We start from the raw sequence: 288,358 nt of genomic DNA on the forward strand, positions 1-288,358 counted from the left end.
ATTTCATTCAACTCTGGAAGCCACATTTTAGGAAAAATATTGATAAATTGTCTTTCGGTGATAAATTCTGTGTCCAATAAAGTGATAAATTCTGTGATAAATTCTGTGTACAGAAGAGAGCCATACATATAAGAGGCTTGAAAAGAAAAAAAGAAAACGGCTGTGTTTATTCTGGAGAAGAGAAAACTTCTGGAGACATAGAAGGATCTAAAGGGCTGTCATGTGGAAGATAGAGCATTCCTCCTCAGATTTTCTCCAGAATACAGGACAAGAGACAATAGGATTGAACTGAAAGATGCAGGTGTCAGTTGAAAATCTTAAAAAATAACTCCTTTGGTGAAAGCTGTTCAACCACGGAATAGAGAAGGCAGTGAGTTAAACAAAGTATGGATGGCCACCTATCAGGGATCCTATCATGGTAGATTCCTGCAGTGGACAAGGTTGGACTAAAGGATTTCCAAGATCACTTCCAACCTTACATTTTATAATTGTATGAAAATGTATAATGCATGCATTTAGGTGAAAGCCAGCAACACTCCAATGGTCAAACTCAGTTTTCTTTTCTGGTTTAAAACACTTTCTGAGCAATCTAGAATAACACTGTTCTGTTTTTGTTTTTTTAAATACAGCTTCTCAACATTATACCCATGTTTAAAAAACAGGCCAAGTATAGTTTCACCAGAACGCTAAATTTATATATAGAAGAAGCCCATGTAATGTCTAGTCTAATCTGTGCTTCCAAAAGGGGTGATCAGTCACTTGGAGACAGATCCCTCTGTCAAAGCCAGGTGTCCAGCTTATCCTACAACCCAAGACAGTGCCCAGTGAGCAACAATTGGAGCATGCTCACAACAATCTAATGTAGCCAGTAGAAACCGGGCAGATCTCATCACTCTGTCATCGATCACACTGTCAAGGAAGTATGCAAGATCCATGGCCAAAAAAAAAAAAAAAAAGAATTGTATTGGGAGGAAAGTGAAAACAGTACTCTAAAACAGGAATGGCTAAATATAAGGTGACCAATCGTCCTCCTTTAGGGAGGACAGTCCTTCTTTTGTAAGTTCTGTCCTCTCTCAAAAAGTGTCCTCCTTTTCGATGTTTGAAGACTAATCTGTAAATCTCCATATTTGATCGATGCTGATCCGATCCGTTGATGTGACGTATTTGTATTTGACATGACGATTCGTCAAGGCTCGGTACAGTGTGGCAAGACGCAATTATGAGATGCATGTGCTCCACACGGGATAATTGTTTTGAGAGAGTGTGCAAGAGTGCACTGTGCGCAAGTGGCTTTGTTTACTTCTTACCGAAACACGACATGGCAGTGTATAATACAGTGTATTCTGTATTATTGTTGCAATGAATAAAATGTTTCTTTTATTTACAATATTTTTTTCTTCAATTTATTTGTGTCTTCCTTCTCGTTGTAAAAAAGTTGGTCACCTTACTACATATAAGTTTAAGCTGCCTTTACTTTGGGCTAGAGATGAGACAACGGTTACACCTTTCATTACGTTATTTAAAAATGATTCATGGGCCATCTTCATATTGGGATTCAAGAGATATGAAGTTAAGCCCCAGCTGTTGCTTCATCTTTCTGTCATGAAGGTGTGTAGAGATACATGGAAGCAAGTTTATTGCTGACTTCATTTGTATTTATAAGAGCCATTGTGAAAATTAATCTAAAATTAAATTTGAAAAACTTTATATTCAGCATTTTATTTCTTATTTTTGACCTTCTTATCTTTAGATAAGATCTTTATCTTATCTATTCTTATCTTATCTTCTTTATCTTTATAATAACTGCAGACGTATCTAAGGCATTCTGAGAAGTATTTATTTTATTTTATTCTTTCCAACAGCAAAGTAAGTTGATTAATAGTTGATATAACGCAGATTCCATGACTTCAATACCAGCAAAATGTATTGGCTTCTTGTCTCCTGAATCCTGTCCTGCTTTACTTTTTAATTTATTACCTATCCTGGCAATACATATTGATACAATATGATTTGAAAAAGAAAAGTCCAAAGACTAGCAACATTCATATTTTATTGTGTGTTTTTTTTATCTAGGTGAAAAGGTAATATACAGTGCAAGTCCATGTATGATATGCCATATGCTAGATAAATAAATAAAGTGGGGACTGGGTATTTCTGCCACTTTTCATTTTACATCTGTTATGTCAGCAGCAGAGAAACTTCTGCAATGAGAGGAAAGTTGCACTGACTTTAAGGAGTTCTGTCCTGTTCTAGATCCAGCAAATACAGAGGCAAACAGAGGTGGTATTCAGCAAGTTCTGACTAGTTCTGGAGAAATTTTGAGTAGTTCAGAGAACTGGCAAATACCACCTCTGACTGGCCCTGCCCCCATTTATTCTCTGCCTCCTGAGTCCCGGTGGATTGGCTGGGTCTTCTTTTGTTGCTCTGCACAGGAAAATGGAGCTGGAAAGCAGGTTAGTGGGGATGAGAGGGAATGGGATTTTGCAGTGTCCTTCCCCTGCCACGCCCACCAAGCCACATCCACAGAACCGGCAGTAAAAAAATTTGAATCCCACCACTGGAGGCAAGGATAGATTCCGTAATCAGATTACTGAAGTAGCGTATTAGTCCTGGGCAGGGAAGTGATCAGGAGATAACCCAAAAATAAGTAATACAACACGCAAAGCAAATAGACTATGATTACATACACATGGTTTGAATCAGACATAAAGAGGTTCGGGGCAAGGAACCAGACAGGGATGGGATTCAAATTTTTTAACAACCGGTTCTGTGGGCTTGGCTTAGTTTGTGGGCGTGGCTTGGTGGTCATATTATTGGCTGGGTGTGGCCAACTCAATATCACTCACATCGAGGCATGCATCTCCTCGCCTGGCCTCTCATGATTGTGGGGATGCTGCAACAGTCGTAAGTGTGAAAAACAGTCATAAGTCACTTTTTTCAGTGCCATTGTAATTTTGAATGGTCACTCCACGCAAGCAAAGTACCAGCAAAGGAGGGAAAAAAACTCCAGAGAAGTTCCAGAGACAGGAAGTCTAGTCCTGCCAAGAATGTAATAAGGGTTAACAGAGAGGCAGTTTCTGTAAGCAACACCAGAATGTTTCCTTCCTGCCTTTCTTACAGGATTAGGCCAGTAATTTCTTCTAACAACCAGTTCTCCGAACTACTTAGAATGTTAACAACCGGTTCTAGCGAATAGGTGAGAACCAGTGTTGGCATTTGACCGGTTCTGCCTGGTTCTGGAGAGCCGGTAGTGGCAATGAGCAGTGGAGACGGAACCGGTTCTCTCCGCTGCTCTGTGTTTGGCCCACCCGCCTACCCGGCCTCCCATACTCACTTTTATGACCAGCATTTGAAGTGCAGCTGCTTTGCGTGGCAGCTGCTGCAGCGACCAGCATTGTGCAGGCTTGCAGGAGGCGAGTTAGAATACCTCTGTGCCTGCGCAAAGTGCACGTTTGGTACGCGCGTGCACAGCCACCCACCAAGCCATGCCCACTGAACCGGTAGCAACTTTATTTGAATACCACCACTGGTGCGAACCGGTAGAATCCCACCCCCGGAACCAGATAGCAGTAGCATTTAGACTTATATACCACGTTGCAGTGTTTAACTGTCCTCTCTAAGCAGTTTACAGAGTCAGCATATTGCCCCCAACCATTTGGGTCCTCATTTTATCCACCTTGGAAAGATGGAAGGCTGAGTCAACCTTGAGCCTGGTGAGATTTGAACTGCCAGATTGCAAGCAGCCAGCAGTCAGCAGAAGTAACCTGCAATACCGCACTCTAACCACTGTGCCACCATGCCTCATGATAAGCAGGATGCAATACAAATGGAATGGAGATGTTGCCCCAGTTGCTAGTTTGTGGCCATCCTAAAGACTTTTATATTTCTGTGACTGGATCCTATTACTCATTAGATTTTCTTTTCAGGAGATCTATTTGTTCCAAAGACTCTCTCTTCTTTCTCTCTTTTGGATCCTGAACTCTGGGTTTCTAGGTTCTTGGCTGGGGTCTGAGCCTCTGACTCAAATACTGCTACCAAGACCCAGGCAATGAAGAACCCTAGTTTATGGTTCTTTGGGATCAGAATTCTAACAGGGTGTAATGTCAATTTTGCAACATCTGAGCAAGATCACATGAATTGTGAGAACTACTTTATAATGCCTTCATAAGATCACACTTGGAATATTGCATCCAGTTTTGGTCCTGCAATATAAAAAAAAATGTTGAGACTCTACAAAGAGTGTAGAGAAGAGCAACAAAGATGATTAACAGACTGCAAGCTTAAACAAATGAAGAACAATTGCAGGAATTGGTTATGCCTAGTCTAATAAAAAAAGAAGTAGGGGTGACATGATAGCAGTATTCCAATATCTAAAGGGCTGCCAGAAAAAAAGAGGGAGGTCAACCTATTCTCTAAAGCATCTGAAGGCAAGACAAGAAGCAATGGATGGAAATTAATCAAGGAGAAATTAACCACCTAGAAGTAAGGAGAAATGTCTTGATAGTAAAGACAATTTATCAGTGGAACAGCTTGTCTTCAGAACGTGTGGGTACTCCATCACTGGAGATTTTTTAAGAAGCAAACGTGCAGTCATTTGTCTCAAATGATGTAGGGTATCCTGCTTGAGAAGGGGGTTGGACTAGAAGACCTCCAAAGTCCCTTACAAATCTGTTGTTTTGTTAATTCTCATGCTAGCAATGAAAAAAAAAAAAAAAACCACCTAACTTTCTAGATACATAGATCTTCTCAATCTATGTATTCCAACCTTACCTAGGATAATGTATTCTAGAAGTGTTGGATTACAGCTCCCACCAATATAAAATAAATGGCAATGATGATTCATAATCCAATCCATCTAGACAGTGCCAGAGTTCAGAATTCTGAGCACAGGACTGGATGGTTCACATGGATGAAGTTCTGGGACCTTTCCTGACCTTTCCTGTTCTGGGACCTTTCCTGACCTTTCCTGAAGCATGATCCGTGCATGTTCACCACATATGGTAATATGAGCCAGGTATCTGATGACATTTCCAACATTTATCCGATTTATTCTTGAACATTCTCGCAATTCTCGTCGGGGGTAAGTGCCACCTGTAAAACATCTTATACAAATTTTCTTTATATGCAGTTGACATTGTCATTTTATAATTTTGAGACCACAATTTTTGCCATTTCTCTAAGTCAATCCCATATCCAAAATTTTTTCCCATTTTCCAAAATTTGTATATAATTGAAAGATGGTTTTATGTTTTTTATGTTTTGTTTGTATGTTTGTCGTAAAAAATAAAAACTTTTTTATATAAAAAAGAAGAAGCATGATAATATCCTGGAGCAAGGAAAGAACCAAAAACTTATAAAAGTGGATGCAGAGTTTAGCTCATAGTGACAAAAAGTGCGAACAGGTTAAAGTGCTAAAAGTGTGTAGTTCTGAACTCGAAAGATTAAATTCAGGGTAAGACAGATAAAATGCACTGCCTGGAACTGAACTTAAAACACTGACTCATTGTTCGCTGCAATGTTTACTCAACTTTTACCGCTCTCAAACTGCACAGTGTGAGACAGCAGACAATCTGTTTGGTGAGAAATGGTGTTGAAATATTTATGGCAAAATTCAGTAAATTGCTGGTCAGATGACTCTTCTGAGCTTGCAATTTGGAATAAGGGTCACCAAAGCTTTCTTTGAGAGTTGTATGCTGTTAAGAAAATGGGCAGTTCCTGTTGCCCTTTGGATTGAGCAAGTATTAGCATAGATGTAATGCTTAGACCAAGTCACGTGAACAAGTACTTCAAAAGCAACAGCCATGAGAAGACTTGCTTCACAGCTAACAGGAAATTTACTCAATCAGGAGAGAACAGACCAAGGAAATAAGGAACAGCTCTCTATGCAATAAAAAAAAAATCTGCCAAGCTGCTGTAACCCATATCCTCAGATGGTAGAAGTAGTATCTGATCACTAATCAAGCAGTAACTTATGATGGATGCATTTAAGGATGGAGCCATGATGACGCAATGGTTAGAATGCAGTATTGCAGGATAACTCTGCCCAGAGCCTGGATTTCAATCCTGATCACCTCAAGGTTGACTCAGCCTTCCATCCTTCTGAGGTGGGTAAAATGAGGACCCAGCTTGTTGAGGCAATATGCTGACATTTGTAAATCACCCAGAGAGTGATTTCTCTGTAGTAAAGCACTATGGATCAGTATATAAGTCTAAATGCTATTGCTATTTAACGCTATAGGAGGCTGATTGTGCAAACAAAATTCAGATAGCCACAAAACTGCCTGAAAAGGAAACATACCTATGGAGGAATGAATTGAGTTATAGACAAAGTCTGCAAAAGGCAACAGTTTATTCCAAAGGTTCTGGGGTTAAGAGACATAGATGATTGTTTCGCATTCGGCAGTTACCCAATAATGCCTAACTAAAATGACACAATGACAAATACTGTAGATCCAACATAATCAGAGGTGGTCCTCGCAAAGCCTGGATGTAAGTTGAGAGCCATGATCCAAGTCCCTGTACTCAAAACAAGCTGTCAACTTGTAAAATATTTCTATGGTCTTTTTAGACTTGCCAACAGAAAGGGAGGGAGGAGCAGTGGGCAGCTTGCATTCCATAAATGTTTTCAAAGATAGTTTTTAGGTGACCGAAGTTTCTGCCGTGCAAAATTCTAATTGGAGAACACGATTGATTACTCTTGGCTATGGATGTGTCCCATTGGAGAATACGAATTATGGTACACCCAGGGGGTGAGGGAAAACCAGGGTCAAGGGTGACAATGAATGATGTGTCTCAAAGTCAGCTACACCGAGGCAGCGCTGGCATGTTTACTCCTAATAAATCTTCTTTAAGTTTTGGAAGTTAGACTAGAGACTCGTTATTTAAATGGGGGTAACTGTCAGAGCCCTGACACAGGCTACAGAAAGAGTTGTATAGTTTTCTGAGGAAAAGGGAAGCCTTTGCCAAAAATGAAATGAGCGTTTCACTAAACAAATCTGGCACTGCGAAAATGGCTTATACACTTTTATATGTAGAAGATTGGTAGTAAAAATCCATGGATATTGTGCCTCAGGGCCATGAGGGGGAGGGGAGGGTTCTAAATTAAACTGTTTGATTTAATCAGGCCCCCTTGGTGCATTGACAGATATGGCAGGATGAAATATGGACCTTGACTTCTGCTCTAACTCTTGACCCCCAGACTGCCGATAGTACCCATGGCCATTTCAAACACTTCCTCTTGTCCAGCATTTCTGTTGTCATAGTGAAGTTGCAATATTTCTTCCCTTATATGAAGGAGAACATATAAAATGCCATTATGAAACAACTGTCTGCCAGTTATAGAAAAAGGGAACAAATCATTCTGTAATTTGCCCTGGAGATGGTACAACTGAGTCCTGACATATAGATCCTATTGTTGCAATCTAGACCAAACCTGCTTTCCTGGCTCCAACCTATCTGGAAGGTGTATAGTTAGAAGAGGGACAAGGCGATTCAGGTTCGAGACAATGAAAAGGAGGGAATGTATTCAGCAGTGGGATCCTGCCTGTTCCACTACCGGTTTGGTGATCACGCATGCGCAGCTTTTCCCACACCAGCTGAGGCCTGCAGCGCCAAACAGCTGAGAGAGGAGAAGGAAGAGAAAAGCGCAGGGGCGGATGGGAGGGCTGATCCTGCGCTTTTCTCTTCTTTCTCCCCTCAGCCAGTTGTAGGAGGATTTTTTTCCTCCTCTCAGCTGATCCTCGGAGGCTTTTTTTTTACTACCAGTTCAGAAGAACCGTTCTGAATCGGTAGCATAACACCACTGATTGTAGTCAAGGTTTGCATGATAGTGCATCTGGTACTGGTAGCTTCTTCTGTGACCCTGGAACATAGGCAAAACAAAACACTGAAATGGGAGAAAAATTGCATCGGTCTGATCTGACAGGGCGTGAGTACCTGTGTTTTTTTGGAAGTACCCTGAATTTTTCAGATCTATGTGCACTTGGGTACTTACCAGGGGGTAGGATTCAATTTTTTTAGCAACCGGTTCTCTGGGCGTGGCTTAGTTGGTGGGCGTGGCTTGATGGTCATGTTATTGGCTGGGCTTGGCCAACTCAACATCACTCACATTGAGGCACGCATCTCCTCGTCTGGCCTCTCATGATTGTGGGGATGCTGCAACAGTCGTTAAGTGTGAAAAACAGTCATAAGTCACTTTTTTCAGTGCCATTGTAACTTTGAATGGTCACTCCACGCAAGCAAAGTACTAGCAAAGGAGGGGAAAAAACTCCAGAGAAGTTCCAGAGACAGGAAGTCTAGTCCTGCCAAGAATATAATAAGGGTTAACAGAGAGGCAGTTTCTGTAAGCAACACCAGAATGTTTCCTTCCTGCCTTCCTTACAAGATTAGGCCAGTAATTTCTTCTAACAACCGGTTCTCCGAACTGCTTAGAACGTTAACAACCGGTTCTAGCGAATAGGTGCGAACTGGTAGAAATCCCACTCCTGGTACTTACTCTGGATAGATGCTCCTTCCAACAAACATCTCCATTAATGGAGTGCTGCTTTTATCTCAAGCAGTTCTCTTAAAAATGCCACAGTTCCTTTTACCTGGAATCAGGTATAAAAGCTGGAGTAAAATACACAAGGGAAGAAATCCTGTCCTCCCTTTGCTGAAGCTTGAAGGAGATTAACCCTAATATAGCCTGAGGCATCAGCTTGTACATCAAAGGGACAAAAGGGATCCAGATGTCTGAGCAGTGGCTTGGGGAGAGAAGATTTTTAAAAAGTTCTGGTAAGTGCTGTTCAGTACATAATTTACATTTATGTCCTTTCTTTAGAAGTTGAGAGAGTGGTCGTCAGCATTCAGCAAAACTGGGACTAATTCTATAGATTTTGCAAAGACAAGAAAGATTTGGACACCTTTCACATTTCTAGATGGATCTAGAAAGAATGGACCCCATTTCTGTATAATCCATTTGTATTCTATCTGTACACATTCAGTAACCCAAATAATCCAATTGGGGAAGATCAACCAATCTTATTTCCTACTTAGCAAAAAGTTTGGGAAATGTTCTAAGATATTTGTGTCTCATGCAAAGATGGGACTTTTGTGGAAAAAATCAGTTTGTCATCCAAAGTACACCTCTTTGGCAAATAATTATTTGTCCAAAGTACCAGATTTAAGTAAAAGATTTAATTAACGAACCTGGAGAAGGCGTTCCTATATTCCTGTCCATTTGAATTTGCCATACTGAGTGTCAACATCTGTTAAATATTCACAATCCTCTTTCATTTTGATTAAATATGTACTTCTGAAGGTTAGTGAAGCTAAGTATATTTTGAAGGTGAACCATTTCTTTACAATCCATTAAGCTGAAGGTTTGCTATAATTGAATCTTCTCTCAAAAATGCTAACTATTGGATTTCCCCCCGTTATGCAAGAAATCTCTACGTCCTCTTCTTGTAGCCTGATTTGGTACATTTCAGGAAACAGTTATTCTTGTAAATTAAATCAGCCAAGTGGTGGTGATTATATACCTGTAATCAGATATCTGAGGAAATAAGGGGGCCTATAGCTCTCATCTCACCATTTAGATGGAATGTGGTATAAGTTGACCCAATATAATAAATTAACAAAACTTTACACTTTAGCTGTACCTTTTCATAAGCTTGCCCTTGAGAACTGGCTGCTATATTGATTTGGGTACAGAAGTCACCAACAATAGATATCCCAGGTGACAAATAACTTACTGAACTGAGCATGCAAGTCCATTTAAGGAGAGTTCTAATATTAGACAGAATGAAACAATTCTCTCATATCATTGATTTTGGGTGCTTTCTTGAGTCCCATTTCAGTAATGTTCAGGGCAGACATGGGACATATGTATTATGGGAAGTAGAAAGTAATGGGGAATCTCACTGAGAAGACAAAGTATTCTCAATTAAAGATGGAAATAACCCTATATTTTATTCCCCAAGATTGGTCCTTATGATTGGGGGGAGGGGGCAGGGATTGCATGATACTCTAAGATAAATTTTGAATATCCTTAAATATAATCCGATTTGAGGATTTCAGTAGTATCATCTTGCTACGTGCTAAATGATACTATATGTTTGCTTCCTGCAGATATTTGGGGACTGTATTCTATATTATCTCTTGTATTTTACCCAGCTTCAAACTTCCACTCATCTTTTCAATATTTTGGTGAATTTATTGTATTACTTTACAGTTCAAATTGATTTATGAATAAAGTTGACATCTGGTTTAATTAAAGTGTGGATTGATGTGCTTGGAGATCAATAAAGCAGAATCTGGTAACACCAGGATACTTGCATATATTATTACATGCTTTGAAAATGGATATAGATAGTAACAATAACAGATTAAATTTCCTGGCTTGATCAAGAGTCTCCTAGCTCCGTGTTACTCGAGGCAAAGACATCACATGTCCACAATATATCAAATATTGTGTGGGTTCTCTTAATTCGTTTTTAGAACATGAATTAAGTTACAAATAGCTTCAGTGTATTGCCCTTCATATAGGTGGACAAATAATTTAACCGCTACATTTTTTAAATTTCAATTTTTTTAAAAAAAACAAGCAGCTAAGAGTCAGAAATGCCATCAGTTAGTAAAGGGAATCGAAGTAAAATTGTCTTTATATAAAAAGACAGAATCAGCTGCACTTTGTTCTGCAAATTCAGGAGAAAAGAATAAAAGTCATAAAAAAGAAGAAGAAACCCCTAAAAACTAAATTAGCCAAAATATACAAAACCTCAGTATTTTACAAATTTGCAGATAATGTTTCCCTCATTCTAATGCAGAGGTAGCAGGTGGATTGATTCTCCTGTTCCTTCACATGGACACATGTCCCTTAACACGAGAGTGCATTGTGGTGTTCCCCTTTTTGAACTGATTGCCAGTACAGTAGAACCTCTGGTCATGAACGCTTCTGACCACGACCAAATCGGGTTCCGACCAAAAAATTCACAATTTTTTTCCGCAGCCGATTTCCCCTTCTGCACCAATTTTTCTTATGGATCTGGTAGATAATGATAAAGATAGAGATGATGGAACCGTTCCTTCCTTCCTTCCTTCCTTCCCTCCCTCCCTCCCTCTCCCTTTTTCTTTCCTTCCTGTCAATATGTGTAATTCCATATATTTGTAAATGGAAGCCCAAAATATTTCTAACAGATGTGTACTCAGTCAGGTTTGAGGAAACCTGAACCCATAACCTCTAAGCAAAGTGGTAGCACATGTAACCTTTCCCTAATACCGTTCAAACCAGTCAGCCTTATTCTCTTTTTGCTTCCTTGATTGAAGAAAGTAGTTCAACTGAGTTATTTTGTGGGAAATCAGTGCTGCAGAAAGGTAGTTTTGGCTCAGAGTTGGTTTTGTCTTTCTAGAAATTCCCCACAGTTACTACAAAGTTACTTTAGTAGCCTTTCAGAGCTAACAAGCTCTACTCATTCCTCTTTTGTGCGTCATTTGTTTACTTCTTCCTGCTGAGCTCATTTTCCTCCTCTTTACTCTGATGCATAATATAAGTCTGCCTGTTGGATGGTCCTGTCTAGGCAATCCCATATTCCAATCGTTCTTTGTTGCTGAATAGAGAGTCCAGTCAACATGGAGCTAAGACTCTAATTCTGGATCTGTATAAGAAAAGTTTCTAAATTCCTCTTGGTTGATCATGGATAGTATTCCTTCTTCAATGGGAGTCAAGATCGGCTCTTCCTTTAAAAATTCAGGATCAAAGTTACTGACATCTTCTTTTGATTTCTGGTAAATGAAACAAAAAAAATATTAGATTATTAGACTATTACTTGGAGGATACTGTGTTGCAGAAGCTAGCAGGACACATAGTTTGAGCTATAGATAATAGTTTCTTATCTCCTCACTGGAGTCAGGAAATATGACCCGACAATGTGAAGAGTTCTTCTTACTGACAGTATATTCTGAATATGTTCTGAATTGATGCAGGGCTTAAAATATTGATCTAGGACCAGGAAAATCCAAATGGCTCGCCCTTAAATTTTGCTGGGACTTTGGGCCAATTACTCACTCATAGCAGAGGTGGTATTCAGCAGGTTCTGACCAGTTCTTGAGAACTGGTAGTGGAAATTTTGAGTAGTTTGGAGAACCGGCAAATACCACTGGCCACGTCCCCATCTATTCTCTGCCTCCCAAGTCCCAGCTGATCGGCTGGGTCTTCTTTGGTTGCCCTGCACAGGAGAACGGAGCTGGAAAGCAGGTTAGTGGGGTGGGGAGGGAATGGGATCCTTCCCCTGCCATGCCCACCAAGCCATGGCCAATCTTCTTGTCATAAAAGAAAATTGGAGAAGGAACTGCTATATAGGCTGCCTTCTGACAGAAAGGCAAGATATAAATTTAACTCTGAAGAATGATTGCAGAAATTGAGTATGTCTAGTTGAGTGAAAAGAAGGACTGGGGTGACATCAGTGGTGGTATTCAGCAGGTTCTGACCAGTTCTGGAGAACCAGTAGCAGAAATTTTGAGTAGTTCAGAGAACCTGCAAATACCACCTCTGACCGGAGATTTTACAGTCTCCTTTCCCCTGTCACGCCCACCAAGCCACGCCCACAGAACCAGTAGTAAAAAAAAATTGAATCCCACCACTGGGTGACATCATAGCAGTCTTCTAATATTTGAGTGGCTGCCACAAAGAAGAGGAAGTCAACTTATTTTCTAAAGCACCAGAAGGCAAGACAAAGAACTAATCAAGGAGAGAAGCAACCTAAGGTGAAATTTCCTAATAGTGGAGCAGCTTGCCTTCAGAAGTTGTGAGTGCTCCATCACTGGAGGTTTTTAAGAAGAGACTGGGCTTCCATTTTTCTGAAATGGCACAGAGTCTCCAGTTTGAGCAGGGAATTAGACTAGAAGACCTCCAAGTTCCCTTCTAATTCTGCTGATGATGATAATGATGTGCCAGATGCACCTGGACCCCTTGTGACTTGACCTGACCTTTGACAACTAACAAATAAATAAACAAATGTTTCCTCCTTTGGTTAGATTCTGGTGGTCAGGCAAACAAATGTAAACCTGATATTCCTCAGATTGGAAGTAGCCAATATGAGTTCTGAATGTGGGTAGCATCCCAGCAAGAGCACATAAGCACAATTTGGGCAATGCATTAATTCATTAAAACAGAAAGAAAGAAAGAAAGAAAGAAAGAAAGAAAGAAAGAAAGAAAGAAAGAAAGAAAGAAAGAAAGAAAGAAAGAAAGAAAGAAAGAAAGAAAGAAAGAAAGAAAGAAAGAAAGAAAGAAGGAAGGAAGGAAAGAAAGGAAGGAAGGAAGGAAGGAAGGAAGGAAGGAAGGAAGGAAGGAAGGAAGGAAGGAGAGAGGAAAGTGGAAGGGAGGGAGCGGATGGGAGAGGGAGGAAGGGAGGGAAGGGAGGGAAGAAAGAAAGAAAGAAAGAAAGAAAGAAAGAAAGAAAGAAAGAAAGAAAGAAAGAAAGAAAGAAAGAAAGAAAGAAAGAAAGAAAGAAAGAAAGAAAGAAAGAAAGGAGAGAGGAAGGTGGAAGGGAGGGAGAGGAAGGGAAGGGAGGGAGGGAGGGAAGAAAGAAAGAGAGAGAAAGAAGGAAGGAAGGAAGAAAGAAAGAAAGGAAGGAAGGAAGGAAGGAAGGAAGGAAGGAAGGAAGGAAGGAAGGAAGAAAGGAAGAAAGAAAGGAAGAAAGAAAGGAAAGGAAATGTCAAAGAAGTCACCTCAGATCAAGTATGTACTATTCCATTTCTCTACTATATTGGCTGGACTCAGATTGAACCATTATATATTTTGCATATAATGCATGTATTCCTTTACTGGATGTGATCTGTCCTTGCATGGACCAATACACACACACCCCTCACCATTTTAAACACTTACGATTCGAGGTCGGAAAGGTGGCTCAATCTGGCGCTGGTTTAGCAGGTCCCAATCCAGTTCCTGAAAGTATGGATGCAGGAGAATTGCCTTCTCTCCCCCCAAGGCACTACTGCCAAGTCGCATTTTAGGGTTCTTTGTCATGAACTATTTAAAAAAGGAAGGGGAAAGGGGAGAGATTAACTCTCAGCCATGCAACATCAGTTTAATATTCACCCAATATCTGAATGCAGGTAGTTCTCGATTTACAATCACAGTTGAGGCCAACATTTCTGTTGTTAAGTGAATTTCCCCCCATTTTATGACCTTTCTTGCCAGAATCATTGAGTGAATCACTGCAGTCGATCAATTGTTAATCTGGTTGTTAAGTGAATCTGGTTTCCCCATTGACTTTGCTTGTCAGAAGGTTGCCAAAAATGATCACATTACCTTGGGACATGGCAACGGTCAAAAATATGAATCAATGGCCAAGCATGTGAATTTTGATCACATGATTGTGGGGATGCTGCAAAGGGTGTAACTGTGAAAAATGGTCATAAATCACATTTTTCAGTGCCGTTGTAACTTTGAACAGTAACTAAGTGAAAATGTTGTAAATCGAGGACTACCTGTATTGGCCTATCTCACACGCAGATTATAAAACATAAGATAACCTTTATTGTCATTTTTGTGTATCACTGGCATACATTAAAAATGAAATTCTGTTGCCTGCTCTCAAAAGAAAGTATATATTTACCCATACCCATACATAACACACATATACACATGCTCTATACATACATACACATAAATATACATATATTTCATCCCTATTTGAAGAGACATCTTCAGTACACTTTGGATTGTGATTGAGGACTACCTGTAAACTCAAAATTGGCTTAATTCAGTAATCATACTGAGTATATGGTGCAAATACAGACAATTTATTAGCATGTAACATCATTAATATATGCAAAGAACAAAGGTGATAATGATGGTTTAATCCCAAATCTCCTAGCACTGTTCTAGTGCTTTTTGTAAACAGTGGAGCTCTTAATGTATTTTGTGGTACCAAATTAAGCTCTTTATAGGCAGTGGCCTCTATGTCCAAAATTTTTGATTTCTCCAGTATTTAACAGACCTATGCACAATTTGAAAATGATTGGAAAAAGTGCTTTTTACAGATTAACAGAGTTGGAAGGGACCTTGTAGGTCATCTAGTCCAGTGGTCGCCAACCAGTGGGCCGAGGACCACTGGTGGTCCATGAGAAAATTTTGGTGGTCCACAGAGAAACGTCACCCCCAAAACACCCCCCAAAGCAATTAATCCAGGCTGCGGGGAACACAAGGCTGCACCGCAGAAGACTTGTGTCGCTTGCATTGCGAACAACATGAGGTAGTGAGGAAAGGGGGGAAATGGCAGAAGAGGGGAACTTGCCCCACTCACGCCACACGCCTTGCCTGGCCACCGGGCTACTGCTTTCCGCTTCTTTCTTCTGCTGCCTTTGGCTGCACGCAAGAAAAGCAGCAAAAGTCTTTCTTTCTCTCTCCCAAACTCCACCAGAAATGAATCTTTGGGATCCTGCAAGGCATCCTACTCCAAGAGGCTGCACTGGCGTGACAAGTCTCACAAAGACTCATTTCTGGAGGACTTTGGGGAAGAGAAAGAAAGACTTCTGCTGCTTCTGGTGCTTTCCTTGCATGAAGCCAAAAGTCTCTCTCTCTCTCTTTCTCTCTTCCCCTGAGAACAGAGCTGGAGACGGTATCCTGCGATCCCAAATAAAGAATGATAGATCAGTAGGAAAATCGGGTGGGGAATTTTCCTGCAGACTTTTTTGGGGATTTTTCCAGGGTCTCTGGTCTGCGGGATTTAAAATTATGAGTTTGGTGGTCCCTGAGGTCCAAAAGGTTGGCGACCCCTGATCTAGTCCAACCCCCCCCCCACCCAAGCAGGAGACCCTACATCATTTCTGACAAATGGCAGTCCAATCTCTTTGTGTCTTACATAAATACAATACTCTTCATAAGGTAGCCCAGCGTTTTCAGACTGTATACAAATCTGAAAAAAAAGTTGCAGCTACCTTAGGAAACTCATTTACCGTATTTGCCGGCGTATAAGACGACTTTTTTGCCCTGAAAAACATGCCTCCAATTGGGGGGGTCGTCTTATATGCTGGGTCGTCTTATACGCCGGCAAATAGTAATTGGGAAGCACTGCGGCTGCCCGCGGCTGAGGCACTTTGCGCACGTGGAAGCGATCCGTGAAGCCGAAAGGAGCAGCCAGCCTTCTCCCAGCTCCCAAGGAAGCGAGGCTCGCACCGCCCGAGCTCCGCTGAGGTATCCGGCTGGGGCTGTCAGGAGTTGTTACCGCTGACGTGGCTCGCGCGGCTCCAGTCCGCGTTGCCTCGGGAAGGAAAGGCAAAACCAGGAGCCGCTGCTGCCATTGCAAAGCGCCGCCGCGGCTCCTGGTTTTGCCTTTCCTTCCCGAGGCAACGCGGGACTGGAGCGCGGAGCCGCGCCAGCGGTAACAACTCCTGACAGCCCCAGCCGGATACCTCAGCGGAGCCCGGCGGTGCGAGCCTCGTTTCCTTGGGAGCTGGGAGAAGGCTGGCTGCTCCTTTCGGCTTCACGGGATTCGCTTCACGGTGCACAAAATGCCTCAAAAAAAAAAAAAAGTGCAAAAGTGGAAGGCGTGCGGAAGAGGGGGCGAGTATATAACAAACTATATTTTGAGTGGAAATGTTGGGGGGTCGTCTTATACGCCGGGTCGTCTTATTCGCCGGCATATACGGTATTTTTAATCAGTTGACCCAATGCTTTATCAGTCTTATGCAAACCTGCTTGACACTCGTAATAGTTTTTCCACTTATTTCAAAGGTTGAACACAGATTTTTTTTCCATGGCAGGGAATGAGGAAGCCACTGCAGGTGTGAGAATGTCATGTACAGATAAAGTAACTATATACAGTTACTTCCACTACAAATATTTCCATGGTGCTTCCTAATAAAAAAAATTAAACGTATATGGGCATTCACAGCAGATATTTTTTTCTTTGTACCCTGGAGAGAAACATCTGCCTAGGATTTGCCTAGGATTGAACTCTCAACCTTCCAAGTGGGACATGAGCATCTTCACCACTAGGCAACCACATAATTCTGTTTATATCATCATCATCATCATCATCATCATCACCATCATCACCATATTATTATTATTATTATTATTATTATTATTATTATTATTATTATTGAAAGACTTTAACTCTTGATTCAAAGGAACACATTCCTGAATGACCGAAAAGAGCCAGAAATTTTGCATCATAGATGTGATAAAGATTCGGGGAGGGGGAGTGAGAGGAAGAAAAGAAAAAAGAAGAAGGCAAGGAGATTATCACAGAGGAGATGTGTTAGAGAATAGGTATATCATAGAAGCCTTTTGTCTGTCCAAAATGGCTTCAGCTGAGGTGAATCTATATAACCTGGGTTCACAGCTCCATTTTGAAATAAATAATAATAATTGGTCTCTAAGCATCACTCATAGTTTGCATTCAAGTTGAAAATGTAATTCAATAGGATGTTTTGAATAAACAAACCATTACTTTTGAAGGATTTCTCAGTAAAACTATCAATTTCTTAATCACATCTCCTTTCCTTATAGTTGATGTCATTCCATTTAACTGTTTGTGCAGTTTCTACAGAAGAAGAAACCGATTTCCTTATAGATCTTACTCATCAGTGAATGGATCGGTTAATCTAGAAATTATAATTATAAATATAAAATAATAGCAAACATGCCATAGCAGAAAAGTCTGTGTCTGTAACCAGAAAAGTTGGGTGCTTACTGCTTATTGTATGAAATGGGTGCAAACTATGCTGGGAAATTTCAGGTCTCTGCTTTTCTTTATTCAGTGTTTCTTGGGGTTGACATCTGAACAGGAAAGAACTTCCAGGAGATTATTACCTACAAAAAAGAAGTCCTCCAAATGGCAAAACTGTTCATAATTAAAAAGGACACATGGCCACTTGCTGTCTGCAAAAGAGGAGAATCCTGAAATAAAACAGTGTCCTGAACTTAATTCTGAAAAAGCTATTTTCCAGACAATTAACCTATTCATCTCTCTGTCCTGCTGATTCCAGCATAAAATGCGACTCAGAATGAAATTTGACTATTTCCAAATATATTGCCCACCTTCCTTTTTCAAAACTCAAGCAATCCAGATCAAGCAAGTAAAGATGAGCATGTCCAGAAAGTGATCCAAAGTAGTGCTACTCGCTCTCTTTTCAATCACTTCTAAGTTTCAGAAAAACAACTGGGTTGAAAGGGAAGTTCCACATCCACATAAGTATTGAGGAGACATCAAGGTATTATGCAATTACAACCTCTTGATAATAATGGTTTGATTGCTGAAGGACAACTGGGAGTGCTCCTTTGTCACATAACTCTCAAAAGCTTCTGGTAATTAGGATCTCACCACGAACACTTTTTGCCAGCCTACAAGTTCTTAGCTCTGTGAACGAAGCCTGTGCTTTAAGTCTGCACTACAAGCCTGCTAGGCATTATTGACGACTGCAAGACAAACCCGGTCCAGCGAGTGCCAGAAAAACCTGCTTTATTTGCTGATTTTGTCTCTAGGATGGAAGTTTAAACTAATTCGCTTTTTCTGCCTGTTATTCAGTCCTTTCTGCCTCGATGTCTATCTTGTCCCAATGGTGCAACTGCCTCTGGAGCTGGCTAACCACTTTTCGTTTGTTTGATTTGTTTGGCTTGTTTGACCTATTACAAAACTCTTGTCTCAAAGCCAGTTCAGCTTTTAAGGAGCTTATCCCTCCTCCAGATCCTTGCTGCAGCCAAAAGGAAAATATAACTAACCATTTGTGGATTATGCTTCAAAGTGAATGTACTGCACTTTAAAAGATGATCACCACTTTTGATCATGAACGAAACCAGCTTTGAAAAACAAAGATGTTTTGCAACCTTTGGTTTGCATGCTCATTAATCAATACAGTCTAATAGTATGTATTTGTACTAAGCAATACTCACACAGAGCCATATGAATACGTGTGATTTAGGTATCCTGACATCAAGCATATTAATTAATCTTGCTTAATTAACTTTTTCCCGTAATGCCCAGGCACTGAGTCATGTAAACTACCAGTTAGACATCTCCCAAAATTTTCAGAATTCTTAGAAAGGGAGGAAATGGATGTATTCATTTTTATTTATTTTATTTGGTTTGTTACAAGATAATAGGTATAAGTAAAAACATAGTTATGAATACATGGATACATATAAGAAAAATAAAAGAAACAATAGGACAGGGACGGTAGGCATGTTGGTGCGCTTATGCACACCCTCTATTTTGAATTGATTAGATAGAAAGCGGTATAGCTTAATCACAGACTTTTTTCTTCCTGTTTTAATATTGCTGAAAAACAGGCATTTGATTTTCAGGGCCTTTTTATAAAAGATTTATCCTTTATATTAAATAGTGCCCCAGAAAAGAAGAGAAAGGGTTTAGTTACTATGCCTGCAAGCATAAAATGATTTAATTCATGGCGCTACTTTATTACACCCAACCTATCTAGTTACTGTCATAGTTATGATTCTTACTCATTTGGTATTGCAAACAAACGTACATTTTTGTTGTTAACTGAGTAAAGTAAATTGAAAACAGAAGAAAGAAAACTCTAGATAACAGAATCTAACCTGAACAAATATGATATTCAATTTTTTAACATTCAACATTATTACGGTGTTTGTACTTTATGAAAGATCCAACATGAGCCAAGGGAATTTTGAATTGAGTAGACTTTTTGAATTTTACTGCAATAATGCTTGTCCTTTCAGGAAATCTAAAATTGTTCTTGTTCTGAAAACAAGCTCTTTAAATGGAATTCGCCATTGCCATGAAATAAATCATAAAGACAAATTTAAATAAGGTAAGGGATGGCATTGGAAATAACATTGGCTTATAGATTAAAAGAAGGATAAATATCACCCTTCTGTGAGTAATGACATGCAATAAACTTCTCAAAACAAAAACATTGATGTAAGGAGTAAGACAAGAAAATTAATTTTAATCTGATTGCCCTTCTAAATAGAGTTGCCTTGACAAGATGGGTGGCATAGAAGTCTAATAATAAATTTAAACAAATAAAATAAATAAAAAAAGGGATTAAGAATCCAGCCACCTTGTTCATAAAAAAGGAACTAGCATTAAAAACAAGAACAGATAATTTTTTCTCCAAAGCTTTGCTCTTAAAAAAAGAATAGTTGTTTAAACAAAGCAACGGTTATAATTAAAACTAGGGGCTGAATAAGCTGTAAGAAAGAGGGGAAAATAGTTCTTCAATGTTCATATGTTAGAAAATGGAAAAAAGACTGAAAGATGGAAACAGCACATAGTAATCAAATTACTACTTGGCCGCAAGGAAAGTTTCTCTTCTGGAGTACTTACTACCAGAGTTGCTGATGTTGTGAGGGAACTGTGTCAGTTTATGAGAGTCTCAAATCAGGACTCTAGCAGCAAAAATATTTTTATTTTTTAAAATTTTGATATATAATTTGTTAAATTAAACTGTGTTAATCTGCAAAAGTGCTACTTGGCTTTTTCAAATCTTTTCTGGATTGTTGTGAGGAAAAAAATGGGGCTATTTATGGGTAGGCCTGAGCCTAAATCACACAGTTATAGTCTCATATTGGTTGTAGATTCAGGTCCTAGATCAAGTCCAACTGTGCCAAAATAAAGTGAATCTATAACCCATAGATTGTACTATAATCTATAATACTGCAAATTCATGTATTGTTCCAGGGACTAATCATCTGTCTGGATCTGGAATAGGTTTGTTAGGGATATACACCCTAGCAGAACCTGCACGGCAGTCAGGCAGGCAGGCAAATATGTGAGACAAACGTTTTTGTAGCTTACACTCAGTAAAACAGATACACTGTGCTAGTTAAATAGTTTATTCCAGTAAGAGTTTTTTTAGCATAGTCAAACAGTCCATATATCATTCACTAGTTCAGTCCATCCGGGGATTATTCAGTTGCAAAGTCCAGTGTCGAAAAAGAGGTCAGTAAACTTACAAATATCAGTCCAGTAATATATCTCCTCGCAGTAGAGATATGAAGAAGTCAAACCTCCTTTCTTCCTTCAGCAACAGCAGGGAACACGCAGTTATCAAACCATCAATCCATCATCGTCAGCAAGCAATCCAGTAAGCCAGCAATCAATCAAGTTCTCTTGCTCCCTCTTATGGCGGTTTTACAACCGCACCCAAAATTACATGCTTTGCAGTTTAAAGTGACACACACTTAAACTCATTATCATAGTTTATATATATTATTTTACCCAAACTACGTTAGGTAACCATGTTATTCCTAACAAGGTTGGGGTATTCTTACACAAGATATGGCTTGCCTGATACTATACCTCTCTTGCTTGACAAGGAAAGAACAGAAAAGAATAGGGAAAGTTGCTTAGGGCCGGAAGGCTATTTTTAAAAATCCATTCATTCATAGTTACATTTATATTGTGCCCTGCTCTCAGAATCTCAAGGCAGGATTACTCCCTGCTTTGCAATGTTAAGTCCAAAAGAACTAGCCTGTAAGCCAAGTAACTGCATTAATGTGCATTAGATTCATATCCTATGACACCCCCTCCCCCTCAGCAAATGCCTGCATGCCTTTTCTAACCCGGTGCCCTTCAGAGGAGATGGGAAAGTCACACCAGATGGCATAACTGGTTCTGGGAACTGAAGGGTAAGTTGAAGGCCTTCCCCAGTTTCACAACCTCTTTTACAGGCTGCAGAAGTGACACAGATGGGAAAATTTCTTTCCATGTCAAGTCTCATTTCATGAAAAATATCTGACAGTACAGCTTTTGGCTCAGCCCTATTATGAAAATAAAAGTAGGAACTGTAGAATTGTTTTAAAATTACTCTGGAAGGTTATTGAAAAGCATAATAAAACTCTTTAATTATCTAGCTAGTTCCTAGTTTTGTTCATTGAATAATTAATTATAAGCACCAGTTACAATCCAAAGAAAATTGCAGTATATAGGTAGTCTTCAGCTTACGACCACAATTGAGCCCAAAATTTCTATTGCTAAGTGAGACATTTGTTAAGTGATTTTTGCCTCATTTTACAACCTTCATTGCCACATTTAGTTTAGTTTAGTTTAGTTTATTGTCACCTCGTACAACGAAATCAAACACCATCCTCAGTGCACATCATGACCCTGAAAATAAACACAAACACATATCCTTCACCCTCCACACATTGAACCAAAAACCCGCAACACCACACCAACACTATACTATCAAAGCTTGCTGACTATAGATGACTCTTGCCTCACAGGATTCAATCAAGGAAAGAATCCAAAACACACACAGAATCACACACATCATACACTGAAAGAAGAAGTGGCCAGCCGCAGCATCCATGTGCGCAGCCATCTTGAAAACCGTTAAGTGAATCACTGCAGTTGTTAAGTTAGTATCATAGTTGTTAAGTGAATCTGGCTTCCCCATTGACTTTGCTTGTCAGAAGGTTGCAAAAGATGATCACATGATCCCGGGACACATAAATATGATCCGGTTGCCAAGGATCTGAATTTTGATCACGCGACCATGGGGATGCTGCAACAGTCACAAAGTGTGAAAAATGGTCACAAGTCACCTTTATCAGTGCCATTGTAACTTTGAATGGCCACTAAATGAACTGCTGTGAGTCAAGGACTACCTGTATTTTTCTCATTGGGGAAATCCTGGATTTCAAACAGAGTTTGCATGGAGAATGGAAGAAGAATGTGTATTAGGAAGACAATGGTTTTATTAAAATAAAATGTAAGATCAATGTATTTGAGAAACGAGGTCAATGAGTGAGTGCTTTACAGACTAGAGAAATCTGGAAACCAGGTGGATTTCATTTTGGTATTTAAAGCCCTTATAAATACCAATGTTTGAAACAGATGGGAAATCTCTGAATTCTAAGAAGTTCAGGGTATATCCCAAAATAAAATTTTCACTGGTGGTGAACCAGGGCATCCGTGGTAAAGATTTTTTTAAAAAAAGTCAAAAGGGCACTGCCATCATGCAATATCACTGCAGCCAGAGAGAAAATACAATTAAAAATCTCTAGATTGTAAATGACATCATTATGAATATAATTTAAAGCACAAACAGCAATTTTAATCATGCATGAAACCAGCATTATAACAAGCATGATGATAATCAGAACAGTCCAAAAGGTGTGAATGTTGGGTCTTCGATCATACAATCACGGTCACTATCCTTACTTTATTGAACCTCCTCGCTTCCGTTCTCCTGGTGGCAAAGTCACAGCTTTTACTCTTGTCTTCCAGCACAATGAGAACTGCACTTTTTTGCATTGCTTATACCCGTAACATCTCTAGATTACCTGAAAACATTCCTATGTAAAGGCCACCTAGATGGATTGGCTCCTATCTTGCACAAAATGTTAATAAAAATGAACTGAACTGATGCGAAATACAGACCAAGTAAACATGTTTTGCTCTGACGCATCTTTTTCCATCTTTGAAAGAGCAATATGAATCACCACCTGGGATGAGATCCCACTAGTATGAAAGTACAATTCCCAGCAATATTATAATTCTGACAATTATAATTCAGCCCAATTTAGAGGGCCATGAACTCCCTAACCCTGATTTAGAGCATGTTGTTTATGATTGAGCTATCATATAATGAAGTTGATGGATCAGGGAGAGGGACATTCTTCTGTTGGAATATGGGTAACTGAAGTTGAAGAGATCTAGCAAAGGCTTAGAACTGGGCTGAACTGTGAAGTGAAGAAGATCTCTTTTGGTTGGGTGGCTATTGTGGGAGTTCTAGATTCATATACATTGCCCTCTGTGAATCACTGGAAATTCTGATGATGTAAACTACTGGAGTATTCTCATAAATATATTTCTGTACAGGAAAATCCTTATTAGTTTCCAAAGGCCACTGTTTTATCTTTTATAGATGGGAATTGCTAATTAGGCTAAAAATGCTGCAAATATAACCTCCCCAAGTGTCTGCTCAAAAACAAGCCTCACTGAATTCAATTCAACTTATTCTCAGAAGCTTAAATAAAAATTATAGCACAAATGTGTTAGGAAGGGAATAAGTGGCAACTTTGAGAAAGCAGGACAAGCACATTCCAAAATGCCTTGGGAAAACAAAACATTTGAGTGGCAATGACAGCTGAGGCAGATTTATAATACTAATTTTGTTTTGATTTAATGTTTAATTGATTTACATTACTTCATAACTCAAGTGACTAGAACAGATGAGGACTACTAGGCATTTAAATAAGCTATTAACAAAATATTAATAATAATAATAATAATAATAATAATAATAATTACTAGGTGCCTTGGGTGAAATTCCAAAACATCTGGAGCATTGCTTGAATACCATCAGCATTGACAATATTACCATCAATCCATTGTGAAAGGCAGCTTTACTTGGAGTAGCTTACACCCTAGGAGGATACCTTTAACATCATCAGATAACATCACCTGCCTATTCTAGGTGTTTGGAAAGGACTTGATAGGTGGATAAAAATGCCAAACCCTGTCTAAACATCTGGCTGATTATGTAATCAACCATAACAATACTTTCACAATAGAGCAAAATGTATATGTCATTTCAGAAAACAATGTAAAGATATTTTGTTCCAGAATGAAATATATTTTGTAAATACTAAATTATAATTTAGCAGGATGTTGATTTTGAGCATAGTAAGCATGTCCTTAACATAAGTTAGGCCCAACTGTCTTATGACAATTGTTCAGCCTGACCAACAAACACTCACTCGATTTTCCAAATTATTGGGTCCTTTTAAACAAGAACAAAGGCACGGAATTTGGTAAGATCTGTTACTTGTGCATCTCTTCTGCAAATCAAAAAAATAATACTTTCAAAACAGTACTTTCAAAAGGGAGTTTTGGTAAACATGCAGTCTTAAATGAGGAAACCATAATTTCCAACATTGAAAATAACTTAAAACACATTGTAACTGCTAGGAGGTGAAAGAAAAAAAACTTCCCCTGCACTTCCCAATTCCTAAAACTTGTAAACTTGTTCTCCAAATAGAACAAGATGGGTCAACTGAGGCTCCAGGACTACGTTCTGTCTTAAAGTTCACTTTCTGTAACCCTCAAAGATCCCTCCAACTAAACATGCAAGTTGGCCCATTTACAGGCATTTGTTTCAAAGGGAAAATGTGCAAAAATGTATTAGCCCTAAAATAGGATCCAAATGGTTTAAAAAAATAAAATAACCCTGGCCTTGCCTATGTGTGTTGACATGGCTCCATCTAGTTTGCATAACTGCCTTACCTGCCAAAGCTCCCAGTTTGGGTAATGAAACATTTGCAAAACAAAAACAAAAAATAAAATCATACATTGCAATGTCCTACCTGCAAATGAATACTTCAGCTTCAATCATAACAATACAAGAGCAATCAACAGTTATAAACTCAAGGTTAACCGCACCAAACTTGACTGTAGAAAATACGACTTCAGCAACAGAGTGGTCAATGTTTGGAATACTCTACCTGACTCCGTGGTTTCTTCCCCAAACCCCAAAAACTTTAACCTTAGACTATCTACTATTGACCTCACCCCCTTCCTAAGAGGCCTGTAGGGGGCGTGCATAAGCGCACCAATCGTGCCTACCATCCCTGTCCTATTGTTTCTTTTTATTTTTCTTATAAGTATCTATCTCATGTATTCAAAACTATGTTTATTCTTATACCTGTACCTTGTAAGCAATTGACAAATCAAACAAATACTAAAATACTAAATACTAAATTTTCATCCCAGTTGTTATGTGTATATCTAAAGGTTGTTCATCCCTGCAATAGAACATTATTTCTAATCCCCACCCTACCCTGGAACAATGGAGTCAAAAGGTCATTATGAGGAATGCAAAATGAATTCAATTTCTTTCAGACACATCTACCCTACTGCATTAGAGCTACAATTTAGAGCTACAATAACCAGATGGAGTATTGGAACAAATGAAGCCTATTCTTCCACTTATTTTTCAATTTATTTTTTAATGAACAAATAGGAGAAGAAAGCCTCTGAGTTCTAGGACCAACTCTTTTCATACTCTGAGATCATATCAAGAGCAACTGTGTTCTCTTCGCTGATGATGTAAAGCTATTCAACACCACAGCCAATACTGCTACCCTTCAAAAAGACCTTGACTGTGTATCAGAATGGTCAAACAAATGACAACTTCAAATCTCAACAAATAAATGCTCTGTCCTACATATTGGCAAAAAAATCAGAAAATAAAATACAGGCTGAATAGTCAAAACCTTGTTGACGATCCAAGCTCTGTCAAGGATCTTGGAGTACTCATCTCTAATGACCTAAGTGCTAGAGCACACTGTAACTACATAGCCAAAAAGGTGTTAAAGAGTTGTTAACCTAATCTTACCTAGTTTTTTCTCTGGTAATATTACACTAATAACTAGAGCATACAAAACATTTGCTAGACCAATACTCGAATACAGCTCATCAGTCTGGAACCCACATTACGTATCTGATATTAACACAGTTGAGAAAGTCCAGAAATATTTCACAAGAAGAGTTCTCCATTCCTCTACTCGTTGCAGAATACCTTATGCCACCAGACTCAAAATTCTAGACCTAGAAAACCTAGAACTACGCCGCCTTCGGTCCGATCTAAGTATAGTATATAAAATCATACATTGCAATGTCCTACTTGTCAATGAATACTTCAGCTTCAACCATAACAACAACAAGAGCAAACAATAGATACAAACTCAAGGTTACTCGCACCAAACTTGATTGCAGGAAATATGACTTCAGCAACAGAGTGGTCAATGTCTGGAATACTCTACCTGACTCTGTGGTATCTTCCCCAAACCCCCAAAACTTTAACCTTAGACTGTCTACTATTGACCTCACCCCTTTCCTAAGAGGTCTGTAGGGGGCGTGCATAAGCACAACAACGTACCTACCGTCCCTGTCCTATTGTTTCTTTTTTTTTCTTTCTTATATGTATCCATGTATTCATAACTATGTTTTTACTTATACCTATTATCTTCTAAGCAATTGACATAAATATATATATATATGGTGTTCGGCTTGGTTCGGGTATTTTCCCACGTCATTGTAGTTCTTTTAAAGTTGTAGCAAGCGTTTCAGCAGAATCTCATCTGCCATCATCAGGCTTCTGTATTGTGTCCGTCTGTAGGTCAGACTTTTACAGTGGTTTCAGATTTAAATTTGGGGCAGCCTATTGCTGTGCCAGAATGGTTTTTTCTTCATCCTGATTGGTTGGGAGTCTTGGTCTGTGTTTATTGGTCTCGGAGTTTGCTGTGTTCTGCTTGATGGGTGTCTCTGATATCTTCTGTCTGTTTTTGGCTCTTTTTGTATCTTGATTGGCTGGCAGCATTGTGTTACTTTAATGGAGGCCTTTAGTGCAGCTTGGCCGGGTAAATGGACGGCTATCATTTGTTAGGAAGCTAGGTTTCATCTGGGTGCCTGGTTGGGGTGTGTTTGAGCTGGAGGTATCAGGGGATCTGTTTGTGCCCAGGTGTTTGCCTGGCTTGTGGTGTGGAGATTTTTTGTTTGTGAGTGCAGGCTTCCAAATGATTGACAGCCTGGTGGAATCATCTCTTCTGTTCATGCTTTCTGGTCTTTTTCAATCTCTATGGCTTCTCTGATGACTCTGTGGCTAGGGTTTTCCATAGTGGCCAGGGTTTTGGTGCCATTGAAGTTGATGCTATGACCTGTAGCTTCCATGTGTTGGACTAGTGAGGAAGTGTGTTCCAGCTTTTTGACTGCATTTTTGTGTTCATCCAGGCGGGTACTTATTCTTCTATTGGTCTGTCCAATGTATGTGGCGGGCATGATGCACAGGGGACTTCGTATATGCCTTGGTTTTCCAGGTCAATTTTATCTTTGGGGTTGCTAAGGATAAAATTATCCTTAGATAATATCCAAAGATAAAATTGACCTGGAAAACCAAGGCATATACGAAGTCCCCTGTGCATCATGCCCGCCACATACATTGGACAGACCAATAGAAGAATAAGTACCCGCCTGGATGAACACAAAAATGCAGTCAAAAAGCTGGAACACACTTCCTCACTAGTCCAACACATGGAAGCTACAGGTCATAGCATCAACTTCAATGGCACCAAAACCCTGGCCACTATGGAAAACCCTAGCCACAGAGTCATCAGAGAAGCCATAGAGATTGAAAAAGACCAGAAAGCATGAACAGAAGAGATGATTCCACCAGGCTGTCAATCATTTGGAAGCCTGCACTCACAAACAAAAAATCTCCACACCACAAGCCAGGCAAACACCTGGGCACAAACAGATCCCCTGATACCTCCAGCTCAAACACACCCCAACCAGGCACCCAGATGAAACCTAGCTTCCTAACAAATGATAGCCGTCCATTTACCCGGCCAAGCTGCACTAAAGGCCTCCATTAAAGTAACACAATGCTGCCAGCCAATCAAAATACAAAAAGAGCCAAAAACAGACAGAAGATATCAGAGACACCCATCAAGCAGAACACAGCAAACTCCGAGACCAATAAACACAGACCAAGACTCCCAACCAATCAGGATGAAGAAAAACCATTCTGGCACAGCAATAGGCTGCCCCAATTTAAATCTGAAACCACTGTAAAAGTCTGACCCACAGACGGACACAATACAGAAGCCTGATGATGGCAGATGAGATTCTGCTGAAACGTTGCTACAACTTTAAAAGAACTACAATGACGTGGGAAAATACCCAACCAAGCCGAACACCATACATGTAAGTACCATGCAAAACTTAAGAAAACAAATATATATATATATATATATATATATATATATATATATATATATATATATATATATATATATATATATATATAAAATAAAATAAAATAAACCTTTCCCATAGGGGTCGTTAGTAAAATCTGGCCCCAAGGAAACAGCTTAAAACTAGACTGAAGTACTTCAGCAATAGCAATAGCAGTAGCATTTAGAGTCATATACTGTTTCACAGTGCTTTTACAGCCCTCTCTAAGCAGTTTATAGAGTCAGCATATTGCTCCCAACAATCTGGATTCTCATTTTACTGACCTCAGAAGGATGGAAGGCTAAGTCAAGCTAGAGCCGGGTGAGAATTGAACTGCCAAATTGCAGTCAACCAGCAGTCAACAAAAGTAGCCTGCAATACTGCATTCTAACCACTGCCACCGCAGCACAAGATGGTCATATTTCTGAAGCACAATTTAGGGCTTCTTTGGGAGAATGTTTAAAGATGGAAGTCAAAGCCATTTGTCTCCCAGAAGCCCCCTGTACCTATTCTCCGTAGTCACATTTTTTTAAAAATGCAGATGAAAATCAGGAGTTACAATGCCAGTTTTTGGCAATATGATGTTGGGATACTAAAAGCCAAAAATGGAGGGCTAAGGGTTTCATGCAGCATACGGACTGAATTAAAAAGACCTGTTTCTCAATGTATTTCGTTGGGTCCAATGACATCAGTAGAGTTCCCTGGCCTTCAAGGCAAACTTTTCAAACTAGGACTCACGATCATTGAAGAACTAATAGCTAGTTTCAAAAGAGCAGACCTAACTTGGTGCCTGGGGCTTGCACGCCCAAGTTGATGAAATAGCGGTCACAGTGGCCCAGGATGCTCCCACGGGTGGAGCAGTGCTGGCAGTCTGTATCAGTGCTAGAACTGCTAGATCTGGGCTGCAGGAATCTGAATAAGCACTAGAACTTAGAAAAGAAATGGAATGTTCTATGTCTCTTTATGGCTATGCAATGGGTTGCCCAGCCTAGTCAATATGTAATGAAGGTAGTCTGCAACATTTACCCAAAGTCCACTTATACCTGTCACTACATTCCCAGTCATTGCTCTGTGTCAAATAAATATTTATGTTCCCCCATGGGTGTCCATCAAAACTACAGCAGTCCACCGATTTCGGTTTTGTTAAAGACTGCAAGACCAACCAGACCAGGCCAGCTTCACAGTATTTAGCTCACTGATTTGGTCCACAAATACATTCATAATCACCTTTAAAGCCATTCATGTCCAAGGTACTTGAGGGACCATCTCACCACACTGGGATTGGCCAACCCCATACATCCTGGAAAAGGAGGCATGCTGTGGGTCTCATCAGCCTGATTATCCCAGCTGGAGGGATCCAAGAGAAGGGCTTTCCTTCCCATTGTATTTGCCCTGGGGAACATCTTGCTCCTTGGACTGAGGTCAGCCCCGCCTCTTCTGACCTTCCATAAGAGCCTAAAGACTGTCTCTGCCACAATAGAGGTGGGGTTATATTGAGGATGGTTGATAGATTAACAGCAGATCTTTTAATTGTGCCATAGTATTTGGATTTTGTACTAACGTATTTACGTTTTTAGTTTATATAATTTTTATTTTTTATGACTGTAAGCTGCCCAGACTTACCTGAATAAAATAAATATCCAAACAAATAAATTCATAATCCGAGAACTTGAGATCAGGACTAACATAGCGTACGCAAAACTCAAAAAGCAAAAGACTCTTTTATATTTCATAATAGTAGTAAAGGAGAGGGGCATTGCAGCTGAGCTTCCCATGATCAGAGCTAATTCCTTCCCACCACAGCCATGTCAGCTTGAGCAATGAGGGGTCAGGAAGAACCTCTGCCTGCTAGTGAAATGCAGCAACAAAAGTCCCCAGGTTTGGATGAAAACATGTGCCAAAGCCCCTCTCTTTAAAATATAAGCATTTTAAAAATGAACGAGTTGTATTTGGACAATACTTTTAACTGGCTTTCTTATTGCATAGAAGTATTAGTGGCCTCGGAACCCTGGAACCTACAGATTTGTTCATTAAAATAAGTCATGGGGGGGAAGCAAAATAAGAGTTTTTTAGGTCCAAACAAGCATCTCCTTGTCATCACTATTGTTTTCCTCCTGATTCTTTCCATTCAAAGGATCTGGAACTAAAGAGAAAATTACTGTTTTGTTTCAGAGGCTGTTGGGAATATGAGTCACCTAACAGCTATTTGGGTTAGAAATATATAAACCAGGATAGACATTTTAATACTGTCTCTTTAAGGGAATGCAAGAGCATGCAATTGGGTGTGGTTTCTCAAATGGCCATAAGATAGAGCCAGAAACCTGGGTTGTTTAGTCTTAGTCTGAGTCTCAGAAGAGAGTGTATCTCTGTTTCCTTCTGTTGGAAAATATTGCCGTTGCTCCATTTTTCCTAATTGACTGATATTTTCTGGATTTGATGTAAGTTTGTTACTGAACTGTTTTTGACACTGGAATTTGTTATTGGAATACCTGGATTGAAAAACTGACTGATTTACCTATAAATGACTTTGGACTGCTTATCTTGAACTTTGCTTAAACTTTCTGGAAGTAAAAACCTACATTTACTGTTCAGTGTATCTGTGTACTGTGTGTGTATTATTCAAACACTACTCTCTATACGTCTCCCTGTCTGCGCTCATTCTCCTAAAGGGGAATTACCTCAACAGAGGCCACCTCCAAAGAACAAAATAAGGAATTGTAGACACCACCTGTCTTGTTCTGTCTTGTTTTTGGTTTAGTTCTTGTTTTTCGTGAGATAATATTCATGGCAATACATGATTTGAATTTAACTTTTCCAGCTTTAACATAATTTGACCTGCTAGAGTCTAGTCTAAAGAAGGCATTGGTAGCCTCTGAGTAAACCCTGGATACCACTCTTATCAGATTATTGAGAACTCCTAAGAGAATACCAAGGTCTCATGAAATATGTCATTATATTTCAATGGTTCCATGAAATTTTCATCATTTTATTAAGTATATTATTTTCCTTTTGAAGGTTTGCAAACAGCATTTTTGGAGTACAAAGCATATATTTAAAGCCACAGCAGCCATAAAGATAAAGACGGGTAGTAGTTTGGTTCAGTTACACAACTATAATTACACTAGAGAAATCGTAGATCAAATTCAGCCCATGTCATGCCCCGCATAACTAGCTGTGCCCATGGAACAGTTGACTCTCTCTTAACAAGATGTGTTTCACATTTTGTTAAATAGAAAAAAGCAAAGAGAATGACATAAACTCCATAAACATAAAACATAACTCATCTTGGTAGCACTTTGAGGCAACTATTCATAAGCTACAATAAGGAGTCACAGAAGAATGGAGGCAGGGGGTCATAAACCTATCAGGACAAAAAAAATCATTTTTTGAAAATCAGGGACATATAGAACATATATTGTTCGCTTCCATCACTCCCATCCTATAGAATATATTTCTTCAGAAATGGAAACTGGTCCCACACTCTCTACCTTTGCCCAGGTAAGAGTATTTAGCCATGTTGGCTAAATAGGGTGAGAGAAGTTAAACTTAAGTGGAAATTACCAGGAAATCTCAGGGCTGTGAAACAGACTGGAAAATAAAAAACAACAGCAAATTGTTTCCTTATTGTGGCCAATAACTCTACATGGATATTTTATGACGATACTAGGAATTAAGGCCAAGTTGGAGATTTTACCATTACTTTTCCTCCCACATCGAGCTAAGATGTGTCTCTTTCCTAGGCTTTTAAAGATTTTATTATTTTTGCATTTCTCCCAGATTGTTTTTATCTGGTGTATGTTTGTGTATTGTTTTAAAATCTAAGCTGGCTTAAGGGTTTTCATGTCTGTCTTACAAAGCACATTAAGTAGAGGAAACTACTACAAGCACAAATAAAAATTAGGATATACATACAGCTTTCAAGATTGCCACTGCATCTTCCTGGAGCCATGTTGGGTAGGCAATTTCATCATTGAGGATAGCTTCAAAGAGGTCATCCTCATTTTCAGCTTCAAATGGAGCATGGCCACAAAGCATCTCATAGAGGAGCACCCCCATCGCCCACCAGTCAACATCAGGACCATAAAGCATCTCCTGCAAAATCTGCAATTAAAGAAAAAGGTGGAAATTATTCATGCTCTTCTGAGTTTTTACTATTCTTTACCTGATAAATGCGTTGTTACCTTATAATTGTATGTCAAATACAATACATAAAATTTTCATATTGACTCAAGGACAACTTTATCCCAAGGTTACAAAAAAAATTTTTTAACTGTTGTTTAAATCTTCATTTGATAAATGCCGCATCAAGCAATGATATATTGTACAAAGGAGTCATCACAACTCTTAATTTTCAGATATAATTTTTATATCATTTAATTTTCAGGGAAGTCAATTCATGTGACATCAGATATAAGGAACTCAAGAAGTATATGAATGTGTGGGCCAAATGAGAAAGAGACTCATTATAAGGATCAGAAAACCAATCCCCAAATCTGAAATCATACTAACTCAGTGTATGATTTGAAATATCCAGACATAAAATGGTATTGTATATGCTTAATATGCTAATATACATGTTATATCTAGTGGGCAATCACCTATTCTGCACTGGATTATTACTGTGTCTGTTCCCATACCCTAAGTGATTTACTTCTGCTTATAAATTTAAAAAAACAAATTATTTATGATTTCTTTATGATATATCGTCATAAACTGGCCATGTATGGGCTATCTACTCAGAAGTACATGAGTACTCCCATGAGTAAATCATCTCTACTACATACATATCAATGGTGGGATTCAAAATGTTTTACTACTGGTTCTGTGGGTGTGGCTTGGTGGGCATGGCAGTGGAAGGTTACCACCAGTTCTCCAAACTATTCAAAATTTCCGCTACCGGTTCTCCAGAACTGGTCAGAACCTGCTGAATACCACCTCTGATACATATAAGACATAAGCATGGACACATAGGTCCATACAAACATATATCCAAATGCTTTACAGAGCAATTTTAAACACCAAATTGATGATAAGTGTACAAATTATGCAGCTATTTGCTTATGCTGATTTTTTTTTTACCAGCCAAGCCAAGCAGATTTTACAATGAAATTTGTTTGTTCAGACTCCATTAATATGATGGAAATTTGGGTTTTAAACACCATTTAAATAAAATGGAAACCTTTCCTGTACCTCTGGAGCAATATAGTCAGGGGTTCCACAGAATGTGGCGGTGGTGATCCCATCGTGGATTCCTTCTTTGCACATTCCAAAATCTGCCAGCTTGCAGTGGCCCTCGTGATCCAGCAGCACATTATCCAGTTTCAGATCTCTGTAAGATATTATTGATATTATCACATCAGTTTGTCAGTGGTGGACTGAGGCAGAAACAAACGAAAATGAACCTACAAATCCAAGATCAACACCACCATCATAGATGATGATCACAGCTATTTAGTTCATGGAAAGTTTTGAAACATGATGCTACTGTATAAATATTTTCCCATGTGCTGAAATTACATGAACCTAATGGAAGTTCAACCGAAAATGGAAATTACTGCCAATATAGAAAAACCAACAATCTCAGCATTCTAAGTGAAAGTACAGTAGATAAATATAACAAACTTGAATTCATTCTACATAGAGTTATATAGTTAGAGGGACCTTGTAGACTATCAAATCCATCCAAATCTGAATAACCCATAATCAGAAAGACTAGAAACCCTCATCCACTATCCTAGCATTCACTAGAATTCTTGCTGAGTTCTCTCTTCCCTGTATTACTCAAATAAAGCTTTTTCCCTGAGCTTCATACAATATAAGAAAATTAAAAGTAAATAAAGATAACATAGTGATAGCAATAGGACATCCTTGCTGATTTCTACAAATACTGCAATAGTACTTTAGAAAACTTTATCTTAAGTATTTAAAGTAATAATTTTCAAAAGGGAAATGTATCAGGACAAACAGAAAAATATAAGTAATACTGAGTTAAAATCAAAAGATAAGCAAGAAAGTTCAAACTAAAAAGTGATGTTAAGATAGGAGATTGTAAGATGGAAACAGTAGTATTACAGAAAGGATGTGAGAATAATAAAGGGAAAAAGTTAATATTACAGTAATAATAAAAAAGAAATGAACATTTTTGGAGACAAATAATGAAGAAATAGTTGAGTTCAAGGGAAACAAAAGATAAGATAGTGAAGTATAAGTTTATACCAGAAGGCTTGTAGACATATTAAAATTACCCTTCATGTTTTCCCCCTTTGTAACATAAATGTGAAGTTCCAAATAATTTTTCTTGAGTTATATAGCAGAGGTATATCATTTTCTAAAAAAATTCTTTTAGGTTATAACAAAATGTAAGCCTTGATCCTTTTAACCACACATTTTCCCACTGTCCATTAGTATATTGTCCAAAGTTGTCCAAAGTTTTCCTGGACAAAGTTGTAAGCATTTTATCATACAGTCTTTCATTTGTTCTTCTGTTTATAATTAAAGTTTATACATTTTACAATTGCATGTTCATTATTGAGGACCCAGATCGTTAGGGGCAATATGCTGATTCTGTAAACCGCTTAGAGAGGGCTGTAAAGCACTATGAAGCAGTATATAAGTCTAAGTGCTATGTGCTTAATTTCGTGTCCTATTATGTACCTTAAATCTTTCTCTTAACTGTATATATGAAAAACTTTGTAAATTAAATCTCTACAATCACTTTCTAGTTTGCTTTCGTCTTTTTTTCCCCGTGTTCCTTTCTAAAGGCATTTTCAGGCACAATCTGGGCTTATTTTAGTTCCATATTTAGTTCCATATTCTTAATAAGGCAGTTCTAAATCTACACCAAGCTTAACTTTATCATACGATAGAAAACCATATCATCCAAATCTCAGGTCATATTCTTCTAATTCTAAAATTCTTTTATTTCTCAGCAAACTCTACTTCAAATTAGGTAATCCCAATATTTTCCATCCTTTGCATATGGAAAGCACTTTATAGTTAACTCTTCGTTTTACCCCTTTGTATACAAACTTAGATATATCTTTCTGCCATTGTTTAAATCAGGGATCCTCAGCTCCCGGTCCACGGCCCGGTACCGAAGTTTCATTTGCACGTTGTACACATGGGCACGAAACCATCCATCCTTAACAGATTAACAGAGTTGGAAGGGACCTTGTAGGTCATTTAGTCCAACCCCCTGCCCAAGCTGGAGACCCTACACCATGTCTGACAGATGGCAGTCCAGTCTCTTGAAAGCTTCCAGTGATGAAGCTCCCACAACTTCCGAAGGCAAGCTGCTCCATTGGTTGATTGCTCTCACTGTCAGAAAATTTCTCCTTATTTCCAGGTTGAACCTCCTCCCACCGTACCCCACACTGCTGCTGGTCCATGGAGTCGGAAATTTTGGGAACTGTTAGTTAAATAATACATCCGTTGTCAAAATAGTTACTGTTTGAAACAAAGACATCATCTTGGCAAAATATTTTTATCAAATAAATTCTCTCTAACATTGATAATGTAGTTTATTCCATATTAACATGTCCTTTTTAATTTCATTCCATGTCTTAACATAATTATTCTGGTATGCTATGCAATTCATATTAGTCATTGTAATATAGAAATATTTAACTTTTTGTCAATATTAAAGCAATTTTTTCCATTTGCTTTTCGATGTTCATCTTCTTTGTTAACATCTTTCTTTTGTTTTTGTTTTTTTTAAATCCAGCTAATACAACAAAATCTGATAATTTTTACATTAGTATTTGTATTCCTTCCAGAGGATCTTCCAAAATTATCACCCAGTCATCAGCAAATTCTCATGTTTTAAAAGTTTCTCTTTTAATCTTTGGTCCAGCAATTATTCATCTTGTCTTATATATCTGTCCCACACTTCCTTTTTTAATAATGATGTTATTAAAATTTACATATATAAAGCAGGGGTGGTATTCAGCAGGTTCTGACCAGTTCTAGGGAACCGGTAGCAGAAATTTTGAGTAGTTCGGAGAACTGGCAAATACCACCTCTGACTGGCCCCGCCCCCATCTATTCTCCACCTCCTGAGTCCCAGCTGATCGGCTGGGTCTTCTTTTGTTGCCCCGCACTGGAGAACAGAGCTGGAAAGTAGGTTAGTGGGGTGGGGAGGGAATGGGATTTTGCAGTAACCTTCCCCCAGAGGTGGGGACGGAATGGAGATTTTACAGTATCCTTCCCCTTCCATGCCCACCAAGCCACACCCACCAAGCCATGCGATATCCACCAAGCCACGCCCACAGAACCGGTCATAAAAAAAATTGAATCCCACCACTGATATAAAGATATAAAACTAATATAAACTATGGAAAATATAGAAGGTTTTACAGAAACTTTTCTATATGTTTCTATGTAATATGTTTCTACATACATTTTTATAGAAACTAGAAACCAGGTTTACCATTTAATAATTATTTTATGGCCTGTGAATACTGCAGACACATTGGAATCCATCTGTAACCTGAAGGCATGATTTGATTTCTATAAACCTGCAGTATTGTGGTTTTTACTTATTCTTGGCTAACATAGGAAGTCATCCGCACAAATGTTTACTTTAGACTCATGTAACTTCACGATGGACTGCTAAATCACAAAGAAGGCATATATTTCCATTTGCTCCTCAATTCCATGATGGATGAAATGATTAAAGAGATCAAATCTAAGAATTCTTAGTTCTAAGGACTGTTAACCAAAAGGACAAAATAAATGCTTTGTTGGATTTGACTAGGCTGTCCTTGTCCAATAATCAGTCATGCTGCAAATGCTTCCTAATCCAAAGTATACTGTCTCTGTGTATCTAAACTCTGATTAAACCCAACTGAGAGCCATTTTAGTATAGTAATTATAGCACTGGGCTAGAAACTGGGAGAGGGTGAGTTCTAGTCCTACCTTAAAGTTAGCTGAGTGACTTTGGGTCAGTCATTCTCTCTCAGCTCTAGAAAGAAGAAGTTAATAGCAAACCTGTTAAGTCTGGAAGGTTGGGCTCATAGAGACGAGAGACTCAGAATAAGTGAACAACAGCTCTTTATTTACAGGCTAGATCTGAGTGAGTGAAAGCGTTCGCGGCGGCTCTTTTTATAGAGCTAGCCACGGCTAGGCTGCCAATGACATCGCTTTGAGTTTCCCGCGATTGGTTTCATCCAATCGCGGTAGACTCTTAGCGAGCCAATCACAGCCATCTGGCTGTCCAATCAGATAGTTCGCTTTGTAGACCAATAGGAATGCAGGGTTTCAAGCCTGCTTAATATGGAACAAAACCTCTTCTGTAAAACCTTGCCAAGAAAAACTAGTCCAGGCAATCATGAGAAATCCATAACTAACTCAAGGAGACCAAAAAACCCCAATTAAACAACTAAAAGTGAATATAATACAGGTGTGACAGAATATGCCAGTTGAGCCAGAAATGGATAGAAACAATTATTTGCCTCTTATAATACTAGAATCTCAGGAATAGCCAAGGAAATTGATTGAAGTTCTAGGTTTTAGGCTCAGTTCTCAGGTTAGGTTGGAAATCCAATTAAATCCCTGCCTAACTAAACTCTGGAACACTGCTGTCAATTAACAGAGATTAAGAAGTAGCAGCATATAGCAATAGCACTTAGGCTTATATACCGCTTTACAGTCCTCGCTAAGCAATTGACATATTGCACCCAGTTTGCATATTGCACTCAGCAATCTGAGTCCTCATTTTACCCACCTCGGTGGGATGGAAGGCCGAGTCAACCTTGAGACTGGTGAGATTCGAACTGCCAAATTGCAGGCAGCAGGCAGGCAGCAGAAGAAGCCTGCAGTACTGCACTCTAACCACTACGCCACCGCGGCTCTTGTAAATTGCAAGAAATCAGTTCAGGCCTGTATTTGGGGCATTCTTTTCTGTCCTTCATCATAGAGTGGTGGTGGATGAGGGGGGGAAAGTACATCTGAAAGCAAAAGTAGCATCAGAGATAACAGGTAACCTTGATCCATTTGTGTTATAGGTGAAAATTTGGTTATTACACCTGAGAATGTGAAGAGCCGAACTGAAGCCATTTTGTGTTCGCAGTCTGAACTTTTGAAGCTCAGAACAGTTATGTAATGTGTTTTCTGCTAGAAATAATACAAGTTTGAAAAACTATGTACTTGGCTTAAGTTAGAGATGTGTTCTAGGGTGCTCTGACATTAGATGTCACATTAAGAGATATTAATGGTTTTCTTATAATCTTCTGGAATTTGAATAACAGGAAATCTGACTATAATGAGAATGTTGGGAGTTTTCCATGGAAAGTTGGAACTTTCTTATGAAAACGTTGTATAGTGTCCATATATGGGAAACAGGAAGTGTTATGTAACCATGTGATTTGATAAACCTATATAAGCTGTATTCACTAAATGGGGGGTCTCCTTCTCTCCTAAACATGGTTTTGGATCCATAGTGCAGTATTTTCCCTAATAAAGCATCCTATGGATCAGATTATCAAAAGTCTGTTGATTCATTTTTATGTACTTCTCACAATTTGGGACACTGGATTTGCTACGCTCATGGTGTGATTCCCAAGAGAATGTGGCCACTGATCCCCAATATACAGTAGATAGTGATGAATTAAACAGGCCAGGGGGCTCTGATGGCTTAAATAAAGATGGGACAATGCCATAGACATAATTTCTCAGTGTCTATTAGCAACAACTAACGTGGAGCCTACAGATTCAGCGTGTCAGGGCTCCAACAAATCTACCCTCATTCAATTCAAAAGTCTCTAGCCACATCTCAGAGAAAAGTAAATTGATTTATTAGGAGTGGCCATGTTGGCGTAAGCTGGATGCAGCCGATACTAATTTACATCATACATTTCTCCCTTGACCCTTGGTCTTCCCCCCCCCCCCCCATCCCCTGGATGTGACTTCTCCAATGGGACACATCCATCTCTAAGAGTCATCCATCATGCTCTCCAATAACCTTCTTATGCTCTGACAGCTTTGGGCTACCGGGGTGATTATCTAGGCATTTCAAGAATGCCTTGTTTTCCCCCACTCCCTTTTTCTGGCAGCTAAAAAGACCAAAGTTGACACAGAGACAATATAGCTCTGAAAGCCAATTGTTGAAGGATGGCTATTCCCCACTTGAAGACATCCATTGGTTGGCCATGATTGAAAATGTGATATATTTGAATTCCAATATAGATTTTGGTATTATTCTTTTAATCTGAATTGATTGGATACTTTTTGGATTCAGACAGTCCAGAATACTAGGATATGAAAGAGAAATTAATAGTGGTCATCCCTTTTGCACAGCTCACAAGATTCGTTTTTCTCGCCATAAACAGGTATACATCCAAACTAGACTGTGTTGTTTCTCTGTGTCCTATAATATATGTAATCTTGTATTTATTTATTTATCTTGTCATGTTTATGTAGTGTAATATTGGAGGTGGTGTCCCTTTAAGAGCTGTACGCAATGATATTTCATTTTTAATGTATGCCAATTAATGTACATTCAAAGTGACAATAAAGTTATTCTATTATATGTTTTTCTCAGGTGTCTGGAGTCCGTGGAAGGAGGAAAGACTGGCAATTTGTCTTCTTTGCTGGTTCTGTGTCCTATTCTCATCAAGGGGAAGAGGCTTGTTGGTAGGTAATTTGCGAGCTAATTTTGGATACACCAAATATTCTAAATTCCAGGTCACTACAAAAAATTGCTAAGCGGTCTCAAGGAATCTAGTCAGCCTGAGTCATCTGGAAAAAAAAACCTGAAAAAAGAACAGCTGTTCAATATTACTGGACAAAATTCTGGTAATGTAATTTTCCAAGGCAGTTCCATTTATCGGAACAGCAAAGAAAATGCAGCTACTGAGAAGTGTTTGCTGCAAATATTCTGGCATAATCAACCAATTAGGAGTGACTCTACGCTTTGTAAATAGTGAGCAAAATTATTTTTACAGTAAAATGTATTTATGTACATTTAACCTTCTGCCATAGTATTATAGAAAGGATAAAGCAGGAAAATTTGCATGACAGAATTGACATGCCATGGGATGTATATGCAGCTTCTGTAAAAGGTTCTGTTTAAGATATTGCCAAAACATTATAATGAGATGCAATGGATAAAGTGGAGCATAAAATTCTCATATGTTCTTCTCAGATTCTACTCAAAAAGATCCTCTTGGACATCTCTGTAATTAGAGACCAATGAAGCTGCATTGGTTTTTAAAACCAAGAATTCTCAAAATCACAGGTTTATCCTAACCCTTTTGTTTAACTAGAGAATCCACATATGTATCTGGCCATAGTGAATGCTAAAAACACTTTCTCTGCTGCTAAAGTATAGTCCCTAACCAAATATGCATATTAAACTGAAATTCACTGCCTACCTTAGGAGAAATTCAAAAATTGATGTGTTTATACAATATTACCATATTAGATTCATTCCAGTTAATTCAGTCATCCAAAAGCATCCTGAAAAGATGGACAAGAAGATATCAAAGAACAAATCTATTCCTGGGGGAAGCTATCCTTTCCATTGAGGGGCTCTTGTGTCACTTTCCAACAAGCAGAGAAACACATCGCATTAAGAGAAAAATGACGGGATGCAAATTAAAGAAATACTACACAGTGAAAGGGTCTCTTTGTTTGCTATCAATTTCTTCAACTACAAGGGGGAAAACTCTTTTCCCTCGTAGTAATTTTAGTAAGTACAAAATGGGTAATAAATTTGGTTGATTGAAGGGAGAATAATCTGGGTTATATAGATTAACAAGAAGGAGGTAAGTCACTCACCTCCCAACAAGAAAGCCAGGCTGGTCAAACAGTCAAAAATGATTTTACAACTTGCTCTTTGTACTGGGAAACCATAGTTTCCCCACAGCCATCAAAATGACAAGGAAATTGTCAAATTGACATTAGTACAATTGCTGCTTGTTAAAGCCACACAGTCTTGGCTGCCTTTCCGACTAATTTTTCGTGATACCAAGGACCCTTCTCACAGGGAAGTGATCTAAGGCATTGCTGTGGACCATGAGCAACTGTAGACTGCTTTTAAATGTGGTTTATCAAGGTTTAAATTAGCTTCTTTTTCAGCCAAGGACAAGATTGTAGGTGTTAAAATAACTTGTCAAATATTTTTGGAGACATTTTGTTCATGATACAAAGATCTTGTGCTTTTCTTCCAGATTTTTTTTAATAACACGTATTGTGATAATCATCAATCTGTCTGTTGTTGTATAATAATGTTCCTTACCAGGGAGTCACATTTTAAAGAAAGAATAATAGTCCTTTCATGCAAAGTGGGATACAGTGACATTTCCCAGAACTGCAAGGAAAATACTACTTCACTGAATGATGATGAGAATTCCTTCCAGAAAGTTGATGACATGTTGACTGGGTAAATCTCACGGTGCTCAAACAACCAAAGGCCTATAAATCCAACAGATCCTTTCATTCCCCTGGATGGACACAGTGGAAGTTTCATAACCTACTTAATATCCTGGAACTCATTCACTCCTAACAGCACTGCTATTCATAATATTTGCAGGCGGGAGGAGGGGAGAAGAGAGAGAGAAAGAAAACTTTCCTCCTGGAATCATTGATGCAGACGACATTAACTCCAGAGCAAAAAGACTAAAATGTCCCTTAAATATTTGTTCTCTGGGCCCAATCATTTCATGCACTGAAAGTGGTGGTGGAAACTACTGATCATTTAATTAAATTAAATAAATTAAATAAATGCATCTTCTCAGCCAGCTCACAGGACCATGAATAGGCCTCCTCTTATACTAGGAAAATAATTCAGGTATTATGACCTGATACGCCCTTTCAACAAGGTCAAAAACTTCCTGGTTCTTCTGAAATTCAAATCATCTCTCAGCCATAGCGTGAATAGTCTTCGGGAATCCTAAGGCATTGTTACAGCTACAGTACTTTAGAATGTAATAGTTGCCTATATATTAGAAAGAGAAGGAACCAACGTAGCATAATCCCCACTCTAATCTAAAACACTGAACAATGGATACCTCTAAAAGGCTGGTTTAATTCTTCTATGGTGCATCATCTCCTCTAATGATACTGAAGCATGGCCCCTTTATACAGTTTGGGAATCAAGAAGAAGTATTTTGGACTAATAACAGCCAAAGTTTGAGAAGATATTTTTTATTTTTGAACAACTATCAGTTTGGACCATGTCAGGAATTATTGAATCCATACGCAGCTTCCTTGTGTGAAAATGCTGAACTGTGGCAGCTGCCAATGGACTGATATGAAAAAAGGGATACAAGTATTAGAAATCATTTGAATAAATCAATAAGAAAAAAATTGAATAACTTAAGGATAAAAAGGACAAATATATACAATGGAAAGAGGGACACATAACCAAGGCAGAATACCAGCAAATAGCCTGAATCTGCAAAGATAAAGTCAGGAGAAAGGTTAAGACTCAGAATTAACTAAGACTTGCAACAAATGTCAAAAATAATTTTTAAAAAGTTTCTTTCAACGTATAAACAACTAGAAAAATGTCAAGGAAATGATCAGAGAAGATGGCAAGGAAGTAACAGTCAGCAGAAAGCAGAACTGCTTAATTCATTCTTTGCATCTGTCTTCATACAAAAGGAGAAAAATAGCCTGACCTACCAAATGCAGAACCATAAAAGACAGACTAGGAATACAAGTTAAAATAAGCAAGAAAATGGTAAGAGAACACCTGTCTACCCTAGACGAGTTCAAATCACTTGGACCAAATGGATTACATCCCAGAGTTTTGAAGAAGCTGGCAGAAGTGATCTCAGATCCCATATCTTCCAAAGATCTTGGAGCTACCAGAGAACTAGACTTGAAAAGTCCAGCTTATCTCCTTCAACTTTGATATTAAATATATAGATACAGATTAACAGAGTTGGAAGGGACCTTGTAGAATATATTTTGCACAAATATATGGGTTGCACACACACAAAAACCCATGCCCAAAATGGGTGATTTTCCCCTCCAGGCTTGATACCTTATAATAACAAATACAGAGCCATATTTGAGGGCCACTACTTTAACTGACCACAATAGAGACTGTGATCCCCTGCATTTCTCCATCCCATCTCGTGCTTAGATGAATCTGCAATGAGATTGATACAAGAAAGCTGGCACAAAGCTCCATCATGTCAAATTGTGCTGATTTCAGCAAGGTCACTAACGGAAGCTTTTTTCTTTGGTTCCTGTTTCTTCTTGCCTCCTGTGCAAATCCAATTATATTGTTTTGATGTGGAAACACATTAAAGAAAATAGATGCCCTGTACCACCCTTCAGGAATGCCAAAAAGTGACTCACTGAAATTACTTGCAGGTGGCCATTCAGCTTAGAAAACTATCTATGGCTGCACAAAAGAAAACCCCATGTCAGCCAAAAAGAAAAAAAAATCTGTGCATGTTAAATTGCAGAGAGGTTTCTTTTTTTTCATTTTAAAGAGGTTTAGTCTTTTTTTTAAAAAAAAAAACCCATTAAAACTGCTTCTCAGTCTTTGGAGAACTCAGTTTCTGGAGACTGTCCAGATGTTACTCCTGAGGGACTTGGAATACAAGGAGGGGGGAAAAAAGATGTGAAAAAATAATATGTGGCTTACTTGGCAAAAGATGTATGACTCTAGCCCTAAAATATAGGCTTCAGCTGAGTTACTGTAATACTTATCCTAGGCCCTAATTATAAAGTCTAATTAAAATTATAAATCCTGCTGTCAGCAAAGGCTTGGTGGTTAGATATTCAGCAGCCTCCACTGGCATTTAGGAGCCTACTTTGGTTATCACAATTGTTTTAATTAATGCCTATACAGTCTATTACTAGGAGTTCTGCCAGGCCCTACCAAACCTAGCCTTGCCTTTCTGCCTCAAACCTCCTTTTGTTTACTTTAACTGAAAATTTCACTCAGCATCTTGAAGGCTCTCAAAAGAGTTAGTTGTTGGGAGAGATGCAACATATGTACATACATATGTACTTAGAACTATAATTCAAAGCACTGTTAGAACACAAACTGACCCATGTTGCAAAGAGCCGCACCTGACCTTACAGTTAACTTCACAGAGAATTCAATAAGAAAATATCCCGGAGTTGCGGGTGTTCCATTCCATTCTTCCATTAAGAAAAGACTGGACAACCAGTTACCTGGAATTGAATGAGGATCCCTGCCTTGGGCAAAGCATTGGACAAGAAAACTTCCAAGATCCCTTCCTGTTCTGTGGTTCTACTTTTATTTCTATAAATATCTGGGAAGAGAAGCAGGAGCTGGATCAAGAAAAGGGCCATTAGAAGATCAGACGTCAAATTTCATTTCACTGTACAAAGGTATCTTTCCTTGTCAATCTAATTATTCCAGCCAGAATTATCTATTTCAACTTTCTTCAATGTGGCTGTCCTCCAGATGTGTGGACTTCAACTCCTGGAATTTCCTAAGTGGCATGGTCATTGCAGAAAACTGTGGAAGTTGATGTCTACATATCTGAAGGCACCCAGGCTCAGGAAGTTTAGAATCCCTTATGCTGGCTGAGGAATGCTAGAAGTTGAAGCTTAAATTTGCCAAGGCTGAAAAACACTGTTCCTCAAAATAACTTCCTATGTGGTTCAAGACAGAGAGATAGTAGCACCTGAAGACTGTATTTTCATTGTCTTAAATACTGTATATACTCGAGTATAAGCCTAGTTTTTCAGCCCATTTTTTGTGCTGAAAAAATCCCCCTCGGCTTATACTCGAGTCAGATTCCCCTCTGAAAAAAAAATGGTGTGGAGTCGCGGCCTCCGGCGGCAGCGACTCCCAACAGCCCAGCTGGGAAGGGAAAGGCAAAAGCGCTTTGCCTTTCCCTTCCCGAGGCGGCGGGACTGGGGCCGCGCCGGCGGTAGTGACTCCTGACTCAGGGGGCCTCCGAGGAGGGGAAGAGAGTGACTCCTGCCTCCCGCTGTCATCATCATCTTCTTCTTTTGGGTTAGTGAATCAATTAAACCTTTCATGATAGTGAGATCGTTTCCCAAATTAATTATTTTTATTTTTGAAATTTACCAGTAGCTGCTGCATTTCCCACCCTCGGCTTATACTCGAGTCAATAAGTTTTCCCAGTTTTTTTGTGTAAAATTAGGTGCCTCGGCTTATATTCGGGTCGACTTATACTCGAGTATATACGGTAAGTACTCCATGGCTGAGTTCTGGCGTGACTTAGTGATATCCAGTTCTCAGTGATCACCATGAGTACAGTGACTCACAAAGTTAGAACCCTGGGCTGAATATGAGGCAGGCTCATATTCAAGACATGGTTGCTGCCATGGGGTGGGGTAAGCTCCTGTCACTCACTCTAGCTCCTACCAACTCAGCAGTTCAAAAGCAGGCGACCGTGAGTAGATAAATGGGTGCGACTTTAGTGGGCACCTTAATGGGGGCATAAAAGGTGCCCCCAACTGGGCGTCCCCCAGGCACCGGTGATATCATCATTCAATCTTTTCAACAGTTGAAGTGCTTCAACTGTCCTGACACAACTTAGTGATAGCGCTCACCAGCTACTTAGCTAATGGTTTCTTTATTTGTTATGTTTCCACTCTCATGGCATATTCCACTTGGTTGGAAAATTAAAAGCAAAGAGAGAAACAATATTGAGAAAAATAAAAAGACACAAACATAAAAAAAATCCCTGGTGGATCAGCCCAAGCCCATTTTAATCCAGCATTTTGTTTCTTCCACAGCCAACCAGATACTTCCAGGGATTCTTTTAAGCAGGAAATGCCCTCTCACATCATTATTTCCTTGCAACTGAAATGGTTCCCTAGGCAACTGGAAATATACTATACCGAACGTGGAAGAAACACACATTTTACAAGTTTTATGAATCATGGGTAAATCTGAGCTCCACGACTTTATCCAGTTTCATTTTAAGCTATTCTAAAGGGTGGCCATCATCAGCAAGAAGCCATCCTCTCAGTGTAGTGTAGATTCATGCCATGAAAGACTGGCTGGTGGAAGAGGAATGCCTCTTCCTGCCACTATTACTATCAATGTGGGAGTAATTTCTGCCTGGTTATGGAAGGCTAATAAATACCCACTTAGGAATAAAACCGGGAGCATGAAATACAACTTTTCACTAAATCTTATTCACATTCATATGTGAGCCAGGGTAAAGATTCCTCTATCATTTTTACAGGAACTGTGACCATAAGGCCTTGGAGGACAAAAAGCAAAAAAACCCATCCAGTGGAAACTTACATACCTCCCATTCTTTCTTCTACTTGTTTTTGCCACACTCATGTTCTCCAGAGTATTTCTTGGAATGTACAGCCTACTGTTTGAACTAAGGCAAATTGCTTACCATTGCATAAAGCTGACAAATTGAGAAAGCAATTTTCTGGAAGGAATAAAAATGCATTTTACTTAAGAGATTCATAACTGACACTCTTTTGTTTAAGAACTGAAATAAAGATGGGCAGTTTACAGTTGCAATGGGGTCATTATGTCTCTGAAGCTGCCTTATGTTTCTATAGTAAAAAAAGAAACAAGAGAAAATATTTACTGGTTTGACTAATTGTTTTCATCCAAACAGCTCTTTGGACTGCATCATACGCAGACTTTTGGTCCATTAAGATTTGAACAAATAAACCATTTTTAGATCTGTTTCATCAAGTGAGGACTAGAGGTCTGAAATTAAATCTTTTGGCTATTTCAAACTGCAAAATAATTAGAAGAAAGAATTGGAGGAATATGAATTTCTATTCCAAATTGAACCTTAGAATGGAAGACAACTTGGAGATCATAAAATCTAATCTCACTCCCCACCACCCAAGTGCAGGAGTAGACTACTATGGTGTACTATAGCATCTGCATATAAACTAATTGTACAATTTGACTTCCCAAAGTCTTGAAGATAGCCATTTTCCCTAGTAAAATCCAACCGAATTTTACTGTTTTATGCAACAGAAGAGGAAAAATCTTAAACAAATGTAATTGCATTTATTATTAATGTTGAACTACATTTAAGTTCTTTCACACCAATTCTATAGACCAGGGGTCCCCAACCACCAGTCCCCGGACCGATACCGGTCCGTGGAACAATTTCTATCGGGCTGCCGGTTTGCTGGGCGCCGCCATCTTGTTTTGATGAAAAAGTGCTTCCGGTGAGCTTTTCCGGGTAGAAAGCGGCGTTTGGGTGCTGAAAGAATCCTCGCACCTTAGTTTCATCGGGGGGCAGCTTCGAACAAAACTAAGGCGCGAGGATTCTTTCAGCACGCATGGCAAGGCGAGCCGAGCGACCGTCACGAAGCCGTCACGAAGCCCATCGACACAGGTACAAAGGAGGAGTTGAAGGTGGCGGGGAGAAGCGGGGGATGGCTGGCTGGCCGGTCGCTCGGCTCGCCTTGCCATGCGTGCTGATGCCGGTACCGGGCCGCGGATGATTTTGTGATGCCGGTACGGGCCGCGGATGATTTTGTGATGCCGGTACCAGGCTGTGGCACAAAAAAGGTTGGGGGCCACTGCTCTAAGCCCCACTCCTTTAACCTCAAACTATCCACTATTGACCTCACCCCGTTCCTAAGAAGGGGCGTGCATAAGTACACCATCGTGCCTACTGTCCCTGTCCTATTGTCCCCATTTATTTGTACCTATTTCCTGTATTCTTACTCATATACCTATTATCTTGTAAGCGATTGACAAATCAAATAAATAAATCAAATAAATAAATCAAATCAAATATGATTAGAATATAATAGAGTAAAGGGAATACCATGTGGAATCTGATATGTATGTATGTATGTATATATGTTTACATATATATAGTAGTTAAGGGACTATTATGGTTATATTGTTATAAATTTTTATAATGGGTTAAAGGGAGTAAATGGGAAAATATATAAGTAAAGGGGTGGCAAGCTCGAATTGGTAATAAAAGGGGGAAAACCTTTGAATGGAATAATTGTACGTGGAAAAAATTACAAATGTGACAGATGTAATAATATGTGTATAATTATTATAGAAATTGAATAAGAATACAGATAATATTGTTTAGCATGACAGGAGAATATTTAAAGAAAAATGAAATAAGCTACAACATGAAATGAGATTGCATAAAATAAGAGCAATGAATATAGAAACTGAATAGGAATATGGAAAATATTGTTAAATAATGTATGAGATTATTTAAAGAAAAAGGTAACAAGTAATAATATGATTTTATTTTGGATATAAAAGTTGGTACATAATTATGGTCACGTTTGTATGGAAATGTAAAACCTGGAAACACATCGTTCACCTAATGAGATGTTTTATTAAAGATAAAAAATAAAAAAAATATTTTTAAAAAAGGAAATTTCTCCTTATATTTACCCAAAATATTGTGGTTCCAACTAAAACCCATTATTTCAATGGCAATCAAAATAATTCCTCACCATCTTTTCCATGTCACCCTTTGATGAAGAAGTATGCATTTCCAAAGAGACCCATTAAAACTTTGTACAGAACCTGCCCAAACAAGGGAGGATAAGCAACCGTTTTTTGAAAAAAGTAAGGTGAACAATACATAGCTTAGGAAGCCAAGCCTTCAATAGATGTATGCCAAGAAACAAACAAGTATTATGTCGAACAGAGAAGAAAGGGAGAGGGAAATACTGAGAGTGACTTTATTTTCAGAGCAGTAAAATGTGACAGATTGAAGCTGTGTTATGTGCTTTATAAACTTCTTTGCTGCAGATCTCTAATTTATCAAGAGGTAAGGACATCATAGGATCCAAAATTGTTGCTGCACTACCATGCATGCCACCCAAAAGCTCATGCTTTCTGCATGCCACCCAAATCATGATGTTACATGCCTCTTGTATCTAAGCCTCTGATTTAGACATGTTCAAGCCTGTGTGTGATATCAAGAAACATAATAGCCAATAACATTAAGACAACTGTAAGAGAGAGCTGCCAGCAATACAATAGCCTTTTATACAAAACAAAAAAGTCCCAGTCTGATGCCCACACTAAACCCTCTAGCATTACACCTCTCACATACACAGTGGAAGAGAAAGATCTGCATTCTCTGAATGTCACAGCAATGTTTAGTAAAGACCAGAGTTCAGACTGATTTCACAGGCAATTTTCACAGTCCTTTTTCCTGCGCTGTCTACCATCATAGCAACTAAATTGTCCCACATGATGCATGCATTTTGAGTTTCCAACATGCCTAGCAAAAGTCCCTTATCTCTTGAAAAATTCCATTCTCCACCTCTTAAATCTGTTGATGGTTTCCATATCAGAACATAATGAAAAGCTAACATGCTACAAATCAATGAGCTAGCTCAACTGTTTTTGTTATTTACTGCAGCCCTGTGCTTTGTTTGGAATTGTGTCAACCTGCCCAGGAAATGGATTATTAAAGCTGAGGCAATCAAGAGATTCTTGGGAGACAAGAGGGAATGACAGAGAGCAACATTTTGTGAAAACGTCCATCCTATCACATACTCTCGAAATTCCAGATGGTCTCAAGGATTCATACGGTCTGGAAATAACAGTGATTCCAATTCCATTAGCAGAAAATATATGTAGCTCAGGATAGAACAGTTGGATTCTTGATGTTTTTCAGCAGAGGTTTCATTATCAGGATAAGTAATGCAACTCCCCTCTCCCATGGACTGACATTGTTACCTAGCCTGGTAATGAAACTCAGCTGAATCCAAGCTCAGAGAACATCTAGAGTCCAAGAATTAGTGAGCATGATTCAAATGCCCATAAATGCATATATGATTTTGAGTATCTTCTGTTTGGTCTTGGAGCAAATGGTTTGACTAGACTAAAAGTATCTTTATCTTTAATGTCTTTTCTACAACATAAAAGAATGTCATATATAATATGTACCCATTTAACTTCTTTTCTTTTTAATTCCATGTTAGATGAAGACGATTTGGCAGATTGTTTCACAACGTGTAGCGATTCAGGACTGGGAGTCTCCAGCTTCATTCCATGTCCTTGGCCACTCAGCCGGATTTTTGTTTTTTCTTTGGGAGGACTATTGATAAGGGACACCTCCCTTGAAAACCTTTGTGTTGTAGTAAGTGGGACATGAAGCTGAGCTCACACCAATACCCACCTGTCTATATAAGCATCAATACCACAAATATTTTCCCTTTAAAAAAAAACATTCTATCTAAATACCCTGTTTCCAGAAATTACACACACTTCATTTTATTGAGTGCAAATTTCTAAAAAGCTGTCTTTCTGTACATGCTTCCTGGGAATTTGCCTCATCGTTAGTTATTAGCTTTGTGAAGAATTGCACATTTGTTTTGAATAAGAGATTACGTGAAAAAATATTCAGTAGAACAGCGTCCAGGTTGCAACACTAATCAGCTTAACCAGAACTCAGTGACAGTTCCCAGTAAACACGCAACTCTCTCTCAAAAGTGGGATCCAAGAAAAGAGATTGCATTTGTCTTTTACAACAAAAAGATTATTTAATCAGTTCCAAGAAAGAGCTTAGCTGGCACAGTTTTTCTTATTCATGTTCTATTTTCCTTCAATCAATTTTGACTGCATGAAAATGTGTAACTGGTTCTTCATTCTCCTTCATTATGATTTCTACATCAAAACCATGATTATTTATGTAAGCTGATAGTCCTCAACTTATGACAACTATTGAGCTCAACATTAATGAATGTCAAGGTCTATAATTACGTGAAGGAAGAATGCAAGAAAACTGAGCTGAAGGAATACACACTGTGTCAACTCATACTATGCAAACACAATTCAATCTGCACATTTGACTTATGGTTTTAGCTATAGCAATAGCACTTAGACTTATATATCGCTTCACGGTGTTTTACAGCCCTCTCTAAGCAGTTTACAGAGTTAGCATATTGCACCCAACAATCTAGGTCCTCGTTTTACCAACCTTGGAAGGATGGAACGCTTGAGCCAGTGAGATTCGAATTGCCAAACTGCTGGTAATTGGGAGTCGGCACAATTAGCCTGCAATACTGCATTCTAACCACCATGCTACCACGGCTCTTAGAACCATTTGATTGACAAAGTCCTTGAATAAATTAGATACTGAAATCGAAACCTGCTACATTTAGAGAGAACAACTTTCAATGAGCAGTTCTGCAACTTTAGGGCATACAATTGTTCAAAGGTTGTTTCCGTTATCCTGTGCGCTAATGCAATACACAATGAAAACAAAAATCATGTAAGGCTGCGTGTAAGCCAGTCTAAGAATCCAAAGAGGGGTTGCATAAGTTAATGCACAGGACAATCTGTTCCAGAAGTACTTTTTATTATGGACACGGATTAGAATTCAATGGAAATACTTTGCACAATTCTTCCACTCACGCATAATATTTTGCTTCCAAGTATGCAGCAAATGTTGTACCTCATGGTCACCATGTCCCCAGGCAAGGAAAAAAGATACTCTCAACTAATTCTGCGACTCTGTCTCATTTCCATTCTCACAGGCTGTACCATTTCCCCCAAAAAGCTAGATTTCAAATTGCTTACACAACAAGCATTTTTAAAACAACAATCACCAACATTTGATGATATTCAAGTGGACCTCCTGAATATCCTCCCAACTCAGGTCTGAATAACTAAAAAATATGGGATTTGATTGGGAACTGTTCATTAAAAAAGATGTTGAGACTCTAGAAAAAGTACAGAGAAGAGCAACCAGGATGATTAGGGGACTGGAGACTAAAACATACAATGAACGGTTGCAGGAACTGGGCTTGGCTAGTCTAGTGAAGAGAAGGACCAGGGGAGACATGATAGCGGTCTTCCAATATTTGAGGGGCTGCCACAGGGAGGAAGGGGTCAAGCTATTTTCTAAAGCACCTGTAGGCCAGACAAGGAATAATGGATGGAAACTGATCAAGGAGAGATTCAACCTAGAAATAAGGAGAAACTTTCTGACAGTGAGAACAATCAACCAATGGAACAGCTTGCCCTCGGAAGTTGTGGGAGCACCATCACTTGAGACTTTCAAGAAGAGATTGGTCTGCCATTTATCAGAAATGGTGTAGGGTCTCCCACTTGGGTGGGGGTTGGACTAGATGACCTACAATATCCCTTCCAACTCTGATTATCTGTTATCTGTTAAATGTAGCTGCCCATCTTTGAGCAGCTCCCAATCAAATCTCATCTTCCACAATAATGCTATGCCCCCAACTCAATTAGACCTGTCAATTTTTTCTTTCTTTCAATGCAACAATAAATACAAAGAAGCCATCCCATTTATGAACTCCAACAGGTATATTAATCACCATTACGAATCCTCTGCAACAAAAAGCAACACTTGATTGAACCAAACAACAAAACAACAAACCACAAATTCTTTTTGCTGACCTGTAAATGATGCCTCTCTCGTGAAGGAACATGAGAGCCGAAATGATTTCTGCAGCATAGAACCGGGCTCGGACTTCATCAAAGCGACGGGATTTCTGGATGTGGAACATAAGATCCCCTCCATTCACAAACTCCATGACAAAGAAGAGGCGATCCTGATCAAAGGCAATACCAGATACCATCATCAATAGAAAGATGTTAATTGTATTTCTTTTTTTCTCCCTGCATCTAATTTCTAAAAAAAAACACATTTGAACGGAAACAGTAGCAAAAAGAGCAAATTTTTTAGGCTTTTACTTCCATAGACCAAACTACACTGTATGTGATCAACCTAATTCAATCCTGGAATGACATTTTTCTTCTGGATTGGACATTGAAAATCTGGATTTGCACCCACTGCAACCCCAGTTCAGACTGCCTGCCATGCATTCAGAATTTATATTGACAAATAGAGGTCAAGTGTCCTGTTTTATTGAAAATAACTCTTCATTTGAAAGGCCATTGGAGGTCTGGCCTCTATTTGAAAGAGGGATTTATTTGAGCGGCTATCAAAGGCAAATCTGGCTTAAAAGAAAGTGGAACAAATGCGGGTTCTCAACCTGCTAATCAACTGGTAGCCTTTGGATAGAAGACTAAGCAAGCATACCAGTGGTAAGGTAGTGGTAGTCCCCTCTGTAAGGTGAATTGGTTTATATTTCTAACTTAATTATAACAACGGTGTCTACATAAAAAAATATGTGCACTTCCGCTTTTTGAAGATGGGTGAGTGGATAAATAATCATATTGGGTTTTTGGTAAATGCAAGAAGACAAGATCTCCTTTAACTGTTTCAGTTGAGAGTCAATGAGTTTGTCTGGCTATAAGAGTTCCGCAATCAATGTGTAGTTATGACTAAGTAGTGGCAAAGAAGCCAGGCAATTTGTTCTTCAGGAAGTTCTATCAGGGGAATGAAGTACGTATACTGAGATCAAGCACAGACTACATAGGTGGTAAAGGCCAGTCAGCCCTACAAAATGTCTTCTGAGCCTTTACTGCCTGGAACAGACCATGTGGCGTGATCTAACTATAAAAATAGTTGTCAGCTATGCCTGTTCTAGTGAGAAAATTTCTAATTCTTGTAGTGACTTGCTTTTTCCCAAAAATGAACCACTGTTAACTTAGCAGGATGCCAAATCCTTAATTATAGGAAGCAGACTGGATTATTTGTGATCACTGCAGCTCTGTCTGGTTATGTCTTGGATATAAATTAAAAGAGAAGGTGCATTTAGTTTAGACTAAACCTACTACTAGGTACGCAGAGATACATACATTTTGTCACAGCAACCACTTTGTCAGCGGGTAGAATCCATTGGTGAATGAAGCCAAAATACAAACTAATCTCATTTGGGTGGCAAGACTCAACTACCCATTTCTTCCCTTAAAATTTGCCCAAATTCATCTGTCTTATAAGGCCCTAAAGAGACAAACCTTGGTTGCCAATTGTTCTCCAGGCACAATTCAGTTTTTGATGTTAGTTTTCAATGCTTTAAATGGCTGAAGAGTTGATCATATGTATTTGGATACAAATATCCAAGGAAATCCAAGTAATTCTGCACTGACCTAGTGAGGCCCTCATCTATGTCCAGTTCTGGGAACCACAATTCAAATAGGACAATATCAAATTTGATTGGATTCAGAAGAGGACTAATAAGATGAGGAATCTGGAAACCAAGTTCTATGAGGATCTGATAAAGGATATGGGTATATTTAGGACATAGAAATGATCCTAAGGAGAAATAGTTTTAAATATCTGAAAATATGTCACACAGAAGACTTATTCTCTGTTATTCCACAGGGTAGGACAAGAAACAATGAGTTAAAACTATAAAGCCACTATGAGGAACTTCCTGTCAGAGTTATTAATCAGTGGAACAAGCTAGTACATGAAATGGTGACTTCTCCCTAAGTAGAGTTCTTCAAACAGAGTCTATGTAGTGATCTGTAAAAGAAGCTGTACAGGAAAGAAGGCTGGATGACCTCTAAGCTCCCTTCTAACTCTATGATTCTATGACGCTTTACAAAATTCTGTTAATGAGTTAAATTTATTTATCATTTGCTATTTGCATACCTATAGCTGTGGTGGCGCTGTGGTTAGAATGCAGTACTGCAGGCTACTTCTGACTGCTGATTGCCAGCAGTTTGGCAGTTCGATTCTCATCAGGCTCAAGGTTGACTCAGCCTTCCATCCCTTCCGAGGTGGATAAAACGAGGGCCCAAATTGTGGGGGGCCATAAGCTGACTCTGTAAACCACTTAGAGAGGGCCTATAAAGCACTGTGAAGTGGTATATAAGTCTAAGTGCTACTGCTATAGCTATATTATCTTTTTTTTTAAAAAATTACAGAATAACACAGTTGGAAGGGACCTTGGAGGTCTTCTAGTCCAACCCTCTGCTTAGGCAGGGAACCCTATACCATTTCAGACAAATGGTTGTCCATTTGTTTGTTCTTCTTAAAAACTTCCAGTGTTAGAGAATCCACAACGTCTACAGCAGGCCTGTCCAACTGGTAGTCTGCAGGCCAGATGCATCATGTAGGTCACACTCACCCCGCCTCTGCAAAGGCAGAAATATGTCATGATTTGTCATGATATGTTGCATGACGCGATTGAGTTTGACACCCGTGGTCTAGAGGCATATCATTCCACTGATTAATTGTTCTCACTGTCAGGAAATTTCTCCTTAGTTCTAGGTTGCTTCTCTCCTTGATTAGTTTCCATCCATTGCTTCTGGTCCATATTAATATAGATATCTAAATATTTATGGACTTGAGCATGATGATAGAATATAACACTGCAACAATGTTGAAACAGTTAAAATGGGTATCCTGGAATCCATTTTTTATCTGATAATTGGCCCAAAAGCAAGATTAGACGAACAGCTTAGGCTGCCAGTTTTCTAGAACTAATGATATCATGCAGCTTTAAATATATATGTACGACAAGGGCAGAGGAGATAAAAAAAAGTTTAGAGGAAGTATCATCATTAGAACACAGTGTGCCAATTTCCTAGGCTTGGGCGGTGGCAGGACACGGACATCATGGTGCTAGGAATAATATGTTATGATGGAAAACCAGGGCTCCAAAAGATTTCCTCCCTTTTCAGCAAGAAACTGAAAGCTTTGTGAAGTCAAATTAAGGCTCAGTCAGCATTCTCTCTCTTTGGCAGGAATATGAAAAGTAGTGAAACTAAATTCAAGAGCTACTACTGGCTCTTTGCAACTACTGTAATCTCTTCCTTAATTAAAAAAGGCCATGTGATGGCAAGCTGTGCTTTTTCGCTTGCAGTTTCTGCCACCTAGCGGTCACATTCACTTAAGCCACAAAGATTTGAGTGGCAATCGAAAGACAAACAAAGTTTACATTGCACATGTTTTGTGGATCAGATTCATTGAGTTTAATCTTGAGGCAGGAATATCCCATATCCATTGTTTTATGGGAAGAGCAAAGGAAAAGGAAAGAACAGTAAAAGATGAGGGGGCAGAAAAAAAAATTCTCCATAAAGTGGTAACCATTAACAAGGTAGCAGCTAGATGCAACACTGGCAAGCTTACATAAACAGGTTGATAACATGTGTGATGAGGCTTTGTTCTGTGCTTAATCCAGGAGATACAGATAATTCTCACTTGCGAATGGCAATTAGGTCTGGGAATACCATTGCTAAGTGACACAGTCATAAAGCAGGGCATCATGTGATTGCACTGACTTATGACGGCTGTTCTGGCAGTCCCAGTAATGCTGTCATTAAGCAAATCCTGCACGGTCAAAGTGTCATGCAGTCATGTGATCACCACTTGTGACCTTCTTTTCCCCTTGACTTTGCTTGCCAGAAGTCAGCAGTGAAGGTCGCAAGTAGTGACCGTGTGGGACACTGCAACTTCATAATTGCTACAATTGGGCAATTGTGGTTGCCAAGTGTCCAAATTGAGATCAGATTACCATGAGGACACTGAGCTGACTGCAACTATGAAGACCTGTTGTCAGCCTCCTGGTACAGCACTGTCATAACTTTGAATGGTCGCTGACCAAATACCCTTTAAGCAAGAATTACCTCTTGCAATTAAACCACCAAACAAATTCCAGATCAGTTGTTTCATTATGAAATTAGTCTTTGTAATTAGTCTTCGTTCAAAGAGAGCAATCTTGAGGGCATTGACCTTTGTATCTCAGGAAATTGAAATGATTCCCACTTGAATATTACCATTTCTGATGTCAGACACATGTCCAACTACTCTTTTGAGTTCTATAGAGAATGACAAAACCTAGCCAACATTAGCTGGCTGATATCAAAAAAGCTAAGCACGTTTAGACCTGGTTGGTGCTTGGATGGGAAACCATCAAAATATCCCAGACCTATAGACTAGACTGGAAGTCAAGAACCATCCTGTACACAATAGCCAGTTATTGTATTGTTTCTAAGAAAACACCATCGATATGCTGTCAAGAGGAGTTGAACTTGTCTCAACAGTGAAGATGACATTGTATGTTGCTAAGTAAGGACTGATCAGTTTGTTCAGTGTCTGCATATTCCTTATAGATGATGGCATGTACCACATTGGAGGATCAGTAGGTCCTCTGAAAGTATGAATAATTTTTTTTGTAATGATGATTTCAGAGTATATAGAGAGACATTAAACATTACAATCATCATCATCTATTTTCTATAACTCAAGATGACATATATAACGCTCCCGCTACATGAGCAGTGGAAGGAAATGCAAATATAAGCATAAAACACTGAACCTATTTGCCCTTCCACTAAAGTGAAGCAACCTCCGCTCAGGTGGGTTGGACTACTGGCACTAACAACATTTTGGTTTCAGGGAAGAAATCTTTATCAGAAAGGAAACCATTAAAGAAAAAAGTTAGAATAAAAGATTTTACTCAAAATCTGTGCACATCCGACAGTATATATTCCAGCTCAACATTTTTTTTTTTTGCATCAAATAAGAACTAGATAGTCTCTAGGACTCTTCATTTCTGTAATTCCATTTTGATTCTAGAAAACTGCAGGATTGTTGCTTACATAAACTCTTATGTACCCTATTTTTCAGAGTATAAGACACACTTTTTCCACCCCCCAAAAAGGGTGGAAATGCTGGTGTGTCTTATACAGTGAATGTTACCGAAGCCCCGCCCACCCGCCGGCCCCCACCTGCTAGCCTCTGCCTCCTTGCAGCAAGCAGCAAACAGCCTGTCTCAGTTTCAGCTTCAGCACAGCCTGATTAGCACAAACAGCTGATTGTCGGTTGGATCGGCCTCCCGATGATCAGCTGTTTCATGCTGGAGGGATTGCTATCGCCTATTGCCGCCTCCACGCGCCCTATTCTCAGCGTCCGCATCCCGTTTTTGGCCTCCATGCCCCCCATTTTCCACCCATTCCAGGCGGCGGGGATCAGAACGGATGGAAAATGAGACGTATGGGGGCCGAAAATGGGGTGCACAGAGGCCAAAAATGGGATGCGGAGGCCAAAAATGGGGCAGGCGAAGGAGGCAATAGCAATTTCTGCAACCTGAAACAGCAGAACGTCGGGAGGCCGATCCAACCGACAATCAGCTGCTTATGCTAATCAGGCTATGCTGAAACTGGAACAGGCTGTTTGCTGTATACTGGAAGGAGGCAAATTGTTGGGAGGCAGAGCCAGATTTTTTTCTTGTTTTCCTCCCCAAAAGCTAGGTGCGTCTTATACTTCAGTGTGTCTTATATGCCTAAAAATATGGTAAATCTTTTTCAAAAAAGGTATTTTTATTTTGTGATGCTGATGTTTTCAGTATGGAAAGGAGGGAGTGCAAGACTCTCTTTGCAACTGCTCTGCCTTATTCTCATCACTGAGAATTCATTGTCCTTCATTTGTGAGCTTCCTATTTTCTTCATTCTTTCTTTCTTTAACCTTCCACGAAGAAGGTTAAAAAAAAAGAATCACTGCAATGATTCATAATTGCTAACACCAGAAGCCTTTGCCCCTACCTGAAGTTGTAAGGAATACTTACAGCGGTCTGAAAGCAACAGAAAAGCTGGGTGAGGAAAGGATGGTTTCTTGCTAAAGTCAGGATCCGCTTCTCTGTTAGAGTGCATTCCACATCATCATCTTGAAGAATGACATCTTTCTTCAGCACTTTGATGGCATAAAGATATCCTGTCTCTTTTGTTTTAGCCAACATTACCTAAATTTGCCACAAAGCAGGATATTTAATTCAAAGCAAACAAAACCAAATAATTACGGAAATATCTCAGAAACAGCAAGACATGATCTTTCCGGCTGACAGGTCAAACCTAGGTATATTTGTTCAGAAATTAAGTAGTCCTTGACTTATGACTGATTGTTTAGCAACTGCTTGAAGTTGCAACAGTTCTAACAGATGGGGACTCCCACAGTAATGTGACTGCATTTCAGGCACTCAGGCACAATTATGGCTGCTTGCAAAGTCCCACAATCATATGGCCATGCTTTACAATGGTTTTACTGAAAACCAGCATTTAAACCATATCCATAGTTAACCATTGGTTCGTTTAATGGATGCAGTGATTCGCTTAACAACTGCGACAAAATGGTCATAAAATTAAGTCAGTCACATGGAGGACCCAATTTACAACTGTCATGAATTATGAGCAGGCTCCAATGCTATCGTAACTCAAGGACTATCTGTAAGTCACATGACTTTAGATGGGGGCTGTTAGGAATATAAGTCACCTAACAGGTATTTAGGTTGGACATTATATAAACCAGGATAGACATTTTAATACTGTCTCTTTAAGAGCATGCAATTGGGTGTGGTTTCTCAAATGGCCATAAGATGGAGCCAGAAACCTGGGTTGTTTTAGTCTGAGTCTCAGAAGAGAGTGTGAGTGTATCTCTGTTTACTTCTGTTGGAAAGTATTGCCATTTTTCCTAATTGACTGATATTTCTGGATTTAATGTAAGTCTGTTACTGAACTGTTTTTTGACACTGGACTTTGATATTTGGATTATCCCTGGATTGAAAAACTGACTGATCTTACCTGTGAATGACTTTGGATTGCTTGTTTGGACTTTGCTTAACGTTTCTGGAAGTAAAAACCTACATTTACTGTACAGTGTATCTGTGTACTGTGTGTGTATTATTCAAACACTACTCTCAAATACGTCTCCCTGTATGCGCTCATTCTCCTAATGGGGAATTACCTCAACAGGGGCTCTCTGATTAAAAAAGACACATTGGCTGAATTCACACAGAATGCTAAGCTAGATATCAGCTTTGGAAGCCATATTGAGATCAGATGCTCCCACACTACCACACTTGAGCCTGGGAAAGTGGGAGGGGGGAATTCAGGATAATGTCAGCATTCCAGCAACCCTCCATTCCACCCAATAACTCTGAGACAGGCATCTTCTCAAAGGTTCCTTTTTATTTGGATAGTAACTGGCACAACTGAGGAATCCCGAATCTGAAAGTTCCGGGCTTCCTTACAATAAGTAGAAACTACAAATCCATCCCCTGCATCCGTCACCACATCACATGGCCCAATCACCATCCGTCCCAAGTTAAGACTTCCTCTCACTTATGCGCAAAACAACCTGACCTTGAATTAGAAAAAGAATGTTATTATGCCTAACTAGATATATTCCAAGAAATTCCCCCCTCCCACTTTCCCAGGCTCAAATGTGGCAGCGTGGGAGTATCTGATCTCAATATGGCTTCCAGAGCTGACACTATACAACTTTATTTGGTTTGAGGGTCACAACAGCTCTTAAATAACACGTTAGAAGTTGCACATGAAGAGCAGTTGAGGCCTAAGACTTCACTGAGAATTTAGTGAAAACAATGTAAAACACAAGAAAAAAAGAAAAAAAAACCCTTCATTTTGATTTAAAGTTCACTGGAGTTTTAACATCATCTTCACAATTTAAAGGGATATGATGCTGTGTCTCTTAATGAATGTTATGTCTTTAATGTTATTTCTTATAAAGGTGGAGGAGCTGAGCAGGTGTCATGGTTCAAAACAAAAATCCTGCCAGGACTAAAATTCTGTACTCGTGTTATAAGTCATAATTTAGAAGCCACTACTTTTTAAGACGAAAATCAAATTACGGTTATAGATTAATGTATTATATGAGTGCAGCCTGATCCAACTAAACCTTAATGCAAATTCATTTGAAATAACCAAAAGTTACACCAGTATGGAAACTTCAAATCTCTACAGAAACACTTACCTTTCCAAAACTGCCCTTTCCGAGCACCCTGATAAATATTAGATCTTCAATTTTAAGCCTACTGGCTGAGACTTCCACCATCCCATTGCCATGCTTTGTGCTGTCTTTTTTCTGGCGTCTCAATGTTGATCTTGAGACTAACTTCTGTAAAAATTAAATAGTCATGAGTTGCTTTTTGCAAAAGCACCCCAAATTTTCTCAGCGCCTAGGCAGTTCAGAAACTCAATTATGGAAAGAAAACAATCAAGAGGTTTTTCAACATGGCATGAACAGGAGAAGGCAAGATGCACCTACCTAAAATTTTGGACATCAAACCTCATAAATAAATTAGCTTGTCCTAATGGGAATCATAGTCCAAAATATCTGAGTAGAATTATTATTATTATTATTATTTTGGAAGGGGGAGAACCAAATATGCATGGAAAATGTATGTTGGTTGATTAAAGCAAGTATGCAATAAACCAAACTGACTTGAATTACCAAATGAGAATTACTCCATACAAGTATAGAGTTGAATGTTGATTGCTGAATACAATAGGAATGGTATATGATGGGAATAAACCATGCATGAAAATTCATTGAAAGCTCAATGCTTAGCTCAACAATGAATAATGAATAAAGACAAGGGTGTCTGATATCCTCTTGATGGTGTAATGAATTTATGAATAAATGTAAAGGAATGTTTATGGTGACAAACTGCTTAGGAAGATAAACCTATGTGGAATTTTGTATGTAGATGATGAATTGTTCTTGGCTGAAAACCCGAATGGTTCCCAGAATTATGGAACAAATGTATCAAACTGAAAATTAAAGACTGAAAGACCAATAAGGTAATATTTGGCAGAAATCAATAATTGCAAATTATACCAACATATCAAAAAATAAGGCAAGGAGATGAATGTACCTTGATAGAATGTTTACTGAAGATGGGAAAAGGAGTAAGACATTTTAAGATGTGAAAATGCTGGTAGAAAAGTAGCAGGGTGATGTGCAGTCCTTTGCAAGGAATCAATGTTTGCTAAAAGAAGTGAAAATTGTTGGATAGAGAAGCACAGTTTTCCCTACTTTGTCACACAGAGGTGAGAATTAGGTATACCAAGAGAAACAGAAGTAAAGTTGAATGTGGTAAAAATGGTATACTTAATAAATGTGTGTAGTAAAACAGGGAGGGAGGGAGGGAGGGAGGGAGGGAAGGAAGGAAGGAAGGAAGGAAGGAAGGAAGGAAGGAAGGAAGGAAGGAAGGAAGGAAGGAAGGCCAAAATAATGTGGACTGAGCTCCAAAGTGAGTAACTAGTGTAAGACAAATAGACTTATGTGGTTTGGACATATAAAGAGATTGAATAAATATCAAATTACAAAACAAATACATGAAGGAAGAATGAATGGGTGGAGAAGAAAAGGAAGTTCAAGAAAGTAATGATTGAGAGGAGAAGTTTAAAGAACAACAGAGAAGGGAAGATGTAAGATTAGTTTCCAAGGATAGAAAGTCAAGGAGAGGGACAGAAAATAGTCTTGGTTTAAACTGTATTAGGTATGTTTCTTTTTCCTTTCCTTATTATTTTAATCTCTTTGGGCTACTATTTTGTATTCCTTTCTGTTGCTTACCCTGAAAGGGAATAACATGCTGTCACGGTTCTGATCTCATCCTGTAGTGTATATACTGTAAGCAACGGATGTACACAGGTTCTTTTTTTTAATCCAATTCACTGTGGAGAAGTAAAGGAGGGGGGAAAAAAGTTCTTACCCCATTTGGAGAGATATTTCCAGGTTGCAGTCCCATACATGCCAACGTCTTGGCTAGTTCTGCTGCATTCACCCCGCAGTTTGGAGCTACATTGGATTCACACCGAATATGTACATTTATTTTACACACTGAAAGTGAAAACAAAAGTAAACAAACATCATTTCTGCCAGGGACTGACATTGGAACAAGAACAAAACTATGTTTCTTTCCTAACAACAGCATGGGAAGGCATGACAGAAATCCAATCCTTATTCCCTCCATTTGAATCACAGATCAAGGTTTATGCAGTGTTCAATCATACCACATGAATCCAAGCAGTTGTGCTTTATTTAGCCATTGTTACCAGTGGTGGGATTCAAATATTTCTGCCAATGGTTCGGTGGGTGTGGCTTGGTGGGCGCGCTTTGCATGCATGCACATGTGCACCAAACATGCACTTTGCAGAGGCGTTTGCGCAGGTGCAGAGGCGTTCTAACTTGCCTCCTGCAAGCCTGCACTCTCCCACTCGCTTCAGCAGCTGCCGTGCGGCACTATTCTGTGCGGTGCAAAGCAGCTGCACTTCAAATTCAGCGGATAAAAGTGAGTATGGGAGCCCGTGGGTGCAGGTGGGCCCAACAGCAGAGCAGTGGAGAGAACCGGTTTGGTCTCTGCTGCTCATCGTTGCTACCGTCTCGCCAGAACTGGGCAGAACAAGTAGAATACCACCACTGATTGTTACACAAAACACAGGATATATGCTACACACTGGTTTGATGAAAACCATTTTAACTTAAGTATAATATCCCTTACAGATCATCACTCAGCTACTGTTCATCTAGTTCAGGGGTCTCCAAACATGGCAACTTTTAAGACTTGTGGACTTCAGCTCCCAAAATTCTTCAGCCAGCATGAGGAATTTGGGGGGCTGAAGTTGCCAAGTTTGGAAACTCTTGATCTAGCTCCATGAAAAGAGACCCCATCACTTCCCCTGGACTTGTTCCATATCTGGACAGTTCATACTTCATGTCTATAGAGATTCTCAGTCATCATACTTATTTACAATACTTATTTTGTACATACTTACAAACCCGCAGTTCAAACTGAACACGCAAATCAAGATGTGCCCTTGGGGTTGGCTTCAAAAATTTTTAGCAACGGGTTCTCTGCCTGGTTGCTAGGTGGCCATGACCATGGTAGGCATAGTCTAGTCCAGAGGTCTCCAAACCTGGCCCCTTTAAGACTTGTGGACTTCAACTCCCAGAATTTTCCAGCCAGCTTTGCTGGCTGGAGAATTCTGGGAGTTGAAGTCCACAAGTCTTAAAGGGGCCAGGTTTGAGGACCCCTGGTCTAGTCGGCCTCCTGCACCATGGTGGTGGGGCATGCATTTTCACCCTCCCCGGGCTCAGGAGGCTTTCCTTTAGCCTCTGGGAAGGTGGAAGCAGCCTCCCCGGGCTCTGGAGACTCTCTGGAAACCAGAAACTGACCCATTTCCGGCCTTCCCAAACTTCCAGGAGTCCCATTTTTCACCCTCCCTGAGCTTCTACGCATGCCCTACACTTACCTGCATCCAAAACAGAATGCGTGGGGACTCCTGGGAGGGGCAAGGCAGGGTGGGCAGGGCCAGCCAGGAGTGGGATTTGGGGGTTCTCCAAACTGCACAGAATCTTAGCTAGGGGCTCTCCAGAACCCTTGCGAACCCACAGCAGCCCACCCCTGGGATGTACCTTAATTGAACACAATATGATAATAAAGAAAATCGAAGTTCCTTTCCTTGCCGTTTCTATCCTTTATTTTTTATAGAACAGAGGTATTTCAGCAGTCCCTAGAGCCCCAGGAATTTAGAAGTGAAATTAGGCAGCACATTGATTGCTGAGAAAAGTCAGATGCAACTCCCTGTGCTGGGAGAGGGAATTAAAATAAAAGCCAAACAGCGTACAAGTTTTCATTTATACACCAGCGAGGGAAAACTTAGCTCTACCCAGATATCCCAGCACTCCCAACTTCAGAATAACAGGGTCGGAAGGGACCTTGGAGGTCCTCTAGTCCAACCCCCTGGGGTATATATCCTATACCATTTCAGAGAATGGATGTCCAAGCTCTTCTTAAAAATCTCCAATGTTGAAGCACCCACAACTTCTGGAGCAAGTTGTTCCATTGATTAATTGTTCTAACTGCAGAGAAATTCCTCCTTAGTTCTAGGTTGGTTCTCTCCTTGATTAGTTTCCACCCATTGCTTCTTGTCCTGCCTTCAGTATCGTCACTTTCTGACTACTCTGCCAAATAGTGCCCCTGGTCACCTCCACATTAAAAAAAAAAAAAAAAAAAGCTCTGTGGCCTAATCCTGCTCTAGAACATTAGCAGGCAGATATGATCTCTCTTAAGTGCAACATCTGATAATTCAGGCCTATTTTCATTCCTCTCCTTAATCTCCTCCTTATGAAATGTACTACATTTATAGCCAAATCTTGGGGATTCCTAACTAGGCAATATTGGTAAAAACTAGTACATACAAAAATTGTGCAAACGGAGGGGGTAGGGGAGTGCACCCTATTTTAGTGTTGCATCAAATATGCCCCCCCCAGGGGTGGGATTCTACCATTGTGCACCTATTCGCTAGAACCGGTTGTTAACATTCTAAGCAATTCAAAGAACTGGTTGTTAGAAGAAATTACTGGCCTAATCCTGTAAGGAAAGCAGGAAGGAAACATTCTGGTGTTGCTTACAGAAACTGCCTCTCCATTAACGCTTATTACATTCTTGGCAAGACTAGACTTCCTGTCTCAGGAACGACTCTGGAGTTTTTTTCCCCCTCCTTTGTTGGTACTTTGCTTGTGTGGAGTGACCATTCAAAGTTACAATGGCACTGAAAAGAGTGACTTATAACCATTTTTCACACTTACAACTCTTGCAGCATCCGCACAGTCATGAGAGGCCAGGCGAGGAGATATGTGCCTCAATGTGAGTGATATTGAGTTGGCCACGCCCAGCCAATAACATGACCACCAAGCCATGCCCACCAACTAAGCCACGCCCACAGAACCGGTTGTTAAAATTTTTGAATCCCACCCCTGCCCCGCCCCCCCCACGCAAAATTCAGGACAGGAAAACAAAACAAATTCCTCAGAGAAGGACTCTCGTCTTTGTGTAGAGTAGACTTTGTGTTAGCTTACTTTTACACTGAAGCCCTTGTCGCAAGATTCCCCAGAGGAGAGAGCCGCAGTGATCACAGAAGGTTGGCACTTTGTAATTGTGGATTCTGAACTTGTGTGGGATATTGATTCCAAATCTCTGCTCAGAAAACTGAGGAAGAAAAAGCAGCAAAAGAAGAAAAGTTGGCGATAATTGATAAAATAATAACAGTTGACCAAGCCTTATTTTTCAGTTTACAGTTCTTGAAGCAAAGCATACAGAGAATGTTACTCTACCCCATCTGATAGGTAGGAAAGAAAAGTGAGAGCCAGGGTTTTGGGCTTAAGAGTTTGATTTAATGTTTCTATAACGTAAAATTAATCTCATGAGTTTTCTTCTCACAGTAAATAATTTGGATAGAAGGAATGAATATCAGTTAAGAATACCAGTTAGGACAAGAAGTTAAAGTTCCAGGGTTGAACTGTGGGGTCTTTAGCGTTCTTGGAACTTGGTTGTTTTGTTGCATTACATTTATTGATGATGTTACCTATTTGGGAAATGAAATGTTTGCAAGAAAACAACCAAGCTCAGAGAGCACCAAGGATCTCAAAGTTAAAGTCCTTACCCTACCACCGCTCACAACTTGTGTTTTTGATTCAGCTGGTCCCAAACATGCCAGCCATGGCTACTTGTTCAAGAAGAAACCAGGGTCTACCATCTCTTCTCACAAAAGAAAGCAAATCAAATCGCCACTAGCTTGCTTTTGAGGCTGAAGAATGGCTTGCCCAAAACTGAATAAACCCAGATGCTCTCCCCATCCAGTTAAAATCACCATCAGATTAGCATTCAGACTTTTAATTGATGTCAGCACAAGTTTCAGATAACTTAACAGCTATTCCAAAATAAGGGCAATTTTATGCTGGGCTGTCAATCAGTTAAATTATTTCTATAACCAAACTCCCCACATTCAGAAAACCAATATTTCAGGGAATTCGGGGTAAGATTCTTCCTGATCTAGTTTCAACATGAGGGAATTCTTAACCTGAGAAACATTCAGACCTGTTCTTTCCCATCTGTCTTTTCAAGAAAACGGCTGTGTGTTTTTCTGAACATGATTCCTAAAGTCATCCAGATGGCAAAATAACAATTGTTTTGCAAATGCCATGACATAATTCCACAGCAGATATAATGCTTCAGCTGAACTTCTATATATTAAAGTAGCACAAAAGTTGTTACACGCTGTTAAAAGCCTGATATCTAACTAATCCATGAATCTTGAGAACATGATACAGAACTAAAGTCAAAGTGCATAACATAAGACATAGAGGTAATATAAGATTAAGAGATAAAATAAATAAAACAAAATAAAACAAAAAAGATAAATTGAGCATTTTGGCAGCATAGGTTATATTTTCTTCATTCAAACCTCTTTGAATGCTGAGGCTATCAGTATGTAGTACTAAAAGACCATAATAAATATAGGTAGAACAATCATTGTTATTAATGAATGTATTTTTATGTACAACTGAGAGCTTATGCACCGAAGACAAATTCCTTGTGTGTCCAATCACACTTGTCCAATGAAGAATTCTTATTTTTATAAAATCTAAAAACCAATCATGGTAAATATTTTCTTCTAACACGGAATTGAATTAACCAATTATGGTAGGGTCTTAAAGTTATAAATAAAATAGAATAGCAGAACATTCTCTTTCTCTGCACTAGGTTACCTTCTTTTAATTGTTACTGTTACTGTACACCCGCCCATCATATTATGTGCAATGAATGGCCATATAAATTGGTCAAATAAATAACTACATTTGATGTTATCTTTATTAGCATTGATTGGATGATACCTTTACTCTTTGCATTGCCACATCAATTTTTCACAAACCAACGGAGTTAAGTACCAGGTAAATAAAGGCACATAGCTATTTCAAAATGTATCAAATGAAGCCTATTATCTAAGGAATAATACATTATGTCATAACGCTGCAATTGACAATATATTTAATTAGTCAGATGTTACTGTGTTAGGTTTGACTCCTGTATATTTTATCCATCTTGATCTGTCTTTAACAATAGTAATTCATAGCTATTCCAAAACTATTCCCATAATCCCTTTGGTCCAGAATTAACAACACGCAGAACTCCAAATGTGTAGCTGTGACTTTACCTTCATATCTATGTTCTTTTTATTATTCTGGCATGTGCAAGCTGTAACTATGAGATGGTGACAACGCTTGTGCACAACACAGGTGCAAACTGGAAAAGAAGGCAGAAAAAGAAAACAATGAAAACTATCAGAAAATAATACAGAAAAGTAAGGTTGGCTCTGAGATGGACTAAAAATTTTACTGCCTCTGATCCAAACAATCTGGGGTATGTGCAAAGAAAGGACAATAAAATGATCAGGACTGGAAATTAACCCTTTAAGGACTAAAAGGCCAAGCAATGTTTAAAACATTTAGTGATCCACAAAAAATCCTAATCTCCCATTCACTGCAAGAAGATTGTGTAAAAAAGGGGAAAATGACAAATGTGTAGGGCACGATGTAACCCTAACAATAACTTACTGTACCTTGGCACTGGTATCCCTGCTTTCCAAATACTCCCCTGTTGAAGATAAAGCAGAGGCAACATATGACTCAGGATGAGATCAAACACTTAAAAAGTAGGTCAGGTAATCTGACACAAGAACAAAACAAAGGTTGAGAGGCAGCTGCAAAGTTCAAAGTGTATATCATACCAACAACGTGGGGAGAGGTAAACTCAACTTAAACTCTAAGGAGACCAAGTTATTATTCATCCAGAAACATTTAGGCATTCTGGAAACTTTAGTACTAGTGGTGGAATCATCCTCCCTTTAGCACAGCAAGACCTGTGTCACGGGCTTGCCCAGGATTCATCGTTAGTGATGGAATAGCAGGTGGAAGCTGTGACTCAGGGATACTTTGACCAGCTTTAACTGATATGCCAAGTAAGTCTCCACCTGGAGCTGCAAACCTTGGTGAGGATAATGCATGCCTTTACCACCCTATTTTGATTACGACAATGTACTAGGTGAGTCTCCCTTTGAAAATAACTCAGAAGCTGCAGCTCACACAGAATGCAGTAGCCAAGTTGTAGGTGGGTGGAAGCTGCTATTTCAGGATAGCACTTACTTTGCAATGCTGCACCCGGTTTAAAGTGTTGGGTATCACTTATGAAGTCCAATATGGCACAACACTGGGTTTCATCAAGAACCGCCTTGCCCAAAACAATTCTGCCCTCTTGTTTTGAATACGAGGGAGGATTGCTTCATTTTCAGAGTTGAAAGGAATATGAACTAGAAGGAATCTCAGCAAGGTAGAACATGCTGCTTCATTCTTGGCATTCCAAAAATCTCTAAAGGGCATTTGAACTGGTGGACACAACGCAACCATTTTCTTAGGTTAAGTAAGACCAATTAGAGGTGATGAGTTTTCATTTATTGGTTGCTTATTTTGCTTTCATTGTTAAATGACCAGAGTAAATTGATTAGGGTAGTATCAACATTTTGTGAATACATTTAAAAATACATAAAATCCAAGTGTAAATGATGAATCTTACTTCCAGTACTGATAAAATTCAGACTAAAATTTCTAATCAAAACTCTAAGAGATAAATTTAGACATAAATATAAAATTCAGTGCAATCTCTTAGTAGGAAGCATCATAAATCTCAGCGAGATTAATCCCAGAAACACATGCATCAATAATCAATCCCATCTTTTCCACAAGAAGTGAGATCGAAATCCTGTTAGGTTTGATGTAGCTTACATAGAAATAGATGCGCTTTGGCTTATAGCCACAGTGTTGTTTTATTTTAAGGATCAAACTCTATGAACACACTTATGTAAGTTGTAATAAATGTCCCTACATTGTACTGACTAACTAGCACCCAAAATGTTTCAGCCCACTCCAACAAACAGTTTTGAAATTCAAATTTCTTTTTTCAATTAATGAACAACAAGAAACATATTTATGAAAACATGTACTCATTGCTTTGTATTTAAAAAGTGAGACTATTTCACAAAACTGTTGAGTGGAACTATTTAGGACATTGCAAATATCATCCAATAAGCAGTCTGCATTATTAACATATGATGGAAATACCCATGCAATTGTGTTGGCATATATACTGGAGGCATCTTGGGAGTATAACATGGATGGTATGAGGGCTATAAAGTTTAACCTGCTCCTCTCCTCTTTTGCTAATCAGGCCTAGCCAACTGAACAGATAAAAGAGTTTCCATGAGATCCAATGGAAGCTTTTTCACCAATGCAAACAGAAAGGCGAGGGCTGAGATTGCCATGGGGGGGGGGAAGGGGGAGGAGTTAAAGCCCCAATATCTCCATGCCCAAGTCCTAATTCCATACAGTTATTATTTGTGAAATTAGTGGCTTGATTTGTTTGCTCCAACCAAAATTATTTTATACGTATTAGATAATATATAATTCATAATCAACAGTTGTAATAAAACAGGATGATGAGACTTTAGAAGAATAACAAAGTTGGAAGGGACCGTGGAGGTCTTTTAATCCATCCCCTGCTCAAGAAAGAGAATCTATACCATTTCAGACAAAATGGCTGCCCAGTCTCTTCTTAAAAGTCTCCAGTGATGGAGCACCCACAACTTCTGAAGGCAAGCTGTATCAACCATCTCAAGCATAGCAGTTTGCGCATTTTAAAACGAAAGCTACACCTTTCTGGTGCTGAACCCTAAACTTCAGATCACATTCTACAGTATCTACATTGATTCCACTTTCTCCACCAGTACCAGAAAGTACCTCCAACTCTTCCCCTGCTGATTTGATAGTTTGCATAGCTTTGATTAAAGCTGCTTTCAGGAAAAGTATCAGATCTTAAGTCAGTGATTGCTCCCGTTGTAACCTCTCTTTTTGATCCAAAGAATAAGTGTTTCGGGTAACCTGCTCTTGACTTGTTTAGGGATTAGTCTGCTGGTACTGAATTCAGCAGGTGGCAGCAGCTGGCTTTAAATATCTGGCTCAGGAATTAAGCAGGTCAAGGCCTGGCTAAGGCCTGGAGGGGAGAATTCCAGAGAATGCCAGGGCTGTAAAACAAAGCTGGGGTGTAAACACACATCCTGGAAAGTGGCAATTGTAAATCACTTTTGAACTATGGCCAGGAAACCACATGGGTGTATTTATGAAGTCACAAGGAGTTGAGCTCAACCCAAAGGGAACTTTATACTTAGCAAAAGGGGCGGAAATTATGGAAGCAACTTCCTAGGTGAAAGCTCCCATTCAAGCCTGTTTTCATTTCAAGCATACCAGATAAATTCCCGACAGTGTGAGCAGTACGTTGGTTGCCGCATATAAGTTGCCATAAACTTGTGTCCGTTGACTTGATGAATTCTCCTGCGCATGGCCCGTTGACGTTTCCGCGTGAAGTTTTTAAAGATCCTGTCCCTCTGGAGTGTTCCTGGGCACCCAAGAGAGCAATTAAACAAGTGAATAATTTGCTGCCTGTCATTCAAATGTCATGACTTTTCTATTGCTGTTTTCCTTTAATTTTCCACCCATGTTTACCCCAAAGCTTCCTCCATTACTTTGCAATATCCTGTTTCCTTTAGTTATCACTTCATTCTCCCCGTTAACCCTTTTAGTAAACCCTAAAGCAGGGCTCCTACTAGACTGCATGGCCAATCTTATTTTTAGTATCCTTCTCCTTTGGTTTCCATTCCATTTCCTGCTCTTTCATACGTCAAAATGCAGAGCTTGATTTAAGTGTAGGCACATGGCATTATGAACCAGTTTTACTCTTTTGGATGGTAAAATGCCTTAGAACACAATTGACAAAGTTGTATCCTTAAGCCTTATCAAGGTCTCCTTAATTCAGGAAGTAGCAATTCCAATCTTTATTCCATATGAAATATTCTGAATATTACAAAAAGTATGAAGTATTTTGAATATTCAAATATATCACAACAATGAAAAACATTTTACAGTACCTTATATTTATTAGCGGTTTCCTTGATTTTTTTTTAAACCTTGAATTTATGTTAATTTTGTTATTGATTAAGTAAACTCAACCGCAGTTCCTAGAATAACATGTTTTTAATAAAGTATTCCTGAAATGAATTATTCTTTTTTCCCTTTAAAAAAATCTTATCATTAATTTCTTCCAGTTCTTCAAACCAGCTATTTTAACATCCACATGGTTGCATATTTCCTACTTCCACATGTCACATGGTTTACATGCTGGATATGATTTCAAGGCCTTCTGTCCAGTGAATTCATTTATAATCCAGTTATCTTTAGAAGGGAAATGTTATCTCTCTCTCTCCAAATTACATACAACAACCCCACAAAGGAGACAACCCTAGGAACAGTGAGTTGGTGATGAACTTAAACTAGCATTGGGTGCCCCAGAACCTTTTCAAGACACGGAGAGGCTTGGGGGCATATTCACTTGAACCCTCACCACTGCCATCTAATTTGTCCTTGATTCATCTTGATATATTTTTCGCTCCATTGCCTTTGTCCATTGAAAATAACAGCCTAGTAAGGGTTAGCAAGATCAAATACTGAAACTATTTGCCACTATATTTTATCTAATTCATTTTGTTGCCTTGAATGAAATGTCTGGATTCATCTCACCATCCCAAATTCTGAACTATACCTTGTGAGACGTCCAGGGCCCACTGACCCCATTGAAAAAGACCCTGATAGGTCTCTATTATATGTTGTAAGATCAAGGCTGGGACTATATACATGTGTAATTTTCAGCAAGAGCAGAATCTAATTAATGCTGCAGACCATGCCTAGTGAAGGACATGAGGAGCAGCCACTGCTCTTATTGATAATAATGTTCTGTAAAGGAATTTGGAGTGGACCTTTGGGAGAGAACAATAAACCTGTTAGGGGAGGGAGAGGAAAGAGTGAACCATTATGAAGGGTTTGGAGAAGAAATTACACAGTTCAGGGGCAGAAGGATGTATGAAAGAGCAACTCAAACTAACCCCCCTTTCATTTTCTTTGGTATAAGATGGAAAAGTGAGAAATTTGGAACAGGCTTTCAAGATTCTGCTCATTTGATTCTGCTCATAATGAAGCAGCATTCTTGGAATCCCTGTAATATCTGCTTCTTGATCTGGCCTACCTGAAAGGGCTCACATGTCCCTCCTTTGGAGATTTGATATATGTTGGATGTGTTAGGGAACCCTGCAAGAACTTGCGCATCTCCATTCTGTATTCACAAGCAGCACCCCAAATTAGTCAGCAAGATCCATGTTCAGTTTTCCACACTGAAATGCTTGGTATGAATTTATTGTTTTATATGTGAATTTTAGAGCAAGCAGAAGGAAATAATTAAGCTACTGGTTAAAGCATGGTCACTTAGATTCAACTTGATTCTACAGTGGTTACCATCCTACTTTGTTAATTCTTTTATTTGAAAAGCTGATGGTACAAGGCTGGATTTTGGGATCACTCATCTACAAAAGAAAACTGGAGATGACAACCCTGGCTTGCAGTCTTTCCCCTACTAGGGCAAGATGCCTTTAATTCTGTTCCATAATAATGATTTGTCATTTGGCACCCATATACAAAAATTGTACAGGAAAATTTCGTGCAAACTATATTCCCCTTTTTCTTCTTTTCAGCAATGTGGAATGGGCGTTGGTAGAAGTTACCCTGAACGCCCTTTCTATCTATGCTGCGAGAGAGCCCAGGATGGGTTGACTCCTTCCTATGACGTCATTTAACTGAGTCTGTACTAAGATATAAAAGCCAGACCCCAGAAGAGACCCCAGCTTTGGCGAAGATACTTGACAAACTGAAAGGTGTCTCTGAAAGCACAAATGAATACAGAAATGACTTACCCTCTCCGGACGAATCAAGGGAGGGGCTGGGCTCTCTCGCAGCATAGATAGAAAGGGCATTCAGGGTAACTTCTATCAATGCCCATTCTCCTCCATGCTGCGTCGAGAGCCCAGGATGGGACATACCAAAGCCTGCATGTCCACGGGTGGGTCCTCGTCCGGCTCATCACACCGACTGTTGAACTACTTGTTGAAGCACCCGTCTGCTGAAGGCTGCAGTTGCCGAGGCAAAGACATCCAGACGGTAGTATCTGATGAAAGGAGATGGAGATGTCCATGTGGCCGCACGACAGATCTCCTCCAAGGGTGCTTGGGTCGCCCAGGCAGCCGAAGTGGCCGCGTTTCTGGTAGAGTGCGCCATCAGACCTCGAGGAACTGGAAGGGCCGCAGCTTTGTAGGCCTGCTCAATGAAAGATCTGACCCACCTGCTAATAGTAGTAGAAGAGGCCTTGTGCCCCAAGTGAGAAGGGAAAAGGAAACAAAATGGCTTCAGACTTCCTGAAGGAGGAAGTGCACTTAATGTATATTCTAAGAGCCCTACCTACGACTAGCGAGTGCCACTGCTGCTCTAAGTCATGGTGCAGGAGGAGGCAGAAGCCAGGCAACATAATGTCCTGGGACCTGTGAAACAGGTGTTAACCCTTGGAATAAATGAGGGATCCAGACTGAGGACAACCCTATCATTGTGAAAGGAACAAAGGTCCTGTCTGATGGAAAGAGCAGCGAGCTCGGATACCCGCCTGGCTGAAGTGATGGAAACGGGGAACACTACCTTCAGAGTCAGGAAACGGAGAGACAGTGTTCTAAGGGGTTCAAAAGGGGGCTTTGTAAGAGCATAAAGGACCACATGAAGATCCCAGGAAGGATACCTGTGAGCCACCGGAGATGCAGGTTGGAAGCCCCTTTCGAAAACCTCCTGACTGAAGGGTGATGGGATAAGGAAGGAAGCGAACCCCATGAAAGAACCAAGGAGAGGGCCTCAACCTGCCTGCGTAAGGTGTTGGGGGCCAAACCTTTCTCCAGATCATGCTGAAGGAATCTAAGAACCTCTGCCAACTGGGCTAAAGCGGGAGAGAGAGACCCTCACTAAGGCACCATCAGGAAGGGCCTTCCAGGTGGCATCATAGATGCGCCTTATGGGAAGTTTGCAAGTTGCCAGGATAGTGATGATGACCCTTTCAGGAAGATCAGCCACCTCTAGCCACTGCCGCTCAAGTGCCACATGGTCAGCTTGAGCCACTGGGGCTCCGGGTGGAGCAGAATCCCCTGATGAAGGGAGATTAGATGGGCTGGGATCCTCCAAGGAGAAGCCACCGACAGGTTGACCAGGTCTGCAAACCAGGGCATCCTTGGCCAATAGGGTGCCAGGAGGAGGAGCTCCGCTCATTCCTCCAACATCTTCTAAATTACTGCCGGAATGATGGGAGTGGGGGAAAGGCATAGAGGAGACTTTTGGGCCATCTGCACCGAAGGGCATTGGTCCCCTCCGCTCCCTGGCAAGGAAACCTGGTGAAGAATCTGGTGACCTGTGCAATTTGAGGAGTGGAGAAGATCCACCTCTGGCATTCCGAATCTGAGGGAAAGGTCCCTGAATAGAGAAGGAGGAATAGACCATTCTGCCTGGTCGACTAGGCTCCTGCTGAGCCAGTCGGCCTGGGAATTGTTGATCCCGGAGAAGTGGTCCGCCAAGATCGACAACAGGTGTTGCTCTGGCCATAACCCCAACCATAGAGCCTCTCCCATGAGGGCTCTGGACCTCATCCCCCCCCCCCACCGGTTGACATGAGCCATGGCGGCCATGTTGTCCATAAGGACTAGAACATGAGAGCCAGTCACTGAGTGCCTGAAATGCTTGAGAGCTAGAAAAATGGCTCTGAGCTCTAGCCAATTTATGGGAAGGGCCTGCTCTGACCTGGACCAAGGTCCTGAGCTATCTGGCCCTGCATATGGGAACCTCAACCCAGGAGGCTGGCATTGGTGGTTATCACTAGCCTGTCTGGGACCCTGAAAAGGAGTCCCTTCCAGATTAATGGTTGGAACACCACCAACTGAGAGATCTCCGGATTTGTGGCGGGAGCGAGACCTTGATGGATGAGTGGCTGGTTCCTGCTCATTGGTAGGGAAGCAGGAACCATTAGAGTGGACAGGAGTGGAAAAATCCGTGGCTCTGGAGATATGACAGGGTAATTTGCAGATCCCGATGGGCTGCATGGATGAAGGAGGACAGAATCAAAATGTTGTCCAAGTAGCGTTGGATCCTCACTGGAACAGAAAGCAGAGATGCCATCAATGCTTCCAGAACCTTCGTGAAGACCCTTGAAGCCGATGAGAGGCCGAAGGGAAGTGCTCGATACTGGTAATGGGTATTCTGATAACAGAAACGGAAAAACTGGCGATGATGAGGCCAAATGGGGATGTGGAGGTAAGCCTCCATGAGATCAGTGGAAGAGAGATCACCCTCCCGAACGCTCTCTAAAATAGAATGCAGAGTCTGCATTTTAAATAGCCTGTATTTTACAAATTGGTTGAGAAATTTTAGATCCAGGATGGTTCGCTACCCTCCCTGAGGATTTGGGAACGATGAAAGGCGAGAATAAAGCCCACGTCCTCATTGAGAGGGGGGAACAGGTTTGAATAGCTCGGATTTTAAGAAGGAGTTGAATGGCCTGATTCATGAGGTCTTGCCTTGAAATGTCCCGAGAGACAGGACAGATTAAAAAAAATTTTTGGGTGGGGGTGCATTAGGAAGTCCAATTGTAATCCTGACCTAATAGTGCTGAGCACGCAGGCATCCGCCGTTGACTCCTCCCATTTGGAGGCAAAGAAGGCTAGGCAACCTCCGATGGGTGGGGAGAACGAGGTATTACTTAGAGCGATGGAAGGAATGACCCCCACCCTCCCGAAAGGGCTGTTTACCAGTATAAGGAGCTGGGCGATAGTCAGCTCTCTTCCCAGAGGAAGAGAGAATTTTACGTTTATCTCTGGTTTTGATGAGATAAAGTTCCAGAGCATCGCCAAAAAGCTTATCGAATGGAACTGAAACCAGCTTCCATTTATGGCGTGACTCCGCCTGCCAGTTTCTGAGCCATAACAGTTTTCTTGCTGCTACTGAAGATGCCATGGCCCCAGATGCAAATTTGGCGGCATTGAGAGTGGCAGTGAATTCCGCCGCTGTGATAATCTTATTAAGGCCTTGGCGAGACTGAAGGTCAGAAGTAGGCAATCTAATCTGGAGTTGGTGCAGCCACCGTATGGATGCCCACGTGAAAGTGCCAGAAAATGGGAATGAGGCCAGAACCGGAATGTCAACAGAAGGCGCTGCCAGGGAATTGTCGAGGGCTGCGCTGACATTGTAGAAACGCTTAACCAGAGAAGATGGGCGAGGACCTGCCGAAGGGGAAGCGCACTGTTCCTTGACCATGTCCAGGAACAAAGTGGGAGAAGGCAAAACCCCTGCATGCTCTGCAGGCTTGGGGAAGAATGAGTCTCCCTGGCTAGAGGGAATTCCTTGTGGCTCGGGAGCCACTTCCTCTGGCGACAACTTGGCAGTGACCAAGGCCATGTTGAGTAATGGCCTGAAGAGAGAAGGATTGAAGACCAATGCAGAGGATGTCTGCTCTGGGCGAGAGTCCTCTTCCTCTGAAAGATTTTGGTCAAAGGTCTCGCCCTCTTCACCTTCTGAACGAGAGAAGTAACTGTGTTCAGATGGTGAAGCCCTTCCCTCCTCATCAACCTCCTCCCATTCTGGTAGAGAAGAATGGACCCTGAGGTCCTGGGGCCTGTGTAAATCAGGGTGATGAGGCAACTTATAGATTGAGAAGGGAGAAGGGCCTGAACTCTTTCTGGAGGTCGAAGGATTTGCTTGAAGCCTTCAGCCAATCCCTGCCTAATGGCCAAAGAGACAACATCTTGGACATCCCCTGATCTATGCTCAAAGGTAGGGGCAGAAGGCCGAAGGCCCGCTGCTGAGGGAGTGAAGGTGGCTTCAGGCCTAGATTGAGAAGAGGTTCGAGGTCTGGAGGGAGGGGGAGGAGCATAGGGCCCAGAAGCCTGTTGGAAATAAGGCCCAGATCTGCTTAGATCCTGAGGATCATTGTACTGCAAAAGCCTCAGGAGACAGGCTCATAGATAACTTCTCCTCCCCTGGGAGAGCTTGGCTGGGGCCCACAGGTATCACCTGAAACATGCTGTAGTTGCACTGTTGAATAGTTCTGTTGAACTGCCTCTCTAGGGCTGCATGTCTGCGCTTTTCTGCCCTCAACTCAGCCTGAGTTGCCTTCTTAGGGGCTAGAGCCTTAGCTCTGATTTTAGCAGCCACTTCCCTCTGGACTGATTGGGTGCGTTGCCTACAACTTTTTCTCTTATTGGCTTAAGAGACTGTTCCACTGGTGGGGGGGACTCTGCCTGACCCTTTTCTTGCTCCATTTGAAGAATAAAGGCTCTTACGATGGAAAGAAACTGTTTGTAAATTTTTTGTATTAAGCCCCTTAGGGTATAAATTGGCCCCCGGGCTTACAAAATGGCCGCTCACCTTGTGGTGGAAGGCTTCAATCCAAGATGGCTGCTGACTATGGGAAACAGGCTCCGAGATCGAAGAATTTCTCCTTAGGCTATAAAGAGCCCCGAGTGAAGTCAGCAAAGGAAAGGGCAGCCTCTGGCCACATGATCAGCTGGCTGATGCTGGTATTGGTTTGCCAACCGCTTTTTACGACCGCTCAAACCACAGGCATGGGGGAGGTCTACAGACGCTGCTCAAATTGCTTGAACAGCACTCTGGCAACGCTGCTCCCAACGCTGCAGGAGAGAGAGAGCCCTGCTCTCCTGGAAGAGCAGCTGCCCAGATCCTGGGAGCTGCTGAAGCGAGGAAAAAAGGTACTGAAGATCGCTGATGAGTGCTATCTACAGAACCTCAGCTGGCTGAAGCTGTTATCGGTTTGCCGATCGCTTTTTATGACCGCTCAAACCGCAGGCGTGGGGGAGGTCTACAGACGGTGCCCAACTTGCCTGAACAGCGCTCTGGCAACGCTGCTCCCAACCTTACTTGAAACGAGGAAAAACGGCACTGAAGATCGCTGGTGAGTGTTATCTAACAGAAGCTTTCAGAGACACAGCTACTGACTGAAAGGAGCTGAGTCAAAAGCTGGTGTCTCTTCCAGGGTCTGGCTTTTATATCTTAGTACAGACTCAGCTATGACGTCATAGGAAGGAGTCAACCCATCCTGGGCTCTCGATGCAGCATGGAGGAGAAGTGGGCATTCTATTCTGTTCTCTTTATAGTCTGGTTTCCCGTGTAAAAAAATTCCCACAGTTGCATAAGTGAGCAAACTAGAGACTTTTCTTCCTCCCAGATGCATGGCAGGTCAAAGGATAAGCAGGAATAAATTATGTCTCGCATTCAACATTTCATTACAATGCTCCTAACTTTGCAAAATGTAATGCCAGTTTGTTTTTCTTTCTTTTAACTACACCTCCTGCTTCCCCCCACCCACCCCCAGAGCAGCACAGCTCTTTCTGCAGAGGCTGCTTCTCCTTTGTAGCACCTTCCCAGAATAACCACACCACCACACATTTTTGCTTCTAAAAGAAAGACCGAGAGGCTTGGCCACTTCATGCATTTTCAAATGTGGGTCTGAACTCTCCTCCTCCTGTGTGTTATTCTTTACACATTTTTAATAATTTTCTCTTTCCAACATAATAAACTTTACAATTAGCAGCAATTTGTTTGCAGGGAGCATATGGCACTGCAGTCTATGCATCCCTCCTTTCTAACTTGCTTTATTCCAGGTTTCAAGTTCACCCTGGCTTAGACTGACAACCAACTTCTGTTCCAGGATGCAAAAACCTTGCAGAAGGTTGAGATGACTCAGCAGCCTTCAGTCCTCAATCTGTTTCTACTCCCTTCGATCCTCATACAATTGAATTGAATGGCACACACAAAGCTTTGTTTTCAACCGGCAACTCCACAGCTTTCTTCAACAAACATGGTGAAGGGTTGGGCTCATACTGAACTGAAAACAGCACTGCCTACTCCTGTGCCTTTACAAAACTGCTGCTCCCCTCCTGAGTCACTAACTTTCTTCTCCTGCAACATCCTGGATTTGGAACCCCAGTGTCAAAGAAAGCCCATCCCAGGCTAACGCAGTTGCGCACTGTAGTGAGATTTCTATATGGAAATAAGATTGCAATACAAGTTTCTCTGGTTACGCATTGTTTACTGTATATCTTCTTCCTCTCCTGCGCTCTCCCACAAGCAGAATTGGCTTGGATTCATATGGAGAATTCATGGTTTGGGCAAAACCTGTTAACTCAATCCCATCTCTAAATTATAGCAGGTTTTTTTTTTCTTTTATAGAAAAAAATAGGTTTTTTTTCTTTAATAATGACATTCAGGCTGCCCACAAGCACATCATCCTGTCTACTTCCTTTCTTTTGTAAAAGTTTGTCCCTTTCTGTTCAGGATCTGCTACAGAAAAATGGGGGGGGGGGAGAATAAAAATAATTTTGGAGCTCTCCTTTTAATAATTATTTCCATAAGAAATGGAGATGTATAGCAGTATGTACTAAATGTGTCTGTACATGCATAAATTTCCAAGCTGGTAGAAAGTGAACTGTGGGATATTGCAAGGTAGTCTTTAAATCAGAGATTGTGGCTAGCATAGAATATCATATGTGTGCTGGAGGAAAACCTGGGCTTTAAGTTAAGACTGCTAACCAAGTCTACAGCTTCTCTGTCTAACTTAAAGAGTAAGAAAGGAGATGGATGCAAATGGTAGGAGTAAGTAGATAAATGAATTGCATCATGAGAAAGCATCCATTCATCAAAGCTATGATTGGTGATAGAAATCAATCAATGACCTTTCTAGCAATGGCATATGGAAGAGTGAATTAACAAATGAAAGGAAGGGGGGGGGAGATATCTCGTGTATCTGTAAAATTAAGAGGAAAGAAAAGGTTAAGTCTGAAAGAAGGTAGCCTGGACTTTTTGGAGTGGCATTGATGAATATCTGCAAGGAAGTAAGATGTAGGCATAATTATGAATGAAAAGGCTACAGTGTATGCCCGAAAGTACAAACTGACATCATCAAGGATATTATGACCCTGCAAAAAAGCAGGTCCACACTAATTATTGATGATACCACATTGATGGTAGAACAATCCATAACAGTTCAAAAAAATCACCATAACTAAAACTCCCATCAAAGTTCATCCAACCCCTTTTGCAAGATGATCTTCAATCACCAAAAGCCTTCCAGAAGAAGGCTGTCTTCACTGTTTTCTAGATGGCCTGTACCAAGAGGGTTAGTGAGGGAGACACTTTGGGAGAGTTTCTCTATGGAGAAATGTCAAATAGATCACTAACTAATTGCAATTTCACATTAACCATGAGAAATGCAATACAATGTGTTTGTTAAGTTCTGAAGAAAGTGGGAGAAAAAAACCACTGAAGAGGGTATAAGCTTATTTTGGCAGTAAAAAAAACATTACTATGGTTTCAGTCTAGGATACAATAAAGATTCTAAATTAACCATACCCTGCAGTTTATCTGGGAAGTTTCAAAAAGCCCAACTAAGAGGGAAACTGACAGCTAGATACATGAGCAACAAAGTCCCTAGTTCAGATCTTCCTATGAATTACAAATCTGTTTAGTAGGCCACTTAGTAGGTGACTTAACCAATCACTGTTCCTCAGCTATCCCATTATGAAGGTAAGGCTCAATGTTCTGAACTCAACTTAAGGGTTACTGAAGATGTCCCATGCAAGTTTTTCTCCATTCCAACAAAGCATGCATAATTTGGCAATTATAGCATTCTTCTGTTTATTCAAGTTTTACATCTGTTGCAATTGGAGCTTAATGTCATGCTATGGTGGGTGGAAGTATTATGGTAGTAGTAACGATTACCTGACTAGAGAGAAAAGGTACAGTATACCTCTTACCTTCGGTGAAGCTGCCTGAGAGGGTTATTGCTATAAATACTTTCCCTTCAGGTTCCAGGTCCACCTGCAAGAGAAGAGAAGAGAAAGGGAGATATTGTCAAATGTGTTTCGGAAATAAAAAGGCCGCATTAGGTGTAACCTCATTAGTAACAATTTGACAATGACCTGGAAGATAAGACCCAGTGTGGATGCTAAGAATTGGACTTGCATGTGCTCAAGATTTCACCGCAAAAAGTAGAGGCATTTGTCCAACGAGGCAGCTTTGTCCAAGCAATGAAACAAATGTTGTGATGGTGCACTATAAGTGCCTCCCTTATCTACATGCATGTCATATCACAATGTGTGTACAAAAGAGGTGGAGACTGCATCACAACATTGCAATCATTTCAGTATATGGTCCCCAAACCCTGTGGATACCCATGCAGAAAACATCTATGTTAACTGCAATCGCATATAGCTGCTATTGCTGTGGAAAGCATTTGAATTTACTCACACATAAGGAAAGCACTCCTTCTTTGGAAAAATGTCCCTACTTGTCTGCATGTGCATCCACAATTATTTTGTTTTGTTGGTGATATCAGTAAAAGGGCTGTCCAAGCAATGTCAAAAACATTATGGAAACTTTGTAGGGAGTTTTAATATACCAGATACACTTACATGAACATTTGTGAAGCATCTCTTTTGAATAGATGGCAAAGTCTTAAGCTCTCATACCTGGACCTAAACAATATTTCTGTATTTGACTGGTAAAGACTGTAAGCTACTAACTCCTGGAGGTTAGCAAATAAATATACTGTACTTACCACAGCAAATATAAATCACATATAAATTAATCAATAACCATTCCCCAACAAACAAACGAAAGTAAACACAACACCCAGATGTCAATTAATCTACAATTGGGTATGTTTGCATTAGAAGTTAGGACATTTTGATTTCCAAACTTCAGATTCACACACAATATTTCAAAGAAAACAACAGTGTGCACTGTTGTCCATACGAATTCATATCTTGAGTCAAAACGTATCTACTCCTCAAGTGGTTGAGATCCTAAAGCACTCTCTACAGCAAGGATATTTTAGATTACAATTTTCAAAATAAAAAATTGCAGGCCATACCTGCTGGGCCTTATAAGAACTGCAGTCCTAAAACATCTAAGTGATACCATGTTCCCTAAACTGTGTTCTAAGGAGGATGACTTTATAGTAGTCATTGCCTCTCTGAGCATATAGACCTCTGCATATGGATTATGAGAATTGTAATCTCAGTATCTAGGGGAACATTATGCTGAGGAAGGATCCTCTGGAGTTTGTAAAAATTAATGCATTTTCTAAGGCATTCCTAGCATTTAGACCCTAAAAAACAAGCCAAATGATGTAGAGGGGAAGGAAGGATTGTTTTTTTTTTAACCATAGATAATACTGATATATAAGCACATTCAGATAATTGCAGCTTGAGTAAAGGCTTCCAAGAAGGGAGCAAACCCCACACCTCTTAAATCTTCTCATTGTCTCCCCCCGCCAATCATTACAACGCCAAAATTGGCAAAATAAAATGGTAGTAGGAACGTACTGATAGAGAATGGTTGTACAATCAGATCTGGACACACAATGACTTATGATGGAAATTCCAGCCTCCATTGTGATCACACGTCAGAGATTACCTGGACTGTATTAGAATCCTTGTATTTATAATATGTCAAAAACAATTTGATACTTATGAATGTATGTGTGTGTATGTGTGTTTGTAGATTTTCACGGGTACAGGTATGCAGGTCTTGGCGTGTTCGGGTCTTTTCCCATGTAAGTTTGAGAGTATTTTGGCAACATTTCGACGAGGTCCCACTCGCCATCTTCAGGCTGGTGTTTTTGGCTTCAGGCTTGTGCGAGCAAAACATGATTGGAGCTGCCGTCTCTCTATAAATACTGGTGAGGAGGTTGGCTGTGTTGTTATTTCTTGATTGGTTGATGGAGTTGATGTTTGCAGATTGGCTGGCTTTTTCGTAAGAACATGTGTGGCTGAGGTATTGGCTGTGTCAGCCTCCTGTGTCGTAACGATCTGGGTGCAAACATCAACTCCATCAACCAATCAAGAAATAACAACACAGCCAACCTCCCCACCAGTATTTATAGAGAGACGGCAGCTCCGATCACGCTTTGCTCGCACAAGCACGAAGCCGAAAGCACCAGCCTGAAGATGGCGATGGGACCTCGTCGAAACATCGCCAAGATACTCTCAATCTTACACGGGAAAAGACCTGAACACGCCAAGACCTGCATATGTATGTATGTGTGTATGTATGTATGTATGTATGTATAAATGCATGTGTCAGAGGTGGTATTCAGCAGGTTCTGACCAGTTCTGGAGAACCGGTAGCGGAAATTTTGAGTAGTTTGGAGAACCAACAAATACCATCTCTGGCTGGAGATTTTACAGTATCCTTCCCCTGCCATGCCCACAGAACCGGTAGTAAAAAAAATTGAATCCCACCACTGGTGTGTGTGTGTGTGTGTGTGTGTGTGTGTGTGTGTGTGTGTGTGTATGTATGTATGTATGTATGTATGGGCTGTCCCAAGTTATGGCTCATATCCCTTTGTCACTGTTTTGCAGTTTAGATTAAAAAGACAAACCAAAGCAATTATATTTCTGCTAAAGAAAATCAGTACTTGTTTTCCACAAAAAGGTCATGTTTTTAACAATTCTTTATTCAAAGATTGCAGAACTGGGAGTTTTGTTTGTCATTCCTTTTACAGCAATTCAAAAAACATCTGCTGAAGTTCACATCACCCCATCACATGCCTTCTATAAAAAGCTCCCTCCTATTCTTCTTGATAAAAAAAAAAGTGACGGCTAAATATAAATATAAATTGAACGCACCACGTGTAACATTTGCAACAATTAAAATAGTCTGAAAATAGGGTTCTCTGGAAAGGTGACTCAGTGATTTCCAACAGCCATTCCTCGTGGCTGAACTTGCAACCAGACCCAAAATAAACATTCTGATAAGCCATTGTAAAAAGGGAAGGAGCACTCAACACAATTTGCAAAGTCAGTTTAGTATGGAAAGAAATGCACAGTAGAACCACTTAGGAATCCTTAAGTTTCCAAGTATGGTTTGATGTCAGACTTACGGAAACAATTACCACTACCACCACCCCAGACAAACAGATGAGTAAATATGCAACCACAGCAGCGAAAAGCTTGACTGGAAAATAATCACTGTAAAATTCAATCGTATTTAAATTACTAAGTAAATTCCTATTTTAAAGCCTATAAACTTCAAGATAAACCACTACAGAAACTTTTTTCTCAGATGAATGTATTTTTTCTTATTTTTCGTTGAAAGAAATGAGGTAATGTCTCTGATATCACAATCCATGTGAGGAATGAGAGAACCCAACAGCTGAGCTGCTCCTTGTGAATAAGCTGCAAGAATGGAGGTTTCTGCAGTGGGCCCCATGAGCCAAGTGCCTTGAAGTCAAGGGATTCCCACCAAGTTCCCAGCTTCAGTGTAGCCTTATGGGCACAAAGTTCTGCCAAGCTTCATTTCTTAATCAGTTTTGCATATTGCTTCTTAACTGTTTTTCAACTATTAAAAATCTTTCAAATCTTACAACATGCACCAGGAGTTTCCTTTAATCCTTAGAAAAATTAAAATTAAAGATAAGTAAGAATATTTTAAGTCTCTTTTTTAGAACAAACAGTAAATAGCATTGATTTTGGAAAGTTATAAAAAAAAACCTAAGGATCCTGATGAATTTGAAATAAGATTTTGAAATTAATAAGCATCCTTCCCATGGGAAAATGTTCTTGCTTTGGAATCTTAAAAGAAAACATGAAAGGATGAGAATTTGAATGTTAGACACTAGAAGTAACCAAAAAACACTGAAAGTTACAATTAAAGGGAAAGTGTGCCTAAATTTGATTTACTAACATAGAATGGAGCAAAATACTTTAACATTGGACATACTATACCATATTTGTGACATATGGATCCAGAAATTAACTTTAAAAGTGTCTACCATTATAAATGGACTGATTTTAAAATATGTTTTGGAAGAAGAACAAGTTTTACCAGACAAGACTGAGTCTGGTTTGAAAGTGGATTTAAAAACTGACAAGCTACAAGAATGGTATGGGAAAAGATGTTAAACTGGATATACAAATGAAAACAGCTGATGTCTTAATAATTAAAAAGAATGTACAAATGTCAAACCAAAAAAAGCAACTTGGATAACTTCCTGATATTGGATTTCCAAAAGAGTTCTGTTAATGTTCTGGAGAACTTTATGAGAAGAGACAAAACAGAAATTTAAAAAGCAAGCTTTACAATATTATTTGAAGGGATTAAAGATCAAGATTATTAAAAATAAAGGAAGACATAAAAAGTGGTTTATTTAATCAAGATTTAAAAAATTATTTCTGGTAGCCCTTAATGGATTTTTGCTGACCAGGACTGAATGACAAGATTTTAAGGATCTGTTTTGATTCAAGATCACATGAAGTTTATGAAGTTTTAAAATCACTTTACAATCCCTTAGTAAAACCAAACTTGGAATATTACATCCACTTTTGGTCACCATGATATAAAAAAGATATTAAGACTCTAGGAAGAATGCAGAGCAGAGGAACAAAGGTGATTAGGGGACTGGAGGCTAAAGCATATGAAGAATGGTTGCAGGAATTGGATATATCTAGTTTAATGAAAAGAAGGACTAGGGGTGACTTGATAGCTGTCTTCCAATATCTCAGGGGCTGCCACAAAGAACAGCAGGTCAACCTATTCTCCAAAAAGCACCTGAAGGCAGGATAAGAAGTGATGGATGGAAACTAATTAAGGAGAGAGGTAACATAGAATTAAGGAGAAATTTCCTGACAATTAGAACAATTAATCAGTGGAATCAGTTGCCTCCAGAAATTGTGGGTGTTCCAACACTTGGGGTTTTTAAGAAGAGACTGAATTTGTCTAAAATGGTATAAGTTTTCCTGCTTAAGCTGAGGGTTCCAACTCTGCTATTCTGTTACTTATAAGGTAAAGGTAAAGGTTCCCCTCGCACATACATGCTAGTCGTTTCTGGCTCTAGGGGGCAGTGCTCATCTCCATTACAAAGCCGAAGAGCCAGTGCTGTCCGAAGACATCTCCATGGTCATGTGGCCAGCATGACTAAATGCTGAAGGCGTACGAATGCTGTTACCTTCCCACCAAAATGGTCCCTATTTTTCTACTTGCGTTTTTACATGCTTTCGATCTGCAGGCTGGTGCTTTCGGCGAAGATGGCGAGTGGGACCTCGTCGAAACGTTGCCAAGATACTCTCAATCTTACACGGGAAACGACCCAAACACGCCAATACCTGCGTGTGTGTGTGTGTGTGTATGTGTGTGTGTGTGTGTGTGTGTATGTTTCTTGTTTTCTTTTTATTCTTTTATTTTTTGTAGCTTCTATTAGTCTTTAACTATTTAACTTAATGCTTAATAAAATTATTATTAAAAAAAAGAAATTAGGAGGGAAGGGATAAAACAGAGCCCATGGTCAAACCAGAAGCCCTGTTTAAAGTGACAAAAATATGCCACAGAGGGTTTAGACTTTGTGTATTCCTATTCCCCTCTTTTCTGATGTAGCAGGTTTACAATTTATCAATCTACCATATTAAAATGAGCTGCTGTCATAATCTATAATTTGAAATTTATTTCAAACAAACAAGATTAGCCACAGACGGTCTGGAATCTGATGGCCAACAAACTATAATCTTAAGAAGAAAGATCAGCTTCTGAAACTTTCCAGTAAGAGAAGGGATAAATGACTAAGCCTGTTGCTTGCTCCGGATTTTAATTTTCACACTAAAACACTAATTTCCAGTTTAGAGTTCCCAGACTACAATTGTCATTGGTCCCAGATAGAAATAACAAAAACTCTCCCTTCATAAAGATGCCAGTTCCTATTTTCTTATTAAAGCCTTCATAAGCTTCTTCATAAGCTACTTCTTTTGCGTTGTGACCAGCTACTGCTCCAGTCAATAACTATTTTGCTGAATTCATTTAGAGATTCTTCCATTCTGCAACATAGATGCAAAGCAGGCCCCATTGCCTTGGCGACATTCCAATTACAAATTGACTAGCAAACAGTTGACTAATGCAGTCTGCTTCAGAAAGTAATACAGCACAGGATGCATTGCATAGTACACAAATACATCAAGCAAAACACTGGGACTTTGGCAGTTTTCAATAGTCTGGAAATAAGAACAACCTTCTGGATGAAGATAAGGACACTCCAAATGTAAGAGGTCATAGTCTCCTTCAATTGCAATGTAAAATTGTATGCCTCAATTTAGCACTTAGCAGTAGCACTTAACACTTATATATCGCTTTACAGCCCTCCGAGTGGTTTACAGAGTCAGAATCTTGCTCCCAGCAATCTGGGTTCTCATTTATGACCTCATTTACAATTTATGACCACAACTGAGGGCAAAATTTCCATTGCTAAGCAAGACTGCTTTTAAGTTTTGCTCCATTTTACGCCCTATCTTCCCTCTGTTGTTAAGTGAATCACTGCAGTTGTTAAGCTATGAACACGGTTGTTAAGTGAATCTGGCTTCTTTATTGACTTTGCTTGTCAGAAGGTCACAAAAGGTGATCACATGACCCCGGGACCCTGCAACCCTCATAAACACGTCAATTGCCAAACATCCAAATTTTGATTCACACGACCATGGCCATGCTGCAACAGTCATAAATGTGGAAAAAGGTAATAAGTCCCTTTTTTTGGTGCTGTTACAATTTCCAATAGTCATTAAGTGAATGGTTGTATGTTGAGGACTAGCTGTACACAGATAAAGCAGCATGGTTATCCTACTACTGCAAGGTGCATCAAACAATCTAAAGAGTAGAGTTATAAGCAGTACATTTATTATTAAAAGGTCTTAATCTTAGACATGGGAATCCAATATAGCATAGCAATGGCAGCCCGCTCTAAGTGGTTTACAGTCAGCATATTGCCCCCAACAATTTGGGTACTCATTTTACCTACCTCAGAAGGCTGGAAGGGTAAGTCAACATTGAGCCTGGTGAGATTTGAACTACCAAATTGCAGGCAGCTGACATTCTAACCACTGCGCCACCACAGTTCTTCATATCCAACACATTATATAAGTAATCTTGACATGTGCTCCCAAAACCATATGCAGCCCCACTGGCACACTTGATCCAGAGCCAATACTTGGGTTGCTTGCCCAAACAAGGAACATATATGCATATGCTTGTGCATAAATTTGATTCAATTCACATTGTCTGCTCTTCCATTTCTTTTTCTTTTATTAATCTGTCACACATAAAAAAAGGGAGGCAAACCATACGACATATTAAACCACAGATTTTACTACTTGTTTTGGTAGAATCTGAAGTTCATTTTGAATATAGTAGTGAAGGTGCTGGCCAAAAACCAGGAGACTGTGAATTTTAGTCCTGCCTTAGGTATGAAAGTCAGCTGGGTGACTTTGAGCCAATCACACTCTTTCTCAGCCCAACCCACTTCACCGAGTTGTTGTTGTGTAGAAAAACAGGGGGGGGGATATGTTCACTGCTTTGAGTTGCTTATAACTCAAGTAATAAAGTAATAAAGGCAGGATAAAAATCTGAAGAATTAATAACAAAAAAATAAATACCTGGCTTCCCAGTGCTATATTCTAGTTATTAGGAGCATTTAGCTGCCCAAATTATGTGGGTTCACACTTGGCTATTATTTGAGCAGGAGAAAATCCCAAGTCTACAGACTAGATTGGAAATGAAAAAAAAATCTCAGAAAATGCAAGAGGAAATCAATTTTGTCTTATTGACAAGAAGAAGAAAAACTGGCAGGTCCATGTAATTACCAGACTTTTGTATTTAATTTAGCAACCCAGAGATTGTTTATAAATTAGTAAATTTCCTGGTTCATGGGTCACTTCTATTATGAAGTCAGAATATTGTCTTACTACCGCCCCTAAGCCTCAAATCTCCATCTGCCACATAGGGCTAATAAATACTAATGTAATTATTCAGACTAAAAGAATGCAGTCCTCTAAAGTATTCTGTCAAAATAATATCAGCCTGCAGGCAAAGATTCGTCTGAAAAACCAGAATGGAGAAAGCTGATATATATTGAATATATGTCATTAAATTACAAGATTCATGTAATTTAATTGATTAGTAAAATCAGTGATTTAGTGAATTTAATTGAACAGTGTGATTAATAATTAGTGTAATTAATTGATTAGGCTGATTGTCGCTTAGGAAAATTATTTGACTAGAGTGATTACTGCAATTGATTGATTGGTGTGATATTGGCTATATTGATTACCCAAAATTGTTCCATTAATTAATTTAATCAACGTAAAATCTTAACAAACCTACCATGCCAAGAAAAAAATCCAATGCCAAACCACAACCTAAAGAGAAAGTAATCCCCACCAATGAACCACAAGACTCCTGCACATGCCTTAAATGCTACAAAACTCTAAAGGATAATGAAAACTCCATCAAATGTTCTCTATGTAACAAATACGCTCATCATGACTGCTTGGGATTACCCGAGCAAATGATTCAATACCTAGAATCATCCAATGAGTTTCCATATCTCTGCAAATCATGCAGACCCAAACTGGATCTGTTGGAAAGAGTTGATACCATTGAAACACGAATAACATCCCTTGACACCATAGTAGCATCCCTGGACGCCTTAAAAGAAAGATTATCCAACCTTGGAAAAAAAGACACAACGCAAAAACCTGAACATCCAATAGCTACAAACCACATCTCTACCCAACAACCACAACCCAATCCACAAAAAAACATAAGCCAGACAAATAATGATATCCCAATCCTCATCAGAGAAGCTGTTGAGCGTGAACGGAAACGTCCAAACGCCACCTTATTTGGTCTAGAGGACATCAATGATAATGATGACATCACAACTGTCCGAAACATCATCAGTGATTATCAAGCATCAACCATCTCCCCTGATACTTGACATTTCCCGCATTGGCCGAGAGCTCAAAAACAGAGATGGCTCTGTGGCACCACACTTCTGCAGGGTCATTTGCAAAACTGAATCAAGCAAACGTAAATTCATTTACACTATAAATTCACTCGCCAAAACCAACACCAAGCATAAGAACCTCCGTTGTCGCCCTAACCTAACCATACAGCAACGTGCCCGCTCCCGTGTACTCTGCACTGAACTCAAAAAATGTCTAGACAATGGAGAGAAGGACCTGTACATTGACTACCATGCTGACTGTATCAAAAGTAAGTCACACAACCTGCAACTCAGCTTTAACCTTCAACCACAACCCTACCTCAACCAATCCACCATCACCCAAGACTAAGCACGCACGCCCCTAACTACCTCAATTCCAACTACTGCTGGCCTTAAATGCAAGCTACTCAATGCAAGAAGCCTTGCGAATAAAATACCTGAATTTCTCCTCTTACTAAATATGGCTAAATTTGACATCATATTTGTCTGTGAAACATGGCTCAATGCATCTCTCCCTGACTCCATTACCACAGTAAGAGACTATCATGTTTACCAATCAGATCGTGAAATTCGTAGAGGAGGTGGTGTTGCTATCTTCTACAAAAAGTCCTTACACCTAAAAAAACATCCAAGTTACCCAGGAGCTTCCTCTTCCTGACACCATCATCTGTGAACTATCCTTAAATATCACATTTCGATTCTTACTATGTTACAGAGCACCTGATTATGACATCGAACATGTAAACAAGCTAAATACACTACTAACATGGGCAACATCCTGCCCACACGCTTTTATCTTTCTTGGTGACTTCAATCTACCTCATATTGACTGGACCCTAAATGAATGTACAACTGAACCCATACACACAACCTTCTACAATGCTGTTACAAATCTGGGACTGGAACCACTAGTAACCAACAACACTAGACTAAACAACTGCCTTGATCTCATCTTCTGCAATAGTTTGCATTTAATTTACGGAATACAAACTAAAGAACCCTTTTCCAGCAGTGACCACAATATGATTGACTTTTGTCTCAACATACGCCCACAAAAAATCATCACAATGACGTAATCCCCAATTATAACTTCAAAAAAGGCAACTATGATCTTATAGACAACGATCTCTCATCCCTTGATTGGCAATCTCTATTCACTGGATGCAATACTGTTGAAGACCATTACAAAATATTTTTACTTGAAGTCAAAAGAGTCATCAAACTATACGTACCAACAACAACTCCCAAAACAAAACAAAAAAACAGATTACCCATAACAATAAGGAAACTTCAATCCAAAAAGAGATCACTCTGGCGGAAAAACAAATCTGGTCACGTTGTCAATTTCAAAAGCCAATACAAAAATTTATGCCACCAGATAAAGACTGAATGCACCAATTATCACATTAAACAAGAGGAAAACCTTCTATGCACCAATTCCACCTGCGCTTTTTACAATTTTGTAAACAACAAACTAAAAGACTCAAGGTCCATCCTACCCCTGATAAGACCTAATGGTAAAGACTGCAACGACGACACCATTAAAGCCAACATCTATAACACATTCTTCGGCTCAGTATTTGTAAACAGCAATGGATCATGCCCGGTATTTCCTAGCTGAACCACAGACAACTACAATGATCTAATACATATCAATTTTACAGAAGACAATGTTGAAAAAGCACTACGCAATCTAAAACCATCTCTATCTATTGGACCGGATGGAATATGTGCCTACTTCTTAAAAAAGCTATCCACTGCCATAGCCGAACCTCTAAGCATAATCTTTGAAAAATCTTTCAGGACCAGTTCCTTGCCAAAACTATGCTCACAAGCCACGGTCATCCCCATCTTCAAAAAGGGAGACCCCAGCCTAGTTGAAAATTAAAGACCAATCTCCTTATGCTGCGTCACCTGTAAAGTCATGGAATCAATTATTAATCAATCCATTATCCTCCACTTAGAGACAAACAACCTACTCTCCAATAAAAAAATTGGTTTCAGGAAAAAACTATCCTGTAATCTGCAACTCTTACACTGCAAAAACATATGGACTACACAACTTGATCAGGGCAAAGCAATAGACGCAATCTACATAGACTTCTGTAAAGCCTTTGATTCAGTGGTACATGACAAACTACTCCTAAAACTAAAATCTTATGGTATCTCTGGACAACTGCAAAACTGGATAGAAGCATTCCTGTCCAACAGACAACAAATGGTCAAAATTGGGAGCATCCTATCAAATTCTGTACCTGTCAATAGTGGTGTCCCCCAAGGCAGTGTTCTAAGACCAACTCTCTTCATACTCTACATAAATGACCTCTGTGATCATATTAAGAGCAACTGCGTTCTTTTCGCTGATTATGTAAAGCTGTTCAATACCACAGACAATACTGCTACCCTGCAAAAAGATCTTGACTATGTATCAGAATGGTCAAACAAATGGCAACTTCAAATCTCAACAAATAAATGCTCTGTCTTACATATTGGCAAAAAAAATCAGAAAATAAAATACAAGCTGAATAGTCAAGATCTTGTTGAAGATCCAAGCTCTGTAAAGGACCTTGGAATACTCATCTCTAATGATCTAAGTGCTAGAGCCCACTGTAACTACATAGCCAAAAAGGCATTAAGAGTTGTTAACCTAATCCTATGTAGCCTTTTCTCTGGTAATATTACACTACTAACTAGAGCATACAAAACATTTGCTAGACCAATTCTCGAATACAACTCATCAGTCTGGAACCCACATTATGTATCTGATATTAGCACAGTTGAGAAAGTCCAGAAATATTTCACAAGAAGAGTTCTCCACTCCTCTACTCATTGTAGAATACCTTATGCCACCAGACTTGAAATTCTAGACCTAGAAAACCTTGAATTACGCCGTCTTCGGTCTGATCTAAGTATGGTATATAAAATCATACATTGCAATGTCCTACCTGCCAATGAATACTTCAGCTTCAACCATAACAACACAAGAGCACACAATAGATACAAACTCAAGGTTAATCGCACAAAACTTGATTGCAGGAAATACAACTTCAGCAACAGAGTGGTCAATGTCTGGAATACTTTACCTGACTATGTGGTTTCTTCCCCAAACCCCAAAAACTTTAACCATAGACTTTCTACTATTGACCTCACCCCTTTCCTAAGAGGTCTGTAGGGGGCATGCATAAGCGCACCAACGTGCCTACTGTCCCTGTCCTATTGTTTCTTTTTATTTTTCTTATATGCACCCATTTCATGTATTCATAACTATGTATATACTTATACCTATTATCCTGTAAACAATTGACAAATCAAATAAATTTAAAAAAATATCTTTTGCTCATCGCATCTAATATTATCCATTTTGAGGGTCAAACCTAAAGTGACATTTCATTCACTTTTGTATTAGGATGATTTATTTTTATAACACAAAAACATTAACTGATGGGACAGATAATTATTTGGGTCATTTCTCCTCTTCCTCTCTGACAGACCCCTGAGGGGAAAAAATTCCTTCTCTGAAGCTGGCAGTTGCACCAGGAAGATGTTTTTGTGCTACTAAATGCTGTAAAGCAGGGTTGTCACACTCAAGGCTCGGGGGTAGGATTTGGCTCACAGGGTGCTTAGATCTGGCCCACGAGGCCGCCCTGGAAACAGCAAAGGACCTGCCTGTGGTGCCACTGCCAGCAAAAACAGAGTTCGGGAGGATCACATCCACCCCCCCAGAGCTCTGTTTTCGCTGGCAGAGGGTTGCAGGAGGCCATCGCAGCCGAAAATGGAGCTTGGGAGCCTGTTTTTCCTAGCAGAGCATTTGGGCCACCACAGGCCCCCTGACACGAGTGACGTCAAGTTGGCTACCCCCATCCTGGCCATGCCCCCCCATCCTGGCTCGGCCACCCTGAGGTCCAACACAACCCTGATGTGGCCCTCAATGAAATTGAGTTTGACATCCCTAGTGTAACGCCACATGTAATGCCTCACTTCCTATATCTGTGATTGTGAGTGGCTGTCTAGAATCTCACACCAAGAATGGGATAGAAAAACATATCATACGCCACAATCAAAGTATGGAATAAAAAACCCTCATAATACTCAGGTAAGGTGACTATAACACAGTACTGCAAAATAAGACAATCTTACAGTTTATAGAAAAATGATAATCTCCATAAGTTTGTTTATTGATCTTAAGCCACTCCAATCATCCTAACCGAATAAAGGCAAACCTCTGACATGCCATGTCATTTCGGATGACATGCCAGGCCTCGGGACTCTCTGGAAGTCATGCAAGAAGGCCCTCTAGAAAGTGTGCAAAAACTAGGCTTGCTTTCCCACTCTTTTTGGAGGCTGCAAGACCACGCATTTTCTGAAATTTCTGGGCCTTGTGCAACCTGGAGCTGCTTCAGATAAACAGGCAGATTATTTTTTTTCAGGGCCTGCCACAAGTACACCATATTTACCATGAGGGAAATAAACGTGTTTTTTGTTCTCTAAAAGCTGGGTTTCTCAGAAGCTAAATGTTGTGGCTTTTGCCACAATCTCTTTAAAATGCAGCATTTCTCCTCAAGGGAGATTTATATTGTTTAAACTCAGAGCGTGCATCTTCCTAACTTGGACAAAACCAGAAGACTGGGGGAGAAAGAGTATGTCATTTATTTTTCCTATGTTGTCACTTCTTTCCTAGGTGAGCACAGTGCTTTTACAGTCTAGTTTCTGGAAATATTTTAAGTCAAGGTACCAGGGAGTAAACAAAACATTTTAGCATGCAAATGCTAAACGTGACCCTGGAGGCAAGAAGTAGGTGGTAGACTGGCAGGAATAAGCAGTCTAAATGGAGTTCAGTATGCATTTGAAAAATGAACTGTTTAGATGGAGGTGCCAAGCCTGGATTACAGAGCTGATGGAACTACAATGGCTCTTGGTGTCACTGCCAGGCTGGAAACTGTTATACGCTCTCCATCACGGCGGCATTAAAAGACAGCAGAGGCCATGTCAATGGTTTCCTTTATCCAAAAGTCACCACTATGAAGTCACTGGTATTGGACTGCTGGAGCTCCAGCAAGGTTCAAAGTCCTTGAGAAATAAAATATGGGCATGTGTTTTAGCTCCTTCATTCACTGTCTTATGCTACAGCACGTTATTTGTCCATTTGATTCAATGTGGCTGTCAAGGGCTCTTCAAGGACAAGCAAAGGAGGGGGGCAGAGGGCATACAAAATGTCCCAGGTTCAGTCTGTCTCATCAAGAGTGTCAACATGGCAGGTAATTTTTTAAAGAATTACAGATAATGGACAACTGAAGTCAATATTCCCAAATTGTTTATCTGCAGATGAATGCTATTCCATTATCCTCTACACAACTGCCATTTCATCTGGTGTCCAATACATCTGGAAAACATCAGATGTTAGTAGGTGAACACAGAAAATTCTGGGTATATTAATGAAAATGAGTGTCCCTTCCAATCACAGGACAAATGTCTCCCTCCACCTGTCTTCAAACGCTTTAAAGGGTTTCTTCAGCTGATTCCTTTCCTTTCAATGAAGCTGCCTCTCAGAAAGAGTTTGCCTTAAATACCAACCGCTTAGGTCTTGGCTTAGTTTGCACTTTTTCTCCCCTAGAAGCTGTCCAGATTTTGAATAAACTCTCTACTTTTTAAATTTCTGAGCTAAGAGGAAAACAGGCAGAAAAAGCCTCCCTAAGCACAGTTTTTCCATAGAGCCTTGTATGCATAGGAAAAGAATCATTACCATCATTACACTGGTTTTCCCTTGACAGGCTTCCCTTTTTTGCGCATGCTGTTTTGTGTGTCTATAAAGGGTGAGGAGAAGGAAAGGAAGTCAGCTGGAATTCATTTTTATGTTAGGTTGAGATTTAATTACAGACCAGCAACATTTATATTTCTCTTTACAGATTGCTTTTGGCCAATTAGTAAATTCTGCAGGGTCAGAATGCTTCATCATTCCATCATTAAATTTCCATCATTAAAACAAAGCTAGTTCGGTGGGCCTTGGACACAGGTCTTCTCTGTGGCCATTCTTGCCTCAGGCACAGTCCCAACCCCTCCACCAGTGGTGGGATTCAAATTTTTTTACTACTGGTCCTGTGGGTGTGGCTTGGTAGGTGAGGTTTGGTTTGGTGGGCATGGCTTGGTGGGCATGGCAGGGGAAGGATACTGTAAAATCTCCATTATCTCCTGAAGGAAGGTTACTGCAAAATCCCCATTCCCTCCCCACTTCTGGAGGAAGATTACCATAAAATCCTATTCCCTTCACACCCTACTAACCTGCTTTCCCACTCCATTCTCCTGTGCAGGGCAACAAAAGAAGACCCAGACGATTGGCTGGGACTCAGGAGGCCAGTCAGAGGTAGTATTTGTTGGTTCTCCGAACTACTCAAAATTTCCGCTACCGGCTCTCCAGAACTGGTCAGAACCTGCTGAATACCACCTCTGACCTTCATCCCCAAGTCCAGATGGCCCCAATTCTTGAGAAGGCCTGACTCTTTCAGCACACCATGGGACAGCAGGGAGAGTTGTAACCACACTTTTTGAGACCAATTGTTTGGATTTATGCTGATTATTCTCCAAATGCAGGGTGTTAAGCTTAGCGCTGAATATTTTCTTCGTTGCTGTTGTTTGTCAAAGGCTGCCTAGAACTGCTACAGTAATTGAGGCATCTTATAAATGGATTACATTAAATCGATATGTTTAAGTTAAACTAGATTGATTTAGATTTTAATTTTTTTTAGAAAATATATTCAGATGCTATGATATATCTCTACCTACAGAGATCAGAGTTATGCAAGGAATGATATCCCCTGTGAAACACTATGAAAGTGAATGTTGGTCTTTGAAGAAGCAACACAGGAAGACCATTGATGCTTTTGAATGCTAGCATTGGACAAGACTCCTGGGAATGCCATACATTCCATATAATCAATGAGGTTATTTTAAACATTTCATTACCCAAACTAGGTAACATTATCAGTGCTCCTTGGTGCACCAAGGACCCCTCATATCAACCCTGAGCTACAAATATTCTCCTTTAGGAGGTCATTTAAAATTATGCCTCTTTATTTTCAATGGGAGCTTTAATAGCGACAACTGGATTCCAAAAGCTGAGTGATACTACTAAAATAAATAAATATAAATATAAAAAGGATTAATTTCCTGAATCCTTTGGATTCTGATAATCATAGTTTCCTATATGACAAATTTCATTAAAAGGCATAGGTTTTCATGTAGCTCATGAAAGCATGTGCTTTTTAATAAAAATTAGCTGATCTGAAAAAGTGCTACAGTACTCCTTCTGACTTCTGGTTCAGATACAAAATAGAATGAAGAGCTGCATAGCAATAGCTCACAAACTTGAGTGTACATGGCCCAACTACATTGACCATTGTGAATGCTGCTTCTCTAGAACTGAAGATGTGACTCTTACCTAAACCAAACATCTTATATTATAGGATCTTTTTCTTCTTTCTTTCTTTCTTTCTTTCTTTCTTTCTTTCTTTCTTTCTTTCTTTCTTTCTTTCTTTCTTTCTTTCTTTCTTTCTTTCTTTCTTTTCTTTTCTTTTCTTTTCTTTTCTTTTCTTTCTTTTTCTTTTCTTTTCTTTCTTTTCAGATTAATTAAGGTTTAGCTGCTCGCATTTCATTTGTTCCTCTAATCTCCATCAATATAAGAATTGTTTTAATGGAAAAATGCCAAGTTTAATTGTCTCACATCAACTGGTTGTACTTGATCTTCCACTTCAGTGGATGCTTTGCACAAATACCAGTATCTGCCCGCTGCTTAGCAAGAAGTGTGCAAGCATATATTTATGTGTATTGGAAATCCTCTACTGCTGATGACTAAGTCAAAGTTTCTATTACATACATCAAGGACAGGATTAACAGGTTCTTTCACTTTGGTCAAACACCTGTTCTTTGGGGGTTAACTGGCTTTTAAATGGTGTATTTAATCAGTGAAGAAATTACTATTCTGGAAAAAGGCACAAAAGGCCACAGATTTGGCAATGCAAATGTCAAAGTCGATCTTATCAGACATATCTGCTAATACAAGAGTAGTGGTGAAGTGTCCACAAAAATAATGTGTCCCCAGACACATCCCTTGATTCCCCCTCCCCCCCCAAAAAAGGTCCCTCTCCTAGCTTCCTTTACAAAAAAAAAAGAAAAAGAAAGATGAACAAGTAAATATCTTGCAATGAAAGCAAATACATGTGTTTCAGGATAATGTTGCAGGACCCAATCTGAGTCACTCACTGGGACCAGAAGTTTATTTTTCCAAGCTTTTGGGCTTGTGCTAGAGCCCATCCTCAGGGAACTTCAGTCACACACACGTATTTTGGGGAGAAAGAGGTTCCATGAGGATGGGCTCCAGCACAAGCCCAAAACCTTGGAAAAATATACTTCTGGTCCCAGTGAGTGACTCAGATTGGGTCCTGGAACATTATCCTGAAACTCATGTAGAATAAACCTCTGGTCCCGGTGACTAACTCAGATTGGATCCTGCAAGTAAATATTTTTTATTTTTATTTATTTTATTTGGTTTGTTAAAATATCTTCATAGTTGGGGAGCTGGGGTACCATCTCCAATGCCAACTCCTTCTCTGACTATGTGTTCTCTTCCCAGTCATTCCTAGACACTTCAAAAATGTTTTGTTGTTGTTACATTGTTTCCTGTGCCTTCGGGTCAGTTTTGATTCTCATGATTACATGGACAAGCTCGTGCAACTTCCTTGGTAATATTTTCAGTAGTGATTTGCCATTACATTTTCTCTAAGGCTGAGAGAACCTAAAAAGCCCAAAGTTACCCAGTCAACCTCTGTTAGGATTGGAACTCACGGACTCCCAGCTTCTAGCCTAGCACCTTTAATAACTACAATGAGTTGGCTCTCCAACTCAGAGATAACGGATGACTTTGCACTTGTTAAGGTGCTGTTGGATGGTGCCACATAACAGCAAAAATACCATCTTACTTGAAATACTATTAAAGAGTACTTAAGCCGTCCGTATAATATAAAAACCAAAACAATGATGCAGGAACACAGCAGAACAATGATTATGAAGGCATCTTTGTGACAAAGCTCATAGTTTGCAGTGTGATGTGGTTGCTAAAAAGGCAAATGTAAGATTTGGGATATATCAAGAGTAGCACTGTTTCCAGACAACAGGAAGAAGCAGTTCCACTCAAGCTTGGACGTGAACACGTTTTAAGAAGGTCCAGACATCCGGAGTTGGTGTGAAGAACAAGAGCAGGAATGATCAAAGGCCTGGAAATTAAATCCTACACAAAGCAGTTGAGAAAATGTAATGTTTTCAGAATAGATTATTGAGAAGGAAAGCACAATGTCACACGGAGGCCCATAACCTCTGTGATCCTAAAACACAGGATATGAAACAATAGATTCAAGTAGCAGGAAGACAGATGTTAACTGAACGTTAGAAAAAACTTATTAAAAATCAAAAGAATCAATTATGAATTTATCACATCTCTTCCCTTACTTAGATATGTTCAAATAGATGTTGGATAGATATATATTTTTAGAGATGCACTAGATCCTTCACTAATTGAGCAATTAGCTAAAGCCAATGGTTTAAACTGTCTCTTCCACACTAGGTTTCTATGTTAGATGGCTATATCATTTCAAAACAAATTAAACCAAATAGTAGATAATTTTACAAAAATTAGTAAAGCAGTCAGCTATCTGAATACCAGTAGCTCAGAAACATGAACGTATGAGTGTGCTGAAGTGCGTGCCATTTCCTTAGTAGTCATTTTCAAGACTTCTAGATTGGCCATTGTGGGAATCGAATGATGGACAAGATCCACTATGGTGCTCATATTTTTGTGTACAATGAAACACATAAGCGTGAAGTATATCTGATTAAGCTAATATATATAAATCTAAATTGGACCTGACAGAGTGTCATGTTAAGTGAATGAAATATGTTGTTCCCTACCTGGTACCCTACAGATGTGATGGTAACTTACAACCTCCAGTATCTTCAAGAAGCATGGCTGTGTAAGCCATCATCAACATGCTGGCTGGTGATGACAGGATATGAAAACTTGTGTTGGACAGGCAGTAATTGGGAAGGCTGATTGGTTCATGGAAGTTATCCAAGAGGTATAAAATAAAGGAGGAGCACTTCCTAATCAGTTGTTCTCTAAGAGAGAGGAAGATGCCTTTTGATTTTCATTTTCAGGAACAAACATAGATTCCATCTTCCTACAATATATACATTTTCAATCTTTTTCATATCAGTGAGCAAAATCAGAACTTCTCAAAGAAGAATTTTGCAAGAGGTGCCAAGACTCATTACTGAATCTAGCCTTCTTTAATGGCACCATATTCCCACAGCTCCAAGGGCTATGGGAAGAACACAATTGTGCATGTGTGTAGATATATATATATATAGATACTAAATTTGTATTACAATCCAAAACCTAGGGGGGAGGGAAATAATCAGTTAGTAAGAAGCTAGCATAGATGGGAATGTTGCTAAAGTCATAAAGATAAGAGGGGGAAGCCTTTAATGCTTAAAAAAACAGATTCAGCTGACATCCAAATCACTTAAAATGCAAAATTTCTTTTCCAGCATTGAACATAATGAAGCCATGCACTGCCTTCCCCCTGCCCTCCCCCGCATACTTTGTTTTCTCTGAGACTGTTACTCAAGAAAGTCTGCCCAGCTTTTGTGGAGAGTTTCACCCTACAACAACATCTACAGTATTCACATAAATTGCCTGCGCCACTTGATAAACCTGTTTGATCAGCCCCTTGAAGCCTATTCCAAAGGAGCTCAGAGCAAAATGGTACAAAGCTTTTTCTTAAGAGATCTAATTCAGTAGCTACTTTCACTAGCAGAGGCACCACGGGCCGGTCCTTCGCTGTTTCTAGGGCCACATCTGGCCCATGGGCCTTGAGTTTGACATCCCTGCCCTACACACAGAAATTTAGCAAATCAGGAAGAAGAGTTATAAATTAGTTCTCAGTGGCTAAGATGCTGAGCTTGTCGATCAGAAAGGTCGGCAGTTTGGCGGTTCGAATCCCCAGCACCATGTAATGGAGTGAGTTCCCGTTACTTGTCCAGCTTCTGGCAACCTAGCAGTTCAAAAGCATGTAAAAATGCAAGTAGAAAAATAGGGACCACTTTTGTGGGAAGGTAACAGTGTTCTGTGCGCCCTTGGCGTTTAGTCATGCTGCCACATGACCATGGAGACATCTTTGGACAGCGCTGGCTCTTCGGCTTTGTAATGGAGATGAGCACCACCCCCTAGAGACAAAATGACTAGCACATATGTGCGAGGGAAACCTTTACCTTTTAAGCAAAAAATTAAATTCTATGCAAATAAAAGTATAGCATGTCAGGGGTAAGGGTTTTAGCTAAATGTTCTACACTATACAAAACTGAACTTCCCTATTAAACTAGACAGAAAGAAAATTCAAGATGATCTTGGCACAATGAATTTCATCAAATGAACAGAGAGCAGTGCATTTAGTTTGGAAAAATCAGAAAGAAAAACAGAAGATGAAGACCTTGAACTGATAGCATAAATGAAAAGAATGTGGAAGGGGGGGGTGGGGAACAGAAAGTAAGCCAAGTGTCATTCACAGTATAATGCAGTAGTTGAAACTTTAATGCAATTCTTCATTAATAGAGGTACCCCTAAATAATAAGAAAATTCAATTCGGCTTTGATGAATTCTCTTCGGGAAGACTCACCCATTTCTAGGGACAATACAGTAGTGTGTTGTCAATAAAATGGAAAGCTCCAGAGATAGTGCTGAAGTTGTTATGAGGCTTGGAGAATATGTCCTACAAGGAAACTAGAAAAGAGCTAGATCTGTTGAACTTAGAGAAGATCAAATGAAAAGGTAACATGAAGTTGCAACTATTTCTCAACTTTGACAACTCTTAAGAATTCCCTTGTCAGCATCTTGGAAGTTGAAGTGCACACATCTTAAAGCTGCCAAGGTAGAGAAATACTGGCCTCATGTAGCAAATATATTTTGCTCCACAAGATTTGAAATAATTTACTTCACAACCTTAAAGTCAGAAGAATGTCCCGCAGAATGAGTATTTGACAGCAAGACTTCCCTGGAAAAGAATGGATTGTTGTTTTAGTTCCAGAAAAAAAGCTGAATTGAGACTACTGCCTTTGTGGTACTTTAAAAACTCCTTTTAAATATTACATATTTTATTATGAGTAGAAAATTGTTGCTACAGAAAAGGGAAGTTTTCTCCTGAAGTGGTCAAGTACAATACAGATTAACTCAGGGTTCCTCCAGTTTTGAGAGCTGCAATCTCATAGGATGATAAATGAATTTGTGCAATGCCCTCATGAATAAACTAATGGTTTCAGCAGGGTTTGGTTGAGCAAGAAATACATATACACTTCCAATGATACTTTAATCCAGGGGTATTAAACTCAAGGCCCATGGGCCAGGGGTGGGATCAGAGGTGGTATTCAGTAGGTTCTAACCAGTTCTGGAGAACCAGTAGCAGACATTTTGAGTAGTTCGAAGAACTGGCAAATACCACCTCTGATTGGAGATTTTATAGTATCTTTCCTCTGCCACACCCACCAAGTCATGCCCACAGAACCGGTAGTAAAAAAATTTGAATCCCACCACAGAGTGGGATACTAGCGGTTCAGCCCGGGGGTAGAACTGGTAGCTCTGAAGAGCAGCGGACACCAAACTGGTTCGGTGCAACAACCTTTTGGTCGTCTGTTCGGCCTACCCGCTCACCTGGGCTCTTGGCTGTCCTTTATTTCCTGCCCTTTCAACCTCAGCTGCTTTGTGCAGCACAGCTGAGGTTGAAAAAGCAGAAAAGAGGCTTTTCAAACGCTGCACACCCACGCGCAGCGCTTGTCTGCTGTCCAGAAGGCACAGCTGATGTTTTTTGCAATTGTTTTACATGCGCGTACAGCATGCATCAGGCGCATATAAAACAACCAGTAGTAACACCGGTTAAATCCCACCCCTGCCATGGGCCAAATCCGGCCCATGGGGTGCTTAGATCTGGCTCATGGGGCCACCCTGGAAGCAGCAAAGGACCAGCCCACAATACCTCAGCCAGCAAAAACTGAGGTCCATTTTCACTGGCAGAGGGTTGCAGTAGCCGTTGCAGCTGGAAACGGAGCTCAGGAGGGCTGTGCGCAGCCCTCCTGAGCTCCGTTTTTGCTGGAAGAGGGTTGCAGGAGGCCATCACAGCTGGAAATGGAGCTTTGGAGCCCGTTTTCACTGGCAGAGCACTTGGGCCACTATAGGTGCCTGTCAGCTTTGGAAGCCATATTAGCACCAGATGCTTCCACACTGCCACATTCTTGAGTCTGGGAAAATGGGAGGGAGGGAATTTTTTGGAGTGTATGTGGTTAGAGATAATAGCATTCTTCTTCTAAGTCAAGGTCATGTTATTTCTGCACCTGGTTGAGAGGACATCTCAAGCTGGGACGGGTGGTGATTGGGGCATGTGATGCAATGAGGGGTGCAGGGGGTGGATTTATAATCTTTTACTTATTGCAAGGAAACTCGGACATTTCAGATTTGGGATTTCCCAGATGTGCCAGTTTACTACTCTAATAAAAAGAACCTTGGAGAGGATGTCTGTCTCGGAGTTATTTGTTGGAGTTGAGATTTCAGATTTGGGGTTTCCCAGATGTGCCAGTTTACTACTCTAATAAAAAGAAACTTGGAGATGATGTCTGTCTCGGAGTTATTTGTTGGAGTTGAGGTTTTCTGGAATGCTGACAGTGCCCCTGACATGAGTGACATTGAGCTGGCCATGCCCACCCTAGCCTTTCAAGGTCAAACTCAACCCTGATGAGGCCCTCAATGAAATTGAGTTTAACACCCGTTTTAATCTATGTAGCACAGGTTTTCTCCAACCTTACAGCAGCACACTTCCTGCTTCAAGTTTTCCCAGTCAAAGCATGAAGCAAAAACTGGTGTGAGTTTTGTGAACTGGTAGGGAGAACCTGATTTGAGAAGCCCTTAATTAACTTCCTCAAATTGAATGTTTGAATGCATCTTCCAAAGAGTACCTCGTTTTTCATTTCTTTTTAAATTTTCATTTACTATTAAGCAGTCTTTCCCGTTCATACCTTTCCAAGTATGTTGAACTACAACTTCCATGATTCCTAGCACAGTCAGTAGGAGTTGCGTTAAAATACACCAGGGTAGAAAACACACCTCTATACATACCAGAAGCTACAGATTGGAATCTTTCCCATCTCTACCAAGAGATGCCATGGAGGAAATAGAAAACCTTCAGCATGTAATGCAAATATTTTACCTATGAGCTAGAATCCTTTGGCAATGTAAGTCACACTGAAAATACTATGCAGATTAGGAATTAATAGAAGTGAAAAAATTAAGTACTGTACACAAATTTAAAAAAAATGAAGAACAATAGAAGTGCCTTGCACATTTTCTGAGAGTTTGCCTCTTTCTTTTTCAGCACCAAAATAAAATAAAAAAACAGTGTAAAGATGCCTTAATTAGTAGAGTGGAGGCACCCTTCCTTGTAATCATTTCATTGTCCTGTAGCACAATTACATTGTCTCTAAAATGCAGTTCGTACCACAACATGACACCTGAGTAATTGTAGGGTGTGTTCACGTTCCTCAGTGCCACATCATACTTCTTGGGCTCTTCTGCTAATAAGTTTAGACCAGCTCAGAAGGAAAAGGGGAGAGGAATGTACTTGTTCAAATCATAGTTGGAGAGTATCTGTAAAGAACAGTTGCTGGAATTGAGTATGTCTAATTTAATGAAAGGAAGGATTAGGGGTGACATGATATCAGGGTTCCAATATCTCAGGGGCTGCCACAAAGAAGAGGGGGTCAAGCTATTCTCCAAAGCACCTGAGGGCAGGACAAGAAGCAACAGATGGAAACTAATCAAGGAGAGAAGCAACCTAGAACTAAGGAGAAATTTTCTGACAGTGAGAACCATTAAGCCAGAAGTTATGAATGCTCCAACATTTGAAGTTTTTAAGAAGAAACTGAACAACCATGTTTTTCTGAAATGGTACGTGTTTCCTGCCTGACCAGTGGGTTGGACTAGAAGACCTCCAAGATCCCTTACAACTCTGTTATTCTGTTCTGTTCTGTTCTTAACCTTAAAGATCATCTAATCCAATCCATGTTCGTTTTGTGTTTTTTTGCACAGAGAGAATTAATTACATGCCATTGAGTCAAGCCCAATGGCTAGCAATCTCATGGATAAATGTCCAGTATCTTGACCTACCCCTGTAGCTCTTCCAAGCATGCTTCAGGAATCTCCTTGATCCTGTCTCATCACCCATAACAGCAACAAGAGGAAGTAGTATTGAAATTTCCACAATGGAGAAACATAAACGTAAAAGGATCAGAATCAATGGAAATGGCAAAACAGATATATTTGGTCTGAGAGAAGAGATTAAGTGTGTCAGGAGGGGAAAAAAGGCACCTAAAAACCAGAAGACTGAATTTTGGTCCCATCTTAATCCCATGAAAGCCAGCTGGATGATTTCACGCCAGTCACTCTCTCTTGGCCCACCAACAAGCCAGCTGGTCTATTCCTGTTGCAGCCAACAGATCAACATTTGGTCAATCTGAAAAAAGCAGATCCTGCACTTCAAGAAAATGAGAAGAACATGACATTTCTTAAGAGACCGACTACTATATTCTTCTTGAGCTAAAAGAATAGGGTGAAGAATATAGATTAGGTTCCATCCTCTGAAGCTGAGAAGGTACAGGTCATAAACCGAATTCTTGATTATGTAGATATTCAGGTGATTTCCTGCCCCTTTTTTGAGATACACATTGATCCTGGACACATCACTGCAATGTCATTAATGAGAAAAAAAGAGGAAATTTTGTATCAAGTTGGGCTCTGTTGATTTATAGAAGTGTGAGATCTGCTTTTAGCCACAATTGCAGAAAAAAACAACGCCCAATATGTGAAGAGTGCAAAACTTTTCTTGCTCTATCTGGCCTAAATTTTGTAACCCTGCATATCTGAGCATTGCAACCTACTACAGATACAGGTATGCTGTCCTCATTATCAAAATTTACAGCTCTATTTGGCGCAGTTTTCATCCAACCAAAACACAAATCAAAAGAGGTTGTTCTCAAGTGTTATTATATCTCTAACTAAAATATAAGAAATATATACATTCCCTTCCTGAAACTATTTATAGACATTAGGCAGAGTAATCCTTCCAATTATAAGATATTGTAAAATGGAGCTTGTAAAACTAGTTTAGTAACACAATATTGTTTTGTATTAGCAGTGCAGTACAATATCGCATTATTGGGTAATGAAATATTTGCAAGCAAATAACTAAGCTCAGAGAACACCAGGGACTCCATAATGCAGTATTCATTTAAGATGATTGTCCATTACAGTTTTTTTTTTACATCTTCTATTATTTTCCCCAAACCATCAATTTATATGCCTCAAATTTGAACAGAACATCAATATTGTTAACAGTTGGCTGTTGGATAATCACAAAAGTACTCAATTCTTCATTCAGCAATGTAGCTCCAGGTGTGACCTTAGGCCACTGAATCTTCCTGAACCTGGCCTAGCTCATAAAACTGTTGTGAGGAGAAATGGAGAGAAGTGCATATGCTGCCATAGGCCATTCAGAAGAAGACTTTAATTTGTAATCAAATTTAAAAAAAATTAATTAGTTTCTCAATAACCCAACAAATATGTTCTACATCAAGGGTCTTCAAACTTGGCAAGTTTAAGACTTGTGGACTTCAACTCCCAGAATTCCTGAGCTAACATGACTGGAGTAGGAATTCTGAAAGTTGAAGTCCACAAGTCTTAAAGCTGTCAAGTTTGAAGACTCTTGTTCTACATACTTGCTTAAAAGCAATATGGAATTTTTATAGTTCAAAAGAGCTAAGTCCTCCATTGTGAAAGCCCTTCTACAAAGACCTTTCTTCAAACTTGCTAGTTATTTATAGTTATTTATTTGAAATTCCAATCAATGTTTCAACCTTTCATGAAAAAGATGGACAATAGGAGCAGTTGTGCTTTTCAATGTTTTGATGCAATGGAACACCTTATATTGTCTATTTTTGCAGAACTCAATTCAGGCTCTGCAGACATGCTTGAACTGGCTGCTTTTCTCAAGGAGAAAAAGCAGCTGTGTGCCCGGACCAACCCAGGTATTTGCAACCTGAGGCCAAGGATAGGAAGGCACCTGTTTCCACTGATGCTAGCAGTCTTGCTGATAGGGCAACACCTTGTCCCACATCTGAAAATAATAGGCTAGCTTATAGGTTACAGGACAATTACGTACCATAAATTGTCTCCTCTAATGTTTTCCTGCTGATCCCAACATGAGGTATCCTGAGATGGCCTTTTAACATTTTATACAACTGGGAATTGACTTTTTCTGCCATAAATCAGAATTGTCTGTTGCCCAGTTTCTATCAGGAGTCTATCCTGGGTCAAGGTCACAGGGCACCTCTTGCTTCACAACAAAAACATGTTCCTTGTATTATTTCCTTTGATTCCCAAGGATGATCCCCACCACCCCCAATATGGTGCTTCCACATCCAGAAGAAGCAGCTTGTGATTGGAATAACATGGCTATTTAACTGTGATTATTTATTTACTGATTAATTTATTAAATAGATTTACTGTATATGGCTGCCCATAACTTTACATAAAACACTAGTGACTGGATTTATACAACATGCTAGGTCATGAATTGTAGTGTACAAATCATAGTGATTGAATTCATGAAACACTCTAAGCCAAAGTTGAATAAAAGACTGTGTGTAAACTCTGTGTGGGAGGGCTGAGTTTAAAAGGAAGAATGTGAAACTGGTTCATATTACTTAATCCATCACATTCTATTCAGCCCAGCTTTTTTTCCAATAGAATCATACTTATTCCACAGAACAAGTGTCTGCAAATATACTGAATATGCATACGAGAAACAGCAAGGAGATTATCTATATATGACACACACACACCCTTATTTTGTATGTGCAACAAACATAAAGTAGGAGAGTTGGAGCAGGTAACAGTAATGAGCTAGCAGCTCCCAGTCCCAATTTTAATTTCACTAAAACAAAACATTTTGCACAAGCTACATAACTTGGACATATGTATCCCTTTCTTTCTTTAAAATAAATAGTTGGAATGTCATACAGAGTTATTACAAAGATTCCAAGAATAATATAAATGGAAAACTCTGGGCATTTGAGTCCTGTCAATTAAAAAGTGGGACCCAAAAAGTGTCCCAAAAACTCTGTCCCAATTTCTGCCCTCTGGAATGACCTCTCCTATACTTTTGTTGTTTTCCCAGGCCTTGGAGGCAGGGTGATTATGGAGGTCCTTTTTTGTTTTTCTTTTCCTTATTTTGGTTTGATTTCTTCAGGGGGTTTTATGTATTTTGTTCTTCTGGTCGTCATCTTCTTTTTGTTAAGTTAGTTTTTATTGTAAGCTGCCCAAAGTTGTTTGGGAGTTAGGCAGTTCATAAATTAAATAAAACCAATAAGTTGTTTACCTATTTCATATTTGCTAAGGCTACTTCTCCACAGCCTTGACTGAGGGAAATGATAACCGATGCACCACTGTGTAGGCAGACAATGGTTAAGATTGTCAAGGAAGGCTTTAAGCTACCTCTGATTCAAGCAATTCCCAGGGTAATGCCTTAATGAGAAAGCCAGAAAATGAAAGAGAGAGAGAGATGGAAAGAATTCAGAAACGTGTGAGATTCTAAACACCCACACCATACATCTCTACGTTGTGGCTTTGTCAATGAGCGACATGGGTGCTGGGCTGAGTTCCTGTGGAAACAGTTACTGCACGGTTCAAGAAATGAAAGATCTCAGCTTCTGAAGCTGTTTAAAATCAACAAACCTCAACAAGCTCCTTTCTCAATTAATTAACTTCAAATTTTATGCTGTGTTTTTTCAGTCCCCGTGGGGTTCAAGGACTGGTTATGGTTGTCTTGAAATATTCTAAAAGTTTTCAACAACATCTCCAGTATGGCTTTTGCTTATGTTTAATAGAACATAACTATTCAACACCACCGACAATGCTACTGTTCTTCAAATTGACCTTGATTATGTGTCTGAATGGTCAAATGATTAGCAACTCCAAATCTCAACCAACAAATGCTCTGTACTACACATTGGTAAAAAAAAATCAGTACACCAAATATAAGCTAAGCGGATATGGCCTCATTGACGACCCTCACTCTGTCAAGGACCTCGGAGTTCTCATATCTAATGACCTAAGTGCCAGAGCTCACTGTAACAGCATTGCCAAAAAGGCATTAAGAGTTGTAAATCTAATCTTATGAAGTTTCTCCTCTGGAAATATAGAATTGCTAACTAGGGCATACAAAATTTTTGCTAGACCAATACTTAAATACAGGTCATCTGTCTGGAATCCACACTGTATATCAGACATTAATACAATTGAGTGAGTCCAGAAGTATTTCACAAGTAGAGTACTACACTCCTCTGCTCGCAACAGAATACCCTATATCACCAGGCTTGAAATTTTGGACTTGGACAATCTTGAACTACACCGCTTATGGTTGGACTTAAGTGTAGTTCACAAAATTATCTGCTACAATGTCCTACCAGTCAATGACTACTTCAGCTTCAACTGCAACAATACAAGAGCACACAACAAATACAAACTCATTGTAAACTGCTGCAAACTTGATTGCAGAAAGTACAACTTCTAACCACTGCGCCACCACAGCTCAATATAGACAGACATGTATTAAAAGGTTTGGTTATGACTCCTCCAAAAGCGCCAAAAGTTGTTTCTATATTAGAGGGAAATCATGACGCGTATGACTGATAAATTATCCTGTGGATTATAGCTAGGTTTAATTAAATGAAATTAAACCACATATTTTTGGTTGGCCACATTTACTACTTTTTGGAAGGCGGCCTCTGCCACTGCATTCAAAGATCAAACAAGGCCTTCAGCTCAGAAAACTAGGTGCTCACCCCCAATCCTGCATTCTACAACAACTCAAGGTTGAAAAACATAGAACAAATTATTGGACTGCTGAAGTAGAACTGAAGAAACCTTCAATTCATCCCAAAGGTCCTTTTTCAAAGGCAACTGGAGTTTGTTTTTTCCTTGAAGATATTTTGCTTCTCATCCAAAAAGCTTCTTCACTTCTGAAGAAGAAGCTTCTTAGATAACAAACGAAACATCTTCAAAGAAAAAACAAAGTCCAGTTGCCTTTGAAAAAGGACCTTTGGGACAGCCATGACCTGAATGATTGAGAATCTCCATAGAAACCGTAAGTCCCCGTTTCAAGATAAATAGAAGGGAAATCAACTTTTTGAAGGAAAATGGGAAATCAATAATTTTTGAACTCTCTTAATCTAAGCATCAGGCTCTTAATGTATCGCAGGATCCAATTTGGGTTGGGACCAGTGGTTTAATCTTCTGAAGTTTCGAACATGCTGGAATCTTAATGTGTCATTTGAAATCTAGGAATGAGGAAACAAGGCCTAACCATTTATTAGTGTATTTCAGTGTGTTGAAATCTGCAACTTCCAGAATTCTCAGACAATAAGGTTAAGTTATTACTATTTGGCATGCCTTGGTGATACCAGCTGAATTTTTAACAAATATGGTTTCAGCCCATCTGGAGGCTACCACAATAGGAAAAGCCTGATTTATGTCTGGAGAAAATCTCAAGAACATCTAATAAGAAGTAAGAATTGGGTATGTCAGAAAAATAGTATAAAACATTAGGATTTTTTTTTATTTGAGAAATGTGTGCAGTATAATAAAGAAGAGATAGGATGTGTGATAAAACAAGAAGGGACAGAATTAGTGGATGCTCAATTAATGTGAATGGAATACCAAAGACACATGTATATGAAGGAACTACATCCAGATGCTTTAGGGAAACAGAAAGAATAAACAAATATGAAACTGCAAAATAAATATAAGAAGGTGAAGTAAGTAGAGAAGAAGAGGAAGACCAATAATGTCTTAATTGGATGGAGATGAGAAGATCCTTAAAAAGACCTCCTTTCTCTGCATACTCCCACCTCCCACACTTTTAATAATGTAAACATGAGGTGCTGTAGGATCTAAAGGATAAAGCTGTGCAATTTACAACATATGGCAGTTCACAGATTGGTTAAACTAAATTTTTTTAAAAATCCAAAAGATGCAAGATGGTAGTGATCTATTACAATACTCAAAGAATTTCTCAGGGGGAAAATATAATCCCAAGTGATCTGAAAGAAAGAAAGAATCTTTATGCACAACCTGCCATATCATAAAAGGTTGAAGCATACCCAGTCACTGAGTTCCTAGAGAGATAATAAAGAATAATGAGTTTGAGCACAGAGAAAATAAATTACATGTTCATGCAACTTCTGCCTAAAGCATTTACCAATGATTTAAGAAATAGTCTAATCTTAAGCAAAGCTCCCATCTTTTCCCCAAACACCTCAGTTTCTGACAGTAATTTTAGATGTTTGAAGAGATGATACATCCACTTCTTTTCCCCATTCAGGTACAGCAACGTCTTCTCTTCCCGTGAATATTTTTCTCTATATGGAAGAGGAAGGGGCTGGGACACCTGTCATTACTTTATATAACAGAAGCTGTCAACTCAATATTGATTCTGCTTAAGATGAATAAAGATGCATTCCCAATCTGGGAAACCAGTTGTCATTCTAGTGTATATAGACTGGCATCATAAAATACCATCTTAGTGGAAGAAGGACAACCACCCTCCTAAATACAACTAGTTTAACCCAGTGCTTGGCTGAATTAGAGGGGTAACTGGTATGGTCCATAAGGCCCTTCTTAGGGTCTTATGAAATCCATGCACTCATAGTAGCAGCAACTAGACCAGGGTTATCAAACTCACAGCCCGCAGCCCAGATGCATCACGCGCTGGCTACGCCCTCACCCGGTTTAGCAAAGGGGGGAAAAGTCCCAATACGTCACTTGATGCCATCGTGACAACACGACTTTGACACCCCTGAACTAGACTGACAAAGCTTAGGTCATTTGGACAATTTTTTCAAATGATGAAAGCATGCAAAGAATTACACAAACTGGTATTTTCATCTATGGTTACCCTGTTGGCTGCATGTTCAGCCCCTAAATGAAGAACCCCTAGACATTTACCAGATCCCCAGGTAATATGGATTTCTGAATCAAAGAAGAAGCCCCAGTTACAACGATAAAAGATCACACTTCATCAAAATTACCAGAATAAAAATAACATAGTGACATCTAAGAAAGAAATACAATTGAACTAATCTGAAGTTTCTTTAGTCTTCTCTGAATTTTTAACATATATATGCTATCTAAATTATTTGTGCAACATGCTTCCAAACCAACATGTTGTTGGTTATATACTCTGTTCTATTCGTGTCACTTCTGCCCATAGTAGATGATTTTCTCCATGGGTTATATGTGGGTAACTATATTTCTCAACCTGAAACAAATTTGTTCAAACAAACCCCACCCACTCCCAAACATGAAGTGAATCAAGGGGCTACACATTTGTTTCATTTTGCTTAATACTACATTGGCAGGAAACCATCAGAAGAATGACAGGGGGAAAGATGCTTCATGAAGTTTTTCATGTCACCCTAAATCATCTATTTTTCTCCACTCAAAAAGAGGTGCAGGAGAGAACCAAACCTTAATCCAGGGGTCCCCAAACATGGCAACTTTAAGACACCAAGCAATGCTGGCTGGAGAATTCTGGGAGTTGAAGTCCTCAAGTCTTAAAGTTGCCATGTTTGGAGACTTCTGCCTTAACCAATCTACCTTGCAACAACTTAGCAGAAGTATCATCCTTATCTGTCTTATTTGCAGAACTGTGATAAACCTGTGGTAAAATTCTTTGGTGACATCCCTGCTAGCTCCCTAGAGCATCTTCTAAAATCATCCAACCATTGTTAAGTGGATGTATTAATAAATGGATGCAATAGGTTTTATATCACATCAAGTGATGGCTGAGTGATGCAAGATGCGGTAAGTGATCAATGGGAAATGGCTTTATTCAAAAACTGATTTACCTTCAATTATAAAAAGCTTGTATAAAAAGCATGTGCAATAATAAATGTGTCAGCATTCAAGATGTTACAAGAATCTTGAGCTGTGTTCAAGTAACCAGCTTACCTGGATCACTTAAAAATGTAGCGAGCATTGTGCTGTTATTGCTGTTAAAATTCAACAGGTCACCTTGAACAACTTGCAAAACATTTCCCTAAGATACTAGTGGACTCAAAATAGCAGCAGAAGAAAACAGCCATGTTCATTGTGTAGCACCACCACTTGGAAATGGCCAGCTATAGTTATTGCAACTCATCTGCCCAACCAAACCAACTGATCTGTAGAGCCAGCAAAGACTTTGGCTGGCTCTACAGACTTTGGTTTATAGAACTACAGCTTGAAACTTCCATCTTCCAAGCATGTAATTTGTTAAGTAGGAGAATGACTCTGGAGTTCCTTTCTTCACTCTGATTTCTTTTCCTTGGTGTATCATACTTTGAAACTTCATTTTCCCAATAGCTAGAGTATCACAAAGAGAGACATTGAAACATTTCCAATACTACTTGTTGCTTTCAGTTATCCAGAGATCCAAAACTTACAGAATACAGGCCTACAACGTTCATAATTTACCTTCTGAACTAAAAGCTTCACTTACTCTCTCAGTCAGACACAACCCTACCCTATTTATCCAAGGTCTATCAGGACAGATTTGATTTGAGAAACCCACTATTCACAGTATCTCTTTCTATGAGAGAGTTCTGAAGCATTACGCTTACAACTTATGACTTTTGATAAGGCTGGAATCAGGGATGGGTTTCTACCGGTTCTGTCCACCTCTGTAGAACTGGTAGCTCTGAAGAGCAGCAGATATAGAACCAGTTCTATGTCTGCTGATGTTATTGCCCACCTGCCCACCCGGGCTCTTACCTGATCTTTATTTCCTGATTTTTCAACTTCAGCTGCCGAATGAGGCACAGCTGCAGTTAGAAAAGCAAGAAAAGAGGGCTGTTTCAAAGGCTGCTTCTCTGCAGGCAGCTGCTGATGACGATTTACAGGCGCACGGCTCGCAGCCTGCAGGGAAGCTCGTAAATCCCGAACCGGTAGTTAACCCTGTCGTATTCCACCCCTGGCTGGAATGGTCAACACTTCTCCTGCCATTTGTCTGGCATGGCCTCATGGAGTTCAGAGTTCCCATGCATTACAAACCATGTTTTGTTGTAAGACCCATCTCTTATTTTCATAACTATTAATTGTTAAGTCTTCTTAGAGATTGCCATTCTAGAATTTTTCACATACTGCCCCAGTTGAAATCTTCCAGAATAAATCCTCCTGCCTCTCTGATATACTTCAAGTGCTGTGTTAGACATAACTAATTCACAACTTCATACTAATATATAGAACAATATATGATAACAGCATAGGCACTCTGGTAACAATATGCTCATATACTAAGGACCTGCACTCTGCTTTTGGGGATGTGGTAGCTCAGTGGCTAAGACACTGAGCTTGTTGATCAGAAAGTTTGGCGGTTCGAATCCCTAGTGCCACATAATGGAATGAGCTCCTATTACTTGTCCCAGCTTCTACCAACCTAGCAGTTCGAAAGCATGTAAAAAATGCAAGTAGAAAAATAGGGACCACTTTGGTGGGAAGGTAACAGCGTTCCATGCGCCTTCGGTGTTTAGTCATGCCGGCCACATGACCATAGAGATGTCTTCAGACAGTGCTGATTCTTTGGCTTTGTAACAGAAATGAACACCGCCCCCTAGAGCCGGAAACAACTAGCACGTATGTGTGAGGGGAACCTTTACCTTTATTCTGCTTTGGATTGACCCTTCTACCTCATCTCACAGGACTGAATATTTTTCACAGGTAGCTTTTATGCCATCCAGAGTCACTTAGGATAGTGAGATGGGTGGCATACAAGTTAAACCAACAAAGTTTTACCGGCAGATAAATATAACCAACAGGCAACTTGTTGGAGAGAAAGCAGGAAAGAAGGACTGGAATTTGGACTTGTAGAAAACTTGTCCCGGTGGACCTTCATCAAGCTTATTTTTTTAATGTACACAGTCTGGGATCAGTCCCAAAATCTTACTCTTTCATCAGAAAACACAGGTTACAATACAATGAATACTTCAAATAAATAACATATACATGAGAATTGTTCTGTTTTAATGTTTGGGTCTTTTAAGCATAATTATTGTAGTTTTGTGTTCAAAATTATTATTTGTGTTTGTCATTTTCCTTAAGAACCTAGTAATATATTTGTATGCATGTATGAAGATCAACTTCTCTAGCACCCTACATCTAATGTTTAAGTCTAGCATTCCTGCCTTAGCACACAGAAATAAAGGATTCTCCCTAGGTTTGGATGACAAATGCTCTTTGATAAACCTTTTCATCTGACAAAACATCTAACCCAGCCTTTTCCAAGTTAGGATTTTATGTAGACATCTTGGATTATAAATTCTTTAACTACAAACCAGGTAGTTGGAAACAAAGATCATTGTAGATCAAGACACCTATCTTTGAAAAGGCATCTAAGATTGCTACCCTGTTTCTCCAACAATACAGCCTCCCCCAATAGGAAGTCCCAGCATGTTTTATAGGCATGAAATGAAATTAAGCCCCTCCCCACAAATTAAGGCCTATATTAAAACATGCGAAATGGGGGGAATGGTGGGGGGGCTTGCCGTCAGGAAGTACTTTTGTTGCACACCCGGATATGGTGCTGCCTGCATTGACCCCAATACGAAGTGCCCCACCAACTCCGAGGTCAACATCCAAGCCGTTGCCGCCCGCCTGAAGATGCAAGGGGGGGGATTAAGTCACCCCCAAAAAGACAGCCTAGCCATTTTTTTGGGGCTCAAAAAAAAATAAGACCCGGCCTTATTATATGAGAAACACGGTACTAATAGTGGCAAATTGCAAGATTAACTGTGTGCTGTGCAAAGAAGCCCTCCATTTTATACATCCCGAACTGATGAATAATTTCCCTATTATTCCCTACACACCTTGGCATTTATGGCTGTAGTTGCAGTATGATTCATTGATCTTATTCATAGCATGTGTGTTAATTTCAACAGTAAAATGTAGAGTTTGTACATTCATCTGAGACTGAATTAAGACAACTTCTGCCATCCCCAGTGGTGGGGAAATTTGTGTGTCTGTAAATGTATATATGTGGGTACATGTATCGGAAGAAAGAAAAAGAGCCAGAATTAGCACCGAGACTGGAGAAAGGATTCCATAAGAGCGTGTCACTCAGGAAAAAAAAAAACCTCTTCTCCAGTTGTGACACGCATTACATTAAATGGTAAGGACTCATGAACTGGAATAAGAAATTATCCAGGGTGTAGGTAACACAAGGATGCTGAACAGAGGTAATTAACCCTGAAATAACTATTATAGAATGTAGAAGTTGCAAAAGTCCTCTTAGATCATCTAGTCCAGAGGTTCTGCAACCGTGGCAACTTTAAGACTTGTGGACTTCAACTCCCAGAGTTCCTCAGTTAGCAAAGCTGGGACTTGAAGTCCACAAGTCTTAAAGTTGCCAAGGTTGGAGACCCCTGATCTAGTCCAATTCCCCATTCAATGCAGGAATCCTCTAACCCCTGACAGGTGGCCATCCAGATCCTATTTGAAAAACTCCAGCAAGAAGGAATTTACCACTATATGGACAGTTTCATGACTTAACAACTGTTAACTTCATCAAACTCTTCCTAATGTTTAGCCTGAATCTTTTTTCTAGTAATCATGAAGACAAAAGTCTTCATGAACAAGTCCAAAAGTTAACAACCTAAATGAACCTGACTTTTCCCCCAGTCTAGCCCACAGTCCCAGGGTCTAATGGCCTCCACCCATGTACTAACTGGTTTGTGAATGCTTAACTTTTGATATCAGCCCAGATCACCTGGGTACTGCCACCTAGTTGGGAACTATGACCTAGGAGTAAATGAAAAAGAGATAGTATACATTTACAGTCTCATAACGTTATTTTCTTTACTTATTAGAATTTACAATCTATCAACTAGCAAAGTTTTCCACAGTCATTACAGTAACCTCTGTAAGGAGGATCTATGATTGATTTAGGAATCTTCCTGTAATATATAGCTTGCTCTCAGCAGATTTCAGCAATGGAGCAAAAAAGAGGAGAAAACTGATAGGCCTTTGGGGTCCACAGAGAGGTTGGCCATTTCTGATTTAGAAATATTTCCCTTTGAATGGCAGAAGCGAATCCCTCTTAACTTCACTGTGATCAGATCATAGGGAGCATCTTTATTTAAAGTTGGAACAGAAGACTCGTTTTGGGGGATCACATTCTCCAATGTCAAAAATGGGCATGGCCATTGTTTTTCTCTCATTCTCCTAGTCCAGCTAGCCAGAATCCTAGCCCATTTTTGCCAGAATCACAATGGTTTGCCATGGGCTTATGAAATAGGACTGAGGGCTGTAGGTTTCCAACTCAATCAATATGACAAAAGAAAAGAAAGATGGAAGAGGAAATTTCTACAGTAGTCTCAGTCCTAGAATCTAGATTGGAAGTAATCTTAATTTGTTTATTATTTGTTTATTTTCCATATTTATTATTTATTATATTTATTATTTATTATTTTTATAAACAACTTAAGGTGGTGAACCTATCCTACACACCTTTCTCCTCCTATTTTCCCTACAGCCGTATCTCTGAGGTGGATTTGGCTGAGAGTGACTGGCCCAAAGTCATCCAGCTGGCTTTCATGGCTAAGTCAAATGTTACAGGACATCTAGACCAACCCCCAGACTTATGAAAAAATCCTCATAGTACCCCAGACAAATTACTGCCCCCAAACTTTTAGTGATGAAGGACCTATGATTTCAGGAAGCAGGCTGTTCCACTGCTTAATAGATCTCAATGGCTCCTACATGACAAATTGTACTATGCTTGGATTTTTAAAGAATGGCCCATGAGTGTCTCTTCCCCACAAGATTTTAATTGCTAGACAACTTCCCAAGATATTTCTAGCCTCTTTCCTAATTTCCTGTTAGTGGGAGAATCAGTAGGCAGTCCTTCCTTCAAAATGTATCAGTGCATCTGTAGCTGCAATACACAAATACTACCTTGCCTCTTTGATCATGCAAAGTACCATTTTAAATAACCACTTTGCTTAACAAGGTATGGGGCAGAGGAGAGGAAAGCCTGGAATCTGCTTAGAAGTCAACAATATTGGATTTATTTCATGGTGAATTCAAGTTCAAGAGTCTTGCAGAGACTTGACTCCTGTTTCTAAAGAAGTTGAAAAGTTGAAAATAAAAATACACTATATTTCATATTTCAGTCATGCACTGGCCTATGAAGAAATTGAAGGACTGATTCTGTGGGCAAATGCTAAGCAAAAGATTTTCTTCAAGAAATAAGCAGGAATATGAGCAAGACTAATAAATGTATATGCTTCTTGGAACACATAATTAGATTATGTAATTTATTGCTATAATTTGCAAATGGCCTTGAAAAATAAAAAACAACCACAACTACCTACAGTACAATCTTGAAAAACAAAAGAAGTTTCTAAACTTATACAGGTAAATATTCAGATTACCAAATTCGTTAGAGATCAACAGAATTTGATTCTGTAAAACAATGTTTACAGAAAAATGTTAATTATCTAACAATTTTTGGAATAATGCATTCTAAGAGAGAATTCAGTCATTTTTTTCTCTTATAGAGCCATGTTCACATTTTGTACATTTCCTTTTTATATAAATGTATGCATTTTCATTTATTTTGTCAATAAGAATTAATTAAATTTAATGGCATGCAGAGGGTGATTCCAAGTAGCAAACAGCATTAAATAAATGGACAACTACATAAATAATAAGTATATATGCAGTTATTAGTAAGATATATTTTGAAAAATCACATGCCAGATGATAAATAGGAAAGCACTATCTTATTAATCATCCTATGCTTATGAACTTCTCCAAATCCAGATAAGCACATTGGACTTGATGCACTTCCGGTAACATTCATATTATTAAGAAGAAGAAACGGAATGATAAATCATGGATCCCAATAATAAAGTTCTAGGTTCCCCAAAGACAAGTTTGGTATTTCCTCCAGCCTTGCAGAATAACTTCGATTCACCTCCCAAGTCACATAATCAGACCAAGGGGACGTACATGGGAGTTCTAGTTCCCGAAGAGAGTCAACTACTTACCCATCCTTCAAAGCTGTCAGAAGAGCCTGTGCCATGAAGCAGGTCGTGAAAGGGCACCGTGCAATTGGCCACAAAGTCATCGTAGCCAATAGGGGTGCCATGGAAGACTGCCAGCTCCAGCTGGTGCCCATCATTGACAGGGGCAGAAAACTCTTCGTTGTAAGTAGGTCTGTTAGTCTTCTGTTTGGTGCTGGTTTGTCCCACACGTACCTGGTCCACACTCACTGTGATGTAGGGGTCCAGCAGCTGGTATCCCTTTTTGAACAGGGAATGCCGGAGTGACCAGCGGGTGGGCTGGAGCCCCACAGCCTCCCCAATGCGCACCTTCATGTACCCATTAAACTTCATCCCTCCGGACATGGCTTCCTCCGTATCAGATAGGAAACTTCAGCTTGGGGCTCTCCGAAGTCCCAGCTGACTTGGGACACTAGAGTCCTCAGGGGTCAGGGCAGCCCAGGGTCCCCGATCGCCAACACATGCCGGTGTGTTCACACACAAACACCCCAACTCAGTCCCTTTCTGCTTTCGGAGCCGGGGAGGAAATGAGCTAAGCTGCTGAATCACTTCACTCGCGGCTTTCTTCGCCTTCGGTGAAGGCTGCTGGGATCAGGGATCAGGAACGCAAAGGAAAGAAGGGGAGGGAGGAAGCCATAGTTTCAGATAAGCCCCCCCGATTGCCGCCAGGCCCCCGAAGTGCCTGCCGGCCCTCTAGCAACCAAAGCCTGTCCTGCTCTCCGGCGCGGTGGCTTCGGTTTCCTCCCCCCTCGGTTCCTCTCTCAGTCGCTCTCTCGGAAGAAACTGCCTCAAAGAAGCCGGCAGGGTGGCTTTTCCTGTCGGCGCAGCTCCTCCGAAGCGCCCGTTCACCCCCACACAGCCGCCCGCGGTTCAATCCCCATGCTCCGTTCTGCCTGCCTGCCTGCCTGCCTGCCTTCGTTTCTGGTAGTTTCGGAGCAGCTTCGGCTGAGAAAAAGAGGCGAATAGTTGTTAAAGGGAGGGAGACACCTGAGGGATGAGGCTGAGGAAGGCAGGGCCGAGAGGCGGGGCTTCTCAGCCGTCCTGCAGGGACTTGTCCTGAGCCGCGGAGACAGCCGTGGGCCGCCGCCGCCCAGCGCTCGGTTTTGAAGGCGCTCCTCAGCCAGGCGCAGTTCCTGAATCTGCAGCTGAAACCCTCCGTTTTAAATGTCCCAATAGAAGAGAATATCTGCCTCTCAGGGTTGCAATGAGGAGGCCTTGGCGCTCCCTGAACTTGGTGGTTTGCTGGCGGACGTTTTATTACCCGACTAGGTAACAACATCAGATGTTACCTAGTCAGGTAATGAAACGTCTGCAAGCAAACCACCAAACTCGGACTCCACCGTTTTTAAATGTTTTTCCTGGTCTCAGATCTTCGCTGGGCAGCCCATCTACCTAGTTTTACCTTCACACAAAGTTTTACCTTCAGATTTCCCCCCAAAGGCGCCTCCCAAAGTCACATTTTAATCTCTACAGGCAATTTCCTTCTTTGGACAACCCCAGCTGGAAAATCCACTTCTTACCATCCTCAGTTCCAGCCCAAACAAATTAGTATCTAGTCAGAGGACAGGAGTGGCCACAAAAGGCAGGATGATGGGATTTGTCTGCTCTATTTTGAAGCTCAACCCATGTGGAGTTGACTCTTGTTTTTGTTCTGCATTTCAAAGAAAAGTTTTCCCATTGTATCTTCAATCTTTTAGTGAAGTTAGTGGATCAAAATCTGTCTTCTAGACAATTTTTTGACATTACTGGAATGATTTGGAGGGGAAGCATATTGGTTTCTCTTCAGATTTTAAATTGATGAGCAAGAGGCATTACTGCTTTGGAAATGAGGCCTACTTCAGTGACAGAGTTCACACTATGCTAAGCCTTGGTTTGCTGAACAAACCACGGTAGCTATGGTCACACATATGAATGAATGAATGATGAATGAATGAATTCTTTATTGGCCAAGTGTGATTAGACAAACAAGGAATTTGTCTTGGTGCATATGCTCTCAGTGTACGTAAAAAGAAAAGATATTCGTGAAGAATCATAAGTTACAACACTTAATGATAGTCATAGGGTACAAATAAGCAATCAAATCATAAGTCAATATAAATCATAAAGATGCAAGCAACAAAGTTACAGTCGTACAGTCAAAAGTAGGAGGAGATGGATAGAAATAATGAGAAGATTAATAGTAATAGTAATGCAGACTTAGTAAATAGTTGGACAGTGTTGAGGGAATTATATGTTTAGCAGAGTGATGGTGTTTGGGGAAAAAATGTTCTTGTGTCTAGCTGTACTGTGGGCAGTGCTCTATAGCGTCATTTAGAGGGTAGGAGTTGAAACAGTTTATGTCCAGGATGTGAGAGGTGTGTAAATATTTTCATAGCCCTCTTTTTGACTCGTGCAGTATACTGGTCCTCAATGGAAGGTAGGTTGGTAGTAATTGTTTTTTTCTGCAGTCCTAATTATCCTCTGAAGTCTGTGTCTGTCCTGTTGGGTTGCAGAACCAAACCAGACAGTTATAGAGGTGCAGATGACAGACTCAATAATTCCTCTGTAGAACTGAATCAGCAGCTCCTTGGGCAGTTTGAGTTTTCTGAGTTGGCGCAGAAAGAACATTCTTTGTTGTGCTTTTTTGATGATGTTTTTGATGTTAGGTGTCCATCTTAGGTCCTGAGATATGATAGAACCTAGAAATTTGAGGGTCTCTACTGCTGATACTGTGTTGTCCAGTATTGTAAGAGGTGGTAGTATGGGAGGGTTTCTCTACCATCATTTCTATGGTTTTGAGTGTGTTCAGTTCCAGATTGTTCCGGTTGTACCACAAGGCTAGTTGTTCAACCTCCCCTCTGTATGTGGGTTCATCATTGTCTCAAATGAGAGAAATCGCTGTTGTATCATCTGCAAACTTCAATAGTTTAACAGATGGATCATTTGAGATGCAGACATTGGTATACAGGGAGAAGAAAAGTGGAGAAAGCACACAGCCTTGGAGGCCACCTGTGCTAATTATACAGGTATCATGTGATTCTGCCTAGCTTCACCTGCTGTTTCCTGTCTGTTAGGACAGGTTGAGATCACATAACACCTAAGCCAAAACTAAAAATATTGCATTATAGTGCAACAGTCATCTATTTATGTAGTGGTTAAGAAGAACACAACTTGATGGCACATAATCATCATAATCAAGCTTAGGTATGCCCAATGCATGGCTAGCTATTCTAGACCATCTTAGGTATGCCCAATGCATGGCTAGCCCTTCTAGACCATCCTTCCATCAGACAACCAAAATTTGGGGGTAAAACAGCTAATTTGAGAACTAGTTTGCTATAGCATATAAGGTGCAGACTTATAAAGTCTACAGGTACATTTGAAAAATGAAATAGAAGCTATTAGAGAAGGCTGACCAATATCAACAAGTAGGAATGGATGGTTTTATCTTTTCCTCCATTATTGGAATTTTGAGACACATTTTTTATTTATTCACTCAATCATTTGCATTTGGGTCCTTGGCATTCTCTGAGCTTGCTTCTCTTCCTGCAGATGTTTTATTACCAGTCTAGGTAACATTGTCAATGCATGGGCAAGTAGTTAGCTGGTTGTTTTTATGTATTGTAGCTTGGCCTACCAGGTTTGATGAGTTACGTAAGCTTAGACCTTTACAAACAGACATCCTTCCTCATCATACAGCTATTAACTAATCTCCAGATAAGCAGAAACTATCACCAGATAGTAGAACAATCACAGAAGAAACAATGCCCCACCCAAAAAACTAGGAAGAAAAAAAAGAATAAAATTACAAGATATGAATCAGTAGAAATCTCCACCAACCACTATCACCCCGCCCCCATGTTTCATTGTCTAGTAATAAAACGTCTTTGTGGAAAAAAACAAGCTGTTTTTCCTTTGTCATTACTAAGTTAGTGAATAAAAAAGGAAAGTTAACCAAAGTATTTCAGTTTCACAAGTTGAGTATTCTTCTAATATAGATTTGGAAACCTACAGCCATTTGCTTCTGAAATACAGCTCCCACTGTGCCCAACCAATATATCCAAATGAATGACCTAATCTTTTCAAGACTGGATTACTGTAATGCAATGTACATGTGACTACCCAGGAAGACAGTTCAAAAGTTTTAGCTGGCTCCAAAAGTGAATTTTCTTATTGTATGATTTCACATTCAAACATCCAAATGTTTTTTATTTGTTACCAATTAATCTAGACTGCTTTGTATGAAGCTGCCCCTATATTGACCTTCCACAATTTGGTGCCTTCTAAACATATTAGGCCACAATTCCTATAATGTCAAAAGCAAAGGGAATTAGAATATAGACAGAAGATATTCAGTTGATTTTATGGTTCCAGGTTACTTTTCTGGCTAGACAATTGGCCCATTGTGACCAATTAGCATATTAGGTAGTAATAGCTAATTGTCTGCAGATACTAGGCCCATAGATCATTTATATGTTTAGCAGGTGATCTACCATTTATCATGTCTTTTAGCATATGAAGACAATCAGCCAAAACAACACTGGATATTCTCCATTGGTGGCAATAAATTTTCCATAGAAAGATTCCCAGGCAGCCCTTTTTACTGGTTTTACATAGATAGTGATGATTACAATATTTGACTTTAATGAGACTTCAGCTGTGATCATTAAGTTTCTTTCTTACCACATGGGTGAAATATCACATTGCAGGAGCAGATTTCCTGCTCACAGGACATTTCCCCCCACCCCCTTCCTCTACCTTGCAACACCCATAGGAGCCTTCAAACTTTGCTGTGGGTGGTCTCCCAAACTTTCAGAGTGGGACAGGAGGAAAGGACTAAGTTGGCCCAGTCCTGCTGCTGGAAGGTGAAAACCATTCTTGGATTCCGCCCATTACATACAAGAATTTTTAATTTTCATAGGCTAGATTCATCACTTTTAGTAAACAAATTGGGGAAATAAAAATAAAACATAAATACTCAAAGTAAACAGATCCGTCCTTCAGAATTCCTCTAGTCAACCAGTTTCCTACAGTACTTATGAAAAGGTTGGAAAGATTTTCACTGCCCTGTGAATCTGTTAAAGGAAAAGTAACCTTCAGAGCTTGGTTTAAAGATTTTTGCAGAACACCCCAAAAATCAATTAGAATGTTCCTTTGAAAAAAAAAAAATGGGTGGGGAAAATGAAGATAACAGATTACTGTTAAATGTTAAAATGTCCTGTGGGATTTTGTTTTTAAAAATCAAGTTCAGGCACATGCTGCAACTGATCTAATTCCCATCTTTTCCTGGAAGAACTCATAGCTTGTGAACAAATAAAACTTCCCAGGAAATCAATACAATAATGAGAGAAACAGATGTAGGAGGAAACAGAAAGCACACGAGACAGGCATAAATAGTCAATGGCTGTAGTAAAAACTCAAGTCAAGTTAGTTCCTGTTTTACAGAACTTTGGTTTTACAGTACAGTAACTTTATTTTTAATCTTGACTTCAGTTTCAAGAAATGTTCCACAGCTGCAGCGGTAGTCTTCTGTTCAACATTTCAAACAAGCAGATGTGACCCTTTTCTTTAAGGACCATCTATTCTTTCTTCCCTAAACTCTTATTTTCCATTCTGTCGCCATCCTCAAAAGAATTAAGCAGCCCACACTCAGAATGTACTCAACCCTCACTGGGATTTTTTGCAAGAATGTTGCCCTGCCATTATTTTTCCTTTCTGTAATCAATCCTTTCCCAAGACTGTGGATTACCTGAAGCAGTGCAACTTTGGACCTAAGTAGTAGACTCAGTCCTGAAGTTTAAACGAAAAGAAACAATAGAGAAAACTGTTTGTTTGTTTGTTTGTTTGTTTGTTTTTATTTTATTTATTTATTTGATTTGCCAATTGTTTACAAGATAATAAGTATAAGTGTATACATAGTTGTGAATACATGAAATGGGTACATATAAGAAAAATAAAAGAAGAATAAGAAACAATAGGACAGGGACGGTAGGCACGTTGGTGCGCTTATGCACGCCCCCTACAGACCTCTTAGGAAAGGGGTGAGGTCAATAGTAGACAGTCTAAGGTTAAAGTTTTGGGGTTTGGGGAAGAAACTACAGAGTCGGGTAGAGTATTCCAGACATTGACCACTCTATTGCTGAAGTCGTATTTCCTGCAATCAAGTTTGTTGGGTTTATATAGCTGCCCGTCTCATGTGCATGTGGTGCTAAGTGGTGTACACAATTAAAACAAGGCTAAACAATGTATTTTATCCATTAAACAGTTAAAAACAATTAAAAGCAATCGTGCTGAAAGAGTTTTCACGTCACCAAAAGCAACAGCAGAATTCCTAGGCCTGGGGCTTTCAAACTTCAATTCCCAACACAGCTATAGTACTGTATAGCCAAATCCACCTCTTCTTGTTGAAGCAGCATTAAGCAAGTCTCTGCCTGTGGGATTTTGCAGTGCAGACATAACTGAATCTTTTCTCTCTTGAGAATAAAAAGAAAAACCTTTCCTACACATATAAAGCCAGCACTTCAAAAGAAATAGATGAGACTTAGCTTTTTACTCCCACAAACAGATTGGATTGGAATTCGTGGCATATTATTAAATGAGATTTGATCATGTTCAATCTATCATTACTAGAGCAGCAATGAAGTATTCATTAGTTATGTAAATAACAGTCACACTGTAAAGGCTATCATTTGCTTTTTCCTATTAATAAACATGCTAGCTGTTATATTTAATTAACAGTGGTAATTAGATTCAGTTATTCTTAATTTGTTAAAAGGTTTTTTCAGAAACAAATAGAGATAACTTCCCTTTTCAATTGGATGAAAACTAGGGTGTGTATGTGAGAGAGGGAGAGGGGGAGAGAGAGAATGTATATATGAGTGTGTGCATGAAGAGGTAGACCGGGGCTATCAAACTCACAGCCTACGGGCCAGATGCATCACACGTTCATAACACCTGTGCCCAGTTTAACGAAGGGGGGGGGAGTTGTGATACGTCACATGACGACGCCATGACAATGCAAGTTTGACACCCCTGTTCTAGACATTGGATTCTTAATATAATGCTCAATGGGCTTTATTGCTCATCTGATTTTACTTGCTTAATATTTGTTAATCTTTTCAAAAATGTGAACAATGATAAATGATGGAAGAAGAAGAAGAAGAAGAAGAAGAAGAAGAAGAAGAAGAAGAAGAAGAAGAAGAAGAAGAAGAAGAAGAAGAAGAAGAAGAAGAAGAAGAAGAAGAAGAAGAAGAAGAAGAAGAAGAAGAAGAAGAAGAAGGAAGAAGAAGAAGAAGAAGAAAGGAAGGAAGGAAGGAAGGAAGGAAGGAAGGAAGGAAGGAAGGAAGAAAGAAAGAAAGAAAGAAAGAAAGAAAGAAAGAAAGAAAGAAAGAAAGAAAGAAAGAAAGAAAGAAAGAAAGAAGATAGATGATAGATAGATAGATAGATAGATAGATAGATAGATAGATAGATAGATAGATAGATAGATAGATAGATAGATAGATAGATAGATGATAGAAGCATCCTGGAGAAAAAGTGCTAGTCTCTAGCATCGTATTTCTTCCCAAGAACATTTCAAACTTTCAAGTAGGCCCCAAAGATTCTTAGAAAACAAAAATGGTAAATGGCAGCATCACAATATGTCTCTCTGTCCAGAACAAATATAATTTAATTTAATTAAACTTTGAAGATCATGTGGAAGGCATTAGAAGGAGCACATCTCTAATTTAATTTCTGAGAAGAGTGCTTTGTACTGTCCATGGAATCCATTTTGTGAATACAGTATCCCCAAATTACCCACCAAGACTGGGGACGCCTGATTTAAGACTATTAGAAGACATCCATTCAAATCAGTAGTAGCTGATTCCCGTTGACACCAATGGCTTTCGTCTATGGCTGCTCCCACAAGAGCATTTCTACTCCCAGCACTTTCCAGGGCAGCGTGATCCAAGCCCCAGTTCTCTATACATGCATACAACAGTGGGGCATGTACAAAAGATGTGAAGTTGGGGTTGTGCTGGCACAACTGCCATCTTGCCTTCCTACCTCCCCACTCCAGATACCTACACATGGATGCTGCTATCTATTTCCCAATCTCCCTTTAAGCTGACTTTGAAACCCCAAGCCCATGCTTAATTTGATCAGTAACTATCAGAAGAACATAAGGAATGGCACTAGAGAAGTCACCAATGACCCCATTGAGGAGAGCAGGAAGCATTCCTGCCTTGGTGATGTAGCTAATAAATGGCAGAGTTAGCCTGCAAGGAAGAAAGTACTGTAGGCTCAGCAGCAAACACAACAGGAGCACCCAAGCCAAAATAAAAGGGGAAAATATATGATTTTATAACCATAGCAGGAGAACATGCCCAGAGGTTGCATTTATGAGGTAAGGTGGGGATAAACTCTTAGTCTGCAACTGTACAATTGCCATTTTAAGGCATAGCATGCTTATTTTATTTTACTGGGCTTTAATTGGGTTTTGATCACATGTTTTATTGTACCCTATTTTGGAATGTTTAAAATGAAAAGTGACATGGAATTGTTCAAACTAAAGAAGTAAATAGCATGCATTTCAGCTCTTAGGGACAATAAAGAGACTAAATGGGCCAGCTCATCGCAAAATTATTGTCAGTCCTCCCAGGTAAACCAGACAGGAAACATGACTAGATGAGCTTAAATCTGCTTAGTTGTAAGGCTACATTAAGAGAATCTTGTAAGTCTGAAGGTAATAATATCCTACTGCCAGTTTTAACTTCCTGATCTTTTCTAAGTTTCATTCAAATCTATCAAACAGCAACACTTCCTCTTTAAAACAAAAACAAAACAAAAACCAAAAAACGTGGCTTTAAGGAAAAACAAAGGAACTTTACACCACAAATCTCCAATACTATACTAACTCCACTATTTCAGAACCTCAAGTCCAAATATTTATAGATAATGCTTTGTCTATAATAATTGATTTATCATATAATAGTATAATAATTAATTATTAAATGACCACTAATTTACTGATTTATTGAACTGATAGAGATTTAATACTGTATCATCGATTATCTAATCTATTGATTGATTGATTCTTAGTAATAAGTTGATTGATTTTTAGTAATAAGTAACCTTACTTTTGATTTGTTCTCTAACTTATCAATTAACATTTATTAATTACCAACATTCATTAAGTAACTGTCTACCTATCACATTGATGAGCTATTGTAATTGTTTAGTGTACTATTGTCATTGACCATGCCAGCCAGAAACTCCAAATCCTCCACTACCAAAAAAAATAATAATAATACCGTGTTTCTCCAACAATATGGCCTCCCCCAATAGGAAGTCCCAGCATGTTTTATAGGCATAAAATCAAATTAAGCCCCTCCCCCCAAATTAAGGCCTATATTAAACATGTGAAATGCTGCTACCCTTCAAAAAGACCTCAACTATGTATCAGAATGATCAAACCAATGGCAACTTCAAATCTCAACAAATAAATGCTCTGTCTTACATATTGGGGGGAAAAACAACAGAAAATAAAATACAGGCTGAATAGTCAAGGCCTTGTTGATGATCCAAACTCTGTCAAGGATCTTGGAGTACTCATCTCTAATGATCTAAGTGCTAGAGCCCACTGTAACTACATAGCCAAAAAGGCATTAAGAGTTGTTAACCTAATCTCACATAGCTTTTTCTCTGGTAATATTACACTACTAACTAGAGCAGGGGTCCCCAACCGCCGGTCCGCGGACCGGTACCGGTCCGCGAACAACCCTTACCGGGCCGCTGGTTGCTGGGCGCCGCCATCTTTTGGTAAAAGCGCTTCCGGGTAGAAAGTTCACCGGAAGCGCTGTTTCGTCATAAAAAGATGGCGGCGCTAGCGCTTCGTGAGCTTTTCCGGTAGAAAGCCATTTCTACCGAAAAGCTCACCAGAAGCGCGAGCGCCGCCATCTTTTATGACGAAACAGCGCCCGTGACGCCACCGGAAGCCCTTTTCGTCATAAAAGATGGCGGCGCCCAGTTGACGCTGTACCGGGTCGCGGCGCCCAGCTGATGTCGGAACCGGGCCGCGGCGTCGAAAAGGTTGGGGATCCCTGAACTAGAGCATACAAAACATTTGCTAGACCAATTCTTGAATACAGCTCATCAGTCTGGAACCCACAGTATGTATCTGATATTAACATAGTTGAGAAAGTCCAGAAATATTTCACAAGAAGACTTCTCCATTCCTCTACTCGTTGCAGAATACCTTATGCCACCAGACTTGAAATTCTAGACCTAGAAAACCTACAACTAGGATGCCTTCAGTCCGATCTAAATACAGTATATAAAATCATACATTGCAATGTCCTACCTGTCAATGAATACTTCAGCTTCAACCATAACAATACAAGAGCACACAATAGATACAAACTCAAGGTAAACCGCACCAAACTTGATTTCAGGAAATACGACTTCAGCAACACAGTGGTCAATGTCTGGAATACTTTACCTGACTGTGGTTTCTTCTCTGTGGTTTCTCTGTGGTCTGTAGGGGGCGTGCATAAGCGCACCAACGTGCCTACCATCCCTGTCCTATTGTTTCTTTTATTTTTCTTATATGTATCCATGTTTTCATAACTATGTTTTTACTTATATCTATTATGTTGTACGCAATTGACAAACCAAATTAAATAAATAAAAATAAGTTTCTTTCTCTGACTGTTTATCCACTGGGTGCATCTCCCTGTCTTGTCTGATTGTTTTCTAGCCAGTATCTTTTTCCCTCGTCCCCCAAGATCATCCACACATTCCATCACAATTGTGGCATTTGTGGCCCATAATCTAGGTATGATGGTTTCAGCCGAAAAGCCAGTGTAGCATTTCTTTCCATGTTTGCCTGCTGGTGGTAGCAAAAGGGAGAGAGAGGAGGCAAGGGACAGTGAGGTAGAGTGGTTGGGGCAGAAACGGGAGGAGTGGGGAAGAAAATGTCCTCCAGGAAGGAGGAGCACTCAGGCACTTTTGATGATTAGCAGCCAGATATTCTGACATGACATCTTGCTCAGATTCCCCTCAAATATGGCAGTGTTACTAAGTAGATTTCAACTCCCCCATCCCCATCCCCATCCAGATGGCTGGGGATTATAGGAGGTGAAACCTAACAGTTTAGCACGACATCAAGTTGAAGACAGCTGGGATGCAAATGATTTCGGTCAAAGTCAGTTTTCGGTCAGCTTAAAGAAATGAGAGAGCTTATTTCTGCCAAATAACAAAGACCAAGGTATATATTGGAGGGTAGAAATATACCTGCTCCATATGTTTGCAATGTAGAGAGGATATCATGGATATTCCCAGAAAGTTTTGTTGTTGGAGCCTTGTCTGCTCAGAAAATCATTTTGATTTATTTTGATTTGAGGGGTCTTTGGTGCTTTCTGAGCTTGGTTGTTTCTTGCAGGAAACATTTCAGCCCTGAGCTACAAATATTCTTCTTTATTATTTTAATTTATTACACTATTTTTCTGCTATGGCCACTCCTATCAAGCTAGGCATATCACAGAGTAATTCTTATTGACAGATAAAATATGAAGGCTAAAGAGAAGTAATTTGCCCAAGAACCAAAATATAAGGAAAGCTACTAAATCTGGGGTTTGAAAAAATTGAACAACCATTAATTAGCAGCAAACTGATACAGAAAACAGTACTTGTTTTCTGCCATCTGTAGCAAGATCACAATTATTGTGAGTTTAAATAATCTGATATTCAATTTAGTGCAAATTGTAAATTGATACCAGGGCACATTTAATGAAAACCAAAATTTAGTTAATGCATAGGTAGCACATATGCGGTTATTGTTGGGGTTTTAGAAACTGCTAATATTTGTGTGTGCAAAATGGAGAAAAGGAAGATTCTGTCAGAGGAAAACTATGACATGGAAGTGATGGAGTTCACTCTCAAGATATCTTTCCAGCTGCAGAAGTTGTGAGGCAAAAGTCATGGATGCTGATGTTAATCTTGATTGAAGTATGCAAATTTGCTGAGGTGTGGATAAAGCATTATGCATCCACCAGCATATCAATGAAGTTCTGAAGAAATGGAAAACAGTCTACATTGGTAAGAAATTTTGAAAGACAATAAAAATGTATTTTTAAAAAAAATAAGTATTCTGTGACTTCGTTAAGAATAAATTTAAATTATAAACATATTATTTTATCCTTTACTGAAGTATTTCATTAATCTACATAGAAATAATTATGTTTTTTAAAAATTCTCACTTATTTCCATGGAGCTGGAGCCAATTACCATGTGTTCCATAGAAATATCATTTTGAACATATCATTTAGTAGCAGTCGTTATCCACACTGTTCTGTATCCTGTATGGGAACCAGGCTCCACGTTTACAACAAGGGTGGGTGGAGGATTCAGGTCTTCTGGTACATCAGAGACATCTGTCATGACTGAGGAAGTTGCCATACTTCAAATTGGCAAAGGGTGACTTTGGAAAAATTTAAAGGTTTTCCATGCAATTCCTTTTTTTGTACTAGGGTGCGCTGCAAGCAGGTAGCAGAAAATATAATTGCTGCTGAATTTAATACTTGAGCACATAGGTGGCACTGCAGAGTCTGGGCAATGCTAGCACAGCACACAGTATGGCTGCTTCTAGGGTGCGTTGTGAGCTTGCAACACAAGGGGGCACTAGAGGTTGCGTTGCGAAGCCTGAAGACTAGAGGGCTGAATGCAGAAATATGCATATCAAAGTCTGAAGACTTGAGGGCTGAACACAGAAATATGCCTATTATTGTCGCTTGCTTCACAAGGTGGCAGCAGAAGGTCTGAAAGATGCTGTTGCTACACCCATGTTAGGTTACCGATAATCTTGGAACATTTGGATTAAATTGATTAGATTGTCCACAATAGTTGCAAAAAGAGATTGTCATTGGATAAACACTCTGGTTAAATTGGAGAAACTGTGAGAATGTCCTGCCTACTCTTGGAAAAAGGGGGGGAAATGGTAAGAATTCTTTGACTTCACTGTAAATTTTTTCTTGACCACCAGATGGGAATGTAGGCTGCTTTACCAAGATGTGATGTTGCCTGTTAGGAGAGGGGTGGTTGGGTCCCAAATGTATTTATTCCTTACTCAATGGAAGAGAAATTCATCAAACAAGGACAACAGTTCAAAGGGTTATATGCAGTGTGTCTTTGTTATACTTAAATTTTTCTAGTATAGAAATAAGATGGATAAACTCTATGCTTCATGAGGGAAAGGAAACTGCTCTTTGTTCACATAGCTTACTTGCTGGAGCTTTGATTTATAGCCCCAATAAAACTGGCCAGAGAAGGTTTTACAGCCTTAGTTGTAAATGGCTGGAGGCCTCATGGCAAATGCTGGCGAAGATAGAGAAAAACACATCCTTTGTCTTTACTCTAGGACACAAGCTACTTTGCTAAATTGGTTTTCTTTGTGTTAGCCCAGGGAGAGATGAAATAAAGGAAGCTGCTTGTCTGTCCCTTGAAAGATGGGAAGTTTGCTTTCCCTCTTGTTAGAATGAGTCTTTGAAATAGCAGGAAGACAAGTTGAGCAGAGAAGAGGGGGGTGGGTGGGTTACTGGTTTTCAACTCTGTGGTTAGAAAGTTCTCTTTGTTACTAGCATGTGGGGGAATTCCAGCCCCTCCCACCATCCAACCAGCATGTAAAGAGTTCCGATGCTCAGAGAGAGAGAGAGAGAGAGAGAGAGAGAGAGAGAGACGATGAGAAATGCAGGTTTAGATTAACATTGCATATTCACTCCTGGCTTCAATATTACTTTGCTTTATCACAAATCCAAATTAACAGTCTTTATACTGATGGGCTTCAGGACTACATCTTAAAGAGACACCAGATGCATCTACTTCTTTTGGGGCTTCAGGAGTTCAAATTAAATCATCTTTTTACTGTTCTGTATCCTGTACAGATGCAGATAGATAACTCCACAAAACATCCATAACAAAGTACTTGTATTGGTTCATCAGGTATCCTCATAACTCACATTTGTGATGAAGTTCTTCTTTAATGACCAATCCTTTGTACATCTGTCTTGTAGGTAAAAAGATGATTTATCTTCTATCCTTTTCCCCCCATGTTGTAGCGATAGAAGTAGAAGAGTTACCACGAGTCCATGAGTTCAGCCAAGAGAGAGGAAAACCTACCTCCAACCCCTCGAGGGTCAATTTAGTGACCAATCAGGATTACAGATGTGGTCACGTGATATGGACTACATTTCCCAGGATACCTTAACTACATTTACCATGATGCATTCCGTTAATGGAACAACTCACAATTGCTACCTAACTATCCAATTCCCATACACTGGCTGGACAGCACACACACTAATCAAGACATAGCTAGTAATCTGGATATTCACAGTCCAGATCTGATCTCTACCTCTAACCCTAGCCCTAGCATAAGGCAGAGCTGGGACTAGCCCTCAAATGCCAAACTAAGTTTAGAGCCACTACAACAGAACCAAAATTGAAGGTGCTCAGGAAAATATAGGCAGCATGCACACACTATGCCGTCCTCTTACCACACGCGCACGCGCGCGCACACACACACACACACACACACACAAATGCTGGTCAAATGTATACAACCTATACAGATGCATGTAAAACAAGGATGATGCAACTTTATGAGGAAAATAATTAAGAAAAGTAAGAAAACAATGCATGTGATATGAACCGAGAAATGTACAGTACGATGCAGGGGGTGAACCTCCTTCTTTCCAAACTTCCTTCTTTCTTCCTTCTCCTTTCCTCCCCTCCCCTCCCCTCCCCTCCTTTTTCTGGACAAGTATATTTCTAAGCAATGATTAGGCAGCTGCTGTCTCCCTGTTTTCTTTAATTGTTTTTAATTCTTCGGAGGAATAAAAATGATATTGGAGGCTGGAGATTTGCTTGCTTAAAAACTCAGATTGGCTGAGATCTCAGAACTGCCTGGCACTAAGAAGGCAATTTATAGACATTTGAAATTAGAAAAAGAATCAGTAGTAAGGGATTGGTTTGAGATTATGGTAAGCAGCTGTGATCTTGGGCTGGTGTTTCTCAAGCTACAAGGAGGTACACAGAATCATTTACTTAAATCAAGGATTAGCCTTCAGGAACAGATTGTGAGGTGTGGTCTTAGAAAGCCAAATACTATCATTCAGTAGAGCCAAAAGAGTTTGACAGAGGTTGATGAAACATTGCAATGCCTTCCATTCTCAACTATCATGAAACATCAGTAAACCAGTCAATCAAGCCTAATTACACAGTCCACAAATATATAATAATAAACCACTTCAGTAAGAACAGGAAAATCTGGAGCATGAAGATTGTAAACACAGATCTGTCACTAAGCAGTCTGGAATCAGATATAGGAGTTATATTTGGAACATTGTCTCCCAGTGGAAATTTGCCACCAGGTGAGCTGTGAACCTGAAGTTTTGATCCTCACCACGAGATGGGGATGTTGGACTCATTTTTGAAAAAGATTGAGGCAAATCTTAAGAAAAAACCTTCCCAGCCCTGAACTCTTTGGGAGCTGTAATGGAGAAGAATTCCCAGAAGAGAAGTCTGTTTCAAGTAATTCGCCTACTCACACAATTTATTTTATTTATCTATTTTGAAGCAACCTTGCCTTCTTTGTTGCTCTCTAAATGATGGCTCCAGGTGGAAAGAGCTTCATGTCTCCTGCAACAGGGAAGATACTATATTGAAAAAGACTGAAAGAAATTTCTTTGATATCGAAGCTTTCATGTTTAAAATTGTGCAGAATACAGGAAAGGCATCATCTTGCAATGCAGAAAATTCTCACTTTCATTTGAAAGGTAACGTCTTACTGAAGTGTGGTGTTTTCAGGCGGAATACGATGCTTTATTCTAATGTTCAAAGAGTTCCAAGTTGTTGTTTTTTCCCTCAGGGAATTTCAATTTATTTCAAAATAAAATTTAAAAACAGAGATATATGCATGATAATAAAATGTCTCCTTAACTAAAGTGAAAGAAAATCATGAACTAAACTTAGCATATTAAAGAGAAGCTCAATATCTAATAAAGATTAGATATACAAATTATACAGTTTATGTATTGGGTGTGCATGAATGCATGATTGTATACATACACACATAGGTATGCCCATGCATAGATACTTATACTTGGTTGAAATTTCTGTAAAAATTTCTATAAATCTGGTTCATACTACTGATGGATAAACATTGCATGATTCCTAAATAAATCATAATTGGCTAAATTCACACAAGATGCCAATCCAGAAATCACAGTTTATGAATCACAATGTCTGGCTGGATTTAACATTTCAAACTAAACAAACCAGACCACCTTATGGAATCCAGTCATTAAAAATAAACAGAAAAATTGGCATCTTTTTTAGAATAATGAGGGATTATATTATTATCATATTGTGTCTAGTTCAGTGCACAGTCAGCCAGATGAACAGACTGGATCTGACATTTTTATCCATCTATTAAATCCTTCCCAAAGATCTGAGATAGGCAGGTTTGGATGTTGGATGGTATTAAAGGTTATCATCACGGAACATCAGCTGTTCTGAGTAAAGCCGCCTTTTACAATTGACTGATGATGATTTTGTCAATCCCAATGGCGTTCAAGTGGTGCTCCAGTTGTTCTACCATGGATACTACCTGTGCTTTCCCAAAGATGCCTTTTTTTTCAAGAGGCAACTGGACTTTCTGGTTTTTCTTTGAAGATGTTTCACTTCTCATCCAAGAAGTAGGGAATGGAAGGATTCATACTTCTTGCAGATGGCTAGCCATTCTTTTACAGAGTCATTGAGGCCACCTGGAGGTTTATTTGTGTTATTAGGTTCACTTGAGTAGTGGGGGGGGGGGGGAAGCACCTTTGGGACAACCATGACCTGGATGACTGAGAATCTCCATATATACTTTGCTTTCTTTTGCCACAGTTGTTCTATTTCTATTTGCAGGTCTTTGCATTTTGTTATTTTCTCCAGTTCTTACTCTTCTCTTCTACTCTAGGTACTGCCACATTCATTATCCAGTCTCCAGGTACTGCCCCACTCACTATCCAGACTTTTTTTATCTTTCTTATCAAAGTTGTGGAGTCTGGGGTGGTACATGGAAGACAGGCACTTGTCAGTTTGAACTCCAATGTCCCATAGCACTTTAGCTTCTTCATTTTCCATTATTTCATCTATTTTATAGTCCCACTGGTTCTTGCTTGCAGGCAAAATGGTATTTCTTACAGAACTTATTATATTACCAGTATTATTATTGGTTCATCAGTCAGATGTTCAAACTGGGTTTGACATTTTTATCCACCTATTGAATCTATCCCAAGTATACAGTCAGTTCTTGCTTAACGATAATAAAGCATGACATTGTGTGGCTGCACCAAATTATAACAGCCTTGTGGCACTCCTGATTGTCATTGTTAGGTGAATCTCATGCAATGGCAACATCCCATGCTCGTACTATCACCATTTGTGACCTCCTGCCAGCTACCCCACTGACTTTGTTTGCCGAAAGCTGGCCATGAAGATTGCAAATGGTGATCACATGGCCATCAGATGCTGCAATGTTATAATTGTGAGCTGATTGTCGTGTGATCACAATGACAGTGCTGTGACAACCACAACTACTGCACAAGGACCAGTTGTAAGTCTTCTCATTCAGTGCCATCGTAACTTCGAACAACCGCTGAACAATTATTGTTTCGGAGGACTACCTGTATATGCCTTTATTCCCCAAATATATTGATAGAGGAGAAAGATCTCTTTTCATCCAACAAATATGTATAAACTTTCACAACTATTGAAGCCCGAAAGCCTCAGGAACTGCCATGTTGCACACATTTGGGATGCAGAAACACTGTCTGAACAGAGGCAGGCCAGGGGTCCTTCTTCCCTCATATCAACATTTCCAACAAGTACACTTAAGTCTCCCATGAAAGGGATTTTTAAGGTTGACAGTGCCAACCATCTCTTTGGCAGAAGTCATATGTCACATGCTAAGTTCCTTGGCTTAGGGAAAAGGTCTCACATTTCTCCCCGCTGCATATTCATGCCAAGAGAAACTGCACCTGTTGAATTTCTGTGACTTGTGCAGTTGGTTAAAGGTATAAAGGCAGTTCTTGGCAAATGAAAAGTCATTTTATATAAGCTATCTATTTGGGAAAAGTCCTGTTTTGAAAGACAGTGTGTAATTTTGATAAGACAAGGGTAAACTGAGAGATTTGTGTTTATACTTGGGACTCACCTAGTTAAACTGTAATAGGGATGATGAGGGCAGCAGTTTCTGGGAACAACGAATTTGCTTTTAAACCTGAATGCTCACAAAGAGAAATGATGGATATCTTATGGCTAATGGAGAGCTGCTGGAGAAAGATTTATTATTCTCCAAATATCTTTTTACAAGGAATTTATCCTAGCAGGTGGACTCAGTCTGTTCAGACGAAAACTATATACTGACAGTAACCGAGATTTACTTGTCTTTATTTGCCTGGATAAAACACACTTTGATAAAGCAAAGTGGGAAACTCTCTAAAACTGGTTACCCTAGCATTTCAGCTGATGACATCAAAACAGAAAACTTCTCCTACTCGATATAGAGTTTTTTTTTAAAAAAATCTATTTTTTAATTTTTTGCACCCCCTTCCTTCTCTGACTTTTCTAATTCTTTTTCTCTTTGGTTTTTATTATTTCATTCTTTGTCAAAATTCAGTAGTTATATAATTGATAAACAGTTATGGCCAATTATTTCAGGGGGTTTTAGTGGGAGCCTTCTAGGTTAGCTCCTGCAGCTGAGTAGTTCACATATTAAACAAAACCATACTTAGTTGAGTAAACCACAATTGTCTGGGTTCACATTTCTTATCAAGTCATAAATCATACTTAGAGGCATCAGGGATGGAGCTGACAAAATCCATTAAGGCAAAAACAAACCAGCCACATGACATACTAATTAATACTCTGTATCAATATGCATAAGATTAGCTTGTGTTGCATGTTATCATATTACACATACAGTATTAGTATATGGTAACATGAGGGTTCATTTGGAAGCTAGGGTTGGTGCAAATATTTGCAAGCCATTTTCTGGAAGGGAAGAGTTAACAGCATGACATTAAAGCAATGTTCTACCACCAGCATTCTGGCTTCCCATAATATGCATGATGTAATGGGGAATGGAAACCTCAGCAAGTTCAAGTAAAATACAGTGACTCTTTCAATATTTTGGTCTGGTTCAACATTATACTAAGGTGGAGCGTGGCTTGCTTGATTTAGGCTTATTGTGGAAGATCAAGCAACAGTGGTTTATTTAATGGTCATCATTATACAAGGAAATGCTTAGAGTGATGTGCACATCCTGCCTCAATGTCAAGAAAGTTCAGATAGAACCATAGCATAGAACAGGGGTGTCGAACTCACATCGTTACAGCGGCGTCATGTGACATATCGGGACTTTTTTCCACTTTGCTAAATCAGGTGGGGGCGGGGCCAGCATGTGACGCATCCCGCCCACAGCCGGTGAGTTTGACACCCCTGGCATAGAGCATTGGATTTACTGCAGTGCAAACTATATTTAGGAGGTATTTAGTCCTTCTAGCTGCAAAACGACTTGGTTCTGAGAAGACTTAAATTAAATAAATCTTGTGTGTGCGCGCATGTGCTCAAACACACAAACATGTTCATGTATGCACCTTCAAAACAGTTTTTACTCCTAAGAAGTAGAACTCATGGTCTTTCTAAGTTAAGGATTCCTACACACTGACTTTGCTTTATTTAAAGAAATAACACCTAGTTGTTCCACTATTAAATAAAATATTATAAGTCTGCAGGAAAAACTCTCAAATCAGACTTTACACCTGGTGACTATATAATTTTCTTGTCAATAATACAGAAGTAATTTTCCTTTGTCAGCTGCCTTAAGTTATTAAAAGTTGCCTGCCAAAATCTGAATGGCCTCTAGGTGACAGCAAAGAGGGAAAGAAAAGCTTGAGGTTTTGCTGCTATTTAGAGATCATCCAGATATTTCAGCCTCGATCTGGTAGCCTAAGACTTCCCAGTCAATTGTACAGTCTTGGGACTCCTGGAGGTCTTGTGTTTTGAGATCAGCCAAAGTCATCCTGACTTAAATTGGCTTTCATGCCCCCATGTCCTTGTCAGCTAACACATATACACACATCAGTTGTCTTGTGCTCTGCATTGTTGCTCCATGCCTTCAGTCCAATAGGCCTGGAATGACATCCAGAAAAAAAAATCAGACACGCTACTCAAGCAGGGGACCCTGTACCATTTCAGACAAATGGATGTCCAGTCTCTTTTAAAATCCTCCAATGATGGAGCTTCCACAATTTCTGAAAGCAAATGGTTCCACTGGTTTATTGTTCTCACTGTTAGGAAATTTCTCCTTCATTCTAGGTTGTTTCTCTTCGTTATTTTCCATCCATTGCTTCTTTTCTTGCCTTCTGGTGCTTGGGAAAATAGGTTGACTCTCTCTTCTTTATGGCAGCCCCTCAAATATTGGAACACTGCTATCACATCAATCCTAGTCCTTCTTTTCACTAGACTAGACATACCCAATTCCTGCAACCCTACTTCATACTCCTACTCTGAACGTGAAAGCTAGAATTGTCACAGTTTCAAGGTTTTCCTCTGAAGGAAACCATCCCACCACATAGTAAAGTAATGGGTCAGGAAAGTGTCTGGAATACAATGTTCCTCACTGATTTGTAGTTTTTGAAATGGAGGGAGTTGTTTGTCATTAAATATGGGAGAGAATGGGATTCTGTAGCTGCTACTGTCTGACGCAGGAAGATCCATGAAGGGCTGCTATGCGTCATCCCTTGCAGTCTGTGAGGACTCTTTGTAAAGTCTCTGACATTATCACAGAGAAGTTTTGGTAAGAAAAGCACTGAAGGTTCTCACATGCTGGCACACACAGAGTCACTTCAACAACACTAGACAAAGAACATAGGTGCTAAATTACTAACATTTATTTTAGAACCTTGGGGGCTCTTGTGGGAGAAGGTATGTATGTGTGACCATAAATGTTATTTTATAAAGGGCACAATTTATAGTTACTTGCGTTCAGAGGGGCTATTTCCCAGCATGCTTAAAAAGCTATGAATGAATTACATTGAGTCCTGATCTGTCACAGAAGGACTATAAAATTTGAGGTCATTCATAATAAAACAAAGAATGTGCCTTCTAAATGTCAAAATTGTTGAAAAATTATGGTGGATAATTTCTGGCATGGTTTGCACCTAGCACATTCACAGCCAACTCTATATTCACATCAGAGCAAGCATGCATGTCACTCAGTTGAGCTAGCAAAAATACAAATTGTTTATTAAACATCAACAGATATATAAAAAGGTTAACCTGCAAAAATAAAAAAGGCAGGCAGAAGTAAAGAAGTGCGAACAAGAGGCAAGATAAAAAAGGAAGACTTTAGTAAGAATAATCCATGGCAAGGATGTCAAACTCAAGGCCCATGGGCCAAATTCGGCCTGCGGGGTGCTTAGATCTGGCCCATGAGGCCACCCTGGGAATAGTAAAGGACCAGCCCACAGTGCCTCTGCCAGCAAAAACAAAGCTCAAGAGGACCATGTGGGTTGACCCTTTTTACTGGCAGAGGGCTGCAGGAGGCTGTCACAGCTGAAAATGTTGACTGGGGGGCTCGTGGGGCCCCCAAGCTCTGTTTTCGCTGGCAGAGTGCTAGCAAAACAAACCACTAGCAAAAGTGTATCCCCCAGCCCTGCCTAGCCCACCACAGGTGCCCCCAACATGTGTTGTTGAGCTGGCCATGCTCACCATGGCCACGCCCATCTGGACATGCCACCCCCAGCTCCCCCAAGGTTAAATGCAACCCTGATGCAGCCCACAATGAAATCGAGTTTGACACCCCTGATCTATGGTATCAATATAAACTGTTTCAACTCCTTCCCTCAAAACGACGCTATAGAGCACTGCACAGAGAACAACTAGACACAAGGACAGGTTTTTCCAGAACACCATCACTCTGCTAAGCAAATAATTCCCTCAACACTGTCCAACTATTTACAAAGTCTGCACTACTATTACTATTAACCAGAGGTGGGATTCTACCAGTTCACACCTATTTGCTAGAACCGGTTGTTAACGTTCTAAGCAGTTCGGAGAACCGGTTCTTAGAAGAAATTACTGGCCTAATCCTGTAAGGAAGGCAGGAAGGAAACATTCTGGTGTTGCTTACAGAAACTGCTCTCTGTTAACCCTTATTACGTTCTTCGCAGGACTAGACTTCCTGTCTCAGGAAGTTCTCTGGAGTTTTTTTCCCCTCCTTTGCTGGTACTTTGCTTGTGTGGAGTGACCATTTAAAGTTACAATGACACTGAAAAAAGTGACTTATGATCATTTTTCACACTTATGACTGTTGCAGCATCCCCACAGTCATGAGAGGCCAGGCGAAAAGATGCGTGCTTCGATGTGAGTGATATTGAGTTGGCCACATCCAGCCAATAACATGACCACGAAGCCATGTCCACCCAGTCACATGAGCACCAAGCCACACCCACCACCTAAGCCATGCCCACAGAACCGGTTGTTAAAAAATTTGAATCCCACCCCTGCTATTAATCTTCTCATCATTCCTTATCACCCATCCCGTCCCACTTTTAACTGTATGACTGTAACTTTGTTGCTTGTATCCTTACAATTTATATTGACTGTTTCCTAGTATGATTTGATTGCTTATTTATACTCTATCACTATCATTAAGTGTTGTACCTTATGATTCTTGACTCTTGACAAATGTATCTTTTGTATCTTTTCTTTTATGTACACTGAGAGCATTTGCACCAAGACAAATTCCTTCTGCGTCCAATCACACTTGGCCAATAAACAATTCTATTCTGTTCTGTTCTGTTCTATAAACCAGAGCCACTGAAATGGATAATGCACTGGGCATTTTAGTATTTTAGTATTTTTACAAGATACAGGTATAAGAATAAACATAATTTTGAATACATGAGATAGATACTTATAAGAAAAATAAAAAACAATAGGACAGGGGCGGTAGGCATGATTGGTGTGCTTACGCACGCCCCAAAGGGAATGGCCTTGGTTATTCCTTTTATGTAATTAATTAATCATTTTATGTACATAACAGTAGCAGAATAGAGATGGAAAGTAGGATATCAGATGATTCCTTTTTTATTATGCACCATTAAAAAAACAATTAAGCTGATGAGGATGATATGCCAATGATATATGCCAATTATGTCAGAAACTTTTTTTAAAAAGAAGAGAAAATGACTTCTTTCTTTCTCTTTACTGGTCTTTTTCTTTATATGTGTTATGGTATGTTCTTTTTTATCTAATAAATCATTCTAAATTGAAATTACTATAAATTTATTCAAAAATGCTAAGGAAGCTTAGAAAGCTGTATGGGACAGACTACAGTACTCTGCACTGGTTTTTATGAGACATAGATTTATGATAAAATATGCAAACGAAGGTTTGTTTCAATTACATTCATTGGATTAAAAGTCAGTTTGATATCTTATGTTACCAGCCGGCCAACCAAAACTGCCAAAAGAGCTAATGCAGTCCTAGGTAATATTAACAGAGGGATACTTTCAAGATCGTGTGAAGTGATAGTACTGCTTTACTGTATACTGCACTGGTGAGATTACACTTGGAATACCTTTGAATACTCAAAAGATGTTGAGAGCCTAGAAAGGCTGCAGAGAAGAGCAACAATGATGATTAGGGGACTGGAGGCTAAACCATATGATGAGAGACTGAAGAATTAGGTATGTCTACTTCAATGAAAAGAAGGACTGGGAAGATAGGAAAACAGTTTTCCAGAATCTGAGGGGCTGTTACAGAGTAGAAGAGATTGATCCAAAGCACCTGAGGGCAGGACAAGACGTAATGGGTAGATGTTCAAAGAGAGATCCAACCTAGAACTAAGGATAATTTTTCTGACAATGGGAACAATTAATCAGTGGAAGGCTCACCTCTGGAAGACGTGGGTGCTTCTCCACTTGGAGGTTTTCAAGAAGAGACTGGGCATTTGACCAGAATGGTATAGGGTCTCCTACTTGAGTAGGGAACTGGACTAGAAGACCTCCAAGTTCCCTTCCAAATCTATTATTCTATGTTCTACATTTATATTTTTAGCATACTCATGTGCAACAATATTTCAGCAGCTGTCTTCAGAAAGCTCTGGCTCTTCAATTTGATGAGATGCAGTTGTCACTAGAGCAGAGTAATGGCAGGAGCAGTTGGCTTCTCCCAAGTAGCTTGGCATGGGATCCAAGAGATGCCCACTTTGATTTTATTTTCAGTGTTGCAAATGATGGTAAATGGAGCCAGAGCCAGGAGTTATTGCCCATCCTCTCCTAAAGTCCCCTCTTCTTGGACTATATGTTGGCTCAAGGGTCTCACACAAAAGAAGTCCCACAAATGCTCTTCAAGTCACCCATCACTCTCAAACTGGGAGATGTTGCAGACAACTAAAGGCTCTGACTGCTCTACTGTGTCACCAGAGATTTTTCAGTTTTGGGAGATATAAAGTCCAGTAAAAAGGTTAAAACCCCTTTTTTTGCTTTTCCAAGTTCTTTTGTAGATGACAAAAACTCATCTTTCATATTGACACGGAAATATGTTATGGTACATAGACCTTCTGATTGTTAACAATTCTAGACCAACTCTTCAACTTCCAAACAACCACCTTACTGCCTTAAGTCCACCAATGAAATATTGAAAGCCTGATACAGTCACAGGGGTCAGCTGTTCAGTTTCTATTGTCAAAACAGATGGAGATTGTTTATTGATGTCTCCTGTGTCTTCTTAAAGTCATGCCTCATCCACTCGGAGCTTCTGGCATGCTAAGGGCTCATTTACAGAGCAGAGAGACCTGCCTGGGACGTATTGCAAGATTCTACACGCTGGAATGCAAGTCAGAGTTTCTGGCACAGAAGCGGCATTCATTCTGCTCTCCGACCAAATTTTTCCAAGGGTTATGGTGATGATGATGGAGGAATCCATGCCCTTTTAGTCCACCCTTTCCTAATTTGGTTGTGGTGCCTCGAATTCTTAGGAGTGACATTCACAAACGATCTGAAGGGCACCAACTTAAGGAAGACTTCCTGCTGTTGTTTCTCAAAGATGAGTCAGCATTCAGGTGATAATTTCCAAAGCTGCTGGTAAGAACAGAAATGTGGCTAATGGCTAATTGTCGCCTCTGAGAAATTTCTCACCATCTATTGCGATGCAATGCTGAAGTTAGTTTCCACTTTCTTATGCGTCTGAACAGCCACACATTGTACTAATTGTCACCTGTCTGTGATTAGTTTGCTTTGTGCAAAAATGAACTTTTTAAATTAGAAATATAATCTGCCTTCTGGAGTAAGGGGATCATGTGATATGGCTGGTTAATTATTGGTTTAATTTTGAAATTTTGTAGAAATAAAAAAACTGGGAAATAGCCCAATATTGCTTTCATAATTGTGACTTTCTAGAGGCAGAGGTCAGAACTTACACATTGGCATAAACTTGATAAAATATTTTCTATTTACTATTCGTGGATTTTCTGAACCTTAGGCATGCCATTTAAATTATGAGTAAATGAATCACTCCCTAACAAAATCCTCAATGCCAACTACTATTAATGGATTTTGAAACAGACCCTGAGAAAGGTAGTCTCCATATTAGATATCCAGAGATAGAACGGGGTGAACATAAAGCTACGCTGTGGTTGCACTTGTGACCTACTGACCAAATTAAGCTAAAATTTACTACAACCACAGAATAAAGCACGTGGCATAGGTACAACCGATGCTAGTAAATTTGTATCTCTGTCTGCTTCTCTTACAATATCTGTTGCCTATTGGGTGATGACTCTAGCTTAGGGCTTTCAAACTCAAGGCCTGGGGGGGCAGAGACACCCCAAGGGGTGCTTAGATCTGGCCCGTGGGGCCACTCTAGAAACAGCAAAGGACTGGCCTGCAATGCCTCTGCCAGCAAAAACAGAGCTCAGGAGGGCCGCATGCAGCCTTCCCAGGCCCCTTTTTTCAGCCACAATGACCTCCTGCTGCCCTCTGCCAGTGAAAATGGAGCTCAGGGTGGGGGTGGGGGCTGAAAATAGAGCTCGGGAGCCCATTTTTGCTGGCAGAGCAATCCGGTCACCACAGACACCTCTGACACGAGTGACATCAAGCTAGCCACGCCCATCCAGCCCCAAGGTCAAACACAACCCTGATGCGGCCTCAATGAAATCGAGTTTGACACCCCTGCTGTAGCATATAGAGGAAAGTGCATTAAAATGTAAAAGGAATAAACAGTGAAACGCATGAATGAACTAATAAAATGAGAGACCAAATTGGTAGGTTGTGTGCCTGCAAAACTGTGAGAAAGGGGAAGAACGAAGACCCCTAGACAAGAAGAATTCATTACTTCATGTATAGCCTGTTCCATGGGTTTGAAAGCTTGTGAAGACAGAAAGTTCTTTTGATGTTCAGCCCGAACTGCTTTCCTTATACTTTTGGCCCAGGGATCTGGACCTGATCTCAGCATAAGCATAATAAAGAACAAGACCGCTACTGTGTGAAAACTTTTCAAACATTTGAAGGTTGTTGTCATGTCTCCCTTCAATCATCTTTTTTGCAGGTTAAATGTATCCAGGAATTAACCATTCCTCACAGACTTTGGTTTCCAGGCCTCTCATTATCTTGGCAGCCATCCTCTGAACATACTCCAGTCTGTCACTATTCTTTTCCAACTTAGTCATAGTATTCCAAATGGGCTCTATACCAGGACAGAGTGGGATAATAAATAATGTCTTGTAATCTGGATGCTACAGTTCTGTTAATACATCCCAAAATGTCATTTGTGATATTAGGAGTTTCTTTACAGTGATGGCTCATATTTAACTTGGATCCAGCAAGGACATTCAACCCTTCCTTGTGTTCTATTGAACCGCAATGGCGCAGTAGTTAGAATGCAGTACTGCAGGCTACTTCTGCTGACTGCCGGTTGACTACAATTTGGCAGTTCGAATCTCACCAGGCTCAAGGTTGACTCATCCTTCTATCCTTCCACAGTCGGTAAAAAAAGGACCCAGATTGTTGGGGGCAATATCCTAACTCTGTAAACTGCTTAGAGAGGGCTGTAAGAAGCAATGAGAAGCAGTATATAAGTCTAAGTGCTTATTGCGATTGCCATCCTATATTTGCGCCTTATGGTTTTTTTCTACCCAGATGGAAAGTTGTACAACAAAATTTCGTGTTGTTAAATTCCATCCTATTCATCTAAAGCATCTAGATTCCATCCTCCCAGTTTTGTACTCTCTGCAAACTCTAAAGCATCTGTTTTGATGCCATCCAAGTAATTGATAATAATGTTGAACAGCCCAGGGTTTCTGGCATTCCATACCATACTTCCCTTCACACTGAAGAGGAACCATTAATGAGCACTCTTTGGGTACAGTCATTCAGCCAACTATGAGCTCATCTAACAGTAGTTTTATTTAGCTCACACTTAGCATTTTATGAGGGAGAATTATTATAAGGCACCCAGTCAAATGCTTTACTTAAATCCAGATAGTCTATGACATCCAAAGGAAATAAACAGAGTTTGGCACAACTGGTGCGTGATAAATGAGGACTAGCTTCTGTTAATAATAGCATGCTGCTTTATAATGTGCTCGGAGATCTTACCCAGTATTTATATATCTAGTACAAGCAGGTGTATAGTTTCCTGGATTGTCCTCATTCTCTTTTTTGAATATGAGGATAACATTTTTAAATAGATTGTTTTCTTTTTCTTTTTTCTTTTCTGTACTTTCTGTTCTTTTTTCCTATCTTCTCTTCTTCGTTTTGATTTTAGTTTGTATTATCTTTTACTGATGTAAAAATCTTTAATAAAAATATTGCAAAAAATACTTTTGTTTGGATATTGGTCATTGAAAGTCTTGTTTACACTGATAAATCTTGAAAGTATCTTTTACCTATGTAATTTTTCATGTCATGCCAATGGAAGAATGATCAGCATTATCCTGTGTTAATCAGTGATATTTTAAACAACATAGAAATTTTATTGAAACAAAATAAATAATACTGGTAGTCCGCAACTTACAACAGTAGTGACCATTCAAAGTTACAATGGCACTGAGAAAATGTGATTTGTGACCCTTTTTCGCAGTTACATTTGCAGCATCCCTATGCTCATGTGTTCAAAATTCAGATGCTTGGCAACTAGTTCATCCATAAAAGACATAGAAAACATAGAATAACAGAGTTGGAAGGGACCTTGGAGTAGTTCAACCAGTTCAATCTCCTGCTCCAGCAGGCGAGTCTATTGCAAATATTAGCCTTTACCTAGGATCGAACTCACAGCCTCCTGATTGTGAGGAGAGAGGTCCACCTCTAGGCCACATATGGCCACTGTAGCGTCCTGGGGTCATGCGATCACTTTTTGCAAACTTCTGAGAAGCAAGGTCAATGGGGAAGCCAGAGTCACTTAACAACCAGGACACTAACTTATCAACTGCAGTGATTCACTTAACAATTGTGGCAAGAAATGTTGTAAAATGGAGCAAAACTCATTTAACAAATTCTCATTTAACAACATAAATTTTGGGCTTAACTGTGGTTATAAATTGAGGATTACTTGTATTTTCTATTGAGCTGGCTAGTGAGTTCAGTTCTTCTTCTTGTTGTGAGCTGTGTCTTTCATGCAGAATCATTGCTTTTTCATTGCCTCCCATTAGCCAATCAGCAGAAGGAGCAGATCTCTTCCCTCCCTGCCAAAGCTTTCACATCTGGTTTTCATACAGCTTAGCCACCCATGGTGTCTTCAGCCAACCCCATGGCCTAACCAGGCTGCCAGTTTATTACGTTTATTACATTTTTCTGACTGCCTTTTAAAGAAGATGAAAGTTCCTAAAACTTCATGTGTATTTTGAATTGGTTTAACGATTTTTTTTTTTTTAATGTAGAAGAAGTAGATGTGGGATAGAAAGTGGGAGTCCAGCTAAGAAGTGCATTGTTTGGAGGAAGTCCATCTCCCTGTTGGAGATCAGGTGATTATTTTAATAAAAGGCCCCAAATAACAAACCCAGTTTACTAATGACTAATAATACTTCTAACTATCCCAAGTTTAATTTCAACTTGTTTTTCTTTATTCAGCCTATCAAACTTAAGCATTGTAGAAAGATGCTAATTGCTCATTCGAGTTTGAAGTCAAAGTAGAGTAGAACAGTTACCTTACTCCAAAAATGTGTTATGATCTCTCTGAAATGTTTTATGAACAGCATAAAAAGAAAATGGAAACCCATGGAACACCATAGGTCAATCCCCTGGGTAGAGGAAAGTGGTACGTTAGCACCACCTTCTGGATCTGCCTCAAAGGAAGGACTGAAGCAATTGCAGAACAATTCCTCTAGAATCCAATTCTGCCAGATAATTCAGAAGACGATTGTGCAGTAGCCAATAATATTGAATGATGCCATGAAACCCAGTAGTAGTATGACTATACTGTCCCTATTCAGTTCCCTTCACAGACCATCTACAAAAGCAAGCAAAGCCCAATAGAAATGAGTTTGGATAATCAAAAGCATCCAGTTGCATCTGAATTTGTGAGTCCATCACATTCTTGACAACTTATCTGAATGTTTCAGACTTGCTAAGTATTAGAAAGATCTCTTGAATTAACGGAAGGTTTGTTCAACAGAGAACATGCCTCCTTTAGACCAGGGGCGTGATTCAAATTTTTTAACAACCGGTTCTGTGGCTTGGTGGGTGTGGCTTGGTGGTCATGTGACTGGGTGGACATGGCTTGATGGTCATGTTATTGGCTGGGCATGGCCAACTCAATATCACTCGCATCGAGGCATGCATCTCCTCACCTGGCCTCTCATGACTGTGGGGATGCTGCAACAGTCGTAAGTGTGAAAAATGGTCATAAGTCACTTTTTTCAGTGCCATTGTAACTTTGAATGATCACTCCACACAAGCAAAGTACCAGCAAAGGAGGGGGGAAAAACTCCAAAGACGTTCCTGAGACAGGAAGTCTAGTCCTGCCAAGAACGTAATAAGGATTAATAGAGAGGCAGTTTCTGTAAGCAATACCAGAATGTTTCCTTCCTGCCTTCCTTACAGAATTAGGCCAGTAATTTCTTCTAACAACAGGTTCTCTGAACTGCTTAGAATGTTAACAACCAGTTCTAGCAAATAGGTGAATCCCACCCTGCTTTAGACAGTGGGAACACATCCTCACTCACCCACCTTCCTTAACGCAGAACTAAAAGCAATATATTGTAATGCTTATTTCTCCACATAGTTATATGCATAACATTGTGAAGATGAAAAGATAAAATTCATAGGAAGGATAGATATTAACATTACATTCCTATGAAGTGTCCAATACTGGAGTCCTGGTGAAGAATGCAAGTTTCACAATGAGCCACTAGCTATTCTGTCACCTAATAATGAAGCTATCATACAACATTAAAAAAAAACCCCACCAGTTTATTTTGCACAGGTGCAATGGTGATTAAATACTCTTTACTGCTCTCAATGCTGTGGATCAGGTCTTCAAACAGTCTTCAGTTTCTGCTTCATTTCATCCTTTTCCAATGGGTAAAATTTGTGCTCCAGCTGTCCTTTCAGCTTCATCACTTTTAGCTTGCAACTAAATCAAGGCACCGAATAAGCTCAGTGAGAAATAAGAGATAAGAACTATAGTGTCAACCTCCCTGGCTGTCTCTATATTCCAAAGATAGCCTGGACTATATCAATATTACTGATAAATCAGAGGGAAAAGTCCTTGAATGTATTCAGAAAAAAGTAGATCCAGCTATTAGATCCCTCAGTCAGATTATTTTAATTGTGCCGCCATCTCAGCTAAAGTATAAATTGCTCAAAAACTGGCCAGGGTGTGGTCTATCCATGACAAGGTGGGGGTCACAGAGAATTTTCCACCTTCTAATCTTAGAACCTACTTGGTTCTAAGAGGATACCAAATCAGATGTTTGCCTTCCCACATGTGTGGATCAAACAGCTTATTCAGATGTTCCTTCTTTGTTTATGGAGGCTGAGGCATGACAATTTAAGTGGATACAAGGCTGTTTGTAAAAGTCATGCTCAAGGAGAGCTCACCTATGATTCATTATCAAAGGAAGGCAAAGTATCAACTGGGGCCTACAATGTTAGGTTCCAACCAATGTTCTTTGATGTTATTAGTGACTTGGATTAAATGATGGTTGGAATGCTTTTCAAACAGACAAATACAATTATACTCTTAGAATTATTGGCATTTATCAGGTAAGTAAAAAAAAACTGTCTCAAAGCGAAGATATAGCTTCTCATCCTGTTTTAGTAGTAAACCAAATATGCATATATATGCAACTTTGTGCTATTGAATAGATTTAACATGTGGAAGAATAAGGGGGAAAGCCTTCTCCCCCAAACCATCAATCCAAATGTTTCTATTTTCATCACATCATTTCTTCTTTGTGCACTCACTCTAGTTGATGGCTGCCCAAAAGATTGAAGCTGGCAAGGTCTTGTGGGTCATCCTGGGCAGAGTTAGGGAAACTTGGCTCTTTTATCACTTATGGACTTCAACTCCCCAGAATTCCTGAGTGAGCCATAAAGGTTCCCCATCCTTGGCCTACTGGTTTTTTCAGTTGTGGAAATCAATTTTTGACTTGAATGGGACTGTTTAATATACAAATGAAGGACATTCTTCATTTGTATATTAAACAGTCCCATTCAAGTCAAAAATTGATTTCCCCACAACTGAAAAACCAGTAGGCCAAGGATGGGGAACCTTTATGGCTCACTCAGGAATTCTGGGAGTTGAAGTCCATAAATAATAAAAGAGCCAAGTTTCCCTACCCTGATCCTAGGGAAAGCGATAACAGAATGTAGCCAGGGAAAAAAAGGGCATGGTGGATTCAATTGTGCATCCCAACAATCTCAGTTGGGTTTTCTTTTTTATTAAAACCCTAATATATGTAGAAGGCAGGACAAAGAAGAATGTTGTCTTGGATAGGAAAGCAAAGGATCAATGAAAAAAAAGGAAAGCTTTAAAGAAGGGGAAGAACTGAAACCTTATCTCGCAGTGCAACCGTATTTCCAGGAAACTCTCTCTTGATTTACTTTAAATAGCTCAATAGCATTAAAGCATTTTTTTTATTAGCATTAGTATTATTTTCTCCGTGTGTGCTGCTTCAAAGAACAATGTTGTGGACTCATAAAAATGCAAAGGACAAATCGGGGGCCCTCAGCCCCGTAGATACGCTGTGCCCACTGTGCAGCGAGACACATATAATCTGTAAAATGTCAGCTTCAAAGTTTTGCAGAGATTGGTGTTACCCCTGACCTTTGACCTAACGACTCTAGCTGGGCCTTCATGCTCTTTTGCCCAGCTGTTTTAAATAAACGTGCCCCGTTTTTAAAAGTGCTTGTTCTCCAGCGTTTGACACAAATAGCAGTAATAATATTAACTCTTATTGGAGACAGCAGGGGTGGGGGCAACCGCCACTTTTCAGGAATCCTTTACCAAAAGCCAATCAAAGCCTTGCCTCATGGAGTGAGTGGCGGGGTTAATAAATATGTCATTGTGCTAGAAAATATTTGAACAGGACTAAAAGAAAAGAGCAAGATATACAATAAAAGGAAAACATATTACTGAGGCTTCCTATCAAAATACACAAGGGAAGTGCTTCAATTTGACCGTTTTCTTCATAAAGAAGCACGGCAGGCCAAGACAAACAAAGCAGAAGATTCTGGTTTGGCCGACTGCTGGATACTGGAGTCTTTTGACTTCGATGAAGTAAAGCTAAGAGGCCTAACCAGGTTTTCTACAACAGACCTGTTAAGTCAAGCCAGCGGATACATTAGCCCAATCCTGGTCTTGGTTGAAATTGTCTATCTGCCTTGTTTCTCTGTTATCTATGTCTGTCTTCCTCCAAATGGCTCTGCGTGATCTATAATGAAAGAAAAGAAAAGGCTTTGCAGAGAAGCACGTGCCCAAGACGGTCCCAGATTATCTTTGTTGTGAAATGAAGTGCAGTAGCCATTTTGAGTGGCTACTGGAGAGTGAGAATCAGGCTAAGCTAAGACTCAACATTCAGGGTCCAGTGCAACATGAAGAAAATGCACAAGGGGAACAAGATAGAACTGCACAGAGAAAGTAAGTGGAAAGAGTTCTTGGAAGACCACTGGCCCTGGGCAGGCTCAGGGAAAGATCGAGTTGCCATCCTTTTCCATTTCCTGAATAAAACTGTTTTGGTGGTTAAATCTTTCTATTTTGTGTATAAGAGCAACTGTAGGGTAGTGGTGAAGGCACCAGGCTAGAAACCAGGTGAGCTTTCGCTAAAAAGAAGACGGCAGTGGCAAACCATTTCTGAAACATTGCCGGGAAAACTGCAGGCACTTTTTTAGACAGTGTCCATGTATATTTGTGCCTTCAGATCAATTTTATGTCACTGTCTACCACACCTGAAGGCACAAGCTTAAACAAAGGGATACAAAACAAAGTCTGCCTCCTGTAACCCTTGCTGTCTAGGGACAGACAGGATCAGCCTGACTTTAACCAGAACCTCTATAAAACTGATGGATGAAGAAGTTACATGGCACACAACCCAAGGAATTTCTGGAGAAAGCTGAAGGCTCCAATGTACACATTTAAAAGATTTTTAATTTTTGACCATTGATGAGAATTCTGGAAATTGAAATATTCACAGAAATATACTCAGGCTGAGGAAGGCTGAAGCAGAACGTTATATCTTTATGATTCCCTAAAGCAGAAAGTTTGACTAGGAATAACATACTATTTGCATATAAATTAAGATTGCCTAAGTTTTGAGTGGGCGATTGTTCAGTGGCTAGGAACACCTTTTCAAAATTAAGTCTGAGGGGAGAAAGTTAGAGTGGGTGGAATTGTAGTGACATCATAGCAAATGGATGTATAGATTAAGCTTATTTAAACAGTTGCATACATTTCCTTTGTTTTTGTTTTGGAAATCAACTGAAAAATCAGACTTTTGCTACTTGCTCTTTTGCAAGTGAATTTACATGGTATAATTTTCATTACCTCTTGGTCAGAAAAAAATAGGTCACCGCTAACAATCGGAGGGCAGTCAGTTGTGCCCCCCTGGTCTAAGATGTCCATCAGTACAAAGCCATATCAGTACTGGAATGGATACATCTCAAACTGAGGCTCTCGGGGAATAAATATAAAAATGTGCTTCCTGGATTAAGTGGGAGGTTTATCCCAGCATTCAGTTCCCACAATGATCAAGTAGATGTCACTGGGACTTGAAGATTGTAACAATTTCCCGTTCATGTTCCCCACCAGCCAGTCTATAGAGAGTGCTTCCAGATGAGGCTTTTATTATGGAAGCAGCATGCCAAAGAAAGTTGCTGGGAACCATATGACACTGTCTCCCATACTTTATACAAACTTCTCATCATATCATTTACTTTTTCTGTTATTGAAACTTATCTGTGAGGGAGGAAAAAATGGGGTCTCTGAACTACCGTGTTTCTCACATAATAAGGCCGGGCCTTTTTTTTTTTTGACCCCGAAAAAAGCGGCTGGGACGTCTTTTGGGGTGACAATTCTCCCCCCTTGCATCCTCGGGTGGGTGGGCGGGCGGCGACAGCTTGGATGTCGGGAGACCTTCGGGTTCGGGCCACCGTTGCTTCCCTTCTCCCTTGCTGCTGCGGCGTTTGGCGCAACCACATGGCCAGTCAGGGCTCCTCCCTGCAACCGGGCCCTGAGGAGATGATACCCAGCTTCAGCGCTCCGTCTTCCCTTTGCTTTCGAAGGTAAAGCGAATTATTTTACAAAGCCTCCCCTGCCCGAGAGGGCAGCCCAGCCACTTGGGGAGGCTAATCTCCGGGGCCTCTTCACCGTTTCCCCCGACCTCCCTACGCTGCGCGCCTCTGCCAGCGCCCGCTCCCTTCAGCCCAGCGAGGCTGCTTCCACCCCTCAAAAGAAACGCCAGGCGGCGGCTGCAGAGGCCTGCCTGCAGCCGCCCGCCTGGCGTTTTTGGAGCTGCTGGGCTGAGGGGCGGCGCGCAGGGGCGCAGCAAGGGACAAAAAAAAAAAACCCCCCAAACCCCCCCCCACGCACCCCCCCCCCCCCCCTCTGGCAGGGAGGCTTTGAAAAGCCCCTCCAAAGGAAGAGGGGCCCTGGCCTCAGGGCTCGGTTGGGAGGAGCCTGACTGGCCCCCCCCCCCCCCCCCCAAGCGCCGCAGCAAGGGAGAAGGGGCGAGGAGACAACAGGTGGAGGCCCCCCAGGCCCCCACGGCGCCCCCGGGCTGCCAAGCTCACGCCCCCGCCCCCCAGCTGTTGCTTGGGGCATTTTGCCAAAAACATGGTGGGGCTCCTCACGTACAAATTTTAGTTGTGAGACGGACGCAGAGACTTACTATTTCTGATCCTCAAAAAAAGATATATCATAAATAAAATGACATTTTATGGATTGTTTTAATCCCCCCTTGAAAAAAGTACAAATATAGATGTAATTGTTGTAGAGCACATGACAAAGGAGATATAATGGGCTACTAGTGCAGCTTCACAGCTGGTTTCCCACTATTATTCTGCAGAGGTCAGCATTGTCCATAGCATTTTCCTAGTTGATTCATGAAATTGCAAAGCCTATCTTTTGATGTAATAGAAAAGAAGACATTTCAGCAGAGGATACTCCTTTCACTCACAGATCCTGAAAACATAATTATTTTGACAGAAACCACCTATTATTTGTGTTTTCCTGGTATGTTCTGTCCTCCTAAACTTATCCAACTGTATATTTATTGCAATGCCATAACCAGCTAAAACCTTATATTATGTTCTGAATTATTAGATATTATCCTGCATATTTTATGGGTATTCATTCCATTTGAACTTTCTTTGGAAACTAGTTCATAAAAGAAGAGATTCTGGAGTGAAATGTTCATGGCTAGATGTGGTCTTCTTATGCTGATTTTCTTACAAAATAGCCAGGGTGAGGGCAAGAATGTCCTCTTTTCATTCTGTGATCATTCCTTAGCTGATAGCAACTCTGACTTCTCTTCCTATCATTAAATACTAAGGGAAGACAGGGGAGAAAAATGACTCTCATGGTACTTTCTTCTTAGTGCTACTCATACTTAAGTGTTGAGAATTTCTCCTTCTCAGTTCAGAGAAATCATGTATCCAATATGTGCCCAGAAATTAAACAGAAACTGTTGAAAGGCCACCTGGGTTTTTCAAACATCACAACTAATATCTATATTGAGCTTGATCAATTTCCTCTTGTACGCATATTGTAAGATGACCTTGTTGTAAGAAGAATTTTAAGATACAGCAGCACAGCTAAATCAATGGAAATGGTGTGTTAGCAAACATTTTAAAAAAGAGTCCATTGACCAAGTCAAAAGGTTTGACTGGACTCCAGACAGGTCCAGTTCACACTTTGGTTCCAATCAACTGTGCCATGGAAACTGCTAAGTGTGGGATTAACTCACCTTTACTCCAAAGATTGAGCCTAAATTCTAAAAGGTTCCAGAGTAATGTCTGGAATACTCTACCTGACTCTGTGGTTTCTTCCCCAAACCCCAAAAACTTTAACCTTAGACGTTCTACTATTGACCTAAGAGGTCTGTAGGGGGCATGCATAAGCGCACCAATGTGCCTACCATCCCTGTCCTATTGTTTATTTTTATTTCTCTTATATGTATCCATTTCATGTATTCATAACTATGTTTATCCTTATACCTATTTCTTGTAAGCGATTGACAAATCAAATCAAATAAAAATAAAGTTAAAAATAAGAAAACATCTCTTTTTATGTACTCTGTCTCTAGGGCTGATTCAGTTTTCACACACACATATTGTCACAAAGAAGTGCAAAGTGAAGAGAAACAAGTTGCTCTCTGCAGTAGATGGCAGCACCTATCCAGCTCTGTCCAAACCTAAAGGGGTGGCCACCAAAAAAAAAATCCAAGATTAGAAATTAGACTAAGGAAGCCTGGTTGGAGAATTCTAGGAATTGGTCCATGTGTCTTAAAGTTGCCAAGGTTGAGAAACACTGGACAAGGGAGTTGACAACTCATCCCGAAAGAAGGCAATGAGCAAACCACTTCTGTATTTTTGCCAAAGTAAATGATATGGTTGTGCATATAGTCACTGAGAAAGTGTTTATATTTTATAATCTATCACCATTCAAGTCTTAAGTTTGTATTCTGTTAAGATGTGTGTTTACACGAAAGCTCAGGTTCCCACTATAAAACAGTGCCACTTCAGTACACCCTGTTGGATGTCACTGTCAGCAGGAATGTTGCAGTCTATCTCTAGCCGCTCAATGTGTCCCACAGCAAGGCTATATCAGGCAATTAAAAGAGCAAGAGTTTTCTGTGCTCAGCCATCTGACGCAGCCGGCCCATAAGTGGCATCAGCAGTTGCTCTAGTGGGACCCTGTCAGCTGTCTGGATGAAGAAGCCAGACCCATTTATGAAGTTGGTTCCAAATGCTGCAGTTGTTCGTATTAAGAGCCTACAAAAAAAAAATCTGTTGAATCAAAACAAAGGTCTTTCAGGGCTAAGCAACTTTCCTCTTCCTCCCCAATATTAACACCCACTTGTTGCTTCCTGGATTCTTTTGTCCAATCTACATCACTTTCCTGACAGACATTCCTGCATCTTCTCACACATATACCCCGCTGCCCCCTTTTCCCCTCATGCATCAAATCACAGAGCAGGCACAGCATTGCCATTGGCAGAGATTCTGAGAGCCTGCCTGCATCCTGGGAGAAGGCCTCTTGTGCTAGCCCTCCAGCACTATTCGTACCTGCAAGTAAGAGTGTCCCTGTGCATGGGAAATTCTGGAAAATATGTAGTTGTAAGAGCCAACTAATCCCTGTACTCCGGAACATTCACAGTTTCTGACAATCCTTCATGGCAGACCTCTATGCAATGGAATTCAGTAATGGGGCCAGGTATGTTAAATATGTTTTAAAACTTACATACAGGTCATCCTTGACTTACGATCACAAATGAGCCCAAAGTTCTGTTGCTAAGTGAGACATTTGTTAAGTGAGTTTTGCCCCATTTTACAACCTTTCTTGCCACAGTCGTTAAATGAATCACTGCACTTGTTAAATTAGTAACACGGTTGTTAAGTGACTGTGGCTTCCCCATTGACTTTGCTGGTCAGAAGGCCACAAAAGAGGATCACGTGACCTAGGAACACGGCAGCCGTCATAAATATGAGTCAGTTGTCAAGCTTCCAAATTTTGATCATGTGACCATGGGGGTGCTGCCACAGTCATAAGTGTGAAAAACGGTCATAAGTCCCTTTTTTTCAATGATGTTGTAACTTCAGTCATTAAACAAACTGTTGTAAGTCGAGGACTACCTGTAGAATAGACACATTAGGAATCAATGTAGTCTACCGCAGTGATCGCCAACCAGTAGGCGAAAATTTTGAAAATTTTAGTGGTCCGCAGAGAAATGTCACCCCCAAAAGCACCCCCAAAAGCAATTAATCTAGGCTGCGCAGGAACACAAGGATGTGCTGCCCACATGGCCCATGGGAACACAAGGCTTGCATCACTTGCATTGCGAACAACACAATGTAATGAGGGGAGGGGGGAAAGGGTGGAGGGGGGGAACTTGCCCCACACACCCCACGCGCCTGGCCTGGCCACCGAGCTGCTTCTTTCCACTTCTTTCTTCTTCTGCTTTTGGCTGCACGCAAGGAAAGCAGCAAAAGTCTTTCTTTTTCTCCCCCAAACTCTGCCAGAAATGAGTCTTTGGGAGCCTGCAAGGCATCCTGCTCCAAGAGGCTGCGCCTGCGTGACAAGTCTCACAAAGTCTCATTTCTGGCAGAGTTTGGGGGAGAGAAAGAAAGACTTTTGCTGCTTCTGCTGCAGAGCAGCTCCGGGATGACCAAAAGGCCAGTTTTGTGACTATGGTAGTTCTGGAATATGGGACCGACTTTCCCATCAAAGTCAGCAAGCCACCATCAGTCAAAATTAATATTAGTGGTCCGCAGGATTTAAAATTATGAGTTTAGTGGCCCCTGAGGTCCAAAAGATTGGCGACCCCTGGTCTACAGCTGATATCTTTTTTTTTTAAATAAAGTTTTATTTGGGTTTTCACACATACAAAATACAAGTAAAACATCTTTTTTGAAAATATCACGGTCCCGGGTTGAACTTCTTTATACAGACATAAAACTCAATTTCATGCTCCTTTTTGTTATCTATTCCTTATCTTATACTATTTTACATTTTCTATATAGTTTTTCCCCTCTTTTGATTTTCTCGATTTTAATTTGATTATCTCATCTCAATTCAAATCATTATATTTATACTTTTGTCTGTTCTGTTTCAATTTCATATTATCTTTTCTCATTAAACAAATTTTCTCCTGTAGTTACTAATTGGAGTATGACACCTTTATATCTTTTAATTACATCTATTCAACTCTTATTTAAACTTCAATATATACCTTAAGGTTATGACCTTCAATATAATACATAATACATAACTTCCAATTGAATTCTGCTTGGTACATTCTTATAATACACACTATGTTCTTTAAAAAAAAAGATTGTAAATATATGTAATTATAAACCCTCATTCCGTTCCAGTTCAGTTCTATCATTGATAATCATTAAAATCTTAACATCTTTTACACTTCTTTTCAATTAAATATCATACTTCCTTAAAAACACATAATCTCCATAATTAATTTTTCCCTTATTACTCTTCACGTATGTTTTATAAATCATTAAATATACCTTTTATTACATTTACTTATTGACAAGCATTCCACTGAATTACGATAGCTATTTTATCAGACATTTTAATCATACATTGTTTCACATTTTCTAAAATTATTTCTGTTTCTAATATAACCATACTATCTTATGAACCTTTGCAGAATCCCTTTTTCCATTAAATTTTCACCCATTATCTCTAAATAAGCCCTGTTTCTCTGTATTTTTTTCTGTCCTTTATGACTTCTTTTCCTTTCTTTCTTCCCTCTCATCTTCTCCCTCCCCTTTTTACCCCCTTGTCTCTCTATTTCCAATTCTCTCTTCTGCATTTCCCTCTTCTGTTGCTTTCTGATTTTATACTTATTTTTCACTCTATTTTTTGTTTTGGAGTTGTTTTTCCCAATCTTAAACTTTCCATTCTCTTTCCCCCCCTTTCCTCCCCCCCCCCATCTAAGATTACTTGTTCATTAAAGATGGCTTCTTCTTTGTCACAATCTTCTTGTTCTGCAGGCATTTCTTGTTGTTTCTCATAATTCCAAATCTCCATTTCTAAAAACTGAAATACGAAGCCAAAAGAACCTCTCCCTTCTTGTGCATCTTCTTTGTACTTTTTAAGTTCCATTTTCAGTTCTTCTAAAAGTGGAGCCATTTTAAACAGTTTTAAACAACCACCTGATTGATTTTAGTCATTCAAAACAATAACCAAGAATCCAGAAATCATCAAGTAATCCAGATAGTCCTGAGTTATATCTTCTTATTTCTTTTTTGACTTTCTCTTCCTGGGGTTTTTGTTGTGATATTTCAGTTAGAATGTATCTTTTGGAAGTCTTGTTGAGATTTTGCTATAAGTTCTTTTTTAATTCCAGGCAGTCTCCTCCCTTCCAGATCCTGCCCTTTTATTCTTCCTCTCTCCTTTCCTGTTTTCAAAAGCTTTTAATTATCCAGAAATCTTTATTATCCCTTTGACTTTTTATTTTCAGCATTAAATGCCTATTGATGTCAAAGTGGATTTTTTTCCAATTTCTTACTTAAGTCTCTTAGCTGTCAGTATAGGAAAAGGAGAAAAAAAACCCAAATCTTTTCCCTTTTCTCTCTCCTTCGCAGCTTAAAAATCTTCTTAGGGAACAATATTATTGTTTTTTAATAGTTTCAATTCCAGGGTACCTTATTTGTTGCTTTTGCTGTTTGACCCGGTCAACCAAAACTTTCTCCTCTTATCTTCCTCCTGCACATTCTTTTCCGGTCGAGTTCTTCTTTGTGGTGGCCATTTCTGACCACCGCTGCAACCGCCTTCGGGAAAGGGAGTAATGGCCAGCTGAGGAGGAGAGATGCGGCTCTCCTCAACCCTGCAGGCAGTCTCCCCCCTCTTCACCACCTCTACGGGGTGGCTTAGCCCTGAAGCCAGCCGGCTCAGGGCGCTCCAGTGGCAAGCACGGATCGAAGCCTCGCAGAGATGAGGTTTCGGTCTGTCGCTGAAGAAGCTCAAACCGGAAGCCACTCTTATTAATGTGGATCTGAGACTATTTTTACATATTTATGTAACACACGCACACATATACACACATTTATTCTTCCCCTTACTTTGGTGATTGTCTTGCCCTTGCTGGCAAATCTATTGTCTCACTGTTATTCTTCATTTTTTGTTGTTGTTGTAACACTTGTAATTGCTCACCACAAGTTTAAATACTTCTGAGATGACTAATAAAATCCAAAAACCAGATAAAAATACTGGCACTGTGGGATGAATCAGGCTGTTGTGTGTGTAAGTGAAGGAAGAGCAGGCAGCCAAAATGCTGATGGTGGAAGAAACAACAGCTGAGTTCAAATGCTTTCTTCCTGACTTTCTGCTTATATTCCGAAAAGGGTGAAAACATATGTGGACTATATGTATAAAATGCTCTGCCCAATGCCATACTTTTAAGCTCTTTGTGTTGTCAGCAGAAGAGTGTTTTATTTGGGAGGAAATACTTTCCTATTGCCCAGGTTACCAAGATTTGTTGCACAGGGTTTGTGGTTTTTCTCTCCTAGTCTAATCAAGTCTTCTCACATTTATTCACAATGTTAATTCAATGTTCCTGCTGATGAATCCATCTGATTAAGAATTTGTGCCTTACCTATGCTGCTGGGTTTCCTTTCTGGCCAGACAAAGTCAAGAAACAGAAATTGCTTGGAATGCGATTAGAGTATTGTAACAGAGCCCCTCTCTACTTCAACTTAGGTATGTGTATATAGCACAAACAAGATGAAGTTGTTTTTCTTTCTCTCACTTTTTACTTTCCCAGAATTTTTTTTTCTGCAATGGTTCAACATTCCCATCTTCTTTCTCTGAGTCTTCTTAACAATTATCACAGTCTTTGCACAGTCTTGGCCAGTACTTGTTGGCTATTATTTGTCTTCTGTTTCACTGACTAAAGGCTGAATGTAATGCCAATTAGAAATAAGATCATAAGAAAAGAACAAGTACATTAAATTATGATGGCCAACCAAAGACCTAAGAAAACCCTGTTTGATTGTTTGTTTGTTTAATTTATTGGCTGCCCATCTTACCATAGGGTATCTCTGGGTGGCTTACAGTCATAAATATATGTCTATACATATACAATTGAAACATAATGTTAAGGTATTGATATTTAAGAGCTGACCAGTTGCTGTAAGGCTGATGTGATGTAAGGCTGGTGCAATGTAAGGCTGATGCAATAAGGATGAATCAGCATAGCATGGGTGTTGCCTTTTTAAGACTACATATGGGTTCAAAAAGGTCTTTACCTCTTTAAGAGGTTGTCTATATAAAGGCAGCCATTAGAGGGACTGTTCTCTCACCTTGTGTCCTGTATCCATTGCAGAGTTCTCCGTGCAGAGTTAAAAAGATTGCTTGCTTGTCAGGCATTTGCCTATCACATATATTTCTGTATATGTCTTGTATATAAACCACTGTTAAATGACTAAGTCTCTATGTGCTATGTTTTGCTCCTGGGTTGTCTCATAATAGAAGTCACACTGCAGATGCTCTGACACATAAATAATTAAAATCAAATTAAAAGTTAATGATACATGGGAAGGGTAGGGGCAGAATGCGGGGGAGTGGGATCTGATGTTACTCGATCAACCATATGTAGGATATAAGTACAATTGTATCATGTTACTGAGAAGCATAAGCAGTAGCCTGTTCAATCTTGTATGCCCTGATTTCTCCAACCTACTTTTGAAGACATTCAATTTAGCAATCATTATTACATCTTGAAGTAAAATAAAAATTATAACTCAGAGATTGACAATTTTTCTTGCTCTGGACTCATTTGGTCTTGCACAATAATAGTCTAGACAATTTAAAAAGTGAATGAGGCTATCATGAGATTTCAGGAAGGTCTCATGAGAGTTTGCTGTTCTGATTCCAGGTCCCACAAAATTACTGAAATCTTGAGAGAACCTAGCCCACATTTGTTTTGGTGTGCATGTCACTCAATTAGGGGTGTCAGGCTCAGGGCCTGGGAGCTGGATCCAGCCTGTGGGGTGCTTAAATCTGGCCCACGGGGTCACCCTGGAAACAGCAAAAGATCAGCCCACAATAAAAACTGTTTTTAAATTTTTTTAAAAAAGTTTATCAGAAGTTTTTTTTATTGAAACACCAAGTAATGCTTTCCAGATCACCCCAAATCTTGTGACTGGTGAATTCTTAAACAACTCTAAAAGGACTTAAAATTGCAGAAGTCATTTTGTTTTTATTTCAATAAAACTTTTTCTTCTAAATACATGTTTCCTTTGCCTTTAATAATGCCTTCAATAGTACTTTTGCTAATTTAACTGAGAGATGTAACTATGCTACTAAACTGTGAATGAGATTAATTTCATAGTTAATGGCAGTGTAGCTGTATGTAATAAATAGTAATTGTATTAATTCAATAAAGGTGCTTTGTGCTTAATATTTAAATAGCCACAGGGCCCAGTCACATTCAGGAGTACAGCTAGTAGCTGAAGGCTTTACCATTTCTCTACATTCTGGGGTTTTAATAGCAGATTCTATTCACTCTGTTATGAGCCCTGCAAGGGAATTTTCTAGGCACCAGCAAATGCTAATACCTTTTAGGATTGGTTCCACCTGGACTTTCTAACTCTCCCTGGGCTGTTGCTTAAACTTCAAAAACAAAGATCACAGATTATATCTGTTAAGTTTGGAGAATAAGGAGACCAGACCTCTGACCAGTGACTTCAACTCTTTAATAATAACAGGAATCAGAATGGAACAGAGCAATGCTATGGGCAGCAGTAACCCTTTTATAGGGTTAGCTGCTGCCTTATTAACCAATGAAAATGTGCAACAGGTTCCAACTACTGACCAATAAGGACAGTCCCAAAAGTGGCCAATCAGGGACTGGTTCTGGCCCAATCCCAAGTTGTTGTATAAGGACCAATCAAGCGTGCAGGTTTTCAACCCCTAATTTGCATTTAGGTTATTCACTTTTATTGATTCACAACAATATCTGTTCAATTAATCACGTCTTCTTCAGCCCATTTGGTATTAGTAATTCAATAGATTTAGCAAACAGGATTATATAATGATAAACTCCTTAATACAAACCTATTGCAGGTCAATTTAGGAATTATATATATTGCTGTTTATTTTTTGTGGCTGAATACAAAACATAACTGAAGTGAGAAGATTAATCTGGGGATCTTTATGTATTTCATGAAACACCCAGAAAGGTGGGATATAAACTTTATAAAAGGAAAGAGTAAAAGAGAAAGGGAAAAGCAGCCAAACAGGGAAGTGCAAACAATGTGAAATTGAGACATGGCAACCAAACCAGTTTGAATTAGGAGGTCATAATGAGTCATAAACTGCAAACATATAATCCTAGGCTGGACTCAAGGGAATAAGAAGCCTATTTTTGCAGATAGGTTTAAAGCATTTTACAAGAGGAGCCTCCTAAACTATAAAACTGCCTGGCACATAAATTGATATGACTGCTAAACCTTTCATTTTCAGACACAATGACTTAATTTCAGATGTTCACCAATGTATCTGCCATTACTTAAATTAGAGCCAGCAAAAGTCCAACTAATTGAAGCATTCCATTCTAATACTGGACAGAGGGAACATATCTCAACCATGTTCATAAGCTAAAGAATAAGCCATGTTGCTCCCCACATGCATGTTGCATGGGAGCAATATGGACCAATGGTTATCATTTCATCCAATAGCCAACTTGGGTCAGCAAGGGATTTTCAGTTTGGAAGAGAAAACACTGACTTTATACTTCAGGACATAATTTATACACACACTGGAAGGATTCTTCTGTAGAATGATGTTAGTTAGAAGATTAGAAGAAAAAGAAGTCAACAAAAAATAAAAAGCTGTGACAGCCTGAGCCAGTAGTTTTATATATTTCTTGTTTTTTAATTAAGTGCTCCTTGCCAAGAAATCAGACACAACTGAACAGAACAAAAACAGAGTCACTTTCATCTGAGATGAGCAGTTATGCACACAAATACAAATCAATCAATAAATAATCTGCCAACCACCTAAAGGTAATAGAACATTAATTGGAATTTATGAATTTAATCAGATAATCAGAGTTGGAAGGGACCTTGTAGGTCATCTAGTCTAACCCCCCACCTAAGTAGGAGATCCTTCACCATTTCTGACAAATGGCAGTCCAATCTCTTCTTGAAAGTCTCAACTGATGGCGCTCCCACAACTTCCGAGGGCAAGCTGTTCCATTGGTTGATTGTTCTCACTGTCAGAAAGTTTCTCCTTATTTTCAGGTTAAATCTCTCCTTGTTCAGTTTCCATCCATTATTCCTTGTCTGCCCTACAGGCGCTTTAGAAAATAGCTTGACCCCCTCCTCCCTGTGGCAGCCCCTCAAATATTGGAAGACCACTATCATGTCTCCCCTGGTTCTTCTCTTCACTAGACTAGCCAAGCCCAGTTCCTGCAAACGTTCATTGTATGTTTTAGCCTCCAGTCCCCTAATCATCCTGGTTGCTCTTCTCTGTACTTTTTCTAGAGTCTTAACATCTTTTTTATAATGTGGTGACCAAAACTAGATGCAGTACTCTAGGGGTGGTCTTACTAAGGCTTTATAGAGTGGTATTAGTACCTCACCTGATCTCGGTTGTATCTCTCTGTTAATGGAATTTAGGATTGCTTTAGCTTTTATGGCTGCTGCTGCACACTGCTGGCTCATATTTAGCTGGCTTGGGTCCCCTCTGTCTATTACCCCTCTTGCCTGTGTTTGACAGGGGTGTCAAACTCACATCGTCACGGCAGCGTCACATGACATATCGGGACTTTTTTCCCCTTTGCTAAACCAGGTGGGGGTGGGGCCAACATGTGATAAAGCCTGTGGGCGGTGAGTTTGACACCCCTGGTCAAAGTATTTGCGGTTCTAAGGTCAGTTCCTTTTGACTTTTTTTTTCCTGAGTGCAAACACACAGAGTGCATTTTATTTGATCTTCCTCTTCCTCTTCTGCTATTCAATTTGTGTTGACTCTTAATGACCACTTAGCTAGATTTTCTCCATGGTAATATTGCATCCAGGTGATGACCAGACCCCAATCTGGTGATGACCAGAGCATAATCTGGCTTTTCAGGTCTTCCAACATTGCACTTATTGCCACTGATCACTGTTAATGACTCCCTCTACCTTGCTCCTGGTCATAGTCTTCTTCTCTTTCCTTCAGCCTTTCTCAGATATACAGTCTTCTCTAGAAAGACAGATCCAGTGTGGGATAATTTGTGTCTCATCATCTGAGCCTCAAGTGAGAACTTTGGGTTGATTGATGATCAATTTGTTTTCTTTCTCTGTCCATGATCTTTGAACATAAAGTTCAAAGGCACCTATACTCTTCTATTTTGCTTCAAAGTCCAACGTTTGCTTTCATAGAGTGTCACACATAAAATTAGGAAGAGACTCACTGAGGTATAAGAGGGAAGAAAAAAGAGCACAAACAGGTTATTTCATAGAAGCCTACCTCTAAAAAGTGTAGTTCTATTATCCCTGTGAAATTATTTTCGTGATCCGGTCTATGGGTAGGGCTGACATTGTGTGGCTATCCAGATGGGGCCTCCTTAGAAAGAATAAGATGGAGACTGACAAGTTAATATAATCACTATGTATGGAGCCTGATAAGGAAGCAAACTAAGGTAATATACAGGAAGAAAAGAAAAGATTTCCATATTATGAAATCGTCGAAGTATTGCATAGCAGGTCATCCACAAACACAACAAGCAAGTCAAATGAGTCATTTTCTCATAATATGTAAACATTCCATTGAAGAAAGCCAGTCTAGGACCTGTAATTGCAACACTTTTGGAGGACTAGAAATTTGAGGAAGCTTAAAGTATGGAATTTGACCCAAGGGCCAGGGGAGGGGTTAGGCAGGGGCAAGGAAGCCAAAGCAGTTGAGTCAGTCTTCCTCATTCTGATGCTCTTCTGTTGGATTCAGTTCCCATTATGCCCAGCACTGCCATTGTTAGATTAAAACATCTGGCAAGCACTGGGCTGGGAAGATGGAGTTTCCATTATTCTTATCAGCATTTCAAAGTCCAGTCCTTGGTAACAATCATTAAGTTGTTTTTGCAGAATTTAAATCATTCAGAGTATAAAATTTCTGAGCTCACAGGAGCTGGATTCAAGTTGTTGTCTGCTACCACTATATTCTTCCCATCCTTTGACATTGGGAAATGACCATTAACACCTGTTTTAGGAGTTACTTTCAATTACATTAACCAGAGGAACATTGTACACATGTTGTGTAGGCCCACGTGCATGTATGTGGTGGATTTAACACATTTTTCCCAGCTGAAAATTCATAACTGGATCCAGAATATTTGGGGAGGGAAAAGTTAACATCACATATCGCATGACCTTTAATTTAGTGTCCTGACATAGTGCTGATTGACAATCCTGCCGTAGCTTCACTTAATGCCAGATTCCTGTGATTATTCATGCTGTCTGATCTCATGGGATAAATGTTTCATGAGTGCCCATGGGAATTGACTTAGGGGTGTGCCAATAACATGAATAGAAGTGGAGTGATTAATGACTATGCGTTTTACCAGAAGAGCGTCTCTCATATCAGAGCTAATGTATGCTGGGATCTCCGGTATTCCTTTGGCTCTATGCCCTATCCAGACTCTTTTGCAAACTGAAAGGCCAAAATATATGCTGGGCCAAAGGTGGAAAGCTTCTCCAATTGCTGAGAACATGCCAAGGAATGCAATTTGTTTGTGCAGTGTCTCCCCTGAAACTCTATCTGCAGAGTCCTCCCCAAAAATATCAATTACTTTTATTGCCTAGATTTGCTAGTCCCCCTCTAGCTAATACATTAAAGGGCAAAGAAAAGCCAAATGCATACAGATCAGAGCAAAAATCCGCATACTAAAACAATAAATTAAAAGCAGCATAATGTAAAACAACAAGCAACCAAACAAATCTAAAAATATCTCAATAATAAATTTAAAATAGCAATTAGCAGCAGAAATATAGCAGGAGATAAACCCTGAGGTTTTCTGCATGATGAAATATACCACTGAAATATAGTTTTCTTCTAGTTTTATTTTTCTTGCAAGCATTTAACATGGTTAGCATTTCTTATTATGATTATAGTTTGTGAGCCACAAATATTTGTACAACATTGGAGGACACCTGTTTCAACAGATTAATTGAATAAATACATTGAATTTGTCCACCCTGAAAAGAAGAAAAACAGGAATCTGAGTTTAGATATATGAGTATTAGTATAGCATTGTGCAACCAATTTTCCTATAGTTGTGTAGGATATCACCCTCCTTAATCTCTACCAGGTTCAATTTATACCAATGAGGTCCCTAATTTTTCAGCCACAACAAGCCAGTTGTTTGCTGCAAGAATCAAGTAGGCTATATGAGTGTCTATAACAAGTGTCTGTCCCAAGGACTTTGGTGTCAACCCTGAAGCCATTTTCTTTAGCACCTTATGGCTGCCACAGCAGAGCTGGGAAAAGTTATGGGAACGGGATGGGGGGAAGTAGAGATAGTTGGGGATCTGTAGCCAAAACAACATGCTTTCCTCTGGGAACCAAGGACTTTCTCACCAGGTGTTAGGAAGGTGGAGATTGGGACCAACAGACATTGGACTGTGACCTGATTGGACCATGTGGTGGACTCATGGGGAGTAGAAAGAAAATCTTTACTTTTAACATGGGGGGAAACCATGGGAGTTTAGAATTTTCAGCAGATGTGCCAATATGACATGCCTAATAAATCTGTACTTTGAGGAACATGCCTGCCTCCAGGTTTTGATTGTGTTGGGTGTGTTACTTGGAACGCTGACACTGGGGTTTGGGCTGGATTCCTAAGATGCTTTGTTAAGGATACCAGATATGGACTACAGAAATCCAGATGAGCAATACTATAGATAAGGTACTTTTCAAGTCAAGATTTTTGCAGTCCTTTATTTATTTATTTATTTATTTATTTATTTATTTATTTATTTATTTATTTGTCAAGCTATTATAAGATAACAGGTATAAGTATAAACATAGTTATGAATACATGAAATGGATACATATAAGAGAAATAAAAAGAAACAATAGGACAGGGACGGTAGGCACATTGGTGCACTTATGCATGCCCCCTACAGACCACTCAGGAAAGGGGTGAGGTCAATAGTAGACAGTCTAAGGTTAAAGTTTTTGGGGTTTGGGGAAGAAACCACAGAGTCAGGTAGAGTATTCCAGACATTGATCACTCTCTTGCTGAAGTCATATTTCCTGCAATCAAGTTTGGTGCGGTTTACCTTGAGTTTGTATCTATTGTGTGCTCTTGTATTGTTATGGTTGAAGCTGAAGTATTCATTGACAGGTAGGATCATTGCAATGTATGATTTTATATACTATACTTAGATCAGACCGAAGGCGGCGTAGTCCTAGGTTTTCTAGGTCTAGAATTTCGAGTCTGGTGGCATAAGGTATTCCACAACAAGTAGAGGAGTGGAGAACTCTTCTTGTGAATATTTCTGGACTTTCTCAACTGTGTTAATATCAGTTACATAATGCGGATTCCAGACTGATGAGCTGTATTCAAGTATTGGTCTAGCAAATGTTTTGTATGCTCTAGTTAGTAGTGTGATATTACCGGAGAAAAAGCTACGCAGGATTAGGTTAAGAATTCTTAATGCCTTTTTGGCTATGTAGTTACAGTGGGCTCTAGCACTTAGATCATTAGAGATGAGTACTCCAAGATCCTTGACAGAGTTTGGATCATCAACAAGGTCTTGACTATTCAGCATGTATTTTATTTTCTAATTTTTTTTGCCAATATGTAAGACAGAGCATTTATTTGTTGAGATTTGAAGTTGTCATTGATGCTGACAGTGCTGACAGTGATATGCTTCCTGTCTCTGGTTGCTTCCCTATTAAAGATCTACAGCATCTTGTTAACCTCACTCAGTCATCACTGAAGTGATATAAAGCCTGTTCTTATTGCTGTTATTTTGGCACCACAATGAGTCTAGAAAATGCTACAAGGGCAAATTCTCATCTCTCTTTAACTGAAGTACAAACATACCCCAGTGACCATTTTTATACCATACCCTCACTACATCATTTTGTCTTATTCCCAATCCACAGCTCAAGCATTAAAAGTTGATTTTAGGCTACCATAGTGTTTTCTCCTTTTCTTCAGTACAATGTTTGCTTTAGAGATGATCTAGTTTTATCGACTATGTGGTTTCTGACAGAGTCTGCAATGGAATTTATTTAACTCCTACTGGCCAATGAAGGCTACTACAAGCATAACATTTCCTGTCTGTTCACCGGGGACTGGACTTCATGATAGTTTTGGCTTGAACTGCAGGAGAGAATAGACACTGGCTTGCTAAAAGAGCTCCACTGCGTGTTTTGAATGGAGTTTTTCAAAGCATTTCTCAGATCTTATGCAGACTCCTTATAAACATGGACTTAATGTTCTTTTAAAGAAGCACTAAACCTGCAATTTTGTTTTAAAAGTGCTATGTTGCTTAAGGATGAAAGCTACCAAATGTTGATTTCAATCATTCCTATTTGAGGATTAAGTTTGCTCCTTATTGATCAATTCCTCCCCCTTCGTCCTTCATTTCTCTTTCTTGCCTGCAGCTTGTCAACCAGGCAGTTTGGGGCAGTGGTGGAATTCAAAATGTTTTACTACCGGTTCTGTGGGCGTGGCTTGGTGGGCGTGGCTGGGGAAGGATACCGTAAAATCTCTAGTCAGAGGCGGTATTTGCCGGTTCTCTGAACTACTCAAAATTTCCGCTACCGGTTCTCCAGAACTGGTCAGAACCTGATGAAAACCACCTCTGGTTTGGGGGCACAGATCAAACATTCTTTCAGCCCTAGGAAGAAGAAAGCAACAGCAAAACACTTCTGAAAACATTGCCAAGAAAACTACATGAATTTGACCAAGCAGTTGCCAGGAGTCGAGACTGATCTGAAGGCACGCATAAGGATGGAGACAATCCTTTGTGGTACAGTGATCAAAATCCTCAGCATAATGAAAACATTCCTCAACATCTGCCCCAGCATGAATGTTATAGTACTGTATTAAAGAAAATGTCACTGTGGTTCTACAGAGAGGGGAAAAAAACTGAAAAGTTATATATTAATTCAGACAACCGTCCTGTCTCCATGATTGTAAAGAGGGACAGGGAGGAAGCATGTCAAATGCCTCCTAAAACAGTTGCTTGTATCAAGCTACAGCAATGCCTCTGCGTAACGTCAAACCTGAAAAGATCAGTAGGTGCCACCAGACTTCTATAGAACGAAAAGCAGCTGGTGCCTTCCTGGGCAGGGAGAAATCAGTAGCTGACAGCAGAGAAATCCAGGGGGGATACCCATAATAGTGTAAAGCAGAAATGGACTGTGATGGGGATGGGGGGTGGTGTTTGAGGCTGGGCTGCAATCAGGGCCCTAGTGCATACCTTTGATTTCTGTTTATGGCCCCCATGTGGAGTGATCTGTCTTATTGGCACCACACTATTTTTAAATGACGCAGCAGCTGGCAACACATAGTTCAAAGATTTATGTTCTGACTTCTGGCTGGATTAGTTAATTCCATTCTCTTCCCGTTTACAGATAAAGGCCTTCTTCACAAATGTGTTTCTATCCCTTTGGAGCACGGCCCCCTTTAGGAGCAAAGGTGATATGATGTGGAAAATGGGCAAGCAGAAAAGTAAAATAGATAGCAAGTCCCCCCCCACAAAGGCCGGCACAGTTAGACCAGTCTGGCATCCAACTGCAGGAATTGCAGGAATTTCACCCCAAGGAAATTCATTTCTGCTTTATGCCAGAAGCAGAGCTCACCAAATCCACATTCTCTCCTATCCCAGTTACTGCAACAAGGGTGCTATGTGCACATAAAAAAAACCGGGCAGAGCTTTAGTTACCCAGTTTCATCCACCATCGTAGTCTTGTTAACCATAGTCTCGGGAGAGTCTGTACTGGAAGCCATCGTCTGGAGGAAGGAAGTACCTGCAGCTCAAGTTAGCACAGACAGGTGATCCTGGGGAACCAACCTTGCGTGGGGCAGATTTATTGTACTGATTTTGGTTATTTATATGATTTATAAGCTGCCTCATTCTGGAGGCTCTAGGAAGCATACAACTCAGACTTAGTATGAAAAACAAAAGAATAAAGAAACAATAAAAAATATAGGCAATAAGAAACAATAAAGACTAAGATCTTCTTTAGGCTACTCAGTCTAAGAACTCTGGAGAAATCCCATAGGACATAGCATAATAGGGTTGGAAGGAGACCTGGGAGGTTTTTTACTCCAAACCCCCTGCTCAAGCCAATGGCTATCCTGCCTCTTCAATTCACTGGAAGGCCATAAAGAGAAGGGCCATTCTTGCTTGGCAAGTAAAGGCTCTAAAGGAAGGGGTCAGCCACCAAGAACACTTACCTCTAGGTCCCCTTCTATCCTATTTCAATGGGAAGGTTTATGAGCTGCAGTCACAAAACATGGTCTCATGATTTTATTCCCTCTTCTTTCCTCCTTTAATGCAGAATGTATTGGTGAGGTTTTTAGGAACCCAAGATGTCTGTGCTATTTGTTGAAATCCTGCCCTTTTTAACACTAACCTCCTGGATGCTGCATATAAAAAGGGACAAGACATTACTGGTAGAGTTGCAAGCACCATATTGATTTTTATTTTTGTTCTTCCCTCTGGGGAAATAACACTATCTCTGGCACCATCCCTGAGCACCGAGAATAGAAGTGCCTTTGATGGGAAGAACCACATCACCTTAATTTGATCTGAAGAAGGTCTTGGAGAGGAAACCAGGAGACCATGAGTTCTAGTCCTCCCATGGGCACGGAAAATGGCTGAATGACTTCAGGTCAATCACTTCCTTGCACCCAACCTGTGCAAGGATGGTTGTTGTGTGGAAAATAGGAGATGGGAGTATTCTATAGGCTGCCTTGATGGGTACAGAAATAAAGGCAAGGTATAAAAGGAGGGAGACGGGAATTTAAGAAATATGACACATAATAAATGTATAAATTTTCTGACAGTTAAAACAATTAATCAGTGAAACAACTTGTCTCCATAAGTTGTTGGTGCCACAACACTGAAGGTTTTTAAGAAGAGATTGAACAACCATTTGTCTGAAAAGTCCTAGAGGGTTGGACTAGAAGATCTCCAAGGTCCCTTCCAACTCTGTTATTCTGTTATTCTACTACATTATATATAAATAAATATCATCATCATCTTAGTATAGACTGTTTCTATGCAGTCTTGAAATATGCCAAGTTGCTGGGTGTGTTTCCAGTTTGATTGGTTGGAAAGACTCTACACAGATCCTTCCAAGAAATAAAAAGAAAACACTGTTTGGACACAGTTGTTGTTTGGACACAGTTTGGACACAATTGTTGTTTGGACACAGTTTGGACACAGTTGCTGTATGTGCACACTGATGATAAATAATCAGAAATGGAGGTTAGTCTAATGTGTGTAGATTGTTAAGGCTGGTTAAAAGTCACCAGGTCTCTTTCAGTTAAAGCTAGACTATATCTTTCCCTTATTTTTTTAATGCCACTTGAGTTAATGACCAAAGCAACATTTTTCAGTAATTAACCAATTATGCACCACTTGCTTGTCTAAAGCAGTTTTGTGGGAGAGGTAGGGATAATGGTTGTTGTGTTGGGTATGCCACTTGCTATTTTATTTTTTAACAATATCTCTGTAGGAGAGGAATTGCTGGGAATAAAGGATATACCTAAGGATGACATTTTGATTTGAAAGTTGCTAAGGCTGCGAATCACTATTGTGCTGTCCAGACAGTTTAGAGTTAATGGGATTTGGAATAGTTAGTTAGGAAATGTGAGCTATCCCCTTGAGGGAATGCATCATGGTAAATGTAGTTAAGGTATCCTGGGAAATGTAGTCCATGTCATGTGGTCACATCTGTAACCCTGATTGGTCACTGAATTGACCCTTGGTGAGTTGGGGGAGCTTCCTTCACTCTTCCCTGAAGCCACCATACCATGCGGCTGCTTAAGTCATCATGGGGTTGAGACTTTATTATCTTCCTACACCACAATTCAGATATGCAAAGGATTGAACATTAAGAAGAACCTCTTCATAAATGTGAGTTGACAGGATGCCTGATGAACCAATAAAAAAGACTTTGTGTGGATGTTTTGTGGAGTTGATCTATCTGCCTTTGTACAATATTTGTACAGTATTTGTACAGGACAGGCAGAATAACTATGTTAGACTACAACTCACAACATCCCCAGCCAGCACCTGCTTTGCACCACAGGACCTGTTTCAGAATTGCTGAACCATGACCACAGCAGACTGCTGTTAAATATGTTGCCTCCAGTCCTGATTACTATGGGGAAAGAAAAGCTGAAAGCACAACATTTTAATATCTCATATTAGAAATGAGATCATTGGTAGATGTGTCTTTTTCCACAATGTTGAGAGCCAGCAAATATCTTTGGCTTGGGAAAGAGTCCAGAATTTGGGAAACCCTCAGAACAATGTCATAGCAACATGGGCAGATGCAGTTGAAAATAAGATTGTCTAAGAAATGGATTGGAAGCATTGTTGAGTTCTCTGAGTTCTTTATCTGTTGAGGGGCAGCTAGCAGTATCTATCCATGTGCCAGGATGAACATTTTGTCTACTTTGAGGCTCTCCACATTTGTAGTTTATATTATCACCCAGAAGTTGCTATGGCAATACAAAGCCTGTCTATATCAGTGATCTATCACCACAGTAATGGCTGGATGATCCTATCAGTCACTAGTGTAGATAGCCTATACTTCAGCCATAAATCTGCAAAAGTAAAGACTTAATAAGGAAGAGTTCCACCTCCTTTAGTTGGCCATTTATTTTCTTTTTGTACTTTGTTAATACCACTTGGCTGTGTTCATGTGACACTAGGCAACAAACTAGCCAGCAAAGGAAGAGCTCATTCAGATATCCTATTTATCATGACATGAAGTTGTTTGGTAAATATTTCCTGTGGACCTGTCTTCACAACATAACTCCCATCTCACTGTAAACTCTCAGCTGATGAGGATGGCCAAAGTCAATCTAAGATGCTCCAGCATGAAGCCAGTGATTATTGAAAAACAGTATTTCATGTTAGGAATACAAGTCACCTAACAGGTATTTGGGTTAGAAATATATAAACCAGGATAAACATTTTAAAACTGTATCTTTAAGAAAATGCAAAACTGTAATTAGGTGTGGTTTCTCAAACGGCCATAAGATGGAGCCAGAAACCTGGGTTGTTTAGTCTGAGTCTCAGAAGAGAGTGTGAGTGTATCTCTGTTTCCTTCTGTTGGAAAGTATTGCCGTTCCTCCATTTCTTCTAATTGACTGATATTATTGGATTTAATGTAAGTCTGTTACTGAACTGTTTTTTGACACTGGACTTTGATATTTGGATTATCCCTGGATGAAAACTGACTGATTTAACCTGTGAATGATTTTGGACTGCTTATTTTGGACTTTGCTTAAACCTTTCTGGAAGTAAAAACCTACATTTACTGTACAGTGTATCTGTGTGCTCTGTGTGTATTATTCCAACACTACTCTCTATACGTCTCCCTGTATGCACTCATTCTCCTAACGGGGAATTACCTCAACATTTCATATGCAAACATTCTAGGGCACCTAGAAAAGGAGCCCTGGGAAAGTCAATTCCAAACAACCTAGACAATCTTCAGTGACACTGCTGCACTTTGGACATGGGAATGTTGATTTTGTAGAATGTGGATTTTCCAGGTAACCAATGCCCTCATTGGGATTCAAATAAAAGTTTAATAGGACTCACTTGGCAGCTCTCCTGGCAACGGAGGGTTTCTCTCTTCTACTGGCAACTGAAAATCACATTTAAAAATCTCTCTTTTTATGTCCCTGTAATCCCTTCATTCAGGTTGAGTCAGGGCAGCTGGATGGAGCTGAGCATTTACTGGCTGGATGCCCTTCCTGACACCATGTGGAGTTCGCAGCAGGGTGTTTGTGTGTGTGTGTGTGTGCGTGCGTGCTCTAGGAGAGAAAGATACTGTGCCACTATCTAGGATTAAACCAAAGGTCTTCAAACTTGGCAAGTTTAAGACTTGTGGACTACAACTCCCAGAATTCCTGAGCTAACATGACTGGAGGAGGAATTCTGGGAGTTGAATTCCACAAATTTTAAAGCTATCAAGTTTGAAGACCCCTGGATTAAACTCTCAACCTTCCGAGTGGGAGACAAGCATCTTCACCACTAGGCCACCATTCCGTTCTTGGCAACTTGGAAATCACATGAAGATTTTTTTTTAAAAAATGGAAAATTTGGAAACAATCATGACAGTTTTTCAGTCTCTGGCTCAGAATTAAAAGGCTGCAGCTTGGGATTGCAAATAACTCAGTGCCTTGGTTTATGCAGGGCTGTTCCCATGCAATGAAGTGTAGGTGGTAGCTGTAACATTGTGATCAAAACTCCACCAAGTTTTTCTGGGCATTATCCATGTGAAATATGTAAAAGACAAGTGAGGATAATCATCACCTTGATTGTGTTGACTGTACCCTGAAATACCTCTAGGACAGGGGTGTCAAACTCACGGCCCAGGGGCCGGATGCATCACATGCTGCCCACACCCATGCTCGTTTAGCGAAGAGGAAAAAAGTCACAATACATCACATGACAACGCCGTGACGACACGAATTTGACACCCCCCTGCTTATGGAGTAGAATACTATTAGCCTGATGGCAGAGAAATTAGGCAATGGCAACATGGGTCACTGAAAATTTGGGCATCAGTGTTTTGCAACTGGAAAACTCAAAGATTAAATCTACAACCTGCATGTGCAACCTGCATTTGAGTCAGATGGCAAAAAAAAAAAACTGTGTCTGCGTGTGTTTTAAATCATTATTATAAATTGCAGCATATTATATTTCTACATAAGGGAGAAGAGGGAGCAGATGTACTGGCTTCATGGTTATTATAATCTATTGTTCCGATGCCAGCAGCTGATAGGCAGCACCAGGGTCCCTGCTATCCTAGTTTTTCAGGATTCTTGATCTGTAAACTGAATTTGGACTTTATGTGATTTCCAAATCAAAGTTACTTTCAGGAGGGGATTATTCCCTGCACATGTCAAGTCTGTTGGAGGGTACAATAGTTACACCTGGACAACATCAAACTAATAGAGCTCCATAATAGGGACAACACAGAGAATAAGAGTCCTGATTAGCTAAAATAGAATAACTTGACTAGGCAGAGCATCTGGTTGCCAGCTCTGAGCTGTAAAACCCCAAACTTTATATTGTGTTGTTATATAATAGCCAATTGGAGTTCTGTTTTCCTAGCTCCATATTGCCTACTTTCTGCCATATATTTGCTGTTTATTTTCCCCCCTGCTCTGCCTCTTCTGTACCCTGATATTTTCCTTGATTCTCAGGTCCATTGCCCAAAAGTATCGAAGCTGGCCTTCCTCAGGACACAATCCTGCAAAGTTTAAACAAATCCAGCACTGTAGTTATGCAACGTCATTCCTTTTTACTATCCTCACCAGGTGTGCCTGCAGGGAAACTTAATACACACACACACACACAGACACACACACACACACACAGACACACACACACACACACACACACACACATATATATGGCGCCGCAACCATGCAGTCAAACACTTGTCTCCTTTTGATGTGCTTTGATGCATATAAAAACAGATGAGGCTTCTATCACATTGTTGTGGCCACCATCTTAACTTTTTGACCTTCCTCTGCAGAAACCCCTGATCCTCACAATACAAAGTTCTCTTTGTATTCCCAAGCTGTATGCATTTTTTTTTGCTTTTGCTTTATGAATGACTGACAAGACCCTTTCTGAAATCTGTTACCTTGATCTATGCTTTTTTTTTCTGCACATGCATAGATTGTATCTGTTTTCTACATCTGCAAAGATTTTTTAAAAAGAATAAAAATCCATTCTTAAATGCTGGTTATACCACAAAATAAGGAATTTCTGTTATTGGAGTGTGTGCTTTTTAAATAGCTATTTAAAAGACATTAAGAACCAATTCGCTTTGTAGAAAGGAACAACAACCCAGACATGTACTTGGTGAGATACTAGACTTACATTTCCTGTAATAAAACCCTTATTTTAAATCCTATATTGCTTTTCCCTCCCTATTTTTATGAAATGAACACATGCAGTTTCTGAGAATTTCTGAGAATCACATCTAAACTTTAAAGTCTGGTATGATTATAAAATCTGCCTCCTTTACATCCAGCTCTTCAAACCTGGGCATCAGGATGGGCAAATTATTGTAAAGTCCAGTGTTGTCTATGGTTTTCTAAAACCCCTTGCCATTTCAAAATGGGCGCTGAAAGAGGAAATGGAGCTTTGAGGAGGAAGCCGCCATTCACATCATCAGCAAGGAGCAATAGGATGTGTTAATGTCAAGGGGGATCAGTAAGTTTACCTCAGTGGTGGTATGCTACTGGTTCGGCCTGGTTCAGGTGAACCGGTAGTAAAAATCACTACTGGTTCGGCGGAACCAAAAAAGCCTCCGACAATCAGATGAGAGGATAAAAGACCAAAAAGAGCATGGGAGGGGGGGAGGGTAGCTCCTAGTTTTTCGTTTCTTCATCCTCTCAGCTGATTGGCTTGTAAGGGCCACACATACACACACACGCACAATCATCCACCGAACCGGTAGCAGCTAAGGTAGGATCCCACTACTTGTTGACCTGGAATCTAACACTTTTCTCCACAATTACAGAAAGCTAGAGCAAAATCGTAGCCCAGGCTGGAGGAGAAATTTCTCACCACTTCTTTGCCCCTTCATGAACTGCAGATGGGCACTTGATCCTAGGGAGTCACTAATGATTTTGGCTGTTCAGGAATTAGCCCAGAGCTCTGAAGCTCTGCAAGGGGTTTTCTCCTCCCTCCAGCAGGGAGCTGTCAGAGCTGCCTACCAAAAAAGTGGTGAGCCCATTGAGAGAAAGGTGGCAGCTGGGACATCTCTATAAATTTGGCAGTTCACTCAGCGAGGCTTTCGTTCAGCTACACCAGGGGTGGGATTCTAAAGGTTTGCACCTATTTGCTAGAACCGGTTGTTAACATTTTAAGCAGTTCGGAGAACCGATTGTTAGAAGAAATTACTGGCCTAATCCTGTAAGGAAGGCAGGAAGGAAACATTCTGGTGTTGCTTACAGAAACTGCCTCTCCGTTAACCCTTATTACATTCTTGGCAGGACTAGACTTCCTGTCTCAGGAATGTCTCTGGAGTTTTTTTTTTTCCCTTCCTTTGCTGGTACTTTGCTTGTGTGGAGTGATCATTCAAAGTTACAGTGGCACTGAAAAAAGTGACTTATGATCGTTTTTCACACTTATGACTGTTGCAGCATCCTCACAATCATGAGAGGCCAGGCAAGGAGATGCGTGCCTCAATGTGAGTGATGTTGAGTTGGCCACGCCCAGCCAGTCACATGACCACCAAGCCATGACCACCAACTAAGCCACGCCCACAGAACCAGTTGTTTAAAAAAATTGAATCCCACCCCTGAGCTACACACCCTTAAACTTGGGTCTCTTTCTCTGATTATATTCTCTCTGGAACCTGTGAAATGGCCTTTAGGATGGAAGAAGTTTCCCCCTGTGGAAGAGGAGCCTCTGCCTTCAGATCCTAAGCTCTGGGATGTCTCCAGAAGAAACATGGCTGCATTACAGAAAGGGGGAGGGGAATTAGTGAGTTCACACATTACCCAGGGATGGGCAGCTTTCTGAGTTGAGGAGCTACAGTTCCCTTACCAGCTGAAAGGCCACATATGAATTCACTGGAAATTGGGAGCACATTTTTCCTCGATGGGGAGATTTAAGAATGGGAATAGAGCAGGAAGCCTCTAGGATAAATTCTGCTCCTGTTTTCACCCTTCAAAAATGCTGCCTCCTTCCAAAATTGTCCAAAAATAGAGCTGAAAAATTTTGACCACAAAATGGCTGAACCTTGGCAGCATGTTTTCAGGATAGATGGGGACTTGAGGAGATTTAAGGCTGGAAAGAAGAACAGTTTGCATTCCAGAGGCCTCTTTTTCCCATTCTCAACGTTGTTCTGGAGGAAAAATGCACTATGTAAAATTGGAGCTTCTGTTGCTGAAAGTCAACCTCACAATCTCAGGGCATTGAGAGGTATGTGTAGGCCATAGGCACAGCCTGCATTAAGCCTTATGTTACTTGTTTAATTTTGGTTTAATGAAATAAGAAAGCCAGTTGTAGTTTATTTCACAAACTATAGTTTAGTGTCATGGATGAATCAGCCAGGGTACTAGCAGTATAAATCATGCGTAAGTATATTTTCAATATACAGTATATTCTCTGATTAGTGGTTGAAATCTTCCATGCAGATCCTGATGCAAAGGCTAAATAATGTTGACCTAAGAATTTACTTTACAAGAGAATTCAAAATATCTCACAATAAAAAATAAATAAATTTTTGGAATAGAGGTAATTTTATGGCTGTAATTGTCCAATATTTGGAAATCAACATTCTTTGCTCTTCTAAGCAACCCGCCCAGAGATCAATTAAACCTGCTAATTACAGAGTGATTAAATACTAATATGATGAGTCCTCATTAATCCAAAGAGATATGTGTGCTACAGCCAGGTTAATTTGGACTTTGGAGTGCAAAACCTAGAAGGAAGGAAACCCAATATCCTTGTTAAAGCATAAAGTCACTTGTTAAAGCATAAAATCTGAGAGCGCGGGCAGGGGAGAAATGAATAAGAAAAGAACAGACTGGAGGATGTCTAGACAGTGAGGGAATGAAAACTGGAATCATTCAAGGAAGCAGAGGAAGAAATTATATGAACACAAATGTGAGGTGGAAAGAAGACTTATTCTGCCTGAGAAGAGAATTTATCAGGAAGATTTCACAAGAAAGCCAATGCCTAGAAGGTTTCCTAATTTACATGGATCTCGACGTAAATCAAATCTGGGAATTTTGCTGCTGTGAATTCATGATACAGCCACAGTAGGAAAAACTGTAGCCAAGACAAAGCCCAGTTACGGTTCATCCTTCCCTCAAGAAAAATAAAATCCATGGGAACTATTTTATAAACTTTATAGGATGCCCAAGGTTTTTCTCCTGCGTTTTAGGCTATGTTTTAAGAGTCTAAAATGCTTACAGCAAAAGCAAGAGCTTTGAAAGACATCCAGGATTGACCATGCAGCCATGTAATATTAGAGACTCCAGCACATACTGTATTTATTGAGTAGAAAAGATTATTGGAGTCGGTAACATTTTGAACTCATTGATAAGGTGCAATGCACTCCTTTCTTGATTTTGGAACTGGTTTTAAAGTGAGCAGATCTAACAGCTGAATTAGAGCTGACACTGAATGGATCAGCAGATTGGAGGCAAGTTGATTAACCTTATCGCAGGAGATGAAGGAGGTTAGCCCTTTCTTGCCCATGTCTAACAATTATTCCTCTGAAGCTATATCATTATGGAAGTGTGTTATTGATATTATTGCCTCTGCAAAGCTTTTGAGGCCAACTGCATCTCTGTTGCCACATTCTCTGCAGTTGCAGTCATACATTATAAATCGTAGGAAGGAGAGAAGGGAAATCCTCCTTTAAGCATTGTTCTACTCTTCTTTCACTTCGGTTGATAGACAGGTTTGAAGACGGTTCTGTGGCCCAGCCTTCCACCATGGTTTAGGTCATCTACTCTGGCAAGCTGTTTAATAATGCCTTTTCAAGCAAAGGTTCCATCATGACTAAATCAAAGCAGATGTTCAGCTTTCTATAGCCAAGAAGAGAGCAACTAGAGAGGACAGAGTATATGTATGTGTTCATGTGGGTGTACTTTTAACAACATTTTATAGCATGTCAGGAAAAGGTTACTTGTTACAAAAGTTTTGTACTACACACAGGCATTGCATTCGAGGCAAAGTCTGCAAGAAATTGATTGAAGAAAAAGGAAATTACAAGCAGATACCGGGGGGAGGAGGATTCTGTGCCTGAAAAATACTAAACTATTTTTATGCACAAATATTAATATTCTTTTTTCACCAGAGGTGGAAGGAAACATACTGAGAAAAATGTTAAATAATATTGCACAATATATTATTATTGTATTATTATTATTACTTCAGGAACCAAAAAGGCAACAGTTGCCAATACATCGGTTTGGAAATGTTTTAATAGGGCCAAAAATATTGGCAAGCAAACATTTTTCTGTGAGAACACTTAAAGAAAAATAATGGATTTGCACAGTTTTAACAATAGCAGAGAGGGGAGATATAAAACTGACTTCATCTTATCTAGTACTGTCTCCTTAACAGGCCAGTTACTCCGAAAGGTCTTCAGCAAAAGGTTTTTTTTCATTCCTCCTACAGACATCGACATTTCAGTTTGCTTTAGTGGTGAAGGTATCAGGCTGGAAAGCAAGAGACTGTGAGTTCAAGTCCTACCTTAGCTGTGACAGCCAACTGGGTGACTTTGGACCAGTCACTCTCTCTCAGTTCACCTCACAGGGTTGTTGTTGTGGAGAAAATAGGAGGAGGAGGGTGTGTATTTGATATGTTTGCCACCTTGAGTTATTTCTAAAAATAATAAAGATGGGTGTATAAATAAACAAATAAAATAAATAAAAAGTACAGGGTACTTAATTAGGGTAAGAATTAGCTTAATGACAGTGTATGGCAGAAAGATCTAGAAGTACTATGAGGTGGACATCTAAAAAAAACAAGCCGGTTTTGGGTTGCATTAAGAGAAGGGTTAATTCCAGATTATGGGAGATAATCAATCATCCAATAATACATTTTGCTAGTTAGATTATATTTAGAATACTGTGTCCAGTTCTGAGGAAAGCAATTTACAAGGGACATAGAAGCTAGACTGAGTTCAGAAAAGAGCTACTAAGGCAAAGGATCTGGAAATCATGCCTTGTGAGGAATGGTTAAAAGAGCTGAGCTAGCTTGTAGAAAAGGTGACTGAAATATGATAGCAGTTTACAAATATCTAAAAGACTATCATATGTCAGAGGGAGTAGAGGTAGGTGCTCTTGGTTTACTCAACTCTGATTCTATTAACCATTACCATTCCACCACTGCGACTGGATCTGTTCCATACTAGCAGGCTTGTACGCCTGCATTCTGATTGGTCCGGAAAAGCCAGGCCGTGATTGGACGATATATAGCAATCCTGATTGGTTCGTATACAGGCTGCCGCGATTGGGTAAAACCAAGCGCGGCAAGCTCAAAAGCCTGTCATAGGCTGCCTAGCCGCAGCAAGCTCTATAAAAAGAGCTGCCGCGGCTAGGGTTTTTGTCTCAGTATCTGCATTCCTAATAAAGAGCTGTTGTTACTATTTCGAGTCTCGTCTCTCCTTGGGACCCACCGCCCAGACTTAACAGGATCATTACACAGCCCACCGGTGACGCTCCTTATAAAATCAGTACAATACAGTTATTTTTCCTGTAGTGGTCCTGTGGATACATGAAAGTGGCAGGAGTGTCCAGAACATTCTTAACGTGGTTCATACATGTCTGCATTAGTGGTGGGATTCAAAAATTTTTACTACCGCTTCTGTGAGCATGGCTTGGCGGGTGTGGCAGGGAAGGAAACTGCAAAATGTCATTTCCACTCCACTCCAGGGGAAAGATACTGTAAAATCTCCATTCCCTCCCCACCCCATTAACCTGCTTTCCATCTCTGTTCTCCTATGCAGGGCAACAAAAGAAGACCTAGCCGATCAGCTGGGACTTGGGAGGCAGAGAATAAATGGAGGCAGGACCAATCAGAGGTGGTATTTGCTGGTTCTCTGAACTACTCAAAATTTCTGCTACCAGTTCTCCAGAACTGGTCAGAACCTGCTGAATACCACCCTCTGGTCTGCATGTAAAAAAGGAAGGAAGGAAGGAAGGAAGGAAGGAAGGAAGGAAGGAAGGAAGGAAGGAAGGAGAGAGAGAGAGAGAGAGAGAGAGAGAGAGAGAGAGAGAAGAGAGAAAGAAAGAAAGAAAGAAAGAAAGAAAGAAAGAAAGAAAGAAAGAAAGAAAGAAAGAAAGAAAGAAAGAAAAAGAAAGTAAGTATTGAAAGGTGTCAAAATGCCTTTCTTTCGAGGATTCGATTTTCCCGCTGGGAGAGCTTCAACGCAAGGATACGGACAACTGCTTGAAAGCTGGATCTTTTTATTTTTCAGGAAGGCGGAGAACAGCAAGAAGTCTGCATTCCTGGGCTAGCTAGATTCTTATGGTAAGTCCCCGTTTTTTTATACCCTTTTCTCCCTTTGTAAGTTGATTTTATGTGAGTGTTTGTATTTGTGCCTAATGTTTCAAATCCTGTTTGAGTTTGTCTTTATTTCTGTAATCTCTTTTAGCTTTCAGATAGTTTTTCATATTTGTTCTGTGGCAATCTCCTGTCTGTCCCTTTTGTAATTTATATTTTGTGTCTTTTGTCTGTTTGTTTTGCTTATTTGGTATGTCCTGTGTTTGTAAGGGTTTTCTAAATTATCTTTTGTTTCCTTTTCCGATTTGTCTAGTTTTCTTAATTACTTAGGCTTTTGTCTATAGGGATTCTTTAATACTTTTTTATTTGATTCCTTTTCCTATGTAAGTTTGTTTTCTGGCTGACCTGATGTTCCCCTTGGGCTTTTCCTGTTTTTTGTGACACTACTGCCTTCGTGAAATTCCCTTTCCACGAAAGAAAGAAAAAAAGAAAGAAAGAAAGAAAGAAAGAAAGAAAGAAAGAAAGAAAGAAAGAAAGAAAGAAAGAAAGAAAGAAAGAAAGAAAGAAAGAAAGAAAGAGCACCCATGCTGGTAGAGGGTGGGGAGGAGAGCAGGAGGAAGAGGAGCAGAGATGAATGATTGGTGCAGGCAAAGAAAGTGAAAGGTGGGAACCCAGGTGTATACTTGCACGGAGGTTCCAGACAGTCTCCTGCTCTAACAGTGCTATTGCTCATAATTCCTAACTTCTTAGGAAGATGAATTATCAGGAAAGTCAGGCTGCTTAACTGTATCATCTACGTGACTAGTCAGGGTCAGGTAAATCTCCCTAGAGGGTTTCTGGGAAATGCAGAATTGCAACCACGCACCTGGTGTGCTTATTTAGAAGCCTCGGCTGTCAGCACGACAACCATTCTAGAGACATTTTTTTTCATTCCAGATTAATCTTGCTGATGTTCATTGTATTTATCTTTGGTCTAATATTATACTTTGGTAATCTTTCATAGGCATCTCTCTCACTTTAATTTTTAAAAATAGCTGCTTTTTCATCTTTATATATTCTTATTTATTGATTCAATTTATATGGCCATCCATCTCCTTTGCATATTATTCTGGGTGGCATAAACAGTTAAAACACAACTAATAATTAAAACATTTTGCCATTTAAGTCAAATTATTGATACAGATACAGATAATCAGAGTTGGAAGGGACCTTGTAGGTCATCTAGTCCAAGCCCCCACCCAAGCGGGAAACCCTATACCATTTCTGACAAATGGCGGTCCAATCTCTTCTTGAAAGTCTCAAGTGATAGCGCTCCCACAATTTCCGAGGGCAACTTCTGTTCCATTGGTTGATTGTTCTCACTGTCAGAAAGATTATCCTTATTTCCAGGTTAAATCTCTCCTTGTTCAGTTTCCATCCATTATTCCTTGTCTGGCCTACAGGCGCTTTAGAAAATCGCTTGACCCCTTCCTCCCTGTGGCAGCCCTTCAAATATTGGAAGACCTCTATCATGTCTCCCCTGGTCCTTCTCTTTACTAGACTAGTCAAGCCCAGTTCCTGCAACCGTTCGTTGTATGTTTTAGCCTCCAGTCCCCCAATCATCCTGGTTGCTCTTCTCTGTACTTTTTCTAGAGTCTCAACATCTTTTTTATAATGTGGTGACCAAAACTGGATGCAGTACTCTAGGTGTGGTCTTACTAAGGCTTTATAGAGTGGTATTAGTACTTCCCTTGATCTTGACTGTATCCCTCTGTTAATACAATTTAGGATTGCATTAGCTTTTTTGGCTGCTGCTGCACACTGCTGGCTCATATTTAGCTGGTTGTCCACTAAGACTCCAAGATCCCTCTCACACCTGGTTTCACCCAGTCTATATGTGTACTTTTGGTTTTTCTTGCCTAAGTGTAGGACTTTACTTTTCTCTACATTGAATTTAATTTTATTAGATATGGCCCAGTGTTCTAGTCTATCAAGATCCATCTGGATCTTGAGCCTATCTTCTTGGGTATAAGCTATTCTTGCCAGCTTAGTATCATCTGCAAATTTGGTAAGTTCCCCTTCTATTCCCTCATTTAAGTCATTAATGAAGATATTGAAGAGTACTGGGCCTAAGACGGAACCTTGTGGCACCCCACTGCTTACTTCCCTCCATGTAGACTTAGACACATTAAGGACGTTGAGTATGGTATGCCAGCCAGTTGCGAATCCATCTAGTGGTGGTGCTATCTATTCCATTTTTTTCTAGCTTACTAAGAAGTAGGTTGTGGTCTACTTTGTCGAATGCCTTGCTGAAATCTAAATATATTATGTCCACAGTATTTTGCTGGTCTACTAATTTAGTCACTGTGTTCAAGAATGAAATAAGATTGGCTTGGCATGATCTGTTTTTAACAAACCCGTGCTGACTGCTAGTTATTACTTTACTTGTTTCTAGATGTTGGCTGATCTGTTTTTTTTATCTTTTCCAGTATCTTCCAGTATTGATGTTGGGCTGATTGGTCTATAGTTTCCTGGGTCTGTTTTTTTTTTTCCTTTTTTGAAGATGGGAACCACATCAGCTCTTTTCCAGTCCTCTAGTAGTTCCCCGGTGCTCTTGGATTTTTTAAAGATATGGTGCAGTGGTTCTGAGATGACCTCTGCCCGCTCCTTTAAAACCAGTCTGGGATGTAATCCATCAGGCCCCGGTGATTTGTTTTCATCAAGATCAGACAGGCGTTCTCTTACTATTTTTTTGCTTATTTTAACCTTTATTTCTGGTCTGTCTTTTACAATTATGTTTTCGGTGGGTTGAGCTATAGTTTCTTTTTGCGTGAAGACAGATGCAAAGAATGAGTTAAGCAGTTCTGCTTTTTCTCTGTTGCCTGTTACTTCCTTGCCATCTTCTCTCTTTAGTGGACCGACTGTTTCCTTGATTTTTTTCTTGTTATTTACCGTATATACTCGAGTATAAGTCGAGTTTTTCAGCCCATTTTTTGTGCTGAAAAAATCCCCCTCGGCTTATACTCGAGTCAGATTCCCTCTGAAAAAAATGGTGTGGAGTCGCTGCTGCCGCTGTGACCCCAGTCCCGCCGCCTCGGGAAGGAAAGGCAAAGCGCTTTTGCCTTTCCCTTCCCAGCCGGGGCTGTTGGGAGTCGCTGCCGCCGGCGTGACCTCAGTCCGCCGCCTCGGGAAGGGAAAGGCAAGCGCTTTTGCCTTTCCCTTCCCGGCCGGGCTGTTGGGAGTCGCTGCCGCCCGGCGCGACCTCAGTCCCGCCGCCTCGGGAAGGGAAAGGCAAAGAGCTTTTGCCTTTCCCTTCCCGGCTGGGGCTGTTGGGAGTCGCTGCCACCGGCTCCGCGGTGCTGGGCGGGCGCCAAAGCGACGCTCGGGGCTCGGTCGGAACCGTCCGGCACGCCCGATCCGATGCTAACACAGCGGCTGCGCGTAGCTTCGCTCCAGCGGCAGCCTTCCAAGCCGTGGCCTTTCCTTCCCGAGGCTACACGGGACTGGGGCCGCTCCGGCAGCAGCGACTCCCAACAGCCCCATCCGGGAAGGGAAAGGCAAAAGCACTTTGCCTTTCCCTTCCCGGCGGCGGGACTGGGGCGCGCCCGGCGGCAGCGACTCCCAACAGCCCCATCCGGGAAGGGAAAGGCAAAAGCACTTTGCCTTTCCCTTCCCGAGGCGGCGGGACTGGGCGCGCCGGCGGCAGTGACTCCCAACAGCCCCATCCGGGAAGGGAAAGGCAAAAGCACTTTGCCTTTCCCTTCCCGAGGCGGCGGGACTGGGTCCGCGCCGGCGGCAGCGACTCCCAACAGCCCCAGCCCGGGAAGGGAAAGGCAAAAGCACTTTGCCTTTCCCTTCCCGAGGTGGCGGGACTGGGGCGCGCCGGCGGCAGCGACTCCCAACAGCCCCATCCGGGAAGGGAAGGCAAAAAGCACTTTGCCTTTCCCTTCCCGAGGCGACGTGAGATAGTGAGATCGTTTCCCAAATTAATTATTTTTATTTTTGAAATTTACCAGTAGCTGCTGCATTTCCCACCCTCGGCTTATACTCGAGTCAATAAGTTTTCCCAGTTTTTTGTATAAAATTAGGTGCCTCGGCTTATATTCGGTCGACTTATACTCGAGTATATACGGTATATGTTGGAAGGAACTTTTTCTATTATCTTTGACTTTTATTGCAAGTCTTTCTTCGTTCTGAGTCTTTGCTATCCTGACTTTGTCTTTGCAGATTTTGGCTATCTGCTGATATTCTGCCTTAGTTGTATGTCCTTCTTTCCATTTTTTGTACTTCTCCTTTTTTTCTTTCAATTTGCCAGAGAGATCTTTGTGCAGCCATGCTGGTTTCTTCTTCGATTTCTTGTTTTTCTTTCTCAGTGGTATTGTGCTGGTCTGGGCTTCTATGATCATACTTTTTAGAATTTCCCAAGATTCTTGAGTTGTTTTCCCCTTTAGGATTTTCATCCATGGAATCTTTCCCAAGTTCGCTCTGAGTTTATTGAAATCAGCTCTTTTAAAATCCAAGACTCTGGTGTCATTATGTTCCGTTGCTTGTGTTTGTGTTATGTTGAATTCTAGTATGACATGGTCACTCTCACCCAAGGTTCCTGCAGTTTCAACTCCCTCTATCACTTCTTCTCTGTTTGTAAGAATTAAGTCCGGTATGGCTGTCCCTCTAGTTTCACCCTCTACCTTTTGGACAACAGAGTTGTCAGCTAGGTTGGTTAGGAACTTATTTGATTTCTCACTTGGTGCAGAATTAGTTTTCCAATTGATATCAGGATAATTGAAGTCTCCCATTACTATTGTCGTGTGTTTCCTGGATATGTTTGTTAGTTGGCTGGCAAAAAGGACATCTATTTTTTCTGCTTGATTGGGTGGCCTATAATATACACCTATGGCCATGTCACTCTTTTTTTCTTTTATATTGACCCATATGCATTCTAGGAGGTTTTCATCTTTGGTTTCATGCATTTCTGTAGCAATATAGTGGTCCTTTACATACAGTGCAATTCCACCTCCTCTTTTATGGGGTCTGGGTTTTTTGAATAGTTTGTATCCTTCTACCAGTATATTCCAGTCATGGGTTTCATCCCACCAAGTTTCTATTATTCCAACTATATCATATTTACTTTCATGTATTCATAGTTCGAGTTCACCCTGTTTGTTCCCCAGACTTTGTGCATTTGTATATAGGCACTTGAGATCTTTATGTCTGACACTGTGTTTACTGTCTACATCAGTGGCCCCCAACCTTTTTTGAACCAGGGACCGGTTTCACGATTATTTATTCTTCCATGGACTGGTACCTGAGTAACGTGAGACTCCACCGCCATCGGGATGGCTCTTCGTTCAAGCCGCCCCCCTTGACGAAACTAAGGCACGAACACCTAAACGCCGCTTTCCAACTGAAAAACCGGAAGCACTTTCCAACCAAAAACCCGGAAGCAACCGAAAACCCGGAAGCGTTTCGAAACAAGATGGCTTTGCGGCCCGGTAAAAAATGATCCACGGACGGTGCACCGGTCCGGGATCGTGGTTGGGACCCCTGGTCTACATAACCTGTGTTGTGCCTGCCTGTCCCTACTTTTTGCCACCTGTTTGATTAGTGCACATGGTATGGCACTCACTATTAAATGCTTGGTTTTGGTTGGCATCAAGGTTGATAATCTTACCTGCACAAACATCTATTTTGCATGCACTGGTATTCTTATTAGTTTTAGGTTGCTGCATAATTGAATAATTAAATGCTGCATTTAAAAAACAAAATAGCAAAAAGACAGAAGAGAGTGCAGTTTAACTCTACATAGTGTAACCATTCAATAGGCGCCACACTTCCTTGGGATCCCCAGCGCCAATGGCACATCCAACTTTTAAGGGTCTTCCAGAAATCTGAGAGAGTTGCACCCAATCTTCCTTTGGGGGAAATGATATTCCAGAGGGAGATGCCACAGAGGAAAAGACTCTCTTTGTGGATTCTGGTAAAAAAAGTTATTTGGCTGATGGAACCAAGAACATGCCCCTTCTGCTGGATGTGATAGAACAAGTACGGTAGATGTAATTGATGAGGGGGAGTCCTTCAAATCACCTAAGAGAGAAAAATCCTCTAAGAGACAAAAATCCTCTGAGTATGTTTCCTTAAGTAGTTGAAATAGGGTCATTCTGGAGGATAAGTTCAGCTGACCTCAGGGAAACTAAAACGTTTCCAGAAATATAAAACATGTGGAGAGGATGAAGGAGGGGAAAATTCCCACCAGGATAGAACATGCTCAGTGATTACAGAATGCTGATTGGTAGGTATGAGTGAAACAGAGAAACAGTAGGCCAGGGTTTCCCAACATTGAGAATTTCTGGGAGTTCAAATTCCAGAATTCCACAGTCAGTCCGATGATTGATGAGAATTCTGGGCGTTCATTTACTTATTTATTAAGAGGGGAGAATTTTGATGGTGGAGGTAACAATGAACTATAAACAAATACTTTTGGTAGCAATATATACACCAAATAATAAACAAGAAAATTTTAATGAAAAACTACATAAGAAAATTGCAGAATTGGAATATGAAAATATCTGTGTGGCAGAGACTATAATGCAATTTAGATGCAGAATTTGATTACAAAAGCAGCAAAGCAAGTAAAAAAGCTAGAAAAACACTTCCAAAGACTTTCTTTAAAATGGTGGAAGAAATAGGTATTCAAGATGTATGGAGTGAGATAAATCCTAAGACAAATCAATACCCATTTTATTTAAATAGACACATGTCTTGGTCAAGAATAGATATGATATGGATGTCATTGGAGTTAAAGTCAAATGTGCAAGAAATAGACATAGAAGCAAGTGCTTAGGTAAATCACAACCCAGTGAGAGTTAAGTGGAAAGAACAAAAGAAAAAATTGAGATGGGCATTGAATCAATCAATATTAAAAGATAAGGAATTTATACCAACTATGGAAAGAGAAATGGATCTTTTTTCAAAGAGGAAAGAAGAAACTTCACTACAAAATGTACAGGACACTGCTAAGGCGTATATTCGAGAATTATTAGGGAATAACCTATACGGGGGAATAAGAAAAAGAAACAAAATCAAAAGATGTTAGAAGAAGAACACAAAAGACTGGAATTAGAATTACAGAAAGAAACACGATTTTTTTTAAAAAAAATCAAATGCAACTAATAAAACATAAACTGAATCTACTGCATAAAGAAGAACTAGCACAAAAAATTAAAAATGCTAAATAGAATTTCTTTGAAAATGGGAATAAACCAGGAAGATGGTTGGCATATAAATTGAAAACAGAGAAAGAGAGAAAATTGATACATAGATTGGAAGATGAGAAAGCAACTCTATATTATCAAGATGAGAATAAAAATAATAATAATTCAAGATTATTATGAAAAGCTGTATGAGCAGGAGAAAGTCTCAGAAGACAGAATTTATTTGGAAGAAGCAGAATTACCTAAAGTACCTGAAACAGTGAAAGTTATGTTGAATTCCTTTTCCATTTGAAAATCTGTGGCCTCTCAATATTATTAGATTTCAATTCTCTTCAACTTAAGACAGCATGATCAAAGTTCAGGAATTTGGCAGCTAGAATCTGACTGTATCCGAAGAAATATAACTATATAGAAGGTGGCTGACATCAAACTTTGTTAACTCTGAAGAAATATGTCAGTACTAATTTTGGGCTAGCCAATAGGATTCAAACACTAGTTAAAATTAGCTACAGAATCCTGGGAATTTATGGCATAACATAAAACATTGCTGTGGGTTTTGAATTAAAATTGAGAGTTCATAATTAACAGAATTCTGACATTGAAATATTAGTGCCAAAATTAATATATTATGGTCTAGAGCAGGGGTGTCCAACCTTGGCAACTTTAAGACTTGTGGACAAAACTGGCTGAGGAATTCTGGGAGTTGAAGTCCACAAGTCTTAAAGTTGCCAAGGTTGGACACCCCTGCTCTAGAGTTTTGAACAGTAGTCGTCCATGTACACATTCTGAGTCTCTAGTACTAAAGCTAAGCAGGAGAAGACCAGCCATCACCTCCTGGCCCTGCTTAAGATTTTTCACATCAAGAAACATTTCAAAAGTCATTCTGTCATCCCTCCAAATACCCCAAACAAGACTGATTTGTTCCAAGTGCATAGCCTCAGGGAAACCGAGCAAGCATGCCTGATGCTAGAGATGATTTCTGAACTCAAAGGCTAACTGAAATCACGTGGCATAAAGAGAGGGGATCCATCATGTGCCCAGGGACATGCAAGCAAAGGAGGGAAGGAGGGAGGGAGCTGTAGGGCAATTTAACAAAAGCTGCCTTACAGGAGCAACGCAGGTGGTCCAGGGGGCCTGAAGCTTGACCCGGGGGAAAAAAAACGCAATTGGGAAGCATTCACCTGTAATCAATCGGACTGAATTGCCAGACCTTCTGATGCTGAAAAAAAACAGATTCCAGCTATTAATTCGAAGTTAGCAATTGAGGGTAATTCCACTAAATGGTCTGGAAAAGAACAAACAGGGGAACAAGTTGGATCCGGGATTAAAAAAAAAAAAAGACTCGACCTCTCTTGGCCTCAGTGGCTTTATGTGCACTGGCGTTAAAATAACAGCAGACTCAAAGATCCTGCTGACACACCAGCATTACAGTCCAAAAGGCATTTAGGAAAATGAAAACATACATTCTTCCCTCTCCATTCATGCGGTGAATCCATGCTGTTGTTTATCTTAATTTATGTTTTGAGTGAATTTATACCAATTTTTTTTAAACACCTTTGTTTTTGAATATATGGACTTTTTTTCTCTCTTTTAAATGCTATACTTGAAAAATTCCAAAACAGTGAGCAGGATTGGATCTTTACTCTTCCACTAGGAAATCTCAGGGCTGCAGACTATAAACCAGGGGTCCCCAAACGTGGCAAGTTTAAGACTTGTGGACTTCAACTCCCAGAATTCCTGAGTGAACATGACTGGAGGAGGAATTCTGGGAGTTGAAGTCCACAAGTCTTAAAGTTGCCACGTGTGGGGACCTCTGCGATATACCAATCGTGTAAAAATGTGTCTTCAGGGAGGGAGGGGTCAGTAATAAAATAACATTGGCCATAAACATGAAAGGGCAGGCTTTGCACTTTGGTGTCACAACCTATATTTGTGATTTCTCCCACCACAGATTAGATATGGATAGCAAAGCCTGGAATAAAACAATGGGAAATTCCTTCCGATTGCCAGGAGCGATGCAATTGATATGTCCAAAGAGTCTCCATGAATTATGTTGAATCAGAGTGAATATTTGTTAATACTAAAGCTTTGCCAAATGCATGCAGCTCCTTTTTTTATTCCTCAGTTCTCAGGCATTTATACAGCTTAGATGCAGAGCAGAATGCCAGAGAAAGGTCAAGACCTAAAAGGTTAAAAAAAAAGGCACCTCCTATTTATAGAGGACTTTTGTATTGCCCTTTTGTTCACCAAAGTCCTCCTTAAAGGAAACTTCATCAGGTGTGTTCTCCAAAGGATTAAAATACTCCCTTTCCCTGATCCTAGCCATATCCTTTTTGCACCACATGAGTTATTTGGTAGGCACCAATGAGTCTTTTCATACCAAAGGCCAAAGGAGCGATTTGGTTTCAGGGAAAAAAAACTACTTTAACTTACTGTTTTTCAAACTTGGAAACTTCAAGATGTGTGGACTTCAACTCTCAGAACACACACACACCCCTACTGGCTGGGAATTCTGGGAGTTAAAGTTCACACATCTTAAAGTTTCCAAGTTTGAAAAACATTGAGTTAAAGTATTTTTTTAACCTGAAAGCAAATCACTCCTTTGGCCTTTGGTATGAAAAGACTATTGGTGCCTACCAAATAATTTCAACTCATACTGGCTGGGAATTCTGGGAGTTAAAATCCACACATCTAAAAGTTGCCAAATTAGGAAAACATTGCTTTAACTTAACATATCATTGTATATACCAGACTATGTACTGTATGTAGAAGACAATGTAAAAATACTTTTCCTATAGTGAACAAGGCAAGGAAGGGAAAATGACTTTATCTCCTATGCCATCAGGAAGCACAATCGATGTACAAACAAAAGGTATTAAATTAGTACCCACATATTTACACAAGTACAAAAAAATGCTCAGGAGAAAAATATAGCTTACACCACAGCAAATGAGAGTCATAGAAAGCCCATTTTTACTACCAAAGACTACAACATCTCAGTTGCTGTTGTAGCTGCTCAGTCTCCACGTTTTCAGATCCCAACATTCTTGGCTGAAACCCTGGAGACTTACTAAAACCATAAGAAATGGTTTGTTTTAATATGGTTTGTTGAAGCTACAGTAGCTAAGTTTCTATAACAGGTTAATCAATAAACCATACCTTTAAAATCACATAAATGTCTGATGCAAAATAAAAATATGATGGTTTAACATAATGTATAATCTCAGTCATTAGAGTACTTTTCACCCACTCGACTTGTCTTCTCAATCTGGCACCATCCAGATTGGAAAATACATTGGATTCCAGATATATTGGATTGTAACTTTAGCTTTGCCAAGTACCACGGCCATCTCATTCTGGTTGGAGACAATGAGAAGTGCAACCCAACACAACTGGGGGCCAATATGTTGGGAAAGACTACTTGAGATATTCTGAAGGATTCGGTCTTACTTGACTCCCCTGTGTGGTGGCTTTTACTTGCAATTTGCCTTCTGAAGGCATAATTTCACTTCTTCAGCTGGATTTACCCCAAATCCTTTGATCACTATCTTCTGGTCCCAGACAAATCAGCAATACAGAAAGCAGGAAAAGCTGGTGTGTTAGGAGTGCAACTGCTGCTACAATTTCCCACTCTGTAAACTTGGAAAAACTCAGTCTCCAGTACCTAAGCAGCCTCCATGATCAAAGTCCCTCTTCATAAAAATGAAATTACTTGCCAGTTTCCACCCCCCCTTCAATAGATCTGCAGGCACTCAACCTACTCAATGCTGTTTTATAAAAATCTCAATGTATAAATATTATTTGGTACTAAATCAAAATGTAGGTGCTACTTAGTTTTCAAACAGACACTTAATTATTACGTTTTTAAAAAAAGATAAAATGCAAGGAAACAAAAAAAAATTTACAGGGAAAAAAGAGGAGGTCGGGGGAAAAGCAAAATTGGGAGGACAGAAAAAAAAGGAAGGAAAAATATAGAAAAGAATAACTTCCAACTTTCATTAGCATTTGCCCCACAAAGTTCAGCAGGCTCCTTTTAGCCTTCAGTTGGGAGAGTATATAATGGTCAGTTAGTTAATATCAGTTAGTTGTTTAAATAATTTCTTGTTTTTACTGTCATTTTTATGTTTTAAAAGTTGTATTTTATGTAATATCTTATATATAGGCTTCTTATTGTATTATATTTGTTTTCTGGGGTTTTACCGAGGTATTAATGTATGTGGATCTTGGTTATTCGGGTTTTCACACACACAGACACAACAGATATGGATATATATATATATATATATATTATATGAAGTCTCATTCATCATATATAGGCTTGTGTCTTCAGCTCTGTGCTTCTCAGAGTGATGTGAGCTTGCAGCTGCTTCTTCCTTTTAACTGCTAGTGGGGGTGTGACTTGATTGGGTGGGAGGCTTGGCTGTGTTCTGATTGGGTGGGGTGTGTTCTCATTGGAAGGGGTTTGGCTGTGTTCTGATTGGACACAAGCCTGAGATGGGGTTTGGCTGTGTTCTGATTGGCTGGAGGTGTGTTCTGTTCTGGTGGGGCTTGGTTGTGCTCATGTATGTTGGTCTTGTTACTGTGTATGTGTATATATATATATATATATATATATATATATATATATATATATATATATATATATATATATATATATATATATATATATATATATATTTAATTGGGAGCTGCCCAGAGCTGGTTGAAAGATGGGCAGCTAAATAAATGTTTTAAATAAAAATATTATAGCCTTTTGCCCTTAAATACTATTTTATTCTATGTTTTAGAAAGGACATTTTGTCATTCACTTTAATATCATCAGTATTTTTTTTTCAGTTTATTCTCTGTTTCTTCAAAAATCTCAAGTTTAACTTATATCAATTGTGTCATTCTTACTGTAAATTCTTCAAACATAGTTCTTAAAGATTGCAATTGTCAGATCCATAATACTCTGGTTTCTTCACAATCAATAGCAAGCTCTTTATCTTCTTTTGAAACTCTGCTTACGAATCCATGATGATCAACATATTCTAGTGCAGCCCTGGGTATTTTACGGCCCATGGGCCACTTCTGGACCTTTGTCCCTGTCTGACCCACAGCGGCGGAAGAGGTTTCAGGAGGGCACAACAACAGTGGCCCTTCACAATAGTCCCAGTTTCTCACGTGAGCCCTTGGTAAAATTAATTGCCCATCCTGCTCTAGTCAATAGCACCATTTAATATTTTACAAAATGAACTGCAGCTGGCAGCACCACCAGAAATAGAGACGGGAAGGAAATAAAGAAAAAAAAATACAACCACATTAATGTACCCATCTTTTTTAACCTGTCACTTCCTACTTTACCACGCATACTTCTTAAATACTGATTCCCATTGCATCCAACTAACTTTTGCAATTCTTTTCACATTTTCAACTTTCATGAATGAGGTGATGAGCAGAGCCACACTCTTAAGACACAACCATTTTTATATCTTTCAACAAACATTCATTCTTCACAACAGACAACGTTCCTGCAACACTCACCTAGCACATTTTAAAATTTCTCCATCCATTTCCCCATATTTAGTAAATATTCTATCTAAATACAGAAATTCATCTAATTTGTTTTGCCATTTGTGAATAATTTGCAATTGTTTACTCCATTTTTTGCATTAAGCACAACTACTATTGCAAATCATTTGGGTTCTAAACTGACAACATGCATTCAGAGAAAGAAAGATGCATGTTCTTTATTTCCATCATATGCCACACATAAGGCATTCAGAAACCACTGAACCACTTCAACTCCATCTTCATGCAAAACAGGCTGTAATTCATGCTCTTGACTTTATCTTATGCTTCATCTGAACCAACAAAGGTACAATAAATGTTCTCCTATTCATTCATTTCCCATTGATTTACTGTTCTGCATACATTCCTTTTGGCATAAATCCAGACAGCACTTCCAGATTGTGCTCTTTGTCACCTCTCATATCCTTTCAGGTTTCTGCTAAATACCTTCACAGCTACACTTAATAAACTACCTGGAGTTCGTTCATTCTTGTTACCTTTCTCTTTGGATAAGGGAACAATAATGGCATACTTTCAATCATCAGGTACAGGTTCAGTGTTCACAAATATTCAACGAAGTAGCATACCTACTCCATTAGCAAACCACATCCATATTTTAACACGAATCTTTAATACAACATGTCTATGCCTTGTAGTTTCTCACCCACTTTTGATTTCTATTCAAAACAATCTGCATTTGCATTCTTTTCATCTAATTATGCCTTGTTTTCTTTAACTATATAGTTTGCAGCTAAGTTTTTATACTTCATGTATAATCTCTTATGTCATTTAAATAAATTATTATATGAATTTTGTCCTAGTCCACAGCATCTTTACACTGCATGATTTCACCAAATAGCTTTTGTATTTCTACTTAATAGGACTTCACATCCTGTAACAGAATTCTTTTTATCCTGTTTGAAGAGCTTCCATGTCTTCTTTTCTTGTGAATGAAGCTAAATATATGTGTCACAGGATAAAGTTGCAGGATCCAATCCAGTTTGGTCACCAAGCCAGAAGTTTTGTCTTCCGAGCTTTCAGACTCATGCTGGAGCCCAACCTCAGAGAACTTCTCTCTACCAGAATTCTGTTCTTCTGTTCAATTTCCATTCCATTCCTAGAAAAAATTACTCTGTCTTCTAGCCTTCTACATATCACGGGTGTCAAACTCGCTGCGTCATGTTTCATGATGTTTTTCCCCATTCGCGGAGCTGGGGGTGGGCGTGGCCTGCACATGTCGGATCTGGTGCACGGGCCACCCGTTTGACACCCCTGGTATATATGAACAGATCTGTGCTCTAGCCATGTATTCAAAACTAGAGTTTTTTCTAATATACACAAGAAAACCTTACTATCTTTATCTATTTGGGGTCTTCCAATGATCTTGTTGATTTTTCTATATTTTCTCACTTTCTCCTAACAGTGAAAACAATTAACCAGTGGAACAGCTTGCCTTCAGAAGTTCTGGGTGCTCCAACACTGGAAGTTTTTAAGAAGAGACTGGACAGACATTTGTCTGGAATGGTATAGGGTCTCCTGCTTGAGCAGGGGGTTGGACTAGAAGACCTCCAAGGTCCTTTCCAACTCTGTTATTCTGTTATCTTTAATTTGTTCATGCCCATCCAGTTATATCATCTACCAGTATATTTTTGTTCCTTGGATCATAGATATTTTACTCAAAATCCTGAACAAATTTTCTAGAAACTGATCCCTGGTTCTTTTTACATCATTGTTCACTAGAGCACTAATGGGGAGCTCTTACGAATTCTTACTTTCATATGTACCAACAACAATCCAAATGATACCAACCAATTCTTCGATATATACTTTACCCTTTCAATCCTAATCGAATGTTCACTTTCTCTTCAAATATTTACCTATCCTACTCTATGCTGCTCATTTTCCTTCATGCACATTGCATCCTTCTGGGGTCTCTTAGTTTCCCAAGGACATTAAAATATTGTTTTATTTATTTATTAAATTTATTGGCTGCTCACCTTACCACAGGGTAACTGAGTAGCTTTCCTTAATTTCTTCATTTCATTTCTTAATTTCTTCAATCCATTCAATGCTTTTTAGCATTTAAACCTCTTACATTCCAAGTTTCAATCATTTATGTGTCATGATAATCGTGAGATAAGCCCATCAATCATATTTTTGGCCAAATGAAGGCCATCAACATTACATTTTCAGGCTTCTGGTTTGCAGGGCTTCGGCGGCAGACAGGAATACGTGATCATGTGCGGTTTCTGCCTGGGCTTGCCGCTGGAGCGTCCCGAGCCAGTTGGCTTCGGGGCTAAGCCACCCCGTAGAGGTGGCAAAGAGGGGGGAGATCCCAACAGGGTCAAGGAAAGCTGCATCTTTCCTCCCCAGCTGGCTAAACTCCCTTTCCCGAAGGCGGTAAGAGCGGCGGTCAGAAATGGCCGCCTCAAAGAAGCACTCATCTGGAAAAGAAAGTGCAGGAGGAAGCTAAGAAGTGAAAGTTTTGTCTGACCGGGATAAGAAGCAACAACTAAGGTATCCTGGAATTTAAATTTTTAAAAAAGATACATCGCTCCCAAAGAAGATTTGGAAGCAGCGAATGAAAGTGAAAAGGGAAAGCTTTTTTTTTTCACTCTCCTTCCTTACATTGACAGCGAACAGAAACGAATGAGAAATCAGAAAAACCCGCTTTGGCATCAATAGGTAATTAAACTGGATAATTAAATGTCAAGGGGACAATAAGGATTTCTGAACACTAAAAAAAAAACCTTTTTTTTTTTGCTGTAAGTGGGAAGGGAGAGGAAAAGAATAAGAGCAGGATTTGGAAGGAGGAGACTGCCTGGAATTTAAAAGAATCTGATTAAATCCTAACAAGACTTCTAAAAGATACATTTTAACTGGAATTTTGTAACTAAACAGTAACCCCAGGAAGAGAAAGTGAAAAAAGAAGAAAGTGTTAAAAGAAACAGCTTGTGTGTATTTGGATTGTTTGGTGACTTTGGGACTTTTGGAAATTATATTTGAATGACTAAAAACACTTGGGTGGTTGTTTGAAAAAAATTTTTTACAATGGCATGACTTGTGGATGAACTGAAAATGGAATTTAAAAAATACAAAGAAGAACAAGAAGGGAAGGGCTCTCTTGGCTCTGTTTTTCAATTCTTAGAAATGGTTATCTGTACCTACGAGAAACTACAAGAAAAGACTGCGCAACAAGAAGATTGGGACAAAGAAGAAGCCATCTTTAATGAACAAGTAACTTTACTTGGGGAAGAAAGGGGAAAGGAGGGAAAGAAAATGGAGACTTTAAGACCTAAAAAAACAACCAAAAAAGGGAAAAATAAGGTGAAAAGTGGATATAATGTTAGAAAGCAACAGAAAAGGGGAACACAGAAGAGGGAAATGGAGGTGGAGAGACAAGGGGGTAAAAAGGGCAGAGAGAAGAAGCAAGCGAGGAAGGAAGGGAAGAGAAGCTACAAAGATGTGGAGCAAGATGTAAAGAAACAGGATTTATTTAGAGATAATGGGTAAAAACTTAACTGAAAAAGTGATTCTGCAAAGGTACATAAGATTGTATTGTTATATTTGTATTAGAAATAATGCTAGAAAATTGGAAACAACATATGATTAAAAAGTGGGATGAAATACTCAGTGTAATTCAGTGAAACTTTTGTGAACAAAATAAATGAAATGAAATAAATGAGAGAATTGAATTAGGAAGGAATGGGAACATTTTAATGACACAATGTTGTAAAATATAAGTGAAGTGGGGGGAAAATAACTATGGAAAGTTTATAAATGTTCCCATAGAAGTATGATACTTGTTTGAAAAGTAATATGTAAAATGTTTAAGATTTAAATGAATATTAATATTAACGATAGATTTGAATTGGTATGGATCGTTGTTTTAAATATATTATATGTTTATAATTTTTTCTTTTTTAAAAAAAATATAGTGTGTAACTTTAGAATGTACTAAGCAGAATCCGCATGGAAGTTATGTATATACTAAGTGTTATAGATTTAGGGGAAAGAGATAAAGGCGTCATACTCCAATCAGTGATTACAGGAGAAATTTTGTTTAATGAGAAAAGATAATAGACAGCTGGAAACAGGACAGAAAAAGAATATAAGTATAATTATCTGAATTGAGATGAAATAAATAAATTAAAATTAAGAAAGTTAAAAGAGAGGAGAAACTATATAGAAAATGTAGAATGGTAATAAGATTTGGAAGGGTATATAAAATGAGCATGAATTTGAATTTGTGTCTGTATGAAGAGATGTAACCCGGGATCAAGCTGCTTTTCAAAAAAGATGTTTGATGTTTTTATGTTCTATGTTTTGTTTGTTTATGTTTGTTTTTAAAAATCAATAAAATTTTATTTAAAAAAAAACATTACATTTTCAGATAGTAATGTCAATGTGTAGACTAAGTAACCATGTTTAGTTGTACCTGTGTCTACATGCAACGTTCTCTGCTAACAGTAAGACCAATACCCACTCAGATTTGACTTACTTTAGCCAAGGTATGCCACAAGTTCAACTAAAGCCCTGTTTTATTCCAAGCATGTTCATGTTATTCTGTGCAAATCAAGCTCTCTGTCTAGAGCAGGCTTGTCCAACCCGCGGCCCGTAGGCCGCATGCGGCCCAGGTCGCCTCGTAATGCGGCCCAGTGCCCACCCCAACCTTCTGGCAAGAGCCAGTGAGGAGGAGGAGGAGAGGCAGGCGTGAGGCGGGGCAAGGCAAGCGCCACACCAAGCAGCAACAGAAAAGGCGGGCGCCGCCTTTGCTGCTTCTGCCCCACCGCTGCTGCTGCTTCTGCCCCGCTGCCGCCGCTGCTTCTGCCCCGCCACCGCTGCCGCTGCCCCCGCTGCCGCCGCTTCTGCCCACGCCGCCGCTGCCACCACTGCTGCTTCTGCCCCGCCGCTACTTCTGCCCCCGCCGCCGCCGCCCCCACCGCTTCTGCCGCCGCGCTGCTGCGAGCCTCCCGGTCCTCGCTTCCAGTCCTGCCGCATCCAGCCAGGCCATTTGCAGGAGGAGAGGTAGGCGTGAGGTGGGCAAGCTTTCTTCCCCCCTCCCCCCACCCCGCAAAATTTGGCCGGAAAATTAATAAATAATAAATAATTTTTAATAAATAATTAATAATAAATAATAAAAATAATTTATAATTTATTATATAATTTTATAATATAATTATTTTATAATAATTTATTATATGTGCGCCCAAACCAAATTTTCATCTTCTAATGTGGCCCAGGGAAGGTGAAAGGTTGGACAGCCCTGGTCTAGAGAGCACTTTGCAAGCCAACATACTGTTGCTTACATCTCACCAACCAGGAGGTACAAGCTGTGCACTGACACACAATCAGGATGTGAAAAAAATGTACAAAATATTTTTCCAGTTGACTACTTCATACTCAGAAGAAAAAAAATCACTTATTTACTTCATGTTCTCATATACAGAAGACTTCCCTGGGGCCCTGCTAGGAATTGCAGTTCAAGAGCTGGAAAGCTACAGTTTCCCCACTGTATAATGGCAAACAGAAGGACTATTGGTTGAGGGGAAGGCTTAAACATATTGTTAAGAGTCATTCCTGGCAGAAACAAAACTATGAATAGAAGCAGTGGCGAATTGGTTTCCTCTTCTGGTGCTTGTCTTCCCCAACCAGTAATATATCATTGTAATAATGGAAGCAAAAGCCTTGGTGTAATGCACTCTGAAGCAGACATTGGATAAAATGTCATCTTTGATATTGATTTGCCATTTGATCCATTATCTTTCACTCACCCTGGGATTTATGAAAGCGCCGCTGCCGGAAACCTCTTCATGTCTCTTTGATCAATGGTCGATAAAGTCCAATCCTAACATTAATTTATTGTACTTAATATCCAAGGGTAGCAAGGGATCATGGGTGCTCCTACACTCCATTTGTCCCACAACTCTGAGTGACAGAATATGCCTCTAATACCAGTAGCAAGATCTTCACCATTCTCACTTATTTTGACACCTCTTTGCACCCTCCCAAACAAATGTATATAGTGCTGAGCCTATTAGAAGCAGGACGTTTTAACCAAACTAATCCAGCCAAAGTGACTAAATCTTGCAAAATCAAAATGTGGACATTTGGCTCAGTGCTGAGTGAACACAATATCCAAAATTGGATTAGGAAATCTGAATCAACTTGTCCGATCAGATTGAATATTTGCACCATCCTCAATAGTAGTAAAATAGTAAAGTAGTAAAAATAGGGTTTTGCTATCATGCTGTGCTTGGCCAGTGTGGGAAACCAGAGAAAAGGCTAGAACAGATATGATTAAAGATGACTTCCTTTACCCTTCATGTTTGATATAATCTTTAGGCTATAATACTAAATGTGACCTTCTTCAGGCAACTCTCTACTGTTGATGTTGGGCTTCAGCAGTTCCAGATTCACCTTCCATTTCTGCCTTACAGGATGAAGTGTAAAAGTGGAATCTGAGTACAGCTGAAAGACACCCTGTTGCAGAAAGCTTTCTACTTGACTTCTCTTGGCTCCCACATGTGCACATAGATCTCTAACCTTGACCTTTATTCTATTCAGGGGGGGTGTTTCCTAGTGCCATCCCTTGTTTTGTTCCCTTTCAGGATTTGATTTGGCCCTTGTGGCCACAATGAACATTCAGCAAGGCATTAGGTGCTTGTTTCATCTATAAGCCATTGGGCGTAACTGTATGAAGAAGAAAAAATACATGAGAATACAAGCATAAGGTAAAGGTTTCCCTCGCACATATGTACTAGTCATCCTTGACTCTAGGGGGCGGTGCTCATCTCCATTTCAAAGCCGAAGAACCAGTACTGTCCAAAGACGTCGCCATGGTCATGTGGCCAGCATGACTAAATGCCAAAGGCACACAGAATGCTGTTAGCTTCCCACCAAAGGTGATCCCTATTTTTCTACCTGCATTTTTTTACGTGCTTTCGAACTGCTATGTTGGCAGAAGCTGGGACACGTAACGGGAGCTCACCCCGTTACACGGCACTAGGGATTCGAACCAGTGAACTGCCGACCTTTCGATTGACAAGCTCAGCATCTTAGCCACGGAGCCACTGCATCCCTTAACACAAGGATAGAATCGCGTAAACGTGGGTCCAATGGAGAGCCCTTTCCCAAGGCATAGCTGAGCATAGACAAGATTCTTTTTGGATAAGTACACTCTTCTTCCTTTGATCTTTACCCCTTTTGATATTTTTACTGACTTCTGGGACTAATGGATGCACTATTAAGCAAGCGGTTACCAACTCTCATTCATGAAAAACATCTTCAAAAGCAGAAATGTACCGTATTGACTTGTTGCAGAAGATTCTTAAAATAATAATTAGCCTAGTCCAGAGCTTCAGAAAGATGGGATAAGAAAGACTTCCCCTTTCCCACTCATTGCTGTTTCCTTCACCCAACCATGCATGCATTAAAAACAATATCACTCAGAAGCACACAAGCTAAAATTCTCAAAAGCTCTGGGCGCAGTCCCTAGAATAGAAAAACGATTTGGCAAATTGTAAACTTTAATGTGATAGAAGAAGAAAAGAATTAAACGTTTGATTTAAGTGTAATCTTAAATCAAGCAACTTTTAATCAAATTTAAATGTTAATTAAGTGGAGGCAGTTCTATTTTTTTTGTCCTGACCTGACTTACAGTATTTTCAATGGTCAAAGCTGGTCCTTGCCAAGGATGTTAGGGAGAATGGAAAGGAAGAAGTTAAAAATTAAGATGTGACCACAGCTGCATGACTGAAGCATCACCTTTTTTTGACAATGTAAAAAATTGTAGTACCTTTGGTTCAGTCCTTTTTACCTTGGTACACATAGCTAAGTAATAAGTAGGTTTATTTCAGAGTTGTGCTAGCAATTCACACCTGATTTCCAGGATAACACACGCACTCTCATAATTCCCAAACTTAATTGGCTTGATTCAAGCATTTTTAAATGTACTAAAACATGGAAGGAACCAATCTCGTTCATCCAGTTCCTGGTCTTAGAGTCAGGTCATTTGAATACCCTTTGATATAGAATCACTGAGCAAAATAATAATTCAACATAATTGAAAACACACCTTTGGGACATCCAAAACAATAGTTACATCTGATTAAGAGGATTCAGTCCACATACATCTTATGCTTTAATAAATGTTGGTCTTTGTTGGTTGCAGCAGACTGAAACAGCAATCACTTTGGAAATCATTAAGGTTTTATTCACATCAAATCAAAGCAACAGGCTAACAAAAGTATGCATCACTAAGTGTGCCTCCACCCCAATACCACTCCATTGCATTGAACCCTGCAATTTCAGGTTTGCATAGCACAGGGGTCCCCAACCGCCGGGCCGCGGACCGGTACCGGGTCATGAACAAGCCTTACCGGGCCGCTGGTTGCTGGGCGCCGCCATCTTTTTTGTAAAAAGCGCTTCTGGTGAGCTTTTCCCGGTAGAAAGCTCACCGGAGCGCTGTTTCGTCATAAAGATGGCGGGCGCATGCCTCGGTGAGCTTTTCGGGTAGAAAGCCATTTCTACCCGAAAAGCTCACTGAAGCGTTGGCGCCGCTATCTTTTGACGAAACAGCGCCCGTGACGCCACCGGAAGCGCCTTTCGTCATAAAAGATGGCGGCGCCCAGTTGACGCTGATACCGGGTCGCGGCGCCCAGCTGATGCCGGAACTGGGCCGCGCGCGAAAAGGTTGGGGATCCCTGGCATAGCACAATAAGCCTCAAGCCTTTTTAAAAAGAATGCAGCAGGCAATAGGGATAAAATGCAGGCTCGCACAAACATTAATGACGTTTTACAACTTAGCATGTTCTGCCCACATAGTCTAAATGTTGCAACATTATTAGGCCCATGCTTAATAATTTCTTGTAATTTTCATAACCATTCATAAAGTGTATAGATCTTGCTAAGTTTCCATGTTTTGAGATCATAAGATACTCATTTTGAATATCCATAAGACAGGCTGGATAATGTGAATAAATTAATGAATTTAAGTGTGGAGAAAAGATACACATTTTGGGAAGAAACAAAATTAGCATTAAAAAAAAATAAACTGAGCAATCCTTCCCATCCAAGGACTCAGATCTTGATTGTTGCCTGCCCTGCCTGGTTTATGGTTTATTTTTGGTTTGTTGAGGTTTTTCTTTTCCAAAAAGGAAACATCTGGAAAAAGTTACACAGGATGGTGTGTAATATGTTATTTAGCCCTCGGGCAGTCTTCCATGTCTGACTACTGGCCAGATCCAAACCTGTTTAGCTGGATTTTCTCCAGGCGTTGCACGGAAGACTTGAACGTGCAGATGATACCAAATTCTGCCTTCCCCCTCGAGGGACTTTGAATAGAAACAAATGGAGAATAGAAAGCAAAGAGGCACAGCAGGGAGGAAACCAGACCTGGTGCTAACTTTACAGCCCATGGAAGAACTCACAAGGAGGGAGGCATCATAACCAGATGCCACCAGGAAACCACAATTAATTGGCCCTGCTTTGTGTTATCTCTACAGATGTGAGGAAATGGGGGAATAAAAACAACTCATGCTGTTGACAACTCTATCTGTAGTGTAATCCTTGAAAGAACTCATCCATCATGCTGGTCTCCTGTGGCAAAACGGGGGTGTGATTCTGTTTTTCAGCTGTGGAAATCAATCATTGGCTTGCAGAAATGATTGGTCAACATGGCTCTGTGTGTGTGTGTGTGTGTGTGTGTGTGTGTTGTGTTTGTGTGTTGTGTTTGTTCACCCACACATATAAACATAGACATAAAAGATCTGTAGAACTCTAAAGAACCTCTCTTTGCTTTTAGCAGGTCCACTGCCATCAGGAAGACTGGCCTGCTGTTCTAATCAATCCATCTTGACTGTCTTCAACAATGAAAAGAAAATGCGCTATCTGCTCTAGTTTGTGGCAGCCTTCCTCAAGGATGTTCACTATTGATCTGCCTTTACAGCAGATCAACACTTACTTTCCCCTTACTCCGTAGCCATAAGCTCTGGTAGACAGATTTTGTACATCCAGAAGCTCCAAGGGCTCAACTGGCCAAATGTTTCAGACTTCCTTTCTTTTGCCAAATTTGTGAACAGAAGTAAGTCCAGTTAAGGAGAGTTTGTGTGGAGACAATCAGTGGAGAAGAGAAAGGCAAAGTAACCTTCCTCCTACAACCTGTATAAGGGACTCAAAGCTTACTTCTCTGATGAGAAGTTGTTCTTTGACCTGAGGATGAAGGTCATCCAACAGAATTTCCCTGTTATAGAGGTTCCACCACAACATTCATATCTCCATCCTCACAAAAACGGTGAAGGTTTAAATGAGTTTCTAAAAAAAGAAAATATGAAAACTATAATTGCAAAGAATTCCAGAGAGAAAAATAGACAGCAGAAGAAGCCAAGCTTAGTGAAAACAAAGGAGGATGCATAAAGCAAGACACCAAGGATCATTATAAACAGGTAGCCTTGAGAAATAGAATTGGTGTCAGAAATGGTCAGAATAAGCTGTTATTATTTCAATGTGTTTTAAAGAAAAGAGAAAAGAATCAATAGCCCAATTGTTCCATTGAAAAAGGCAAAATGTTAACAAAGATTCAACAATTTACACTTCTTACCATTATCTGAACCTCATAAAGATGGAAACATTCTGATTACGGTCAGAATGCATTACGGTCGGTGTTCCTGTAGGTGTTGATATTCACATTTATTCATTTATTTAAAGCAAGTTCTCCTAATTTGGGGATTGGTAAATACATTTGAGAAGGTGAAAATGAAAGCTGTTATAGTGCAGGCGCTCCCCAAGTGAAAAGCACAGTTAAGCAATAAGTAAGATTGCTCCTCCCCATCTATTCTAGTGCAGGGGTCTTCAAACTTGACAGCCTTAAGACTCGTGTACTTCAACTCCCAGAATTCTTCCTCCAGTCATGTTGCCTCAGGAATTCTGGGAGTTGAAGTTAACAAGTCTTAAAATTGCCAAGTTTGAAGATCCTTGTTCTAATGTGAAGAATGAAGGCTACCTTGGAAGCAAGAAGATTCCTGCTGTTCCTTAGCTAACAGCTGCAGAAGGAAGGGGAAAACCTGCCGAAGTCCATAGTTAGTCACCAAAGGGCCATCTCATGTCCATCTGTGATAAATCCAGCAGTCATGGCCTGACTTTCCCCAATCACCCTTGCAAAAATGGCTTTGCAATCAGAAAACTAAGGATGGGACAGGAAGCAAAGATGCAAGCAATTGACCGGAGATGCTCAATGGATGGCATTGACAGTTGTGGCCGTGCAATCAGCTGTTCTGCAAAATTCAGCAGGTGCTGGAGACACTGCAGAAGCAGCCTGCTAATCCTACAAGGAAGAAAAATGCTTTCTGGAATGCAAAAGCGGATGAAACCTATTAGGGTCATAGTTTGCCCAGCTGGCAAGCCCAGAAGCATTCCCCACATTCTACTTTCAATTAATCCTAACTGAATCAGTAGGCAGCCTCCTTTGCCAAAAAGGAAGGAGGGGGAGGGTTCTTGATTTGCATATCTAGCTGGGTCGCTAAAAACTCCCATGAAAAAGTGACAATAGGGTTTGGTTCCATCTGCACATTTCTCCTGAAATTGAGGCTGGGACCAACTGGTTAGTGAGAGTGATTCCATTGTCTGAATATATGGACACAAATGTGAGGTGGGGCTGCTGTGGTAGATGGTATTGTGAGGTTCAGCATTTGGGCTGAAAGGAAGTGACATTTTCTGGATTTGTTAGGCTGAAGCCCAAATTTTAAAAATTAACTCTGAATAGAAGGCAGATATGATCCCTGCAGGACTAGAATAACACAGTAGCACATCTGGTCTGCCTTCCATGGTAGCCAATATAATTTGTCCCTAGAATCTCATGAGGTAAAATATTTACTAGCACAAAGATTCTGAACATAAAGGCAATCTTAGTTGTCATGACTAAAACACGCTGATGTCATGTTTCCCTTCTGTTGTTTTCCTTCTAATGGCAGACAAGCAGAGAACTTTTTGTTTTGCATATATTGAACTGTAAACCATCGTATATTCCAGGGTTCCCCAAACTTGGCAACTTGAAGACTTGTGGACTTCAACTCCCAGAATTCCTCAGCTGGCTGGCTAAGGAATTCTGGGAGTTGAAGTCCACAAGTCTTAAAGTTGCCAAGTTTGGGGAACCCTGATATATTCAATGGGTGGGAATTTGGAGCTCTCTGAAGCTGCTCTGGATATTGGTGAGTCCTTAACTCCAACTTCCTTCACTGTTGGCCATGATGGGCTGCTGAAGGTCATCATTCAACAAGATCTCTTATAGTTGAAGGCATACCAAGTTATTTATTTATTTGATTTGTCAATCACTTACAAGATAATAGATATAAGAATAAGCATGAGTATGAATACAGGAAAAAGGTACAAATAAATGGATACAATAGGACAGGGATGGTAGGCACGATTGTGCGCTTATGCACGCCCCTTACAGACCTCTTAGGAATGGAGTGAGGTCAATAGTCGATAGTTTAAGGTTAAAGGAGTGTGGGTTTGAGGATGTAACAACAGAGTCAGGTAGTGCATTCCAGGCACTGGCCACTCTGTTGCTGAAGTTGTACTTTCTGCAATCAGGTTTGGAGTAGTTTACATTGAGTTTATATCTGTTGTGTGCTCTTGTATTGTTGCAGTTGAAGCTAAAGTAGTCATTGACTGGTAGGACATTGTAGCAGACAATTTTGTGTACTACGCTAAAGTCCAACCATAGGTGGTGTAGTTCAAGGTTGTCCAAGTACAATTTTTAAAACATCTGGAGGACTAGTGGTTCTTTACTCTGAGCTACACTTATGGCGCTCTATTGAAAATACAGTGATAGTTTAAAATAGTCATGGATGGATGGAGATGCTTTGGGATTTTGGTGATAGGTTCTAGTTCTCCCAAATGTGGTTAAGATCAGAAGTTTCTCAGAGGAAAAAAAGAGGTCAATATACAATTGTGTTGACTGGTAGTAAACCCAGACTTCAAGTCAGTCTCCAATCCAATACTTATCCAATGGGAAATAGAAGTCTGCATGTTAGGTTGTAAAGAGGTAATATACACTTTGAGTTCAGATTTGAAATCTTGGGTGTAGAGGGCAGCCAGCAAAAGACCATGGGAAGAACGCCAAAGGATCCCAAGTAAAAATAATAATAATCACCTGTCTGTCTTCCAGGCATTCCAGGCATGTCATGGGGGAAATAGTAGCCTTTCAGAATGTCCCTCTGTTGAGCAGTAACAGCCCACAGGACAGAAGAGGACATTTTCTTCCTTAATCCTAGCAGGTGACTGAATTGTGCAAGGGGAACGCTTGCCCTTGTAACTCTATCCCAATAGCAGATACTATTCTTGTTCTCAGCAAGGCCTGCTACGCCTTTTCAGTATCCAGGGATCTGCCACCACCACCAGTCTCAAGCAGAAAATTGCTAAATAATTATTCTGTTTACACTTGCAACTCTTTGAATGATTGTGAGCAGCAGGCTATTCACTCCAGTGCCTACTCAGAACTATATATGCATAGCATTTGCTGACCACAATATATCTAATCAGTAAAGGAATGTTGTCAATGATCACTAAGACAAACAGTCCTTATTTACTGAGGCATTGTTCTTCCATTACTGGGCTTCAAGCAGTGCCTAATTAATAGTCTTCTTGGGTCAGGTCACTACAAACCTGCTGGACTACAGCTCCTATCATCCCTGTCATGATTGTGTTAGCTATGGATCTGAATAGGTTGGCACATCTGGAGGCTGGCAGCTTGAATTGAAGTTGCATCGTTTTGCCAACAGTAGCAGGGAAAAGAGATGGTCTCCTTAGCATGCCAGCAAAGATTTTGCACCTGCTCTGGTTTCATTTATATGCCCTTCCCTGATGGATGTGTGAACATATTGATCCCCACCACCTTCCAATTCAAGCCAAAATATTCTGCTGTAATAAAAATCTGGACTGCTATAACTAATGAACATTTACATTCAAAAACAGAGCTGTTTTCTCAGGTGGGGTACTGCATTGAGGCACCCTAGGAAGCTGCCCAAAGTACCATCCTAATCCTAATTGTGGAAAATATTATATTTTTGACCTGTGGTAGCTGGGTTCATGCACTTCATTAGGCTATATTAATTGATTTAAATTTAACTCAGCAAATTATTGAGTTTAGGCTTAGGTTGAGTCTTTAGGTTTGTACGTCATGCTTCATAGCTTTGCATAAAGTGTGACCTCAGCCAATACAGTTCATAAAAAAACACCATTTAAAAATAGTTTGTCACCATCCATAAACCTATCACTGAGATGCCGGACCTGAATCCAGTTTATTATGCATAAAGATTATATCCTAGCATAAGTATTCTTTAGAACTTTTCTAAAGTAAAAAAGGGATTCCAGGGTTTGTCATTATTTTCCTGATATTTTTCAATTTCATCTTAATTTTCAATGATAAACACAAAGAAAAGAACTATGTTGTTTTAAGCAGGTGCTGGCATCATCTGTAACAAAAGTTACTCTTGCCTTGACCAGGAAAAGCCACCAGAGCAAACTTATGGCAGCATATTTTCAAAAGAAAAGACATTAGCTAGAATTTTCTTCTTTCCAACAGTAACCATAATATTATTGTTGCATTGCATTCTTACCCACACTTAATGGCTTTCTAATTAAACCAATTTACCATTTGCAGAATATACTGAATCATAAATTAAACATATCAGGAGGGCCTCAGTCATATTAGACTAAAATGTAATTGGCCAATTTATGATACAGTGTGGATACTACCAAGTGTGAGATTGTCTGTAACCCCTGGACTCAATCTGTGTTACATTGTGCAGCTACTTTCAGAAAGCTCTTATTTCATGACTATCCTGAACTCAATTTAAAGGATCCCCTTTCTCCTATGACAAGAGAATCCAAGTTTAAAACATTGCTTGATCAGCCATAAAGTTCATTGACATACATTCCTTGCCAACATGTAGGTGTGAGATAAACATTTGCATCAACCTTTGGAGCCCATTCCACTTCTAGTAAACTCACTGTACAGCCCATGCAATTTTCATGGTGAACATGTTGAAGCACTTTGCCTTTTTCCAGGATAGTTTTTTGACTTCCCAGTCTAATTCAGATTTTTCAGATTTTCTGTGATTACCTATCCACACAATTTCAAAAGCCAGGCCAATGATACTAGCTTTTGAAATTGGCCAAGGGCCAGCTTGGAGCTGCTATAGTTGGGTAGATGTCTCTCCAAGTCGGACTCCTACCCAAGAAATCAGTGACAATGATTTCGGTTGCAGATTAAGTTTGGTGAGTTCTTGGTGCTATCTGAGCTTGGTTGTTTTTCTGCAATCATTTTGTTGGCAAGCTAGATAAGTCATCCCAACAGCGCCTGGGGGGAATGGAGTTTACTGGTTGTTTATATCTAATAGCTTACCCTGCCAGTGTTGACTGGGTATGGTTTGTTCCTTGATGGTTGCTTGACTGTTTATCTGATGCTGTTTCCTGCTTATCGGGAGGTTGGCTGCTAGGGAACATGTGGATCTGAAAATGTTTTTCTTTCCTTGACATTTTTGCCCCCCCAAAAAAGAGGATACACAAATCATACACAGACACCAGTTCTAAAATTTACTGTGATTCTCCTCTGTATTAGCATGAGTGGGAAGATATTCAGAGTGAGGAGGAGCCAAAAGAAATGGTCTTTTCACTCAGCTGTTGGCCCTGATAGTATGGCTCCATAGTTCCTTTTTCAGCACTACTATCTCAACAATAGATAGATATTACTTTATGCAAATATATTTTGCTGCATCGTACAACTGATTTTTACCTGGTTTAGAAAAGAGATACACTTCTCGAATATTTATCCAGTGGAAGTAAATCCTGCAAATTCAAAAGGGCTGTTCACCGTGACTTATCCTATTTATTTGCTTGGCTTATATTTTATTTCTACTCCCCCAGACTGAATGATTGAGAATTGGCTAGTTTGGTTTATAACCTCCCCTGCCAGGAAATACAGGAAGCTGACTTGGGCAAAGCTAAGTTCCTTTGAATGTCTGATCCAACTTGTTTTACTTGACTGACATATGCTCTTCATGGGTCCAGGTGAAGGTCTTCCACTGTGAAATGCTCCCAGAGCTGTCTTAGATAACACAATAATAGAGTTAGAAGGGACCTTGGAGGTCTTCTAGTCCAACCCCGTTCAAGCAAGAGATCCTATACCGTTTCATACAAATGGCTTTCCAGTCTCTTCTTGACAATTACACAAGGATATCACAGAGAGGGAGAATTTCTGCTTCAAATGACCTATTTTGTCTACCCAGTGACTGAAATCATGTATCAAATGAAATAGATCCTTCAGCTTGTAATGGGAGAATCATATTTTTAGTTCCATTTTTAAAATCTCCCTGTAAGTAGAAAACAGTCACCCAAGGACAAGTCAGCTACTTGTCATGCTTTTATTTTTGTTTGCAGGAATGATTTAAACATCATTAAAGAACACAAAAATGAAGCAGCCCTTTGTTGAATGAATGACATATATCCCTTTCTCTTGCCTTACCCGGATATATTATCTTTCCACACACATAGAACGTGAGTGCCTTAGTGTATACATATGAATGGGCAGGGGTGGGATTCTACAGGTTCACCTATTCGCTAGAACCGGTTGTTAGCATTCTAAGCAGTTCGGAGAACTGGTTGTTAGAAGAAATTACTGGCCTAATCCTGTAATAAAGGCAGGAAGGAAGCATTCTGGTGTTGCTTACAGAAACTGCCTCTCCATTAACCCTTATTACATTCTTGGCAGGACTAGACTTCCTGCCTCTGAAACTTCTCTGGAGTTTTTTTTTCCTCCTTTGCTGGTACTTTGCTTGTGTGGAGTGACCATTCAAAGTTACAATGGCACTGAAAAAAGTGATTTATGACCATTTTTCACATTTACGACTGTTGCAGCATCCCCACAGTCATGAGAGACCAGGCGAGGAGATGCATGCCTCGATGTGAGTGATGTTGAGTTGGCCACGCCCAGCCAGTCACATGACCACCAAGCCATGGCCACCAACTAAGCCACGCCTACAGAACCAATTGTTAAAAAATTTGAATCCCACCCCTGTGAATGGGCATGCATCCACCACCCCTCCCCCTACATATGTATATTTGGGTAGGGAATTCATTTAGTTTCAGGGGAGGTAACATCCACCAGAACTTGATTTCACCATAGATAAGGTTGCAGTTCCCTGCAAATACAGAAAACATTAAATCCAGCCTTCTGCCAATTATTGGCAGCTCGTAATCTCTCCCCGTATTCCTCAGCACCTGGTTTGCCTTTAAAGCTCACTTGAACATGATGTCACTTTTTTTCCTATCAGCCCTGGAAATGTTGCAATGTCTCATCTGGGGAAGTTTGCATTGCTGAGCCTCAAAAAAAAAAAAAAAAAAAAACCCTCCTCCTGATTCCTTTACCATCTGACTGTTTCAATTCTCTGGCATGATGTAATCGGAGGCACACAATTTATAATAAACTGAACAGGGAGCTACCTGCCCAGAGGCTAATCAACTTGGCTTTGTGGGTCTGCCTATCTGGGAAAGAGATTAGAAAATTACAGCAAATCAAATTAATGGTGAAAAGTTCCCATAGCCTGAAAGTTGGGTGGTTGTTTCACAAGACTGAGAGTTTTGGAAAGAGCAGGGAAGCAAATATAATACCATTCAGTGGTGTTGTTTTTTTAATAAAAATTTGCAAAAATAGTTATAAGATATGTTAGAATGTATAAGATAAATATGTATTGAGTTTATGTCTGTATGGAGAAGTGATAACCCGGGTCACGCTGTTCTCAAAAAAAGATATTTTATTTGTATTTGTATGTTTTGTGAAAACCATTCAGTGGTGTTTTGAAGGGACAAGACTTGACTCAGCATAAGGGATGGGAGTTCCCAAATGGAAATGGCCTGGGAGTGTAAGATTAGACTCGTACATCACCAACTGGTTGCAAAATATGAGGAAAAGGCAACTTATTTGCGTATTTTAGCAGCCAGTATCTTGGTGTGAAAATGACTTGCTTTGTATACAAGGATTGAATGGAAAGTAATTCGTCCAATGGAATAAATTGACAACAGATGGCAGTACTGATGCACTAGAAGTTCTGATATATTCTTTAGGATTGTCCTTTCATTACAATTGGTGTGACATTGCTGAGAAAAGGTTCCACTGCTATTGTTTGTAATATAGAAGTCTACAGTGACTACTCATCAGTGATTTTAAAAACGGTTGTGATTGTCTTTTGATTGATGAAGGTGTCCCTCCAATTGAAATTCATTGCCAAATGCAAGTTGTGCTAAAGACGGGTATTGTGCATCATGGACCAAAAACATGGTAAACTGGAAATAACTGATTTGTGAAAGAGGAATAAAGTGGATAATCTGTAACAACTAGCCATGAGTTTCAAATGAGAAAGGTTGACAAACAAATTAGGGACAATCTGTGGATCAAAGAAATCGCTGCCAAGCATGACATTTCACAAGAACATATGGGTCACATTCTTGATGTTCTTAAATATTTTAAGATTTGTGTGAAATGAGTTCCTCAAAAGCTGATGGCACAAAGAAATCTTTGAGAATTGAAATTTGACAATTATCACTACATGAATGAAGGCAAGGTTTTCTTCAATGCATTGGGGCAGCTAAAAAAAAAACATGGCTCATCATTATGATGAGGCATCAGCATAGAATATCATCACAAGGTGTCCGCTGTGGGGGAAACTACTCAAGCTTTAGCAGGAAATCTTATGGATCGTTATTTTGGGGGGGATGCAGATGATGTTAATCATATTTCCATGTATTTCCTTAAACCTTCACCACTGTGAACCCAGAATATTGCAGTGCAACATTCAAAACTTTGAAATAATACAAGCAGCGATTCACAAGCACGAGGAAATTTTGCTGCAATATGATTTTAGGCCTCAAAACTCACAAGCTATACCCAAGAGGTAATTGTGAAGATGGATCTCACCATCTTATACCACACCATCCACCATACCTGACACTTTGCAAGTTTTATCTTTTCCCCAAATTGAAATACCTTTGTGAACATTTGTTTGATTCAATTGAAGAGGTGGAAAAGGTTATCTGAACTCATTGATGAGACATAATGTAGTTCTTTCATGACAGTATTAAGAAGCTTGTCCTTCATTTCAGAAATAGTGAATGGAGGAGGTGCATTGGAACAGCCAGAGAACCATGACTCACCATTATGATGAAGTATCAGCACAGATTGTAGGGAAGAGTAGAACCTGGGTCTTCCCTCTCTGAGTCTTTCATCTTAATTACCATATCACATTGTCTCTCATTAGTTTAGCTTATAGTAGCAAATCATTCACTTATAGCAATAGCATTTAGACTTATATACTGCTTTATAGTGCTTTACAGCCCTCTCTAAGCAGTTTACAGTCAGCATATTGCCCCAACAATCTGGGTCTTCATTTTACCCACCTCGGAAGGACGGAAGGCTGAGTCAACCTTGAGCCTGGTGAGATTCAATCTGCCAAATTGCAGGCAGCTGGCTGCAGAAGTAGCTTGCAGTACTGCACTCTAGCCACTGTGCCACCAAGGCTCTTATGCTAAATTATAAACATTATTAACAGCATTAGAGTTTAGCATACAATTCAAAGATCAGCAGATAATCTGCACCACTCCTAGGAAGCTCACGAGGGCCCTTAAGTCCTCATCTGAACCAAATTAACCAAGTTGTTCTTATAGAGTTTATGGTTTAATGGATTAATGTGACCCATGAAATAGGGCACTTTGTTCAATGGTACCTTTTCCCAGGAAGCTATAGATAAGATTGCAACTTTGAGAATGGGACAAGTTCAGCCTCTCATTTCACAATTAAGGACAAATCAAATAAGGAAAAAATGGTTGTTACCTATGCTGCATCCACTGTAAATACCTTTGTAGCCTCATATTACTGTCTGACCTTCCAATCCACCCTCCAATCAATAGAAGGATGCCACTGCTAATCTAAGAATGGCCAATGACCATGCTGATTGGACATTTCGGGTGCATACCAAGCTGGTGAATTCTGTTTGTTGCGTAATCTTCAACAGTAGATTACAGATAGTCCATGACTTACGATCACAACTGAATTCCCCCCCCCCCCAAAAAAATTTCCATGGTTAAGCAAGGCAGTTGAGTTTTGCCCCATTTTACAACCTTTCTTGCTACAGTTAAGTGAATCACTGCAGTTAAAGTTAGTAACGTGGTTAAGTAAGTTTGGCTTCCACATTGATTTTGCTTGTCAGAGGTTCAGAAAAAGTGATCACAAGAATACCGCAACCATATTAAACAGCATGCCAATTGCTAAGCACCTAATTTTGATCATGTGACCATGGGCATCCTGCAACGGTTGTATGAAAAATGGCCCTAAGTCATTCTTTTCAGTGCCGTTGTAACTTCATGGATCACAATAGTTGTAAGTCGAGGACTGCTTATATTTTGTAACCAACCCAGCCAATTTTGTATGAATATCACATAATTTAAAAATTGTCCCTATTTATGAATTTTCTCTAGTTTCTATGTGTGTACCTTCTTTTGTAACTGTCAAATCTTGTTTGATTATCCTAATAGTTGAGGAATCATCATACTATAGTAATGCAAGCTATGCTCTCGGCATTCAAATTTGAAGATTGCTTGATAATGGATATTTTAAATTCAAAATGCGCACAGAACTCCAGTGTTTGTTTTTTCCTCCTAGAGAATGATACTGAGTTATATCCCAGGGGATGAAGTTTTTAAAAACAGTAACTGATTTACAGTTATCTTTGCCTTTTGCATAAGGTGCATGCTTCTTCCCATCTGTTATCTGTTTAGGAGTTTTATCCTACAGATTCAGACAGCTGGGTATTAACTGCATAACTAAGCTCATGAATCTGGAGAATTAAGAGATCCTGGGAAAGGAAGAAGCAATGATGATCACTTGTCATGTGTTTATATACTGAGCAATTTTGTTCCAGATCAAGAATGTAGCTCATGCTCTCTGGCTTCTATATTGGCAAAAGTATTTTAACAAGAAAACCAAGCATCACTGCAATGGAATATATTTTAATACTTTATTTAAATACACTTGATTGGATTCAGAACTTAGCCATGTTTAAAGCAGGTCCTTGAAAATTAAAGACTCAAGATTTCAACTGCAGAATTCACATACTGTGTTTGACTTACTGCAATGTGTAGGAACTCAGCCAGTTTTAAGACTCAGTTTAACAATTGTGCTTCAGTGTGGTGTGTTAATTTCTCCAATTTCTTTTTAAATATGTCTGGCTCTGGCTCCAACAAAATGATTATATAAAAGAAAATTGGATTGTTGAGTATTTTCAATAACAGACAGATTTGTTCTGATGTAAACATTATGCCGATATGGAGATGATCATTGTCTGTTATTGGGTTAGCTACTGTAACATTAAGGGACGTGGTGGCTCAGTGGCTAAGACTCTGAACTTGTCGATCAGAAAGGTCGGCAGTTCGGCGGGTTGAATCCCTAGCACTGCATAACCAAGTGAGCTCCTGTTACTAGTCCCAGCTTCTAGAACCTAGCAGTTTGAAAGCATGTAAAAATGCAAGTAGGAAAATAAGGACCACTTAGTGAGAAGATAACAGCATTCCGTGCGCCTTCGGCTGGCCACATGACCATGGAGACATCTTCAGACAGCACTGGTTCTTCGGCTTTCTAACGGAGATGAGCACCGTCCGCTAGAGCTGGAAACGACTAGCATGTATGTGTGAGGGGAACCTTACCTTTACTGTAACATTACAGAAAGACTGAGTTCACATTATACAGTGGCCCCAACTTTTTGGGCACCAGGGACCAGCTCCGTGGAAAGAAGTTTTCCTGTGGACCAGAGAGGGCATGATTTTGTATGCTGCTTGCATCTCAGAGATGGGACTTCACTTATTTACTGGCCCGGTTTCTGGCATGCCGTGGCCCGCTGCCGGTCGATGGACCAGGGGTTGGGACCTCTGTATTAAAGAATACTCAGGGGACAAACCTACCATACCAACAACTATATTAACTTTTTTATAACAGGCTTCACATCCTATGAATATACATTATGAAAAAATTGGGAGGGGAGAATAGAACAAAGAAAACATTATCAAATCAGAAAGGAAAGGAAAGAAATAAAAAAAAATAGTAGGAACACAAATGTATGTATGCAGCAAAGGGAACTAAATAGGCAAAAGGCAGCAAAGGACTGAAATATTGAGATGAACTATATTTAGCAGTCCTTTTGCATATGTTTTTAGTATTTTAGGCCATAACTGGTTTATGAACATTTCAAGTGGTGAAAGAAAAATATCAGTATAGAATGCCGGTAGACAGTATAAACTCTATGGGGAAATGGGTCAATTGGTTTGGAACTGAACAATGCTGGAGCAGACGTGGGGCAGGAAAATTTCTGCTCTTGGTGAGAAGCTTAGGCACATAGGCAGAAGTGCTCAGAAGGCAATGTTGCTTTTGTAAGCTTTCAGCCAGAATTAAACTCTATCCGTCCATCTGGAAATAATGAGGAGCTCCTAATTCCAAATTCTTGTCATAACCCGGCCTGTGGTTTAATTTCATAATTTTACGTTAAATTGTTATTTTCTTGAGAAACTTACTGCCTTTGAGCATCGAATTTACAAACAAAGACAAAAGGTCTCCTCAGCCTTTAGGATAATTGGAAATTTGGAAAATAAATAGCATTATTTTTTTGATTTTATTCCACAAATAATATTAGATTTGCCAAGATATGTTGAAGGCAAAGCTAAACTTGCAGGCTATTCTGGTACAAATATAATAGAAATGCAAATAAGACTATTTCCCCCACATTCATCACATGAACAATGAGCTTGAAAATTAAACCATCCTCTACACTTTGTAAAATTCGTAACACTCTACTTGGAAAGCATTGCCACGGAATGGTTTAGATATAATCTGGTATTACCTTAAGCAAACAGATTTTTAAAAAAATCTTCAAATGGCATGTACAAATGATAGCAATACTTCTGACCTAATGCTCCAGGTAAGAAAATGTTGAACACTTGTTCCAGGTTCTTCTACTGGTACATGCTTATCTCAGGTAGAATGAAACCATTTTCTACAAAGATGCTAGAACCTAATCCAAGTGAAGTTCTTCAACTGCTTCATATCCAGCCTTCCAAGAAACATTGAAAAATCTGCATTTTTAATGATTAAAACTCTACATAGAGAGGATTTTTTTCGTTTTACCACTTTACAGTTCAGTTCTTTCTCTGCTTTGCTACTCTTAATTATTGCATTTCTTTTCATTAACTCCTGTGAAGAATTTTCAATACAAAGGGAGGCTTATTACAGGTCCTCAACTTACAACCACAACTAGCTGAAAATTTATATTGTTAAGTGAGAAATTTGTTAAGTGAGTTTTGCCCCATTTTACAATTTTTCTTAACATATTTGTTAGAATAGAATAGAATTTAGAAATAGTGTGGTTGGACACACAAGGAATTTGTCTTGGTGCAAACACTCTCAGTACACATAAAAGAAAAGACACATTCATCAAGAGTCAAGAATCATAAGGTACAACAGTTAGTGATAGTCATAGGGTACAATAAGCAAACAAATCATAAGAAACAATATAAATCGTAAGGATGCAAGCAACAAAATTATAGTCATACAGTCACAAGTGGGAGGGGATGGGTGATAAGGAGTGATGAGAAGATTAACAGTAATAGTGCAGACTTTGTAAATAGTTGGACAGTGTTGAGGGAATTATTTGTTTAGCAGAGTTAAGTGAATCATTGCAGTTGTTAAATTAGTAATACAGTTGTTAAGTAAATCTGGCTTCCCCATTCAATGTGCTTGTCAGAAAGTCGCAAAAGGGGAACACATGACCCTGGGACACTCATAAATATGTGTCTGTTGCCAAGCATCTGAACATCTTCCCATGACAATGGGGATGCTACAACCATCATAAGTGTGAAAAATGGCCATAAGTCATTTTTTTTCCAGTCCTATTGTAACTTCAAATGGTCACTAAATGAACTGTTTAGTATTTAAGTTGAGGACTACCTGTATTAACAATTCATTTTCCAGCATTTTTGCTGATTGAAGACCTAGCTGTTCCCCAGGCATTTGAGTCAGGGTTGGAGGAGTTCTGTAGCTGTGGGTGAGTTAACAGTTTCTTGGGCTCCAGACTTTGCCAAGTGGGTGGCCATTTCCTCAGAGACAGCCATTTTGGAAATGGCAGCACTGCCCCCACACGACAGTAATTCAGCAATCAGGGTCAAAAAATGCTCTGATTATTTCAGACGTTCATCACTTTGGATAACATGGCAATCCTAACATAACACATGATTCTTTTTTTTAACCATCTGATGTCAAAACCGATCAAGCTGGCTACTTTTCTGCTTCCAGGCAGAATTTATATAAAGAGTTCTTGTGTAGAAACCTCTGTTATGATAGGGACTCCACACATCATGGAGAAAATGTCTAAATTCCACCTTGTTTTTTTTTTTTAAAAAAGATTTTCTGAAAGCAGTGGTGGTTACTAACTAGTAACATTCCTCCAAACACAATCACATTTAGATTTTTAAGAAGATACAGCTGCATGAAATGACTTTACCAAGTTATATTCATATGGTTTGAATTAGGTTCTTGTAGACATTACAGAAGCTTCTTACAATGGAGATTTCTTAATGCACATTTGCACTTGAAAAGAACTTAACTTTACCATATTATTAATTCATGATTTCTATCCTTAAATATAATAAAGTATAAAGTATAAAAATGATGGATGTCTTAAGAGTTCAGTTTGCAAAGTTAGAACATGTTGACAGGCACAGTAACAATTTCTTCTCTACTGCAGTGTAAATTGTCTTGAATGGCAGCTTTAATTAAACTTAGACTGGGCCAGGCGTCATTTTGCGAATCCAAGTTTTCTGCAAGGAAGGAGGATGGAGGAGTTCTGCAAGCTGTTTTTGTAAAACTGACAGGAGCAGGTGCAGCAACATTTCAATCAGTTTCAACAAAATGTTCTCAAAAGACCACCTGTCTTATTGGATTTTAGCCATAACCTTTCCACATTTGTTCCCCAATAGAGGATTATTCGCTAACACACAGCAACAATACACAAGACTATTTCTCCCCACTGCAATTTTTATTTTATTGGATTTACTTTTTATTTACTTTTTTATTGGATTTCTAAGGTTGCCAAATCATCAAATTACTTAAGGCAGTATGTAGGACAAATAAAAAATACAATATAACAGTAAAAGAAGAGTCAGATAATAAATAGCTGTCCAGGAATACAATAGCAGTAACACTTAAACTTATGTACCACTCCATATTACTTTACAGCACTATCTGAATGGTTTACAATATCAGAATATTGTCCCCAACAATATGGGCCCTTATTTTACTGAGCTCGGAAGAATGGAAAGTTGAATCAATCTTGAGCGAATCACGATCGAACTCCAGACCGTGGGCAAAGTTAGCCTACAGTACTGTGTTCTAACTACTGCGCAACCAGGGCTCCTACACAAAAAGATAAACTAGTCACAGCATACCACTGGCCCCATGGCCCGGCCTGCTGGAGGAACCAAGTCCTAAAGGACATCTGGATTGGGCCATGTGGGGCTCATAGAGAGGCAGGAGCACCAACAAAGAAGGCATTCTAGGGTCCCATAACATTCCATCCCTAACTTCTTGTGCTATTAAAAAGATGGCAGGAGATTTGTATTATAAGACTTGCAAGTTTCTGTTCGTATGACTTTATTATAAAGTGGAACAAGCTCATATGGTCATGATTCCTGTCTACTAGGATCTACCAGAAAGGCAGGCAGTTGCCATAGTACCAACTGACAGAGCTATGAGAGACCTTCAATCTCTGGTTAATTCTATTATCACATCAAAGACATGAAATAAACATCGTAACATGATATTGCTTCCGCATACAACTACACTAGCTAGCTACTGCTTATAGGGTAAAGAAATACATGAGACTGATCATGCCAAAAGACAGTGACTGGCCCCAAGTCACCCACCCAGCTTTGTGCCTAAGACAGAGTTAGAACCATTCTAGTCTGGCACCTTAAGCACTATACTTTTCATTCAGGGCTTTAGAAAGTCAAACAGCAGCCAGATCAACACTACATTGAGACAAGAAAGATTCCCGATTCCCAATTAACCAAAGATAAAAGAGTTAGTTGTATAGTAGCTACTTTCTGAGAATATGTGCACTCTAGTATAATGGGAACTACTCTCACACAGCCCTATAATACAGGTCCATCAGGGCTATAAACGGAAATAATCTCCTCCAATGGATCTTCTATGATACTAAACCAGAGGAAGTTCTTTTTAAATTGGAAACATCTGTGAATGCAGCTAGATCTTGGTGCTGCACCCTGTGCTAGACAGATTCTGAATTCTAGTAACGTATCTTAAATTCTACCTTGCAGGCAAAGGTAGCCAAGAGAAATGTTCAGTACAAGTACCATATGAACCTGAACCTTGCTCCAATCAGCAGCCTGATTGCTACATTTTACAAATTGCCATTTTTGGATATTTTTCATGAGTAGCTCCACAGAACCAACGCATGGATCATGGACATTAAAGCTAACTGGCTCAGGAAGGATTGCAGCTGGCAAAATGGCTGCCATTGGGCAAACATGTTTCCTTTCACTACTGCCATCTGCAAATTCAGTAACAGAGAGTGGCCAAATGCCAGTGCAAATATGCTGACTCTAAAGGAAAACAACCCCATTCAGAACTAGCTTCACTTTGATCACCTTAAATTTTTTTCCTTACCAACATTACGTCCAGCTTGTCTAGATTGAATTTCAGCTTTATAATCCTCATCCAGGCGATTATCAAGATTAGACAACAGTAAGGGTTTTTTTTTTAGGGACTAGATGGTAAGATGCAGTAGAGCAGAATATGATCAAATAATGAGAGCATTTCATTCTAGACTTCTAAATTAATTCCTCCAGCTATTCCAAGTAGTTGTTAGTATGCAAAATAACACAAACTTCTGTAGAACACCATAGCTCAACTCTCTTCAGCACTTGGCAGAATAATTTTATTTAAAACACTGTGGAAATGATTCATTTTACCAGCTCTTCTTATGTACAAATCTAGATTTTAGCAGGCAGGAATACTTTCAATGGTGGACCCAACTGTACATGATTATTGATAAACTGAGAAGACCAACAAGGAGGCCAAAAATTAGCAGGGCACATGCCTGTGAATAAAAGTGAGACAAACAGAAGAATCTTAAAAGCAGAAATCAATTAATCTTTTGTTAATTAAAGCAATTATTGTAGTGGCATCATTTTACTTTTTAGCTACTGGTAGAGTTGCATTTAAAACACATCATATCAATACATTTTCAGATGGATACGTGGGTATCGTTGAGAAAAGGACAACACCCTGCAATAAACAAGTTAGATTTGTAGCTTAGGAAATGATTTTAGCAGAACTGGCCTTGTCAACTGACTATGGCTATAGCAATAAGAGCTGTGCAAAACAACTGGCCAAATGCCAAACCAAAGTGGACTGATTCATGCAGATGCAAGAGATGTCCAAATCAAAGCAAACCTCCTCCTCCAAAAAAACCCCTCATTCCAAATCTGAAACATGCTGAAGTTTCATTAGCATTTCAAAATTTGAAGTAATCCAGACATGCAGAAAAGCATCTGCCAAAAATTCATAGTTACCCAGACAGAACAGCAGCCAAATATTGATACATTTCTCCCTAAGTGCTTCATATAAGGAAAACTCCACTACTGGGGTGGGGAGGGCAGCGTACTTTTGTGCCTGATAGTATTGACTTCAAACCAAATGAATAGATTTATTAGGGGTCTCCAATGACATTGTCTGGATGAGGAATGATGAAATTATTTATTGCAGAATTATGGCAGATCATTTTTGAACTTCATGGTCTGCATTTTCTAGATGGCGACATTTTAAGATATAAATTTGACTGTATTTGTGCTGGGAAAGGAAGAAAATGAATTACAGATTACTGAATGTGTAGGAAGAGAGTCCAGACAAATGCAGATATCTTTCACACAACAAGATTATGTCCCTTTGCACATTTCTTATAAGTATTTTAGCGCATTTAGCAGAAAGCAAACTCCAAATGTCAGTCCTTAGGTGAAAGGGATTTCAGAAAGAGCAATAGAAAATATTTTGTTTACAGGCCATGGATTGTTGTAAATTAGAATAGACAGTATTAGATGTAGAAGTGCACGTTATTATTCTGTCGTACATCAACCCTTGCTATATACCATTAACACTATTGCCATTAATGTAGTTCCAGGGCAGCATATGGCATATTTTTAAGATATTCAACCAATCAGAAATTAATTCATAAATTAGTACATGCAACTTAAAACACTGATAATCTGAACAAGTTTTTTTTAAAAAAAGAAAAAAAATACATTACCCCAAGTTTTTGCCATGATATAAAGTCCTCTGTACTGATCTTAAGATAAAATAGTCCAGGGTATACAAAGAGCAAGCATGTTGAAGTGGTAGACCCTGGAAAAAGATAGGACAATAAGTCTTTGTAAGCTCTCAATGAATGGATTTCAAAATGCAGGAATAGGAAGAAGATCAGATAAACTTACCAACTACTCCAAAAAGTTGTCTGATGTCAGGCACATACATTGCGAGCAAAACAACAATTGCATTTAGTACTAAAGTGATGAAAATGTGGTGGATTAGGGAGAAAGGAAGATGTGAAAAAAATATCATCATTACAGCTTTTCTTGCCTGTAGAATTCAAAAGATTTAAAAAGCATGTCAATACAATAATTAAAAAATCAATAGCACAAATAACATTTATTTACTGAGACCCAAAGGTGCTTTTTAAAAAGGCAATTGGATTTATTTTTCTTAAAGACATTTCGCTTCTCATCGAAGAAGTTCGCAACTATTTTAATAGTCTTAATTCAGAACTGAAGAAGCTTCTTGGATGAGAAATGAAATGTCTTCAAGAAAAAAACCAAGGAAGTCCAGTTGCCTTTTGAAAAAGCACCTTTGGGACAACTATGACCTGGATGACTGAAAATCTCCACATATATTTACTATGATTGTAACTCCATTTGCATTGCTAACTAAACTTACTGACTGACAGCAGGGATCAACACATTGGAAGAAATCCAACTATGTATGAATAGAAAGATTCTTATGTGTTAGGTTTTCTCTCTCTATAACCCTCATCCTCCAAAACAGAATGCATAAATGGGAAACTAGCCATAGGGAAATGTTCTCAATACTATTTCTGCCTACTGAGTGACCATAAAAAATGTTTTACTGGATTATTATTTTGCTTAGTTCCCAAACAGCAAAAACTTCAAGATGAGAATTTGGAAAAGGCCAAGACCAGCAGCAGTTTTGTGGTTTTGTATTAACCCCTGTTAAAAATAAGCTTGCAGAATATCATTAAAACTTCTTTTTGCTGGCTTTCATTTACTTATTACACTGCATGCTAACTTAAAAGCCAAACGAAAAGAAAACACACACAGATGTGCATACCAAAACTATTTTAAGAATATCATATTCTGCAAATTGCAATGCTATAAGTCAGCTCAAATTTAAAACTATTTCTTTTTCAAACAAGCACAAAACAAATTAGTTATACTGGTTTAGGTCTCATTCCTCTGTTGCTGTTAATGTTCATAAAAAAGACATGAACATTATGATCTATTTGAAGTATGAGTAAGGCAGCCAAACTGCTTATAGGGCCTGCAAATAATTAAGAATAACTTCGGCTAGACAAGCAAATCAAATATTTTGCAATACGTACAGGAAAGTGAATTAGAGGCACTGTCAACAGCACAGCAAATAAGATTCCCAGTTTTACTGTCATGATGAGTGTATCACGGGGGAAGTACTTGCTGTATCCTTGGAGCAATTCTGAATCCACATGGTCTGAAATTATTTAAAGTATATTAAGTAGCAACACCTAATTCTCACATTGTAAATAAATAGGGGCTCAGTCTATTACTGCAATATTCTTCTCTGTTCTAGAAGATGATTTAAAGAAACATCGGAAGACTAAATTTATGCATGATTATTTTTGACTAAAAAAAACACGATTTGAATGACTTCAGCTTGAATAGTTGTTTTATTTAAAAGCAATGATAGCCATGAGAAACTAACCAAAATCCACAGATTTATCTGGTCTTTCTTAGGCTTAGCTATCACAAATACTTGCAGGCTTTTGTGTTTCCATGATCTCTTCATCATGTAAGACGGTTCAAAAAAATTTTTAAAAAAGAAGGGGGCGAGGTTCAAGAATTTAAGAATATAAACTGAAACAGACATGGCTCAAATATCAGTCTCATATCTGCCACATTCTTCCCCTAACCACCCTGTCAATTTTTTTTCCTGGCTTTTAATCAACTTTTAATCAAGAGTTCATGGAAACTCAAAGGTTTATTACTATTCTAGAAAATTTCAGTTGGCTTAATAAAGATATTCCTTGTATGGATTTTGGAATGTTTTATATAAGCAGCACTAAGTTAATTAAGTGTGTTTGATTGTTTCATTTTTGTGAAAACTGGCTTAATTTAATATATGTGATGAAAAAGGTAGTATATATAAACATCATAAAAACATAAACACTTATGTGTGAATGTTGTAGATCAATATATAATATTGTAGATCAATTTTCAGGAATGCTTGAGGCTGCTATCAGCCACTAGCCAAGCTCATCCCTTCAAAATCAATTATACTTTCTCAAGATGAACAATGGTTTCATTGTTACAACGTCTACAATTATAGTATTTCAATTTTCCACCCTCCCTTGCCACATGAACCCAAACTATCTAAATATTCTATATTATCTTGGTACGCTTATGCAGAGAAACAAAAATAGTTCTGTAGTCAAAGGAAGCATATGCTGGTGATTGAACTTATAGCTTAGAGACTGTATGTCTAGAAATTGTTTCTGTTTGTACATTTGAAAAGCGTGGAGCTACAACATACATTAGGTGTTTTTTTTTTCAGATGGTCATTACTGTTGTGCTTGTTGCTTGACAAATGTTACTTGGAAAACCCACTTTAGGGCACAGATAATATATTTACATTGGTATTTAAGCTTGCATTATATACTGAGAGAAGTTCTCTGGGGGGACCTGTTTCTCTTGAGGTGAATTTGCATAAGTAATTGTTCTACGTAAAGACCTTGCCTCTAGTACTCTGGGGGGACCTGTTTCTCTTGAGGTGAATTTGCATAAGTAATTGTTCTACGTAAAGACCTTGCCTCTAGTAAACTATGTGATATAAGAAGCAAAAGGGACAACTTTTTTCGACTCTAAGGATTGCAGTCAATGTTGGACAGAAAGCTAGGGAAGAAGTTGAACCTTCTACCCCAATGTTATTACAGCCCTAAGAAGGCTATCCAACAGTTAATTGATAACTGCCGGGAACCCAATCATGTTGGGAAATCAATTAAGAGGACCCATCTTTGCATTCCTCACTGAAACTGCAATGCCAGCAGGGCAAAGAAGGCACCATTAGATGGCAATCTAAGTGCCTACAAGCTGCCCACTATGGTATATTGGATCCCCATCAGTGGTGTGATTCAATTTTTTTTTTTACTACTGGTTCTGTGGGCATGGCTTGGTAGGCATGGTATGGTTTGGTGGGCATGGCTTGGTGAGTGTGGTAGGGGAAGGATACTGTAAAATCTCCTTTCCCTCCCCACCCCACTAACCTGTTTTCCAGCTCCATTCTCCTGTGCAGGGCAACAAAAGAAGACCCAGCTGATCAGATGGGATGTGGGAGGCAGAGAATAGAAGCAGGCGGGGCCAGTAGGAGGTGGTGTTTTCCGGTTCTCCAAACTAAAAATTTCCGCTACGGGTTCTCCAGAACTGGTCAGAACCTGCTACAATACCATCTTGCGCTAGCCGTCTTGGTGCCTCCGATCCCGACGGGTCTGGAGGCTAAGGCTGCCCCGCAGAGGCAGCCGAAGATAGGGGGGAACCCCCTTTTCTCAAGAACCTGCTGAATATCACCTCTGGTCCCTATATTGTGGGTTTCTGCTTTATCTCCCTATTAATAAACAGAAATTAATATTTGATAACATACCATAAAAAGTAAGGTATCCAAACAGCGCTGACAGAAAATAAACTAGGAAGCTGAGAGCAATTCCTGTGTTGGCAACCTTTTGCATCCTGCTTTTGGATGGACTACGAAAAGAGAAAAAAGTGGCATTATGAAAGGAATTCATAGAAACACGAATCTCTACAGATGAATGTTTAATCTGTTAACCAATGGATAACAGCGTCCTTCAACACACACACACACACCTTACATCCCACCCCAAGAAACAAATTCTTGGATGGAATATTACAGAGACTTAGAGAACAGCTTTTTGGAACTTTCAGAAGATTTCAATTTTTAATAATTCAACTAATTTCTTCTTCACATCTTCACATGACAGACTTTATATTCCTTAGCCCTAAAGTTCACAAGGGATCGTGACTGTTGCCATGAAATAAAAAGGTGCATGCAACTTAGGCAAATTTAGATAAAATATTAAAATACAGAAATATCACAACGGTACGTACTGAGAAAGCTATGGTTTTCTTATAACTTACAGCTATGAAAGATAAATCATCCAAAAGGATAAACAAAGAAAATCGCCACCTTTCAATTATGGTTCTGTAGAAAATTGCTGAAAATAACTTAGACTGATAGAACATATACTTTCCTTCTAGATGAAGTAAAACATACTGCTCACTGGCTGCAATAATGAAATTAAATATTAAATAAAGCACTTTGGACAAATAATGCAAGGACCAGAATCAATGAAGAAGCTGGCCCAAGTTGTATGAATGTGAGGAGTGTGTGTGTGTGTGTGTGTGTGTGTGTGTGTTTACGCACCCGTGCATAGAGCTAGTCAATCCCTTCTGTCAACTCTGGGGTAGGACTATTCCATACGGACAATAGTTCATAATCCAGCAGGAACAGGGGATAGAGTCTCTACTGTTGATTAAGTTAAACTAGTGCTAAGGTTAACTCCATAGGTGTCATTGAGGGAGTCAAGCTGGGACTCCATTCCCTCCATTTCCTGAAGGGAAATACCTAGCATTGTTTTGGGTTGTCAGTTTAACTACTGGTTCTCAATCAGAACAAACCAACTAGATAGCACCCTTACATAAGCAGTCCTTACACAATTAGCCATAAACACACTAAACAGCCAAGGAGTATCATAGATCTGTCTTGTTTTCTACTTAATGAACCATTCCCTAAATCAGAGGTGTCAAACGTGCGTCATCATAGTGGTGTTATGTGATGTACCAGGACCTTTTTCCCCCTTTGCTAAACTGGGCGGGGGCGTGGCCAGCACGTGACACATCCGGCCCGCGGGCTGTGAGTTCGACACCCCCGCCCTAAATGTTTAGTGTAAGCTGCCCAAGTAATTTTGCAATTAGATAGCTTCCAAACTTCATACAAACATATATATAAACATATTCCATTTTTACGCATTCAGCTTGCCCTTACAATAGTGTCAATTCCATATTCAAACAAAATACTCCAGAATTGAAGACCATTTGTAGGCTTCTTCGAAAGCACCAAATCATTCAGTGTAATTTCTTTCTCATATTCATATTTTTCTCAATGGTCTGCTGAAAAACCACCATCTATTTTGAATAATGTTGCTCACTATTTCCTATTTATTTACTACTAATTATAATTTAATAAATATAAATTTCATAATTTATATACTGTCTGACTCCCAACAACTCCAGGCAGCTGATAAATTGTTAAAGACATTTAAAACAAGACAACAACAGAAGACTTTTTTTTGCTCTTTTTTAGAGCAAAGATGGCAGGGATAACAATAATAATATATTAAATAATAATATTAATATTATTAATAATTATTAATAATAAAATAGTAATAAAAAAGAAATGGGGGCTTCAATTATATTTGCCAAAGGCCTGAATCTTTGAAGTATCAAGTCTTCAAGGCCTTTCAAAACACCAGCAGGGTGAGGCCAGATCTTGGAGAAACTTCATTCCAGAAGGCAGGCACTGCCACAGAGAAGGCATAATTCTAGGGTCTCAATAGACAGTATTATGATCTTTCATTATAAATGATCAAATCAATCATACATTTATATTCTTTGCATGCATATATATGAACAGAATTATGCTTAAACCATGTATCCTGAAATAGACATTTTTTCAGTCATCAAAGAAAAAAATGTTTTTCTACCTGCCCCTTGATTTTTTTTGGGGGGGGGGGTGGTGTAGAAATTGATTATATAATGCTTTTCCTTGCCCGGATTCTGTTCTTGTTTTTGCTACAGTATTTCAATATTCATGTTTTGTTTCCTGCACATTTAGTAAGTTCCAATTTCTAACTTGCATCAATGCTTGTACTTGGTTGTCTTTTATGTAATCAGCCAATGCATGCTTTACTTGTTCAACAATTTATCTGACTTGAAATAAATCTCTGCATCCATTTCTGCAGGGCAGGTATAATTTATCAATGTCAATGGGGAAGTATTGTATAGTGAATACTCATAAGCTTTCTTGGTTTTTTTGCCCAAACTGTCCAGTTTGGCTTGTGCCAGTTAATAATTCCTGCAGTGTATCATAGGTATGGCCCAGGTATTGATGACTTCGATGGTATTGTTCTGACCTAGGCTTCACAAAATCACAAGCAGAGTCCTTGTCCTGACAAAACCCCTTTTATTTAGGCTAATGTGAATTCCTCTCATTCACATCCAGCAATGTCTCGGCAAACAGTCTTTCAAGAGTTATTTACAATCACAGACCTTATCAGGCTTGGAGAATTGCCAGGTCGATAGCTTCCAAGCGCAAACACTGTAGCAGAAAATACTTGGCAAGTAGTCAGGAACAAATCTTCACTCTAATTAAATGAACTAATTGTCTCCTGCAAACACCATTCCCCTTTCGCTCCTCTTTATTCTCTATAGGAGGGGGGAATTCACCGTCCACCTGTGCCTTTACTCCCAAGTCGACCCTTGTTCCTTAACTGTTCCTTTCTCCTGACAGCTCTGTGCATGTGCATATTAGGAACAGGCTCCAGCTGTTCTTCTGCCCCACTGATCTCCGACTCTGAAGGCAGCTAATAACTATCAGACGGCCCTGACCCCATCTTTGCTCTGATGCAGAGCACTCATCAGAGCCTTCCCCAGATTCCAGGACTGGCCCATGTTCCTCCTCACAAGCTCCTCACTGTCCAAATCTGCCATCAGCTCCACTGGCCGCTGGCAGGCCACAACAGGTATTTCCAGAATTCAAATTTGTCTTTAGCACTTTTCTCACTCTTTGCATGTATTCTTTATTCATCACATTTTACTTGTCCATACTCGATATTATCCAATTGTAAAATACCTGAACACTTATATCAGTGATGGGATTCTACCAGTTTCCCTACCAGTTCAGTGATCGCGCACTTCACGTGTGCGCGCGCAGCTTTCCAAACACTAGCTGAGGCTCTGCCGCGCCAATCAGCTGAGAGAATAAAGAACAGAAAAGCATAGGGGCAGGTAAGAGGGCCAATCCTGCATTTTTCTCCTTTTCCTCTCAGCTGATCGTCGAAGCTGTTGGCTGAACCGGGCCAAACTGGTAGCATTTCACTACTGACTTATATGCTGCTAATTCAAGGTGCTTCAGGACCTTGAGTCTCCAAGCAAGTGGCCCCCCAAAAAGGATGTTTTAGCAAAATGGATACAACACTAGTGGATCTTTAACTGGAAGGTCCTCCCTTTCATGATATAGAAGATGCTTCAGTACATCAAAGTAAGCAATTACGTTTTCTCATTTTTTAAAATCCCATTGAGCTAGGGGGCTCCCCTCCCATGGAGCTAGGGGGCTCCCCTTCGTGTATCTTTGTGTAGCTCCTTTCCAAGGGGTGCTCCATAAGTACTTGAAAACCTGGCTTTGCTCCCAAGCAGGGGATCAGCTAAACCAATATCAGTTTGGGGAAATGTGTTATTTTGTTGTACTGTTCCATTTTGAGGGGGGGAGGGCAATATGTTATTCCAGACATTCATTTTCTTTCTATTGTTTGTGAATATTAATATGTTAGCTGCCCAGAATTGTTTGAAGTCAGGCTAAATTTAAATAAATAAATAGGAAGTGATCAAATTGAGGTTAAACTGTCACCTATCTGGGATGATTAATATGGAATCCTGCAGACCAGGAGTTGCACTTAAGAGCCTAAATAGCCTCATTCAATATTATCCACACTAGATTAAAAAGCAAATGCATCTTTTCCAAATTTCAATACTTCTACACCTGTTTTTTAAATGGTTTGCACTTACAAATGAAATGTTACCTTTGGAGCTCACAATAAATTGGCAGTACCGATGTATGGCAGAGAAATGAGAAAGCCATAGTTGGAATGGCATATGCAGTCTAACAAAAATAAAAATACAATGTTGAAATAAAGTCTGTAAAAGTTTGAAACTTATTTTTAAACTCTCTCTCTCAAAAAAAGTCAACAATGAAGTTGCACCGATTCCACTATGTTTTACTGTGGGGTTTTGACTGCCTTGAATATGTTTATGGAAGACAGAAATATGTGTTGCCTTTCTTTCTCTTTCTCTCTCTCTCCCTCTCTCTTTCTCTCTCTCCTCTCTCTTTCTCTTCCTCCCTCTCCCTTTCTCTCTCTCTCCCTCTCTCTTTCTTCTACACACATACACACCATATATATTCATAACATGGCTGGATGACAAATGTTATGACTTACAAAGCACCCATTTACCAAAATGTTGTGGGGCAGTCTGTTGCCCTGTGTGCCCTATTATCTCTGCTTTTCTTTTTTTTTCTGGACAGGTGAATGCAGTTTCAACTAAAATACTGGGCTGCAGTTTCCCACCATTTTTATTTTCTAAGAAAACTTGCAGAATTCATCTGGGGCTCAAGACATTACTAGAAATAATAACCGTGGTGAAGTCTTTATAGCTTGCAAAGCATCCTTTTAAAAAATAAACTAAAATATTTTATCAGGGGAAAGGGAGCACTAGCTGACATTAAAGAGGTTCTCCACTGGAAACTTCAGATTTAGGACAGATTCCCAATTTAATTTATCATCCTTAGAAAGTACTACACACAAAAACAGTCATACTGAGAATCTCTGGCTAATTCTAATCTCATAATTCTAATGAACCCCACAGTTCAAGCCTGAGCTACAAATATTTTCTTCTATCAATAATTCTAATGCTTCAATACATTTTTGTAAACTCTTTTAAATGGTCAAAAGAATATTTTAGATTACCTCTTTGGAGAAATTAAAAAGTTGTGCATTACAGTCTCCAGTAGAGTTTGAAATCTGTGTAAAACAAAATCCAAAAAGCACATCAGTTAGGTTCAAATTACATAATTTTAAAACTATTTCAAATTCCTACCAATGAACTTACAAAGACGATTTAATGAAGGCCATATTTATACTAATCGCTTTAAAGTAATCCTCAATTACTTTCAAAACCATGTAGTAGCCCACTGCAACTACCAACAAAACAGAAATGGTTTAAGATATGGGGGGGGAAACTTATTTAGTTATAAATTTTTCTAGATGAATAGTTCTTTTCCAGAATCTCTGTTTCTTTATAGTCCAATGCATCTGTATAAATTAATGAGGAAAAGACATAGGTATGTTGCATTTAAAACCTATACTCTTGGATCGTGCACTTCCAGTGATACAGTAATATATACTGTATCTCTAGTTCAGCAAACCATCTGTTTCATATTTCAAAGTACTATAAATTATTGTTCAAGCAATAGCAATAGCATTTGGACTTATATACCGCTTTATAGTGCTTTACAGCCCTCTCTACGCGGTTTACAGAGTCAGCATATTGCCCCCAACAATCTGGGTCCTCATCATTTTTACTGTATAACACTTCATATTCCTGAAATAACAGGCTTGTAGAAAATACAAGAACAATAAATTTCAGATTTAAAGTACTTTATATACCTGGGAATATCCTGTAGCAAAGTTTAGTGGCAGAGGACAAGGAATTGACCATTTTTTAACTATTATCTATAAAAAGAGGTGAAAAAGTAAGAGTTCAGTTAGAGGTGACCATACTGCATCCAATCAAAAACTAATGCTTATCATCTAATCAGCATAGTTATTAGATATCCTAATGAGGAATGATAAGAATAGCAGATCAACATATCTGGAGACAACCATTGTAAATAAGTCTGTTATTTTGAAAAATAATGGTTTACTCATACAGAATTTCCTTTGGCACTGGATGGAGCCCTTGTTATTTGATAGAGTAAGTAAAAATGATGGGAAATAATACATAAACAAAGTCCTCATGCTAAAAAACTGATTGAGAAGGTCATAAAGGATCCAAGGTGCTCACCTTTGCTTGCATTCAATTCCTCTTTGCTCCTCAGATTGAGCAGAGAAGTCAAATAAGGAAATCCTATGGTTATGTACATATAAAGTCTCATATTAAGGTCAACTTCTGATGACTACATGGAGATATAATTTCCAGTTTGGGAGTATGGTTCTTCCATATCTGAGATAATTTTTCTATCTTTCTACAAATCGGGTCTGATTTTGTTTACTTTGTCTTGTTCAGACAAGTCTGCAAGGAGTATATATCCTTCCATTCCCCACCATCCAGTCACAACTGAAGAAGCTTCTTAGATGAGAAGCGAAATGTCTTCAAAGAAAAATTTTCAAACAAATGGTCCAATCTCTTCTTAAAAACTTCCAGTGTTGGAGAATTCACAATATGTGCAAGACCAACCTACAGGATGTTTCTACCTTTTCTTTAGAAATACCAAATAGTGGGGAATAGTCAATATTGCCTACAATAATCAGCGTCAATCCAATAGTGTTCTGCACAGTAGCAAATGGTTTTTATCCAGATAAGTGAATATAGTTAAATCTGCATGTCTGTGAATTTCCTCTTACTGCCCACCTAATTATGAGCACTATTAACTCTCTTAAGGCACTCTGGTGAAGAAGAGACTAGATAATTCTTGGGAAGAGTTCCTTTCACTTTTAACAATCTTGCAGTTGGCTGAACTTATGTTTATGTATATATAAGAGTCAATACATTTTATTTGTATATTACAAATGTAGTCATTCCTATCACTGACAACAGCATGAACTAAAAATTACATAATGATTACTGGAATTGGGTATGTCTAGTTTAATGGAAAAAAAGACTAGGAATGACATGGTAGCAATAGCACTTAGACTTATATACCACTTTACAGTGCTCTCTAAGCTGTTTACAGAGTCAGCATATTGTCCAACAATCTGGGTCCTCATTTTACCCACCTCGGAAGGATGGAAGGCTGAGTCAACCTTGAGCCTGGTGAGATTTGAACTGCCAAATTGCAGGCAGCTGGCTGTCAGCAGTAGTAGTTTGTAGTACTGCACTTTAACCACTGCGCCACCAAGATGTTCCAATTTCTAAGGGGCTGCCACAAAAAGAGGGGATCAACTTATTCTCCAAAGCACCTGAGGGCAGGACAAGAAGCAATGGGTGGAAACTAATCAAGGAGAGGAGCAACTTAGAACTAAGGAGAAATTTCTTGACAGAACAATTAATGAGTGGAACAATTTGCCTCCAGAAGTTGTGAATGCTCCAACATTGGAAATTTCTAAGAAGAAACTGGACCACCATTTGTCTGAAATGGTATAGGGTTTCCTGCCTGAGCAGGGGTTGGATTAGAAGACCTCCCAAGTCTCTTCCAACTCTGTTATTCTGTTATAATAATAGCTCTTTCTGATCAAAAGCCTACTCAAACCCAGTATAGTTTCCATAGTAAGAACATAGTCCTGGGCTGTACCATGACTAGCAATGATTACTTGTATGTGTTATTCTATATAAACAACTCCTAAGCACAAAAGCCAAACATGTCATGAAGGAAACATGCTGCATTTCTATAGGTAAAGACATTTTTTTCACAGAATAATTTGTCAAGCGAACCTTGACTTTCTGAAATGCTATAAATCCAAAATTCTATTTACTATCCATCAGATGTTTAAGAACTAGATTCTAACTAACTGCAATTATTGAACAACAAAGCAAATCAAAGATCACAATAAACACTGAGAAATGAATATAACAACACTACATTTTATTATTTTAGAGTAATCATATTAACTGATTTGAAAGAGATCAGTCATTTGTCAAGTCAGAGTCACCTTATTGGGGAGATGGGAAGCATATAAATTTAATAAATGATAATAACAACTTGTACTTTTAGAGCATAATAAATTTGTTAAGAATTGCAAAGGAAGCATACCAAGAAAACTTAATACAATTCCTGTAATGTCAAAGAATCTCTAACAGTTGCTTATCCAATGCTGGAAGGCAGTGAGGAAGGGAATTGGGGGGCAGGGAAAGAGAGAGAGAGAACTGAATACTGGAAAACTGAAAAAAATGTTCCATTATAGGATAAAATTCCATACTCCATTCATTATTCTTAGATCACCATTTTAGAGCAGTTTCAGAGAATAGTTCTCTTTCCTCAGATCACTCATTCTCATAATATCCCTACGAGGCAAGCTATTAATAATGATAAAAAAGAAGGAAAACAGATCAAGATCACCCAGGGAGTCTCTAGCTGAGGCAGAATTTCAATTCTTGGGTCCAAGCCCATATCTGTAGCCAATATTAACATTTGTCCTCACAGGCAATAACCTGAGCGGACGCTTTCCCAAAAAACCAAAAGGAGAAAATTATAGTACTATAAAAATATTGCTTCCATATGCCCAGGTCAGATTTTGGATTCCTGGAACATATTAAAGAGACTTGAGATAGCAAGTAAATGATATGTAAACTAAAATACAGAAGGTATCACCATACATTATCTTTTCAAGACAAAAAAAATAGGTCAGAGAATTGTAATTGGATTTAATAGACCTCTGAAAATTTTCCTTTAGCATTTATTTAAATTAACACATGTGGTGCTAAATAATATGCTTAAACTGAACAATACGCAAACCCAAACATTTTCAGCTTCATATGTAACCTTTTCCTTACAAAGAGCAATGCTAACAGTAGAGTTCACCTCTAGTACTAAAAGAGAAAGTTAGTACTTTCTCATAATGGGAAGCCAGCCATGGAGGCGGCCAGAGTGGCCCTCATTCGAGCTGAGTAAACACAAGAGCCCCGGGGTTTTGGCCTAGTGCTCCAGTTGGGCCAAGGCCCTTGGAGGCGCAGCCTTTCCCTGCCCCAGGCCTTTTCACCATTTTGTTCACAGTCCTGGGACCCTCCAGGCCCTCCCTGTCCACCCCACATGAGGTCCTCGGAGTTATGACCTGCAGGAGGAGGGCAGCCATTGCCAGGCAGACCTTGGCACAGCCCTTCCCATCCTTGGGGCCAAGGAACGTGGGAGTCCCCCCACCCTCTCTGAACTCCCTACGGAAGTGCTGCTGCCCTTGGCCTCCTGCCTGGGGTCAGATTAGAAGACCTCTAAGGTTCCTTCCAACCCTATTATTCTATGACTTGGTCTTTACCAAACCAGAAAACTACAGGAATTAATAGAATTAATTTAATGGATTAAACTATGCCAGCAGATCTGAAGAATGACAAAATGAACAAGAGATTAGAAGACATCGGTTCACATATCAAAACCAGAAAGAGAAAACAACACTGTATGGAAACACTTCACGGTATCCTTATCCATGCTAGCAAAATAAAGGATCAGAGGTGGTATTCAGCAGGTTCTGAGCAGTTCTGGAGAACCGGTAGCAGAAATTTTGAATAGTTCAGAGAATGGGCAAATACCACCTCTGACTGGAGATTTTACAAGTATCCTTCCCCTGCCATGCCCACCAAGCCACGCCCACAGAACTGGTAGCAAAAAAAAATTGAATCCCACCACTGCTTAGGATCATCCAACACAGATCAGAGCCCTTAAGAGAAAGGGAGATACTACTTATTCAAGCTGGCTTTAGAAAAAAGGTCAAGGAAGAAGAGACATTATTGCTGATGCATGTTGGATAATTGAGAAAGACAAAGACTAAACAAAAGAATTTGGTACAGTTTGTCCTCAACTTACAACAGTTCATTTAGCAACCATTCAAAGTTACAACAGCACTGAATAAAGTGACTTATGACCTTTTTTCACAGTTACAGCTTTTGCAACATCCCCAGGGACATGTGATCAAAATTCAGATGCTTGGCAATTGGTTCGTATTGCTGTTCAGTTGCTGTAACCAATTGCCAACCAATTGTGATCTTCTAACAAGCAAAATCAACTGGGAAGCCAGATTCACTTAACAACTATGTTACTAACTTATCAAGTGCACTGATTCACTTCACAACTGTGGCAAGAAAAGTTGTGAAATAGGGTAAAATTCACTTAACAAATGTCTCACTTAACAACAGAAATTTTGGGCTCAGTTGTGGTCATAAGTTGAGGACTGCCTGTATATTGGGAAAGCTAGATTGGAAAAAGATGAGTGTGGTTTTAAAAGTGGAAGAAGAAACATCAATGACTTGTGCAATGCAGATGACCCGATTCTGATAGCTGAAAATGCAAATGACCTGGAAGCTCTATTAAGTCAATTAGTCAAGGAGCACAGTTTTTTTAAAAAAGAACTACAATTATATTTTTAGACCAAACTAATGAGATCGGGTACAGCAACTGGCTTTAGAACAGTGAAAATATTGAAGTGATGAGTAGATTCTATCTTTTAATATTGATTATCAGAAGTAAAGGAATTAGCAGTTAAGAAATATGCACTAGACAACCACTTGGCAGAGTAACAATAAAGGGCCTTGAAAGGTTATTCAGGTGCCAAGGCGTATTTAGATTATCTGTACTTACAAAGATGAGATTTATTCCTGCAGAAGCCATGTTAGAATTACATGTGTTGCTGAAAAGAAGCTATAAATTATTTTTCTTTGGTAATTTTTTTTACCATTTTACCTGGAATGAATAAGCTAACTTGACTATGATTTTCTCTATTTCTCCTCAATGCCTTTTTAAACATTGGAGTCCTGTTGGCTTTCTTCCTGCCTTTGGGAGCAAATGCTGTTCTTAAAGATAAATTGACTATTTCTGTCAAAAAACCTGGCAATTTCACATTTTAATTTTTAAACAGCCTCCTGATTGATACCACCTGGAGCCAAGGGTTTATTTGTTTCTAATTTGTCAGTTACATTTATCTCTTGTTACCTTGCCTAGTTTATCTATCCCTCTCCTGAAAAATGCAGTTCAGACACAGTTTCTGGCCTGCATCTACAGTAGTGAAAATGAGGATGAAGAATTCATACAGTCCATGGTATGTTCCTCCACTTTCTAAATGCCACTGTTATTCAATGGCCAAACAACCTCTCTGGTTATTTACTTCTTTAGAATACATTCAGAGGTGGTATTCAGCAGGTTCTGACCGGTTCTCGAGAACCGGTAGCGGAAATTTTGAGTAGTTCAGAGAACTGGCAAATACCACCTCTGACTGGAGATTTTACAGAATCCTTTCCCTGCCATTCCCACCAGGCCACACCCACAGAACCGGTAGTAAAAAAATCTGAATCCCACCACTGAATACATTTACATATTTTTGTTGCTTGTCTTAATATTCTTTACTCTTAAGTTCTTCAAAATTGTTTGTTGGGCATATTTTGACTATATATTTTATTTTATTATATTCTCCATCAGATTTCCAAATATTCTGGACTGGTTGCAACCCAAAAGTAACATATCAAAATACAGCTGACCAGAAGAGCAAAATACCAAAGAGCGATAAAAATCACCCCTTGTGACAAAAACAATTAGTGAGATTTTTTTCCTATTAAATGCAGAGAGTAATTGTTTTGAATAATCCCTGATTGGTCATCAGGGAGATAACATATAGTTCTAGTGTTATCAAGCCCACATCAAAGCATTAACAACTGGGACTTTTACTTGGGAATAGACCTCAGCAAACAAACCAGAATCAGGTAAAATGTGTGTTACAGGAAAAGTACCTATGAACATGGTGCATAATCTGAAAACATCATTTAGATATAGTGTACACAGTCATCTGCCTCCCAGACTATCTGGTTAAAATCCTTTTACAACAGACAGGATAGTGAACTGAGACCTACTGGATGCAGGTAAACCCAAGCAGGTATTAATGAATGGCAGTTTAGCTCACAGGAGGTTGCTGAGCTTGCAAAAGATTATCATCTCCTAGACTTGGCAAAAATCGTTTGGAGATCTTGAAAGATGCTACCCTTAGGGAGATGTTTTGACAGCTTTGAAGTCTGATTTTTATCCTATGGTTCAGTTCCTTAATGGACTGGCTGTCTTGCACTCTGGATGGCATTTTCGCAGGACAGCCTTTATGTGATTTTTATCTTCTTAAAAACACAGGAAAAAAGTAAGGTCTGCCTGCAAGTCAACACAAGCCAACAGAGTCAAGGGGCACTGCTTATTATTCTGCAGGGAAAGCACCGAACTTCAGCAAAGCATGCTTTCTCAGGTGGAGGGCAGAGAGGGAATAATAATGTTTAAGCATAGCTGCTATTACTATTTCATTGCTTTAATTTCTTCTTCCATCAATCTATCTTAGGTCAAAGATCAACCATTTAAAAGAAAATAGGGGTGATGGGGGCATAATGAAATATATAAATGTACACATATATAAAGAACTATTATCACTCTGCTCTGTTTTATTTGTACTTGTTTGATGTCCTCTCCTAGTTTACTTTACATGTCAATATGACTTTGAAAATTAAACAACATAAGTGTGCATGACACTCAATTATTACTCTAGTCATTAACATGAGCCACTGAAAGCCAATCTTTTCACTCACAAGAAAATAGTTGAGTTAACCTCTTACTAACAGCCAAGTAGTAAAGTAATCTTACCTAGCCCGTGAGTTAACTACTCCAAATAAAAGAGGGGAGGGGGGGTCTAATCATTTCTTTGATAATTGCTTGCTTTAGAAGTACAATATCTCAGAATAATGGAGACAACCTAACAAGAAGAAACATTGTGCAATGGTATTCCTGCATATACAGTATATGATAGTGGAAGGGAAAGGGAGCAGAAGGACAATTTATTAGTCTTTATTCACTTTCTTCAAGAAACCACATTAGCATATTAGATTTAGCTCTTAGATTCCCTCTTCAATTGAATAGAAGGTATATTTGCACCCAAGATTCAGCAAACTTTCTGGATTATGGAAGCATTTGTAACTCTGACAGCATGTAATGGGTTCATGTAGTGGGGCCATTAAAATAGACTAAGAAAAAGAGGACAGTGACAAAAAAAAGGAAGATGGTGGTTTTTGTTTTTTTTTACATTTCAACGTTCATCTAATTAAAACTATCCCTTATATTATAACATATTATAAAGTTTCTCTTTTCTCCTCCTTCCCTATCTTCAATACACATACTCAAACAGGGTTCGGGTTTCTCTTACTAGCTGACCTTTTTGCTAGTCATTTTGCCAATACAATTGTTTGCATTTATTCAGAATCCTGATAGACAAAATCTCATGAGATGATAGTGGTCATATCTTGTGAGATCACTTGAGATTTTTCTGAAACTGTGAACTCTGAGGACATGGATGGGATTTTGTGTGGAATGAGAACCAACACCTCTAGACTATACCCCTAAACCTAGGAGGTTAAGTCTTGCCAGATGTAGGGTTTGGATGTAAAAGATAGTGAACTCTTACTTAAAGGGAGACAATGATACCACACTGAAAGAGGCAATGATGCACCACTTCTCTCAACCTGGCACACAAAATCTCCAAAGACCCTAACACTAAATAATTTTGGCTAGCAGGCCTAGGAAAAGAGCCTTCTCTGCTGTTGCCCATGCCCTATGAAATATCTTGCCCCCAGAGCTGAGGTGAGACACATTCACCCATGCAATCCATAAGGGTGGTTGGTGTCTTATGGACACTCCTTCTGCTTTTTGCATTTTTTAACCTCTGCAACTCCTATCTTTTTAATTCTATTTTAGTATTGTTTTGAACTATATTATGGTTTTTATTTGTAAACTGCCCTGAGTCACTTACATGAGATGGGTGGTATGTAAACTTGATTAAATAAACATCCCCAAGATACAGATGATGCAGTTGTTGCCAGCATATGCTGGAATTTTTAAACATTATATCAATTGCTTGAATACACATTTGTGGTCCCTACACATACAGATGTTGGTTTTGAAGATAATTCATGTCTAAACGTATCCTGAAATATATTCATTTCTACATATTCTTTACTGTTGCAGAAACCACAGTAGAAGCAAATCTAAACCAAATGCACACCCTTATTGTTTTCCATAGATCACAAAAGGAGCAATGAATGTAAACATCAGCACTGAATGACCTACTTGACACAGAGACAGAATAGGGAAAGAATAAGACCTTCAGTCTGAAAGAATAAGACCTTGATATATTAATATGGATGTTAAATTACTCAAGAGTTTTGCTGCTTCTTGTGCTTTGTGTTATTGAACTAACATGTAAATTCAATTTACTTGGAAAAGATGACATTTTCTTCTGCACGAGTTGCAGTAAATGGTGGTTGGAAGTAAGGATGAAAAATTCCATCCTACGCAGACTAATATTTTTCATTGCCCTGTCAGCAAAAACAAATACACTGTACTGCATTTTACAGTCCAAAAAAATTAACAATGGTGTTTTTTCATAGTCCTGATTTTTTTTAAGCCAAAAAACTTACCCACACACAAGGAAACACATACACTGCACATAAAAGACAGGAGAGGGAACACTTTAATTTTAAAGACAAATTTTTTGAAGACAGACATCTGTTTCAAAGGAATTCTGAAATCCATCAAAAGAAAAATAAAACATAAGCTATGATCTCTCTTTTTTTTTTTACTTACCACAAGAGCAAAGTATACCATCAAGAAAAATGATAAACTACTTGTACAGCCAAGAAAGCCTGTAAAATAACAGTAAAAATAAGAGACAATTTATAAGGAAAGTGATCCTGATGTAAGGTTAAAAGAGTTTCACATTATAGGTATGTTTTTCATTATAGGGCTTGGTGTCTGCGGCTTAAAACTCCATCTAAAAACATTCTGACTTGCCTGCCACAGATCGTCTATGTAGCTTTGCAGCACTGAATTAGGGCTGCTCTACCAATAATGGCATACAATAAGTAAATGCAACTCTTTAATGTTTTTCTGTAAGTGTTTTATTTTAGGAGAGCAGACAAAATACTGGGGATTCTAACTAATAGGTTAACCAGGCAAGTCTGGAAGGCAAACTAAGTTGCAAACAAATCTACGCTGCTCAATCTTTCCTTAATTTATTTCAGCTCGTATTAAGAGCCTCTCTGACATCTCTCAATCAAGCTGCTATTAGGGAAAAAGAGATGGCTGCCAACGGTAAATTACACAACAGGAATATCCTCTTTAAAATTACTCACCAATTTTAGGAAGAAGTGCTAGAGGGAAAACGATACAAACTGAGGTAATCAGCAGCAGTAATCTTCCATCAAGATACCAAGAACTATTAGAAGATATAATGCAAACAGTTTCAAAATGTCTGGGAAACTTCACTTATATACTGATACTTGTATAGTAGGGAGTGGAGTATTTTTAAAAATCAAGATTTTTGAATCAGATAAAAAATACAATCCATATTAAGACAATCTATTTATCAGGCTAGCCTATATTTTATGAAGCGTTTGAGTTTTCAAGAATTTCTTACCAAACAAAATAATATAAAGAAGTGAGAAGTATGTGCTTGTGTTATTGCTATGTTAACAGACAGACATTAAAAAATTCTTGCTACCAATTTTTGATAATGTTGGTTCCTGAGAAATCCTTTTCCTTGATGCCTATCAGCCTCTCTTTTCCACCTTGAAAAAGCAAATAAATAAGAAACTAAGATGCTATAACCTTCTTGTATCATATTTATTTGCAGCGATTTCTTTGGACCTCACTAAAACACCATTTGGATAATAAGGAGCACCCCAAATAGCGAATTTTTCTCCTTCGTTTTGTGAAACATACTTTTATGAATAGGGAGATTTCCTATGACAGTCATTTTGTGAATGGGCCCACAGCAGGCTCCCAAAACTTCGCATAGAAATATAGCTTAAATAATCCAAATTAAAAGCCAACATTTGACTGCAAGCATGATCTTTTGGAGCAGAAGGTATTTTACACACACAATGGAGCAGGGATAAAATGTCTCCTATCTAAGGTGATGTATTAGGAAGATTATTATTAAAATAGAATTTCCAGATTTCTTAGAAAATGACACACCGCATATCTCCTATCACCTTGAAACCAGATTTTTTTTTCCTTCCTTGATTTGGCATGCAACTATCTGTTTTTCATTTCTAAGATTTCTTTTATTTTAAAAATCTATTGCAAAGAGGTATATGTGAAAGTTCTGCTCCATCATATATTAATTTAAGGAAATTTAAAGCTCATGGGAACAAGAATCTCTTTTTTAAAAATGTTATTTAGGCAATTGGGAATTCTGCCCTATCAGCACTTAAGTCTTTGGCTGGTGTTGACAAAAGCAAGAAAGATGCTTCTTGCTTATACAGCAATTTAAAAATATTTGTTATGGAAAAAACAGTATAATCAGAGAAGGTAGCAGCTCTCAAGGTTAGCACTATGCTCTCAAACTCTCTCTAAATACTGGCCATAAATAAAAAAGATTCCCTCTAAAATAATGCTGGACTGATACGAAAATTTAATATATAGTTACTATGGACAATTATATTAGATTCTATATAGCAAAGGTAAAAGTAAAGGTTTCCCTTGCACATATGTGCTAGTCGTTTCTGGCTCTAGGGGACGGTGCTCATCTCTGTTACAAAGCCAAAGAGCCAGCGTTGTCCGAAGACGTCTCCGTGGTCATGTGGTCAGCATGACTAAACGCCGAAGGCACACTGTTACCTTCCCACCAAAGTGGTCCCTATTTTTCTACTTGCATTTTTACACATTTTCAAACTGTTAGGTTGGCAGAAGCTGGGGCAAGTAACGGGAGCTCACTCCATTACGCAGCGCTAGAGCTTCAAACCACCGAACTGCTGACCTTTCTCACATGGGATCTAATATATTTATCCTATATGGTTAAAGATTGAGTCTCTAATATTTTTTAATCTGTTTTGATGATAGTTCTTTTCCTTTACAAGGATTTCAACACCATGTCTCCAAAAAGGTTTCTTTGGCTATTCAGGCCAACTGGTATAGAAGACTCCACAATAAAGAGTTTATTCTTCAGTATATAACTTTTGGCACAGCCAAATGTTTTTAGCAGACCTGGCACACTCTGCTGAAAATGTCAGATGGGCTAATATTTAGACTTCAGTTCTTATTATATATCAATCTGTATGTATGCCTTTTGCCAGAATTCCCAAATATTTGTCAGCCAATGGAACTGCAAGAGCACATTATGAGGTATTCTTAAAACAGTTGCCATGGTGGGAAAAACCAATAATGCTTCCAGTTCCCCTACTCTCCTTGGTTAAAGTTAAGGCCACAGGAGTACCATTTTCCATTGATGCCCAGGGGAGCTGACTATTCATTTTCATGACAAAGAAAGAATTAATACGAGAACTAGTAATCCATTTCTGGGTACGTGTGTCCCCCCCTCAATATTTTAGCCATAATCTCTTGCAAATTGCTACCCCTCATGTTGTGGTTTTTGGATGAAAGTTCTCTATCCAAGGATGAATTGAACATGAATTCAAACACTTTTTATAATTTATTTAGATTTTCTTTAAAGTAATTCCTTCTCAGAGCCTTGGAAGAATAACAGTTTTCAAAATATTACAACCACATAACACCTACATATTCTTCCTTCATCATGAAAATGAATAGTCAGTCCCTCCGTGCATCAACATTTTGTTAGTAAGATGGTCACCCTAATCAACATGGGAATAAGTTGGACACTAAAATAAACAAATCCAGGTGCTATGTTTCCTGTAACATAAACAGTTTCCCCTTTTAATAAATCTACTTAAAGAAGACTCAGAATCCTGCCAATATGTGGCTGTTAAGAACACATTCATAAGGAAATTTCTCACCATCACCAGACTGGAGTTAAAACCAATAATTGCTCATCATCAATGCCTAGGAAATCTCACTTACACCTTAACTCTATTGGAAGATATAATTTAGAGTTGGGAATTAAAAAAACAAAGTTTAGTGCTTCCTTTCTTGATCTTTGATAATATGTTATCAAAGAATTGTAACTATGGGATTCTTGTCTCAAAGAAAAATACTAAATATAACAGGTTGGGCTGGGCATTGTTCTGTTAATAATTGTTGTGCCTATTTGCTGCCTTGCCCAGCAGAATTGGTATTGTTTGAGCTGAACACCTGTGCCAGGATATTTTTGTCTTGATATTCTTATGGTTCCCTTAAACCTTACTCATAAGCCCCAGAGCCATGGAGTCCTTTCCGATCATTTAACACAGGGGTCAGGGAACTTTTTACCTTTACCCCCAAAAATTTATAAATGCCGACGTTACCCCCTTGATTTGAAAGGAAGGAAATCATACACTATTTGTATGTAAACCAGTGGTCCCCAACCTTTTTGTGCCAGGGACCAGTTTCACTCAGAAACACTTTTTCAAGGACCGGGGGGAGAAAGAGTCCGAGTTTGGTGGTTTGCTTGCAGACATTTCATTATCTGACTAGGTAACATCTGATGTTGTTACCTAGTCGGGTAATAAAACGTCTGCCAGCAAACCACCAAGTTCAGGGAACGCCAATGCCTCCTCATTGCAACCCTGAGCGACAGATAGTCCCTGCAGGACGGCTGAGAAGCCTCGCCTCTCGGCCCTGCCTTCATCAGCCCCATCCCTCAGGTGTCTCCTCCCTCCCTCAGCCTCATCCCTCAGGTGTCTCCCTCCTCAGCCCCATCCCTCAGGTGTCTCCCTCCCTCCCTCAGCCCCATCCCTCAGGTGTCTCCCTCCCTCCCTCAGCCCCATCCCTCAGGTGTCTGCCTCGTTCCTCTCTCAGTCGCTCTCTCTCACTCCTCACCAGCCCAGGAAGAAACTGCTTCAAAGAAGCCAGCAGGGTGGCTTTTTCCTGTCGGCGCAGCTTCCCAAAGTGCCCGTTCACCCCCACCCCGCCGCCCACGGTTCAATCCTCCGTTCTGCCTGCCTGCCTTCGTTTCTGGTGGTTTCGGAGCGCAGCTTCTCTGAAGCGCCCATTCACACACACACCCGGCTTCTTTGAAGCAGTTTCTTCCTGGGCTGGTGGAGGAGCGAGAGAGTGACTGAGAGAGGAATGAGCGGGAGGAAACCAGCTGCTGAGCCAGAGAGCAGGACAGGCTTCCGTTGCTTCCTCCCTCCCCTTCTCTCATTTGTGTCCTTGATTCCCGATCCCAGCAGCATTCACCGAAGGCGAACAGAATGTCGGAAATAAAATGCCTGGGGGTAATGAGAACGGTCGCGCCAGCGACCGTCCTCATTACCCCCAGGATTTTCAGTTTTACCCCATTTGGGGTAATTTACCCCTGTTCCCCGACCACTGATTTAACAAGTAGGCTAAAGTTGTTCCTGTGCTTATAGAAACCACTGCTTGAGCTCTACTGTCATTTGTACTTGTCTCCTTCTCCACTTCCATAGTTTTATCCTAAGGTTTTGTCTTTCTTTCCTCTTCTTCAACCCTGAAGTATAACGATGTTACAAGAGTAAGGGGAAGATTCTGGAATTTCTCACTGAAATGGAGCTAAAATTTATGTATTACCTCACAAACAAATAGTCCCTTTTTTTTCTTAACAGGATTTGAAGGGGGAGGGGGCTTTTTCCCTTGTCACACTCTTCTTTTTAATTTCTCTGTTAAGAATTGGTTGAGTAAGTCCAGCATTTTGTTCCATATTTGGCATCTCCTTTGAAGTAGTTCACTTCTTCCTCACATCTTTGTCCCTAGAATAGGGAACGGTTGACCCTGATATGCTCACCTGACCCCTGAGAGCCAATAGAAGAAATTCATACTATTCAAAAGAGACAATAAAAAAACCTAGGATGGAAACAAAAAGACTAGAACACATCCCCTCTAGCAGCCAATATTCAGATAAGCAAGGATCAATACCAAATAACCATCAGGCAGAAAACAATTCTTCTAATCAAGGAAACCCAAGGAAGAAGCTATATCCACATAAAACTGGCAAGGCAACCTACTATATATAAACAGCAGCAAACCACCAAATCATCACTTGCACCGATGATGCTACCTACTTAGGTTATGAAATATCTGCAAGCAAACAACCATGCTCAGTGGGCACTAAGGACTCTACAGTTCAATTTTGAGCTATAGGTATTCCCATCTACAAGTATAAAAGAATCAATTGTAGCCTTTCTGGTTGCTGGAATAAGTTGCCACTTGGTACTGAGCTGTGGTGGTGCAGTGGTTAGAATGCAGTATTGCAGGATAACTATCTACAGTCAGTAGTTCAATCCTGATCAGGTCAAGGTTGACTCAGCCTTCCAAGGTCAGTAAAATGAGGACCCAGATTGTTGTGGGTAATGCTGATTCTCTAAGCTGCTTAGAGAAGGCCATAAAGCACTATGCAGTAGTATATAAGTCTAAGTGCTATTGCTATTGTTGTTGCTACTGTCTCAGTCTCTTCTGTGAGAGGGATGAGTTGCTGCAAAAAGTATCTAGAGTAATTGCATTCAATTAACAGCTTTGAGCTTCCTTTTTGATCAATACAGGCACTCATCCAGTTCCTTTCCTGCTGTTTCTACTGCCCTAATGAGAAAGGGGTTTGATTGTTCTGGAGTAGCATGTCCATAATTCTGGAAGGACTATTGATATTAGAATCACCTGTGCATCTCTTACAGATTTGCTTATTTATTTGATTGACTGATTGATTATGTATATAGCCTCCCATTTTGTGGCATGCAACCTGAGCAGCTAACAGTCTATACAAATTTATACAAATACTAGCAGTAAAAACATAGTGTCTTCCATTTTAACTGTGAAATTCTGATGACATTTGATTGCATTCACTAGGGAGGTGAAGAAGCTTGCATTGCCTACTTTCCCCAATCTTGGAGGCCTTCTTTTTATTCTGTTGGCTATGTGGCAAGGGGAGGAGATAATTCCTGTTTTGTGGTAGACTGTATAATCATTCACTCTTTTATTTTTTTCAGAGTTTGGAGTGGAGAGGGTTGAGAAGGTTAATTCTGGGTCCTGATGCTCCTTCCAGGAACACAGGAAGGAATCCTTTCGTGGCCTGGCTTTCTCATGAACAGGGAGTTACCATACAGTATTAACTCTGTCAGTCCAGGGACAGACAACAAAAATACTTCAGACAACAAAAAAACCCAAAATATTGTTAATTGATTTCCCATTCAAAAAGTATATTTAATGATAAAAGTTCAAATTCTTGAAACCAGAAAACTAGAAAAGCAACCAAATGATAGCCTTAGGCTATTTAATTGTACAAAGAGAAACAAAGATAGCTTATTCAAAACAAGAGCGAGCTATTTTAGCGTTGGAACATTTTTGTCAGAAAACTAAGCCGCACTATATGTGTGTTTATATATGTGACCTTCTGTATGTGTGTGTTTGGTTTTGAGTTAATAGTAAAGATATAGTGAACACAGCTGCACAGCCAAATTAGAAGAATTATAAAATATTAAGGAAAACTGGAACAATTCCCGAAGGCAACTCTAGGAACTACTCATCAAAAACAAAAATATTTTAAAATGTTGGTACCTGCCAAATTTTGCTTAGCTGATTTTAAAAGAGGTTAATATGGTAAAATGAAAGGAGTAATTTAAAAGGTTTAAGCTGAGGCACAGGCTCAGTTCTTATGGTTTATGCCTAGTGTGATTCCTTTGGCAAGTGACAAAATCCAACAGGAATTAGAATTCATCTCGATAGCATTTTATTTTGCGAAGTGAAAAATATTTATGTCAAATTATCTCTGTATGAAATGTATGGGGTGAGGTCACCTTGTAAAGCCAGCAGTAAGGAAAGGAGAAATACAACTTGGGGTTGTTTCTCTAAGAAAAAAAGAATCTATTGGTTTCTTTTACATGAAGTTCCACAGTTGATCTAACAGACAATTAAATAGGGCTTGCATACATCAGACCTTGAGAACTGAATTTTCCAGTCAAAAAAGGAAAACATGAATTCTGTCCAACAGGAAGAGCAAGTTAATGGAAGAAGCACTTGATGTAGAGTGATTTTCAATTTATTTCAACCTCAGTTTATACAACTATTAGATAAAATCTATTCTTTATATAGTTTTACCACTGGAAATTCTGGAATCTCTGCTCCTCCATCTGAAAGACCCTAAGTTGGGAAGACTGTAATAGCCATACCACTTCAAAGAATGCATGCATATTTCAGTGCTTGTCTATTGAAATGTAAAAAGTAACATGTTAGCTATGCTTCTTGCCTTGTTATCCTAATTTCCTAATGTACAAGGACTCAGTTAGAATATACAATATTCAGGCAGAAAGATGAACATATCTAATTTCCCTCTATTTTCAGCATGAATTTGTCTACTTTGGGAAAAATTGTCACATAGTCCTGCTGAATTTGCAAGCTCACGCTAAGAATTCCTCATTTGGCACAAATAAGAACAAAATATTTTTGTAAGAGTTGCAGATATAAAAGATGCTGACAGCAAGCTATAACTTGTAGGCTCCTATTAATCACTATGGACTAAGTCAGCAAGGAATTATGCTTGTGAAGAACACATCACATTTAGACTGCAAACTGGTAGGCACAGGTGTGGACATCTGCAAAGTCCCATTTATCTTTTTCCCCCACAGGCATGCAAAGGAAATGATTGTATTTCCCCTTGTGGAATAATTTTAAATATCTCCTTACCCACTATGGTCTCCATTCAGAAGTCCTGCAATAGCACCAGGAAGTTCAGATTTAAGAACATAAAGATAAGAAGACATAGCTGCAAATATAGAACCAAGTATTAGTGGAATGAGATACTGGCCATTCTACATTGGGACATATTGGTTCAGAGTAGAGGGGAAGAAAAAGGTCTAAAGGCCTCATTGAACCATGTGGCACCACAAATGTAACCCAATTTTTATCCTTCACATATTTCTGACAAAGATTCAGACATGTGAATAACATGAATACATTTGTTTTAGAAGTAACTGAACTGTGAATTGCTCTACCTTTGAATTAAATCCTAAAGCAATCTTTTCTAACTTGGTGCCTGACAGTTAACTAGGACAAGAAGTTCTACTGGGGATGCCTAGAGTTTCAGATGCACACATCAAGATGCATCAGATTAGGAAAGGTTACTTTATTCATTCATTCATTCATTCATTTCTATAGCTGCCCCTCTGTAAATGACTTTGAGCAGCTTACAATTCAAAACATATACTACTATTAAAAAATGTAAAACATCTTAAAACAATAAGAACAGTAAAAAGCATTAAAAACAGTAGAGAATATTAAAGCAACTTATTCATCATTGATTATACTAGTCAACGACTACTTCAGCTTCAACCGCAACAAGAGCACACAGCAGATAAAAACTCAATGTAAACTGCTCCAAACTTGATTGCAGAAAGTACGACTTCAGCAACAGAGTGGTCAATGCCTGGAATGCACTACGTGACTCTGTAGTTACATCCTCAAACCCCCACTCCTTTAACCTCAAACTATCCACTATTGACCTCACCCCATTCCTAAGAGGTCTGTAAGGGGCATGCATAAGTGCACCATCATGCCTCCCGTCCCTGTCCTATTGTCCCCATTTAATCGTACCTATTTTCTGTATTCTTAGTCATGTTTATACTTATACCTATTATCTTGTAAGTGATTGACAATTCAAATAGATCAAATAAATAAATATAGATAAAATAACGCCATTTATTCCCTACAAGAGATAGGGAAATTAAAGATGCAACTAAAATCAGCCTGTGACATTGATTATTCACCATTGAGGGTCTCTACCATCCTTGTCATGATGATGGATACTTTCTTTACAAGCACATCAACAACATTTGAGTTCTGTGACCATCCAAATTTGTACTCTTCATTTAATGCCAACTTTTGCTTTAGTATTTACACTGGAAAACCAAGGCATTTGAAATCCTTGGGAAAATACCCAGATATAAAACAGTTTATTCATGAAGAAGTTCTTCATGGTTTGTGATAATAAAATCACACATATTTATGCCTTGTTATTAGATTAAAATAGTTAAATAGCAGTTATAAAAATTTTGCAGCCCTGAAATATATTGTATGTTAAAGTGCATGAATATGACATCTATAAAAATGTATTGTATTAAACTAGAATCCCATGTACCTACAGCAAGGTAAAATTAAAAACTGGTGAGATCACTAAATAAGGAATCATTCATGTATTGATTCACAGAGCTTCTCCTAATCAAGCTGACCTTCCCAACTGACAAATTCTTAAGACCTTTCATTTAATTTTGCAATTTGATCCCTTTGTTTCCAAAAAAGAAAATATGATTAGGTGTTAGAAGGGCAGATAATCTGAAAATTATGAGGATATCTGAAGAGTTATAAAACTGCTGTTTTCTGATGGTGACTAAAAGGCACCAATTAATGCAGAGGATTTTTTTTAAAAAAAAAAAACCAAATAAATGTGAAACTATTGCTTAAAACACCTTTCTCTAATTTCCATTAAGCAGCTATATTGTGCATATCTTGAAATGAAAGATCAAATACATCACGACTATTTTTTTAAAGTCACATCAGCCTTTTTTAAAGCCTTCAACTGATTTCCAGATCAAATTTCTTGCTAATATACAATCTGTCACTCTTTCCCATACATGTATTTTAGCCTCTGGCTAGTCATTTGATCATTTTTATCCTCTGTTGTGTGATTGACCCTTTTGTTTCCTAAACAACAGAGTTACTCCTTTGAATACCTCTCAAAAAAAAACAACCTCAATTTTCTGTTATACTCCACTGTCATTATATAAACTAAAACATTTGTGTTCTACCTCTCATATACAGTGTTCCTTTTTTTTCTTAGAGACAATAAAGGAAATGAATGCCAAATTAATGAATATAATTATGCCCTTAGGCTTCCTCAAGGATATGTTCCCTTTTGTTGGCTGCTCATGAGCAAATGATACTATTTGGATGAATGTGTTTTATCCACAGTTTAAATATTAAAAAGGAAGGAAGGAAGGAAGGAAGGAAGGAAGGAAGGAAGGAAGGAAGGAAGGAAGGAAGGAAGGAAGGAAGGTAAAAGCAACCGGGTTGTTGATACTGTTTCTTCCATGCCTTCCACATCAAGAGAAGGTTTTCACATATAAAGATTGTTAGGAATATAAGTCACCTAACAGGTATTTGGGTTAGAAATATATAAACCAGGATAAACATTTTAGTACTATATCTTTAAGGGAATGCAAGAGCATGAAATTGGGTGTGGTTTCTCAAACAGCCATAAGATGGAGCCAGAAACCTGGGTTGTTTAGTCTTAATCTCAGAAGAGAGTGTGTCTCCGTCTCTGTTTCCTTCTGTTGGAAAGTATTGCCGTTCCTCCATTTTTCCTAATTGACTGATATTCCTGGATTTGATGTAAGTCTGATACTGAACTGTTTTTGACACTGGAATTTGATATTTGGATTATCCCTGGATTGAAAAACTGACTGATTTACCTGTGAATGACTTTGGACAGCCTATCTTGAACTTTGCTTAACGTTTCTGGAAGTAAAAACCTACATTTACTGTACAGTGTGTACTGTGTACTATGTGTATATTATTCAAACACTTCTCTCAAATACGTCTCCCTGTATGCACTCATTCTCCTAACGGGGAATTACCTCAACACTGGTTATGGGCCCAGGCCATACCAGGCTCAGATAACTGAGAGTTAGTGTGAATACACAGTACCGTATACAGACAGCTGTTTACTATTTAATTGTGGGTTACTATCCTGATAAAGATGGCACAAGTCACTTCAACAAGTCTATCACTGATAACCCAGTTGGATGGAACAAACTATGTTTCCTGGTCTATGAAGTGCAGTCTACTTCTGCGTAAAGAAGGTTTATGGAATGTAGTTCAAGACCCACTGGATGTAAATGCTTGGGATCCAGCTAATGAGGATGATGCCAAGAAGCTTGCTGACTTTAAACAGAACAACAAACGAGCTCTTTGTATAATTGGACTAACATTGAGTGACCAGCAGCTAGTCCATATTTGTGGAGAAGAGTCTACTGCTAAGTGTTGGGAGAATTTGAAGAGGATTTATGTTCATGACAGTGTAGGTGCACACATACATCTTACACATAAACTGTTTAGAGCACATCTTCTGAAAGGTAGAGATATGTTGGCTCATTTAAACTTCATGAAAAGAACTTTTCAAGAGCTACATGAAAAGGAACTGGTATTTTCAGAGCTGCATCAAGTTTACATCATTCTTTCCTCGTTGGATGAAAGTTATGATGATTATGTATCTTCACTGGAAGTCCTGCCCAGAGATAAACTGACATTGGAAGATTGTTAGAAGAAGCAAGGAAGATTGTTAGAAGAAGCAAGAAGACAGCTGGATAGGGACCAACTGAGGAAGGAACAACCACAAGAAGAGGATTTATCTTCAACTGCCTATACTGCTAGGAAATGTTTTTCTTGTGGGGCTAGGGGACATATAGCTAGATTCTGTAAGAAAAGAAAAGGACAGAATACTGGCAAATACCAGAAGGCTAAGAAGAATGTTAGTTTGGCTATGTCTAGCAATTCAACTGTACACCATGATTTGTGGGTTGTTGATAGTGGAGCATCACAGTGCATTACTAAAGATAGAAACAGGTTTGTAAAGATGTCCACAAGTAAACAACATGTATCATTGGCAAATGGATGGAAGATGAACGCATCAGGTGAAGGTACTGCATATTGTTCTTGTATAAACGAACATTTAACTATGTTATATGTACCTAAACTAAATTTTAATTTGCTATCAGTAAGGGCTTTAGTTAATATTGGCTATGTAGTAACCTTTAGGGGAGATAACTGTATAATAGAGAAAGAGGGTAAAAGTGTCACTGCTACTTTAAAGAATGATTTATACGTAATACATGATGACCAGTTGAAGATGGCTAACTCAGTTTATAACAATGTTAAGCCACGTGATGAATGTATACATTTACTGCATAGACGTTTAGGGCACATTAATTTCAAAATGCTCAAACAAACTGTTGAATTGGCAGAGGGAGTAAAATTGAAACCCTGTAGCAAGTATTTACACTGTAATGCTTGTAGTCAACAAAAGAGTAAGGTTACTCCAGCAAACAGACTTAATGGGTTTAAGACCAAAGAACCTTTAGAGGTTGTTTTTGCTGACATAATTGGTCCTAAGAAACCAAGTTTAGGAGGTGCCTGTTATATTTTGAGTATTATGGACCATTACTCACGATATGGTTTCTGCTATCTTATGAAAAACAAAACAGAAACGTTCCATCATTTCTTTAACTGGCTAAGGTTTGCTGAGAGAAAAATGAAAAGTAAAGTAAATACTTTAGTAACTGATAATGGGACTGAATTTGTTAACAAAAGATTCCAAACTATGTTGAAATTGGCTGGTGTTGAGCGTAAACCTTACAGACCACAACATAACTCATTTATAGAACGAAGAGGGCAAACATTACAAGCCATGGCTCGCACTATGTTATCTGATTCAGGTTTACCTGAAACACTGTGGGGTGAAGCCATAATGTGTAGTAACCATGTTTTAAACAATGTAGTTAATACAACAACTGGTGAATTGCCATTCACTCGTTGGCATGGCAGAAAACCAAATTTAAGTTACCTACACACATTTGGAGCTCCAGCATGGGTGTATATTCCCTCACAAGTAAGGCTGAAGGAGCAACATAGAGCTAAGAAGTTATTTTTTGTGGGTTATGAGGCCAACCATAGATCTGGGATCAAGGCACAGCTCATGTTTATTGCAGTGCTAATGCAAAATTTCTTGAGCACGTTGGATGGGATAAACTGGAACAGGAATCCAGCAATGATATCATTATTGACACCCAAATACTCCCTAAAGATAAAATCAGTAAACCACAAATAGCCATTAAAGACGAAGGACAGGAGGAAGTAGGAGAACAGGCACAGGAGGAGGTAGAAGAACAGGAGCAGGTGGCACAGGAAAGTCCACCATTAAGCCTTGTATTACCAAGACGTTCAACCCAAGTAACACGACCACCTGATAGATATCAGGCTAGTGTTGTATGCCAAGTGAATACAGTTACAAGTAATTATAGTGAATTAAAACTGTATCCTGCTAAGGATCAGGCTGCTTGGCAGAAGGCAATAGATAAGGAACTAGAATCTTTAAAAAGACTGGAGGTATATGAAAATGTTAAGTTACCACCAGGTAAACATGCCATAGGATGTAAATGGATATATAAGCTAAAGACAGGTGTAGACGGGACTGTTACCCATAAAGCCAGGTTAGTAGCACAAGGGTTCAATCAGACAGCAAATGACTATGATGAGGTGTTTGCACCTAGTCTGAAGGCTACTACATTAAGGGCAGCATTAGTGTGGGCAGCTAAAGAGAAATACATTGTAAATCATTTGGATGTAGAGACAGCATATCTGCATGCACCATTGCAGCACACTATATATTTAAAGAAACCTTTAGGTCTCAAAAATGATACTACTGATAATAATGATTGCTGGGAATTGAAAAAGTCTTTATGGTTTGAAGCAATCAGGAAATGAGTGGAACCAATGTATAGTTAAAGAATTAACTAAAATAGGTTTTGTAGCTGGCATGGCTGATCCATGTTTGTTTAAAAGAGAAAATAATGGTGTAATTTCATTATTGTTATTATTTACTGATGACATAGCATTAATCACCAAAACTGAACAAGAAGCTACTGAGATAATTTCACTATTGGAAAAGAAATTTAAGATAAAACAATTAAGAGAAATCAAACAATATCTTGGTTTAAAGATAGATAGAACTAGGGGAGGATACAAGATCTCACAAGCTGATAAAATTAACCAATTACTAAAAAGTTTTAAAATGGAACTTTGCAAACCGGCTAAAACACCAATGAGCCAGGAATTTAGCCATAGTGATGTTCAAAGTCCTGTTTTTGATAAGAATATTTATCAGTCCTTGATTGGTAGTTTATCTTATCTCAGTAATTGGTCAAGGCCAGATATTTCATACAGTGTTAATCAATTAGCGAGATTTAATGCTGAGCCAACTGAAAGGCACTGGCAAGCTGCTAAACATGTGTTAAGATATCTAAAACAAACAATGCACTATGCATTGTATTTGGAGCCTAAAGATGAACTGAATTTGACTGCATATACTGATGCAAGTTTTGCTACAGACATAAATACACGAAAATCTCCATCGGGTACTGCTGTATTATTGGGAAAAGCATTGATTGGATGGAGATTTATTAGACAGAAACATGTAAGTTTGTCAACAATGGAGGCTGAATTCTCATGTTTGTCTTTATTATGTACAGATTTAGTTTTGTATAAACAATTATTGATTGATATGGGAATTGATGTAAAAGCTCCTATTGTTGTTTATGAAGACAACCAATCAGCAATACAGCTGGCTTCAAATATTGCTGTTAAAACAAGAACGAAACACACAGATTTAAGATATTTAAATGTGAGACAATGTGTGCAAAGTAAAATGATTAAGCTAGAATATTGTATGTCAGAAAACAATATAGCAGATCATTTTACAAAGGCCCAAGGCTCTATAAAGCATAAGGCGTGCTGTGAAGATTATGGACTCAGAATGTAAGGTTGTATATATTATCTTACCCAAAAGGGGAGAATGTTAGGAATATAAGTCACCTAACAGGTATTTGGGTTAGAAATATATAAACCAGGATAAACATTTTAGTACTATATCTTTAAGGGAATGCAAGAGCATGAAATTGGGTGTGGTTTCTCAAACAGCCATAAGATGGAGCCAGAAACCTGGGTTGTTTAGTCTTAATCTCAGAAGAGAGTGTGTCTCTGTTTCCTTCTGTTGGAAAGTATTGCCGTTCCTCCATTTTTCCTAATTGACTGATATTCCTGGATTTGATGTAAGTCTGATACTGAACTGTTTTTGACACTGGAATTTGATATTTGGATTATCCCTGGATTGAAAAACTGACTGATTTACCTGTGAATGACTTTGGACAGCCTATCTTGAACTTTGCTTAACGTTTCTGGAAGTAAAAACCTACATTTACTGTACAGTGTGTACTGTGTACTGTGTGTGTATTATTCAAACACTTCTCTCAAATACGTCTCCCTGTATGCGCTCATTCTCCTAACAGGGAATTACCTCAACAAAGATCACCTTCAAATAATAGTAATAAATACTGGAAAACCACCAGTCAGTAATTTGAAACAACATACTCAGAAATAAAAAGTAATGAAATACAAACATTCATTAATGTTTATTATCCTAAATTATAATATTCACAGCTGCCCTGTCAGTTGCAGAAACAAGATTCAAAAAATAGTGCAGCACTGATGTGTATGAACTTATTATTCTGCCAATTGAGAAGTAGTCAGAAATTAACTTCCCTTTGTATAATTTTAAATTATAAATGTTATTGGGGATGGAATGTTAACCTATAAACTGTACAAATTAGCTCTTGTTTAAATTGATTCAAAGCTTTTGCTTTCCATTTAGTTTCTCAGATGAAAGTTTTATAGGCAAATGTTGGACTGGTTCTAATTGGTGCTAGAATGTGGGATCAAATTGTTTGTTTTTTATGTATCTGTCCTCTAAGCTTTACAATAGCCTGATTTATGTATGATCTTAAATTTGCTTTGTTTGCCCTTGTCTTAGCATGTTATGTAAATCCCTTCACGTGCTAATTTAATTTGCTCAACAAACCAGTTTAAAAGGTCTTTGCATAATGTTTAATTCTGTTCCACTCTGTAGATTCATGACATCTTTCACTGTTTGCACACATGAGTATCATTGCTTATTAGCTTTTAGGACTAGCACACTCCATCCTTATATTTTTTTCTAATTCAGCTTTCATTATACAATTACTTTCCATGTTGCATGGTTGTCACTGAAACCAGGTAATAATCTAAGTCCTTCTGATGAAAGGTGAGCAAATGAGTTAAATATTGCAAATGGAATGTTTGTAGCCCGTATAGATTCAGTGAGCTTGGTGAAAGCCAAAATCCTACAATTCCCTCATCCCCAAATTCTACAGTTCAGACATGGGAATGTTAAGCCTTTTGCACTTTGCTCCTGGCAATTTGAATACATTCACCATCTCTCTAATGCTCAGGATCAATATGTCAAATATGGTATCAATTATGTTTGTTTCCCAACCTGGCTCAAGGTCAAAATGTCTGCTTTTCCATATACTATTTAGAATTCTAAACTGGTAAAAGTGGATGGGGTTTGAGCTTCCTGTGCAACTCCCACTAAACTGCCACAAACTTGATTTCACATATAGCACTACAATCCTGCTACATATCAGGAGACTCAGACAACCCTGAAGCAACTTAGTGTGCAATGATTTTCCTCCCCAGTAATAGAATTGAAGTGTGTGTGTGGGGGGGACTTCAAGACTGCAATAATGAGCTTATTTCCATTGATCAAAAACTGACATGTAGGCACAGGTTATAATTCTGCTTCTGATCCTATGAGCTACCAGCATGATTCACTATGACAAGAAACTTTATTAATTGACTTGGATACTACAAAGAGAAAGTATAACAACAAACTTGAATCTACTGTAATTTTGAAGGATTGTTCTCTTGGGCTACTAAGCTGACATAACATAACTATTTGTTAATGTTTATTATTTATTAATCAAGGAGTGATGGTTTTACTTATGATTTCCTCCTTCATGGGAGCATGAAAAATTGTGTCACTGTTTAAGAGGCATTTTATTGACTTCATAACCGAATAACAGAGTTGGAAGGGATCTTGGAGGTTTTCTAGTCCAAGCCCCTGAATCTCTTCTTAAAAACCTCCAGTGTTGCTGTATAGATGAGTAGAGAGCATGAGTAGAGATAAGTCCAGTGTAGATGAGTAGAGGCATCATTTTTTCAAACTAATGGAGAATAACATCTCCATAATTCTTCCACAAGATGCCTACCTAACTTTCTCTTTTAGAGGTTATCATACAAGAGAATCTACTATGCTTGACTAGACAGAAAGGAAGACTTAATAAATAAAATGGGAATAGTAAATGCATAGCATAAAATATAAACTAAAGCCAAGTGAAGCCAAATATGCATTTTTGGACTTCAAAAGCAGATTTCACTAAACTCAGAACAACAACAAACAGAATCCCTAATACAGAAGCCAATGAAAAAGGAGTGTTGCAAAAGTTCCTAAAAATGAAGATAAGATAAGATAATGGCAAATACAAATGGAAGGAATAAATGGAGGACAGAGGAAGCTAATGTGGCTGTAGAAAAAGCTTGATGAAATCATAAAACAAAGCAACAAAAAAAGGAGATATAGGAGACTGAAAGAGAGAAGACACAAAGTAAAAGTAGCCTGGAAGCGTAGAAGAGTATCAGCAAAATTCATGCTTGGAACTACTAAGGCTTGCAAAAGATGCTAAGAACAGCAAAAAGGGTTTTGTTTTTCCTGATATGTACAAAAAAAAAAAGGAACAAGAAAGAAGTTAAATATAACTCAGCAGTGTGATGTGGTTGCAAAAATATAATTACAGACTGCATCAACAAAAGCTTGAATCAAAGTCATAGAATATAACAGTTTTATTCTGTATTGGTCAAATCTGTGCACCATTTTTTCAGAAGGATTCAGACAAACTAGATCAAGTTTGAAGAAGAGCAATGAGGGATTAAAAGATCTGGGATTGCTTAGTCTTGACAAGAGAAGATAAGGGAATATAGGGGAGCATTTTTCAAATACCTGGAAGAATATTAAGCACATGATTAAGATCAGGTCTCCGCTATGCCAGAATTCAAGACACAAAATAATGGACCAATGTGACAAGAAGAGAAATTTCAACCAAATGTTAGGGGGAAAAGGTAGCAGATGACCAGGCTGAGTCCAAGGAAGGGGTCAAGCACATCATCAATCTCAAGCCCCTTTGCACCCATAAGAGATCTAAGTCTGGCCCACCTTGAATTCCTTTGACTTTTATCTACTACCAACTTGCTTTGACTGTTAATTTTTCAGATTCCTGTAGAGCAGGGGGGCCATGGGCCGGATGCATCATTCTCAGGCCACACCCACCCCAACTCCACAAAGGCAAAAAAACATCACGATACGTCACATGATGTCACATAACGTGATCAAGTTTGCCACCCGTGCTGTAGAGAATAATAGCATGCAATAATCCTGTATTCATTTGAACCGCCTTGGTTCCAGATTACTTGCACCTGACATAAATAAACCTTTCCAAAAATAAGAGCAGTTCAACAATGGAATCAATTACTTGGAGAATATTAGATTTCTATGCTGAATAGGGGGATTGGACTCAATAGTCTGAATCTTCCAAATCTATGAATCTATTAGTATTACTTTTATCATCATCATAGTTACCATGATCATCACTACATATACATAAACTGGCTGACATTCATACTTAACAGCAATTGCCAACTGGGGGAAAATGGCAGCAATTGAAATTTTGGAAGGAAGAGAAAGACTGAGTTTGTTAACAGAATTATGTCAATTACATTCATTCATCTTCACTAAAGAAATTGTAATCTAGGTTTCATTGCTAGAGTTCATGCTTGTAGATAAGAGGAAATATTGCAAAATGACTGGAATCACATGAGCTGGCTTGTATGTAGTATGTTTTGAATATGTCTTCAAGATATTCATAAATGATCTAGATGTGAGGACAGAAGGAGAGTTCATCAAATTTAAGGATGATACCAAGTTGGGGGAATTGTTAACACTTTGGGAGATAGATTCAAGATGCAGAAGGATTTTGATTCAGCCCTATGATTTTGTGATTCCATGATTTTATGTAAGAATAGTAAAACAAATATAAACTTCAGAAGATGCATTACTTTGCCATCGGTTTGCACAATGCTGACACACAGAAAGCAAATTTTGTTTTTAAAGTTTCACAATCATACAGTCTTGGCTCCAGCTTTCCCTAATTGCTCTGTCCACAAATAAAAGATCAATGCCAACATTTCAATTTGGTGACAAAAGGAGGGTATTTACTGAAGTATTTTCAAGACACCTTTAAAAACATCTAATGTGTGGAAAGAATGAACTGCATTCCCTCTGGCTAGTTGTTCCTCACCAGTTGGTTTGGTTCATAATGTTGTGGGGAAGTTTATGAAACAATCTAAGAAAGTACAACATAGAATTTTATTTCAGCAAGTGGCCATATGAACATTTTAGACTCTAATTGTCAATCATATGGATATTTAATTTGCAAAGTGATTTGCCCTCTCTATGATTGCTCCAATGAGTCTGTGAAAAAGTGAGATCTATTCTTTGACACTTGGGGAACTATAAAGTTGAACTATATTTACTTTTCTCAACTCACTGATCAAACAAATGAGATTCTCTACCTTAACATCCTCTTGTAATGCCAAACAAAATCCATGGAGTTGAACCTAGATAGATGGACAAACTAACAAACAACCTTGACTCCACAGGATTTGGAATGTTATATCCTTTGCATTATTCCAAATACTACTCAACATATTACCAGTTAGTCCCCAAATTCAGAAATATCTGTAATCAAATCATCTAACCTTAGTCTACATAATATATAAAGGTTGAATAATGCAACCTATAACCAGCCTTTTTTCTTTTAAAAAAATGACCCCCTCCTTAAAATACAATTCTAAAAACATCCTGGACTACTTTCTACATTATAGAAGAAAAATACAACAAGTCTTAATGGCTCCAAATTGTTCAACTAGCAGACGTCAAACTTGCCTCAATTAAAACAGAGCTGGAAATCCTCAATTTAAAACAGTAAGGTAATTAGCTTTCTGGCCAAACATAGCTTCTGCTGATGGGGTAAGCACTCAAATTAGTCTAAATCTCTCTGTAAACATTCAATAGTTGTGGAAAATACAGAAGGTATTTCAAGATTAAATTAGGCCGACCTCTCCCAAGAAACAGATGCATTATGGCAGAGATTGGTGATGTTTTCTCTTAAGTGCCTGTTTGTTTCATATACACTTGCAATTATATACTGTGGAGAGAAAAAAGCTCTACTTGCAATTTTCATCAGTGTTTGTCTAATTCTTTGAACTAGAGTTTTATAAAATGTGTTACATGAAAAAAATGTGTTTTAAGAACTGAGGGGTTTGATCCATTTCAATATTACTCTTCTACACCATGCTTTGTTGGTCTTCCAGTCTTAGTATTTAAATCAACAATGTTCATTAATTCCAATGTTTCTCTTCTCCTATTCTAACTTACCATATAAATCACAAAACTTACCAAACTTTGTCTTTCCCAAAAAAATGTATGCCATTCTAATGGCAAAGGGGATGAGCAAAAAGTCAATATCCTTCAATTTACAAAAGTTTTTCCTATTATCCTAAGGCCAATTTCCTGTGTCTGTACGACCTGGCAAAGATTATCTGCATGGACAAGTTCAAAAAATCAAGATGGTGGACACAACAATGCAACTGAAACCCCACCAATATCACTGGCATCTTGGAAAGGAATGAAGTCTATTCTGCCTTATTTTTATATAGAACAAAAGAAGACTAGTCATAAAGTAAGCCAGCGTTTCTCAATCTGAGCAACTTTAACAAGTATGAACTTCAACTCCCAGAATTTCCTAGCAGCATGCTCTGCCTGACAAGCCAGCACTCAGTTTGTCAAGATGGAATATGATCTGCCTCCAGACTTGTTCATGTCCACCTGCCTCAGCCCCACAACCCCGTCCCCAGGTATTATGACCCACAGTTTAAGAATCATTAACTCAGAGCAAAGCTTCTAAAAACATTCTGCAAATGTGGACTGACTTGTATGGAAATTATAAGGACCATCAGTTAAATAAATGCCCTTTCCTAACATTTTTTGTAAGAGGCACTTCTGAGAATGCTTTTTCCAATGTATGAGATGATATTTATGGCTGCAATTGTATATGCCTTTCTATCTCATCCATCTTAAAGGCCTTTTTAAACTAAAATGGTACTGCAAAGTTAAATATTTATTTCATGCGCCTGGTGCCATATACTAATAACTCCAATGAAAAACTTGCTGGTTGAAATTATTTTTCAATACAATCTCTGAATACTAAAGTTTTCAGATTAGAAATTGGCCAACTCACTAGCGATGGACACAAAAGGGAAGTTGACGTAGCAAGTAGATTCTGAATGCTAACTATGGGAATACTATAGTAGGCAACCTGATAGATCTCTGTAGGCAGGCAAAGGCTCATAGATTACAGTTTGAGAATCCCTGGCTTAGAGGTCTATTGAAATCAGCTTGTTTCTCCAAAGCATATTTAGATTTAAAAAGCTTTCACTCCCCTTGATCGATTGTTTTAATTAGTGCATTTTCTTTTCTTTTCTTTTCTTTTGAAAGAACTTGCTTTAGCCCTTTCGCCTCATGTGATTATTGAACAAACATTACACACAGCAAGAGATCTATTAAATAGCTGATACATCTCCAAATAGTCTTATATATGACCACAAGCTTCCTCTCCCCACCTCCCATTGCAAATCTGTCAGCTTTGTAATGGCTTCCGCAGACCTGCCAGCTGAAATCAGTTTCATTTCAAATAAAACACTGAAGTCCATAATTATGCAGGAGCAAATTAGTATGCCGAATTTCTATGCTTCCTTGCACATACATATTTACAAGAACATCTGCAGGACATTTTACATGAGAAAGGCCAAAGGGGACAGACTATGCCACTTCCTTTTCCTTGAGAAAACACCAGTAGGATGTAAATATATTTGCAGTCATAAATATGAATATGTCCAATCTATTTTCATTTAATTACCAAAAAAATAATGTTTTTTAAAAAACATTGAAATATAAATTTAATGAAATAAATGTAAAGTCTAATTTTTATATTTCAAGTAATTGTTCTACAGTTCGAATTGGGAATATGCTAAACAGAGTTACTACTGCCTTATCATTCATTCATACATATTATATAACAGAATTAAGGATTGTTTAATGTACATTCTCTCTGAATGACACTTAGTATTTTAATGCCTAGAAGGCTTCTCCTTACCTCCAATGTTCTGTATAATGATTGTACTGGCCACAATAACCTGACAAAACAGTTGATTCGTTTAAGAAAAAAAGAAACATTCCTTGTTGGATGTAAATCATGTATTTAAAAACTCGTAAGAAGTTGTTGAATTAAGAAACAAGCTAGATACCTATGCAGCATGGGTTTTAAAATTTATTTTAGAATTAAGATCTAAAAATGGAGGAATAAATTAATATGATTTTTAAAACATTGTACAATTATAATCAGAAGAATAACTGCTATAGGTTTATATATTTTACATCCACTACAATGAAAGAGACATTTGCATGCACAGCTAATGACAATAATTTTCTTTCATGATGAACAAGTTGCTAACAGTCTGTATGGGAAAGTGACATAAGAATATTCTATTTTGCAAGAGGTGCAAAAAGTGCAAGAACAAAAATGAGGGGAAGTGCTGTGGGAGTCATAAACAAAGATATTTCTTCTCTTACGTGTATAAAATTCCGTGTAAATACAGGAGTTCTGTAGAACTCTAGGGTATGCTCTAGCCTAGTGCAATAAAACTTTATCTTTGCTTTCTTCAATTTTGGCATATTAATTACAAGAGGAGTTTGGAAATTACCTTCCCAGGGGAACCAAATGCAAAGAGACCAAGATCTTCATAAGATGTGACAGCTATAAAAAGGAAACAAACAATTCACATGCATACATGTTTACTGGTATATTATATATAGTTAAGACAGTCCTATAAAGTACATACTTTAATTTTCATAGATAGAACTAATATGCTCCTTCCTTTTTTTTAAAAAAAATCCCATTGTGCCAGACCTGATGTGTTTTTTCTACTTATTAGCAAATATATATTTATACCTATATTTAACATGATAAAGACCACTGCTTTGCATGTGGACCACCCTTATATTGATTTATCACTTCAGAAACATTATTAAAGTCATGTCAATATTCAATCATTAACAATGATACCTTTATTATTATTAAATAATAATATCTGCCTAATCTAGATGTTGGGAAGGATTCAATAGGTGTCAGAAATGCTAAATTCAGTTTAAACATCTCATTGGGTGTTCAACAAAACAACAACTACAATAACAACAACAATAATGGCTTTCATCCTTTCTATGTCCAAACAAGCTATATAACAAATTCCTAAATACAAAATAGTATACCATTCTATTTACTCATATTGTAATCGTTTCCAAAAAACATAACCTGGGGAAGAGATTTTGGTAAGTATACCATGTAAAAAAAATTCCATTTTTTTTTTTGTTAACTTGGGGTGTTAGAAGCTATATTTGTGAGGTTTTTTCCTAATGCAAAATACATTTTTATAAAGAATGTGTGTGTGTGTGTGTGTGTGTAAATAAATGAAAAGTTCTTCAGGCATTTTAGGTTTAATTAGCAAAGACCACGAGTTCCTCTTTTGTGTTGCTAAACCTAAACTATTGAAATTTAGTTGCTTGATTCTGGTGGATTTTTTTTAACGAATAATAGCTGATGAGGCTTCAATTCTGATGTGAGTTAAGTTTCCAGTAAGCTTAACACATTAATTTTATTTTAAAAGAAGGGTATCCCCCCCGCCCCAACAAGGAAAAAAACCCAAAAATGTTGGTTTCCTTTTCCTACACAGTACAATCACTTGGAAGCCAAAACAAAATAAATCCCTCATTTTAAAAATTAGGAGACAATAACTGTTACAAGATAGAAACACTACTGTTGTCATAAGCAAAAAAAGTGTTTAATTCCAACAAAAACCAGTATTGGAAGAGCAGTATCAGCTCTGCAAACATTGGAGTTAATTAAATATTTACTATGTCTATACCAGGGATATCAAACTCACATTGTCATGTTAGCATCATGTGACGCATCGGGACTTTTCCCCCCTTCGCTAAACTGGGCATGGGTGTAGCCAGTGCATGACACATCTGGCCCGTGGGCCAGGAGTTTGACAATCCTGGTCTATACTATACACAGAAGTTAACATAATAGATAGAAAGATTAGAAATTTACAGATTAGGCATTTTTTATGTATGTTTAAATAATACGAGGATTACTTAACTTTAATAAATGTGATAGAGATTACTAACATTGTTAGCGTTAATTAGATTAATATGAATGATACCCAGAACCAACTTTTCCTATACACAATAGAGAAATGTTTATCTTAAACAAGAAGGATATAGATGAAGATAGAGGTAAAGATGAGGAGTTAGGCATTTTTTGTTTATGTACGTTTAAATAATATAATGAGGACTATTTAAATTTGATAAATGTGATAGAAATTACTAATATTGTTACTGCAAATTGGATTAATATGAATGATAATTCAAATTAATCCAACTCTGGATTAACTCTCTTAGAACCAACTCTGTTCACACACCATATGGATGTATATTTAAATAATAATAAAAAATATATATAAAAAGAAAAAAAGACTTTTACATACATGCATACCTATCATGTATTATTTTTAGGGCTAAGCAACATTATTCAAAACATAGAAAGGAAATGAGAAATAGTAATACAAATGCATGAAAAGCTTGAAGAAATATACAATAGATTACACTGATGTCCCTCAACCTCAGTAACTTTAAGATTTCAATCTAAAAATTCCCCAACATGCTAGTTTGGGAATTCATTAAAGTCCATACCTCTTTGCACCAACACCATCAATTTACCCCTTAAATGTCTTATATTATCACATTTATGCACCATTGCATACATTGCCTTTTATAAGTTAATAAACTTATACCTTAGAAAATAATTTTCATGGTATATATTTTGTGAAGCTAACACCAATTTTATTAAGCATTTCATTTATTCCAGAACAAGGAAACCTTTTGCCAAATTAATTCTTTATGCCACTCAGAGTCACTTTTTGTGTGATGGGCAGCCATGTAAATGTAATTAACAAACAAACAATTTTTTTAAAAAAAAAATGGGGAAATGGCTCAGAATTTCATATCTTAAGTACAAATCTTTGAGAATGCATTGCAGTGATAGCCTTTCAATGTGAAACTGCTACTATTTATTTTGGCATTTTTTTCTTTTATTGTCTCCTGTCAGGTATCCTCAGAAGCAAAATAAATCAGAAGTAAATCTTCTGGCATCCATTGGAGCTTGTTCCCATGTTTAAAAGCTCAATATTGCAGAATCAAGGAAATAAATACAAGGGACTTAATATGCCTACTTTTTATCAAGAGGCCTATTTCACAGACAATTTTTACCAGCCTCCACTATTTGCTGGATTTTACTTCTAAAAGCATTCTCAGACTGGTCCACCAGACACAGTTAAGCTGTGATTGCTTTCAACATGATTGTTTTACTACTGCTTTTATTGATTAGCTGTAATTTTTACATGTGTTTATTGCACGGTAACTGCAGGTTTAATTTTCTAAATATTGCAGAGGGAAATATTTATGGAGAAGTAATTGATTGGATAAATAATAATTTACATATAACAATAAGATCTTACCTCTTGAATATTTAAGAGTGCAGATCAAATGGAGAATAAGAGGAAGAGCCTTTGAGAAGAACCAAGGAAAAGTTGACTAGAGATAGCTACAGAGAACCAGAAGTATGAAGAAGAAAAGAAAACCAAACATGAAAAGAACTGTTCCATAGAAAAGTAAAGGCACAGAAGTCCAGCAATTAAAATTAAAACAGGACAGAACAGTATGACAAGATAGCCAATAACAACTGGGAAAACTGAATGGATGAGTTGCAATAACAGAATAAGTAAAATAATCCCAGACGGTTTTCTCTCTCCTATCTCTGACACAGGGACAGGTAAAATAAAAGGGCTTCGATGAAGAAGAGCTACATTTAAAATATCATCAAAAGTTAACCAGTGGCTTCGTATGACTGTGAGTTTTGATGTTTTTAAGTTTTGCTTGTTATGTCATGGCAGTTGTGATAATTACCCTCTGACATTGGGAGGTGAGGGCAGAAAAGGATATTGTGAGATAGTTTGCACATTCTATTGAATCGCCTTTCTTGATATTGGTATGAAGATTAGTTGCTTCCAATTTATTGGTCACTCTGTCATTTACCAATTTCCTGTCATAGTTTGGTTAAAACCTTTATGGATTCTTCTTCTGTTGCTTGCTGTTTTTTTCATAAATGTTCTACAAATTCCTCTAGCCTTGTGATTGGATTTAATTTAATGTAGAGGAATTTAATAATCAGAGTGCTGATTAACTTAATTTCCAGGTACCAGAGGTTCTTGTAAATAAGTAGTATCTTTTATTTCTACCTTGAGATGCCTACTGTATAGTATTTCACTATACTCCTTCCAGCTACCATAATTTAAATCACTATCTTTCATTAGTGTCCTCCTGAGTTCAGAGATACTTTGTAAATAGTTGTCATGATTTTCTGTTTCTTTATTTGGTATTTTTTTATAGATGTTGAAATACTGCTCCTTTTCTAACTACTTTCTGATACAGTATTCTTCATTAAATTCCTTCTTGATAATTTTGCTTTCTTGGCTTTGGCTTCTTTAGAAATCTTTTTTCATGGTCTTCTTTAACAACTTCCTTCATTTCATTGCAGAGTTTCCCTCATTCTTTATCAGTGACACTCTGGACTTCCTAGTGATTCCATATTTTGTAGCTGTATGCACAGAAGCATTTGGAAACCTTTTTTTTTTTTTTTTGCTCTAGCTTGATTTAGAACTTGCCCATGGACAGTTCATGATCTGTTTAATAATCAGCCTCTCACAATTTGTTTGCTAACATACCTGGGTTTTTCCACCTCCTTATACCAATAACATATCTAGTTTAATTTCTGTACGCTCCATCTGGCAATGTTTATTACAGAGGTCATTTTGAAGTTATTAATAAAGAAATAATTGGATGGGCAGAAACTGATTGTCATTCTTAACTTCTGTTTTCTAGGCCATACAATGCAATTGTATTTTTCTGCACACTATTTTCAACTTTGGTAGTCCTATCACTAACTGCAATGCAGCACATCTATGTTTTGCATGTTCTGTTAGTGGTTAGACATAAATTTGGATAACCATCATATTAAATTATCATACCCATCTTATTGGATAACTAATCCAAAAGGTGTAGTTAATATTATCAGCTCATTAATTGCATTGTACCCAAGTATTTTCTTTGCTATATACAGTATATAGCAAATACTGTCAGTGAAAACAACTGTTTATTTTTGTATCCTGAATAAATAACAATATGACCTTCTGACTGAAAGTGTCAAAGTGCTATACATTTTAATTCGTTGATGCATAAATTACATGGACAGTTGATTCATTTCACTTTGCATTGGAGTTTTCATGCTTCTTACATTCCATGTTCCTACTTCATTTTGTCTTTGCAGCTTCAGATTTTCTTCTCTTGTATGTCAACATCATCAACTAATATCCAAAAGGCTTTAATCTTGCTTGTCATAAAGTTACATTATTTTGCTTGGAAAGATCCTTAACTCTTCTTCAGCAGCAATGAATGCCATTTGATAGGGGGAGGGGAGCTGTCATTTCGGTATCATTAGCAATACCCAATGAATAATGAATTAAATAAATATTGGAAAGGAATTATCAACTGGCTCAGATAAAAGGAAATATTTTTTTTAAAAAGGGACCAAAGTTTTCTGGACTTTATTCTACTAACTTCGCATTCACACTTCCACAAAAGTCACGCCCCTCTATGTCTTTTCTTCATATTTCATTTTTTTTTTCAACATATCTCCACTTGTATGTCTATAAACTTCAGGCGAAAAATTGCCCAAGACAGAGATTGTGAGACACTGTTTGTGTTGTACATGACATCTAGCATTCATGCTTAGCTCCTTTCTAACCCAGGGTAGCAAATATGGTTTCTAATTAAATTTTAAAGAAAAGATGTGATAAGTATATTGTTAAAGTGCAGCAAATCCTATTTCAAGGATCATCCATGTTAAGAGCGCTAAAGCATGAACACAATCCTATCACTTCACTGAATGAACATATTAAATGAGAACAAAATTCAGAACTTGTTCTTGAAAATATTCCAGAAATTAAGACAAAATGTGTATCTTGATTTATAAATCACAAAGATAAAAGTTTTTTTCATCAGATATATAATCAGCATTAATAATTTATAGTCCTAGTAAACAATTCAGACAAATTATGGGATAACATCATCATCATCATCAACTACAGAGCACAGAGTTTCATACAGTTTTCTTGGCAACAATGATGATGTAATTTGCCTTATGTGTATGTGTAGGTATGTATATGCATGTATATATGTATGTACATATGAATATACATATACGGGTAGCCAGGTTTGTGCAACAGTGTCACCATCTAAAAAGGCTGCTGACCCTCATAGTAATGTTATAAGGTTATAAATTATTTGCCTGTATTGCACAGACTATTCTAAGGATGTGTCTAGTGAAATGCAGTTTGTAAAATCTAAATACATTTCTATTTTGCCCCCACTAAAGATTTATGAAGTTTTATATATAGCTCTTTAAAACTGTATAGCACTTTTACTTACCAGTGTAAATGCACATAGTAAGCAACAGAAATATAGAATAAGATGCAAGGGTAGCAACAATTAACATCAGCATACTAGGACAAAAAGAGAAATAATTAATGTCAATGTCATCAATCATTGTTTCCCACTAAAGTGGAGAGTTGAAAAGCTGCATTTTCCCCCAAACAACCAAGAAAATCATAAGACATATTTCCTTGTTGTATCTTAAAAGACAGAATATAATGCACATGACTGCTAATTCCTTTTTCCATGTTCTGCTTTTTCTGATTTTTCTCTAATACTGAATTTAGCAACTTTCATGACTCAATCAAATCTAGCAAAAATAACAAACCTTTTGTTACAACATACACTTTGGTAACATTAAAGTATCTTAAATGATCGTATTTTGTACCTTTGTGATGAGCAGATACCAATGAGTAGAGGAACAATAAATATCAGCTATATGTTTGCTCACTAATCATCACAGTATCTGGCTCTAGCTGTATAAACCTTGAGCAGCAAAATGAATCATAATTCCCAAGCCCCCCCAAAAAATTGTTTCCAATATGCACCCAAATATCAAAATATTTATGCACATAAATATTTTAACTGAAAACTGATATGCCAAAACCTGATTTTTACATAAGTAATTACAGAACTTTAACTTTGAATATTTTAGTGACTAGAATATGAAGAAAGGACTTTTCTACATTAAGAAGATACAATGTTTGACATTTCTAATTAAATAGTGACAACCTCCTTCAGTCACATAGAAGAGAACTTGGGCTAGCACTGCCAAATCAGCACTGGACTGGATTTATTCATTACACTAAAATATAATTTGATTGATTTGCTATTATTGTAGGGGGAAAGTTATGATTACTTGATATATCTGCAAGACTGAATTGGTTCATTCAATAAACCATATTTGAACAATGTGAAAACAATGCTGATTTCTGTACTACAGTTGCAGAATATAGGACTTTTCATAAAATAAATTCCTACACCAATTCAGACAACAAGCAAGAGATTTCACTGTACTGATTTAATTATTTTCTGTTCTATTTTACATAGATAAATAGAAAACAACTTTATCTGTATCAGAATATCTTGCTCACTATTGACTGCAATGATAAGCTCCTTGGAGTTAGACAACTCTCCCGTCTTTGGCTGGAGATAATGACTGGACCTCATGCAAAGCATCACAATGTACCTTTCTCCACACTATTTTCTTTTGATTTTGTAAAGACATCAAAAATGACATTTATTTATTAAAATTAAATGCCTGATTTTTGTACTTGAAATCATAATTAGTAATGTCCAATAGTATACCACTAGAGACTAGAAGAGGGATCTGGAATTTAACATTTTTTCAACCTGCTTGCTCAGTTTTAGTTATTTTTATTCTTAAAATAATCAGCTTTACTTAAGTTTTTAAAAATCCCAGTTCTTAAAGTAAGCATAAATATAGACCACAATACTCCAAAATAGAACTGATAATAAAAATATACCTGAATCCAATGATTCCTGTCTTGGACATGACATATGCCAAACCAAGAATCCCACTTCCCATGATAGCATTCATTAAATTAAATACAGAAATGCCAAAGGAGGTGCCAGTTGATACATGATTCAGCGATGCCTGTAAATGTTAGAACCAAATGCATTGTTACATTCAGATCTCTTAATCTAAGTTAAACAGTTTTTCAAGACCAAACCAAGTATGAAAGAAACCAATTAATTAACAGGTACAGAGTCTCAGTATTCTTAAATCATGTGTTTGACATACAAATATTTTGCTACAGTTGCTCAAATGAGAGCTAATTTAAAATATGCATTTATATTAAACATACCCTAAAGATTCAAAATACAGATTTTGAATGAAATTCCAAAAAAATCTATGAAAAACAAATGTAACATAATAACAATTGTAACAATTGTATGCTACATGCATATAGTATAATATGCATACATGGATGCATTTCTGCTATGTGGCTTTATGAAGATGCATTTGGGATATCCATGGAGCAAATCTTGGTTGCAAAAGTCATGCCTAGTATCACCATGGGTGTGCAATAATATCTAACCATTCTATAGATTACACAGGGTTGGAAAGTTCCAGGAGACATAACCATGCGGAATACCCCATTTGGACAGGTTGGAAAATTATAAAGTGGGGAGAATCTCTGTTGCATTATTTGCTTCTGTGGTAATAGGGCACTTCCAGTGAGGCTTTAAGATGCTGTGATATATAAGTTTGGTGACAACAATGGATGCTACTTTTTCCCCTATAAGATTGTAAGTTTTCCAGTGCCTCAATTTTTTTAAAGTGTCTTTCAATCGGTCTTGACCTTTGACACCTGCTTGGAAACATCCATAAATGTTTTCAGAAGTGATTTGCCACTGCCGCCTTCTTCCTAGGGCCAAGAGAGAGCAAACTAACCCAACGTCCTCCAGCTGTCCTGAACAGGACTAGAACTCAATCTCCCCGTTTCTAACCTGATGCCTTATCCATTACACCAACTGGCTCTCATTGCCTAGATTAAACGTTTTCAATTGGGGAGGCCACTAGAACTGTAGTCCAACATATTTGAAAGGGGTGCTATTGTGAGGACTTAGGGGCAATGAGGCAGTGTGATTTCACATACTAACAAGGTTCCATAGTAATGGCAATCAGACCATGTGACTTCTTCACCCTGACTCACCCTAGATGTTTTTCACCTCATGCTTAGCTGTGTCTGTACGTTTCTAGATATTAAGCTTGATAAGACTTGATAAGACAGCCGATTTGGTTTGCCTTACGAATTGAGTACCACCCAAACATTCCCCCGCTAGGATTTTTGGAGTTGAGGGGGCCACACTTTAAAAGAGTTGCAAAGGTTGCAATCCCAGGGATAGCCCGCGGCTCGGGGTATGAAGCGAACCCAGAAAATGAGTTAATTCAGAAAGTGGGTTAAAACCGCGATTCCTGCGGGTCAGACAGCGAGAGAGGGAGAAGGGAAAGCCTGGAAGGCTGTCTGAGAAAGCCGCGTCCCCGCACCCCGAAAAACCCCCAAAGCACGACACGCACCGTGTCCGGGGGCGAGAGGAGCGGGGCTCCATCTTCTAAGTCCTGAGCCGACAAATACCATCCCGGCTCGGAATTGACTGTGCAGATTCGCGGTTGCTCCATGGTGAGCCGGGCGAGCAAAGACTGCAGTAACCTCAGCCCCCGCCGCTTCGCAGTCAGCCGGTCCTTACGACCGACCGGTGGAGGAGGAGGAGGCACTCAGCCCTACCCAGAGCCAGTCTGAGGGCGGGAAGGCCGGGCCGCACCGCCCCCTTCCGCCCTTCGCCGCGGCGACGGGTGATGATGAGGCCGGGAAGGCCGGGCTGCTCTGGGGGAAAGGAGTGAAGGGAACGCGGCGCCAGGCCGGCATGAGGTGAGGCCGGGAGACGCGGGAAGGGCCTCTTTCTCCGCCCTCGTTTCAGTAGGGGGCACGAGGGAGAGGGCGGGGGGTCTTGAATACGAGGAACCCACGTCGAGCTCCCTTTCTGCAGAGGGTCCCTTTCTCTTTGGAGAGTAAGGCACGTTGCACGTGCTGCAAGACATAGTCCAAAGGGATCAAATTTGGAGGGAGCATCGAAACTAAATCCTGCCCGATGGGAGAAATCGGTGGTTAGAAGAGGTTTCATCTGTTTGGCTTATAATGCATAGAGGGGGAACCAGATTGTAGAAGGCTCTTTGCAAAAGCACCCTCAGCAGGTAACCGTTTACCTTGTGAAAACCTCCAATCATAGAAAACTACACAACCTTCGACTGTAGAATAAATAACAAGATTGTCGTAATAACATTGTTATGCTTCTATGCCTTCTTGGTATTTCATTAAGCCGCCCAGAGTCACCTTATAGGAGAGACGAGTGGCATAAAAATGTGATAAATAAATAAAAATAAATAACATTTTAGCAACAATACAACAAATGAAAAACAAATTTCAGTGTGGTAAAATGCTAAAATGCATCACATTTGATTCCATATGTCCTTAAATTGGTTCAACTTTTTTTGGGGGGGGGAAGCTGACCAAAGGGGTAGCTGGCACCACATCTCATGGTAGTGAATCTCAAAGTTTAATTATGGCAATCACTTGTGAAAATGTTGGTAAGCAAACTGCATAATTTGCTGAGAGAATTGTCAGGAGTTAAGACTGACTCAAGAGCACACATGGACACATTTACACAAAATAATGTATAAATCTGATGCCAAAATGATTTAAGAGGAATAATTTAAAAATTTACCAAGATATAAGCAGGCTGGACTGCGAAGAACTGACCTAGTATAGGTAGTCCTTGACTTGCTAGCACAATTGAGACCAAAATTTCCACTGCTAGGCAAGATAGTTAAGTGAGTTTTGCCTCATTCTACAACCTTTCTTGCTGCAGTTGGTAAGTGAATCACTGCTTCCCCATAGACTTTGCTTGTCAGAAGGTTGCAAAAGATGATCACTTGACCTTGGGACATTGCAACTGTCATAAATATGAATCAGTTCCCAAGCATCTGAATTTTGATCACATAATCATGGGGAAGCTGCAATGGTCATAAGTGTGAAAAGCAATCATAAGCCAATTTTTTCAGTGCCATTGTAACTTCCAAAATTACCAAAATTATGACTATAAGGTCTAGAACAAGCCAACATTTTAAACCATCCTTCAAATTTGGTTTAGAAGTTTGGCTTGTTCTGAACATCGCAATAATGATTTGCCACTTTGGATTAAAAAAAAGGAAGCTATGGCTAGCAGGGAACTTTCAAGATAATAGAACAGACTATTTTTAGTTTAGATAGAACTGTGGGGTCCTTGGTGCTCTCTGAGCTTGGTGGCTTTCTTGCAAATATTTCATTCAGTATCAAACTAGGTAGCATCATTAGTACTGATGATATCTGCAAGAAAATTACCAAGCTGAGAGAGCACTAAAGACCCCTAAAATGAGTAAGCATGATCAATCTTCTGTGAAGTTTGTTGTTATATCAAATCTTACCTAACCCAAAGTTTGGTTTAGACTTACTTATAGGAATAGTTTTTGAGTGCCGTACAGACATGCAAACTTGTACTTTTTCTCTGAGTAATATCTAAAAACGAACACTTTTTCTTTTAGTTTTTTAAGGCAATTAAAAAGCTTATTCCCTTGCCTTCTGAAAGTGAAGTATTTTGGATCAGAAACATTATTTCCAACACTGTGGATGCTTTGGAACCAGTCTTTTAATCGATTGCCTGAACATCTTCCAAAAATTCAGAGACAAAGTTTCTTCACCCTGCAGGAGATGGCTGATAAGAAACCTGAGCTTGATGCGTTCTTGCCACATCCCAGAGTACGTGGAATGACCACCCTTGACAAAGCTGCTTTCAAAAATGATATTATCATCCCAGCTCTTTTAGTTAACAAAGACATAACAAGCAATCTGCTGAAGTCTCTTAAAGGAGTACTACTCCAGCGACCAGGTCTCAAGAGAGTCGTTGAAGACCCTGACGATGAAAACAGAAAGTACATTTTGTTAGACCCACATAAAATATCTGCTGACGGTTCTCTGGGTGAATCTGAGCAACAGATCTTAAAAAGCTTTGGTATTAACCCTGAAACAGTCAAGTATAACATGGAACTTACTTATGATAATTTCAAGACAGAAGAAATTCTGAAAGCAGTGCTTCCTGAAGGCCAAGAGATCACCACAGCCTTCAGCAGAATTGGCCATATTGCTCACATGAATCTGAGAAGCCATCAGCTGCCTTATAAACATTTAATTGGTAGGTTAAGGTCAGGAATTACTGTGTAATCAAAAAAACCTGTAGAAATGCTTTTTAATGGTTTCTAAAGAGATAATTGGGCTAATATTTTAAAACTAGATATGAAAAATCATTTGAGCTTTTCAATGCCTAAAATAAGGTAAGTTGTTTTATATAGTTCAGCAGCAATAAATCTTTTGTAAAGGATACTGATGTGTAGCCTACTGCATAAATTAGCACAATATGTGATACAGAATTTAATTTAAAGCTAGGTCAAGTTCAATGGTTTAAACATTTTTTAAATTTTAAAAAAAAAGAGGAAGGTACTTTATATCAGCTCAGAATATCAATCTAGCCTTGGCAGCAGCTTTCTAAAATTGGAGGCAGAGGTCTTTTCCCGTCAGCTGCTAACCAATCCTTTTAAATAAAGATGCTAGGGAAATCGAAATTTGTGACCTTCTGCTTGAAGAGTATGAGCACAAGATGCTGAGCTGTTATCTTCCTACAGTTGCGTATTCAGGGAAGCCGTAGAATGCAACAGAACCTGGAGAAATAAATGGAATATTCAATTTCCCTGAGTTTAAATATGAAGTCATAGAATTGCGTCTTTTGCTTGACTTTTGGCTGTGGTTGAAAGCAACACTGCATCTCTTTCTTTCCGCAATCTTAGGCACAATTGATTTGGGTAAAGCATTTCCATCAATTTTGTCAGTTTAAAAGCGCTGAAAGCAACTGTATTTCAGTGCTGTCATATGGTTCAGTCCCCTATTTCTAGGCGGCCGGTGAAGGGGTGAGGGAGTGGTAATGGTATATGGAATGGCAGAGTTATGGTGTATGGAAGGCACATAGTGTAGTGATTTCATGGCACAATAAGCTCAAGACAGTGATTCCAGCAGCATCCACAGAATGCCAAGCTTAAGGTTTTATCCCCACCCCATCCCTTCAGAAGGTACGGATAACCTGAAAGATGGTCTCTGCATTGTATAAAATAAGAGGTAGTATGTCTGCGTAATGTAAAAAAAAAAAAGAGGTAGCGTGTTACATTTATCAAATTTTGTGAACCATAAAGATTCTGGGTGGCATGCAACATTACAAACAGCAGGAGCCAAGATAAAAGATAAGGAATTATATACTTCCAGAGGAAAAGACATTAAAATTAACATGTAAAATCCCCCCCTTCCCCCTCCTCAAAAAAGGCTCACCACTTATTCTAAACCAACCTCTGGGGAAAAGCCAGGATTTCAAAGACTTTTTACATGGGAGTTCTGCTCTGATGTTTTTACATCCTAATTCTTGTTAATATCCAAAATTGTCAGCTGGCAAAATGCCAGCTTCCTCCTTTCAGCAGTCCCAGTGGCTGTATACTGGCAATAATCACAGGTCTCTGCTCAATGTCTCTCTGCTTTCCCTTTGATCATTCCAGTCTCACTGTTGTTGCTTGATGTTTCCTATACTGAGTCAAGAATAGTTTGGCAGTTCTTTCTATGTATAGAATGAAAGGACAAAAGAGTAGATCCTGTATGGGAAAAGTCCCTCCCCCTTCCCCTTAATGAAATTTTCTGTTGAGTAAAAATGCACTTGGATAATATAAATTCTTGAATTCAAATTTTTGAATAATTCATTCAAATATTTAAGAGGGTATACAAGTTTTGTTTTATGTTCAAAATTAGAGACCAAGGTTCCCATCTTCTCTAGCCATTTCTCTTTTTCTATGTTTGCTGCCTTTTTATGATTGCGTTTTCCTCTCTAATCTCTTTAAAATAAAGGAATATTACATCGAATGATAATCTAATTGGATTGAGGGTGCCACTGTGGCTTGTCAGGCTTAAGGTACCATTTTGACCCTTAACCATGCAACAAACTTCTCCAAATGAGGAAAAATAAATGTTAAATTGTAAGTTTTTTTCTGTATAGTGAAGAATATAATGTTAAAAGGTTTCAGAAGCAAGCATTATGGCAGTTCCATAGAAAATAGTTTTAAGGAGCTTCCCTTAGAGACAAAGAGATGGTCAAGCCACATTCCTTTGCAAGGATAATACAATCCTTCACCCTCTGGAGAAGAACTAAAGAATAAATAAAATTACCTTTCTTTGTTAAGAAATGAAGCACTCATTTCATGGAAGAGGTTTTCTGTACTTTGCTTACCACCTTTATCTTAGTTATTAAATGGTCAGGATTTTTGTTTTTGTTTTTCACATATTTGACTTTCTTTCAGGACAAGTTATCGTTGATAAAAATCAAGGAATAACCTGTGCTGTAAATAAAATCAATATTATAGACAGCATGTATCGAAACTTTGAAATGGAGCTACTAGCTGGAGATGGTGCCAACATGATAACAAAGGTACCGAGACTTTCAGTTGTATTTTATTCTAGCAAAAAGAATGCTCTTAACATGGAGATTCAAGTAGACATTATTGAACGTTAGACTATTTCTTGTCTGCCTCTCAATTCTATAGATATCTGAAAATCTGTGTTTTCAGATATCCTTGTCTGAATAAAATTGCAGCTCTGATTAAAAGGTTCTAGTAAAAGGAATTTACCAATGGCTGAATTTATGTAATGTGCATGCACACACATATGTATAGAGAAAATGAATTCTTGCAGAAACATTTGTTTTGGATCTAGTTTAGGAACTATGATTTTTTTCCTTCTTCAAAATCAAGTTGTTTTATTTAGTATTTATTCATATGGTTTGAATACAGGTAGTCCTCAGGTTAAATCACTATTCAATGACCATTTAAAATTTCAATGGTGCTGTATTTGGGGAGGGGAACCTACGAATGGTTTGAAGTTATGAGTATTGCAACTTCCTTGCAGTTATATAATTACCATTTGCAACAATCCCTTCCAGCTTCCCACAAGCAAAGTCAATGCAGAAGTAGGCAGAGAAAGTCTCTGTTGCTACTTTTTCTTCCAAGGAGCCCTGCTACGGTATACAAGAACCCTGGGATCTCCTCATAGCCCCTCCTCGCCCATCTGCACTTGCAAATGGCCCCTGCCAGCCTACTCATCTTCAACAATGCCCACCTCCAACCCCTGCTGGCCCATCTGTAGTACCTATCTGCTCTTGAGCCTTGCCCACTGACCTCTTTGCCTTGGACTCTGGTCATGTGAGAGCCTCTTAATGACTCAGCCTCTGATGCTGGGTGCAAAATATCAAGGCCACATGTGAAGGGCCAGTTAGACTGATTTATTGCTATTCATGCCTATGCACAGGAATATTCTCAACTAACAATACCTGCTTGGAGTTAGATAAGGGTCAACAGAATTCAAGGAAGGTTGGACTTAATTCGCTTATGGCTATGTAGGGATTCTTGGCTGATCCCTCTTTTACCTCTACCCCCAATTTCTGTCAGTCCTTCTACATTTCAGTTATGACAATAACTGTGACTGCCTGAATTGTCCTTGATAAGGAAGATGGTGAGAGATAGTTGCATTTGATAACCACCAGAATTAGGACTCATATATACAAGGCTGGTCTTGTATTTAGGATTCCTGAAAAGGTGTCTGTACTACATTGTTTTCTATATTACCCTCAGTTTTTGCCTTCAGGATATACTATTGATATTTTCAACTCCCTGACAGGGACGGTTGATACAAAATTAGCATGATAAGATTGTTTCTGCTCATAGAGGATAACATACATAAATGTATGTTCTCTTTAAAGATAAGGATTTGTTTAAAATATATATTACTGAAGAAGCTGTAAACCAAACTGTCATTCTTAATTTTCAGAAGCATGACTTCAGATAGTGACAGATTTATTTTATTTGTATTTTTTCTTTTAAGTAAGGCAAATTTTTAAAAAGCCATCTTGAAACTCTGCATGGGAAAGTCATTGGTGCTTTAGAGTTTTAAATTGTTTTTTTTTTAAACTAGATCTCACATTGATATAAAACGCCAGTGTTATAAGGCTTACTTGTAGCTATGTACTTCTAAGTATCTGTCCATTCTTACACCATAAATGCTTAAGGTTGATATAGAGCTATGGGGTTGTGTGTCCTGTGTCTTTTAATTAGCATGACTTTTATATAGACATGACAACATATTTGTTCATTCATTCAATATAAACACGATTGTTCCTTTAGAACAGGGGTGTCAAATTCAAGGGCCAGATTCAGGCTGGGGGTGCTTAGATCTGGCCCGTGGGGCCGGCCTGGAAACAGCTCAATTTTTGCAGGCAGAGGGCTATCAAAACAAACTAAAAACAAAACAAAAGGAGAAAAGTTTCCCCTTTTGTATTTGAGCATGCAAAAAGGGACAGGAAAGGAGAAAAAGAAAGAGGAAAGACAAAGAAAAAGAAGGAAAGATAGAAAGAGAGCAAAGAAGGAAAAATAAAGAAAGAGGGGAAGGCAGAAGAAAGGAGAATGAAGAGGGAAAAGGAAGGAAGGAAGGAAGGAAGGAAGGAAGGAAGGAAGGAAGGAAGGAAGGAAGGAAGGAAGGAAGGAAGGAAGGAAGGAAGGAAGATTATAATCAGTGAGGGAAGGTCTCAGGGATGTCCTGCCTTAGCACCTGGGCACCATAGGTGCCCCCGACATGAGTGATGTCGAGCCGGCCATTGCCACCATTGCCCACCCCTGGCCCTCCAAGGTCAAACACAAACCAGATGCAGCCCTCAATGAAATAGAGTTTGACATCCCTGGTCTAGAACGTACTATAAACACATTACATAGAATGGCTGAAACAATGATTGGGCCAAAGTGATCCAGTGAACTTCCATATTTAAGAATGAATCTTAATTTGGGTGTCATTCTCAATCTGATCTTTTGCAAGGACATGAAAAAGATTCTTCCATAGCTAGCAAACGGGAACTTTAATTTTTGGTATAAAACGTATTCTTTCATTGCATTTCACTCTTCCTGACCTTTGGCAGCTAACTGTCGGCCTATTCACTTGAACTCTTGTAGGTTAAAGAAAACTATATCTCATATGAATTTGATTTTTCCAAAGTCTATTGGAATCCTCGCCTCTCTACCGAACATTTGCGGATTGTCAACCTTTTAAAGCCAGGAGATCTTCTCTTTGATGTCTTTGCAGGGGTGGGGCCTTTTGCAATCCCTGCAGCAAAGAAGAACTGCATGGTGTTTGCAAACGACCTCAACCCTGAATCATGCAAGTGGCTCCAGCACAACTGTAAATTAAATAAAGTGGACAAAAAAGTCAAAGTCTTCAACCTAGATGGCAGGAATTTCTTGAAAGGGCCAGTGAAAGAAGAACTGAACAAGCATCTCTCTTTGAAGGAGTGGAAGAATTCTGTACACATCATCATGAACTTGCCAGCCATGGCAATTGAGTTCCTGGATGTCTTTAGGCATCTTTTGAATGGAGAGCCAGTCAGTGCTGAACTTCCAACAGTGCACTGCCACTGTTTTTCCAAACATGATAACCCTATGCAAGACATTCAAGAAAGAGTTGAAGCTTTACTGGGAACTTCCTTACATGGTCTTTGTTCTTTTAAATGGGTGAGAAATGTGGCACCCAATAAAGAAATGATGTGCATTAGCTTTCAACTTCCAGCTGAGGTGTTATACAAGCCGCTGACAGGTAAATTCAGCAGTGGAAAATATTATGTGGGTAAATGGAAGCTTAGTAAAATTTTGCTACCTGACTCAGGATATTTCTTGGGTTGAGATCTAAAGAGCACTGTGGGTCTCTTGTCTCAAATTGACCTGACATATATACCGCACTAATGTATAATCTAGTTAGTCGGCTTGGTTTTGTGTGATTTGTAAAACCAATTGCTATAAATAGTTAATTTGGTTTATTTCTAAGTGATTGTAAAAGATTCTTGAATGTCAGGATTGGCATTTCAAAAGATACATTGGGGGATAGAGTACCAAAATAATCCAGTTCCTATGTGGCCCTCTCCTTTCTTTTTCAAGCTCGCTTTCTTATAATTCACTTATTTTCTCCGTATCTATTGTAAGGGGTGTTTATTGTATATTGCTAATCTTATGGATTATGAGTTTGAAAGATTTTAATAATGTTCGCCAATTTTGGCATCAGATTTTCTTTTATACCTCTTTTTTTTCAACCATTTCTTACTAATGCTGTTCCACTTCTGGGCAACTCATTGCTGTCTGCCTCAGCTTTCTGCCTCTCATCACCTATGCTGATCTATGACCATACAAAAGATTTGATTTCCCTCTCGTGCATGAAACCAGATTGCTTTGATCATCACCACTATATGTATATGTGGGTTTTGATGCTATTTAGCCAAAACCACACAATAATGCTTAGAGACTGTCTGAGAAGCATAAGCTGCTATTAGGTTTGGGTGGGTGGATGGATATACCTGCCATTCAGATATAATTATCTTAAATTTGTTTGTGCAGATGATCCAGAAGAACCTCCATCTAAACGACTATGCCCAACTGAAAATTACACTGAAGAAAATAATCAAACCATCTAGGAGATATGTGGATCATGACATTAGAATTTTAATTCCATTTTCAAGGTGAGGAAAGTACATTTCATCTGCTCTCTGTGTAACAGCAGTTATCTAATCTGTCTCAGAGTTGGTAATTGCACACTTACGAGCTGATTGTACATTGATTGTGTTTCAGTTCTTTTAAATTCTATTATGTATGATTAGGGTCAATTCTCTTATTTAAAGAACATTAAATTTTGTATTTTTCCATAATTTGTAGTATTTTGTGTTCAAGCTTGTGTCATTATTCATCCACCAATGGGGAAAGTATAAAACTAAATGAACAAGATGAAGTATTTCTCTGCAATCTTGAAGTACCCATACATAGGGCATTGGATGTCATTCCTCCTGTGAAGTCTCTGTCCAGCCGCAGCTCCTGAGAATCTAAGGGGGTTGAAGTAAAAAACAATGAAGTATTTGAAGTATAGTGAAAGTTGCAAATGGTGGTCCCATGAGAGTGGGATTCTGCAAGTGTCATAATTGTGAGCCAGTTGCCAAAAACCTGAATCATGATCATATGACCATGGGACACTACAATGGCTGCAACTTTTGAGGACTGTAAAATTCCTTGTTCAGTGCCATTGTAACTTGGAACAGTTGCTGAAAGAATGGTTATTAACCATTAAGGAGCATCTTTATTCATAATCTGAGTTTTTTACTTCCTTGTTTATAAAAGCAACTGTGTTTATATACACATATCTGATGTTTATATGTTCCTGTTCCAGAGGAAAGGAGAATTCAGGATATGAAATAAAAATATTAGTTTGTAAAACTAGGTGTATGTTACATCTAGAGAGGCCTTCTTGCAGAAAAGTGATTTGGAGTGCATTTTAATGTCTGTCAGCATCCAGTTAAACATATATTTTCCTGGAATCAAAGAATCTAAAAAAAGATGGAGCTTCTCCATGAGTACCACAAAATTCAAAATCATCTTAGAATCTGGATCGTGTATATCCCTATTTATTTTGTCTCTTATAACTATCAAAAATCAAACAGGTAGAACTATCAAAACTATAGAACTATAGAAACTATAGAAACAGGTAGAACTATAACTATCAAAAATCAAACAGGTAGAAAAATGTCAGCCTTCTCCATTCTGAAGAAAAACTGATAGTCATTTGTGTTTTGCACTATTATATTCTAAAAGGCCCATTCTGTTGGAGCTTGTAAAGAAAAACTACACAAAGTTTCAAATAGTTACGATTTCCTTTTGTATGTGTTTTTGGTATTTTTAGAGCCAGATACATAATTGCATATTTACAGAATGACAGTTGTTGCAATCTCCAATGTGGTTCTGATTTCATTGCTCAGAACTCAAGGTATTATGGACGAAAATGTATCTCCGATTCTTGTATCATGCTTCAGGGAAGAAAAATATAATTCATTTGCATTAGATACTGACTTAAGAGAAGAAAAGGCTTTTGGCTTGTAGTAGAATTGCACTATACAGGTTTAATGAAAACAGCATTTCAGTGGTTTTGCAAATAAAAACCTGAAAAGAAGACATAGAAACTACAGAAAATAACAAGAAGGACATCTGGAGTTATTTTTTTTTAAATTTTATTAGCCTGTTTCAGAAACCTTAAATACATGAAACGATTGCTCACATCTTCCATTAACATCCCAGGAGAGTCACACAAAGCACCTCCCATTCCTATCCTCAAACCACAGAAAAGAAAAAACATACACGCTACCACTTTTTCTATATAAAGTTTCTATTTAGTGAATTTTTAATTCTTATGTATAGCTAGCTTCACAATGTCTTTTGTTTTGTTTTGTTTTAAAAAGATAGATGACTGCAGTTTCACCATAGTGCAAACGGCAACAATTTTCACCTGAGTTTTGCTTGCTCGGCTTTGGTGTCTGTTACCCCCCAAGTTAGCCAGGATGCCAAAACAGCCCACTGAAGGCTTCTTGAAGGGCTCGATGACAGGCAAGAGAGGAAGTGTAGCCACCAGCAAGATCCTGTGGGGAAGCAGCTCGGACATGGTTTAGATACCTAGAACAAAGAGCAGCATTGTCTAAGCAAAGAAACATTTCATGCTCCACGATGGGAATTGGAAGAAAATCCAACTTCTCTGTGTTCCACTGCTGAACATATTTCTATAGACTGAATCATTCTCAAAAGGCTAGAATTGGAGACAGGAAAGACTGAACTCAATTTAGAATCCTTGTTGGATTAAATTTATTTATTTTAAAACCTGACCTTTATGCTCTGGCGAGCATTCAGGGTGGCTATAATTCACATAAATTGTATGAATTTGGTGTTTCATTTTGTAGCCTAGAGACAGAATTCTCTATACCAAAACAGCCACACCACATGCCTCTCTAACATTTCCTGAACACCTACACAATAATGTGCAGTACTACAGTTTTGGTTTGTTCATAATTGTTCCTATCTTGAGGCCAGAAAAGGCCTAATAACTGAAAACCTGCATTTCTGTTTGTGCGCTCCAAGATACTTCTGAAATGCCAATGAATTCCAAAATTCAGATACTTACCTGCAAGAAAAGCAAGAGGGAGATGGACTGTCAGCTTCAGTTTTTGGAAATCCCATTTGCTACATGCTGGAAGACCAGCAGCCTCAGTCAACCGAATACAGTAGCAGTGGCAAGGCTAAAGTTATGAACTACCTCTCAGGGTTTCAACTATCCATTATTTCTTTAAAAGTCTCAAAAGACATGTCATGGAAAAATGCTACGTTTCATTGAAGAAAAGCAGAGCAGCAAAGATCAAAAATAGGAACTCTGTATAAAAGCATAGCTTAGTCTACAGGGTGGGAAGCAAGAATTTCCAAACTTCCTTTCCCATAAATCCTCTGGGTATTCGCTCCCTGGATTCGTTCTCCTGCCTTTGGATAGTGGCTCAGTGGTTTTGGCTGCCACAGTTTTATCTTCCTGGAGGTACCTCACTAATTCTATCACAAGGGATCTCACTTGCCTGTAACTTGTGGATCTTTCTTTGACCTCTTAGATATTGTCTAAGCCAGCAGAGGCAAAAGACTTTGTATCTTGTCCCTCTTCAGTGAAAATGGCAAGGCGTGGCGTTGGCACACCACTGCTCTTACAATGCAATTCAGTCAGTCGTCTGTGCCCTTGGCACCATTCAGACCTCAAGAGAGAGCAGCAGAGAGGAAGAACCCAATTAAGCCCTCTGCTATAGTTTGTGCTGTGATGGAAAAATTAAACAGATAAGGAGTTATGTAAGGATGGGGTTTTCTTTTTAATATACATCAGGGTTAAAATATCGGAAAGGGAGTAACAAAAGCAGTGGGAGCTATCCTATAAATAAGATTTGTGGCCCATGAAATCTCTACCCTGTCAAATGCTTGT

At 39.1% G+C, this 288,358-nt stretch overlaps 4 protein-coding genes across 6 annotated transcripts in view; 1 reads left to right on the forward strand and 3 right to left on the reverse strand.

Moving 5' to 3' along the window:
• Positions 1-10,171: 10,171 nt before the first annotated feature.
• PRKCH (protein kinase C eta) lies at positions 10,172-121,157 on the reverse strand. The gene is made up of 14 exons (XM_026670165.2): positions 120,147-121,157; positions 81,913-81,976; positions 71,426-71,576; positions 68,692-68,726; positions 68,287-68,375; positions 66,152-66,281; positions 63,003-63,130; positions 61,259-61,402; positions 59,058-59,231; positions 53,032-53,186; positions 33,903-34,041; positions 32,625-32,813; positions 13,865-14,008; positions 10,172-11,760 (listed from the first exon to the last, which is right to left on the reverse strand). Exons 1-14 carry the CDS (start codon positions 120,504-120,506, stop codon positions 11,614-11,616), a joined length of 2,049 nt encoding a protein of 682 aa, XP_026525950.1. The 5' UTR covers positions 120,507-121,157; the 3' UTR covers positions 10,172-11,613.
• A 103,189-nt stretch (positions 121,158-224,346) lies between these two features.
• SLC38A6 (solute carrier family 38 member 6) lies at positions 224,347-276,066 on the reverse strand. 2 transcript variants are annotated; one of them, XM_026670167.2, is made up of 16 exons: positions 275,908-276,066; positions 274,349-274,479; positions 272,859-272,932; positions 266,960-267,012; positions 266,353-266,392; positions 252,068-252,146; positions 244,672-244,754; positions 244,124-244,182; positions 235,269-235,334; positions 234,570-234,623; positions 233,628-233,707; positions 229,397-229,497; positions 227,109-227,233; positions 225,928-226,072; positions 225,744-225,838; positions 224,347-224,537 (listed from the first exon to the last, which is right to left on the reverse strand). In XM_026670167.2, the coding sequence occupies exons 1-16, from the start codon at positions 276,007-276,009 to the stop codon at positions 224,457-224,459; spliced, it is 1,368 nt and encodes a 455-aa protein (XP_026525952.1). In that variant the 5' UTR covers positions 276,010-276,066; the 3' UTR covers positions 224,347-224,456. The 2 variants fall into 2 exon arrangements, with proteins under 2 accessions (XP_026525952.1, XP_087808450.1); XM_087952324.1 differs by lacking the exons at positions 244,124-244,182; positions 244,672-244,754; positions 252,068-252,146; positions 266,353-266,392.
• TRMT5 (tRNA methyltransferase 5) lies at positions 276,065-285,239 on the forward strand. The gene is made up of 5 exons (XM_026670170.2): positions 276,065-276,259; positions 277,969-278,615; positions 280,810-280,937; positions 283,504-284,140; positions 284,932-285,239. The coding sequence occupies exons 1-5, from the start codon at positions 276,255-276,257 to the stop codon at positions 285,006-285,008; spliced, it is 1,494 nt and encodes a 497-aa protein (XP_026525955.2). The 5' UTR covers positions 276,065-276,254; the 3' UTR covers positions 285,009-285,239.
• Positions 285,240-286,563: 1,324 nt separating this feature from the next.
• The window catches only part of MNAT1 (MNAT1 component of CDK activating kinase), a 113,046-nt gene continuing 111,251 nt past the window's right edge, over positions 286,564-288,358 (reverse strand). The window contains exon 8 of one of the 2 annotated variants that reach the window (XM_026670171.2): positions 286,564-287,025. In XM_026670171.2, coding sequence (XP_026525956.1) covers positions 286,905-287,025 — 121 coding nt within the window. In that variant the 3' untranslated portion in view covers positions 286,564-286,904. The remainder of the gene's footprint in view (positions 287,026-288,358) is intronic. The other variant, XM_087952325.1, reaches the window with a different exon arrangement.

This window comes from Notechis scutatus, chromosome 1 (assembly GCF_049901735.1).
Source record: "Notechis scutatus isolate UNSWTSFEM ecotype Mainland chromosome 1, rNotScu1.2, whole genome shotgun sequence".
Lineage (NCBI taxonomy): Eukaryota > Metazoa > Chordata > Lepidosauria > Squamata > Elapidae > Notechis > Notechis scutatus.

Bases quoted from the DNA above. Each gene is read 5' to 3' on its own strand.
- PRKCH (XM_026670165.2), bottom strand. From the start codon at position 120,506: ATGTCCGGAGGGATGAAGTTTAATGGGTACATGAAGGTGCGCATTGGG. The intron at 59,232-61,258 runs GTAAGTGTTTCT...TGGCAAATTTAG, and splicing joins GAAAGGGCAGTTTTGGAAAG to GTAATGTTGGCTAAAACAAA. The intron at 53,187-59,057 runs GTAAGTATTCCT...GCCTTTGATCAG, and splicing joins TCTGTTGCTTTCAGACCGCT to GATCGCCTCTTCTTTGTCAT.
- SLC38A6 (XM_026670167.2), bottom strand. From the start codon at position 276,009: ATGGAGCAACCGCGAATCTGCACAGTCAATTCCGAGCCGGGATGGTAT. The intron at 235,335-244,123 runs GTAAGTAAAAAA...CTCTTTTTATAG, and splicing joins TGGTATACTTTGCTCTTGTG to ATAATAGTTAAAAAATGGTC. The intron at 233,708-234,569 runs GTAATCTAAAAT...TATTTTTGTTAG, and splicing joins TTTTTAATTTCTCCAAAGAG to ACTGCATATGCCATTCCAAC.
- TRMT5 (XM_026670170.2), top strand. The intron at 278,616-280,809 runs GTAGGTTAAGGT...ACTTTCTTTCAG, and splicing joins GCCTTATAAACATTTAATTG to GACAAGTTATCGTTGATAAA. The intron at 284,141-284,931 runs GTAAATTCAGCA...TTGTTTGTGCAG, and splicing joins GTTATACAAGCCGCTGACAG to ATGATCCAGAAGAACCTCCA.